General features: G+C 39.6%; 3 protein-coding genes and 4 long non-coding RNA genes across 25 annotated transcripts; 2 read left to right on the top strand and 5 right to left on the bottom strand.

Moving 5' to 3' along the window:
• Nucleotides 1-75103: 75103 nt before the first annotated feature.
• On the bottom strand, nt 75104-96466 carry LOC143693802 (uncharacterized). The gene is made up of 3 exons (XR_013181757.1): nt 96329-96466; nt 83590-83819; nt 75104-75235 (listed from the first exon to the last, which is right to left on the bottom strand). It is a non-coding gene; the product is annotated as an uncharacterized LOC143693802 (long non-coding RNA).
• Nucleotides 96467-99869: 3403 nt separating this feature from the next.
• On the bottom strand, nt 99870-109702 carry LOC143693911 (uncharacterized). 2 transcript variants are annotated; one of them, XR_013181920.1, is made up of 4 exons: nt 106181-109702; nt 103173-103291; nt 102935-103085; nt 99870-100029 (listed from the first exon to the last, which is right to left on the bottom strand). It is a non-coding gene; the product is annotated as an uncharacterized LOC143693911 (long non-coding RNA). The 2 variants fall into 2 exon arrangements; XR_013181919.1 differs by lacking the exon at nt 99870-100029 and having other exon boundaries at nt 102895-103085.
• Nucleotides 109703-111076: 1374 nt separating this feature from the next.
• Nucleotides 111077-128004, bottom strand: LOC143693801 (uncharacterized). The gene is made up of 6 exons (XR_013181756.1): nt 127803-128004; nt 125959-126081; nt 120482-120661; nt 118596-118701; nt 113287-113427; nt 111077-111248 (listed from the first exon to the last, which is right to left on the bottom strand). It is a non-coding gene; the product is annotated as an uncharacterized LOC143693801 (long non-coding RNA).
• A 23259-nt stretch (nt 128005-151263) lies between these two features.
• Nucleotides 151264-157327, bottom strand: C4H4orf33 (chromosome 4 C4orf33 homolog). 4 transcript variants are annotated; one of them, XM_077176768.1, is made up of 7 exons: nt 157240-157327; nt 157183-157205; nt 155989-156186; nt 154564-154624; nt 154307-154358; nt 154008-154207; nt 151264-153021 (listed from the first exon to the last, which is right to left on the bottom strand). In XM_077176768.1, the coding sequence occupies exons 3-7, from the start codon at nt 156167-156169 to the stop codon at nt 152922-152924; spliced, it is 594 nt and encodes a 197-aa protein (XP_077032883.1). In that variant the 5' UTR covers nt 156170-156186; nt 157183-157205; nt 157240-157327; the 3' UTR covers nt 151264-152921. The 4 variants fall into 4 exon arrangements, with proteins under 4 accessions (XP_077032883.1, XP_077032884.1, XP_054488708.2 ...); XM_077176769.1 differs by lacking the exons at nt 157183-157205; nt 157240-157327 and adding an exon at nt 157011-157050; XM_054632733.2 differs by lacking the exons at nt 157183-157205; nt 157240-157327 and adding an exon at nt 156734-157004.
• On the top strand, nt 157030-188501 carry SCLT1 (sodium channel and clathrin linker 1). Of its 4 annotated transcripts, XM_054632732.2 has the most exons (21): nt 157030-157687; nt 160653-160720; nt 161357-161409; nt 162241-162310; nt 163177-163232; nt 163600-163732; nt 164413-164535; nt 166187-166231; nt 167524-167594; nt 169916-170006; nt 170171-170262; nt 170867-171044; nt 172102-172200; nt 172855-172926; nt 173611-173685; nt 174151-174296; nt 174583-174775; nt 176118-176314; nt 184395-184473; nt 185553-185648; nt 187479-188483. In XM_054632732.2, exons 1-21 carry the CDS (start codon nt 157030-157032, stop codon nt 187539-187541), a joined length of 2658 nt encoding a protein of 885 aa, XP_054488707.2. In that variant the 3' UTR covers nt 187542-188483. The 4 variants fall into 4 exon arrangements, with proteins under 4 accessions (XP_054488707.2, XP_077032877.1, XP_077032875.1 ...); XM_077176762.1 differs by lacking the exon at nt 164413-164535 and having other exon boundaries at nt 187479-188501; XM_077176760.1 differs by lacking the exon at nt 187479-188483 and having other exon boundaries at nt 185553-186614.
• Nucleotides 188502-189978: 1477 nt separating this feature from the next.
• JADE1 (jade family PHD finger 1) lies at nt 189979-235200 on the bottom strand. Of its 12 annotated transcripts, XM_054632723.2 has the most exons (12): nt 227771-231686; nt 226583-226698; nt 225542-225619; nt 211917-211999; nt 208399-208556; nt 205229-205416; nt 201110-201321; nt 199708-199875; nt 198463-198579; nt 195711-196241; nt 194020-194137; nt 189979-193543 (listed from the first exon to the last, which is right to left on the bottom strand). In XM_054632723.2, exons 3-12 carry the CDS (start codon nt 225591-225593, stop codon nt 192639-192641), a joined length of 2532 nt encoding a protein of 843 aa, XP_054488698.1. In that variant the 5' UTR covers nt 225594-225619; nt 226583-226698; nt 227771-231686; the 3' UTR covers nt 189979-192638. The 12 variants fall into 12 exon arrangements, with proteins under 12 accessions (XP_054488698.1, XP_077032881.1, XP_054488704.1 ...); XM_077176766.1 differs by lacking the exons at nt 226583-226698; nt 227771-231686 and adding an exon at nt 235094-235200; XM_054632729.2 differs by lacking the exons at nt 226583-226698; nt 227771-231686 and adding an exon at nt 234713-234758.
• Nucleotides 233969-268808, top strand: LOC129120352 (uncharacterized). Its single transcript, XR_013181918.1, has 3 exons — nt 233969-235183; nt 264850-264968; nt 268478-268808. It is a non-coding gene; the product is annotated as an uncharacterized LOC129120352 (long non-coding RNA).
• The last annotated feature ends 19550 nt before the right edge of the window (nt 268809-288358 follow it).

Below are 288358 nucleotides of genomic sequence, written 5' to 3'. Positions count from 1 at the left end.
GGGGAGGATGGGGGAAGGAAAGCAAAGCAGAAGGGGCACTTAGCCACTGAGGAAGAGTATCAGTGTTAAGATGCTCAACATCTGGGAAGAACAATGAGCAGAACTCCATGATATCAGAAGGCTAATTAATTACTATGTTACACTATAACTATATTAGAGAATATTCCACTAAAAAGAGCTATCACTAACTAACTACAAAACCTGTGACTGCCTGAGAATCCCAACACACACGTGGATCCAACTGGTCAATGAATCAAAACACCATCACTAGAGTCTACTCAAGCCATCACCTTGGGTCAACAATCTCTAGAACACACTCCACATGGGCACAAACACAGGAGCAGCAAATGAGATATGAATTGTTTTGATCATTCTTTTCTCTGCTTCTCTCACAGCTTCTATCTATTCAAAGGGCATGTGAAACTGCAGAGGGGCCACTGCCCAGCAAGCTGGAAGGCTCCTTTCCCAGGTTTGCCATTCCTTACCCCAGTTAGACCTTCTCCAGGGGCCACCCTCTTCCCTGCAGGTGCATAAAGAGTTTTCAGGCTTGAAAGAACAGGAGCAAAATGTGCCCAGTTTGACTGACTCCCCTAACCAAATGCAGACTCTTGTCTCCATTATCAGCACTAGACTGGGAGGTGCTCAGCTCCCTCCATGCCTGGAGCTCCTCCATCCATTGCTGCCACCAGGAGATAATGGGTTTGCTCCATGCCTACGCAGTCTGATAGAGACACCTCATCCTGCAGCAGCCTCTCATCCAGCAGGCAAGAACAAACATCTCCATCTGGCAGCAACTGCAGCTTCTGTTTCTCACAAGGGAGGCCAAAACCAAAAGCAATGCACAGATAGCTTTTTTTTCTCAAGCACTCTTGTCACAGCACATGTCACAGTCCAGACATCCACGAGACACAGAGCACCATCATACAATTTCAGAAAACTTCAACCCACACAGAGTAACACCACATCACTTCAGAAGGCTGCAAGGATCTGCCCTTCTTGTCCTTCAGCCCAGCCTTTGATCCCCTCCTGTTGATGCCCTGCACCTGTGTGCCCTCTGCTCCCTTTGGTGCTTGCTCAGTGCCCCTGGGCACTCCTTACCTTCAATGCTGCTCACCTGTTCTGCACAGCTGGTGCCAATTTGGGGTGAGGCTTGGCCACAGCCCCACCCCAATCACCACAAACTCTGTGCCTACCACTGCTCTGCCAAAATCCTGCCATCTTCCCATAGCACTTTGCTCCTTCTGCTCTCAGGATTTTTCTTTTCAATACCCTTTTACCACACTTCTTTTAGCCTTTAGGAAGCCCTTCAGTCATAAAGAATTCCAAAGTTTTGTGACTTTTAACAAAGCAAAAATTTGGCCCTGGAACATTTGCACACAAAAGGATCTGTTCTACAGCATTATGGATTCAAAGTTTTCTTCTAACTCCCATCTACTGTCCAAACCAAGATGCATCATCTTATTTGCCACCTACTATCTTTCTGGAATCCAGTATTGTAACCATGAACACACATGGGGAAAGGCCTAAACTCCAGTGTTACCCCAATTCCTTGTGGTTATTAATCATAGATTAGCTTTTGAGCTTCAGCATTGCCCAGAGCTACAAACAAGTTGTCCTGGTTTGAAAGAGTTTAAAGAGGTGGCAACTCTGAAATGGGTAACCTCCCCTTGATTCCAACCAATCCCTTTCTACCAATAAGGAACAAGTGAATGGATAGATGTGATAAGATATAATTGAAAAAAAAACCAAAACCAAACAAACAAAAAAAACCAAACAAACAACCAAAAAACCCACCAAAAACCCCCCAGCAACAGCAACAAACTGACCTGGGAATAAGAAAACATTGAAAACTAAAAATACCCCATAGGCAAATGCAGTGATCCTCAGGAGTTTTTGACACATATTAAATTGTTAAAAAAATAACAAAAGATTGACCAAAACATTGTTTCTAATTTTTGGAATTATGTCAGATGCAAAGAGCACTGAACTCAAAGCTTCTTTTTAACCAAAGGGCTCTGAATTAGAGTAGAAGTAAAAACCTGCTTTGACTTCAGTTTCATGTTCTTTTCTACATTTAAGCTAATCAACAACCACAAGTCTTTGATAATGACAGTTAGGAATGACTGATTTTTAGGAAACATCTGTGTCCCTTCCTAAACATACCACAGTAAAAGAGCTACTTTTCAACTTGGTCTAACTGGACAATTGTTTGAGAAAATTCAGCAATACAGGCCCAACATCCAATTCCCTTCACATGAGAGGCCTACAAATAAGCAAAGGCCTCAGACTTGACAAGTTCCACTGGGTTTTATGGGGGGACCAATCATCACTGATGACCTGTACTAAGACCTAGGCCTACTCAACCCATCCATCTGCTGATGGACCTGTTCCCAGTTCTGCTCTTCCCACTACAGCCGTGCCTGACATGGACAGAGTCCCTGCCAGCACCCACAAGGACACCTTCCCTAAGTGAGGGGAATGGAGCCCGCAGAGATTCCTGATTGTGACACCAGAGGGACTGGAGTGACACCACCACCCAGGCCTGAGGTACATAGGGTGTTGTGCATCAACACACCTTGCAGTTGAGGAGTGGATGGCTGAGAAGGAGCTTGCCCAAGGCTACTGAGCCAGTTTTGGTGCCTCTGAGGCAGTTCACAGGCGTCCCTCTTCACTCAAGGCAGGATCAGTACATTTTGTCAGGAGGATAAAGGCCTGCAGTGCTGCGGCACACATCCACCAGGCATTCCTCCATAGCCACCATGGTGCAGCAGAGAGCTGCTGAGAAGCGTCCTCCTGGGAGGGAGCGAGGTGAGAGCCAAGTCTCCCTCCCCACAGCTCCCCATGGCTGGCAGAGGGGCAGCAGCCAAGAGCAGCAGAAAGGGGAAGCAGGAGCTCTGCAGAATCACCCCAGACTGGAGGCCCTCCTCTGACGGGCCAGGCTGGGCTGTGGCCTCTGGCACTTCCAGGCCCTTCAGGCAACCCAGCAGGGCCTTGGGGACAATGCTGCAGGGACATTTCCCGAGTCCTGTGAGGTGCTCACACCACCTCCCCTCTCTCTCTCTCTCTCCCCAATGCACTCTGTGTCACCGGGCAGAGGCAGACGCAAAGAGAAGCGGCCGCCTCTCCGTACAGCCCGGGCCGGAGCAGACCCGCCGCCGCTCATGGACACAGCGGGCCCAAGACTCGGGCAGCCAGATGGGAAAACCCATCCGGCTCAACCGTGTGCCCCTGCTGCGTGCTGCGATCAGCCGCCCCAGCCCCAGCACCACCACTAAGGAGGTGCCAAGGCTGTCCCGGGCCATGGCGCTGTCCCGGGCCATGGCGCTGGTCAGCAGCAGCAGCCGCGGCCGCAGCTTCCCCTGCCAAAAGCGGGCCCTGAAGCGCGGCCGCCCACAGGGAGCCAGAGAGCCGCAGGCACCCGAGAGCCCGCTGGCAAAGCGCCGCAGGATGGACCATGTGGCAGCCCAGGGCGCTGGCACCAGCAGCCAGGTGGCAGCGCAGCTGCTCCAGGACACTCCGCCACCCAAGAGCCAAGCACTTCTCTACATCCCACCCTGGATCTTGCCCCGCTCCCAGGCGGGGCCGATTCGTACCAGGCAGATCTGGCAGCAGCAGCGGCGAGACAAGAAGCCCTACAGTCGGCCCGAAAACCTGAGCAGGACCAGACAAGCACCAACCCCTGGTGCTCACCCCCGTCACCCCTAAAAATAAAGTTTTCTCTTTGTTTCAACTGGGAGATTCCACATTCCTTTTTCCAGTCATCTGCAGCTGATGTCCACACAGGGGCCTCAGCTCAGTGAGACACTGCAGCACGTGTGTGCCCTCAAACACCCAACCCGTCCCACGGCAACACCCAGTGTCACCATGTCCCATGGCCTGGAGATACCAGCCCTGCTGCTGCCAGGGGAAAAACAGAACGCTGCAAAAGGGCCAAGGAGATTTTGCAAGCATTCCTGGCTCAGGCGGCCTCAAGCGGCAGGGCACGGCTCTACCTGCTGCAGGTGCCCAGGAGGGAAAATCATGGATGCATCAGGATTATTCTTCTCCCAACACAGCCCAGGCACATTTCAATCTACCATTGCTGCCACTGAGGTTGCACCTACCAGCCTGGAGAGTAACTGGGCTACTACAGCTCATGCTGAGAAGGCAAAACTAAGCCCAGCCCCTCCTCAGTAAAAATACACAGCATCTGAAAAAAAATAGGCAGCACCCTCCTGTCCTCTGCAAATGGGACAAAAAGTTTAAAAAGTATAAAAAAATTAAACAGGTTTTGGAGAAGATACAGGTCAGACTGCGTGAGGCTGGAAAAGACTGTACAAGTTCTCAGAGGAAAATTAGTAGGAAATCCCTTCTTTCTGCTATTAAAATCTCAGGCTGTTGCCATCAGACACACTCAAGCCACAAGAAAAGTGCTTCAGCACCAGCATCCAACTGAGCACCTGCTTGATGCACCTCAGTGGAAAGACATCACTTTGCAAGCAGAATTCCTCCTCTGAGTTACACACAACATATTTTTTCCAACTGGAAGTGCTACTGGGTTTTCTTACCCAGCATTTAATATTAAATTGTGGAAGTATTTGAAATGAAAAGGGAATGAAAACTCACAGTATTTAAAGAAAATTGGCTGCAAAACTCCAATATTTGCACCATTCTAAAAAGGGAACCAAGGTACCACAAGTCCTAAATGACTCATCACTAGAGCTCTCTCAAACCAGGAATAAAGCCTAAGAGGTAAATGAACAGATAGATTTGAATTTTATTGGGCATTAATACAGCTTTACAAAGGATTAGCTTGTTTGCAAGACACCTTTACTTTGATTCAGAGATTAGTTTGGGTTTTCCTTCAAATTCCAGAGAGCTGGCAACAGATCTCTGGGTGGTGTCCACAGGCCAGGGCAGTCAGGGCAAGGCAAGGGCCAACAGCTCATGGGAAGCAGCAGAAAAAAGCACCATGGAATGGGCTGAAGGTGGGATGGGAACAGGATGGAGGCACCTCTGCTCCCACCTGAGCTGGCCTGGGGCTGGAACTGTGATGAATAAACACCCACTTGAACCCAAAGGGAATTCTGCACTCCTATCTGGGGTCCCCAGCATAAGAACATGGAGCCACTGGAGTGGCTCCAGAGAAGGGTCACAGCAATGATCCAAGGGCTGCATCTTCTGCTATGGAGATGGGCTGAGAGACCTGGGCTTGTTCAGCCTGGAGAAGAGAAGGCTCCAGGGAGACATCAGAGCCCCTCTCAGTGCCCAAAGGGCACCAACCTTCTCAAATCCTGCCATGGTCACCCACTCCAATCCTGGAATGTTCCACTGCCTCAGAACCTGGACATGGCTGCTTGTCACAGCACATGGCACAGTTGAGACAGCCACAACACACAGAGTTCCACCACACAATTGCAGAAGGTTTGAAGCATTTTCCAATCCACAGTAACACCTTACCTCATCAGAAGGCTTCTGGTGTCTGCCCACACAGAGTTAACACCACATCACTTCAGAAGGCTGCAAGGATCTGCCCTTCTTGTCCTTCAGCCCAGCCTTTGATCCCCTCCTGTTGATGCCCTGCACCTGTGTGCCCTCTGCTCCCTCTGGTGCTTGCTCAGTGCCCCTGGGCACTCCTTACCTTCAATGCTGCTCACACCTGCAGCCCATTGGGGATGGGGCTCGGCCACAGCCCCACTCCCAATCACCACAAACTCTGTGCCTACACCAAGGTTCAGTCAGAGACAGCATCTGAGCACTGTTTCTTAAAACAGCTGACAGAAATTAATCATCAAGTAATTGAGACACACAGCTGACAAAATCAAACAGGCATCTTCAAGACCAGATAAAACCATCTAGATTATAATCCACATGAAAACTACCATGTCTCTTACTAAACCACAAAATAGCTATATCTACCTGGGGGAAAAAAAAACCTATAGTGCAGTCACAACATTGCTTCCTTTTGTCTTATTTACCTAATCAAAATGGAAGAATAAAACGCCCAAAACTCTATTTTACAATTGAGACTGTAACATGGATATGGTAAAGAAAGCCACTTGTGAATTTAGGGTAGAACAATCAGAACAGAAACACAAAGCTTGGTGAAAGGCCCTTGTCACAAAATGCAGAACATTAATTACTTTCACAGAAATACACAGCAATTAAAAAAGTCCAATAGTCAGGATATACATGCATGCCTAAAAGACAAGTCTCAAAGCAGTATTTTGAATGATACATTACTTTATCTATTATAAAGTAACAGTTTTAGAAACACAAGCCCTTCTGCATTCCTCTTCCCCACAAATGACCCAGGAACAAAATCAAGTCCCTTCTGACTTACATGTCTGGTAGCCACAGCAGCCAAGGGTGGAAGAGGTGATTTGGCTTCCCAGTATTCCCAGCTGGTCAGTGGGGGCACACACCACAGTTGAGGTGGCCACAACACACAGAGTTCCATAGAATTCCAGAAGGTTTGAGCCCACACAGAGTAACATCCTACCACTTCAGAAAGCTGCAGGCATCTGCTCATCTCATTCTTCAGCCCAGCCTTTTATCCCCTCCTATTGATGCACTGCACCTGTGTGCCCTCTGCTCCCTTTGGTGATTGGTCAGTGCCCTGGGCACTCGTTACCTTCAATATTATTCACCTGCTGCTCACAGCTGTAGCCAATTGGGGATGAGACTCAGCTGCAGCCCCACTCCCAATTACCACAAACTCTGTGGCTACACTTTCTGGTACTGAAATCTTTTGTTTGTTTTTGGCCCCCAGTAGACATATATTGAAGTTTGGTTTGTGATGTAGGTGCTTTTCATCACTTTCTGAATAAATAAAACAAAAAGAAAAAAAAATATTCAGAACTTTGGAAGTGCTCATAGTAAGAATTTCCAGCTTCGGCAGACTTGTATCTGAGGGCAAAACCAAGGATATCATTAAGGCTCCAGTCAAGTGCAAGAGTTAAGGCCACAAGACTAAGGGTGAACAAACTCTCCTCTGAAATATGAGCATTGTCTCCTAACCACAGCAAAACATCTTTTCTCCTGAAATTGCTTTCTTCCAAACAACATGATATGTAGACATATGTCAGTGACATTACAGGCTTAAATCAAATTGAAAGCATAAGATAGCCTGAAGAAGTTACACTGGTTTAGTAACTGGTGAGGGTCAAAGGAGTTACAGATGTGCTGCTGGCTTCCTGTGCTCATGGCTCTTGTTTGCCAGAAGAAGACAACTTCTGGCAAACCACTCACTTTTAATAAACTTCATTTAACAGAACAACTGTTCTCAAAAAACCTAGCCAAAAAGTGGCTTGTCTGCTTACATTACCATTTTAGCATTCACGAGTCAGTTGCATAAACTTACAGCTCTGCAGAAGGAAAATATTTCTTGAGTTAGAAAACAGCCACGATGTTCTGGATTTTTGGACCAGATCCTGAGCCTGTGCATATCTGAATATCCAGAATTGTCCCACAGACCTAATTTTAACCTTTATTTTTGTAAATATTCAGGGTAAAAAGAACAGATTTTTGAGTAGTAGTAGCCCATATCCTTCCTTCTTCCCACCCTCATTGTTATCATGTCAATTCCACCACCTTTAGCAAACCAGCTTTTTCCAAACTTAGAGGCTTGGACTTAGAGGACATTTATTTTTCTCTTTTCATAGGAAAAAAAAAGGCGAAGCATAAAAAAAACTAAGTGGCTCAAGGTGAGCTAACAAAAAAGACCCCCCCAAGAGGCAACAGTTCAGCACAGAAGTTTTACCTAAATGTAGGAGCAAGGAAAGCATCTCCTAGCAGAATCATCTTTTTGTTGCAGGTATATCAAGGATGGTGACATTAGTGATGTGCAGTCCAACAGGATTCAGGCTGACTCAACTCATTCATCACCAACACTTAAAAAATGCCACCAGCTTTTTCTCTAGACCATTTTTCTTATACTCTCACTAATAAGTTCCTGAAATAACTCAAATTTGGCTCTATTAAGGGACTTCCTCACAGTACTAAAATTCAGTACTTACAAAAGGAAATGCTACATTGTTAAAATAAATTTTAAAAATGCTATTGTTAAAATATAATGATCTCTGCATTTTTGTAACTCATAGAAGAGCTTGAAGGTTTAAAACTTATAAAATCATATAATATACCAAGGAAATAAGTTCCTGAAGGTTAGATGTTATTTTCCATAAAAGTCTTAAAGAAGAGGTGAAATTTCAACCCCAATTTGAAAATGTCACCACTCTCCTTAGCTTTTAGGGGAGCTAAACACATCCAAAAGCAACTGGGAAATATTACATTTTCCTTGTGCACAATGATATGAAAATATGCTTTTGCAACAAATAAGTTAATAAAGGCATTTAAATGAGAGAAAGCGAGACTCAGAAGCAACAAAATATGATGGTTTAATACTTACACTTTTGTCAGGTCCTTATTTTGCCCCACACTACACCACAACACCTACAGATTTCAGCTGTCTCTCTACCTGGCCTCAATATGGAGAGATCCCAAGAACTACTAGTAACTACCAGTCTCCCTCCTCTTTAATTTTGTGCCTTGAGGTTTAGCAGAGCTTTTACTTGGCAGAGACAAACATTATCAATCCCCCTAATATCAATCCAGGCTGGGGATGAGCAGATGGAGAGCAGCCCTGCCCAGAGGAACTTGGGGAGGCTGGACATGCCCTGGCCATGGCACTCACAGCCCAGAGAGCCAAACGCATCCTGGGCTCATCCAGAGAACTGTGGGCAGCAGGAAAGGGAGGGAGGGAGGAAGGGATTCTGTCCCTCTGCTCTGCTGAGAGCCCACCCTCATCCAGCACAGGAAGGATGCTGGAGCAAGTCCAGAGGAGGTCACTGGAAGAATTGGGTTTATTCCATCTGGAAGAGAAGGTGACCTAATAGTGACCATCCAGCACCTGAAGGGAACCTTTAAGTAAGATGGAGAGGGGCTTTTTGCAAGAGCATAGATAAGGATGCAGGAGAGTAGGTTAAAATTGAAAGAGTGAGTTTAGACTGGATATTAAGGAAAAAAAGATTCACTGTGAGTGTAGCAAGGCACAGGAACAGGCTGCCCAGAGAAGCTGTGGATGCTCAATCTCAGGAAGTTTTCAATGCCTGGTGTCCCTGCCCTTGGCAGGTGCTTGGAACAAGGTCATCTTTAAGGTCCAGTCCAATCCAAACCATTCTATGTTGCAGACATCTTTTATGAAAAATCCTTTTCTTAGGATTTTTCCTCCTGAGAAGCTGAGAGGCCTCAGGAACAAAATGTAAACAATGATTATCTGCTGCAGTGGAATGCAGCAGGTGGATCTGTGATTGGCCCATGTTGGATGTTTGTAATTAATGGCCAATCACAGCCCAGCTGGCTCCGACAGTCTGAGCCACAAGCCTTTGTTATCATTCTTTGCTATTCTATTCTTAGCTAGCCTTCTGGTGAAATCCTTTCTTCTATTCTTTTGGTATAGTTTTAATGTAATATATATATCATAAAATAATAAATCAAGCCTTCTGAAACATGGAGTCAGATCCTCATCTCTTCCCTCAACCTGAGACCCCTGCGAATGTCTGTCACAATTCTATGATTCTGGGATCTAGTAAACAATTACATACTTTTAACCTTTACCCAGCAGCAGCTCTTCCTCCAAATTCATCACTGCCTACATGTGCCAGGCACTCCTTGAGACACACCTAACACTGCAATCCTGGTCCTACAGACCAAACCAGTTACTCCAAGCCAGCTCAGGTGCTGCTGGCAGAGCATCTGTGAATAAAATACTCAGCACAGGGTGCAACACCCAGCTGGCCCAGGCTCAGGCTCTTTAAAAAAAAAAAAAAAAAAAAAAAAAAAAAAAAAAAAAAAAAAAAAAAAAAAAAAAGATGCTTTTTTAAGGCAAGCTGAGCCCTTCTGAAGGAGCAATAGTCACAGTAGGACTGCAGTGCAGATATACTTCAAGAAACTGCACCTGCAAAGTCCCCTCAGAGAAAAAAGGGCAATTCCCTACACCAAAATGGATCCCTGAGGATCTGAGCAGAGGTCAGGAAGTTTTCTCTAATGCACTTTGCAACACAGTAACACCAATGAGGAAGGAGCAAGCTCTCAACAGCTTCCACAGTATCAGAGGGATCTGTGTGAAACAGAAACCTCACATCAGAAGCACTCAACCTCCTTTACATGGGAATTCCTTACTAAGGGCAAAAGAGGTTCTACTGAACCTTTTTTTTTCTTACCAAAGAGAAAAACTCTGAACATTGCAACATTTCCTCTGGAAGACATTAACACTGGTCACACCTTAGCACAAGGAAGATATTTTTACATACTTGTCACTGTCCTATTTTCTGGAAAAATCCCTTCACCAAGATTTCTTCTCCTGGGAAGCTGAGAAGCCTTAGAGAGAAATGAAAACAATAACTATCTGATTGCTTCTCCTGTGTTTGCTGCTTTGGAATGAGGTCTGGAGATTGTTTACCAACTGCTCATTGTTTGATTGGTTTCATGTCAATTGTTTTTACTTAATGACCAATCACCAGCAGCTGTGTCAGACTCTGAGGAGTCAGTCATGAGTTTTTCATTACCATTCCTGTTAAACCTTCTGTGTGTATCCTTTCTCTATTCTTTAGTGTAGTTTTAGTATAGCATTCTATAATATTATATTCTGTAATCACATGGTGGTAATATCACATGGTAATATTAATATAATAATAAATTAGCCTTCTAAGAACATGGAGTCAGATTCACTGATCTCTCACCTCATCCTGGGGACCCCTGCAAATACCACACATACTAAAGCAAATTACTACACAGCTTTAAAAAAAAACCACCTTATACTCAATGTAGTGATTGTTCTCTGTGTTGCTGGAGCCAGTTACTTCATTCATTTGCTACCATATAAAAAAAAATCCACAGCATCTTGTACATTCAAAAAAAAGCATATAATAACACTGACAAATATCACCTCAATGCACAAGTAATGCAAAGAAACAACTGCATGTTTTTCTGCCTCCTAGGTGGTTAACACTGCTTTTAATTTCATCTCTGTCCTTTCACATTATCATCTGCAGAAGCTCATGGCCAGGAGTTTGCCCTGGTAATAGCTGACTGTTCTCTTGGATATCACTCCCTGCTCTTTATGGGCAGCCCAATATCCATTGTGATTAGCAGGGGACAGCCCTGTCTCTCCAGATCAGTCATCAGTGCTTAGCAGTTCACTCCAAGCATCACCATTAATTGCTGTAAAAGAAAACTCCTGCATTACTATTTTAAATAAACAAACAAAAAAAAACCACAATAATTATCTCTCCAGGGAAGACAACAATGCTTCACCACAGTTGGGAAGAATTTGTTTCCATCTGTAATTCCAGGAAACAATACCTTATTTATCAACTTTTTTTACTTGGTCCGAGATTTAATGTTCCATGAACCTGCACTAAAATATTACTGCCTAAAAAAGTCTCAGAAAGGTATTATCAAGTGGCTCATAGTAATTTCAATCCTAGAGCTGCACAACCATGCATAGAAGATAATCCTAAGGAGAATGGAGCAACAAGCCCTAGCACAGGAGTAAGTGTGGGTGAGAGTATCCCTGACTACTACTAAAAGATAGTATTTCTATTCTCAGTTTAGCTAATGTTCTTAAAAGAAAAAAAAAACCACAATATATTTAAGCACCTATGGTTTTAACCTCCTCCATATTTGTGGAAGGCCCCAGAAAACTCAAACTTCTTTTAAAAGGGCATTACAGTTGATCATGTTCTCTGAGTTAGACACACAGAGAAATAGCAACAAGATCTTCTCAGGGGGTCAAAACAAGACAAAACTTGTCTGGTAACCCTAGAAAAACAGAGAACTTTGTCAAAAGGTTTAGAGCAGCATTCAACCAACATGAAATACTTCATGAAATATTTAATTTAACCCATTCAACTCCACACACTCTAAGTCAGTTCCATTTTAAGTGACTGAAAACTTTCAAGAGGGAATTAGTAGGAGAAAAAGGCAGAAGAGAGATACAAAAGAAGAAACATAACTACCAGTCCTGGTTTCCAGCAGTGTTCAGCTAATGGAAATTCCAAGAGGAGGTAGGGTCTAAACATGTGCCTGCCCCATGCTCTGCTTAAAATATCCCTTGGCTTTCCTGTGCCCCTCCTCCAGGTGGGATTTTGGGTCATTTTCCCCCTCAGGAGCTGGGTTAGGGGCTCCAGAGGCGGGTGTGGAGCATTGCCTGTGCTGTGCCAGGGGTGGGCAGCCCCTGCCAGGCTGGGATACAGGCTCTGGGGGCAGAAGGGCATGGATGGAACAGAGCATCTCCTCACCCAGCTGACCCTTCCCCTCACATGCACACGTGAGATGGTTTGAGCCATCAGTCGTTCCAGTCACTCTCAAATTGGACAGGCTCTCTTTGAGAAATGTGTATTCTCCTCAAAAGTTACATTTATCAAATTTTACTTTGAAGAGACATTTTTAAAACAAGTGGGAGATGTGGATTTGTTTTGTTGACTTTTCTTCTTGGAGTTTTAAATGATCTGCTCTCGAAATGTGTCCATGGCAATCTTGCTGGTTTTGTTTCTGATGGTGACTGACATGCTTAAGGGAAAACATGGCCTACATATACTGAGCTGATACCAAGAGTGTTTTTAAATATTCTTTCATAAACATGACATTTTACGTCCCCATTTGTTAAAGTAAAAACAAAATGATGCTATGTGCAATCATTGCATAAATCATGTACATCCCATTTTGCCATAGGATAATTATGTTGTCTCAGTGAATACTTTTTTCCATCAGATATTTTTCTTGCAATGAAAGAAAATTTGGGTAAGACAGGTTTAGAAAATTGCACTGTGAGAAAATTGCTGTTGACTAATACAATCTCCTTCACCAAGAGCAATCCTTCTTCTCCAGGACAGCACTTAAAATTACATTTCTCAGTTGAAGGAATTGTAAATGGGACAAAGTATGTCAGGTGAACAAATATTTTTCAAAAGCCATTGTAGAACAATCGAGGATTTTACAGACACTAACACTGAGCTGAAGGCAAAGAAATACAAAGTTTAATGCTAGTTGCACACATACGCCTTCCTTTGCCACAGCTGCCAAATATCATGACCATGCCAGCTCCAGACAGAAAGCAGACAGAGAGTTCAGTTCAGGCTAAATCTCTCTTTTGGTGGTTTTGGCATGAAAATAAACTGATCACAAAGCTGCCATATGCAGTAAATCCTTTCAGTCATCAATAGCTCTCACCATATCAGCAAAGTCCAGAAAAGCAATTTCTGAAGTAAGTACTCAGGAACATTCCTTTTATTTTGCTTTGTCTTTTTGGAGGGCAGATTTTTTTTATTTGTTTTTTTTTCTCCCCTCCAGACTTCCTCTAACTTGGTTCCATGGGCTGAATGCCACTTAGTGGTTGTGACATGCTAGGTGCACTCCTGGACTGCATCATCCCATCCAGGGTGATCCCAAAGGAATTCAGTTCTCACAGGCAAAGACCACCACATGACACAAACCAAAGCAGAATGAGTGGGGACTCCTGCAGGTTTCCCTTCTTTGTCTAACCTAAAGATACACTCAGGATGACTTAAAAAAAAAAAAAAAACCACCAAAAAAAACCCCACTTTTTTCCATGAAAGTAGATTTATGCACAAAATAAATCAGATGAAGAAAGTTTTTTGTTGGATAAGAACATCACTTTAAGAACCTCACTTAGTGAGTTAGTGAGGAGTTAATAGCAAACTTTCTGGCAAGACTTTTTTTAGCTCAGCTTTTCATTGAACACAGCAAAGGGACACTTCTGAAAATGTCTCAGTCAATCAATATATGAACATCTAAAGAGAATATGTAAGGAGCATTTCTGTGTCCCAAATAAAGTTTTGACATGGAGTCACCATTTACCATTCACCATAAACTATTTTGATCACTATTGTCAGACTCCACATGGAAGATCCAAGCCATGCAAGTGGAATATTTAAGATCTTTCTGCTGCTCTTGTGCAAACCTGATAATGAATTCAACCTGCTAATTAACTAGCTTCTAATTAATTCCTGTGCAGCCATTAGTGTGCTGTCACTCTAGCACCTACATATTACATTAGTTTTCTTGTGTTGTTACTTTGCTCCTCATTTTTCTAGGAGGAGCATATTGTGAATTTTATTTCATACTGGAAAACCTTCATGGCAGTATTTTCATGTACAATACTGTCATGGAAAATACACATTGCCTAAGATAATAATTTGTAAAGTATCTGGAAAAACTTACCAGAAATTCAAGGTATTGATTTTTTTGCAACTGCTTCCATATTGATTATTATTACATTGTCCTGTACTCTTTCAGAAATCCTTATTATTTACAATAAATCTTTGCATAACTACTGCTAACTGTAAGTGAACACTAAAGTTCATGGACCTGTTCAAAGAATTAGGGCCTTAGAATTCTTAAGTACAGTATTTTTAATTTTAAATTAAGAATTTAATAATTAAGATGGTATTTTTTCTAATTGATACCAGCGCCTGTAGCCCCTTAAAAACAATTGTTTCCCATGAATAACTGAACATGAATTAGAAAATGAAAATATGGTTTGCCTTTCATTCTAAAACACCTGTTCATCTGGAAATAATTAAGGACATGTATGTTCAAGCTTCCTTTTTGTTGTTTTGTTTTTTGTGAGATCTATTTTGAGACATTTTAATCGTGAGCATTCTGATCATCAGCATGACAAATTCAGTAAAGAGAGGTCATTTCTGCATTGTTAACTGTAAGCTCAGACTGCTACAGAAGAGAGATGGAGTACAGGTAAGACTTAGGCACACTTCAGCTCATCTGACACCAACCATCAGGGTCTAGAAAAAAATAACAGGTCCAGTCCTCAGCTGGTTGTTGATGATGACACCCTTGGTGTGGCTGAGACCCACTAATGAACACAGGCATTCAGCTGCCCAAACAAAGGCAGCATGTGAACAGTCCAGGTGATTTTTACTCCTATTTTCATCCATTTGTAGAGGGAAGAAGCTCAGTAAGAACAAATGGACATCCAAAATGAATGCCCCGTGATTTTAGCTCTATTTCATCTGCAGGAATTAAGCTGCACCTTAACTACTGAATGCACAGGCAACCAAATACCCAGTGGAGCTGTGTTGAGACTATTCCTAGCTCCAAAGAACAATTCTTAAGGTGTTCTTTGAGATGCAAGCCTACTTAAAACAAACATTTGTTTCCTCTCTTATCTTCTCACTAATCAGAGTGCAATTTTGGTGGGTTTGGAGCTGTAGGGTCACAGAGATCTCTTGGCTACAAATACCTAGGGGAATGCTCAGAATGATAAACCCTTTCCTTCCTTCCCTCACCACTTTTCCTTCTGCATCTGAAGGAAGAAGCTCATCTCCTTTCTCCTGTCTGCACACAAAAAACACATGTATTATGTTCAAGCCTTCTGAGCAGGGAGCACAACTCCTGTGTTTGTGTCACCAGCTGACCCTTATGCTGGGAGAAAATGTTATTTCTGGCAGCTCTGGAACCTAGAGGTGATTGTTTTTTACCAATGTAACAAGATGGGCAAAGCATCATCTGGCATCCAGAGGTCTTACCTGAGATTTAGATGACCACAAATTAGGAGAGTTCCACTCACATTGGTAGGTTAGAAATCCTCAACAGTCAATACATTGCCTGGCCGTAGCCTAAAGCAGGAAGAAATATACCCTATATAGCTTAATTCTTCCTGTCTGTTCTCTAATTCCTGATTTTTGGAATTGTAATCAAGTTCCTTTGGCAGATCTGTAGGTAGATGGGGTTTTGGCCTTCACACCCACCAAAAACTTCTTAGCAAACCAAGAACCATGAGAGCATCCTTGATGCAATACTGCCGGGTAATTTGGAATGCTGGGTAATTTGGAAGTTATATTGGAGTAAAATAAAAAGGTATAAATGAAGTTGCCTCTTCCCCACATAGCTCTTACTACCTATATCACAGTATGATACAAGCAAAAAAAGACACTCCATGTTTCTATAGTTAAGGGTCCTAAAAGTGAAAACAGTTTTTTTTCATACATGTTTTTGAGGCCTTTTCACATAAATTGACACCAAAATAAATTTAAATAAATATTTAAAAATAATCTTCCCAACTGCCTCCAGTTTCTCTTAGAGACTTTTAATCACTTATCTCCAGTGCCAAAGAAATGTTACCTGCCCCATTATGAAATCCCAAGGGAGGCACAATGCTCTAGTTTTTCCACCAGTAAGACTAAAGAAGGTCACAGATATGGAGGGAATGAGGGCTGGAAGGAGTGAAATATATGGCTATGACAGCCTAAGAACTAATGGAAGAAACTACTTACTTTTACCTATGCTGTGATTTTTGCAGTGTTTGCATATATCACTTATCTTGCTATAAAAGATGAAAAATAAATCTTCTTAATGCTGAAGACAGTCTAAATTCACTGGGAGTGAGGCACTGTACAGCAATTTGCACTGCTAGCAATAGTTTTAAATATCTTCCTCCAGGTTAGGCTTTCATAGCACACAGCAAATTCACATCCATTCAGAAGTGAATGTGTGACTCCAACCAAGTCTGATTTTAGGGAATTCATTTCTGAGACAAATGACCCAATTGAGTCTAATGGCTCTGTGAAGCTGCCCAGAGTAAAACATATGAGTAAGAGATTGCATGTTTGAGGCCTAAGACATTAAGAAACATACTGCTGCTACCCAGTGATAGCATCATTAATGCAGCCATTTATTGGTTTATTTTTACTTAGAACAGGAGAAAATGCATGGCCCTTCTGAGACCATGAGAAATCAATATACTTTCAGCTTTTAATAACATGATCTAAAACACTCTCTAAAGTCTGCAGTGAAATCTGCTGTGGGTCTATGATGCCTTTCATTCTCACAACAATATTATTTCCATTTTAACAGACCCAAGACTTCAATATAACCATAATTAAGGCTATGCTACACTACCTAAAATGAAAATTATATATATTAAAAAGCCCACAAAGTTCTTTTAACATATTTTTTTTGTAATAAAGAAAAAAATAAAGTCACCAAAATCTGTATAAAATATTTTGCAATCACCAACTTGCAGCAGCAACAAAGTTTGCATAATAGGATATCATTGACTACACATTCTGTTAAAATAACAAATAACACATTCCATAGATGCTTATTGGACCCATTGATACTCTATTTTGAGAGGATCCACTGCTCCACATGAACATTTTTCCATGTAATTTTCCCCTGGGTGTTAAGTTCAGCAGGATGAGCCCATCCAGAAGCATTACGCCTCCAGGAGAGAGAGGGCAGCACTCCTTAAAAACAGGGAATGTTAGGCCAACACACATCACCATTCCTGAACCACCAATGCCACAACCTTGCATAAGTAATTTATGTTTGGCTTTATTTGAAATTCTCCTTACTCACTATTATTCTCACAAGAGTTGGGCTGGAGCTCAAAAAAATCATCATTGGTTAATCCTGCAGAGCTCATGTGTGAAACTGTGGCTTTGGAGGTGTTCTATTTTCAAAGCTAAAAACTCAAATACATCTGTAGTAAATATATCAGTATTAACTGGTATTGGCTCACCTGTCTTTAAAAAAAGGGTTCATTTGCAAAAGGTATAATCAATAATAAATTGTTTGAAGACCAATCATTATTTCACTGAGTATAACAAAACAGCCTTCCCCTGCTACAAACACTTAGCACTTACTGTTAAAAGGGCTTTAGCTTACTGGCAACATGCATTGTTATTTATTTTTGATTTACGGTACAAGAAGATGTCTTTTCTTCCATAAAGTCTCATCTTCCTTTCAAGTACACCAAATCAAGTGCACAGGTGTTTTACTTGCTTGTACCAAATGTTTCACCCCCATTTTTAGGACTTTTGTAGTGTCACCAGGGTCCGAGAGAATTAAGAAGCTCTCAGAATTCTCATCTGACAAGGTTATTTTAGAACTCCTAATAGTCTAAGATACTAATTCAATTTCTCTTTGTGCTTATAATTTAACACCTGGCATCCAGGACAATGCAATTGGGGTGGCTCATTTTGCCCACTGTATCAAATGATGATACAAGTGCTGCAAGCATCACCAACAAGCAGGAGGTCTGTGGGACTGCACATGGGCAGACATCATGCTGTAGGAATACATTTCCAAAACTGAGCCAAAAGGTGTTAGGAAGAGCTTGATTCAACCTAAACACAATGAGTAAGTATCTGTAATATTTATTTTTCCTTCAGGCAAGTGGATGATGAACTGACATCACAACTGATCATCACTTAATCCCAGAGATTCAGATTCTGTAGCCATGCTCAGCATCTCAGCTTCTGCAAGCCCTGAACCTTGGTGCCAACCAGTTCCATAAAGGGGATTGCAGCTGACATAAACACTGAACCACTGGCACTGAGATATTGGCAAATTTAAGACTTTGACAGGCTGAAGAAAACCAGGAGAACACAGCCATCTTCTGCCTCCCATTTCCTGGCTAGACAGGGCTCTGTGAAGATATTTTGTTCTATTTGCCTTTAGAGCTTGAGAGTAACAGTGGTTCTCCAACGTGGTACTGAATTAGGAGGCACTGTGTTTGTATTGTTAGAACCTTAATTGAAACAGTCAGAGAGAAATGTTTTATTAGAGAGAGAGAAAGGACTTTTTTAATAAGACTCTAAGGAGACTCAGCTTTAATGATGCTTAACGCCATGTTTTAAATCTACAGGCTATTTCTTGTTAAATGTTGGTTGTTTAACAGCAGGCTGGCATCAGATTGCCTGCTGTGGATAGTTAGGGCTGGCTTGTGCAACTTCTCACAGTCTCAACATTGATGAAAGACGGCACCAAATATTCATTCTTACAGTGTTTCCTCCTCCTGACACTTTCTTTCTCAGGCTGCTTTTTAGAACAGATGTTCCTCACATGGCACAAGCACAAATATAATAAACTGTATCACTTGAAACACCAGGTAAGAGACCAGGATTATAAAAAGTAGATTCATCTGTTCCTTCCTCATCAGTGTTTAACACAAACTTTTGATATGGATATGAAGATACAGAAGTAATGAAATAAATACTCTCAGCATAAAAACCTTTTAATCTCAAGACAGCAATTGAAAAAAGAAACCACAATACAGAAAACCAATTTTAGTAGTGTATTGGTAAATCAGCTTTTCTTTATAAGGCTGTTAAGACTAACAGACATCAAATAAGCAAGTTTTTAGAAAAACCTATCCAAGTATGAGTTTTCAGTTAAGTTGTTGAGCCACAGTTCAGTTACATCTCAAATCGGTCGACTACCTTTATTTTTTTAAGGGTTTTTTTTTGTCCCCTTATCCCACTTGGGGAATTTGCACACTCTCCATTTAGAGAGGGGAGACGGGAATGTTGGTTTTTGTGGGGTGGCATTTCGTTTTTGGATATTTTTTTCCTTTCTGTTGCAAAAGAAAACTTCAAATGCTGTCACAGATGAAAGGATAATTTTTTTTTCAGTAGAAGATTGAAATATAAACAAAATAAAATGCAACCCACTACAAAATTCCACAACATTAAAATTTGAATTCTTACCTTTCATACACAGAGCAGCAGCAAGCAAATTTTAAAGAATGATCATTTTAAAAAATAAAAATTGCCTCTCTGCCAAACTATACATATTTTTTGTCTAAATGTGGCAACATGTATGCAACTGAGGAAGCTGTTTGATAGAGACAAAGAAAAGATGACATTTTAAAGGGTAATTTCATGGACTGAAAATGGTATTTCCACCCAGCTTTGAACAGGAAAAAGCACTCAGAGTTCTGCACTAGTTCTGATTTTTCCCCATAGCCCCTTTCAAAAAGGCAGGAACACCCTAATGGAAATGGGGGAAAGCCCAACCAGAAAGGCTGATGAGGTGATTCAATCACTCATGGGGCTGATAGTAGCAGGGGTAAACAAGGTTCTCTCACCCAAACCTCACCCTTCAGGAAAGGGGCAGAAGTAATGAATTAATCTAAAGCCCCCAAAACCCCATGAGTTGTTAGACAAGTCTAATAACCAGATACTGTATTATTGATGCTGACATTCTTGCTGTTGATCCAAGAGGGAAATTTGCATTTTCTGGTAGAAAGAACTATCTACAGGAAGTACATAAAATGAAGTGAAACATCTCAAAAATCCTAGCACCAAAGACTTAAACAATGGAGTAAACACAGCATAAAGAGGTAAAAGCAAACAGCTCACACAACCAAGGTCACAGAAAGTACTTTCTGCCATGTCTTTTGGGGAGTAAAGATTAAAAATTCAATAACACATTGAAAACAAACGTTATTTTCAGATTACTAGAAGCCAAAACCAACCAACCAACTACACCACCCAACTGAACCAGCCAAACAAAAAACCACAAAGGAAAAATAATAGCCAAACTTTAAATATTTCAAGCCTGTAATGTTTGTAATTCTACGTATGGAAGAACAACTTAGCAGTGAAAGCCCACAGTTGCCTGGCTGGAAAATGGAATGATTTCTTACTGAAAAGCCACCTGAAAGTGAGCTGAAATGCATGGAGTACCTGACAATATGAATGAAACACAGAGCACCAGAAGGCAGGATGAGGGCAAAACCTTGCATTTCCACCTTCGGCATTCTTAAGTCAAACATTTATATTAATACACAGCAACCCCTCACACAGGACCTATCATTTTCAAGTATTGCTGCACTCATTCTTGCATAAATACACACACAGATCAGAGCTAAAAACACCTATAGTGCATTACACAGTTCTTTCAAAATGCCTGTCCTTTCTAGCTTCCACATTTTTTATGCTTAGAAAGCATTCAATTTTAAATTCTGCCACTAGTAGATTTTCTGCAGCATTTCTGGGGTCGCCATTCCACATCCTAAAGTATTTTAGTTTCCTTTACCTTTTTTGTTCCCCTTTTATTGCCATTCACAATTTTTTTTAAGTTACTTTTCTGTAGTTAATTTACCTTTTTTTTTTCTTTTTTGCTCTGAGCTCCATTTAAATTTTTTTCTCTATTCAAGCATTTGAGATGGTTATAGTGTCCTTTTTGATTATGTCTCCCTTTTCTGGTTGGGGGTCCTCCCTCCCTCCAAAACCAAATACATAATTCTTCTATTGAATATTGCCTGCATGAAAAGGGTACAATGAAACCATTTAATCTTCTCCCACTAATTGGTCTCTTCAAATCTCCAATCTCTTTTAATAGGGTTTTTTTTCCTGAGTTCCTTTCAGCAAATTCACATTTTGTTGTGCCAGCTCCAGCAGCACGAGCACACATCCGGCTAATGCGGGCCCCTTTACATATTAAAAACGTACATGCAAATGTTGAGCACAAAATAGAATGACTTCAAAACACATTTCAGAAAAAATCACACACCAGTGCAAATCCTTTGGAGAACACCCAAGTGTCCTGGAATCAACCTTTTACCCCAGGAAACAGCTAGAAGCACGTGGTAATATAGAACACTGGGGTGATTTGGGTTGAAAGGGACATGAAAGATTAGCCAAGCTCAGGGACATCTTCCACCAGATCAGGTTGCCCAAAACCCCAGTCAACCTGGCCTTGAACACTTCCAGGGGTGGGAATACATGCCTAGCTTGGGCAAGAGAGGCAGTAGAACAATGGCCGTTCATGTCCTACCAAGATCCAAGCTGAATGTTTCCAATATTTTACAGCTATGATATAGATATACGCATCATTAACTTAAGACACTCATGTCTCAGACATAGGAATCACACAAGTCCCAGTACTTAGATTTGGAAATTAGTCAATTAATACATATGCTGCAAAATGCTCTTGTACCAACACATTCTGAATTTGAAATCAGCTAAATGACTGCTATTTCAAGGGTTAAACATCTTACGCTGTGGGGTAAGGAAAAAGGGAACAGCCTTCTTCAGAATCAATTCAACCCATCTGTTGAGACTAGTCCAAAATACATTTGGATGAAAATGAGCTTAAAATATCACTGCCTGCTAAGGGCACATCCATCCAGAGAGGACAGTAATCCTGTCATTTCTGTAACCCTACACTTAGGTATTTTTAGTTTGGACATATCAAAAGCACTAAAATAATCCAGCTTGGTGCTTGCCAGGTGAAGCCTGGAGCCTAAAACCATCTCTGCTCACCATAGACTTGTGGACATCTGCATTTCTGCCTGTTTGAGCTTCTCAGCCAGAAAAATTGATTCTGCTAGGAATAAACAAACTTTCTATGATACATGTATGCTCCACCTTAACCTTGTGCCACCTCCAGGTATTTCTCCATGCTGATTTTTTTCTCGTCTAGACATCTCTGTGTGCTAGGATTTAGGTTTTTAGGTTAACCTCTTACATTTTCCCAACAGATGCTCCATACACTCCAATCAGGGATTTTGTTAATTTTGCCCCCTAATGGTGAGGACATCTCAACTTCAAGGGATTAGGAAAGAACGAGGAAATCCACAACAGGTGAATTAGAAGCGGATCAGACACTTCCCCATTGGAAAAAAAATGTAAACGATAAAAGCTAAGTTTGATCCTCATGTTCATGCATGCTTTCAAAATAGGATTTGTCAATTGCAGATGCAAAGCAATTTCAATTTTATATTAGTCACTTTGTCTAGTTTATATTCTGAAACATTAAAGCTGCATAAATGACCTGCCAAGTATTGATGTAAGCTTATTGACAAAACAGAATGCTTTACAGTAAGGGCATAATCTCACAAGGCTCCACACAGTGACTCTGTAATTACTGTTTCAGCCTCTGCACAGCAGATCTCTAATACACTATGCAAGATTCACCAAAACTTAAAAACAAAGAGCTGATTTGTGTGGGAATAAATTATCTGAAAGAAATACTCATTGAGAACAAAACCAGAATTACTCTAAAATGATCAATTATGCTTCTTTCGCTAAGGTTTAGAAATAGAGAGTAAACTCGGCAATTTCTTTATAAATTCATGAAATCCTTGTGCAGTAGCACATGGATCCCTCCCACATCCTCTAGAAAGCTACAGCAGTGCAACAAAACCTAAAAAATAAGCACAAGAGAATAGCTGCTGTCCTGGCATTCCATGTAAAACGAGTAAACAAACCTCTGTATGACAGGAAATCAGGCCCAGCCAGAGCTCCCATTTTGGACTGGGCAGGAGCAGAACCATCAGTTATTTCACAAGGACAGGGAGAGAAAAAAAGTAACAGAAATCAATACCAGGTTCTACTAGACTTGTCTATTTGAAGTCCATAAATTATGCCTGTATTTAGTTTTCTTCTCTTGACTTTCACTGTCATCTTGTATGTGGCTCTCTGCATTCCCACTTCCACTCTCCTTGCTTAGCGTGTTGCACATTTATTTTATCAGGAATAATTTCCATTATGCTCTTTCTTGATAAGAAAATGAAGGGGAAATAAAATGTAAAATCTTAAATGTTTTTCATCATCTGTGAAATGCAAACTATTTTATGGAAGCTTTTGGGACTGGATATTACACTTAGCTCTTTTATCAGAGAAAACATCCCTAACAACTGATTTGTCAAACATGCATATTTTTGCCTGGTTCTGGTTGCTTGTTGGCCAACCACTGCATAAACCTGCCCTAAACAGAGAGCACAAATTAAAGACACAAAGGTTTAATTCATGCTGCTTGCATGAGAATGACCACTTTTAAAATGAATTTTGAAGACTGGCTTAGCAGTGAAGGAGTTGTTCCATGAGGATTCACTCCTCTACACAAAGAACAGGCAAAAAATGGATCCATACTTATAGATGCATTGCTCAATAATCCATCATTTCTGTATCAATGCACAATTCAAAAAATAATGCAAATCTTTCTTCAAGTTGCTCTATTTCAGAAAGTTTTTATTCAGAATTCCTTCAGGTTTTTGCCCCTATTAATATTCATCTACAAGAATGATGCCTTTAAATACCAATAACTGTCACTCTTCATCCATAATTTATGAACTTCTTAACACAAAATCCATAGGTTTGACTTTTTGCCCCTTGACTCCAAAAATTAAAGCCAGAAAAAGCTATAGGGAACATCATAGGAACGTAACTATCATTATCTGCAATCTCAAAGACATCTGCTCTTTATATATAGTCCATATTTTTTCCCATCTGGGCCAGAATGCTATTAAAGGCACCCTGTGGTTTCAGATCAATTTTATTTATTTTATTTACATTTTAACAATGTTTGACAAGATAAACCTCTTAAGAAATATTGTATCATTTATGAGAAAGGGCACTGAACCTTAAGAAAGCAGATAAACTGAACCCTTATAAAGGCTTCCCTCAAAGGGATGTTTTCATTTAAGTCAATGTTGTCCATCCAGAACATGGCTTTGTTCTTTATTATGTGGGACTAAACTTCAAAAGAAAGAGTAACATGAAAACATGGAAAAAAGCTTTAAATAAGGATTTTTTTAAATAAATAAAAATAAGGATTAACAGGAGACTGAATAATCAAACATTTCAGAGAGAAGGCGGAAGTCGTCTGTAAATCGAGGTGAGAAACTTTTTAGAAGCATTTCTTAATATGGACACCAATTTATTTACAAATTAAAAGATTTCATTCCTTTTGCTCTTGCAAATCTAAAAAGCACATAGAGCAGATTATATGATTTGGGAGACAATGTTAACCAAATGTTAACACTAATTTTGAAAGATAAGGAAGGACATTAGGTATGAGCCCACGAGCCTTCACAATTGTGTCCAGTATATATAAGATTGCAAATACATACCATCATATGTGTAAAATACTAGCACAAAAAACATATATACCCCTGCCTGAAATCCCATTTTTACAAATGCAGATGGTCATGAAGGACTGGACTCTTTCTGTAAAGATTCTTCTTGTATTTCCCAAGAACAGACACATTACCTCATTCCTACAGCAGCACAAAAGCATGCAGCACAGAGATCCCCAAACTGACTGAGACCCAAACAAATCAGCTTAGACTTGGAAGCCCAAAAAGCACCCCAAAACCAACCCTATAAAGCCCTGCTGCCTGGCCCTGTGCTGACACACACACACACCCCAACCCAAGCTGGCACTGGTAACCCCAGCAAAGCTTTCCTATCTACAAACCATCCATATTTATCAATATCAACACACAACCACTGCTGTCATAGCAAAGTAGAAAAAACAACACTTCAATACTAAGCTGCCAATTTCAACATCCTTCATTTTCTTACCCTTTTGATAGTATTTACTATCAGGACTTCAGGAAGTCATGTTTTTCTAGAATTCTGTCTTACAAACATAAAATCATGACAATTGATTTAAGTCCTGCATCCTTGGTTTACAGGCTGGATCTCACAGCAGGAAAGCTGAACTCAGAAATCAGAATAAACTGATTTATATATAAATTTAGAATTTGTGCTGGTTTTAAATAAATTCAAACAACGAAATTTGCTCTCATGCTCAGCAACAAAGACACAGCAAGAGAAGGGCAAAAGTCCAGGCAGAGCAGATATTTTACTGACATAATCTTCTAAACTTCTGATTTTTCAGTGACAGGCTAAGCTGTTCATTTTCCTGACCATGCTTTACAAATATGGATAAAGACAGCGCATACAGACCAAGCACCTCTTGACAATGCAAACTGTGCTTAATATAGGGAATCTCAGCACAGCAAGACTTGACAACTCTGAACAACAAAGCACTGACCAAGAAGACACCACTCAGCAATCCTATGACTCAGGTTTTGATGGTATAGGGGATGGGTATTATCACCAGGCTTGGATATGGTAAAAAGGCAGCCATACTACAGGCTTTAATTTGCAATAAAAAGGGGTTGAAAGGATCTGTGGCTATACCATTCTTTTTCAAACCTTCATTTAAAATACCATTTCTTGGGTAGATCAAGTAGCTGGAGAGTGTTACTTTCACAATTTCAAGTGGTGTTTTTTTACTGCTGGTGGATTCAGGCTATCAAATTTAAATAACATTACGTTACTCTGAAGCTTGCCCAGTGTTTCCTCAAAGGGATTGCACAAGGACTTCTTATTGAAAATATTAAGTATCACAGTTTTCAATCTCTCTCATGACAATTCCTCTTTGAATTCAGAGATTGCCAAGCTGTCCAAAAGGCATACTGTGCAGCTCATGCTGAACATGAGCAGATCACAACCTGGAAGGCTATCTGTGCAGACACACACACATGCACACAAAAATCAGCCAAATTGTTCCAACAAGGCTTGCATGAAGCCAATTTGTGTGATGTGCACTGATAACACATCCTATTAAATGATTTGTGTTGATCTGATGAATTTCTTTAAAAAGAAAAAGCCACCCAGGGAAAAGACAATAAAATTTTATATTTAACTACCCTGGACAATCTGTGGTAGTCTGTTATAACAATCTTCATATTCCACCATCTAATGTGGGAATAAGGCTCACAATATGGATTTCTTACAAGGTTAAAATCCAGATATAATGAAGCACTGTTCAGAAAACACACGTGTAGAAATGCATAACCAACTGAAATACAACTGGATGAGAAGCAAACGTAGTTGCTTTTCATGCTGTTCATCAATTTTTGGGGTCTCTTCAGCCCACTTTAGCAGCACATACAAAATTAATTACATTATTCATTTTGGTAGAGGTATGCTCAATTACTATTTCAGATCTAAGTAATATTTTTTTCTTCATATTGAAGAAGGGAGAATTTACCCGGGTGCAGTAGAGAGTGTCCTGATTTCATGACTTGTCTGAAATTCTGGTGTGAAGGATTATCATGTATCAGCAGCTGTCATTGACTGTATCTGGTTTACCAGATCTTTAGCAGTGGTTAAGGGTCAACCTGCTCTGCTTGCATTAATGTCAATACAACATTGAATTTTGAATGTCAATATAACAGAACCCAAAAGCAAGCCTACAATTCTCGTTGCTGTGTCTGAGCAAGGTCTGATTATCTGGGTTGATGGACCAAATTCAGTTTCCATCTATTTGAACTGGAAGTGTATAATCCACAGCTGAGGGTCTCACTGCTGCAATTGCCCTCATTTCTGCGCTGGCCAAGAAGTGGTAACTGCATCTACAAAAGCTGAAATTGCAGCTCTGCCTTGCAGCCAGGCTGAACCCTTTGGATGCCTGACTCTGGTGGCACTAACCTCCCAGCAGCTGCCACCGTGGGAGCCGGCAGCAGAGGTCACACTCCTGGTGGCTTCTATCACTCAGGTACCTCAGGGCACCACTTAGCACAGTGACCCAAAATCTCAGGAGAAAGACCACTTCAAGTTAAGTGATGCCTTGCCTGTTGTTTCAAGCTGACATCAGAAAATCCAGACACCGAAGCGCTCCTGGCTGTGAAACGGAATTTCGCAGCCTGCAAAACCATCAGATTAATTTAGGAGGAGAAAGCAAAGCAAACCATTGAGTGGCTGTTTTGCACGACAAAGCCTGAAAGACAAGCACCAACAATGAAAATAATGAGAGGGAGGAAAAAAAAAAAAAAAAAAGCTGCCTTCCTCTACAGTTGTAGAGTAAGCCTTAATGCAGTCAGTAGTAAGTGCTATCTCCATAACTGTTTGTTTCCACTCTGTTTCACAGTTTAGAACACACTTAAGTTTCCTTCTGCTCTGGTAAATTGATTTTTCTACAGTATGAGGGGATGTGTTATGCTTCCAACCATAAATTTAAGGAAATAGTACGCATCTCCTTACACTAAGTAAAAATCAATTTTCTACCTGTAGGTGATGAAACTATTTCTCACACCTGCTGAGCAGACATAGATCTCATAAGGCTTAAAGTCATAAACTGGTGCAATTCAGCAAGAGCAAAAATAAAATGTAATCATTTTAAAGATATTATTTTACATGTGACTCAGGTGTTCCTTTCCAAAGGTTATCTCTAGTTTTATTTACTGTTTTAATATTAAGCTTTCTCCTCTTCACTCTTGTATGCTCTGCTGTCATCAAGAGACTGGAGTCTTGGTAAAACCCCAAACCACATCACATCTGAAAAATGCAAAGCAGCTGTCTCTCCCCTTCCCCTGATAATAAAGGGCATTCTAGAAGAGCTGCATTAAAAGCTCAGATCTGAATCTGAGCACAACAGCAAGACAGCTGTTAATATTTGGCTGTAGACTGCTACAAAATTACCTTATTTGCAAAGCTTGCTATGTGGTGAGCACATAAATGATAACAGCATGACAAAAGCAGAAAGGTTTATTCTACACGTATCTGGGTCTGCCTTCAAATATGATATTCAATATGCAGCTCTGAACATATAATCATTCACTCCAAGCAGTTCTGCACAGGCAGCATTTTAATATGGGGAAAGCAGTACTAAACTATTTCCCTGTATAATGGTACAGAAACAAGTATTTTAACATTCAAGGGGAATAAAGTGCTCAGAAAAGAAATGGCTGGCAAAAAATTGGCTTATTTCTGGCAAATGCATTTCCATTCAAATGAGAAAAACTTCTGTCTGTCAGTCAATCAGCACATAATTTATATTAAGGTGGTGATAATATGGCTTCCAACATTAGGAAATTAGTGAACTACAAAGACGATTATATTCATTTTCCTTAAAAAATAAAAACTCTCCAACAAACAAGCACAAAACCATCTCTATCAGGTTCAAAATGGAAAAACCGTTCAGAAACAGTATCTGATGTGAATTTGGTCAGTATAATGAAGCAGAAATAAATAAAGCCAGATGAGAAGCAGGAATTAGATACCACATGTCTGAGTTGGAGTAGTTTATTATCATGGTTTCTTTTGTTAATTCCCTAATTTGAACAACCACGCAAATGCAAAATGAAGAAAGGAAAAATTTACTGCATAGACAGCCTCAACCCGAACTTTCCAATTTTAATACTAAGAAATTGATTGTAAAGAGGCATATTTAGCACATCAACCATATCAGCTTCATTTTAAAGTCAGTGTCCTGCTTTTGGACAAGATAACACCATGCCAGCTACCAGAAAGAAAATTAACTCAGTGTTGGAATTAGAAGATTGATAACACACGGTGCTTCAGCTTACCCCAAAATCAAGGAGTCTTTATTATCCCTTACCCTGACAGTGAGGAAAAGCACAAGAAGCTGGGAGGGAATAGAAAAGCTGACCTCAACAGGCCAGAGCGCTGCTCTGTGAGCAGAATGGTACCTGCTGGGCTTAAACCACAAAAACCAGGTAAGCACCCACAAATGGACAGCTGCTGCAAGTTCAGTGTCCAGAAAACAAAGCCATTTGTGATTTAAATTCCTAAATTTGTGTTTGATGTCAGGCATCCACGTTTGATTAATTTGGTCCACCATATTCCTCTTCCAGCACAAAGAGCACAGATGTGCTATCCCAGAAGAGACAGAAATTATCTCTGCCATGCTCTGGGCAGAAGTTGCACACCATGAAGATGATTTAGGAGCAGAGCTGTTGCAGACATTTTCTGAAAAATCCTTTGCTAGGATTTTTTTCTCCTGAGAAGCTGAGAATCCTCAGAGGAAAAGAAAAACCATAATTATCTGCTGCTGTGGAATGCAACAGGTGCATCTGTGATTGGTCTCATGTGGTTGCTTTTAATTAATGGCCAATCACAGTCCAGCTGTCTCTCACTCTGGTCAGTCAGAAGATTTTTATTATCATTCCATTTTTTTTCCTTTCTAGCCCTCTGATGAAATCCTTTCTTCTATCCTTTCAGTATAGCTTTAATATACCATTTTCTTTTAATATAATATATATCATAAAATAATAACCCAGCTTTCTGAAACATGAATTCAAGATTCTCATCTCCTCCCTCATCCTGGGAGCCCTGTGAACACCACCCCACAGAGCTGCTCCCCAAGCACTGCCAGCACCTTACAGGTAAAGACAAGGCACTCAAACTGGAAGAAGGAGTTCAAGATTCCCTTTAAGAACAGGATCTTATCCCTCCTTCCCATGGGATGGTGACCAAGGTCAGCCTAAGGAAAGGCGATATTTAAAATACACCAGGGACAACCTCTGACATTTCCCTATTTCCCTCACATGCAACACTGTGCTCACTGGTGAAACGTGAAGTCACTTGGCTCTAAAAAGCAAATTACTTTTTGCCACATGTGCTGCTCCTTGCTCTGAACTATTATATTAAAAAAAAAGTTAATCCAAAGCCCACTGAAAGATCCTTTCAGCTTTGCAAGAAGAAACATTACTGTATTTTTGATCAGCTATAGCTTCATCAATACACCTAAAAACACACTCCCCTTGAGTCCCCAGGAGAGGATCACAGCTCATATGAGACAAGGATTACTCTAAATGGTGGCACAAACCCCAAAAGAAAACATGCCTTACAAACGAGTGCAGCAGCTTTTAATTTCTGCATTGTGCAGTCAAGCATACACATTCTTGTCTGATGAAGAAGAATATAATCACCTAGGGGCATGTCAAAAATAACTGTTGCTTCTCCCTTCCTATCCTTTCTTGGGAGAGCAGAGTTTGGTGAGGCAATCAAGAAATTAAAACTGACATTTCACAAACTGATTGTCATGGTTTGGGTTTGTTTTGGGGTTTTTTTGTTTGCCTATTTAGAGTACGTATGGCTATCAGGCAAACACACTGAGAATCTGACACAGCCTGCATAGCAGTATCTGAACTAATCCTGAACAAAATTCATTCCCTGAAAAAATAAACCAAGACATCTCAGGAGTTCATTGTGACATCTTAGATCTTTTAGTGTGAAGTGAATGCTTTAAATTCTGATACAGACAATTTCAGCTGCCTACATTTCGTTTTTAAAAATTAGGAAATTAGTGAACTAATTAGTGAAATTAGTGAATATTCATCAGTTAAAAGAAATTTCAAGTTCATCCTATTTCAAAATACAGTCTGATGAAGGGAAAGCAACAGAGTTTTTTTGGTGCATGGGTCTAGTTTTCCTTTCTTAACTTTCACCCATTACAAAAAAAATTATTTTGCAACCATTCCTTAATGTAGAACAGGATTTTAGCACCCTCCTTAAACAAAACAGTCCTAAACTGAAGAGTATTTTTTCTTTATCCAGTATAGTACAGAGAAACAAGACAATTTGGATATTTTAAATATCCATTTCCAAAGCAAATTGTATGGCTTGTTGCTTTAGTTGTGCAATAGCTTTGTTTACAGAGACCCAAATTTCACCGCAGCTCCAGAATTCTTGACACCTGTTTCAGATTTAAATAAATTAATTCAGGTTATACTATTGCAACAGCTGGAAATCTGGTTATTTCTTAAGTTAGTTTAATTTCCAGAACAGTTCATTTCAAGAACAAATCTGTGTAAGCAAACCAGCCTTGTCCTACAAATCCCTGAAACATGAGGAAGGAAGTGTTTGTACAACTAAGTTTTAATCCCTGACACTAAGCCCTAGCATACATGCATTAATACTTGCATTATAAAGACTAACTATTAAGATGACATGGGTCTGAGATAAATATTACTGGTTTTTTCCATTACAAATTATATATTCCCCAATGATGCTGACAGAATTTGAAAAAAATGATAAAGAACATTTCCAATACCTGCTTATTAGCATCTACACTTGAATTTCTGCTAGAAGGGACAGTTTCCTAGGTTTTGCACTCCTGCAGTCATTCCACTGCATAGGAAAAAACAGAAAACAGACCAGAAAATCCTGAACATTCAAAAAATTCCTCCCAGATATTCATACTGATAAAAGTTCATGGAATCTTAGAACATCTCATGTTGGAGGGGACCCCATATTACCAAGTTTGACTTCATTTAAAGTAGAAATTAAATTTCTTTTAAAACTGCAATGAATGAAAGACCATTTAGGGGAAATTTAAAAATCTGAAAATTAAATTATATCTTGGTAGGTATCAGTAGTTCATACACCATTAAATACTTTGTTAAATTAGTAACTCCACGTGATACCAGCAAATTTCCTGTGTTGCACAGAGGTGATATTGCTAAACAGCAAATGAAAGAACACAGAATGGTGATGTTTGGAAGGGACCACACTGGGTGGATCATCTGATCCAACCCCCTTCTCAAAAAGGGTCAGCTCAGAGCACAGGATTGTGTCCAGATGGTTCTGGGATATCTCCAGTGAGGGACACTCCACAGCCTCTCTGGGCAATGTGTTCCAGCACAGTCAAGTTCTTCCTCAAAGAAATCAGAATTTATTTAGGTGCCTAAGACTTAGAGAATCAGCTACTCATTCCTCTCCTGTTATAGAAATATCTCCATGATATTCCAATCCAGAGTAGAGATATTTAAAGGTGCATATCTTGCCTTGCAAAAAATCAGATGAAGTGCACGTGTTTGTGCTGGTAGAAATGCAATAGTTTGCCTCACTATTTTGTAAAACCACAAGTCACATAAGATTACCATCATCCTCCTTCTGACACAAACCCTAAATTCTCATGTAACTCAACAGTTAATATTTGCTTTGTGTTTCAAAAATCTGATTCACTGAGATGGTTTCTAAACACAGTAAATAATTTAAGATACTGCAAAGTCTGCATGTGGAAAGGTTCACATGAACCTTGAAAATTCTTTTGTTGCATTATTTAGTATAGCTATAAATGTCAGATTACTGTTCATAAAGGTATGTCTATTTAGAATGGCATTTTCAGAATAATGTTTGCAAAAGTTCACATCAGTATTCCTCTCAGTGCTGCTAAACTCAGTGTTGGTTCCTTTTTTTCTCTTTATTTTTTAAATTTTTCAACATGGCAGGCACCTTTAAAAGAGACGCAGAGCTAAAAAGAGAACAAAGATGAAGCATGTTCTATGTCAGGTCAAAAATGTTCCAGAACTGTACAATTGTTATTGCCATTGTCTGCCTTAGTTGTCTATTTATATTTATTTGCTGCAACACATGGAAGATCTGATCAAGTAACAGCATTCTCCTCTGAGCTTTATGCAGTACAGTTACAATTAAAACAAACAAACAACCTCACCCCATTAAGAAATAGACAAACAAAAAAGCTGTCTGTTCTAAAATGTTTTCCCTCAAAATGCAAGAAAAAGAACATGAAGACAGGGGAATTTAAGAAAAGCAAGAAAACCAAACAAATAATAAAACAACATGTTTGCCAGGATGTATCCAAGTGCCCAGAGGAAGATTTTAATTAATGACAATGAAGATATGGAGTAAAAATAAGTCAGAACCAATCACTTGGTATTAGTTTCAAAGGCACTTGTCTTGTGTTTTCACACTGAACTCTTTTTCCAGAGCTGGAATTAATTACCACATAGATCACTTACAATTTCTGATCCTACAAGAAAACCTGATTCATTGAGAATGCCAGCTAAACTGCCATTAATGACATGGAAGTCAGGGTTAAAACATGGCAGAGGAGGTGAAGAGTTAAAAAAAAAGCTTTATACATTCTTAGTGCTCCTCTACATATCCAAAACACTTGAGCTTTTATGACACGTATTTATTTTTGTTCAAGGGGAATTAGCCACAATGTAGTGAAACATGCTTTTATACAGCAACAGATCAGAATAAATTAGTTAAAACAAAAATTCTCTATCATCTTATTGACCACTTCTCCATGTTTTTCAGCACCACAGCTCAGGTGTCTACCAACATGATATTGCATGAAGCACCATGAGAGAGAATATCTACCTTCTGAAAGGTAAAACATTGCAGTGTGCAAGGTTTCATGAAGATCTTCACTAGGTTTACACTCAGTTGGCCCAAGGCACAGATTTAAATATTTCCTAAGATACACGCTTAATTGGTATACAGAACTGAGAACAAGAAATATCACAGAAGCATAAAAAAATCATCTAGATATCCAACACTGGCAATGTCACAAGTTTAGAGAAGTCTTATACTACAACTTCCTTTTCTATAAGCAAAATATTTTTTTCTTGGAAGCAAACACAATGACTTCATACAAATAAGAAAAAAAAAATCTTTTTTTAAAGAAAAATTAAAAAAAAAAAATTTCTTTTTTTAACAAAGTAATTTGGAATCATTGCAAACACTATTACTACAGCTTAGGATTTCAGACTGAATTTAGTTGCTATGCTATTTAAAACACAGTTGGTTCATGTTCTTCATAAAAGAAAAACAACACTGTCATATATTAGTCACTATAACCATTTTTTTTCAACATTTTTCATTGAAAAGCAAACAGAATAGATATTATGAAGCATTACATTTTTTCACTACAGATACTTATGAAAATCTAATGTTAGGCTTTAATTTGAAATTTTACCTGCTTTATGTTTCCTACCAATTATGTTTCTTCATGACATTACATTAGAGCTTGGTAATTTGAGACGCTTCTTTTCTTTCATTTAATTTCTGCTATTTCAATAAGTAACAGCTGTTCCCAAATAGAACTGCAGGAATTCTTTTGTCAAAGCATTTTCTATTTATATTTATTTGCTGAAACAAATCAAACTTCTTTAAAAACAAATATTTTCCTCATATGACCTACTAATTTTATTTTTTTTTTATCAAAATACCTTCTCTCGATGACAGTTTTTCCAAGGGAAGAGTTCTTAGCTACATAACTCAGAATTCACACATATAATACAAGGCACAAATGTCTTTCAAAAAATGTTCAGGTTCTGTTTGCTTTAATAAATTCAACAAAACTTTATCCAAATGACAAAAGGCAAAACTAGAAAGTTTTAAAAAGGTTAACCATCCTTTAGCCTGGCTCAATCAGTGGTTGGAGAGGCAATGAAGCTGACATGTGATTTATCCCCATGATGTAGTTTGCACTATAAACCATGAAGTGTTATCTACTGGAGAAGCAGTGAAGCTCCTAAAAGCAAAATTATTGCAAGAAGTAAATATGATACACGCAGTAAGACAAATAAAATGAGATAAGCCAAGTTCCAAAACACCAACACTAGATGTATTCTTTATACATTTATAAATTTCAGCAAATGCAGTCTGACACCAATTCTACTCCAGAAGTGTGGGCAAGGCTTTAGCAGTTAATAAAAACCACGAAATAGTGTGTGCATAATGTGAATGAAAGCCTTTATTCCAACCAGACTCTCAGGGAGCTCACAAATATCACAGTGAAATCCTTTGTCAGGATTTATAACAAATATTTACTGCTTACTCTCATCTCCACTTCAACAACACAGAACACATAGATATGTTTGCCAAGTGATGTATTTCAAGTGTCCACTGCCCAGAATTTGATCTGTAACACTTTAAGGACCTTTCAGCCCCAAATATTATTGGTTTATCTCAAACTTCCCCAGTGGGAGCAGAATTGCCCACAAAGCCCAAAGCATGATGCTCCTTGAAGGTACTGCCATGGGACTGAGAAAATTCACTGCTACGTGAATTTATGAAAGCTTTGTCTTGTTTTGGCATTTAAAAAGCCTTTACCTCCTTTTATCTGTCACTTTTTAACCCAACATCATCAACACATTTAACACTTTGTCTCTTCCAAAACAAAAAATTGCCTTTGCTGAATTCTTCTCTGTAACAAGCAACATCACTTTCATCACTTGCAAAAGAGGGCCCCAAAACCAGCTGGTTTTTGTTTCGGCTTTTTTTTTAACTGAATTCTTCTAAAACTAGAAATGATAAAACAAAACAAAAAAAAAATAAAACCAGAAAAACCCATAAAGCACACACAAAAAAAAACCACCCAACAACAAAAAATTATTCTGGCTGAAATAAATTTACCCTCTATTCTGACTACTTCTCTCTACAGAAGAATTGAATATCATCTCCTGGTTCAGAAACTGTACTTATCAGAAATATTGTTCATTTTCTCACAAAAGGTGATCAAGGAAAGAAAATATGAACAGGCAGACTAGATTAGAGTCCCTTAAGTGAAGTCTCTGAAGAAGGATGAAATATTTTAGAAAGTTACTTATAGAAGTAACTCTAAAATCCAAATGGTAGAGGATTCCTGACACTTATGAGTACGAAATCTACAGAAAAGCATCACCTGCTTCTAATCTGTGTACTATTTTCTGTCTTTCCTGACAAAACACAAATATAGTACTTGGAAAATCAGAAGTTTACTTGCCTTCACCTGCTAGTCCCAGAAAATACTGAAGACTCAAAACAGTAAAAGAAAAGCTAATAAATAGCTTTGAACTGCTGATCTTGGCTTTTAAATAATTGAAATAACTTCTTCAGTCTTTCAGAAAACAAATTTGAAGAGCAAATGGAATACTAAAACAATGAAGTACCTCATTCTATATACATACAGTAAAATATCTCTTTCAAAACCAAAAATTTCTTTTGCTGAATTCTTCTCTGTAACAAGCACCATCCCTTTCAAAAGAGGGCCCCAAAACCAGCTGGGTTTTGTTTCATTGGTTGGTTTTTTTTTAATTAACTCTCCTGAAACAATGTAAACATTACACAAGAAAAGTTCAGCTTTTTCTTAAAGATTTGTCACACTCCACAAGGGCATTTTAAAACTATATGGTGTGGATTTTTTCATTCAACCCCTGGTTTCCAACAGGACACTCATTTACATTTTCATTTTTATCTGTCTTCTTAAAAGATAAAAAAAGTCCTTTTTTTTTTTCCCCTCTAAGGTGAAAACAGTTTCTTCTACCCCTATCAATCTGAACAACAAAAACAGCAACTTCCCACAAAACTCATTAGTAGTCTAAAAGTCCTGGCAACATGGGACCAAAGTACCTATAACAAATCTATGTTAACCACATTTTTCTATCTTCATACTTCTGTGTCTAAGTTATTCATTGCTAAAACTGGAAATGAGAGACCTAGTCTCAGCAGAGCTCCAAAAGGCCTGGAAAATGGAAATTTCAATTGAATTGAACATTTCAAGGTATTTTTCTATGAATTAAAAAGGAACTGGTTTGAGTTTTCCCTCCTTCTATTTCTCTATTTCTTTACCCCCCAGTGCTTTGGAATCTAGAGGGGAGAGAAGAGAAAAATCTTCAGTGTCCTCATTTCTCCCACCCTCTTTAACTTCATCTGTGACTTTAATTATATTTCTTCTCATAAGCTTGACTTGACTTTATTTTATTTTTAAAGAGATAAGAGCTTGCAGCAGGGCTCCCTAAAAAACTCTTTCAGCTCTATTTTTAATGCACACAGTAAAGTCAGAAGCATATATTTAAAAATACAAAGAGTAGCTGATTATTAATTCCAGTTAAACTGAAAGAGAATCACTGATCTGGATTATATTAATTAATTTTATATAATCAGTGTTTTTCTACAAGGGCAGCTTTGTGAGAACTTACAGTCTGTGGGACTTTGCTTAATGTTAATTCCTCACCTTTTGTGCTTGCACACTTTATAGAATTGTTGGGAAAATTTAGACAAAAGTAACGATTAAACCTTGGATATTTGCACAAGCTAAAAATGGAATTGCTTCCTTTTGATATTTAATTACTGCTCCAGATTTCTTAAATAGGAAAAATGTTTATTAATCTATGTGCAAAGTTCTCTTTAAGGGTAATCATTTTATCACTGTACAGCATGATTCCAAACCACAATTCAGCACTTGACAGCTTTTGTTCAGCTTGGTTTTGATAATTGGATACAGAAGTGGCTTTTGGCCATTTGGGTGAAACTCTTCAAGTTTCATGAAGCTTCTGAAAGCAATCAGACTGAAACACATCACTCATTCTGCTGAGCCAGCCTGACAGTTTTGATAGCCCATTACAGCAGTTTACATTTCATTTTTGAAAGATTTCAGTGGACATCTCAGAATGAGACTAGCTTGGAATCTTGAGTTCCAAGGGGCTCTGACTTTGATCTCAGGTCATCATTTCTTAATGCAAGTAACCCACAGAGAGTGTTTTCATATTAACGGTGAACATCTGCAGGACTATATTCTCACAGCCTTCTCACAATAATACAAATAACTACATTGGGCAGCTCAAGAGGCAGTTCTGTGAATCAACAGGAGCACTTGGTTTGAATAAAAGCAAGCCACCAATAGACTCACGGAAAACAAAGTTGCGTGCATTTTTCTACAGAGACAGTGAAACACAAATGTATATTGGAAATTCTCTCTGTTCTTTTCTCATTTGAACTGGTTATAGTGATGCACTACTGCCAAACAGAAAGAAAGTGTCTAATAAATGTAATCAGCAACTAGTTCTCCACTAGTGTACATAGAACCCAAAAGTGTTCACTAACTACTCAATTGTTTCTTGAACCATTAGCAAACAAAATCCCCATACTTTAAAATGTGCTACTAAAGAAAATTTCCATCAAATACAGTCAAGGCTATTTTTTTTAGACACCCCAGAGAGATGGTCCACTGGCCTTTCTGTTGTTTTTGGTTTCTTCAGGGTTTTGGGGTTGGTTTGGAAAGGATGAGTAGGGTGGGTTGTTTTGGTTTTTTTTTAAGTCTTGATCTTCCCCCACTCTCCCCACCCATATTTTCACTAAATATAAGCAGGCACTAACTTAACCCATGCATCCAGAGGTAAAAGTGGCAATTCAATGATTCTTTCCCTCTCCTAAACATAAGAACAGTATAAACCTTATTTTGGGAGAACCATAGAAGGATTCTAAAAGGGCATATGCCACACCATCCTGTCCCATCTTTTCCCCTTTTCAATCAAAATAAGTGAATGCTGGAGACATTTTTAATCAGAAGAGAATCTATTATTTCCTACTTCAGGCCTTCCTCTACCAGGAGAAACACAGGTTGATTAACAGATCTTAAAACTTCTGCCTGAAGTCACTCACTTCACACTAATAAATACATAGCCCAGGGTTGATGAGGGCAGTGTGTTATGAAATTATGTCCATCAAATATTAATTACCAGCAGATGATTACATAAATTTACCAGTTGCAAAGACTACTTCACCAGCATCTCACAGAAACAGCATTATGTGGGTTTTTCCTTCCCTATTATAAATATAATGTTCCTTGATGCTCAACAAGCACTAGGGAATAAAGCTTTATCACACTCAAAGAAAATACAGTTTCTTTTCTCATTTATATATGGCAAGAAATAAAGCTAAGGCTGAAATTGATTCATCTTTATAATGAAAAATGCCGCAGCAGAACACATTCATTACAGGGAAGAAGTAATAAAATGACAGTCCCAAACAATTAGACGTTATCTATACCAAGAACAGAACAGGAGAAGGTCTCTCAGCATCCTTGGCAGATTTCTGGTGGGGATTACACCAATGATTCAATTTTCCCCAGAAAAAAAAAAATAGTAGTTCAAAGTAGAGGTAACAAGGCATTTTCGGGTCTAAGGGGCTAGAGTTTGGATGAATTTTAGAATGTGAGCAAGTGTGTATGTGGCTTGTATTTCAATTTGATTATCAATTCAATGGACAGTCTCTTGGGCATCAGAATTGTGTCCCTGTTGCAATGCATCTACATCAGGAAAGACAAGTAAGCAAAGATGTTACAAATACTTGTGTTTGTGAAACAGAATTCTGTGTTTTTTAAGTAAAATGCATCATTATAATGGTCAGAGACATTCAGGTAAATTCATTTTAGGTGTGCCTAAAATTTCTAACATTGGATTTTGCAGTTAATCAGCAGCAGTTAATCACCAGCAATAGAAACTGAAACTCACAGAACCACAGAAGCTCAAGTTGGGAGGCACCTCTCAGGATCACCTCATCCAACCACCCTGCTCAAGCAGTCACCTAGACCTGGTTACTCAGGAACACATCCAGACTGAGTTTTAAATAACCTCTAAGGATGGAGACTCCACAAACTCTCTGGCCAAGTTGCTGCAGAAAGAGAAAAAAAATGGTGTTTTTTTTGCATGTGTATGGATTTCCCATTTTTCAGTTTGTGCCCATTGTTTCTTGCATGTCACAAGATACACTGAGACATTTGGCTCAGTATTCTTCACTCCTCCTGATCTAATTAGAGATATTGACAAGATCCCTGCAAACCTTTTCTTCTCCAGGCTGAGTAGTTGCAGCTCCCAGCCTTGCTCCAATAGATCTGATTCTCTTATCCCTCCAACTTTACCCTATGCTGGACTCACTCCAGTATCTCCACGTTTCTTCTGTAGGGCCCAACCCTGGTGCCATCACTCCAGTTTAATTTCATTTCATTTCACCAGTTCTTTCTGGAGAAGAGGGATCAACTTCCTCCTCCTGCTGGCAACACTTCATGACCAGGCCCAGGAGGCTGCTAAACCTTCTGTTTCACAGGCACATCACTGGCTTATGGACACATTGGTGTCCATCAGAGTCTTTTCTGCAAAGCTATTTTTCAACTGGATGCCATTGCAGGAGGTTATTCCTCCTCAGCTACAGGGCTCTGCATCTTCCTTTGTTTAATTTCACAAAATTTCTGCCAGACCCCTTCCCCAGTCATCCAAAATCTGTGTATTGAGTTCCACACAGCTTTGATAGGCCTTCTTCACATTGCCCCCAGTCATTTCACCAAACTTGATAATGAAGTAACAGCACGCATTACAATATGCACAGTGAAGATTTCCTGATAATTTTACCTTCTATTTTAAGTGCCCAAATCACCTGGTGTGTAAAAATTTCTTCACCCTAGCTACAGATCAACAAACTGATCATCTTTTCAAGATCTTTAAAAAACCCACAAAACCGCAAAAAGAGTGAGATATCCTAAATCCTCCTCCTTAAGAAATTCTCTCACCTCTGCACAGAGAATTATTGTTACAGTTCTTCTCTACCAACTCCTTCTTAACCAAAACCAGATACACATCTCAACACATGCAGTAAAAACCTAACAAACCACTCCAGTTTTAAACTTTGATCAGGTATTTTAAAGCTTTGGATGAATCACTGGGAAACAACATCAGTTGGGAGCAATGATTTTGAAAATAACGAGGTTAAATGCTGCATTTTAAATTAACCTTGTTGTATTTTTTAGTTCAATCCATTTCTAATTTTATGGCATTTATAACATAATAGAGGTTAGTTATCTAGTCTTATTAGCATAATAAAGAACTATAACCTGTAGCAGTCAGGAAACTAAATTACTGCTTTTACATTTAAGTATTACTTTGACAAATACATTGACCCTTACATTAGAGGTTAGAAAAATGCATTATTTTTCATTTTATTTTCCTTTTGGACAAAGTTTTCACTGAAAGGACTGTTGAAGGATAAAAAAGTGATGTAAATGGGGAGGAGGGAATAAATTATTAATATGGTGGGATAATTTGCACAACAAGTCTTCCACAAGGGCTAAGCATAAGTTCCCATGGGAACAAACCAAGATTTTAAGTGGGGAGAAAATAAACCTATTTTGATTTTTTGGCAACATTCCTCTGAAAATGACATCTTGTTTACTGTTATTTTTTAAGCTTTATGTTGTACCATGTCCAGAATTAATGAATGAATTTATGACTAGTCAGAATTAATTTATTTTGGGTTTTAGATACACATTGGTAATTTCATAAAAATTATAAAAATTATATACATTATATATATAATATATATAATACATAATGTATACTATATATTATACGTATATATACATACATATATAGTATATATATAATATATAATGTATATATTAGATCCCATTTGTTCTATTCATAAAAATTATATATAAATTCCCCACAGCTGGTTTTCAGAGAGTTTAAAATGGAAACTGGAAGACGAACCAATTCTGCATGGCATTTCAGAGATGCTCTAAACCAGGGTTTATTGCCTTGCTCCTTCTGACATTAATACACCAGAACAGAACAGCTCTACTGGAAGAGACCTGGAACAATCACCTAGTCTGGGGCAGTTCAGGGAGTAACATGATCCATAATAATAATTACAATCTTTACATTATATTCAAAATAATATTTAAATTAACTCTCATACCTCATAAGGCATGTTTGAAAACACTAATAATTCACCAAGTCCAACCACAATCTCGGTAGCTCACTCTCAGGTATGGAAGTTATCAGGATGAATTTTTCATTAGAGAAAATAAAACACCAACAAAAGTGGTTTAGTCTTTAGGGTGGAGGAAAAAAAAAAATCAGTCTTACTTCTGGTTCAGTTTAGGTACTTCTCTCATTTTTCTCTATATATTAGAGAGGCCCACTCAGAAGCACAAAGCCATATGAAGAGTCCTAAGGTTGGGTCAGCTTTGGGGCTTTTTTTTTTGTTTTGGGGGGCTTGCAACTCTTCTCCAAAAACAGATGAGCTGCACACACTACAAAAAAAAAAAAAAATTCCTTTTCTATCTTTTCCAACACACTTGTGGAAGTAGCACATAAAAACACAAGGGCAAATGGGATGGAATTCCATTTTTTTGGGGAGATGGGAAGAAAGGGAGTGTTCAGCTGGCAACCGGCTCTTTCCTTTGGCTTGCAAGCAGAATGTTACCCTGGCTGGTAGCATTTGCCGATTGATCTGTTAGGATGATGTTAAACCCACTGTGCATTTTTCACTGACTGTCTACAGTGTGGCATATTGATTTTGCCCTTCCCTGGCTCACTTCTAAAACCTACGCAGTCAAAACTGTTACTTACTTGAAGCTTTCTGCTTTTCCAGCCCTGCTCTGACAGATATCTCTGTTATGGCACCATCTGCTATCTTCATATTCCATGACTGAACCACAGGCTAGCACTTGTGCTGTGACAGTTTTTGAGGTGTAAAACACACTTCTCCTGACATCTGCCTCAGCTCATCCATCCTCCAATTAGAAAGCCCTGAGAAGACAGGCTTGAGATGCTTTACATTTTAATTTCTCTATAGGATCCTTCTTCACTACAAGGAAGCCAAGTCTCTGAAGATGGTCTTTCAATTTTAAAAGAGAGATAATAGGTTTTGTACACAAAATAGTATAATAGGCAGGCAGGGAAGACCTTATACACCAAATTAACATTATTTATTCCTGTCCAGTGTCTGTAAAAGCACACAGGAACAGGCACAACAGGGCCAGATATTCCAAATCTTGAGTGCAATGACACACTCCAGTTACAGAAAACACCTGCTCTTCCAGAATGAAAAGGAAAACACAAAGCAAGCTGATTAGATGAGTTTTGGTCTACTGAACTAGGAAATGGAAGCTGCTCCCATCTAAGGCTTCATCTCTGCACAAAGTGAGTTCAGAATAAATAAATTCTTTATAGGTAACATTCTGATGACATTCACCTGATTGTCTCACTTAGCTAGTACAAGTTTGTTAGTGCTGCAAAATTACTTTACTAATTCACGATCTAATATGGAACTTATTCTCCAGCCTTTATCAACCATGATGCAACAAAGCTATTTAAGAGCAAGGTATATTTTCAAATGGTTACATTACCAGAAAGACAAGCACATGTCTAATCAAAGGAAGAATGAGGGTTGTGTCTATTTCTTTTCAAACTATATCTGACCACCTAAAATTCAGCATAATCAAATATATGTGGAACATGTTAGAATTCAGTGGAGGAAGTCATGGGAAGTAACAGGATGAAAGGCAACCTACAACCAAAAAATCTCAGTTATGAAAAGTGTAGTGAAATATAAAAAATACCAATGTTATAAGCACAAAAGAACATGGAATTGGTGACCTTTCACCTTGATTAAACACATAAAGAGAATCTATGCTACTGAACAGAGGAGTGATGTTACTTTCCAAATTTGAGTAATGCAGCACAATGCAGAGTAGTACTCTTAAAATTTTCCAACAAACAAAACTACAAATCAGATGGGTTATTGCCATTCAGTTCAAGAGTTATTATGATGATTCATTTCTTATAGGCTTCTTAAAAGCATTCAAACAGATTTCATCCATAAATAAGATAGCTTACAGTACATGTTCACATCCTACCAGATATAGTCATAACCAGCAATGTAGTTTGTACATTTTGTACTAATAAGGGTACAGATTTCCACCCCTCTCTCTGTTGTTCCAGCTTCTCTCTTGCCTCTTTGTCTTCCATTGCTCATTTTCCTGAGCCAGCCCTTTCAGCAATAAACTTGCACCTGAGGAGAAAATCCTTTTTCTCCTAAATTCCACATTCATACTTGTATCAGTTTCTGTTTTTAAGGAAAGTTTCCAGCCTGATTATTCTGGGAGTCACACTACCACTGCCAGAGACTGTCAGCGCTGGGACCAAGGCCTCTTCACTGCAGACAGTTTCAGCAGCACAACTGGTGCCCATTTGACTCCCTGCACGCCTGACTCACAGCCAGACCTGGTTTTCCTTATCACAGCCCCAGGTATCTCATTCTGTAAAGCAGTTTATTCACAGAGGAGTAATGCAGAAAATGGTCGAGCTGGTGCCTCTAAAGAAGGACCCCCAGCAGAGGAACCCCTGGGCTTTTATACCTCCTCAGTCTCCCCATGCACAGGTCTCACTCTTCCTTCTCAGACCTCAACTCCTGCCCTCATCTCTGTGTTCAGTCACCTTGCTGGAGTCACCAATATTCATCTCCTTCTCTGATCCAGAATGTCAGGAATTCCCGACTCCTGCCATGTCTCGGTCTCCATTCCCTTGGCTGGTGTTACCCATCTTTCCTGCCCTTTGTTATCCCAAAGGTTGGCAGTTCACTGCCTCTTGCCAGGGGCTCCCACCCAGAGCTCCATCTGCATGCCAACCTACACCTCATTCTGCAGCTCACAAGCCCAGCCCTTGGACCAGGAGCATCTACTGGACTTGGACCATCACCTCATCACTGTCAGATGTATTTCCAAACTGGTGCCTGCCTAATATGCTTTACATACATTGTCCTTCTGTCCAAATAAACATCTGTTCTGCATCAACTAACTCACTAAATGCTTTACACAAGGTCCAGGGCTTTCATAACACTATTTGCAAACAGTTTGCCTAGAATAATTCCCAGCTGATCTAACTGCATACATACATCCACATGCCTTTCTAGTTTCTCTGACTCCAGAGTGCCAAAATCCCTCTCTCAGCACTCATTCATGACACAGACCTCAGCCACACACAGTCAGCCAAGCTCTCTCACTTTTGGCCATCATAAAAATCCTTACTCCCTCCCAGGAGAGGAGGGCTCATTCATGAATGACGATAACAAATAAATCTATCAAGGCAGCAGTTCCAATTTCTTTCAGTGTCCTGTACGATGAAGATCCAGGGACATTTATGTCTGTTACTGTATTTATTTTATCCTTTCACAAGCATACACACTACAGTTTATGATGCAGCTAAGAAACTTTTTCCTTCATAATGTCAAACAAGTGGACAGATACTCTAGATATTTAACTTGCAATTCTGTTTTTTTTATTTCTCTGTGTCATATAATGCTGAATAAAAATTGTACAAAATTATCTGTTACCTCTCACAAAGTGATTTCAACATGCTTCACAGATAGTACTACAGAAAACATCTGTGATTTGGCTTCTCAGTGAATAAAACACTGCAAGTTTTACCAGACTTATGAAACAACTACTTTCGCAATGACAAATTAAAACCTATCTAATTTTCATTTTGACCCTGCATTTAGTTTAGAATTTGAACTGCTCTGCTAACAGACCTGGGACTATTTGGAACAGCACCTTTTTTAATGAAAAGCTAGACGAAAAACACAGACCATTCACCTCTAGTTATGGGCACACATAAAAAGCATACTTTCACTACTGCCTTAAGTGACAGATGTGCTTTCCTGAATGCCACCCAGGTAGAAAACCATGCTGTTCTTGCAGGCAGCACTCTACTGGTGCATGTGACAGATTAGCAAATCACAGGCTACTGTAAAACCAGTGAGTTCCATCCTGGTCCCTTCCAGTATCATCAGGCTTGGCACAGCTCCAGTTTTACACTTAGCACTGAAAGATTGCATGGATCCAAGTGAGCAGAGTAAGAAATAGTGCCACAAAAACACTGTCCCTTACAGAGTCAACTTGCATCCAGCACAAGGACTGAAAGGAACTAAAAGCAGATCCTGATCAGAGATACTGTGGGATGAAAAGAGCTCAGCTGGGGCAATAGGAGTCAAGTGATGATGCCTGAGAAACTGGGGACAAAAATATTCTCCCTGGACTTCTCCTTCCATAACAGTCTGTAACAGCTTTTATCCCTTTTTCTTCAGTTCCACATTTTTCTCCAACAAAAGCCTTCAAGTGTAAAAAGAGTTCTGGCCCCTTCCAAATTCTTATGCACACCCAACCTTGTCACTGTTAAAACAGTCTGAGGAGCAGAAAAAGCCTTGACCCTGTGTCAAGAGCACTGCTCAGCAACAGCAGAAACATCCCTAAATTATCAACACTCTTTACAGCACAAATACAAGACACAGTCCCATACCAGACTCTGCAAAGAAAATTAACTCTACTGCAGCCAAAACCAACACAAATACATTTGCAAGCCCTGGCAACAGAACAGTGCATTTCTACCCTTAAAACAGACAGGATTTTAGTGACATTTAGTGTCACCAAAATCAAAAATAATTGCTCAACCACTGGCTTTCAATTAAGTATGTTTATTTTGTCAAGGGCAACATTTACTAGAAATTGTAAATAGCAAGCTAGCCGGAAATCACGTAAATCATAATCCCACCTAATTAAATTCTCCATTTAATGGGCTAATATTTATTGACAGCTCACTAAAAATTAATTAAGAAATACAGTAATTGCATGTGTTGAAAACAACAGTGCTATTAGGAGGGTTTTTTTGGTGTGTCAACTGCTTGAGTTTTGGTTTGGTTGGGGTTTTTTTGTAAGCATTTAGAAGGTTATTACAAAATTGCCCCAGGCCATACTGTTAACATAAAAAAGCCAACTACTATTCTTTAGTCAAACAACTCATTCCAATTTATTGGAAAATAAATTACTGGGGCTGTTCTATCCAATTTTTATTCCTGCTTAAGAGATTGGACACTTATGAAATATTGAAACCTAGGAAGGCAACAGAGAGAGGGTAGTGAAGCACATGTGCCAGTTTACAGTCTGTTAGCTTGTTCTGGTCACTTTGGTGTTTCTGCCCTGTACTTTAGAATGAGTTACTGTGAACATCTTTTTATTAAACTCACCCTTCAAGGCATTTTCAGACTTTGCACTGAGATTTGGCCTATGGGTGGCAGATGATACTTTAACTTTACTTGCAAGGCACACTGACTTCTGACCTACCCATCCATCCACTGGTTTAAGTTTTAGGCCCAGAAACAGAAGCCAGAAAACTCTGGCAACAAAAAAAACAGGCCCAGAAGGGAGAGGCACATTAATTAAATAAAAGGAAGAACATTCACCTTTCTGTGTTAAAGGGTGACAACATGGGCACAGATGAAACAGCAAATGAAAATTAAATACAAAGAGGTCTGATGGGAGAAAAAGGTGCAGCTGACTCAACACAGCAATGTGTTCTTGAAAGCTGTTCTAGGACCAATAAAAGGTATTTTATGGCACATGCAAAAAAGGGTATTATTAAAATAGCTAGGATGCTAAATGCAGGATCTGTAAATAACCAGATATGTAACAATGGAGAGTACACAAAAGGGGAAAAAAGCAGTAGAAAAGTCCCAAGAAAACAAGAACATGCTTCTGAGGTTAACAATAAGCAAAGAAAAAGGAGATAGACCACTAGCATCTGTGCTAATTATTAACTTTCAGGATTTCTTTGTGAGTCTCTGAGGTGGTGACCTAAACCGCAAAGGAGCAGAAAACCAGCAGCCACTTATCTCAAGAAACTTTTATATCAGCAGTGATGGTCAGGACAGAAATTCTGTTCAGATTAGAGAACCTACCACTGTTTTTATCACCTGTGACAGGTGAGGATCCTCTGTCTCCACCTGTGGATACCAGGCAAGGCACTGCTGCCTCGTGTTCTTTCCCCCCACACGCAGCAGCAGCAGGACCACGAGGCACCCAGCAAACCACAAGAGCAGGAGCAGGTGCCAAAGGGCTGTGAAATCTGATGGGAATTGGGTCATGCAGGTATTAACAGCTGCAGCAGACCAAAAAAAAATCAGCTTGCAGTTTAAAACCACTTCTAAATACTTTACCATTCATAGTCTGGAAATAGCCATAGCCAGCACCAAGAAAAAACTGAGGAACAAATGTATACATTCATACACACTCACAGTAAACGTGATGATATTTAAACAGAAAAATTTTGCTCCCAAACCCAAGACCCCAGTAGAATTACATAGAACTTTGGGTCATTTTCAGCTTCCCCAGCATCTCCAGAAGCAGACAGTCAATTTCAAGGGGAACAGGTAGAATTTCAGAGAACATATAGCATTTGCTGGTGCTACAGTTGGCAAATATAAGCTACACATAGCCAACTAGATCAGCTTAAAATGCTGCATCTTTCAAAATCCTCAGCCCAGAGAAAACTTCTCTTGGAGAAAAATCCCAAGAAAGAAATCAGATTAAGTTATCAAATTCTTAAAACACACCAACTTCCTTTGACCCATTTAACTTAACAAAAGCCCTGGCACTTTGTAAAACCCCTTAGGCAAGATCTATGCATTTTCTTCTTTCAAAACTGAAAATACAACATTTTTCTCTTATTAGTTATTAGAATAAATGTATCATGTCTTACTAAGATAACCAGTGTGAACAGAAAACACTCTTAAACTAAGCAGCTGCTAACCCATGATTCTCAAAAGCATACACAAAGGTTGCAAAGTTCAAAGGATACTAAAGTAGTAAGATGCTCAAATCTCTGAATTAAATTACAATCTGGCATGCAATTCCTGTGGATTGCTTTTAAAAGTCTATATTGAAATATCACCAATAATAAATAGAAAATCTACTTTAAAAGGAACCAAGCTATTGAGCAGTAGTTTACAAAGAGAAAGGAATTAAATTTAGCCTGGTTCATCTCAATTCCAAATCTGCACACCCTATAGATAAAATTCCAGACCAGATTTTTCAATTGTCTTAATATCTTATGTACCTTTCCATGACATAACAGAGAGATGTGTTTCTCTAAGGCCTTGTATCTCTGCTGTACAGCACAGGCCCCTGTGTTACAGAAACTTCTTCCAGTAAGTTCTTTATTACTTACAAATTGTTCTAGATAAAAATTATGCTAGCTTTCACAGCTGCCAAAAAAATTACTACAATGGAATTTTATGTTTGCAAATGATAACAAAAGCATAAAGGCAATACATATAAAAGTTAAATGAATTTTGTCTCTGAAAAGCAGTTATTTAAATTAATTCCAAGAGCTTCACAGTATTTCCAGTCCCCACAGAAAAAAGGATTTTTAATGTAGTTTTCAATTCGCTCTTCATGAAAAGAAATTTAATTTTATTATCAAAATATAACATTTCAAGGCATTAACAATATCTGATTAAAATAACAATGTGGCATGATTGTTGTTTTTATTTAATTTTAAGATTTTTCATACAGCACCATGCAAAACAAATTACAGTTATGGGACCTATCACTTAAATAGATATTAGCAAACATTTATGATGATAAAAGTATCATTCATATTGCTGTTAGAGATAAAAGAATCTTTGTTCTTTGGATTATTAAGCTAAAGATCAGAGAAGGGCGGGCTCTTGAGCACTTACTCTGCAACAGCATGTAAAAAAATCCACCCTGCTACTGCACCCAAACCCCCAAGGCAATCCAGCCATATGTGCTGGCAACTCAAACATGAATTTCAAAGAAACTGGGCCAGCACAGCCCACTGTGAACATGGGGCAACAGCAGCAAATTACCTAGAAGTACCTACCTAGCTGAGAATAGCTCCCAAAAGCTGGGGAAACCCTTGTCTTTATTTAATGGGTTATCACGTATTTACCATCACAATCTAGAACACCAGTCTCTGGTCTTCCGTTTCCCTCTGCCTTGCCTCACTCATTTACGCTTGGAGCAATCTCGGGGCAGAGACCAAATCTTCATCAAAAACACCTAAGCAGCATCACAGAGCCTGATCAGCCCCTTCAAACTCCAATTTCACATTTAGATGCTCTGGCAGTCATACTGTCAGTATTAGCAATTTCAGTTAAGTGCTAGAAAACACAAAGCATTCAAAGGAAAAGACAGCACTCCATGTTTGATATTACTGGAAAGTCCCAAAATAACTCTTGCCATCATTCATTATTCTGTCAGAGATACAATTTTTTTTTAATTTGCAATTGATACCAAAGAGCCACCTTAAAGTCATCTTTTTGTACTTTAACAGAGAGAAGAAACAATAACAGAAAAAAAGGGGTACATTTAGCTGGAAGTCAAATGTTCCAAGTTATATCAGATTAATAGCAGGTCTATCCATGCCAGCAGAATAATTTACCTTAGGTGATACCAAGTAAAATTCTGGACTGCAGATGCTGGTCCTTATTTGCATTTTGAGCTCCACAGTCTCTAGTAGCTCAAGAAAAACAGCTGAAGGAACAGAACCATTTTGTCACAGCATATGACACAGTTGAGACAGCCACAATACACAGAGTTCCACCACACAGTTTCAGAAAACTTCAAACATTCCCCAATCCACAGTAACACCTTTCCTCATCAGAAGGCTTCGGGTGCCTGCCCACACAGAGTAACACCCCATCACTTCAGAAGGCTGCAAGGATCTGCCCTTCTTGTCCTTCAGCCCAGCCTTTGATCCCCTCCTGTTGATGCCCTGCACCTGTGTGCCCCCTGCTCCCTTTGGTGCTTGGTCAGTGCCCCTGGGCACTCCTTACCTTCAATGCTGCTCACCTGTTCTGCACAGCTGTAGCCAATTAGGGGTGAGGCTTGGCCACAGCCCCACCCCAATTACCACAAACTCTGTGCCTACCACTGCTCTGCCAAAATCCTGCCGTCTTCCCATAGCACTTTGCTCCTTGTGCTCTCAGGATTTTTCTTTTCAATACCCTTTTACCACACTTCTTTTGGCCTTTAGGAAGCCCTTCTGTCATAAAGAATTCCAAAGTTTTGTGACTTTTAACAAAGCAAAAATTTGGCCCTGGAACATTTGCACACAAAAGGATCTGTTCTACAGCATTATGGATTAAAAGTTTTCTTATACCTCCCATCTACTGTCCAAACCAAGATGCATCATCTTATTTGCCACCTACTGTCTTTCTGGAATCCAGTATTGTAACCATGAACACACATGGGGAAAGGCCTAAACTCCAGTGTTACCCCAATTACTTGTGGTTATTAATCATAGATTAGCTTTTGAGCTTCAGCATTGCCCAGAGCTACAAACAAGTTGTCCTGGTTTGAAAGACTTTAAAGAGGTGGGAACTCTGAAATGGGTAACCTCCCCTTGATTCCAACCAATCCCTTTCTACCAATAAGGAACAAGTGAATGCATATATGCGATAAGATATAATTGAAAAAAAAAACAAAAACAAACAAACAAAAAAAAACAAACAACCAAAAAACCCACCAAAAAAACCCCAGCAACAGCAACAAACTGACCTGGGAATAAGAAAACATTGAAAACTAAAAATACCCCATAGGCAAATGCAGTGATCCTCAGGAGTTTTTGACACATACTAAATTGTTAAAAAAATAACAAAAGATTGACCAAAACATTGTTTCCAATTTTTGGAATTATGTCAGATGCAAAGAGCACTGAACTCAAAGCTTCTTTTTAACCAAAGGGCTCTGAATTAGAGTAGAAGTAAAAACCTGCTTTGACTTCAGTTTCATGTTCTTTTGTACATTTCAGCTAATCAACAACCACAAGTCTTTGATAATGACAGTTAGGAATGACTGATTTTTAGGAAACATCTGTGTCCCTTCCTAAACATACCACAGTAAAAGAGCTACTTTTCAACTTGGTCTAACTGGACAATTTTTTGAGAAAATTCAGCGATACAGGCCCAACATCCAATTCCCTTCACATGAGAGGCCTACAAATAAGCAAAGGCCTCAGACTTGACAAGTTCCACTGGGTTTTATGGGGGGACCAATCATCACTGATGACCTGTACTAAGACCTAGGCCTACTCAACCCATCCATCTGCTGATGGACCTGTTCCCAGTTCTGCTCTTCCCACTACAGCCCTGCCTGACATGGACAGAGTCCCTGCCAGCGCCCACAAGGACACCTTCCCTAAGGGAGGGGAATGGAGCCCGCAGAGATTCCTGATTGTGACACCAGAGGGACTGGAGTGACACCACCACCCAGGCCTGAGGTACATAGGGTGTTGTGCATCAACACACCTTGCAGTTGAGGAGTGGATGGCTGAGAAGGAGCTTGCCCAAGGCTACTGAGCCAGTTTTGGTGCCTCTGAGGCAGTTCACAGGCGTCTCTCTTCACTCAAGGCAGGATCAGTACATTTTGTCAGGAGGATAAAGGCCTGCAGTGCTGTGGCACACATCCACCAGGCATTCCTCCGTAGCCACCATGGTGCAGCAGAGAGCTGCTGAGAAGCGTCCTCCTGGCAAGGAGCGAGGTGAGAGCCAAGTCTCCCTCCCCACAGCTCCCCATGGCTGGCAGAGGGGCAGCAGCCAAGAGCAGCAGAAAGGGGAAGCAGGAGCTCTGCAGAATCACCCCAGACTGGAGGCCCTCCTCTGACGGGCCAGGCTGGGCTGTGGCCTCTGGCACTTCCAGGCCCTTAAGGCAACCCAGCAGGGCCTTGGGGACAATGCTGCAGGGACATTTCCCGAGTCCTGTGAGGTGCTCACACCACCTCCCCTCTCTCTCTCTGTCTCTCTCTCCAATGCACTCTGTGTCACCGGGCAGAGGCAGACGCAAAGAGAAGCGGCCGCCTTTCCGTACAGCCCAGGCCGGAGCAGACCCGCCGCCGCTCATGGACACAGCGGGCCCAAGACTCGGGCAGCCAGATGGGAAAACCCATCCGGCTCAACCGTGTGCCCCTGCTGCGTGCTGCGATCAGCCGCCCCAGCCCCAGCACCACCACTAAGGAGGTGCCAAGGCTGTCCCGGGCCATGGGGCTGTCCCGGGCCATGGCGCTGGTCAGCAGCAGCAGCCGCGGCCGCAGCTTCCCCTGCCAAAAGCGGGCCCTGAAGCGCGGCCGCCCACAGGGAGCCAGAGAGCCGCAGGCACCCGAGAGCCCGCTGGCAAAGCGCCGCAGGATGGACCATGTGGCAGCCCAGGGCGCTGGCACCAGCAGCCAGGTGGCAGTGCAGCTGCTCCAGGACACTCCGCCACCCAGGAGCCAAGCACTTCTCTACATCCCACCCTGGATCTTGCCCCGCTCCCAGGCGGGGCCGATTCGTACCAGGCAGATCTGGCAGCAGCAGCGGCGAGACAAGAAGCCCTACAGTCGGCCCGAAAACCACAGCAGGACCAGACAAGCACCAACCCCTGGTGCTCACCCCCGTCACCCCTAAAAATAAAGTTTTCTCTTTGTTTCAACTGGGAGATTCCACATTCCTTTTCCCAGTCATCTGCAGCTGATGTCCACACAGGGGCCTCAGCTCAGTGACACACTGCAGCACGTGTGTGCCCTCAAACACCCAACCCGGCCCACGGCAACACCCAGTGTCACCATGTCCCATGGCCTGGAGATACCAGCCCTGCTGCTGCCAGGGGAAAAACAGAACGCTGCAAAAGGGCCAAGGAGATTTTGCAAGCATTCCTGGCTCAGGCGGCCTCAAGCGGGAGGGCACAGCTCTACCTGCTGCAGGTGCCCAGGAGGGAAAATCATGGATGCATCAGGATTATTCTTCTCCCAACACAGCCCAGGCACATTTCAATCTACCATTGCTGCCACTGAGGTTGCACGTACCAGCCTGGAGAGTAACTGGGCTACTACAGCTCATGCTGAGAAGGCAAAACTAAGCCCAGCCCCTCCTCAGTAAAAATACACAGCATCTGAAAAAAAATAGGCAGCACCCTCCTGTCCTCTGCAAATGGGACAAAAAGTTTAAAAAGTATAAAAAAATTAAACAGGGTTTGGAGAAGATACAGGTCAGACTGCGTGAGGCTGGAAAAGACTGTACAAGTTCTCAGAGGAAAATTAGTAGGAAATCCCTTCTTTCTGCTATTAAAATCTCAGGCTGTTGCCATCAGACACTCAAGCCACAAGAAAAGTGCTTCAGCACCAGCATCCAACTGAGCACCTGCTTGATGCACCTCAGTGGAAAGACATCACTTTGCAAGCAGAATTCCTCCTCTGAGTTACACACAACATATTTTTTCCAACTGGAAGTGCTACTGGGTTTTGTTACCCAGCATTTAATATTAAATTGTGGAAGTATTTGAAATGAAAAGGGAATGAAAACTCACAGTATTTAAAGAAAATTGGCTGCAAAACTCCAATATTTGCACCATTCTAAAAAGGGAACCAAGGTACCACAAGTCCTAAATGAGTCATCACTAGAGCTCTCTCAAACAAGGAATAAAGCCTAAGAGGTAAATCAACAGATAGATTTGAATTTTATTGGGCATTAATACAGCTTTACAAAGGATTAGGTTGTTTGCAAGACACCTTTACTTTGATTCAGAGATTAGTTTGGGTTTTCCTTCAAATTCCAGAGAGCTGGCAACAGATCTCTGGGTGGTGTCCACAGGCCAGGGCAGTCAGGGCAAGGCAAGGGCCAACAGCTCATGGGAAGCAGCAGAAAAAAGCACCATGGAATGGGCTGAAGGTGGGATGGGAACAGGATGGAGACACCTCTGCTCCCACCTGAGCTGGCCTGGGGGTGGAACTGTGATGAATAAACACCCACTTGAACCCAAAGGTAATTCTGCACTCCTATCTGGGGTCCCCAGCATAAGAACATGGAGCCACTGGAGTGACTCCAGAGAAGGGTCACAGCAATGATCCAAGGGCTGCATCTTCTGCTATGGAGATGGGCTGAGAGACCTGGGCTTGTTCAGCCTGGAGAAGAGAAGGCTCCAGGGAGACATCAGAGCCCCTCTCAGTGCCCAAAGGGCACCAACGTTCTCAAATCCTGCCATGGTCACCCACTCCAATCCTGGAATGTTCCACTGCCTCAGAACCTGGACATGGCTGCTTGTCACAGCACATGGCACAGCTGAGACAGCCACAACACACAGAGTTCCACCACACAATTGCAGAAGGTTTGAAGCATTTTCCAATCCACAGGAACACCTTTCCTCATCAGAAGGCTTCTGGTGCCTGCCCACACAGAGTAACACCACATCACTCCAGAAGGCTGCAAGGATCTGCCCTTCTTGTCCTTCAGCCCAGCCTTTGATCCCCTCCTGTTGATGCCCTGCACCTGTGTGCCCTCTGCTCCCTTTGGTGCTTGCTCAGTGCCCCTGGGCACTCCTTACCTTCAATGCTGCTCACCTGCTGCTCACACCTGTAACCAATTGGGGATAAGTCTCAGCTGCAGCCCCACTCCCAATCACCACAAACTTTGTGCCTACACCATTTCTATCTCACATCTGTCTCACATCAAAAACTGTGAGGGGAAGAAACCCAACTAAATTTTAATTCGCCATCTCCAAACCACAAGTACGCAGAGTAGCAGGAATCCTCAGTTATCCCAAAGTTAGAGGATGAGGTAGAAAGTGATACACAGATTTCTGGGAACTGCTGAAATTCTGCTCAATGAATTTGAGCAGGCTTGCTTTGGGAACACTGACAGTCTGGAAACATATGAAACAGTGTCAGTTTGCACAAGATCACATTCTCTAGGGCCAGATTTCAGATTCTTTTCATTGCATTTTTGTGTGTAAAGACTGGGATGTCAGAGTTATTGAGTACATCTTTCAGTATTCATTTGCTAAATGCAGAAAATACTCCCCTTGGAATAAGAACCCTGAGTGGTCAATACCATGAAGTGATCAGCATCCTTTTTTTCTTCTTCTTCTTCTTTTTCTTTCTAGGAAGAAAAAAAAAGGAGCACAGTTCAGAGTTTGAAAAGATAAGAACAGCTGTTCCCATCAGAACAACCACGGTGCCTTTGTTATCCAAGATCAGAGGAAAAAACATTACTTTTAAACCTTCAACCAGTAGTTCTCTGGAGAGAACAAACTGCTTTCTGAAGAATAAATTAAGCATTCAATTAAACTCTACAACAGGTAACTACTGTTCTTACACACTTTGGGGAAAATTCATTCAATGGTATTATTGCGGTCCTGTGCAAATAACTCCAATAAATCACATCAAATTGAAAAATTCTCTTCTCAGATCCAGCAAAACGTTCAATATAAAGAACATGCAGATTTAAAAAGGGAGAAAAATATTAAAATAGGTAGAATACTGGCATTATATCAGTCCCTGATTCCCCAATTGCAGCATTAGGTTAGAGACACATCCATTTCTGTAAAGATCTTTATGTGTATAAGGTCTTCTTGCACCACTTCTGATTCTCTACTTCCCAGAATTACAAATGCATAAAGAAGAATTCTGAGGTATTTCCAAACACCAAATAATATGGCATTAAAGGATTCATTTGTCTCCATTGATTAAGCATTTAATTCAGGTTAAATTACTATGTTTATGAAATAGCTTCAGGATTTATTGTATTTCCATGATAACTCATCAACTGCACTTTAGCTTGAAGGAATATAAGAAGAGAACTTAATTAACACTAATTTCCAAACTGCCAAGAGCTGCTGTAGGTTCAAGAATTTTATCTACATAGGAGCATGACCCAAATAAATAAACAAAAAGGTACTGCTTCCAGACCACTGAGCCTATTACTAAAATTGATTGAGCAATATTGACTTGGATATTCTAATCATCAAGAAAAGTTAAAGGCAACAGCAGCCTCTGAAGATACAAATTCTTTTAACTTTCTATTAAAACACTTACCACGGTGAGTTAATTAATCAGTGTATTTATCTCTAGATTTGATGTAATTTAAGTAAATATTATGTTGGACACCAGCTGCCATTTTGGAAGGAGTTCTCCAAGCTCAAGAAGGCAAAATAAATAGAGGAAAACAAAACAGTCAAACAATTCTGAAGTATTTTCCCTGTTTTAGTAAACCTGTTTGGGAATAAACTATTATGGATAAAATAAAAAAAGAAAGCCACAAAATTTTCACATGAGCATAAATCTGAAAAAGATTTAATATACTACTGGGAAATAAAGTGTTAAAACACAATACCATGATATAAACTTTCCACTCTTAAACAACATAAGTGTAAAGTTGAATTGAAAATCTCCTTTTTATTGCTATGTGTCAGATTGTTTTTCTTTGTTTCTAAACCAAAGATGCTGTGCCCTTTAACATAATTAAATAGCTTATTGGGTCAAAGCCCTCTTGAACTGTAATGTTTTTTTAATAAGATATTTGAAGTGTTTTCATGCAAGCAAATCATTATTATAGGCAAAATCCTTTTTCACAAAAAGACCCTTTTAACTGCTTAAACAAAGATAATATAATAAGGAATGGCTGCAAATATAAAAACACATAATTCATAGTAAGTTTTTCTGAAAAGAAGCAAATATAATTTCAGAACACTGAGGAAGAGTGCAGCCACTTGGGTAAGATGATTAGAATGACTAAACACTACTTGTGTAAGTGTTCCAAGACTGTGTCCACAATCAGTCTAAATTTAATGGACATATCTATAATGTACAGGTAATGAATATGCACACATCTTTTTCTCTCCACAGAGCCCCTGCCAGTGTGCTATGATCAATATAACAGGAGAGAGTATTGCTTAAACAGTGTCTCAAATCAAAACCACAGCATTACATTCCTAGCTGCAGTTAACAGCATCTCTAAAATGTGTAAAACACTGAGAAGCAAAGCCATGAGGTAGCAGGTGAGGATGGCTTCCAGCTAAGAAGAGCTCTTGAAGCTGTTACCACATTTGGTATGGGATTTTGGTAATTGATTCTGCAGGAACCTCTGTAAGTTGCTCTCTGCTGGAAATCACATACATCCCATACCATTTGTTATGTCTGTTCAGAGAATCTGCACTGGAGTTGGCAGCCAAAGCAACTGGCAACAGGAACATTCTTGGCTTCAACACTTCCTAAGTTTTCCACCCAGGAAATATTAAAAGAGGAGTGAACCTAAGCATCACTTCAAGTTTATCAGAACACACATTTTACTTCTTCAGCCACTACAAAAGATGTCATGCCAATTTTGTCATTCCAGAAACCATTTGGCGTTACCAGAGTTTCTTGTGATTTCTTCCACTGTAAATATACCACTCAGAAACCCTTTCTGCAGATAATAAGGACAAAGCATTAGTCTGACCCCAGCCATACACGTTCTCAACACAGTACTCTCTCCCCTGGAGAAATCTCTGTCCCTGGACCACTGCAGGTCGTGCAGCATCTTGATTAGGAACAAGAACCAAACCACAAAACCTGATGTCAAGAGTGAGGAGATTCCAGTGGGAGTCTTCTTAAATCCTGAATTTAATCACAGCCATTAAGCCAGTGCAATTACATGTCAGTAGGTGTGATAATTGTCAGATGGAGCAGGGGAAAAGCAAAGAGCATTCATAGGTAAAAATTACAGCTTGGGTGTTCTGCTAAATTGATAAAAACATGCAGGATTGGATACAGAGATGAGTTCCAAAGATGACCTAGGCAAAGACAAATATGTGCCTTGAAGGCCTGTCAGCTAATTTTCAAGAGTGGATAAACTATCTCCAAGCAACAATTATTTATTTTTTAAATGCTCATTAAGAAGTGATTTATTGTGGCAGAGATTAGTAACTCATAAAATCATTATATATTTACATGGAGAAGGCTGCAAATATTTTACTTCACCCTTCAGTTTAAAACCCTTCAGTAAGATATGTACACTCAGATAAAGAGTTCTCCTTGCAGATCATTTATGTGATGCTGCAGCACATACTGGTATAGAAAGTGTCCTTCAACTGACAATATACAATGTAAATGCAGAGAGGAAGTCTGCAAATTTTGAAAGAGAGCTTTTTGAAAGGCCTTTTAGGGATTCACACAAGTTTAGAAGGGGATAAATTGTTTAAAATGTATCAATTCACATAGCAGAGTCACAGAAAGAAGAGCCAATTTGGAGAAAAAAAAAAAAAAGTCCCTCAGAAAAAAAATCAGCATCAGTAATGGAATTGCAGCTCCTTTTATGCGGTGCAAGCCTTCAAAGTTCCTGTACACCCACATCAACAGAAAGAGTCTAAAATCTCTGGATGTTGGAGCAGAAATTACATATAGATGATTAAAAAAAACAGAGGAAAAGAGGACTGACATGATAAGAAGCAGGCATAAAAAATAAAAAGATCATCCACTGGATGTTTGGTGTTTACCAAATTCATGAATTTCAAGCCAGTCGAAAAAATGTTGAAATGTATAATTGTCTAGCTCAAGAGTTAAGAGGGTTTTTTTTATTATTTTCTCTTATATTAATCCTTTCAGGTAATCTATTTACACACATGACCTGTTAGGACAAACAAAATTGCTGCAAACTGAAAATTTATGTCCTGTGAAAATAAGAAAAATCAGATGCCCATTTCCTATTTCTTCAGTTTGAGAATTTTAAATCTGGTGAGCTGAGGGGTTTTGCCTTTTCTCAACAGTTATTTGGAGGCACTTTCTTTTAATTTGTTTGGGTTTTTCTAGGTTTGTTTTATTTTTACCTCAGCTTCAGAGGCAAATGTCTTTCTCCATTCTGCTTGCTCACTGACCCTGCAATCCCTGCATTTGTTTCACTACAAGGAGACACTCATAGAGTCCTGGAGGTAGAAATCAATTAAAACATGATGATCAAAAGTGCAAACTTTCCAAGCAGTCCACTGCTGGCTTCTTTATGAAAGAATGCTAGAGGTACAACCAGTGTTATATTCTTTAAAAAGAAAAAATAAGTTAATAGGCTCAAAGCCTACTCATGAAGAGAACAATTTCAATACCCAAGATACCAGAGAACAAAGGGTTTAAAATCTCACTCTTACATCTCACATTTAGGAAATTTATAATTTAGTACAGATCTTTTGGACTAGCACACATTTGCACCCAAAGAACCATTCACCTGGAAACACCAACAAATCCAAAACACTTCAGAAATTTAGCCTAGGCAAGTAAGAACTGGCACACTATTTCGTGTCAGGAAAAAATGACAAACTCCAGAGATATCTAGAACAGGTAAGAGCTACTATATCACAGTAAAAAAGAGATAACAGCAATCTTTTACTTCATGTGTCTGTTATCTAAGCTTTTTTTTTGCTTGTTGAGATGATAAAATTTGATTTTTTTTTCCAATTTTGCCTGAACCTCTAGTTCAAATTTCTGCCATGGCAGGTGGTTGAAGACCACCAAGGAAATGGAAAGAGAGTTTCCCAGGAAATGGAAAGAGAGCTGTCCTGTTAGATATCTCACTGGCTCTGAGCTGATCAATCTCTGCTCTCTCCTGCTACAAGGGAAAACAAGTTCACCAAAAGAACTCCAGCTCTTATTCCCAGCTGAAACACAAAGCTTCCAACTCTTTCCCCCCCTTACAGACAAGAGCCAGAAGAGCTCAAATTTCTCCTCAACTTTAATCACAAGTTCCTATCAGACAGGTCATCAAGAGGATTTGTTCAATCAACAGAAAATTTCTGAAAACTCCAATATTTTAAACTTTTTTTTTTTCACATTTCAACCGTAACTGCTCAAAATACAAATCACTATTTGATGTGTCCACAGCTGCTCTTGAATGCCATGATCAGGCAAATGGTCCTGAACAATAACACCTACTAACCTTAAACAGTCTAGGAAAAAAAGAGAAACAATTAAAATGATGCATTTAACCCAACATCACTATGCAGATACTTAGTTCCTCACAGCATTAAATTGAATTAATAAGCCTATTTCTTGTTAAAGACACTTTATATAGTTTAAAGACAAATATATTCTGAAAATCCAGAAATTAGGTTGCTTTCTGGGAAAAGAAAAAGAAAAAGAAAAGAGAGAGAAAGAGAGAGAGAGAGAGAGAAAGAGAGAGAGAGAAAGAGAGAGAGAGAAAGAGAGAGAGAGAAAGAGAGAAGAGAAAGAGAGAAGAGAAAGAGAAAGAGAGAGAAAGAGAGAGAGAGAGAAAGAGAGAGAGAGAGAAAGAGAGAGAGAGAGAAAGAGAGAGAGAGAGAAAGAGAGAAGAGAAAGAGAGAGAGAGAAAGAGAGAGAGAGAAAGAGAGAGAGAAAGAGAGAGAGAAAGAGAGAGAGAAAGAGAGAGAGAAAGAGAAAGAGAGAAAAAGAAAGAGAGAAAGAGAGAGAGAGAAGGAGAAAGAGAGAGAGAAAGAGAGAAAGAGAGAAAGAGAGAAAGAGAGAAAAGTTTCATAACAATGCTGATAAATTTCCTTGAAATTGATAGAGAATTATGGTGGTTAAAGGTGCAACAAGAACTGCTAACCTGGAGAAAAAAAAAAAAAGCAAGAGGCTGTGGAAGATGGGGTCAGAGGGGGAAAGGCAGACAAACATGAGATCCAGTTGAAAGAACACAAAAAAATTAGGAAAATATAGAAAAAGCAAAGCCCTCATCAGGAAGCATTACTAGAGGAGGGCAGATGGGAAGAACACAGATGTGGCAAAAGGTCTGCAATGCACATGCTGTTATGTGCCAACTGCAATAGCATCCCAGGGTAGTGACATTCAAGATTACTTGGGTTTAGCAAAAGTGAACTAAAACCATCATGCTTGTATTGTTTAGGACCTTCTTTCAGCTCCTTTTTGCCTAGCTCCCAAACATGGGATCAATTAAATCTTCTGAGGAATGTTTCTGTTCTGAAGGATACTGTCATCTGCTCCTCAGTGGGAATTAGACTTCATTACCAGAGCTGCAGGGCATGCTGCAAGGCACTTGTACAGAGCTGGGATTTGATCAAGGTGAGATCAGTACCTGGGAAAACAGCTGCTCATTGGTTCTGTCTGTTTCTGTAATTTGTTTCAGGCATAATGAAGACCTGGAGAACAGTTTTGTGCAAGGGAATCACAGACACTCATCCTGCTGAAACATCTCTGTAGACCTGAGCAGGGGATTTTCTTTAAGCTTCAAGCTTCATTGCTGCAATGCTCAAGCCAGTTATAAGGCTTCATATGAAAGTACAGAACTACAGCAGACTAAAATGTGAAGATGTAGAGTCCATCAATCATCAAATTGGTTTTGGGTTTGTTTTTTTTTTTTTTTTTTTTACCAATGAAATCATTTCCAAGAGATTGAGTCAAGTCTTTGGTGTGACTTATGAGGATCACATTAGCTATTAACACGAAAACTGTGCTAGTTTTAGTAAAGCATCAATGTTCAGCAAACCTTTACACTCAACAGGAACAAATCTGTCATGCTTAGAACAGCAGATATTACTACTCTTCTACATCAAAAAAGGGATTTAAAAGTAGGAGAGTCATTGGTACCACAGCCTGTGCATTGATCACTAGCATCCACTACACTTCCCTAAAACTTAAGGAAAGTAGAAGAGTTTCCAAGGAGAACATCCAGTTTATCACACCAGCATACAGAGACAAGCAAACAAAGAGAAAATGTGTGAGAATGCACAATTAAGGTGTGGCTTGGAAAAGGAAGGCAACAGCCTTTATCCACAGAGAGGTTTTGTGAACACATTTGACCCATTTGTTATTTTTTTAAATGTTTATTTCATTTATATAAGACCTCTTCACCCCAGGCTTAAGAATTTGTAAATTTCACATGTACACTCTTATAAAAATAGCAAAATTTGGAAAAATTTTTCATTCTTTTTTCCTTACACACCTTTATAAAAGCAAGTATTAGAACAACTCCCATTTAAAATTTGCATTACATAGAGATCTATGTCTAGCATAGTCCAACCTTTGGTTAGTTTGAAACCTCAAAGGAACTTATGTGCTTATTCATATCAACAAAATTTGACAACTGCCTGCTAATTACTTGTCTTACAGAATATTTTACTCAGTTTTCATTTAATTTATACTTGTTTTGGAGATTTAATTGGATGGCGCATTTTAATTAGGCAAAATGAAAAATTAGGGTTCATGTTTAAACTTCAGTTTCTGGAGATAAAAAAACTATCTTTTCAACAGTTTCTGGCCTTTACAGAGAAGACTGTGCAACCAGCTTAGATCAGACGAAAAAAAAGAGCAAAGCACTAGCCCAGAAAAAAAAACAGGAGGCTTAAGTGAAAAATATTAATACCACATTTTAAAATTCTGCTTCTATGCTGAAAAATAATAAAACAGTGCTCTAGTACATAATTTACTATGTTTAATAGGGTTGTCAGAAGTTGAAGAACATCACAACCTGTCAGTCCCACAAAACACCCCTGGATTCTTCAAGTCAAAAACCTTTGAGGTAGTTCATATTTCATCATCACCAATGAGCAGGACACAGTCCACTCTCATGGCTCCCTTGTCCCTCTGGGTTTTATGTTGTTTATTAAAACTGAATGTCTTATTAAGACAGCAGAGAGTAAGCAATTAACCAGAGAAAATATTGAAAAGAAAGGAGAAAGACACTCTTTAATTTATATGTCAAAGCTTTACATAGACATGTTGTAGCTCTTGGGACACTGGTTTTAAAATTTACTTACCATTTCTAAGTCTATGTTCACATATTCCTTGTAAAAACATCTTGGAGAATATATCTCATTACAGCTTGTGACACAAGTTATGTTCTCCCAGTAAACCTGGGGAAAAGAAAATATACCCCAGAGAACAGCAAAGTAATAAAATCTGACATAAAGAAACAAATTATCATTTAAAAAAATCTAATAATGGCTCCTAGCACTTTTTAATAAAAGATACTCAACTGCAGCATCTTGAGGAACATGACTTGTTTTAATTATTTATTGAGAGTTGATGGTTTATTTGAAAGAAAATGCAATTATATCCTGACACTTTAATCACTATCAGTTTCTTTTGTTCACCTGATGCTGCTAAGAGGAAAGTTACCTTCTTGTGGAAATTCTGACATTTCTGTAATTGGTTTTGCAATCATTCCAAGAGACTGAAGGTATTCCTTTTATTAAAATTGTGCAAAAATTTGAGTTATGATATTATTAAGATTGATGGCAAACATCACCAATAACCCAAACCTCAAATAAAGCTTTTTTTTCCTGTTAAACAGAAGCCCTATATTGGCTTTGGGCATCAAAATTTCTGCTAAGACAAAAAACACAAATCAAACACAGCCCCTCAACAAACCCATTCAAATCAATCCATTAACCAAAGGAAAACAAATTAGGGAAAAAATAATCAAAGACTAGCAAATCAAAGGCTAATAGGATGAAAAATACTCAGCTCCACCATAATAAAATGGAATTTTGCTAAATTTAGCCACTAGGTTAGAGGTTTGTTTGCCAATTGGTCAAAATCAAGAAAAATAAATGACACTCTCACAAACACTGTGCCAAGCTTTGGCTAATTTCGGTACTTAAAGGATCACAGAATATTCAGTAAGACATTCAGCTGAATTAAGTATCTAACTTCAAAATAAAGTTAACTCATTCAATAGAGATTCTAACCTTGTTTATCCATAATTGTGTGATGAACCTGTTCACCGCCCTTCAAGGAGCACTACACACAGCTGTAAGAGAGGAAGAGGAGAGGAAAGGGAAACATGGTAAGCAACAGAACCACATCATTGCATTTTTTAGACTGACTTCAGTCCCCATACAACTGCACCTTCATTTTGTTTTTTTGGCCTGTCCAGGGACTTTAAACACATTAAATTATGCTGCAAGTGAGAGATGGTTACCAGGTCACTTAGAAGTGACCTGAATGTGTCTTGGCCACGGTTCACAGCACAATTTTCAGCGGGACTGATGCTCTGGCTTAGTGCATCTATGAAGGCTTACCCAGCTCCTGGCCAGCATGGAGGAAGCTCAGGAGAGGATCCTTTCCATGCTTTTTGAAGAGGGAAAAAAAAGCTTGCAGGGTCAAGTGCTGTGACACTTAAGAACAGGCACGCTTCATTTCCCCCTCAGAGTTCCACCACATCTTTGTGCAGTTCAACCAAACATTAAAACACCAAACCCTTATCTGTGCCAGACCCATATTATGTAGCCTTAAAGGCTTACCCAGAGAAAAAAAGCAATCAGGAGCTGCAGGAAATTGGATGGACCAGGTGTTCAAACAAAGCCTAGCTTCCAAAAAGCATGCAGAATGTGAAAAGTCAACAGGTATGTCAAATATAGCTAAATGGAGAGTTATTTTAAGTTCTCTTTGTGGGATTTGGAGATAAGCAAGGAAAATATAAATTCGTGAATCTGTCAATGACAGAGCCTCTCTAAACAACCCAAACTGTATGAACCTTCAAAGTGATTTAAAAACCACTAAGCTAATATTAAAGTAGCAATAGGCATTTTGAAGAGAAAGATATACTTGTTTGAATTATCCCCCATGGTGCATAAGTACCTCACTTTGTGCCCTCGAAGCTTTCCAAGTGTCACGGTTGGTAAATGATGCTGAGAACTCTGCCCTTTACTCCTTGCACAGGGAAAAAACCCTAATAAAGAGCTGAGCACGTGCAGGATACAAGTTCAGTCATGAAATTAAACACCCTACAAGAATCCATAAAAGTTATTGAAACAGGATCTTACAAAATAAAATAAATACAAGTCTACTGCCCCTTGTTTTGGAAGAAAGATTCTCCTCAGATTGCCATGTAAACTTCTCAAACTACTTTTTTCTCTGGGTCACATATGAGACCTGAATCAGAAGAATCTTTGCTTGCAGTCCCTATGCTGCATCAATCTGGGAGGGAAAAAAAACCAACAAAATAAAACAAAGCAAAGAAACAAAAAAAAAAAAAAAAAAAAAAAAAATCACCAGAAATCCTGTACAAAAAGCAAAAAAACCAAGAAAATTAAAACAAAAAAAATCACTATGCAGTAAGGGAAGTAACTCCTTTGAACAAGAACTGGCCCCTTTTTCAATATTAAATCTACTGTATGCCTAATTTTGGAAGTTAATCCCCCTTAAGAGTCAAGAGAGTGTGTGTGGTTTCCCATAAGGAGAAAATGCACCAATATACCCTTCTATGTCCACCATCCTGTACCACATTAACTTGCAAACAACTTGTTCAGCTAAATTACATCATTCCACTCATTTTCTAGTCCTCATGCTGTGAGAGATGAAACAACATTTTGCTGCAGCCAAAAAAAGGATTATTGAGTGAAAGAATGAAAGCAGTTGGTTCCCTATCTGCTGTTATCTATGATTTGGATTTGTTCTGGTTGATCTGTTGGGTTCTGCTGTGAGCTGGGAGAGGGGCAGGGTAGGGTTGAACACAGGACCAAAAAAGAAGGAGGATGAGAGGGAAGGGGAGAGAAGAGTAGGTGGTCGGGAGAGATGTAAATTCCTGAATATCCAACCAATGGGAAAGGGTATAATAAAAAGTTGCCATTTTGTTGTAGGGTGTCTTTGTTCAGCTCATGGAGGAGAGACAGGCACCAGGCTCTGCTGACTCCTCATAAGAAAACAATTTTCTTTGGCTTCAAAGACTTTGTCCCCACTTAATTGTATCAAAAGCTGAGTTTATTTCGAACAGTGCAAATGAAATTTTTCTCATCACCTGCATACATACATTCTAAACGTGCACAGCTGATAAAGATCATCAGTTGTAAAGTTATTCTTAAAGCTAACTTAGCCTAGGAGTACAGCTTTCCACTGAAGTTTTAACATTCCTCCTTGAGAAAAAAAGGCAAAAATCCTCCTTAGCAGAAATCACAGCCATGCCTTGCACTAAAAAACATTATTTGAAATACTCTGCATGACTTCATGGAAATCACAGGGAAGGGGGAGCAGGAAATCAAAATGTGATTTTTTTATCCTACTTACTTATTCACATAAACCTTATGCCATCAGATTTATCTAAATATGTAACAAAGTTTGATATAGCTTCATTTTTCATTCTACCTTTTCATTTTTAAAGAAAACTTCATCGTGCAATTTATTGGTGCTCTTATTAGGCAATTGTTTTCCAGTTGCAGGTCATGTATTGCCATTGCTTTCAGGATTTCCAGGCCACCAGTTCCTGATGGGAGACAGTGATCTCAGAAGATGACACATAGAGCAGTGAAACAGAATACCCTGACAATGCAAAGACAGGCTGGTTCTAAATTAAATATTGTTATGGCACTCCTTCAGGTGGTCAGCACTACATCCAATTGCAATAAATATTGATATGTATCCGTTCACCTGATTTAGATGAAAGATTCTCATAAAAGCTGATTTCCTCTGTTTGCTAATGCACCACAACATGAGAACCATTTGTTTATTCCCAGCTGCCTAGTGTGAAATATCTAGGTCATTCACCTGCATGCTGTTCCTTAATTACACTGCTCTTGATACTCTCATGGAAAGAATACATTCCAGTATAATCTAAGAAGTACAGTGCATAAATAATATACACTGATGAACTGCAATGGAAAGGTTATCCAGTCTGATAGAAACTTTAATTTAAAACAGAGACCAGAGTAACAGGTGGACACATGGATGTCTACTAAAGGAGGAAAAGCCACACAGCTCTCTGCTCACATGTGTATTTTTCATCTCAAGATGCTCACATCATAATGTGAAGTATGACATTAATTTATGAGTTTCACCAATGACTTTTTATATCCATTACCTTCTAATACCTAATTAACACAGAACAACACAATGACAACATTAAATGATCAAGTGGTTACTGAGTGCAAAGTACAGAAACTGTACAAAATGGACAGTGTACAGAAAATGTACAAAACATTCAAGAGTTGGACTCAATGACCCTTGTGGATGCCTTCCAACTTAGAATATTCTGTGGTTCTGTGTGAAAAAGCAAACTGACAAGAAAGCATTTATCTGTACAGCTATCATATTTTAAATGTCTACTATACCATCACCAATTTCTATGAACTGCTCTGTTCCAAAGACAAAAAAAAAGCACAGAGCAGAAAAATTCCCCACTCAACTCTTTTGCACAATTTTGGCTTTTTAAAATGACAGCACTCACATAGTGAAGCTATGATATCATAAGTAGAGAAATAATCAAGATACTGACCACTGCCAGAAATGGAACACATTCAGAGTCTTACTTCCCACCATAAATCTCAAAATTTAAGTTTGCTCCTCAATTATATGATCCAAAGCTGTTTCTGTAACAATTCTGGTTCAGTTCAAAGTCAAAGAAGGATAAGGTCTATTTTCTACAGGTACTTCAAAGTTAGCCCAAGCTGATGGAAGCCTTGAGATCAGTATTTCATTTCCTTTTTCCTTTTTTATCAGTAAGATGATAATTACAGTCTGTCATGTTTAACAGATTATTTTACTGCAGTTGTTGGACACTTTTTTAATATATATTCTTCTAGATAAAGATTTTTTTTTACCTTCCTCAGATTCAACTTATCCTGAAATCAAAAGAGCATGTGTTTTTTCACAATGAATTTGCCTTTCTTGATGGACTTCTATTTTTCTGTAAGAAGCATCTGGGACAGCTTCAGGTAACCTTCCAAAATAATGGCATTCCCTGTGGCGGAAAGATTCCAGAAAACAAAAATCAATTCTCCTGCTATGGTCATTGAGTTTTTCTTGTATTTAAATGAGAAAATAACCAATAATATTTCTGTAGGCAGCAGCCTGATTTGCCAGCACTGTGTGCCTCCAAGCCAAAAGCCACAACAAGAGCCCTTTTCTGGGCTTAATCACCTTATGTTGATAAAGACCTACAAACTATTGTTCCTTTAAAAGACATTGTGCACAACAAAGCCTGGGAATTGCTACTACAAGCCTTAGCCTTTAATATCCTAAATTCTAAACTCCATGATATACTGAATAGAGGACAACTACCACTAGGCTTCTAGTGTACAAAGAAAAGAACCTGCAGGTTTGGAATGCAACACAGGTATTTCACAGTGAACACACGTTATCCAGAGCTCAGGAAAAAGAACCTGCAGGTTTGGAATGCAACACAGGTATTTCACAGTGAACACACGTTATCCAGAGCTCAGGAAAAAGAACCTGCAGGTTTGGAATGCAACACAGGTATTTCACAGTGAACACACGTTATCCAGAGCTCAGAAAATCTGGGAAGTAGGACACGAGCCCAGGTCTTCGTACTTGCAAATAAGCATCCTCACACCTAGTCAAGTCTTCTCCTATTTTGGGGCATTCTTTACTTAAAACAATCAATTCTTTACTTTTATTACATTTTTGCTGAAAGTCTTATGCACAGTATATAAACATCCTGTTTTAATTGCTAGACTGAAGACAACCTAGGTATCAATAACCCCTGTCATAACTTCCTTAACTCTGTAAAATAATGTTACATTAAAAGAATCTAACACATAACTTGCTTTTTCTTTTTGAGTTAATAATGATCCTGATGCCTTACATTTAAATTGAATTTGCACAAAATCAGCTCAAAACTTTAAGTTAGGTGTGCATATTTATTATTACGGTGACACTCTACGGACAGATCCAAGAGAAACATTTTACTGAGAGTAGTAATCCCAAGGGCAAGCAATTCACAGGGATTAGATTTCTCCACTGTGAGAATTATTATGTAGAAGTTATAGCTGTGACAGATAGATTCTGTGGCCAAGGAGATATGCTGAGAGCATACCAGACAGGCCTGAACGAGGAGCCACACTGGACACACCATTGTAGCAACTCCTGTGCTTGGAAACACCCTCAAGGCATAATTTTACCTGTATGAAAGAGACATTAGGAAGAAGCTGCTTATAGGTTAAAGAACACTGGTTTTTCTGAGCTAGTTTCCCAGTGGAGGGAGAGAAGAGGGAAAAAAAAGAAGGGGAGCTGCATCAGAAGATGGAAGTTTGCAGTGCCCACAAGAAAACCCAAAATAGTGAATAGACAGGATTTACCTGTGCTCTAAGTAGTTCTCTGTCAGCCCTGAACAGACAGGAAGGGTGGAGGTTCCTCAATACAATCATGCCAACCAGATTCCCATTTTGATTTAAAGCAGCAAGAATTTATTTCTCTTTATTGACTTTTGTCAAGACCTCAATAGGCAGTGAAATTTCATCCCCCCTCTCAAGTTTCACACTTAGTTGCTATAAATGTTTTCCTACATCAAAAAACTAGTAAAATAATATAATGCTAGTCAGCTATGTTTTTCAAAGTATGCTTCTAACAGTTACTGAAGTAGTATTTATGCCAATGGCATTGCTGTGTCCTTTACTGGAGGCAGCTGCATATATTACCATCATTTAATGCAAGAAGTTTCCACGTTTATGATATTTTATGCAAGACATTTCATAGTTATGGAATGCAATCAGTAGGCTTCTTTCCTTAAAAGGCTTTTTAAAAACTGTATTTGCCTCAGAAGAAATTGTGCTGTATCTTGTCACAGATTTATGCAACATTATGGTAGCAACCACTTAATATCCATAAAGATAGACCTCCCTTAATATCCATGAGCAAAATATGAAAGTTAAAAATTCCAGTAGCAAGGAAAAAAAAAGTTTAGTACTTGAACTATGGGGATAAAAAAAAAAACTTTCATCAGATTCGTTTTGAACTCGATAAAAGTGTAAAATCTTGAATTGATTACTTCTATCACTACTTTTGAACTGGATAAAAGTGTAAAATCTTGAATGGATTTATCACTGCTTCCCTTATTCTCAGTGGATTTACTAAAAGGGCTTTTCTTTTCAGCCTTCAACTACATGCCTAATGTGGAGTCACATTAATCAGAATTCTGGCGTGGAACCTTCAGCTATCCAGTCGTACCCATTCCTTTATCAGTCTTGCCCTCCTGCTGAACCCAAGCAAGCCCACCTGTTCAGAACTACCTGTAGGTCATAGGAAATCAAACATCAGGTCATGAGTGAATCCTCTTTCTTAGGGAAAATCTCAAAGGAAAAAGGTTCCACATGTTGCCTTGCCTGGCTTGAGGAGGGCAGCAGCTGATCTGGAGAATGTTTCCTTCAGCACCAGGTACAAATCAGCTCCCAGCTGCATTTTACTTTCCCCTTTTCAAAATTCTTTCTTCCACGTGTCACGTCACTCACAGACTTCCCAAGGCATGGCTGACCAAGCTCACCCCTCCCATCAACCCCATTAGAGATCTACAAACAGCAGGCTAAGGTTCATCTGCCCAAAACAGGAAGGTAACTGAAAGGGATTTCAGAACCTGAAACAACTAAAAGGTCTTGCACCATGACAGAGGGCTGCTTCAGGATGCCATCTATGAGCACTACAGAGCCTAGGGCATTATTTAGAAGGCAGGGGGAGCCAGCTGGAAATAAACTCTCAAATACAGGTCATCCTCAAGCAACCAACTTGAAAGTCATGGTAAGCACCTAATCAAGCCAGAAATTGCTTCCCTGGTGTCAGCTCTGATGGAAAAAGATCATTGCCCCAAATAACTAGTTGGAGGTGTATTTCTGCACAATGACAACTTTAAAGCAATACACATGTAGGACAGCATGAGTCCAAAAATTCTGCCCCGTAGGATTTCTCAGAGGACGCTGACTAGACTAGGAAAAAAATCCTATCCATAAAATTTTGTTTACCACATGAAATGAAGTGAGTGTGAGTATGAGATAGTTTGTACATTCTCAAGATACTGAAAAGACTATTGGAAACAACATCATGGAAGAAATAAAAGAAAACCAGTTGCAGAGAAAGAGCATTTTCACATGAAACATTAACACATTAAAGACACTTGGAGCTCTGGAAATGTCTGAATCCCAAATGAAACACTTCTGAAAGAACAGTAATACTGTTCAGTGTATGCTGTAACAGTTAAAAAAGCAATACATTGCTAATCTACATAAGAAAGGGAGTAGAATAAAGTGAAAGATTGCATAAAGTCATCATAGAAATCAAATTCGTATTCAAGTGGTATATTGTGTTCACTTCAAGGGTCTCCATTTCAAAAGGAACAGATGATAGCTGATTATTCCAGAGACAAGCAAAAGATGTGATCAGATGTGCTCAGTCCCTATATCCAAGGCAAGGAATAACTTCTTAAAGAATTATAATAAAATTACTTAAAATATAAATTGTTTAATTCCTACAAACCTTTTCTTGAAAAAGAGGTTCAGTCAGACAATTTTTTTTAAAAAGAAAATTCAAAACACCTCTTTATCTTCCCTTCTTCCCTTACATATAGCAGTTAATCTGTGAAAGTCATTGCTACAAGGTTATGACCTAAATAGCAACTGCAGAATACATAAATGCTAAAGTTAATTTTTGCAATCAGTTAGCAGTAATGACAAACAGGAGCCAAACAGTAACTTGTGAGGTCACCCTTGCCAGCTCATGAGGCTAGGGAAGAGAGCTGCTTCTTTCTGTCCTTTAGAAGATGCTTTCAGATGTTTCTGAAAACTTCTTTTCCTATTTTAGCTTTTCTCTCTTTTTGCCTTTTTAAGCCATATGTGGAGAGAGCATATCTTAATACTCAAGTTTCAGTTAAGAAGCCCAAACATGACCAAGGAGTTTTTTCAGGTTTACTGTTGTCCCAAGCATTTTTAACATCTATACACACACACTGGATTTATTGATTGCAGACTTCATTATTAAATTTTCTGGGGTGGAAGCAGGATATCTTCTTTCAAGAGAGCTTTTTTTTTTTCCACACAATTATAATTTTATAGTGGGCACTGCTAGGAGAAGCTTTTATATAGGAGATGATTTTACATAACATTCATACCAGAAACACACTCTTTACTGCACATATTTCTTTTCCCCAGGGATAATGTCTTTAAGCCTCTCTAAACTTATTTATCTATCCCTGGATAGGAGCCATTCTGTTACAAAATTGAATCCAGAAAACACAGCAACAAAGCTGAATTTTTAAAGTGAGAGACTGGATTGCACTTTCACCAAAGAAAAGTCTTCATTTACACCTATTCCAGTGCTTAATTTTGAATCCATCTTCCCTCTTCTCTTCAAAGGAGCATGCTTCACTCATCTCATTACAATGACAATTGATTGCCAAATTATCCAACTTTATTTTTTTCAGTTCAAGAGGTTTTTCAGTTGAAAGTGGTTATCTGCCTTTCCATTTAGTTTGTTTTTTTTTCTTTTCCTGGATGGCTAATTTTTCCCCTAGTTGGCATAACTGACTGAAAGTCCCAAGTTTTGTCTCTGTATGTTGTCAGTGGAAAAGAAAAGGAACGCATGGGGGAGGAGAAGTGTTCTGAAGGTTTATTCTTGGGGTTTTTTTCTTATTGTATTTTCCTGTTGATAAAGTTTGCTTTCTACCCTTTAAAGTTTGTGCCTGTTTTACCTTCCTTCTCCTGGTGCTTATCTCACAGCAGAAAAATGAGTAAATACATTCCAGTGAGTGCACTGGCGTTTAGGCAACACCAGACCCACTACATAATTGGTGCATTAGCCAGGAAATCAAACAATTAGCAAACCAAAACCTCTACACAAGGCAGTAAAAAACTTTAGATGCTTTTCACAATTAAAAAATTGCTTTTACTGTCAAATACATCAAATTGATGAACCTGAAACTGAAGGCTAGTATGTATTTGAACACAGTTTCATATTTACTTAGACAATTCTACACTTTGCAACATGAGCCTGAGATCTCTGTTTAATGGCACTGGGTCTTACTTTCACTACATTTTATTTAATATGACAGAGTTCACTTGTTAAGGAGGCAGTTCATATTTCCTCCATTTTTTTTTCTATATCCTTCTCGAGGATTGACTTAGACATGGACTATTGTCTAAAAATAACTCTTCTCAAAATCCCAAAAGCCCAGGCTTTTCACTGCAAAATACTGTTTACAAAATATTTCTGGCACTCTGAAAGAATTAGTGATTCTAATTTAAATTTTATGACACAGAAGCCAGAGGCAACATTAAATTTTTTAGGTCTAGAAGGGACATCCAAATGCCATCACAAATTCTAATCATATGCTGCTGGGACATCTAAATCTTCTATATGTAACTATCTTTTGGCAAGGAGAAAATCCTTTGAGTAAACACCACAACCTTCTTTTCACATCTGGCATTTCCAAATGGAGGGTCACTTTTCAGCTCCTCTCACTTTCTGTCTTACTTTTGCCTAAGTTAGATGGAAAATGTAGATGCATCTTAGTCTCCTGACTGGCCAAGAGAAGACAGAGAACAAAAAACTGCCAGACACAAAGATCTCCCATCTCTGATCAACCAAATTTTTAACTGGACAGGAAAATTCCAATACCAGCTATATCTTAAGAGTTGCCTCCATGTCTTGGTTCAGATAAGCATCTCAGCAAGTGCTTAATGCCAGCCTTGTCTCTGAACAGCTGTATTTCTGCATCTCTGTTAAATGTTCAGACTTAAAAAGCAGCACAATCTTCCACACACACATCATGCCTAGTCACCCAGCAAATGTTGATTTCAACACACAGGTCAATGCTTTCAGTTAGATCAGGAACATGCATATACCCAAGAAATCAGCAGGTAGGTGCATCTTTACCTGTCAGCTCAGATACAAGTTTTGGCTGGGGCATTTCCCTTGCTGGCCATAGGTAAAATAGCAAAAGCAACAAGAGGAGCACAACAACTCATAAGTCAGGTCAAGGACCAGCTCTTCAGTACAACTGTTAATAGGCCACTTCTGGATTTCCTCCTTTTCATAGTGATTCTTCACTGCCATTCAGCTATTATCACCTTAATACAAGAATTCACGTTCTCTCTGCCTGCTGAAACAGAGATCAAATTTACCCTCACTTTTATTTTTTCAACTCATCTACACCACAGACAAGTGTTGCATTCTGCAACATCAAAGATAATACTGACCACAAAATTTCCTTCACTGTCCTGAAGTCAATTCTTCTTAAAAGCCAAGACTTAGAGATTTGCCTAGATGTAAGCCAGCACAGCAACCAGCCCCTAGTTTGGTTTTGTCTAGGCAAGAAGAGTAAATATTCACACAGTCAATCAGGATTTAAGAGAAATAGACAACTGAGAGCCTTGTAAACACTGAACATAAATATTTGAGTTTGGATGTTTGAAACAGGTTGCTCTCCAATCACACAGGATGTAGATGAGAAGCTATTACATAGCTACAGAAATGTGTCATGGACAACTTTCCTAGCACTGTGGTAATTAGAAAAGATTTCCCCTTTCCTCAACACTGTGGAAGTTAAAAGGATTTCCCCTTTCCTCAGCACTTTTATGATTTTTGGACAATAAAGAAAGAACTATTATGTCCTTCTTTCAGGAGTAATACAAGAAAAAACTTGCCTGCATTTAAATTCTATAAAAATAATATATTCTATGACTCTTAGTTTATTTGTACAATTTTATAGAGTCCTTCCTATGGGAAAATTACTCAGTGGGTATTTTTCTCATGGTTGGCCTCAGATTTATTTCAGAATAGCTCCTTTTACATTCCAGCAATTAAAGCTGGAGTCACAAGGCGCTTCTTTGACATCATTACAGCCAAGTGCCTCAGGGTTTTGTTCAGCACCAGTAATACTAGACTTGCTGGGTGCTTCATGGCCAAAAACATTTTCCAGGGTAGTCCAGGGACTTCATATCCCAACTCTTGTTTGATTTCTACCATTAGCTGTTTAGGTGTGCAAGGAAGTTCAAGGTCTCAAAAGGAGAAATGGATCCATATCTGAGCCAGACAACCTCTCCAGATCTCTCCACATGTACAACAGTGCCCAGGTCCCAGGCCAGCTTTCTCTGCCTCATCAGTGAAGCCACTCACCTCGTGCCCTCCTGCAGACTGCATCATGTCTCAACCCAAAGTAGGATCTTTCCTCAGCTGAAGGCTGCTGGAAATCCCTGTGCTCCTTAAATGTCCTCAGCATCCAAAGAGTTCCTCCAATTCAGACCTCTAGAAAACCTTTAAATTAAACATTGAAATGTGGGAATCAGAGAGATTGCATATTCGGTCCTACTGAAGAATGAACCACGTCTGAAATCTGTCACTATGTAATTTAGGCACAAAATTAATTAATGTAATGCGACACTTAATATTGATCTGCATGGTTCATAAGTGACCTATAATTTATGCTCACTATGAATCAATAATTTTTATCCTTTCACTTTCTATTTTTGAAGGGTTTGAGCAGTTCCAACAGTTATTGCTCACATCAAATGTCAAAACAAATAGGGATTTATCAAACTCTAGGCTCATTTTTTTCTCTTTGTGTCTTCTGGTTTTTTTGTTCTCCATACATAAAAACAACATCAATAATTTCCATATAGTACAGATAAACCATCTCTTCTTTCTTAGTATTCTCCTTCTCTATATATAAAAACTCCTAATTTTTACTTTTCTTTCTAGCATATGTACATACATATATATGGATGACATTTTAAACATTAGTTTGAAGTTATATATAGTAGCTAATATTAATGTATTTAGCACTGTACCCTTAACTGTGTATTTAAAAAAATTCTATACCTATACTATATTCCATCCATAAATTTAGACCCCAATTTATTAGAACTGCCCTTCAATACCTAGTGCTCTGAATTTTCACCCGTTCTGTAATTTTGCCAGCCCCCAAAACATCTTTGTATTTCCTTTGGTACCTAACTCTATTTAAGGAACATGTGCAAGTTAAAACATGTAGGTTTTCTGAGTTACCAGTCAGTGTATGTATTGAAGCATCTTAAAAAAACAAAACAAAACAACAACAACAAGAAAACAACAACAAAAAAAAAAACCAAAAAAAACCAGCCCACATCTACATGCCTGCATCAGCTGGTTTTGTCCTCAGAATGATGAATTACAGTCTTCAAATTTCATGCTGAGTCAGAGAATATATTTTGATCTACTACAGTATTCAGTGTCCTAGTACACTGAATTTCGTCAGCATTACTCTCTCAGGCAGATGGCTGTGTTTGTGTTTAAAGTGTAGGGGAAGTTGCATGTAAATAAATTCCTGATTCATTTTGATTGAATGGACTCAAGAGGGGTACAAAAGGCACCTGAGGAGTCGTGGGTCCCAGAAAGCAGCCTCAGGGTTTACATGCAGGCACAGGTTCTCCAAGCACTGAAGGACCTCAGAACTACTCTTCCTAACACAGTACAAAAACAAATTGGAGGTACCAAAACAGGACAGGATGCAAACAAAAAGCTGAGCTCCACTTTGATTGAGAGCATCAAAAGCACCAGACTTTGTCACCAAATTCTCCCCCCAGAAGGAATTACCTGGAACAGACATGATTATCACTACTAATGCTATAGTATTTACAATAGCTGAAAACCATATTTGCTTTCAAACACATTCCTTATTCACAGTTCCACACATGTTGGGAAAGAAAGCTAAAGTTTCTGAGGCCAGGTTTAATAGGCAAAGTACATTAATCACAACTCTGAAGAGACACAACTCCAGCTCTCAAACAGTCCAAGATCTAATTGCAAACTGAAGGCCTGAAACCAAAATTGGGTCCTTCAAATAAAGTAATGAGGGGGGGGGGAAAGAAATCAATGAACTAAAAATACCTATTGAAGAACTGGAACAAATGTTTTCTATCACATGAAAAACTATTTAAATAAGAATAAAAATATAAGGTACGAACAAGATTTAAAAATATTCCCAGAAATGCTAATCAACTCTAGTTTTTGCTTCTTCATTATTAGAGATACCAATCTCTTTTGTAAGTTCATCATTTTGAAGCAAATAGCAAAACATCACAGCTTTGAGGGTAAGAATTAATCTTATCTCCAAGATAAGAAAAGAGCAAACCTCTAAGCTCTCCATGGGTCTGCAAAGATTTGGCAGTCATACCCAAAGGAACAATGTCTCCATGTTTCAAGATAAGAATTCTTTGGTGGTACTTTTTGTAGCAAAAATATTATAACAAGGCAGTTTACAAATACAATAGGGACAGAAACTTGTCCTGAAGCAAGAAATCCTTTTCCCCAACTGAAACTACATTAGTAGGGTAAATCTAATCCCTTGCCAATGAAGGACTCTGGTAACACAACTGGTAAAACCCAGGCTGACAGCACATGCAGATATAACCTTGTGAACCTAAGCAAAAAACCCCACCATTTTTCAAATCCTCTATCTATTTAATATAAAATGCTAACATTACTAGCTTGCTAATGATAAATCCAAGTGTCAAAGTATAGTGGGTTTGGAAAAGGGTTATTAAGATCATTGTAGATCACTATTGGCAAATCATTCTGTTTTCTTCTGTTCAGGTTAAGATTCATTGGATCTTACTTGCAGGACGAAGTTCTCACAAGAGAGATTCATATTTTATTTACTCAGCTGTTGGGATTTACTACTTGAAAATAGAGAACTTTTTGGCCTACATTGTCAAAGCTTACCAATTTTGACCATAATAATTATGTGCTGGCTACTACAATAATATATAAACTATACTTGGTATCATACAATCAAAATAATTTTAAAAGCCCAATTAATTTTGAAGTGGTTCTTCCTGTCAGAAACCCAAGCTGTCTGTTGAAGGCCAAGAATTCACACAAATTAAACTAATTCACGTAAAGAATTGACATCAGGCAACAACATGCAATTAATTAATGCATTGCTGGATTAGCGTTTACTAGTGATAATTATTCATCCCTAAAGAAATTAATAATAACTCTGCACTAAATACCAGAGAAACCCCACACTTTGGGGTCATAAAAAATAAACATCTTTTTTAGTTTCTTTTTGGTTTGGGAATTTCCTGTTTATTTATTCTTAACTGATGCCCATCTTTCCTTCAGATCCTTCTGTGTGACCCGGCAAGTGATAGGTAGCACATTTTCCTTTCTTATTAGCAAGTAAATTTTCTGAAAGGTGACCAAATTACATGAACTCTCAATCTGCTTTCCAATGCCATGCAATTTTCAAATATATCCAGTATATAACAAACACAATGGTTTGTTACTTGGTGTTATTTTGAACATTACTTTAGCGTGTGACATTAACATCACAGTCTGCTCGAAGAATGAGCAGGAAGACTGGTGCAACTAAAAATAAATCAGTAGTAACAGTGACCAGTATTACTGCAACCCCCAAGTGAGAGAAAAGAGAGACCAAGCTTTTCAGAATTATTAATATTAAACTTGGGCAATCAGAGCTCCAGGCAGCTTTGCAAAGTGAAGCCTAAACATTCATTTTATCTTAATCTTCCCTTAAAATTCTAGCCAGAGGAAGAAATTCAGGGGTACCTTTTCTGCAAAATAATATTATCCTTTATCACTCAGACTGAGGTGCAAAGTGACACAAGAAATTGAAAATTTAAAACTCAGGGAATAAAATCTTAGACTCCATGAAGTTTCTAACAAAATCTGCATGACAATTCATTGGACCAAGTTGCAATCAGTGGTCCTTTTTCCCAAACACTATGATTACAAACCTTCAATTTACAATGAAGTCTCCTAAAATATCAGTGTGTAATTCTTGCAGCTATTTTTACATGTATTCTAAGACTCATTTTCTACAGCACAGATTTTTATTATTACTATTTTTCCCCTCCAAATGAACTATTCAAAATGTTTCATGTTTTTCAATGCACAACATCTAATGTTAAAGGCTGACATACTTGGTAATTATAAAGTTTGATCAGGTGAAAATGAAATAAGTGGTAATATTTTAAAAATTATAATGACAATTATAATGAAAACTATGAACTGAACAGATCTTTGATCAAAGTCCAAAAGCTAATGAGATGTGCAGGCAAGCCACAAGACAGATACGCGTAGAGAACAACTTGGGAGGAGGACAAGGAATTTTTACCAAAATTCTCAAAATGAAAAAGAAAAAAAAAAAAAACCAGACCCAAAAGACAGAAGATAAGTGGCTTTGTCAAAAGGGAATGAGAAAAATAAAATGAGAGGCTAATTATTCCTCATGCAAGGTGAGTAGAGGTAAGATGGATGATGAGAGAGATGAAAATCTGGAATGTTAGATGCACAGCTGAGACTCTGAGACTATTAATTAATAAGTGGCTGTAGGAAGCTGGCCAGAGCTGAGTGTGAAGTACAGTGTGATAAAGCTGGCAGAGCTGTGCACTGCTTGCTTTGTGAAGAATGATCTACAGGCAATATCACCATCTGCCAGGCAAAGTCAGAGATCATAAAAGGAAAGCTTCATAATGGTTTTACATCGTTATTCTTCAAGAATCAGACGCTATAAAATTGGCTAGTTTATGATAAAATATTTCACTGGAAATACAAGAGAGGATTCTGGTAGATGGGAGTGGAGTAAATCTGGGTCACAGTGTACTCCTGAGCTGTGACCACTGCAGGTTGAGAAATGTGAATTTGGGCAACCTATAAGTCTTCATAAAAACATTAACTTTGTACATGCTACAGTGTGATCTGAGTTAATCTCATTATTTGAGTTAAATTCCCTGAAGAATGAGGCCATTCTAGGCATGCTCCAGGAGCTGCTGGATCTCAGCAGGGTTTCCATGTGTTTTGCATCCTCTGGACCACAAGGTCTCTTTGGAATGGCTTTTCTCATGTGGAAATCCACAGAACAGAGGTATTAGTGAGATTCAGCAGACAGATGAGACAAGACTTTAACATTAACCACATGAATGTGTTAATAGAATGGAATAAAATGCAAGAAATTTAATAAATGGAACATTTTTGAAAAAAAGGACTAAGCAAAGAGACTAAAGGCCAAAGAAGTTGGCAGTAGGCACAGGAAACAGGGACCAGCCTGTAAAGAAGACTAAGTCAGTAGTCAGAAAGGAAGATGAGATGGGACACTATTTCCAAATCATGAAAAACCTAACCAACTTAAATTTGGATGGCATAGACACTTCATGTGAGACATGATAGGTTTTTCTTACTACTAGAAATGTACATGCTGATGAGAATGCTAAAATTTAAAAATAATTATTACATGCTGATTAGTTTGGAGAAAAGGAAAATTAGGGTAAATAACATTTAAACTGCAAATAATGCTGCACACACACAGATATGCCTGTAAAATATACATATTGTTGAAATCAACAGGGCTATTGTGAAGAAAGACTTTGGGAAGAAGAAAAAACACCATGCCAAGCAGATAAATCCATATGAACCTTAACAACAGATTTTCAGCCCAATTCAGCATTTAGACAGCAATCAAAACAGCTTAAGATTGCCCTCAGATCATGTCAGAAAATGCTAGGATCTCCTAGCTGAAAATAATAATACAAATTCTTTCCCTTTTTCATACTTCTCTTTATCCACGTGGCACTCAAGAAGCTGCTATTTTCCACCTCAAAGTAAGCTAATAGCATTTTCAAAATGCAATTAGAACCTTTCAGGAGAAAGCTCAAGTTGTGTTTGTATAATATGAAGTTAACTCTCTACTACATTTCCCAGACAGGCACACCAAAGCTAATAAATTCTTCTCATGTCTTCAGATTATTAACACACCTACTGGCAATGTCAAGACGTTAGTTTAAAGAATTTCAAATATGAAACAGTTCAATAATCTGGTTTAGGACAGCTGACTGACAAAGCTAATTAACTGCCTGCAGAAGATTCTTTATAAATGAAGCAGCTTCTGTCTGAACAGATTTTCAAGAACAACAAAATATTTGTTTTGTCTTTGTCTCTTCTCTCCTATTTTCTCCCTTCCAGCCTTCCCCATCTCATGTAATCTTTGATAAAAGTTTCCTTGGTGGTATTTATATCTTGCCCTTCCTCTGACTTGGTGGTTTCTTATTCTCTATGTCCTTTTATCTTCCTGCTGGAAATTTCTTCTCCTCTCCTCCAGACCTTTTCAGGCCCTCTCCACAGAGCACTTTCAGCTTTTGTGCCTTGCATCCCTGTGCTCTGCTCAGCTGTTTCAGCACCTCCATCTGCTTCAGATATTTTTCACATTGAGAGACTTTCCACCATGCATCATTCCCAAAAAGAAAGGAACCTGTTTGCCTCCAGCTTTAGTTGCACAAAAGTAAAACAGTACTTCAGGATTTCTTTTTCCCCTCGGAATATTACAATTTGGGGCAAATTTTTATGCAGAGGAAGCTGACATTGGTAGCTCTGGTTTCTAATAGCTTTCATTGTCAGAAGGCACTAGAATGCATCTCAGTCTTGCCCTGAAAGACATCATTTGGCCCATTAGATGATCTCTCCCTAGTGAGAAAAACCTATTTATTATACCAGATAGTATACCAGTTTAATGAAATGAACAGAGCTAGTGAAATTACCTATTGCATAATATCCATTACAAATTAAGGGCACTGAGAGGACTGAGATTAGAAAATACCTGCAAAATTCAAAATAAAAAAACAGCAACAAGAGGAGGAGCTATTTTATGAAGATGAACATTAACAGACTTTTATTCCCATCAGAGCCCAACTCTGAATGTAAATATTGCTGCATTACAGGCAGAATAACAGCAGGACTGGAAATAATTCTTTTTAGGCTCTTGCTACATGATGCCTGTGTCACAGACCATCAGCAGCAGATTAATTTTATCCAGAATGTTTTTTTTTAATCATAAATTAATTACAAAAATGTAGACATTCTTCTTATGAAGCAATATATTCCTCAAGTTTTTTTTTAACACCAAAAACAGACTGAAAAAAAAAAAAACAGTGCATCTCTGGGTAAATATCAAAACACTGAGGGATCAGATTTCCAGCTGGACTTGCAGAAGCATTTGCAAAACTTCTGTTTACAGGTCTGTTTTTGTCTGATCCTGCTCAATCCTCTCAGAATGAGGGGCACCCACTGGAGAGAAGTTTATCCTGTCCCTCCCTGTGTCATTCACCCCCTGCCCTTTCACTTGCTGAAAGCTTATGCAGAAAAAAAATCAGGATTTCACATTAAATCATCACTTTAGCAAATGACCAGCACCATCAAAGAAGGAAGATGGGTTAAAACAACTAGAGTATTACTGAATCCCTTCCCACATAATTTCTTTTCAAGAGGAGTAATTTTGTTGATCTTGCCACATTTCCCCTCTTAGCTTTTTTGTGGAACGCATACTCACTGTCTTCAAAAGATCTACATCTCCCACCGTTCAAAATACAGAGGGGACAAATGTTTGTTAGCTATTTACAGGAGGCTAAATGAGACATGGAAAGCCAGTTGTAATGCTGCAAAATGGAGAGCTGTGTTATTGTCACTGTCCTTGCCCACTCTGCCCTCTCCAGAAATCAGATGTATTCACACCCGAAGCCCTGCTTAGACTCCACCCTTAAATTCATGGAACGTATCACTTTAGAATCAGATATTTTGCACAGTTTCAATCAGAAATTAGACTGCCCTTTCTGCTGTCAGATAGGACAGATGTGACAACAATTCTTAACAGATCATCTAGGTGCTAGATTTTGGGGAAATAAAACCACATGAACATGTGGTTAAGGATGCATATATTCATTAAAGGATAATTGGTAAATAATTTTCATTAATTATCAGGCTCAAGCCTGAGAGTCCATCCATAGATGAGTCATTCCTCCCCATCCCTCTTTAAAACTCACTGATTGTGCTTTGCTTTTATAGGGCTTTGCTAGCTAATTAGGGAATTTCAGTAATCTATTTTTAATATGTACCATCTTCTGTTCTGTTTAGTGCAGCCTTAAGATAGACTTTTATCTTTACTGCTGTGCACAGATCATCCGAAAATATAAGTTCTCTGCTACATGACAACTTATAATGAGCCTTAATGAAGCTTGGGAACAGCTGTTAAAAACTCCAGTTGAATAGGTTTGCCCAAGCAGCAGTAGCTTGTAGTGCTTTTTCCTCTTACAGCACTGTTGAGTCATCTCCTACTGTACACAGAATGAGAAAAATCAAAAATGAAACACCAAAGCTGGTTAATCCTTTTTTTCCCAGACATTTTACTTTAATCAGAGTTTTAATAAGTACATTATGAACCATCATCTCTTAAGCCTTTCACCTTTTTAATTATATTACTGCTCTGAACATCGACAAAAGCAAATGTTATTATGCAAATTTTGCTCCAAATTCGTGTCCTTACCGAGAGCATAAGAGAGTTCAAACACCATCTTTCATTATGCTATAGCTAAATGAGCTACAAATCATTAAAAATTACAATAAGCTCACGATTTTACGTGTTCCCTAAGCTAGAAAACAAAAGATTATATATTTTGAGTAGGATAAAGGATTTAGAGAGCTCTGACCGTCAAACATGATTGAAACAAACAAGTTCCCGTTCTTCGTAGCATTTGTCTTACCTCTTTGACCTTTAAATGCTTAGACACTAAACTATCTGGCATAAAGAACACTCAGTGCTTTTGTATTGCTTTTCTCCTTACCAGCATGTGTAGATTTCCTGAAGCTTCTTCAATTTACTTTTTAAATACCATTTGCCAGTCATTCATTTAGAGCATATGGGAGCAGTTCACTTTCATGTGTCAAATCCAAGGCATACTGCGTGAAATATGAAGGTTGTTTTTATTTCTTTCCCCCTCCAGTATCCTTGTTATCTGGTTTTGTTTCTGTAACACCTATGGGCTTAACTCCCACTCTACATGGCATGGAACAGCTGCAACAAAAAGCAGAGATCAAAAGCACATCGTTTACTCTGGAGCCCGGCTAAGAACTAAGAACGCATATGACAGGAACACAGGAGAAAAAGGAAATAGATGATTGCACTGGACCTGATAAGCAGAATCCACAAAACACCTAGACTTTTTCTCTTCTCTTTCCCTCAGTCAATATTTTCAAATAGAAATTTCAAAAAGTCAAGACTTGTTGATGTTGCCAACATTTTGAATGATTCGTACCAACCCGACAGGGCCGAAAACTAAACATATCCTTTGGGCTTCACCTCATTAACTAATGTTTCTGAGTATTGAATATTTCATTATGAAATTTTCAGTTGTTCTGTAGGAAAACTGCAAGAGACAGAGGATTCTTACTTGTTCTGTAAACGTTGAGTCTTGTATTTGCAGGGTGCCCCATGGCAGGAAGGAATGATGAATCTGACTCCGTGTTCTTAGATGGCTAATTTATTATTTTATGATACTATATTATATTAAAGAATACTAAACTATACTAAAGAATACACAAAGGATACTTGCAGAATGCTAAAAAGATAATAATGAAAACTCGTGACTCTTTCCAGAGCCTCAACACAGCTTGGCCCTGATTGGCCAATGAGTCAAAACAATTCACATGAAGCCAATGAAACAATCACCTGTTGGATAAACAATCTCCGAACACATTGCACATGTGAGCACAACACAGGAGAAGCAAATGAGATAATTATTGTTTTCCTTTTTCTCTGAGGCTTCTCAGGAGAAAATCCTGGGCAAAGGGATGTTTCAGAAAATGTGAATGTGGCAGTTGAGCGAGTCTGTGGACACCCTGGCCCAGGGAAGTTTCACTTTCAACTGCAATGGCATTGAAATTTGTTCTTTCCTTCACCAGTTCTGAACTCCAGTGCAATTTGACTGGCTTGCACAAAGAGTAGGCATTGTTTGGTTGTGGAAAGAGCATTATTTGCTGAGTTTGAAAAAGTTTCAGTCTCTTGAGTTTTCATGCCAGTTATGCCAATGTTTTCTTTGCATGATGGTTTGGAGGACACTACACAATTACCACAACCCCATGGACAAATAACAAAGACAAAACTGGAAATAAATGGATCTGTACAATCTAGACCTGAGCTTGGCAGCTTATACACTTTCCAAATTGTGACTGTCCTGGGAACACTGCTCTTCTAAGTTCTCTGAAAAAAAAATATACACTACATCTGATAACTCTGCAAAAGAAAAATAAACACTAAGACCTTGATTCTTAGTTATAAGGAGCTTATCTGAAGCAGTTGCATGAAAAGAGTGTAAAGCATCATTATCATAATACATGATAAGAAGTGCAGTTACAGTGAAATTTTAAAACAGCACAGAAAAGGGACGTATTTTAATTCAAAAGTCATTCACAAGGAAGCTCCTCATGCATGAGAAATGCCTACAAAAATAATTCTCACAATTTGGAGAAGAGAAAAATCTTTACACACAATAACAGGGCTAGAGTATAAGCCAGTCCCCCAAATATGGCATTAAAAGCCCAGAAGCTGTTTCAGGAGGAAAAAAAAAAAAAAAAAAAAAAAAAGGACAAAGATCTTCCCAGTTTCACCTAGTTATAAACCTTGTCTCAAAGCAAGACCATTTTCCCAGGTCTATCAGGCCTTTTATCTAAGATAATACTTGGTACCATCAAGAATTATTTATGAAATCATTTTTTAGTCACTCGAAAGAAAATTCAACTTTTTGCATCATAAGGAAACAAAGAAAAAAGAAAGGCAGGAGAAACCTACTGGTGGTTCCTAGCCTATTTTGCATAACTACTCTCTTTTTCCTTGAGACATGCAGAAAAATGTTTTGGATATCTTTATATACACATCAGGTTTTGGGAAGGGAAGGAAGGGCAGTGGAGGCTGGAAGAACACAAGAGAACAAAGAAGGAATTTTCTGATTAGATATAGCTTATCTGGAGATAATTTTTAGTTCATTTCTTGCATACCTTTTAAAGGGAAGCAAAGGTAGCTACCCCAACTGCTAATGTGTTCAGAAGCCATAAGTAAAATCTGGCTGAAATATGGAAACAAGGTAATAATCTCTGACACCAAACACTCTTTGCCACATGGATGTCAGCTGCAGAACAGAGAATAGATACCCTAGCAAGCTCAGGTCTATAGAACACTACATTATTTTACAATTAAAATTATTTTAAATTGATCTTCTAATTCAAAACTCTTTCACAAATGAGCTGTTGCATAAACTCATAGCTTGCACAGAGAAAATATCAAAAATTTCAGCTTTGTGCTTCTAGTTTAGATCTGTAAAAGACATAATTTTGAAAGACAACCTGTATACCCAAAGTGGAATTCCACTGGCATTTTTCCATTATTTCCAGAGGAAAGGGCTTGTCTCACTCTTTTATTCAGTTTTTTGTCAACTATCATAACTGCATGTTTGGTACATTTTCTCTCTTAAATCAAAAGACATCAGTGAAATGGTTGGTGCTAACCCATTGCATTTTCGGTTTATTAAAGTATTAAGAGAAATTACCAGAAATAAAATGTCACCTATCATCCCTTACAAGATGTGGCTTCAATACTATCAAGCCACATAAACACAGAAGTGACAAATAGCCATAAATACTGCACACAAGCAAGTTAATATGGAGTCTATTAAGCTTGTACTTAATTAATTAGGAGTCTATGAAAGTTGTACTTCAATTATTGCCCAGAATTCTGTGCAGTGTGTATAGGCACTCCTCTCTTTCTGATAAATGCTTGGTTAGCATGCACCCTTGCAATGGCTTCTCAGACCTTTGTAGTGCTATTAAACATCTTTACATCATTATTGTTTCTTTATTTTTTGGTTCTGCTCACTTAAGGCAAGGACCATTAGGCAGAGAAAAGAATTTATTTCAATAGAGAGAGCAGCACATGAAATGTCCCAGCTCAAGGCAGCAGAATACTTGCAGGGTGACAGGCAGTTGTATTTCCTCACCCATCACCACAGCTGTGTACAGAACTTTTACGTTACCTAAACTCATTTATTGATGAAAATCTGACCAGTTTAAAAACTATTAAAGCCTACCAAAAAATCCCTTCAGTGTGATTTATCTCTAACATGATTTTGGTGGCCCTGATGAAAATATCAGCAATACTTTACAACTTTTCAAAGAACATCTCATTTAAAGCTGCAAAGTCACATATATTGTCATTTAAAATTAAACAACTGATAATTACATATTAATAATGGGAATGAGCACCAAAACCATAACACAGTAGCTATACAAACTCTTAATCCTTCTCTTTTTATATAATGATACTAATTATTTTAAAATAAATATCTTTACATAATGCTGATAAGAGTCACAGAATAACCATGCTCTTAATCATCTTGTGACTTGAGAAGAATCATAAAACATAGGCCTTGTGCTATTGAATCCCAAACATGTCCCTCTATGCGTTTTCCCACACAGATCCTAGTTCAATTTTAGGGACTGTACCAAAGCCATCCCCTTATACTAAAGAAATATTGATAAAACACAACCTGAACACTATTGGGATGCCCAGGATTTTCAAATAAAAGAGTTGGGCTTTAAAGCTCCAACACAGTTAGCAAATATTCCCTGAGGGAAGAACTATAAAAAGAAAAAAAACCTAAAAAATCTTGGCAAGTGAACCTGATTCTACAGCATTCATTAACTGTGATACAGCAGTTCCATGCCCCCAAACCCTAACCATGCTCTCTATGCAAATAACACAGGTTTAGATTAAAATAATGAGCCAGCTTAAACCCAAATGCACTTCCAGGGAATCAGTTAGAGCTAAGCCATTGCTAAATGTGACCCACTGTACACCACTGGCTTAAAATGGGCTGTTTTATATGCCTAAACTTCTGATTTCATGCTGACATTTTGCCAAGCAACCAACTTGGCAAAAATTGAAATAGTCTTTAATGAAAGTTTCAGTCAAACTATACTCTTCACCAAAACATGTTCGTGCCAGACAATAAACAGAGAGACACCAGCCTCACAGATTCAAGGTACAGCTACTCAGAGCTATTGCTAAACAACCAAAGTAATGTGAATTTAAAACCATGGCCTCATGAGGAGCCTTCTCCTTGAGAGAAGGCATGCTGCCATATGCAGACGTAAGACAAAAAAAATGAAGGTCTGTTTTCTAGAACAGACCTTTCCTTCCAACCATAAATGTCAAAAATTTGTGTTTAACAGAATGCATTTTCATAGCTAAGCTTCATAAATTTGCAATGTGATAGAGAGCATTCTGTCAAACAACTCCCAAATAGTTCTCTTGGCTGTGAGGTCTTAACATACTATTAAAAAGAAGAGTATGTGAGAAAGGAGGGATCAAAATAGTGATAAAGAGCAAACACTTTGGGCTGAATCGCTAAAGGATACTAGAAAGCATTTGCTTCACTGTATCAATTAGCAGAGATGGATATGCCAAGCATCGAAAAGAAAATATTTGCACTTTGGTACTTCTCCAACTTTTAAAAACTTTGCAAGAAGCGTAAACTTTTTCATTTAACTTGCACTTCTAAACAGCAGATAAAAGGTCAGAAGTGTGAATACAGCTTAATTTCTCTGGCTAGTGCACACCTGACAATGAAATATCTCATCAAAGAAATCCTATTTAAGGGGAATATAACTAATTCTTTGAGCAGCAACACAGGAAGATTTATCTTTTAAATAAAAGATAAATTCTCGCAGCTGGACACTTTCCTTTGTCAGCTGTCATTTCTCTGGTTAGAGTTTGCAGGTATCCCTTGATTCCTCAAATGCTTACGGCTCCATGGGCTAAATTTCTCAAAGTAAAGGATGCAGGTAATGCTTTAAACTCTGGCAGCAGTAAAGGGAAAAAGGCAAGGCATTCCCTATTGCATTGCTGTGAAAACATGCTTCAGTAAGTAGGTGCACTCTATTATTTTAGCACTCTCAATAAACTGTCATCAGTAGAGATAAAAAAAGATTGTTATGTGATTTCAAATTGTATTTTAGGTCATTTATTTTATTTGCTGATACTGACTTTTATCTGCAACAGTGGCATACAAAAGAGTCATTTCTGTGATTTAGACACCTAGCCATCTCATTTACACTCCTCATACTCCAAGAAAAAACAAAAAAACTTGCACTTGCAATACTGACAGTTTAAACTCAGCAGAGCTGCAACATGACATCTCAATCTGTTGAGATATATCATGCAATTACCACTGTAGGCCACTTCAAAATTATCCTCCTTTCTTCCATAATGCCATGTGGGGAGGGAGACGTGCTGGCTTCTTAAGTTCTTGTACTTCCCCGCTCTAAAGATCTCCACTGAGTCAAAATATCTGTCAGTCTGCAGATTACATTGTCATCTACTTTCAACATACTGATTTCCACTGAGACAAAAATCAGGTTTTTTTTATTTTTTAAGCTGCCTTGTACTTCAACAGAGATGCCAAAGTAGCAGCAAAACTAGACGTGATCCTCTCTACACAGCTAGGCTTTCTTTATGCTAAATAAATCAGTTTCACTCTCTTCCAAAAGGGTCTTGCCACATTAGATTAGATTACATGTTTCCTCTGCCCTTTCTTCTGCATGTGTTATAATAAATCAAAGAAAACCAAAAAGTGACCTTAGAGAAACAGACCCATTAACTAGACTTGATGAATTTTCCTCTTCACATACATTTTGTCAAAATTTTTGTCCTTCTAATACACAAAAGCACCTAGGCAAGAACAAGACAACAACTGAAGTACATGGTATCCACTCAGAAATTAACAGATATCTTTCATTCCACCCTTCTGAACCCATGTCCTCTCAGCACACCTAAAGTCAAGGTGAGATCCAAACATAGAGTTTTTAAAGAGCAAAAATAAAGCCTAGCAGAAAAGGTAGCTTCACAAAATACCATAGATCAATATATTGATCTCTCTCAAGTGAACATTGGGGAGCTATGAAACTTCATGAACAGATACAAATTAAAGAGCAGAACTATAAAGGGAAGCAAGTAAATGGAAGAAAACCAGCTATTTATTTTTAGCTTCTTTCCAACCTCTGTTAGGAAATGTAAATAGAAGATGAATTTATATATTCATAGAAAGGGCATTGATAGATATATTTATAGATATTTATAGATGTATTTATTCTGAGTAAAGCTGGACAGCAAAAACCACCTTGAACAGACCAACACATTTCTAGACCAGCAGATTTTCTCTGTTGGATTAATTGGTTTCTATCACCAGAAATGCTTGAAAGATTATATTTTTGATGATATAGCAAGATATGTCTGTTAACCAAGCTCTCAATGATGATTTTGCTCATAGGATTTCTGAAAATGCTCTTATGCAGTACAAAAATTAAATCAAAACTAAAATCCCAACATTAAATAAATAGTTGACAAACGACACCATGGGCATGTTAAACAACCATATTGTAAGCATTCAAAACTTGGCTGATATGAAATGTTTCTGTAGTGCACAGAGGACCTCAGTACTGCTTAAGGAGACAAGAATTAAAGAGCTGTCAGACTGCCAAAACAATGTCATTGTAGGCAGCAGATGTGTATCCTGTCAACAGCTACTTTCACACAAAACAGTAAACCAATGGCAGGCCTACCTTTTGGTTTTGTTATTAACAGATTACTGCAGGGGATGTAATTGTAAAAAGAAGTTGTCACATTCTTCTGTGACAACTGGAAAGAATAGCATGAGCATAAAATAAAAAAAAAAAAGAAAAAAAGCAAAGCTAGGTAACCACTTGCTGGTGTTGCAAAGGCACCATGCTGCAAAACAGATACTCAAAATCTGCTTTCTGTATTGCAGGCAGAAAATAAATTATTAACAGCTTTGCTACGTGGCCCTCTAAGAGATTAATATGCAAAGTAAAATTTTCTAGCAGCACAGGTGTTTATCTTTGACATCTGCTGTTAGGTATTAGTAAATCAAATTGGTAATTTACAATTCAGGAGTCATCTACAGCAATGTAAGTCCAGAACAATAGCAAATCCAGTCCAATGTAATGCCAAGAATTCACCAACAAATACCAACACTTCCTCATTTGCTGTGTGCATGATCTGGAATTCACAAAGCCTTGGAGGTTTTTAGCTAATGATCACAGTCTTTGATCTCCAGAAAATTATTATGGCATGTGTAAAAATGAGATTCGTAAGAAATCTCTTAAAAGAGAAATTAATTTAGTGATTATATCACATATTTTTTAAAAAAATAGAAAAAAAGAAAACAAAAGCACAGTTTAAATTTTAACAGAATGAATTGATCTAAGTACTCATCATCCATATTCAGAACACCATGAAAGACATTCCTGAAGATAAAAGATAGTTCCATGAATGCATTTGCAGCCTGACACACATATTCATTTCAGCATATTGCACCATCAATTATTCCTTTATAAACGCTACTAAGATCATTTGTCACTCATTTACGTTTCAAGCCTTCTGAAAGTGACAAATCTCCTACGTTTCTAAGTACTATTGAGGGTACTTAAGAAAAAAAGCAGCATTAATTTTTCAAGTTCTTTTATGCACATACCACAAAGCAAGAAGATTTTGTCACTGAGTAGCTTGGTAAATTTGTGTTCAGATATTCCCAGCCTTGGTTGAAAGGCTCTGTCTTCACTCAAGGCATCGCTAACAATTAACATCATGAATTAATTCTAGTCTTTCTAAAATGTCACCTCTGGTGGGTTGAACACAGACTATCAGACCTCAAAATTGCATCAAGTGGTGGGATCCAACAGGTGGTGACCAAATCCCTTTGTACTCTTATTCCCTGCTTCTACCTCTCTTTACCGCACAATTTTCTGTTAAATAAAAATCTGCACTACTGGCTTTGCCATTTTGTCTCACTTGCACCTTAATTTGAGCAAAGGCATCGCTGTGAGAATTTTAATAACTGCATCATAACATTATTAAAATATTTGTTATCTAGTAGTTCAAATTCTCAGGGAGTTTCCCCCCCACACTTATTTTTCTCTGTATCAGCCAAGCATCCAATTCTCAGACAATATCTAATTGTAAATATTCTAAAATGTGCCCCATAAAAAACAAAGGTGACCCATTTCCACCAGATTTCATTGGAAAGAAACTTTTTTGGGAAATTTTCTAAGATTTAAATTGAAGCATATCTACATGGTTCATTCAGGACTCTAGTTAAGGATTAGGAACATAACTTGACATTCCTGCTTTCAAAAATACCATGCCCCTGAGAGCCTGAGAAACCTACTGAGAGGAATTTGCTTCTATCTGTATCCTGGCTCTGGCCAGGATGGTTTGGAGGGTTTCAGTGGGAATACTAAACTGGGGAAAACCATTCCTAGGCCATGATAATCTAATCTCAATAACACAGGTTTTCCATGGGGAAAGAGGTCACTGAGAAGGATTGCAATTAATCATTCTCTCCCTGAAGATGTTTCCAGCATCACTAATTCTATTCATGCTCCCACTGATTTCATACTCATTATAAAAATTCTTGATTTGTATTGTTCAGTCAGTATAACTAGGAAAGAGATTGCCTGAGATCAGGGTTATTAGAAAGAGCCTGCTGGATTTGGTATCCTTTTCTTTCCTGCTCAATCACAGTCAGCAGCTTCAAGCTGAACAAACATGACTTGGTATTTTGATATCAGCAAAACCCCACCTGTCAAAAAGTTTGTGAGAGCTCTGGGCACTTCAAATACAATAGTTGAGGTAGATTTCTCTAGATTTTAGTACCAGTTTTCCCCTGGCATGCCCAGTACTCCTCTTGTGCACAAGCTGTCCCCACTTGCCATGTTTTTGTAAATGACATTTTGCAGCACACCTTCCCTAGCACTGCACTCTGGGTGCACTGATCTTCCAGGCTCCTCAGAAGCGACCTCCTCTTCTGGTGCTATCAATTAATCATTTCAGAGGCATATAACACCTGAATCAAACATTACACAAACCATGTAAATGTTTCCAAAAAGTACACTGCGCTTTAAATAGTACAAGAGATACTACAATAGTAATGAGAGATAACACGAGTAAAGAAAGCAATAAAACTCTTCCACACATCCCTTATTTAATATGTGCTGGCATCTAACATCAAAAATCTAAAAGCAACCAAATCCAGAAGTCATTTACCTACCCAGTTTGCAGTAAAATCAACAGGATTTAGGTACCTATGTGATTTTGAGAGGTTTATTATTGTCTTTTCATTCAAGCTGTCTTTAAATCACCCATAAAAACAGGAAAAAGTAAGTCCTGAATTCTATGTGTAGTGAAATCTGTAAAAGAAGTCAAACCTACCAAAGGATTTTAGGCAACAAGGGTTAGAAGCTTGTATGACACAGAGCATGGGAACCTAGCTCCATTTAAGCACACAGTTTGTAGAACTCAATAAATAGAAATTTGCCATTTTAGAGGCTAAGAGAGATTTCATTAGAATGAATTATATCTGAAAGCCTTGAACAGGAAATGCCTCATTTTTTTCTTTTTTTTTAATGGCATTGCAGACCTACTTTTGGGTGTTACAAAAGGACAAAAGCAAGACTGTGAGGCATCTTATTTAATATCTTACACCATGCACCTTGTCTGAAGCTTCTGCATTTCCAGTGTATTTTATACATAGCCTTTATGTGTAAAACAGACCTTTTTGGACTTATGTCCAAGAAAACTGTCTCAGAAGCTTAAAATTCACCTTGACCATTAAATAACAATTCAAAGTCACAATATTATCTGTGCTCTAGAAATTATTTCAGTAATATTTAAGGTTACTGAAAATGAGAATTTGAATGGTATAAGAGTTTTGCAGCAGTATGAAGAATATATGAAGATGAAAATTTTTGCAACACAGGATAGCATTTTCATCAGAAAGTTGTATTTAATGGACTCAAGTCTGAAATACTGAAATCACATGAGATATCCTATTTTCATATTATTTGACATCAGACCTAATCACTTTGCTTGACTTGATAAATCTTATAGAATTACTGTCAAGCTATATTTGGCTGAGAGATCTGTTTATATGAATATGATTCGTAGTTTTGCTGCTAAGCAAAAAGATAAACCCATCTGCCTTCTTTCATCTCACCTTTTTCTGAAAGCTTGCAAGATGAAGCCTGTAGCTTTTTTTTTTTAATCTTTCTTTGGCTGTTCCATTTTCAAATATCAAAAGAGGGTTTTTCAACACAGCCTACTGAAGCTTCTTTCACTGAGGTTATAAAACATCATTAATGCTTTGCTCTAAAACTTACATATCCAAGATGGTCACATATTCAAATGCTCACCAGCCTTCTGCTTCAAACAAAGTGCAAAGAAATGTCATGAGCCAGATTTACTCTATTGAGTTCCTTCATTGCAAATACTGAGAGCCCAAAAAGAAAGGCGGGAGATTTCACTTCCTTACATCTTAATATTTTCAGTCTCCTAAATATTTGGGGGCCTGTCTTCCTCTGTTGATATACTGTGTGAATTCTAGATCAACAAAGTCTTCAAAACAAGGTTAAACACATTCCATGGTAAGCAGCACCTGTGTAGTTTACCTAGAGCACAGAGTCACTCACAGGTAAAAGAGTTACTAATGAGATACCCACCTCATCTGCAGCAGGTCATGGCTTCCCAGAAACCAGATTAAGGACAGAAATAAAAGTAAACCAGAAATGTTCATGGGATTAAGAGGAAAAGCTCTTTGCCAAGCACAGGAGCAGGCACACATAAGCTGCTCAGAACAGCAAACAGAGGAGTTGCTCAGTAGTTACAGGAGATTTACTAATGTTTACAGATCACAAAACAACATTATTGGTCATGCATGCTCCATCTTCCCTTGTCAGTCATCTGGTTCCAGCTGGGCAGACAATGCTAACTGGAAATTCCACCTTTGCTGCTCACTCAGGAGATCACTGACACAGTGACAGATTTCTTCTTGTGAAATTCGGTTACACATCACAGGTTAAAATTTATAATAATGCCTGGCAGTAAGCCGCAGTTTATATTTTATATTTTTTTCAGAGAAGTACCCCTGAATAGACAGGGGCTGATGTAGTAGTTCTTTCACTGTATATACCTAGTGTATTTCTTTTCCTGTTTATTATTCATGAAATATTCAGCAAGCACAGGGCCACCTGCAGAGAAGGAAACCAGGCCAGTTCTCATGGATCTCCCTCCTAGAAAATTTAGGCAGAAGCAATTTTTAAATAGAGGGTTGGAGCTACCAAGAAAATCTTTTATGACAATGAAAAAATCTTACAGAAACATCTTTTAGAGAGAACTGGGGGTGTCATGCATTCACCCCAGCTCTTCCTAGGATGTTCCTACATTCATACTTTCTAGATTCACCTATGGGGTGTACAACACTTGGGATTAAAATGGGAAGACATTTTTTTGTGTTTCAAGTGCTTCAAAATGCAGCACCCAGGCTCTGGACATGGTAGGGTGCTAAGCTATCACTTTGGGGTTTTTGTTGGTAAGCAGATTTCAAGGCCTACTTAAAGCCTCTGCTTAAAATCTAGGTGTAGAGCTTCATTATTTTCCAGGAGTGAAATCTCTCATAATTTTCAAGCCACTTGCTCTGAGATTGTTGGAATTTGTATGAACAATAAGGCTGTCACTGGACAAGTTCACATTGCTAGTTTAGAAATTGCTGGTCCACCAGTTTAGAAAGTAAGAAAGCTTTTCCTCAAGAATGCAAAGATATTTCCAAACTTGCCATATATCAGGGGAAAAAAATATGGAAATCTTTCATTCATCTGCCTTTTGCCAGAGGTCTCACAAAGCAAAGTTTATAAACAGAAAAAAAAATTACATTTCATTCTTCTGGATGATAACAAAAATATAGTACAGACAGATAGCACTTATGACAAAAAAAAGTAATTAGAACAGAGTATGCTCTCCTCTTGACCTCTAAAAACTGAGCAGGCTCTCAGCTGGACACAGTAGCTCCAAGAAATTTTGTCCCATTACTCTCCATCTTGTATTTCCATTAGTAGCTAAAAGAATGTATTCCTGACGAGGATCACTTGAAATACAGATTATGGTGCTCAGAAGAGCCATGGTGGATAGCCTGAGGTAACATGAGCTGTGATGTACTAGAACTGTACAGCCACGCATATATTTATCCATGGGCTGTTAACTACCTGCTAGCCTTCAGGATGGTAAAAATTGTATTTGTATTTCTTCCTAAAACAAAACAGAACTCCTGCTGTTCTGTTATGCAATATCCAGTTGGGATTTTTCCACTCGCTAGCTCAGGAGATTGGTCTTTGTATGTGATGCCTCCTTTGATCCTACCCTTGTCTATGTGCCATGGTTCATACAGAAGATAAATTATGAACCACATTTACTCATGTTCATTATTTTACCAAGTGACAGGTATATTGGCCATATTAGTGATGTCACAGATATTCTTTTTATTCCAGTCATCTAGGGTGGCATTTGGAAAAGGGTACTTTCTACTTAAAATCAATATCTTCTCTAGCTGCTATAATATTTCTTCTTACTTAAAAACGTTACTCAGAATATAAAAGTCATTGATTACAAGCAGAAAATATACTTACCAATTACCAAAGGAGAGTGGAAAAATAAAAAGTGCTCTCTAGTTCAAGTAGTTCCAGCTGGTGACACACCACTACTAATCAGCACATGTTTCAAAAGCACCAGGACCTCCTCAAGAAAATGCTTGGGTTTTCTTCTTATAAGGCTGAAGCACAAAGTGTGGTTTATTCTAGTGAAAACATGAACACATTTTTAATTCTGCATTTCTCAGAGATATGCTTTCACAGCAACTGAGTCAGAATATACTGTTCTTGAATTATGGTGGTGAAAAAGCAACTTGGCTTTTTTAATGCAAGATTTCCAGACTATCTAACAGAATCTGAACAGGTGAAGAGAGCAGTGAAACAGATTTAAAAGATTAGAAATTTGTCCTTTCTTCTTTGGGCTGAAGATAAAGTAATAAATTGTGCACTTGATTTTGATAGGTTGTGATTACCTAAGAATGGTGTTACTAATTACTATACAGTAAAATATCAAAATTTGGAAACAGCATTATTCCTTTGTTTGTCCTCTTACCCCCAAACCTGCTGCAACCACTTCAGCATTTGTTCATTTTCTCCATTGTGGATGACTGCAAGGAAGTGTCATGGATTTGTGTAGTACCTCTGGTCATGTACTTCTCATTTTCACATTCCCCAGCCATGAACAGGGTGTGCTTCATATAATACGATGGAAGAAGAAAAGTCCCAAAATGAGTTACATATTCTTAAAGATCTTGGTTTAAAGAATAATTTTCAGTGACATTATGATAGCTAATATAGAAGTTAAACCACCTAATAATATATACAGTAATTTCTTAAATTATATCACTCTATACTTACACAGTTTAGTTATTTAAGTAAAATAAACCCTTTCATAAATTTGTGTCCTCTTTGATAACCTTGATATATGAGAAACAAATTCCTACTCTCTTCTGAATGTTCCTTTCCTTTTGAGTGTCTATATAGTAAAATTTTAGGTACATCCCAGACAGTTACTCAAGTGTTTGTGCAAGAAATGCATTTGTGTGTTTTTGGTATTTTATGAAGTAAAAAATAATCTGAAAAAAACATTTTGGTACTGGTTTATTTGGCAAACCAGAGATTAAATTTGGCATGATTTTTTAATGTGATCCCTAAAGCCAATAAATGCTTTGGCCATCTTCTCTTTCCAACAAACTCCTTCTTCCTTACCCTGACATTATGCAGTCATTAAAGCAGGCAGAGCCTGTAGGTAGCACTAATAGCAAGTTATTTACATTGTAAAAGGATGTTTTGGAACAATTCCAAATTCCAAGCAATTCTTACATAAAATGGAGTGTCATACCTTGGTCAATACTGAACTCCATTTGATAAATAATACCTTGACCAGTATGACAACAAGATTATTAAAAAAGAACTTATTAAAAAAGGTTCAACCTTTCAAAACATTTTCTTCTGTTTATTATAAAATTTTTTCATCACCTGTATGAGTTGCTCAGGTGACAAAGAAACACAAAAAACCAAAACTACTACAAGAAAAAAAATAAAGTCCAAATATATAAAGTGGCCAAAATAAATTTCATCTTCTCTTACTGAACTTTGAAAGCATGCATAAATGCAACAAAAAAAAAAAAATTCAAGAGATGGAGTGCATTTTGCTATGTTTTGATTTGTTTTATAGTATGGAGATCTGTCACATTCATGGTTTCCTCTGTGAGAGGCTGTCAGACTGTCTATTTGCATCTGCATTCTTATTTTTTAATATAACATTTTTATGCTGCTAGCAAGTGCCTTTTCTAATAGCATTTCATTTAAGAGGGGTGCTTGAACTTACAGCAACTTCTTGCAGCATGAAACAACATAATACAACCACATAACCTTTATATGCATATTGAACAACTTGGGAATTTTTTTGAAACTCACAGTATTATTGCACTGACTTTTTTATGTGGCTTAATAACAGCAATAGATATGTACACAACAGATGTGTGCTGCCCTGACAAAGCAAGGGGTGCTGCTCCAGAATTTTTTTTCATTTTCTTCATCATTTGTAGTCAAATGAAATACTTCAGTGGAGCTCAGGCTATAATAATAATAAGGTATGTTTAACCTAAGGGTTACTCATACTTGAGGCTCAGCAAACTGAGGAATTACACACAGGGTATAGTGAAAACCAGTTCAGGTAAAGAAGACAAAAATGTGATCTTCATAAAACTATAACAAGGTTCTTTGAGCCTTTTTAGTCCCTAGGATTGAACAAGATCCATGGACAGCTCAGTCGCTGAAGCCCTTCTTGGTGCCCCCCACAACTGAACAGTCACCTTCAGAATATGTCTGTTTCTGCCACTTCATAAATGCAAATTTACTTTTAGCAGGGCACAAATAACCCACTCATTCATCCTTGGCTACAATCAGATGAAAATTCATGTGCTGAGCAACCAGCCGTGCATTACTTTTTGTTACAGGTCTGCTCTATCTGCAGATATTTCTCTCCTTGTCCAGAAGAGGGACAGGACCAGGTGATGAAACTGTTAATATAAATCTCAGGATTACAGTCAGGAAAAAAAATATTATTATTATTATTACTACTACAAAAAATCCTCTAGAAAACCCTCCAAACTGTTATCATCCCATGGTCTCTAAAACACATTATTATTGTTCATTTCTCAAAACTGCCACTGGAAAATCTGGGTAACCTTGCAATTTCTGGCTGATCTCCTGCCTTTCTCAAACCAACAGAAGAACCTGAGTGTGTGACCTAGAACAGAAAGGAATTCTTGCATCTCCAGCCCCCAGGCTAAGAGAGACTATGCTCCTCTTAACATGAGCATTCACCTCTCTTGGAAAAGTTTCTGTAATTTGCTTATCTATACAGAGCAGTAGCAAAATAATACCAAAGGATAGTTCTGCAATAAAAACAAATATATAATGAAGTAATAAAAATAAGTAAGGTACTCTTTCATGTGCATCTAAAGGCAAAGACAAAAATTTTGACTTTTCAAAACCAGCTTCAGGAAAGACAACTCATTATTGGCTTATCCATATCTAAAGGACAACGTCCTAGACCTGACAGCACCCTGTTTTTAGAATTCACACTATCTTTTTTATTTTTTGATATCATGCCTTAACTTCTATTGACAAAGTGTTCATCCCCTAGAATTATATCATCTTCTATTACCTAGAAATGATTTCTTTGAAAAAAATATAAGTGATCCTGCCAGATGTAGAAGCAATCTATTCTGCCTCTTGAATAGAAGCCCAGCATTAAGTACAAATTTGAGAAAGGATAATGTACAGGGTCCTTGAAAAAAAGAAAAAAGCAGAAAATTAGTTGCATTAATGAGCAATATATACCGGATTTTAGTAAATATGAGTAATAAATATTGCTATATGGCCTCAAAAAATTATATGATTCCCAAATTATGTCTGTAGAGGATGAAGCTCTCCTAAATGCATGCAAAACTCCTAATCTAATGATCAAAAAGTATTAAATAATAAAATCAATCAGACATCTTATGTCTCCTCTAGAATGAATTTTATTCATTAAAAAGAAAACCTCATGATTATCATCACTCCAAAATCCTCCTTTGTACTTGCTATAATCTTAGAAAATAAGAGGTTTTTCTCTGGGAAATCAGAGTCTTTCTGCATGGCCTGTTTGTGTTTCAATACCTCTTACCACCACTGTGTAACTGGCACCTTTAATCTGCTGTAGAAGTAACCTTATCATCCCACTGGCATTCCTAGGAATAAAAGGAACATCACAGTATGAGTTTGTTAATCACTTCCAAGGCAAACAAAAGCCCATTTTGCTGTCTTTGTATTCTGTTCAAGTTTGTCAATGTCAAGTCAAGCCTCTAAGGCAACACGTCTTCAATTAGAGATGTAAAATCCAGTTTTGCATGCAATTTAAATCCTGCAAACTAGCAATCCTCTCATGGAAATCACAATTATTTCCATTCTTATGCATCAGTATTTCCCATCTACCATCATTTTTCTCTCACATGAAGTGATACTTAATTTCCAAGACTGAGCATTTTTGACAGGGGTTTCTGATTTGCCATTCAGTTACCACATTACAGTCAGGCTAACACTGATAGATCTTTAAGCTAGAGGGATAAAGGATATTCTTCTATGCCACACTCTTTACAGAACTCAGATTCCCACTCCACCCTCACCAAGAAAAGTTAGTCTTTTCCCACCCTCTCCACTAAAACAGTATAGAACAGATTTATGACCAATTTAAGTTTGAAGAATTTTTATGCTGAACACTGAGACAAACGTGTGGCCATGTAACCATGGCTGGAGATGTATCTCTAAAATCATCAGAATTCCACATGAGAAACTGAATTTTGATTTAAATGGGTATGGCTGTGCGCATGTGAGGCCATATCTTTGGTTGGTTAAATCAATATATTCCCTTTGCTTTCAGGGAAATTGTGATTTGGATCCCAAACCAGCACAACACTGCAATCCCACTGAGGTCTGTAAGTGAAGTTCAACAGCAGCATTACATTGCTAATATAGTGCTAACAACAATGGATTCCTAAATCACACATTTGCTGTGATCTAGAACATGAAACTTTTCTTTTAGTTTTCTGAAACAGAGCTCGGACACACTCCCAGCTTTAAATGAATGAGGAAATGTCACAATTCAGAAAAACGTGACACCTGTTAATGTTCTTTAAAGCAGACATGTTCTGTGTTGCAAAAATGCTAGGATTCTCTTGTGTTCTGATGAGTACTCACTCAAAATTAGTGCTCTATTCATTAAAGCTTCTCTTGGCTTTTTTTTTCCCTTTTTTTGTGGCAGAAAATCAGGACTTCTTTTCCATTTTAAAAAATATACCCAAAATAGTCCAAAAAAGGTAGAATTTTTAAATTTACTGCCTCTTTGTTTTCAATTATTAGACTGTTTAATTTCCCTGTCTCACTTTTTACCCTATTGAATTTATTTGAATTTGATAATTTTATTCACCCACTTTTTAAAGGCCACTTTTTATTAAAAATCCTTTTCATTTCTCTCTCTTCCTGCAGAATTCTGTCATTCTTGAATCTCCAGAAGACATGAAAGAGTATCAAATTTGCTAGAGGACAGTGAGGGTTGTCCTATGATTTACTTGAAAAAAACCAGAGCTCTTCTTGGGATATAATTCTGAAAGGAAAACTTTCAGAACCTGATATACCTCCTTGTGTAGGGGGTAGAAAAATAAAGAAGGAAAGATGAGCTTGGGAGGTGTGGTAGGACAGGTATTTTAGTAGTATTTGTCTCTTTTTCTAATGACTCTATATAAATTGGCAATAAAATGGAAATTTTAGTAACGCATCTGTTAAGGTCTCTTTTCCTTGCAATACTCCCTGTCTTTAGCTTGACCCATCAGCTTTTACCTCCTATTTTTTTTCCTTCCTCCCCTGCTGAGGAAATGAAGTGAGAGAAAGGCTGGGTGGGTGTTTGCCAAGGTTACCTCATCCCACTGCACTAGGTCACACTTAGAGGATGAGGAACCCACAACTGCATTGAAAACTTCCAAAAATCCTGACAAATAGCTCTGAGCCTGCAGTTCTTTGTGTCCAGGAAAAGACCTTGGCTGTGCCCCACTGATTTCAGTGTCCCTGCCTCCAAGGAGGGATATTTAAATAAAAAAGCAAATGCACCTACACACAGAACACCTGGCTGGAGCCAGGAGGCTCCACCTACCTCAAAGCACCTGGGATCAAGGATGAAAAAACAGCAGGATCAGGACCATAGAATCTGCAAAACAACTTGAAGCCAATAGATCTGTCAAAGGCATAGGAACCAAAAGAAAACAAAAAACACCTCTTCACAATTAGCCCACAACCACTTAGCTCTGTGGTCATGAAAACACTTGAGAGAAAACTTGTTGCCAATATAGTCAAGGGCTCTCTTAATTTCATGCACTGTGACTTCAACAATTTATTCATGTCTCATTTTATTTCTCTAAAATTGGCCTCATTTAAAAGAAGGGAAACCACATTTCATGCTCTTCAGTTTCATTAAAGAGATACAAATTCCTTACCAAAAGAAGACTCTTCTAAATTAAACCATTGTAGCAGAAGAAAATATTGATATTTTGAATCTGAAAGGACTCTGACACAATCTATATTCTCTTGCATATCATTTTTATGGTATTATTTTTTAAAAAAGAAAAAAAAGCTCCTCCCTTTAAAAAATTGTTTTCAAACGTGATGGAATATGCAACACTCAGCTAAGAGTAACACAAATGAACTATCTCACAGATTTTCTAAAGTTTGTCAAGAAAGAAGGCCACTGATCTCTTCCTCCACAGTGTGGGAATACAATATTTCAGCCTCTGAAACTAACTTGTATCTGCTTGACAAGGAAAGTATGGTTAACTCCCTTGATTGATACCCACTCCATAGGAAATGTGATATAAACCCTATATAAATTACATAAGATAAATCCAGCATCATTCAATATGTGGCTCAAAGTGAACTCAATTTTATGAGTAATAAATGAACAGCTCCAAATTCCAGTAGTTTTTTATGTTTTTCTTGGCTACAGGACATATAAATAGATCAAGAGGGGTTTTTTTCCACAAGGGTTAAAAACCATTTATTTGGCTGACTTGAATGAAAGATGAAGCTCATTTTTTATTCAAATCTTACTTCATAGTAGATAAGGGTCTTCAGTTCCCCTTTACATTCACATTCATTACAGAAAAGAACAGTCTGCTGGTGGTTGCATCATGTGAGAATGACAAAATATTTCCATGAAATTCCCCACTGAAATGTCTTCCCCTCTCTTTTTCAGGTTTGTCTGCAAAACAACAATAGGGGAAAAAAAGAAGTCTGTCCTTTCTGTCTTTTAGATGTGTCTAAGGAAAAGAAACTCTTCCAAACTTACCAAAAGCCTTTTCCATAAACACCTTCAGTCCTTGATGTTCTCCACCTCCATCCTCAAAGCTGAACTGCTTCAGTCTCCTGTAGGTACAGCTTCCTGAAAAACAACCTTTCAGGGTCCTTCTACATGGCAAAAAAATAGAATGTAAGTCCTTTGTGCTTTCTTGATTCCCATTGACCTTACCACAGTAGCCCAATATCCACCAAAACACACAAACAATAATTTCCAATAATCCATTGGTACCCTTTTCCAATAATCCTATTTATAAGAGGCAAGACACACCAGGGAGCATATTCCAAGGAACAAAAATGCTGTTTCTTTCACAGCCTGAATAAAAATGGAAGAAATATTTTCCAACTGGAAGAGCAAATTAATTAGTGAGCCTTGTCAAGCTCAAAAACCCCCCTCTATCAAATTAAGGGAAATGAAATATTAATTTTGTTATTTTAAACTCATTTTCCTTACAGTCCACTGTAAATAGTGAAATATAAGAAATATCCCATGAGCAGACATTCATAGCTCAGGTCTATTTCCCTGTTTCCAGGAATCAAGGAGACAAGGAGTGCAAATCCATTACTTACTGACTTTTTGCAGTCTTTTTTTTTTTATCATGAATCACTTTTCTTCATGTACATGACTGCTTGGATTCCAGAATAAAATTCACATTTTCAGAAAGAGTCTGATCTGAGTGGGTCAAGAGAAGGACCATGAAGAGCCACAAAGGGTCATGGCCATAAACCCATCCTGGGTTTTATGCATCTGTTAAGGCAGATTGCCTGAAGTGAATCATGGCATCAGCTCATAAAGAAAGATGTCATGTTTTAATCCTCGCCATACATCAATACCAGTAATTTAAAAGCTTGTAGTTTATCTATTTCTCTATGTAAAACAGTGGATTTCCCCCTCAATGTGCTGGGTGGGAGAGTGAGTTCCCTAAAACATAACACACTGGGAAGCTGTGGTCTAGCATACCTTGCCAATTTTGCCTGAAGCTGTTTCTGTCTACAATAGAGCAAAGGAATTATCATTTATTTCAATGGATGCTGGCTCAGATGGCAAGACATTATACACAGAGCTTTAGGGACTGGTTTTGATACCCAGGGTTTGGGGGTTTTTTTTTTTTGGTTTTGCTTTTTTCGGTTTTTTGTTTTGTTTTGTTTTTTGTGGGGTTTGTTGTTGTTGGGTTTTTTTGGTTGTTTGCTTTTCTTATGGCTCATCTCTGTGTTTCCTGATTTTGCTGAAGTGAAGTTCAGCTGTTTTCACAAGCTTACCAATTCAAAGCTGCAAATACCAAAGTTGCATCCAAATTCCCTTTTCCTTTAAGAGTGCAGGATAGATGCTGTCTCATTCAATGGAGAACAGAACTAAGTTCATAAAAGGGAGGAAGGGGAGTCAGCCTCACAATTCCACTAACTGTGGGAAAGAGTGCCTCCCTGTAAGTATATCTGGAATTTCTTGCTCCCCAGTAGAACAGATACTGCACTAACATGGTTCACACATGGAAAGCTGCTCCCCAAAATTGTTCTAGGGTCATCACAGTGGCAACCCTGAGGCCACCTCAGCAAAGCTGGCTTTTTTCCAGGACAATGGGACAAATGTGATTTCTCCAAAACGTGTGTCCCTTGCACTGTGTTCTGTTGCATTTGCAGATCAGTTGCAGACACAGCACAACTGACCTGAATGTGCTCAGTGAACCTGCCCTGCTTTCCTGGGCACACAGCAGTCCAAAAATATCATGTTGTCTGCCCCAAATAAACCTTCTGCAAGATAAGTAGACATGACAAGAGAAACACAGAGTAAAAGGTACCACAGAAGCATTTAGATTACATGTGCTGTAAAACCTGCCCAGAAGTTTGGTCAGGTGTCTGCTATGTGCAGACACATTGCCAAAATAGCCCTGCAGTTCCACAGATACAGCTCCTACCTGCCAACTTTCCAACAGCAGGTCTGTCCAGGGAAAACACTGCACCCAGGCAGCAGGATGCACGTTTGCCAGGAAACTGTCTGTCTCTGAACAGGGCTGTGCAAGGCAAGCCAAAGTGCAGAACTCTGTGCTCTCTAGCTAGCTCAGGCACCAACAAAACAGCAGCCACTGCCACAATAAAACTTTCCACATGTCCTTCAAGTGGGATAGAGTTTGTAGCTGTAGGAAGAAGAGAGATCCCCATTTGATCCTCCCTTGGTAAATTCAAGGAAGCAAATTGAGCAAATCTCTGGAGCTGGAGAGCAGAGCTGCTGAGCTTTGGAAACAAAAGGATCCAGGTTGGTGGGGAGGGCAGGCAGACAGTGCACTACACTTCACTGCTGAGGAGAGGTTTGCCTCTCTGACACACCAGAAAACAAGAGAGCATGACTTCTAGGTGCAGCACTTTGTATTACTTCTCCTGCTGTCTCAGACACTGAAATGAGCACTGCTGTAAGTCACTACACCTGCATGCAAGTCAAGTGCAACACACAGTGTATTTTCCCACACAAGTTAAAGGCCCATTCAGAATCCCAAATAATCATTTACCTCAAAAGAATTTGCTCATTATGTGCTTTGCCTGGCCCTCATGGTCTTGCAAAGCCCTCTGAATAGTCAGGCCTGAAATAATCTCCTGCTGCCTGTAACACTGGCCTTTCTTTCTTTTCATGTAACTGCAAACAGGAACTCCTTATTCACAAAGGAAGAGGTTATTAAACTCAGCAGAGTTATTCTAAAAAAGATAGAAATGAACTTTGACTGCAATCTTAAGTGTGAGTCTTGCCTGGAAAGCTGTTTGCCACACAAAAGGCAAGCAGGGAGCACAGATTCAAGGCCGGCCATTTTCATGTGTAGTCACCGCTAAGCTGACGAGAGAGTAATCTGCTACCTCACTTTGTTATCAATGGTGCTTTAAGTTTGTTACTTTTATGGAGGGATCCTTTAAGCTGCATGTTCTCTTGACACAAACCTCCCTGTTTTAAACAAGGCATACATCTCAAAATGATTTAGATGTTTGTGGTTGACACCACTCAGTTGCATCACTTACGCCAGAGTGACTCGGATGAGCAACACGAAGACAGATAAATCTAAGCAGCTGGAGCCCTGTCTGATTAAATCTTTAAATCCATAGTGGTTCACCTGTAAAACAGCATCACAGTCATGACATGAAAACTAAGCTGGTGGTTAGCCAATGAAAGTGCACCACAGACCTCCAAAGGCCAAGTTTTAACTCACCTGCTTGTTTTAAACAGGATGATGAATGACAGTGGAAAAGGCACTCAGTCTCCCTTCCTATAATGCCCTTCTTTGTTTCCTAGCTGGACTGGCCAGCTACAATATTTCTTTTACACACAAAGCTTACTAACTCTACTCCAAACCTGAAGTATTAAAGCTGTTCTCTCTGCTAACCTTTGCCTGGTGCACAAATTGCCACAACAACCTGGCAGCTACTGTGATGGAGGTACAATGCCTTGGAAAAAAAAAAAAAATGGTCTGGAGCTGGTCCGAATGATTATTAGCACCAGCCACACTTGATAATAATAAAAGAGATAATCGGTATTTAACTATCTTGTTGGTAACCATCAAGAAATCAAATGAGCTAATTACTATTTCCTTTCTTTCCCCACTGATCTGCAATCCCTGGATGAATGCTGTGTAAACCAGAAAAATTTTTGTGGCCATCCTTTAGTAATTGACCTTTAGCTCTCCCCATTTCATTTGCCCTAAGTGTTAATTGACTTTGAAAAAGCAGTATATTATCCTTTTAGAAAAGAAAGTCTGATTTGTGCCCGCCAACATCTCACAGCATCAAAGCCCTGTTAAATCATAGAGCAATACAGCTGAAAATGAGTCTCCAGAAGATGTGGAAAGAGGGTGGGGGAAGGAAGCACAATTGCTATTGACAGAGCTCCACTGCCATCTAGAGAGAACCTGCACCAGCTAATTTGCTGAAAGAGAGGTTGTTAGTCAAAATATTTCCATTCTGATGTTGGGGGAGGTAGGAAATCCACTCAGGTTCACTGTATCTAATAATTTTTTAACCAATTTTTAGTAATCTGCAGAAAAAGCAGATCATATCCTGGAAAATAATCTACCATTAATTCTATGGAAATCATGGGAGCAAGCTTTAAAGGCTCACTTATTAGCTCCCCTGAAATGATGTACAGTATCTGCAGAGTTTTGTTTCAAAGAAGCTTCTTTGAAGAGGTGAGGATCTTTGTAGAAAGGTGCTTCACTCCTAAACAATTTACATTTTAAAGTATGTGTTATGTCCTTGGCAGCTGCCTTTATGATGTTGCCTGTCAGTAAAAGTGGAAGAAACAATGTGCTATACAGGGTAAGATTTTTATTTGTTTTTTACTCCTTCAAGTATATAAAATTTTCTTTTCTTCGCTTTTTATATGAGATCAGGAGGCACCCACGGAACACATTACTAGTATGAGTCTACTTTAATCTGACTGATTTAATTCACTCAGTCTCTTGACCAAAAAAGCCACAGAACTCCATTCAGTGTATGAGACAGGTCAGCTGCTATAAAAGCTGGAGAAGTGTCCCTCACTGGGAGCAGCTAAGCCAATTACAATCTCAAAGCAGCTGACACGACCTAGCTAAGTGCATCTGGAACAAAAGGAATTATTTTAAGGTACAGCCAGCAACTAATTTAACTGTGTCTTTAATGAACCTCAAAATGGAGGGTTCATTACTGCTGTGTCACCAAAACACTCAAGAGTGACTTGTGGTGCTCTTGGCCTCCATCACTTATGGATTTACCTTCTGATTAGAGAGCAGTGTGGGGCTTTTAACAGCCATCATCTGTCTACTGACTCTGAAAACTTTAAAACCAAGACCTGTTTGAGGACTGATAGTCTGCCACTGTTAAAAAGGCAGCCAGGATATTTTTAATAGTACAGCATAGTTTGTGTTTGCTTCCTTGGTGATATCCTATTGGACTGAAATATCTTAAGATATACGAAGTAGCAAATTAGTTTGTGGTTATTTCCTTTAGCTAGCTGGTTAGATGCTCTGTGGTTGCCCACTTTGGCAGCAGTAGTAACTTAATACCGCAAAGAAAATTACAATGGTAGTTAAATTTTGGTTAAATATGTTAAATGTGATGCATTATGCAATTATGAGTATCTGAATTATATTTTTAATCTTATTTCCTGACTTAACACAGCACCTCAAAACAGGTTTACTAGGGAAATTAGATTCATTTTCACTGAAATACACTGAATACAGTCAGGTTTGCTAAGCCAAGAAGTGCTTTCAGTGAGGTGACCGTCAGTCTTCTTGTTCCCATCAATGCTGACACTGATGATTCCTGGATGGAAGAGCACAGTAGCTGTGAATGATGGCTTTATGAAGAGAGGGAATCCAATACTTCAATCAAATATTAGGAAACAGAGCACAGAATACTCGATCAGGTGCCTGACTGGATGGATCTCCCAGTCCAAATGTGATGCAAATTGCTGGAGGTGTTTCTGCCAGTGAGCACAGCCTAGAGGCTTGTCCTTAGGAAAAACCCAAATGCACCTTTAAAAAAACAAATTACTTTTTTGCTGACAAATACAATTAAGCTGTGCAGTTCAGGGGGAGAATGATAGCCATAAGAAGAGTAACTGTGAGATCTACTATGCTATACTACAAACACACAAGGCTAGACTGGGCTTTTTGCTGTTTCCCTGCTTCTTATCTTGCCCAGAGACCTTGAAGACAGTCCTGAAATAACGACAAAGAATAACAGCTCACCCTATAGCAATAATGCATTAAAACTGAATCAGATAAATGTCAAAAATAAGAGAATTTTGGACAGAGAACTGCTTCTGGTGAAGCGTAAGTACAGGGTTTCTTGGCTTTCTTCTTTTATTAGAGGCAAATAAATTCAGACCATAATGCTTGCAACATGAAAACCAGCACCTCATCTGGTATATTTTACACTAGAAGTTCTTTTAGGCATTATTTCCAATAGACAGGCTTGTTGCTATCAGAAAAAAAAGTACATCAGCTTGTTATAGATGGGAAGAGAACATCCATATTGTGAAAATTAAAAGATAGCATCTCTTCTGTGTCTAGAATTTATTGTGGAGTTCAAAGGGCATTGTTGAAATTCTGTTTGATTTGTACTCACAACTGGATATAATAGGATAGGCTTCATGAAGATATGGATCTCTCAGCCTTTTCTGAAGGCTGTCTTAAAATATTATATTTCAAGGGACATAAATAAAACTGCTTTACAGTGTGACTGTAATCAGCTTATGTCACATCTTGATGCTTTCTTCCCCTGGCTTGCAGACTTTCCCTTCTTTTTTACTGAAACTCTTTATTTCTAAGAGTAGACTCTGCCACACTATTTTTTTTTCTTTTTTTTGTAAAATGACTGGTACAATAAGACCAAGCACCCTCCTTAAAGGTAACTATCATGTCAGCATCCAGTCCTTGCTCAAAATGAAATTCCTAGAACATATTCATTCATGCTAGATATTTCCATTCATTTTAGCAAAAAGGAAGGCATACATAAATCTTTCTCCTTCTTTCACAAGTTCTTTTCTCATAGATTCATTCACTGAAAATTCTTATTTGAGCTGGAGCCTGAATTAAGTAGGCTTCATATTAAATGCCAGGTCAAACACGATTACATTGCTGCAACATAACATTTTATGATTTGTAAGACGTTTATTTCTGTACTGATTTTAAATATTTTGAAAAATAGGCTGAGGTCTGCTCTGTGGAGAGCAAAAGCAGCAGTTTGATGTTGTTTGCCTGATTTCTTCAGTGATCAATGCAAGGACTAACCACAAGTCTATCACTTAGCTGAAGTTAAAAGTTGCCATTCTCGCAGAAATGTCAGGAACCTGCCTTCTTGGTATAGAGTATCTTGAGCTAGATCTTGACAGAATATCATCGTGTAACCATGACAATTGATATTAAAATCAAAGCCTCACACTCAGGAATAGCCACTATCATCATGCCCTATCATATATATAGATATTTGTATGTATAGATATATATATAGGCTATACAGAAGAGCCTTGTAATATAGAGGCAGGAATAAATAAACAGGGAAGAGGTATGCTCTTCTCTTCTTTACAGGTAAACTCTAGGGATAACCCTTCTAAATTTCTCTGCTTTTTAAAGGGCTGCCACAACCTTTCATTTAGCCTTTTGGAGACCTGACTCCAAGCAGCATCCAGCTTCTCACGATTGCTGCAAATTACTGCCCTGTATACACTTTAATATGTGAGACATAAGAGATGAGGTGCTTGGGAGCATAAAAACCAGTGAGCACAAGAGAGCCAGAATGTACTTATTGACTAGAGGCAGGCCCAAGTGGAAGAAGCTGACTTGTGGAGCACTTGAATATTGGTATTGATTTTGTTTTCTTTATCAACACGAGGAGGGGGGGAAGTACAGCAAAGCGGTGAAATGTGCTGATCGCACGGAACGGGCCAGTCAACAAATGCACAATGGGGAAGCAATGAAATTCTCATGGATTTAGCTAAGCTAAAATCACGGGCAGATAAGTGGCTTACAAAATTCAATTTGAAAAAAGGTAAGATACTGAATCTGTGGATAAAATAACAGGAGAAGGGAACTCTATTTTCAATGGGCAGGGATGTGACTGCTGAAAAGCTGTGCTTTTTAGCATTTCAATGGAGGGAACTGTGTGCAGTAAACTCAGGTTTCTCTAAAAAAGCTGCCCTCCTGCTAGCACTTCTTTTTCAGACAGTAGCCAGAAGAGAGAACTAAAAAGAATTTGTGAATTTCTTCAACTTTTATCCAATTGGGTCTTTTTCATATTAAAAATAGAGGGAAGAAAAAATATTCAAGAACATAAAAATTAAAGGAGATTATGCTAATACCACACTAGATTAGGTACTATAAAAGTGACATTCAGAATACATGTATCACTGTGATTACAAAAATGAGAGCTGGGAAAGTAGGATGCAAAGAAGACAACAAGGAGATGTATATTGGTTAATACTAAATACTTGCTTAGGCAGTCTGAGGAACAGGGTGTACGTTTGGAACACAGTGAAGAAGATTAACCACATCACTCTTACTGGCTTTACAAGAAGAACAAATCCCAAGATATTGTTGTGAATCCTGTAAACATACTGTTAAGGGGGAAAGGGAAAAATAAAATCCAAACCCTGACATCTGAGACTGGATTTACTAAGGAATGCATAATCCCAGAGCTGTCAGGATTTTATCAGCAACTTTTGTACTACTGAGAGCTTCCAAGCACTGGTAACAGCACTCTGACCCGAAAGTTTCACTACTGCCATGCCAGCAATTGTGAGAATCTGTTACTTCTGAATATTTTACTCATCAGTAGTACAGTTAAAACTGTCACAAGATTGATTTCTGATCAGCTTTCCATTGCAGCCTGTCTGCCTCCCCAGTTTTCCCCTCCTTCATCCAATTCAGAAAGGTTAAAAAGGAAAAATACCTTCCAGAATTCACTAAGAAAAAGAGACCCAACATTTCTCTGGCTGTCAAGACAATAGCAGCAGTCAGAGTACCCACAGAACACATCACACAGACAAGATCACATCCTGCAATCTCAACAGTGCAACTAAACTGACTTTTAACAGAAATCAAAAAAATTATTAACAAATAAAAGGCCCCAGCAAAACACCAAAACCGGAAATATTTGGGGAAGAAAGAGCTAATAAAGGCTTTACTCTATACTTCAGTTATTTTGGGGAAAAGCAGAGCATTTTTTCTCCAATGATTTCTAGGTCTCATGCACACACTTTTCATGCAAAGGCAGGCTCTGGTTTTACTTCAAACAATGTAAAGCTTGTTGGGACCAAAAATTCTCTATGAGAACTTTCCATTTAATGGCTAAATATTAATAGTAATGGTTTGTTGTGGTTGTTTTGGTTTTTTTTCACAGGCCATTAGAGTCAAACTGACCCCCCAAAGTCTGCAATGCCTTTGTAACGTCTTCAGCATCACCTGACAGAAAGAGCCAGTGAAACATGGCCCAAGGTTGCTCATTTCTTTCACACAGCCAGAAGATCTTGGCAGCACAAACACACACATGGAGTATGGCAAATTTCTTTAAAATTTTGTGGATAATAAGACTACTGCTACAGGCTGAATACTAATTGCCTGAAATCAAAGTAAAATAAAAAGCAACCCTCACTGCTGTTAATTTGACAGCTGGTCATTTGCTCAAACCTGAGAGAGACTCCTTGGGCCAAGACAGCTTTTAGAAACATAAAAATGCACATTCCTGTAGGAAGCAACACAGCAGCAGGGCTTTGAAGATGGAACCTGGTCTTTATTTAATAGACTGGCAGATTTAGGAGAGAAATCCAGCCCATGTGCAAATGTGCCTGCAGTTAATGAGTGCATGTGCAGCTCAGAGGGGTTACAGATCTCCACACAGAACTGTGATCTAAAGCTAACTCTCAATTTAGAATCTAATGGGGGGGAGGAGTAATAATGTATAAATAATTCATAAGAACCTTAATTGCTATTTCTTCTGTGTGGCAAGAGCCCATTAGTATTATGGGTGATCACCTGGTTTTTAATCACAAAAATGGTGATTATAGTTGTGCATTATGTCAACTGCCCAGGCCTGACATGCTACAACAATGCAGTGACTGATTCTGCAACAGCACTTGCAGATTTGTACAAAGAGCACAAATACTTCCACCAGTTATACCAGTAAAGGCATCTTACCTTACCCAGTGAGAATATGTTGCATGTTACCTTAATTCTGAGATAAAATATGCCTACATTTTTTGCACTCTGAAGTCCATTTTGTTTCCAAACCACTAAATACAGGGTTAGAGATGACATAATTATATATATATCATAAAATATGATATAATTCACTTGATCTTACTGCTTTTTCAGATTAAGATGCTTTCACAGCAACAGTGAAGGAATGGTATGGCAGAGTACATCTATGCACATTCTCATCCACCCCAACACTAAATAGAGAATTTACTGAGGTTATGAAGCCTACTCTCTAAGCATCATTCTGTGGACATACTGTAACCTGTCAGTGTCTGATCTAAGCCCATATTTAATTTTTTCCTAACCTTTCAGAAAACACAGAAGTGGTAGTTTAAAGCCAACTAAAGTTACAATGCTAAAGCAGCTCAGAGAGAGGTAAAGCCAAAAAAGCAAGCAAACCTGGACCTTGATTAGGAAAGTTCATTCACTGCTCTCTGGTGTTGACCATCTGGTTCCAGAAGCAGCACTTCCATGTAAATAAAATTTCACTCAGAGTGTACAATACACATCACCAGCTTTGCCTCCAGTCTAAAGTCACATCTAGACAGAGTGGAAAGTGGCATTAGAAAAAGATTTGAGATATCAATATATTCTTCCCCCAAATGCAATCCTATGTGTTAATACAGTAACTCTGCGCATCCACAGAGTATGCTGAAGGGTGTGGCATTCACATTCTCTGAAAAAATTCCTTCACTCAGGGTTTTCTCCTGGGAAGCTGAAAGGCAGTGAGAGAACAGGAAAACCATAATTCTCTCATTTGCTTCTCCTGTGTTTTGCTCATCTGGAATGTGTTTGGAGATTGTTTACCCACAGGTGATTGTTTCATTGGATTCTGCTGTGGGTTATTTTCAGTGCCAAGCTGTGTCGGGACTCTAGAGAGAGTCAGGATTTTTCATTATTATCTTTTTAGCATTCAGTAAGTATCATTTCTGTATTTTTTAGTGTATAGTATTCTATATTCTTTAGTATAGTATTATTTAATATAATATAGTATAATAAAGTAATAAATCGGCCTTCTGATGAGATGGAGTCAGAGTCATCATTCCTGCCTCCATCAGGGCACCTTGTTTACAATAGAAGGGTCCTACAGACCAATGTACAAACAGCGCCCCAGCCCTGCTCAAAAACCCCATAAATCTACAGATAACTAAATCCATGAGCATCTCCAGCTCACTTGCCTCAAGTTGTGTGTGTGCCTAACAGCTTGTAAGAGCTGGGCCTGAAGAACAAATTACATTCCTTATGCTCCTGTGGTTGAGCACGGAACTGTTTCATCCCCAGCCACCAACACAGCGCAGCCACTCACGCAGGAGAGTGCCTGACCTCGTGATGCTACAGGGAGGAGTGCAGGTAGGGTGATTAAAATTACTCAGACAGAATGAGTTTTAAAACATGAAGCTTATAAATTATCTAGTCTTGCCAGTGCCAGGGGGACAGGCTGCACAGCAACTTTCATACACCTGCTCTCAGCTCCACACAGACACAGCTGGAAGGTAAAAGTTGCAATCTTGGCATCAGGCAGAGGAGAAAGCAGAGGGGTGGACTTCCTGCCAGCACCTCGATAATGAGGGCACAGAGGGAAGCAAAACCGTGGGAATTATCAAGCTAAAAAGCATTTCTTTTAGCTACAGTATTCACTGTATCCAAATTAAAAGGATCATTTCATCAGCTGACTGCTGGTGGAAGCAAAGTACCCGACTGCCATCTACTGGCACCAGCCGCGTCTCAGCAGCGAGGAAACTGCAATTAAATAAAGGAATTTTTGGTGGTTCCTGCAGCAATTGGCTGTTGGTGGTACCATGCCAAAAAACCCACCACCAAGGCAAGTTCTGCCTACAGCAACTAGATTAAAAGGCATCCAGAAGTACAAAACTCTGACCCTTCCTGATATGTGCAGCAAACACAGCAGGGACAAGTTCTGACAGAAAATCAAAAGCAGCACAAAACTGCAGTCACTAAATGTCTGCTGGCATCTGCAAAACTTGAGGCAGGTTCTACCCAGCTAGCACACAAATCCAGCAGAACAAAATTGTATTAATCAGCCTGAAGAGTATTTTTCTCTCAGGAAAACCAGCACCTTTTAATATACACTCATGCTGTGTATTCTTATGACATGCATCTCCACAAAAGTTGGTGAAGCCTTCAACTCACTGTTTGCTTCTGAAATTATGAATAAATTCTAAGGCAAGCTACCTTAATAAATACTATAAATTCACTGGCTATTTAGGCCCAAAAAAATTTCATGCCAAGAAAATCAAGTGCATACATTTTCTTCTGTTAATATTCTTTTGGTATTCCCTGGATCTTCCTTAAGTATAAAATCATTTATGGCCAAAATTGGGCTGTCCAACTGTTCTATTAATTCCTCATCCTCATTACATACTAAAACATCCATTCAGCATTTTTTTCCTCTACTAATGTACCAGAAAGTCATCTGCTCAATGAAATTTACTGCTTGCTTTTTTTTTTCCCTGTGTATACAAGAAATTGTTGTGCATTTTGTATTAGGTCTTTATTATCTAGTAATGATGGCTTGCTAATTAAATTGGGGTTTAATGGCATAGTTAAATTCTAATTTATGTTTTTGGAGCTTTATTTAATTCCTTTAGTTAAAATGTAATCACTTTCTCACTATTATCTGATATTACATAGGAATAAAAAAAATAATATCAACTCCTCATATTCAGCTGATTTTCTTCTATTAAATCTTGTTACTTTTCTTAACTGAGAAACTTTTTTAACCACTCTAAGCTGATTTGAGGGCAGGGGGAAAAGATGCGCAATTTCTGTGGATTCAGCTCCTTGCAGGAGTCAACTTTCTGCAGCTTCCTGGGATCCCACCGCACACACAGATTTATTTATTTTTTTGCAACACTTATGCATGAAAACAGACAAGCAAAGACAACAGAATAGCTCTTTACACCCTTCCCTTCTTGGGCTGTGAAAAACTGCCCCTAAGCAAACCTGTTTCTAGCAACTTCCCTAGGAGCCACTTTGGGGAGTGAAATGAGACTTGAGGAGTGATTGCACCCCCAGCTCTGCCTCAGAGTGATGCTCCTCCCTGTATTCTCACCAGAGCACGTTTTGCTCTTAAATGCTGGCTTTTGAAAACAGCTTTTTACAGGCAATCCAGCAGGAGGTGAAAAGGAAAGTGTTTATCCCATGCATTGTGTAAGATACAGTCCAGCTATAAAGAGAAAACTGAGTTGCACAGAAGAATTCATCCAGTAATCCATACAGCATGTCTTGAGAAAGATGTTTAAGTGGGTTAGTCAGACAAACACTGAGACAAAAAAAAAAAACATTTGAAAGCTATACAAAAAATATCTGGTAAAAAGTAGATCCTACATTTCCAATATTTGAATTTTGAGTCAGTAAAGTTGTCTGTAGCCTGGTCACACCAACTTTTACTTTTCACTCTATTCAGAAAGAAGACTCTTTTTTTTGCAAACCAATCATTAAATACATGTAAGTCAAATGAAAAAGCACAGATATTTTAAGTGCCACAAAGTGAGAACTATTGCATATAAATAATCCTGCTTCACTACAAAGAGTCAAAACGTTTTTGATTTACAAATTTTGATATTGTTTCATCTCAGCTTCAATATCTTCATTTTTAGAAGCAATCCTCAAACTGGATTAACCCTTTGCAATCTGCTGCTCCTCAGAAGTCAATAAAAGCTCTTTCTGTGTGCATGAGATATGAGGAAAGGCCCTGAAATTCATTACAGGCCTATATCCCCTCTAAGAACAGCTGCAACATGGGCACTGTTTTCTGATTTTACAAGGGCAGCTTCTGTGGTTTCAGACTCATAAGTGTAAATTCAGTTTTGTACAACCCAAAAATAAAAAGCCAAATTATAATTTTTGTTAGACATGCAGTACAGAAGACTTAAAGTTTTTATCCTACTCTTGAGTTATTATTAAAGCTGTTAACATGGGAAGAATTTGCATTTTTGAGAACTGCATGTCATTCATCTCTAAAATATCCAAATCCCTAACTCAGTGACTGCCTTTAACAATACTATCAATAGATGAAAGCTTATCAATGATCCTTTGCTAGCATTACTTTTAAAGGTAAAATTCTCCCAGGAGCAAGAAAATAGGATCTAACTCTTTAAATATGTTTTCAATATTAGAGTAAAGTACCTTTTCCTAATATATTTTTATGTATTTTTTAATTTTAAAACTAATTCAATTTTTTTTGTTCTATCTTTTTTTAATATATACCAAATGCACCTTTAAGATGTAGAAGACAACATTAATTTCTTTGGTTTTGACATTTTTAACTTATTTTTAATAGGTCTCGTTATTTTCCAGTTGCTCACTATGCAGAGAGCATGCAACACTACAAGCTCCTCTTTTACCTCTGTGATAGATGCCAAAATGACTTGGGATTAAATGAGCTGAAATTTCTTCTAGTGCATGGAGGAAAGTTAAGCCCAGAACCACAACTGAAGTCCATAAATGAAAGTTTTAGAGAAGAAAAGGGGAAAAGACTTTCAGTATTTTAAATGGGTGGATTTATGTTAAATTTTCTAATAAGAATTTCTTCCCTCCAAAATTCTCATGGTCCAGTTATGTTACTGGAAGCAGCACAGTGTTAAGGTCTTGTGCTGCTGCACACAAACAGAAATGCTATTATTTTAATCTTAGTCACATCTACTCTGTAGCTGAAGTGGTCTTCATATTCTGCACTTTAACCTATGCCCTTTAAATATGAATAGTTTGCTCAAAAAGGTAGAAACTAAATCTAGAAATGTAGATTTTCTAAATAAAATCTCCCAGACTACTGCAGTGATGTGGGCTGAAATGATCATACCATTAATATCTGAATACCTTCATTTTCTCAGCTCTTCCTGTAAATCATTGCTTTTGAGAGCAGAGATTTATTGCCATGCAATAATTGTGCACTACATACAATAAATGTGCACTACTTTTGCACTACAAAGGTTGGATTTATGGAGAAAACTTGATAAAAAGGAACAGATAACTTTTGTAAACTTCAGAAAAGCACGTTTTAGTGTCACATGTTATGGCTGGTATCCTGGATTCTACACTTTTGTAGTTCAGAACTGAAGTTTACAGGGAGATTTCTCCATTGGGCAGTGCTGAAACTCAGCCATTACACATTGCCCAACCTAATGTAGATATTCAGTGCACTGCAGCACAGACTTCTCCAGCCATGGAGTATGTCTGGCAAAATAAGAAGCTCTGTGTCAGGGCTCAAGTGGAGCTCCACACGGGGAAAAAAGAGAACCATAAAAGAGAGTTTCTTCTGAGCTTTTTTTTTATATAATTGCAGTTATTCACAATGCTCCATGAAACTGAAAAGCCCCTGTAAATCCTGGAGAGAGAGATTAAAAGGCAAGTGAAGCAGTCAGGGGCACAAGATAAAGATTCCAAATCCATTTCAGCTCCACATGCAAGGAATGGAAACAGATATGGGCTTACATGGCATCTATGTTCACACAACAGCACTGAAAATTTAGGGGTTTATAAATTAAACTGTGACTTGAAGCAAGAAGAATCAGACACACCAACGTAATAAAATCCATCCAACAATCCAAATAAGCATACAAAAATGCTTAAAAGTAACATAATAAATAAGTAATTATAATATAATAAAAGTAATAAGATCAGATGAAGAAGAAATAAAATTAAATCTCATTCAGGGCCATTACAAGGTAGTTATTTCCTACACTCACCTGTTCTTTTGAGCAATGAGGGAAAGCAAAATGCTGCATTTTCCAAATGTCTAATTACAACTCTTCACAAAGCTGATTACAAATTAATAGCAGAAGCTCCAGTTTCCTGAAAAATAGGAAATTCATGAACAAGAGTGTGATTATTATAGCATGTGGTGCTCATGTGTTATTGGCTGCACTACCAACAGATCACATCTTGCAGAAATCCTACAGAAGCTCCAACCTGGATCCAAGCACCTATAGGAAGGGAGATCATTCCCACTACAAGCTGAGTCTAACAAGGGACAAAAAAATACACGCTAGAGGAAACACAATATGCGAACATACAATCAGAACCAGAAAAAAAGAATAATTTATATTGAAATCAGTCCCAGGCTCTACTTGCAATTTTTTGTTTTCAACTATAAAAGGGCACATACCTTGGATTCTGTCAGAGTTGTAAATAGCATATGGATTATCTCAAGCAAAAAATTACACAAACATGACAACAACAAATGACATCATAAAATCCAACGCAAGGTTGGCCACCTCATCATTTTCAGAAGATGAAGAAAAAGAATCAGAATTTTAAGACCCAAATCTTACTGAAGACCCTCTCTCTCCATGTTCTTCTGCTAACAAAACCCAAGGGAAATCTGTTCCTGTACCAAGTTCTTTGATAGCCAAACAATGACATTTTTATATGGTTTTAAATAATGTTGAGGACAGTTTCTAAGCCTCTGCATATAATATAATAATACATAAAAAGTCACTGCCTTTTTTATTCATTCCATCCTCTGCTGTAGAAACTAAAACTCTTTCCACACACAAAAAGAGCTGAAAACATGCAATCACACATTCAAGGATTTTTCAAAAACTGAATTACCATAATAAAAAATAAAAAAAATAAGGAATTATTTTGAAAATGGATAGTACTACTCTTCTAAATCACATCAACAACTAAGTGTCAAGGGCCTGCTATAACTTGGTACCAAAAGAGTGGTCTATACAATTGCCTTGGATTAATGGATATTTTATGCTAAAGGATAACTTCTAATTCTGCTGCAAGAAGCACATACTTGCCATGCACTGCAGACATTAGGAGTGTTGGTTATGATGTATGCATGGAAACCATCCAGGGGGAAAAAAAATCCTATAAACTTAAGTGAATCCACACTGGACACTGGAAGTAAAACTGTGAAGTTTCAGGAATAAGCAGTAGAACTCAGAGCTGAAGGGAAATAAATTTTAAGTATTTTGACCAGCTTTTTTTTGTGTCTCAGTAAGAGAAAGTATTTATAGGGACATGTCAATTCAATCTATCACTACATAAAACAACTCCTAGGAGGGAGTCAGGAAGAATTTTCTCAAAACAGCATCCTAGTTTGTTAAACACAGTATGGCATGACCCCATTCTCATGTAGCCCAGTGAAAAACAGATTCTAGTAGCAGTGGGAGGTATATGGAGTATGAGATTTCCATTTTTTTTCTATGAGACTCAATATAAAAAAAATGGCATTGGATACACTTTAAAAGGGCAAAGCCCATCTTCTTTATTTCCATGCTCCCCCAGCCTCTGCAGTTTTTCAAGTCTTACAAACAATATCTAAAAAGACAGTGAAATTTCCCTTGTGAAATATGGAAAACACAGAAGCTTTTTCTTCACCCCAAGCATGCTCACTGGGATTCAACAGGGCAAGTCCTGAAAATAGGGCTTTGAATAAAATATCACAAGTAAATAAGGGTGCAGTCAGAGGCTGTGTCTATTAAAATTACATATTTAATCTCCATCCCAGGATAAAACATGGTCTCTGCACCACCCCTCTTGCATTCCCTGTTCCTCCTTAGGAATTTCCTGCCTTGTTGTTTTGAATTTAGGCATTATTTCATAGCATGCCAGCTTTTACCTGCTGCTGGTTGTGGCACTGTCCTTGCAGGGCTCCCAGTTCTGCAGAAGGGAAGATGGAGGAATTGGGCATGACTGTGCCATTGAAAGGAGGCAGCAGGATGCCCTGCACAGTGGCAAGAGGTCAGGGAGCTGGGGCAAGTGTGGGTTACTCTTCCTGAGACTAGAAGTGCCAGGAGCTCTGAAAAAGGAGCACAGATTTTATTTAAAAAGAAGATAAAATTATGCCAGGCTTTCAAAATGTCAAAAGGCCACCCCCTGTATTAGGATGGACAGACACAGGGTGGGCTGGCAAATCCTTTCCCAGCCTCAGCTCTGCCCTCAGCCCCATGGTCAAACCAAAAAAATGCAAGAAATCTCTGGGTAACTGATTCCAGTCATCCCTCCTGTGCCCTGAGGGAGAACATCTTTCTCTCCATCTCTTCATCCCAGGCTGCCCACTGGCCTCAGCACATAAATCCTCAACATTTTATCCTCTTTCAGTAACTTGGATTCTGCTTCATATTTATCAATAATCAAACCCTCAAGGAAGGAATATTACCAGTTTTCCTCCTTTGTCTATAAGGGACAATACAGTTCCTGGTGTTACAAAAACAACAGTAATATCCTGATTGCATTATTTTGCCACTATTTGCCTAGAATAGAATCAGCCCCTCGAAAAAAATGTTATTTTTTGAGGTTGGAAGGAACAGAGTGAGTTTTAACCATATTTGATATTGGCCTGCATTGCACATAACATGATTTCAGAAAGCTCTGGATTCAATCTGGGCTAAGGCAATGCTCCCACAGTTGAAGTTTCTCTTGCATAATTCAGAATTTCCTGGGTATAAGATTTTACAGATAAAAAGTTTCTTCCATGCATAAATACTACAGCAATCACTGCTCCCTCAACATCTATTTTTCCAGTTTGCTTTTTTTCCTCACTCAGGCCATATCTTGCCTGGATAGGTGAAAGAGAGAGAGAGAGAGAGATGACATTATTGTCATCTCCATCAGAGATGCAAAAACATGCTACAAAGCTAAAATACCTCAGCTCTCCTGTCTGCCGAGTTTCCCATTTGCTAATGACTGATACAGAAGCAGGTGCTGTTCCAAAGCCACAGGAAAGCACTGAGTTTGCCATATGACAATAATGCAAAGGCCATCATGCAAAGCTGTTCAGGAGAGGGGAAGATGGGAAATTAAACACCTGTAATTAATTTCCTTCACAGAACATCCTCTGGCGACATCTGCACAAACCTCCCTAAGTCAGAAACCCATTTGTGATGTTTTGCAATTGGTTCAGAAGCCAGTTTTGCTCTGCAGACTGACACCGGCAACAGCAATTAAATGAAGATGGAATGCAAGGTCTTGCTGAGCATCCTCTGCTGGGGGGCAGCCCAGCCACTGTATTTGGGAACTTCATGGAGCTTTTGTGTTGTTTTTTTGGTTTTTCTTGTTTTCCTTGCCAATTTGTAAATTGTTCTATTTGCTTGCTTCCCCTCTCTTTAAGACTGATACTATCAGCATCAAAATAATAATAATATATTCATTTATTCATTTCTGAATGCTTCTAGAGCCATATCCCAGAATTTCAAATAGTGTTGTAATAGAGACAAGGACAAAACAGGGATGCTTGACATCTGATATAGGAAGAGCTGCCAGCCTGAAATAAGTGCAGAAAGGTACCATGCATGTATTTTTCAAATATCTAATGTAACTGCATAACAGAGAATTAGAATTAGGTGTTTTTCTGTGTCTCTTATCTACTACACATTTACAGAGGAGGAATGCAGCTTGGAACATTCATCTCCTCTGCAGCTGTTATCCTGCGGAGATTTTCCAGAAGTGGAACTAAGCACAAGTGACCAAGTAGGACCAATTAACCAGACCCATTCTTGGTAAAACACTGAAATTACACTTTCATGGTATACCTAATTTGGCATCCAGATTAAAATGCAGAATAATTTAATAATTAAAAATCAAAATCAACAACATCACTAAAATCCTTTTTCATACAGCTACGGGTGGAAAACAGCAACAAGCCTCATGTACTTTCCTGCAGCACAAAGCACTGGAAGAACAAATCCCCAGCTTGGAGGACAAAACAAATTAAACTGACAGACTTACCAAAGGAGATTTCAACAACCTGCCTGGCCACCTCATTAAATACATTTCACATAATAAAACTGTTCAGCAAGATTGGTAGCTTGTATTAAGTGGTCACAGTAACCTTCCTTGATCTTCTGCCTTCTCATTTTCCTAATACAACCTAATATACAATTTGCCTGTTTTAGTGAAACTGAGTTCAATGAGATCATGTTTTCAACATTTATTTTTCCAGAATAATCCCTAAGCCTTTTTCTTGATCAATGTGCTGAATGATTGTTCCACTCAGCAGGTATTCCCCAGATTATTTAGTTTCTTCTGCTTTTAATAAGCTTACATTTCTGTACATTGAACTCTATCTGTCTGCTGTTGGCCTAGTCTCAAGAGAAACACTTGCTTCTAATATTGATTGCACTATGCATTATTTGTTTTGCCTTTAATCCTGGCACATGAAATCCTGAAGGTTTTGTTTTCAGTATTCTATTTCAAGTCAGCTTGAGTGATGTCAAGAGAACTGGCTCATCCAGTTCAGAAAAGAAATAAATGGTTTTGGAAAAAAAAAATCATTGCTTCTATATGAATTTAAGTGTTCCTTAGTAACTAAAAAAGTGAAATTCATGTTTCATGTAACATAAGAACTATAAATTACACATTGCCATCAATAACCTGAATAATTTTAACATCAACAGTCAGAAAAACATTACCTTGAACCCAGCTCTCACTAAAGAAGGGAGAAACATGTTTGAGACAGACTTGCTTTGAGGTCCTTTCCAATCTATGTTCTGAGCTGCTAAAGCTTTGGACACACATGCTCTTACACATGCCAGTAGCCTTACTAAAGAAAAATGCAAAAAAATCTTGGAGGTGACTGCCATGTGAGATATTTTTATGTCTGAAATCTAGGAGATTTCTTTCCCATTTACATAACTTCACAAGGACACTTAAAGCACTTTAAAACATTATGAATTCCAAAGGTTTGCAAAACATATATTTATATAGATATTGTTTTATATATGTATATTATCGTGGTGGTGCATACCTTGCAGTGACTCTTTGTGTGCATACACATGTGCAATTGCTGTGGCAAACGTGGGAGAAGTGCTGCTCTCTCAAATGTTTGAGTTCTTTAGACATCTAAGGAAGTTAAGCCTCTAAGTAAGTTTAATTTAAGTCATAAGCTGAGCTAAATGCTGTTAAGTGTAGTTCCTTTATTAAATTGTTAAGTTACAACTGAAGTACTGGTGAGTGCTGTTAAGCCTGCTGTCGGGCCATATTCCTTTTTATCCTTGCCCTTTTTCTCCCTTTGTCACATGCACCTAAACACACACAGATAGTTTTCTGTTTATTGCTGCTTGGATTGACTGACTGAACTTTATTTCTTGCTTTTTCCCCTCTGTGTGCCTTAACCCTGTAGTAAGTAGCAGGGAGAACATTTCCAACAAGCCTTTCCGTGCTGTCGCTTAATATTAAATCCTTTCTTTTGCTGAGACCCTTGCCAGTCATTCTTTAAGCAATCTCAAGAACTCCTTCTCAACAAGTATCCTTAAGGAAAGGTTGTTAATTTCAACAGAGCAGTTTGCTTTCAAAATCAAGGTTTTTAACACACAACTGTGAGTGACACAGCTCCATCTGGATGGTTTGGTTTTGAATGCATCAATATACGTGGCCGAATAGAACATTCTCTTTCAAATCACAGCCTCCTTTACCCCTCATACTTCAGCAATATTTCCTGATATGATGAAGCAGTTGCTCATCTCATTTCTGAAGGGCTTTGTTTAGCTCAGTGATAGCACTGATTATGTGCAAAATTATCAGTTATCTGCTATTATTACCGAGCAGCACCATCTTCATACATATTTACAGAAAACTCTCTCTCCCTGCCTGTTCTCCCTGTTTCCACAGAGTGAGTGTGTTTACTTGAACACTGCCTTTTGAAAAACATCAGAGAAATCAGTTCTATGCAAAGTCATTGTGACCAGGCTCTGTGAAAGCTACAGAAGGGTTTATGCTCCAGCAGCCACCTTAGCAGGGCTTTAATTATGAACAGGAATTCTGCCCTAGTGGCACAAAGGAGTTGGCACAGAAGCATTTCACTCTCCCACTGCTCTCCCTCATCCCTCAGCCCCACTGGCATGGTTTTCCAGGAAAGGAGGGCAAGTGAGGGCAGTCGGTGCTCTTCCAAAAGCAGCTTTAGTTCACCATTAGCTTCCTGCCAAGAAATCTGCAGGGTCAACAGGGAATGTTGTTAGGAAGGCACAATGCTTGGTGCTGGGGGTTTAAGCTTTATTGCAGTGTGAACTTTGTTAAACATTTAGAATGCCTTAAGAAATACAGTGTAAGCACAGAAAAGGGATATCTGCACTGAATATTCCTCTCACTCTTTTAATAACGGACCAAAGTCTCTGTAACTTGACTTTCCTCCTCAAGAAATTCCCTATCTATTTCCACATTATTATCTGCTTCAATTGTGATATTTTATTTCTTCATTACTCTCATTCTGGTACCAGCGCTCCACAACCTGAGTCCTGTTAGAGAAATTAGGGGATTCTTTCCCTTTCAGTCACCTGTACATCCGTTTACATTCATAGATGTCTAAATAAAAGAAGCAATGCCTTTATTACATTCTGGGACTCTGAGAAGCCAATTCCTTTAATAGCTTCCTCAAGAAATGTACATTGTCTCAACTGCAAGATCCATAATGGCTTCCTGGAAATGCTTCAGGGTATAAAGTCTTTACTAGATTAACTGCAAAATTAAGTCTCAAATTAAAGTTACTTTGCAAATTCTGCTAGCATCTTCATCAAGCTCTGGGAAATGTATTTCCAGAGATTCTCTTGTTACATTTAGGGGGAAGACTACCATTCTGTGCAAATCCTACAGTGTTGAGGTTGAGATTAATCACACTCAACCAAGGGAGCAAAGGCAGATGTGCAGTAACCATAAGCTCCCTCCCTAATCCTTAGAGATCACTGGCAGAAAGCAATTCAGGTTGTTAGAGGAATGAATGACTTTTGGAGTGTGCTCATCTCCTCTGAGTAACTACAGAGAGATGCTGACAAAACATTCTCCTGTTGGGCATATCAGCATAGCACTGAAGCTTCAGTAGCAGGAAGGTCCAAGCTCTTCCTAACTATCAAATAGACTATCAAATTTTTATCCACTAGATAAAACTAGCATTCCTCTCTCAGCATCAAACATATCAGGGGATCAAATATAAGAACCTTACCCAGCTATTTGACACCATTTGCATGCAAAAGAGCTATGACCTGTACAAGAGCCAACAACTGTTTATCCTAAACTCATTTTGAGTTCCCATTCCCTTTGCAGAGCTCGTCATAACGTTTATAAAATTGTTATATCATACAATTGTTCCTAACTTCATTTAATTACCTGCATCTGGATATAAAGGTCCAGCAGTATAAAGGCCCTCTAGGTTTCCCTTAAAACCTTTGCCCGTGGCACTCACATGTAAAAGGAGGAATGACTTTGCCCAGGTGTTTATTCAGGAACCTTCTGAAAAAGATCAAAAGTAGTTAATTGTAGTTAAACCATTACAATAATTAATGCCACTTGATGTTCATAGCAAAGTGGACTCATCAAGAAGAGAAAGTGGTGGTGTATCCACACCCTTGTAAGGAAACAAGGAACAAGAATGATGGCAAATCAACCAACCTTCATTAGCAAAACATCAGCATTAGTGGCTCAGAGCAGCACACTAGCTTATTTGATCCTGTTTTAAATTCTTTAAAACTTCAACTACAGTTTCCAGCAGTGCAAGGTTTAAACTGCTTACTGTGACACAAAATCACCTTCCTGAATGTATAATTGAAGCATTCAATAAATGAGGCAAGTAATGGAAAAGCGGGCGCTATATACAACAGTAAATATTTGACTGGTTCTTCAAAAACAAATTGCAGCATTTCAATATTTACTTGCACTCAGAATTGCTGATGGTTTCCCTGCTGTGCAGTGAAAGAGAAAAATTATAAGTGCATTCATAATCACTTGACCTTCCTTCTAAAAAATTATATTTGCCAAAATATTCTCTGTATTCCCATTGTTTGTGAAATAGAAAATGTAAATTGCAAACACATTTGGAAGAGGTACTGGTTTGAAACAGCGTCTCAAACTTTGATTTTCCTCTCTGCCTTCTGCCCTAGAGCCAACAGCAATTTCTCACTGTGACAAGACAGATCTGGAGTACTCAAACTGTAGCAGCATGAACTATCATCAGCACTTGCTGAGCATCCATCTCATGTTAGACACAGTTCCTAGTACGTTTATGCTGCAATGGAATCCTAAGAGTAACAGGGGCTGCCTGCAGATGGCTCTTGGATTCCTAACAAAAGTGAGTCCCCTTGTTTCTTACTTTCTCTGGTGTAAAACACATGCAAGACAGATAACAGGTATCTTATCTCTTTAAATGTGTGGTCTCTTTGGTGCTTGTGAAGGCTGACCTAGAACAGAGGCTAGACAGTGTTAAAGAATAAAGCAGGGATTTATGAAAAGGCCTCAATGGATCCGCCTTGGGCAGCACAAGAGCCCAGCCAGGGCTACACCCAAGATGAACAAAAATGGGCACAAAATGGACAACTGGTCATGGGGTCTCACACCTTTAGAAGTTCTGGTTCATTTGCATGTTGGAGTCAATTGTCCAGTTATAGCTTTAGTCCATGAAGTCCCATCCTTCTCTTGTTTTTCTCTCTTCAGTCCATGTTGTTGATGCCCTTGGGCCTGAGATCTGGACTGCTAGAGAAGGAATTGTTTTGTCTCCCTACTCTGCAAAGAGAGCTCACCATCCCCTAAATATGAAACCCAGACGCACACACTAAAGCAGCACAGATTCTGAAAAATATAAAAGCTAAAACCTGAAGCATCATCTTGATAGCAACCCCTCACTGTACACAGTGATAACGTTACTGTAAAATATCACTCCATTTTTACCATTCAAAATATTTGGAAGAAATCTCACTTAAAATAGTAAGGATAGCCTGCCTGCCCAAACCTTTCTTCAGAATTAAATACCTATTTAATTCCAGCAGCTGACACAAAAATTCACCTCATTTTTTGCCCCCCACCTGTCAGGCATGCAACTGGCACCAAATTATGAACCTCATCTTCATCTCCACCAGGGAAATACTAAATTAGACAATGCACTCTTCCTAGGATTGATAGTATGGTATAGTTTATTTTCTTTTAAAGCTTCAATCTGACTCTTATTCTGAAATACCTACTCTGTAAATGAGGGGAAAAATCCTTGGTAACGCTTGAAGGCATCTCTTCAGCATTATCTGTATTTTTCCACATCAAACCTTGAGTTTTTCACGGTGAAAAGTGGAAAGAGAAGGCTGATTTTTTTCTCACTTTGATGGCCAGTAGTTAAACCAAGTGGGTAAGCAAGACTTCTAGGCTGTCCTTGGAACCACTACTGAGAAAAACATCCATCTCCAGAGGGCATTTCATCCTATTCCACAACAAAAGTCACAACACAGAATTGCAGTCACCTGTCTGCTCACCACTGAATAACTGAAACAGAAGCTTTTTGTCAGATAACTAAAGATGAGCAAGCCATCTCCGGGAGTGTCTCTGACCAAAGCAAACCATGCAATACATCAAGAAAAGCAAACCTCAACCTCAAAAATAAAACATTTTTGTTTTCAGGAAACATCTTGTTGTCCATTTTTCCTGTTTCTCCTATAATTTCATTTAACATTTGTTTTCTCCAATTCTTTTGAGCATTTGTGGAATGGTGGCTCCAGGAAAACAGGAATTCCTGGCCTATTTGTACATCAACAGTTAGAGTGTTTTAGAGGAAAATAAAGAATATATTATGATTAAATATAACTATGCTACAGATATTTTTATTATCCTAAAGATAAAATGCTATACAAATATAACAGTATTTTTTTTCTATGATCAGAATACTCTTTTTAAAAGCTTTATGAGGGAAAATGTGTTCTTTTTCAAAAGCTTGGCTGAAACCCTTGGCTGATAAAGCATTAGCCCATCACTTACCTGAGAGACTGGGTTTTATGGATGACTATGAAAAGAAAACAATTTTGTCAAGCCTAATTTTATATTTTCTACCTTTGTCAGCTTGTGTGAGTAACTTCCATCCCCTTTTGCACAGCTTTCAATATATTAAAAATAATGAATAAAGGAGGCTCTAATGGGAGAGGTCAAATTTGGCAAAATAATTAAATTACTAAACATCCAGAAATCTCTTGCTTTCCAGATCTATGAGTAAAATATATGGCAATTCAATTTCCTTAAACACTTGACAGGACCTATTTTGTATGAGATTTATTTGCTAACAGGCTTTCAGTCACATTAAGTGCTCACAAAGTGCACAGAAGCTATATTTTACTGCACAGCCCTAATTGAGCTGTCTGGGCTAAAGTAGCTGAATGTTACAGAAATGTTTATTATACAAATCCATTTACTCTCAAGCTAGAAAAGGACATTCCTGTACATTTGAGTGCAATTTATCCTAGAAAAAAGAAAGCAAAAGATCTTTTATCACCCTCTCAGATCAATGAATTATTCTTATGGACTTCTTTTACAACTCAAAATCTGATTTCACTCCAAACTGCAAAAGAGAAAAGTCTCAAATGCTTCTCAGTTATTTTTCAATTACATTTAATATCTCTTTCTCAACAAGAAATATAACTTAGTGAATTGCAGCATTCCAGCAGCACTCTCTGAATGGGGAAATTACATATTTTTGTTTTCAGTAAACATCTTGTTATCCATTTTTCCTGTTTTTCCTATAATTTCCTTTAGCATTTGTTTTTTCCAATTCTTTTGAGCATCTAACCATCCCATTTGAGTTGACTGTTTAGACACACAAAAGTTACACAGAAAACAAGAAGGAAAAAATCCTAAAACTTGCATGTGAAACAACTGTGGCTGAAATGTCACATATCCCCAGATTCCATATCTATGTATCCCATAGGTTTTCCTCATGGCACCAAAGGAGGTAGATGATGGAAATCAACTTCTCTCAAACAGGGGATTAAAATCCAACTCTCTTACAGAGTAGGGATGTGTTGCAGGACCTAATTCAAGGGTAAAAGCTGTAGCAAAGGTATTTTAGATGTAAGAACATTAAATAAAAACTTGACCGGTTGTCCTCATTTCCAAATATTTCTGTAATTGCTTACTAAATAAATAAAGGGGCTGAGAAAAAAAAAAAAACTCAAAGCAAAACAAAACCACAACACAAAAAAAATTATATTTTGGTTGAAACCCAGCTTTTGCCTCAATCTGGTCCTACTTAGGCAACCCAAGGTACTTCAACCTGAAAAGGGGGGGGGGGGGGGGGGGGGCAAAGAACACAAATGAAAAAATGAAAAGCAGAGTCTGAGAACTGAGTTCATTTGTAACCATAAGACTCCAAAATAATCCAAACTACATTTTCTTAGTAGGCCTCCATGCCAGCACACCAACACTGTAATTGCAGGCACACACATCATTAGGCCACAAGGTGGAAAGGAACTTGCACACAGAACCATAAAGTAGAAGAGACCTCTATTCTCCTCTCAAGTCTTCTTTCCCACCTCTGCTTTTCTAAATAAAAATTTGTTTTATTTCATTTACTTTTCTCAAATGTCCTCTGATTACAGTTCAGTGTCTACACCAGACTGACTGATTTTTTCCCCTCTGTCCATGCTTGGAAAGCATTTAATAATTAAAAATTCCTCTATACAGAAAATCAAGAGGCAGTGACTTTGATTGATAGTCACTGTCTTGGAAACTGGAGGATGAAATTTTCTGAGTTTCCTTGAAGGAAAGCTGGGTAGATAACATGTTCCAAACTATCACTGAGACGTATTTTTGCCACATGCCACGTTGCTTAGAAAGATGGTACAAATACCAGTGATTGGCACAATGAAGGAGATTTGCTGCATCCATCTGAATTCCTCATGCATCTCATTTGCTCTGGAACAAAGCATCTCCTCAATATTCCTTGACCCTCCTTGGTGGCATGACACATTAACAGAATAAGCAATAAAACTGCAGAAGCAATTTTCATCGCAGAGAAATTAAGAGAGGAACTGAATCTGACAGAATTCAAAATAATGATGAGATGTGTGAGCAAGGAACAGTGTCACAGGGTCTTCACAGGATGCAGATGTATGTGAAACAGAAAAAATTCATGGGCTGCATCTCAAATCCCAGCATGGAAATGGTTAAGATAATTCTGACACACACTGGTGCCAGCAAAAGTTTCAAAAGGGAGGAAACATGAAAGGTGTCTTCCTCAAATATTAAGTGAGTTAACTCAGTGGATTTGAAAGCATTTGAGGTTGAAATCTACCATTCACCTTTAAACAAATGGTAAAAAAACCCTGAATACAAGATTAGTCTCTAGTAAAAAAGAGAAATCCTGCACAAAAAAAATCTACTTTGTTGAACACATTTCTCTGTTCTGTTTATTAATAATGTTAAACAGCATGACTTTACATCTGAGACAAATTTGGTAATTTTGTCCTTCCCTCTCCTCAAGGCTGGACAGGAAATACCTCTTAATCTTCAGTAAAATACTGCCTGGGATTCATTTGAATCTTACTTCCAAGTGGGCTTAGCAAAAGTGATGTGAACCACTTAATATAAAAGCTCTAGGTGATCTTAAACTTCACATAAGCTAAGCTAAAAGCTTATGAATAACTAAAAGTTATAAATAACACTTTTAAGGACTTCAGGACAGATCTCCCTGAGATGAACAACTTAGTTGAAGTACATATTTCAGGAAAAATTGTAGTGTTGGTTTGGTTTTTTTAAACACAGATTAACAGTTTATTATGCAGCAAATAGCATAAATCAGGATGCATTCCATGAAACAGAGTGTGGTGAGATACATCAAAATCTCTACTCAGTGTTTCTTTGGCTAACTTTAATATAGTCTTTCTTTAAGGTTATTGCTTTAATAAAGTGCCCTCTGCCATTTTATGTTTAGCTTAGAGGGTTTAGCTTCTATGCTGTGTAGTAAGAAATTCTGATTAAGATCTTCTGTCTGTTCACTTGCCATAATAAGTAATTAATCTTTCATAAATATATCTGACTTGCCTTCATTAAAACTTGAGGGGCAAAGCTGAAAATTTAAACCTTAGGCAACCTCAAACCCCTTAAGCAAGGAGGACTTCTCAGCACCTCATGACTCAGCAGCAGGAAGGATTCTTTGATAAACTTTGTCTGAAGCTACCGCTCCACCCATGGCATCACCTAAACAATAAAAATTAAAATCTTCTAAGGAGATCTAAAATACTTTTCTAATGGCTTTACCTTTGTATTTTAAAATACAGGGATTCCTTTCTGCTCACGCACACTAGCTACAATGTTTTCACATGTTCTATTATGGTAGTAATTCTATTATTATAATTATTCCATTATATGTAAAAACAGTGTTAATAATGTTTGTGATTCCTCTATTTCACAAAAAGCCATTTTTGGCTGGAACAGTGGGTGGATAAAATAGGAAATAGTGCAAGAAGCTGTTTATGGGGAAAGAGTAGCAGAGAGATGCTACTTCAGTCACACCTGCCACCAAAGGGACACTTTAGAATCACACTGTCATAGCTGCTGCCACACACACTGGGCAAGAACACAGAGTAGAGATAAAATCCAACTTTGCTGCACTTGAACTCAGCAAGAAAGAAACACTGCCTGACAAAAACTGCTCAGCTTTTCCATTCCCCATTCCTATTAACCACAGAAAGCTGCCAGGCTTCTTGCTTCCTTCCTCTTCAAGGAAGTATTAGGAATACCTTTGAATACCTAGGAACACCTAAAGGTATTCCTTTAGGACATTTGCCAATGACCTAAAATGGACATTGGGAAAGGCCACTGAACACCTACATTGCAGGGAATAAGCTCTGCTTATTGATTTTCATGGAAGCTCCAGCAAAGAGGCCACAGTTGTAGGGGACAGCCCCTTTCCCTGTCACACACACCTCTCCTGGCTCTGTTTCCATGAAGTTGCTATTCCAGCATTCCCATCACTGAAATGAAAGGAGGGAAGCAAGACCTCAAAGCTGTTGTTTTTTTTCTTGTTAGGCAGATCCCTCTTTCTCTTAATACTACATTTTAGTGTGCTTATTGCTTCACAAAGAACAAACATCAAATTTCTCCTGAACGTGACATCTTCTGATCCCCTGACGCCTTTCACACAAGCTGGAATTTAGACACACAGGTGAAGTGGGAACTGAAGTTGCTCCATCTCTGCCTATATTGTGTCTATGAATAAAAAGAATAAATGGCTCCATACTGCCAGGCCTTTTTATTAAGCCCACCCAAAAAAACCCCACACAAAACAAACAAAAAAAACCCCAGCTGTGCATTTGCAAAAACTTAACACTATTTTCTTTACCAAGAAAAACCCTAAACATTTAGACAGATCTAAAATGAACTTTCCAGCTTTGGGCTGCTACCCTGTAGAACATTCTGGCCACGGCTTTTTATCAATCCCACAAACCAGTATTTTGACAAACAAGTTGGACATTGAAACCAACAGCTGCAATTTGGCAGCCACGGGTTTTCTGCTTTTCATTTTAATAATGTTTCTGCCCAGCACTCCCAGCTCTTGCTATTCCAGCTGCAGCAGCCATAACTCATGTCTCTGGGGCGTTTTTGTGTGTATGCTTTGGAGTAAAGAGGCCTCACAGGATGTCTAATATGATGTCCTTTGCAATCCATTATTAGGGTATGAATCACCTTGCCAGTTAATCACACCATTATGAATGCTGAAGGCATAAAAAAACCAAGAGGGATTGAAATACTTATATTTCCAGATTAAGGAAAGCTCTTTAAAAAAAAAATGCAGGCAGACTAGTGAATATAGGTTTTTGAACAGTGCCAGATTGGCACACAAAAATGAAAAATTTTAATCAAAAGGGCTTTTTGTCTTAGTTGCTTGAAATTATACTGGAAAAGAAAGGGGAAAATACACAAACTTCCATCTTCTGCTAAAAATGGATGTGCTGAAGTGGGAATTCAGTGCACTTGGAGCAAACCCAAGATGATTTCAAACAATAATAGATAAATACATCAACCCTCGATTTACCTGCTCTGTCATTTGAAGCTAGCAGAGGCTGATGCAGTTCGTCAAAGTCATCAGCAGCACTGCAGAGCAGCATTAATCTCTCACTCGTTTCTCCATTCGTGGCCTCCTTCCTTCCCTTGCGTGTACTTTGCTGCCACCTCCAGGACACACCTGATTTTAGCCTCGAAGTTTAAAAAAAAACACCTTTTCACCAACCCCAAAAGTTATTTTGCTCTAAGGGGCAATATTTCAAATTGTAAGCATGGGTTTGGTTACATTTAAAAAGGAAACCCCCAAAACTCTGTTTGTAGACACCGTTCACAAGCACAGGTGTCAGAAGAGCTTACAGATGCTTCTTCCTTAGAAAAAAGCAAAATAGTGCTTTAAAATAACAGCCTGTTTAGCAAATTACACAGCAAAGTCTATAAAAAAAGATTATGGCACACACTCATTGGAGAGTCTTTTGTGAGTATTATTGCCCCTAATTACAGGGCAACAAAAAGTAAACAGACTGTTCTTAGCTGGAAGTATTTTATAACATTAGGATTTATTTTTTTTAAAGCTGTGTTAGGTCATTGAAGTCACACTCCTACACCCTCAGAAGCAAGCAATAACTGCAATTTTAAAAAGGTTCCAAATCCTCTACAATGAGAAGCTAGTAGCCCTATCTTTCTCCTCTTTTATTAATGAGAGGATCAGTTTCAAGTGGATGGAGTATCAGGCATCATGAAGAAATTCATTCTTCCAAAAGCCATAGTGAGGTGTCACAGTGCAGAGCTGGACACTATGGACTATGGAAAATTTGTCCTAAAATTAAGGCTATCGTTAGACTATAGGAAATCCTTTTAAGATGTTCCACAATTAGCAATATCTGCTTAATATAAACAATGCAAAAGAAGTTGCTAAGGCTAATGGGATGGACTGGTTCCAGAAATAATATCTTTATTATTTCATTACTTTGTCTTTTGGTACCTTCAAAAACATAAGATTTTGAAGTAATCATTTACAATCCTGAAGAAAAGCTCACTGAAGTGATTAATTAATTTCTATTTAAAAATAAGATTCAGTGAAAGCTAGGTCATATTAGGAACCTTTCCATCTCAAAAGCACAGGGTTAATTCCACTGTCTAACACACATATTCCAGGTTTCTATGTGCCTGGTTAAAGACAGCAAGGGGGAAATGAACACATCACACACCTTTGCAGAAATGGGCTGTGCCACTCACTGGGTTCTTTCTCTGCAGAGATCATCAGCACAGGTACTGTACATCATAGAAATTATTAAACAAATTTAGTGACATCTAATCAGAGTCTGTAATTTATTACACTTTTGCAGAATTTACCAGCACAAACCACATTTTGCCTGGCTTCTGCCAAAGCCTGTGGAGATGGAAGCTGCAACACAAACAAACACAAACATTTTTCCATGCTGTAGCTCAAGCACTTTGCCAAGCATCATTAAAAGTTATGTATTTAGGGTAAGCTGTCTCCATTTTTACTTTATTCTTACACTTATTGAAGACTTCTGTTGCTTAAAATGAGGTGTGTGTTCACTGGGTTCTTCTAAAATTGCAATAATCCTGCCAGAAAAAAGTATTTAATATGATTTCCATCGATTTCCTGTACCAATCATTACAAATTTATCAAAGCATAAAAATGCATAGAATAGGCTCTCACTGGCTTTACAATGCTCTTACCTTTTGGAAGTCAAAAGGCTCAATTACTTTTCCACCGTTTTTGATAGAATTCACTTGCTTTCCAATGTGACCAGAATTTGAAGTAGCTATTAATTTGTACACAGTAAACGTAATATTCCTTTATAGCTGAGGAGAGCAGTGTGAGAGGAAGAAAAGATAAAAAATTCAGTGGAATGTTTGTATGTAACCTGATTAACTTTGAGCCTCAGTCCAGAAAACAGCCCATTATATGCCAATATTTCAGAACTACTACAGATATTTATATATATAAATAACAAAATAAAAGAACTGCACTCAGAGTAAAGACTCAGTTGCCTGGAAAATCAATCCATATGGAAATACTGCTCTGGGACCTTGGACTAACATGATCATTTCCTGAAAACCCCTTTAGAAAGACTAACACTTTGAAGATACTCAAATTTAACATTTATTTATTTTACTCAAAAGGAAAACATGTGCTAATTCACAGCACATCAGCACCTCATCAACATGGCACATAGGGAAAAGGGTTTGCCTGCTAAAAGAAATACAGACCATGAAGTAACAAGGGTTTTTGGGATCATTTTCCTCTTGGTTGGCTTTTTTTTTTTGCCTTTTACATGCTCCACATGTAAATATTAGAATATTAGAATTTACACTGAAATATTAGAATTACACTGAAAAATATTAGAATTTACAGTGAAAAAAACCCTGTAAATCCAGAGAAGGTAGAAATTAAAATGAAAATAGTAAATAAACAGACTTCCCAAGAAAAGACAATTTTTTGTTATTGACATCAACTTATTTTTCCTATATAGAACAGATAAGGACATCAAGATGCTTTTGCCATCCTGATTAAAGGGTAACAGGCCTTCTGGAATCCCTAACAGAATTTATACACTCCATTACCATATAGTATCATCAATTTCATCTTTTTCAGGTAAGCCTTGTCTCATTTGTCAAAATACAAAAGTGCAACTTTTTTTTTTTTTTATAATTTACACTGCTGGTGTGACAAGACTGCTAATTACACTGCTAATGTAGATAAGAGTTCCAGTCTCCTGTGTGGAGAATTAATCCAAATTTCTGACACATTTAAACCTTGTCCTCATCACATGAGGTTGAGTGGAAACAGTATTGCTTTGTGCTAAAGGGAGGAGTTAATCCTTCCTTAGCTTTGCTTTAGAAATAATGTTCATAAGAGTACAGCAACCCCAAAAAACCCAAGGGGGTACAATTTATAATTTCACACCACTGCAGCAAAAGGTGGTCAGGGTCTCTAAATTCTCTGAACACAGGCATAAAATTCATGATGTCAAAGAACATTGGGGGAAAAAAATCCACATCAAGATAAGCCACAAAGGAAAAAATTAAATTAGTGACCACTGTGGGCATAGTGCAACTCCTATTTCAGGCTAAATCTCATTGAGATGAGAGTCCCAAGACAGTCCTATTTAAACTAATTTAGCATAAAACACCACTCAATACAATGGTGGCAATATCTAGTCTCTACTGTCTCCTGCAATTTACTTTTCATCTGTAACCTTCCCCACCTTCTGTGCAATTTCACAGCAGAAAAAATAATAGCTATAAAGGCTACTTTAAAATAGCATTTCCAGTTACAGACAATTAGTTGTAAAGACATTGAGGTATCCTAGTGCTTCTATTGAAATGTAAATATTTATGATTTTAACAGCTTACTATTCAAAGCAAGACAAGCTACTCATTTACCACACTTCTTTTGTTCAGAACACTTTGAATAATATTTACAGTCAACATTTTATTTTTTTTTCAGGGAAAGTAATTTTTTTTCCATTAGTTCCAAATTCAAATGTTCTTATCATTATTGCTACTAAATACTATGGCATCTTTTTCAGAAACTATAACAACCACAGGAGAAGGGAAAATATTTCAATATTTCAAATATTTCAAAAGCACACTGTAAACAATAAATTGTCCAATTCATAACTGCTGTGCCTGAAATAATGGTAATCATTTCCTTGCTATATTTTTGCCTCAAGACCTTTACCAGTGACAAGTTCTTCCCATTTGCCACCCCTTACTCATGCCCACCCTACCCAGCGTGAGTTAGAAGGCCAGTGCAGCAAAAGCTAAATTTAAAGTGTTATTTCCCACTTCTCCCAACTCACCTCACCCAGCAAAAGCCACAAGAGCCAGCAGGAACAGGCAGCTGAGAAAAAGAATCACACAGGAGAGGGCCCTGAAGATGCCTTACTCCCTGGAATCCTGACCCTCAGCACCCATGGAAGTCAATGCTGAATATCTCAATAAAATCACCCTGTTTGAGAAAGCAGATTTTGTAGAACCTGAGAATGCAGCATTCTGTTATTTACAACAACAAGTGATTTATTGGCATGCTTTTTATTCCCCAGAACTTGTTTAGGTGTTACACTTCACAACTACACTGAGTTTCTAATTCTGTGCAATTCTATATTTGAACAGTAGTGCTAGAGATCCTTTTTTTGTTAGTGTTATATTAGAACAGTCCATTTTCTCCCCAGTAGGTGCTTCCTTAGGAATATTTTTACAGCTGCTCTCCAAGTCTTGAATTTCATTTTCCACAATGGATGTCCTACTTGTGTCTTGTTCCCCATTCAAGACTTCATACAATCAAATGAGACTGGAATACTTCTCCATCAATATTTTGCAGTTTAGCATACAAAACAGGCAAAACCATTTCAGATGGCCTCTGGGACACTATCTAGCTGAATATAAGTAAACAAGTTTACAGATTCAAGATTATTTCAGATTATTCTAACATATCTCCCACTCATTCCCAGTAATTTTTCAAACTATCAACATTTTTTCCTAAAAGTTCTTAGCAATTATCATCCCATGGTAGTCCAGAAATTCTAATGATTTGCACAGAAATAATTGGTAATGGGGCAAATATTTTACATCCAAGTATTGTTAATGTACTGGGCAAGTTGCACTGACTGGAATAGCTCTTTTCTCACAGGTACTGGAAAGGCATTCTTACTACCTTAACCACAATTAAATAATAACCTGATGTGTAATTTTAAAGAAAATCTAAATTTGTTACAAAATAGAATTGAAGATCTGAACTGCTTTAATTGGAAGGGAGAGGAAGGGGAAGCAAAAACGTTGCCCACAAGTGCCAGGCTTCATAGTTACTCTTATGCCTCTACCTTCTAATTCTTTTCTCTTCTTTTCCTTCTTACTTCAAGGGAAAATTACAGACTTTGGACAGTCCCTTTTTTAGCCATTCAAGCCAGGTTGCTCCAAGGAATGGGAATGCACAGTAAACATCATCCTAGTTTCAAACTCCTTGATTATTATTTAAAGATAAGAAGATGCTAGATAACACCAAAAAGTTAAATAACCATCAAGCACAATTCTCTTTTCACTGGAAAAAAAAAAAAGAAACCACCACCAACAAAAAAACAGGTAATTTCTGGCAAGTTTGCAAATGCAAGTCTTGATATTTCAAAATATTTCAGCTCTTAAGGGCTGTTATTAAAGGGAACTGCTAAACCAGTCCTCTAGCTGGGTGTGGGAATATGTACATCCATAAACATAACCAAACCAGAGAGAGTAAATACCTCAGAAAAGCTCTGTTTTCATTTTCTAATGTGTTCTACCTTTTAAAGCTAAAGAGTATTTATGGAATGACAAATTTTCAAAAAAGCAGCAAGAACAAAATTTGTTGATGGTATGGTCAAAGTTATATATGAACTGGTTTTCAGGCCAGAAATTAATCATGGGTGCATTTCTACTCTAAAACAATAAGTTTTGGGTAATCATTCTCACAAGTTTCACAAAACCACACAGTTTCAAACTCAGTGGGAAGGTAATAAGATCTCCCTTCTGTTCTAATTTAACAGAAGGCAAAGAGATGAAATTAAGAGATGCATGATGATACCCAAAGTCTCCCTAAGGAAAAGCAAGTTATTTTGTTGCTGGGGCCACAGCAGCATGCCAAACAGCATTTGTGAACTTGGATACCCTTCTCAAAATTGCAGCAGTGCACTTAATGAGCCATACTTCAGAGGTGCATAAAATTAGGACTGAGGTAGACTGCAGACCTAATAAATCTTTCATTACCACTTGTTCAGGTATCACTTTTCCCAATGTCACAATGAAACCACAAGTGAGGGAAGGCCCATTGATTCCAAGGAAGAATCCCACTCCATTCCACAGTGACCCTACTGCTTGAGAGATGCTACCAAAGGCTTAGATAAAGCTCTGCTTTTGACAACAGCCTGTTTAATCCAGGCTGAACCTGACACACCATCATTGGCTCACCCTCCCAGCCAGGGATACAGAATGCTCCTCAGGAACCCACAGGAATTAGTAATAAACAAGCTTGCCAGGTATTTCCAAGGGTATCATGTTGAGCATTTTTCACAAGCACACAATTCAGTGAAATGGAATGGGGTTTACTACAAGAATTGGCAATTATGAAATCAGCAGTGGGGTGTTGACAGTACCTGAGAGTTTTGCCTTCAGGACCCTCTCTAAGCAGCAACAAAGTGTTTAACTAGAATCTATCTTAGTATGAACTTGCAATCAAAATTAATTTATTCATAATCTAATAAGCCCCAAGAGCACTCAAGACTCCTTCCCCCTGCTCTCCCATTTACTTTTTTCACCAGTATAGGGACAACTGGTAAATGGCAGAAACCTGCCAAGGAACTATGGAGCTGGTCTAGGAGTTTGAGACCTATCACCATATCTTATTTTCTCACTTGAAAATGACCAGCCATGAATCAAAGCTCCATAATTTTGAGTCATTAGAAAGATACTTCATTCCATCATCATTATTTACTGTGACTTGACAAATATGGTGAAGTGCTGAGAATAATGGCATCTATTTTCTTCTATTTTTTCTGGGGAAGAGGGAAGAAATGTACATCCCTGCTAAAGGGCATGTATCATATCAAGGTATTTGTTACACATGACAACTCAGAAGAAGACAAATAATTTCCAAGTGAGAGTTTTAGAAAACTTTAAAGGTCTTACTGTAGTATCTTCTATGCCACTCAGGTTCAAGCCATTTAATAAATTCACCAGCTTAAAGCTTAAACTATTGAAGTAAGGACACACAGTAGGAAAAGACACATTAAAAGTAAAAGCCTTATTCAGATGTAGCCATGGTAAAAAATAGAGAAATTGCAATGAGCCCTATGCTTAGGAGAGAGTATTGTGCAGTTAATGTAAGTAATGAACCTTTCATGTGAAATGATGTAGTGTCACAACTCATTTGCATCCCACTTAAAGTGTAATTAAGTTTCCCTGACAGCCTGGCTTATGGCTGAAAGAACAGACCTGGCTGCTAAATTAATCCAGAATCCCTCTAGTTAAACAACCCTCTGCAAAGAAAACTTAACACACTTTCATTTAAAGTTCCTCAACTTACATTTAAAGTGGCCCTACACAGAATTTCAGAGACAAAGACTTCAAGATGCCCTCAGTCACACAGCTGACTTGAAAACAAGCGTGCTGAACCCACACCAAGGTTTGGCCCAAAGCACAGTGCACAAGACAAGGCAGGAACATGTCTAAATGTTACCATTTTGGGGTTTTCTTGGAACTGACCTACACCATTGCAGGAACTCCATTACCAGGACAGGATTCTCAAACGCAGAAAAAGGTCAAAAACATATTGAAAAGGTGCTACTAAACTAACTACAGCAAAATGGGTAACCATCAGTTGGGTCATTACCTGTAATGATACCAATGTCTGATTTTTTGATAGAGTAACATCCAGCAATAATAAGTTCAATATTAGACAGGTGTTTTGGTTCTAATTGAAAGAAGCCAGACTATTAACCATTCTTTTCAGCCACCTACAAAAATCATTCCCTAAAACTAAGTTACTAAAAACATGATAGGAGTGAGTGGCTTGTGGTCTGGAGAGCCTCAGAGGGGACATGGAATTGTGGAGTAGTATTCCTAAACCAAAACAGGGAGTAGCATCTTATGGTTCATGACTCAGTTTATTCTTTATTGATTTTCATCCTAAAGGTTCTACTTAGAGCAAAGAAAGTTGAAACACTCCAGTATATATAATCCTGTAAGATTACATACGAAATAGATTACATATATTTCTAGATCCATAAGGATCTCAAACTTTTTACCATGAACCATAAGTATGGACTGTCCAGAATAAACAGCCATCCTATTTTCCATTATATTCCTACCTGCACGTCACAAACAGTGAGCCATCTGTGCAGTCTCTCCATGGTTCTGAGAATCTCCTTAGAGGGAATTCCATTTTGGCCACTGGAAATAATCCAATTTTAGCAGCATCACAAGATCACTCCCAAGAGCCACCCTGAAACATCCAGCATGAAAATCTGCAAAGTCAAAATCTGTATCAAAAAGGAACAGGTACATCATGGCTATAATTAAACTGTAGCTCTTAGAAAGCTCTGAGTCCTTTCCTACAAGGGGAGAAGTTGCAGGAGCTTTTTTAATGAGTGAAAAACAAAAATCATGTTTGGCAAAATGATCTGATGTTCTGGAAAATTATTTTACTCCATAAAATTATTTTACTCCAGTTAAAGAAAGGGTAAGCTGGTAGCAGTTACTTTATACATAAAGAATGTTTGAAATAGACACAGAAATCATGGTTTTAGAGATGGTAGCAACAGAACATGAACAACCATGTCTCTGAATTTGAGAGATTAAGCTATAGCTTTTTAATAGAAATACCATCACTGCTTGGAAGATTGGGAAAAATAGTTTCAAGTATTTTCCATTAAGGGAATGTTTCAGGAAAGATTTTTGTGCCCAAGAAGAGAAGTTTAAAGCCCCGCTTATCCCTCCGCAGTCAGAATTGATAACAATCAACACAAAACACAAAAAATATTCAAGTGTGGCCCCTTAGAACTTGAACATTTGCCTGACTGGGATTTTCAGCATGAGACAACATGGTTTAAAAAGCTGGATCAGATGCTTATTTTCATGTAGTTTCAGTCATTACTTGACAGTAGGAACTGATTTATCCACATCCACAACAGTAAGGCAGTTGGCTCCCAGATCCTTCCCACATTCCATTTTTGACTCAACATTTGCAAATACACCAAATGGCAGCTCGTGATGAAAAGAAGGAACAGGAAAACACTCTGCAAGTAAATGCTATGAGTTCCACTAACCATTTCCACTTAAATTCTCTTAGGTGTGATGAAACCAGAATTTAGTCTCTGGCTCTCATATGAAGCCACTTGGAAGTCTACCACAGCACTCTAGGATGTACCTTGCCAAATACTGCTGTGTGTTGGACACACATTTCAGGGCAGCAAAATTCAATTTTGCTTCAAATGCAATGGGGTTTTAAATTAATGTAGCAAGTCATTATAAGGAGTTAATTGGCATTAACCAAAGCAGAATTTCAGAATAACAATTCTATAGTAATATTGTGTAACATTACAAATAGAAATGCTATTATATTCCCACCAATAAGGTAGCTACACATCAAAATACTAATTTATTTTTTAAGCAGCATAAATATGGTTTTTTGACTGGGACTGAGCAGGAAGTGGTGTTCTAACAGAGCAAACCAGAGACCACCTAGGGTCCTTCAGGGAGCCAGAAAATTCTGAGTTCCTATGGAACCACCAAGCCTAAAATGAAGGAAAAACTCCTATAGTAGTTTTGTCTCCAACAGCATTCTGCTCAAGTTCTGAAATCAGGGCCTCTGTGCCCTATAAATCAGCCCTAGACCTTTCAAGTCAATGGAATCCCCCATGTAAGGAATACAGCTAAATATATCATATTCTCTGCCAGTTGTTTGTATATTCCTTCTGTATTTCCTCTAAAACATTTATACCTTGTAACTGTATGCAAATAATCTAATTTACAAAGGATGCTGTGTATTCTCATTAGATAAAAGGTCCTGTTTTGCAGATGAAATTCCAGTCTGAATTTAACCCAAAACATTCAAGTCAAAAGGAAAAAGAAAAACTTACATTGGCCTTAAAGCCCAGTTTTGCTTTTTTGACAAAAATAAAATGTGTTCGTACTCACAAATCAGGTCCATGAATCAGTTTCATCTCTTCTTTAGGTATTGGATAAAATGGTTATATATTCTTCCACTCCTATTAAATAATGTAGAATTCATTCTTCTTAGGTGGCAAAAGCTTTCAATGAATAAATGAGAAGAGAATCACAGAATAATTTGTTTTATGAGGGATCTTCAAGACCTTCTCATTCCAACACCTCTGTCACAGACAGGTTGCTCAAAGCCCAATCCCACACAGCCTTGAACACTTCCAGGACTGGGGCACCCAGAATTTCTCTGGGCAACTTATTCCAGTGCCTCACCATTTCCCAGTGAAGAATTTCTTCCTTCCATTTAATCTAAATCTGCCCTGTCTATAGATAAACTGAGAAGTGCAGGCCTTCCATCCAAGCCCTAAGTGGTACCACCAGTTTTTCCATTTTAAATTTCCATATGAACTTTTCAAAGTGAAAACCACTGATTTTTCAATCAAACACTGATGCAAGGGTACAAATTAGTTTCTATGTTTTAAACTTGCAAAATAGCGTGTGTGGGAATTTTGGGTGAAGCCAGCCATGTCTAAACCACTACCACCCTGAGAGATAACTGCTTTCCAATGTTTAATTCACTCTTACTGTGGACAGTGCTCATAAAGGTAACACCTTTTTTCTTCTACAGCTCTCTCAAAGTCTCATTAAAAACGAAGGACAATCATGAAGTTGTCCAACCACAGACAAATATAAAACATTAAGATAAATCAGGAAAATTACTCTCTTCTTTAGCCTTGGTTACTGCATAGTTAGATATTACAATACCTGCAACAACCTAAGTGCTACCCATTAGGACAGAAAGTGGTGGCTGATAAAGAATATTTATGTGCTTATTAGAGCAGTGGGCTTCACTTGTTCTCACTTCACGTACTTGCACAGACACAAAATGCTGCAGACACACATAAAAGTACCTCCACAAAAATCTAGGGTTAAAGGATACAAAAAAAAAAAGCCCTTTAGATGAGATCAAATATTTTGTTGGAAAATACATCATATTACTCTAAAAACATTAACCTAAGTGTGCAGTTAGCTGAAAGTCTGAGCTACTGTAAAACCATCTTTGCATTCCACACAATGTGCCACTCTGAGGTTGGACTTTGTCACAATTAACAGGGGAAAATCAGCTCTGTATTTCATGGAGCTTAAACGTGAACTTGGATATAAAGAGATACTCAACAGTTTTCTGGTTTACTGGATAACCTGAGCCAATTTACAAGGGGTACAGAGGTATCCTGTTCTTACTCAAAGGACATCATTTCACTGCTTAACTTTAGCACAGTAGAACAAATTAAATGAAACTTACAGGTTTTAGAAACCAGAAGGAAACAAAGATTACAGAGGGGAAGATGGTGAAAGGAACAACAATGGTCAATTGGAAAACGATTAAAAGAAATACTGGAGAAATTAATTTTACCATTATGGTTCTCACCTATTTTTACATAATTAAAAAATGCACAATTATTAGAATATCAGATCGCACTCTTACTGATCACAAAATGATCCAGATGATGCCCAGCAAGTCTCAGAATTTGGCCCAAACTCAATTCAGTCTAAACACATGTAGACTTTAAATCTAATCAATACGCAAATCATTACAGCAAGGTAAATTTAACAGAGTTTTCTGGGAACAACAGGGCTGATTTAATAAAGCCAGTATGGACATTTGAAATTACAATCTCATCATCTACCACAGATTCCCTCCTGTGCCCCTTGCAGAATTTGCTGGTTTCAGTTCTCAAACTCAACTTGATTCCAAAGGGCTGTGCTGTACAGGGGGGGCTCACTGCAACTTAGGGCCTGACATAGCCAATCACAAATAGCAGCATTCCAGATTGGGTAACAGGTGGCATCATCTGTTTCCTCAAAATCAGAGCTCTTCCAAGGTGCAATGGCTTTTAACACCCAGCCTTTCAGATCCACACATCACTTGAGGCTCTGCCAACCTTTCACCAGGAGATATGGACACAGCCTGCAATACCAGTGCTAATGGAGCTTAAGCAAAGTGAAAAGCTTCAGAAAGCCTGCTAAGATATCAAATGCAAGCACATAGAGCGTACTGAAAGGTGCACAAGCAAATAAAGTCATACTTAAAAAGAAAATCTCAACATACTCCTGTTGTCTCCATTGTGCGAAGCTGGTGATGGATACTCAGCAAAATCAGAGCCTGACAGCAATTACCAACTCTTCTAACAAGACCTGAGATTCTTAGGTGGTTTCTAATGCAGTAGAAGGGCTCAGGGAACATGGAACACAAATCCAATGGAAAGCAGGCTTCACAAAACAGCTTTTAATTAGGATGTTCTAATTAGATGCTGAAGAGACACACACAATCACCCACAATTAATTCTACTCTTGATAAGGCTTAGGGAGCATCACAGCTAAGTCAGAAAAGACACAGGCAGTTTAACACTTTAACTTTCAAACCTGAATCCTCCAAGAGGCAATGGGAAAACATTCCTTACTTCTTACTTGTTCTCTAAACTGTCACCCACTGCATGTCCTACTGAAAAGCAAAAAACTCATTTTGCATAATACCTGCAATTTATTTTTAAACAATCCAGTCCTTATGACCACAATTAAATTCATTCCATCTGCTGGAAAACTAGGCAATTAGTAGTTCTAATAAACTAGCCATTAACTTGTACTTAGAAATGACTGATTTTAATAGCAGTATATTTAACAGTTTAAAGGAATCATCACATTTGTCAATTAGCACCATCAATTTTTAATTAAATGATCTTTCCACAAGTAGAGGGAAACAAAAAAAAACAGATGTTTCATTAAGTTTATTTGGAGCAGAGAATTCTTCTGACTAAAATGCAATTTTTAAGGGCTGTTTTGGCTAAACCAACATTTTGAAATGTAAATGTTGATACACAAGCTAAAGACAGAAAGGAGAAAATCAGAGAGAGATCCTCAGACAAAGGCCTTCTCTAAGGAGGTTTTTGTGGTCTTGCTAACCAGGAAAAAATAGATTTCATCAGAAAAAAAGCAGGCATTGTTGAAAATTACAGAAGACTTTCGGAATACATCTATATTTATGTTTATATATATAGATGTATTTTATATATATATATATAGAGTGAGAAGGTGTTAACAACCAAAGTGGTTATTTACTCAGCATATCACATCACAGTGAGCACCAAGCAGTCAGTCAGTGCAGGTGATACAGGATCTGTGCAATAGCCCTCATTTTAACAGATAAATTGCACATCTTATAAGCAAGGCCATCAGGATTTGGAGCACTACAGGCATCGTAGACTCAGGAGGGTGAAAGCAAAGACTTGGCACTCTGAAGCTAACACATGCAGAATGTGATTAGTCTTTGCTGTATCATTTACTAAACCTGCTAATTAATCTGGAGGGCCTCACACAAGCATCAAATAGACAGACTAACTGATATGGAAAGCAGTCCATTTACTTCTCTATTATACCTAAACAGGTGCAGAAATAAAAAGGGGGAAAAAAATCCACTTCTCATTAGCTCAGACATTCTTTTCCAATCCTACACATTAAATCTCAATAAGTCTTGACACTTGAGAGGTGCAGCATGTGGAAATGGACTCAAGTCTGAAGGATATTCCAGTATATAAAAGAATTCCCCTTGTCTTTAAGGACTCATTTTGTAACTTGAAAAATTCTACTGTGAGCAGAAAAAGACAGGTCAAGCCAAAAGCACTGGCAAGATAAAGATGTCTCCTTTTAGGCAACAGCCTGCACTTAAAATCCAAAACCATTTTTCATGCCAAAAACTTCTCTAATGACCATCTCATCAACAGTACCTGAACAGATAAAATATAGTCCCCACTTCCTACCCAAAGAACAATATTAACAATAATCTGACAGAGCTTGATGCATGAGATCCCTTCAAGGAAGACTTGACTCTTGCCTTCTACACAGATTTTATCAGCAATTTCAAAAAACAAATAAGATAGTCAGACCTATTTAAGAATGTAAGGAAATATGATTAATGCTAGTTTGAACAGTGATTTGTGATATACAGGCTGGTAGCACTTCACCTCTTGTCTTCAGCACAAAAGAGCCTGCAGAGGTGATTGAAAGGATCCATCCAAGAATATAAAGGAGCACAGAAAGGCATTGTGGCATCAACTTCTCAAGAGTTCAGAGGTGAGCAAGTGCTCTCCAGCCTTACACATGTTATATTTAATTTCTAGCCTATGACTGTATGATCCTACACTCCACTGAACAACATGCATCATGTGAACTTCACTGAGATGGTGATCACACAGGAACCAGAACTGCCTGCCTAGTTCAAGAAACTGGAACAGGCCGTCCAGCAAAGTGATGGAACCACCACAGTCCCTGGAAGCATTCAAAAAATGTGTGATTGTGGCACATGGGGACATGGGATAGTGTTGAACATGGCAGGGTTAGGTTCACAGCTAGACTCAACCTCAGAGATCTTTTCCAGCCTTAACAATTCTTTGATTTATGCTGGACTCTCACTTCACCCTATAGGGAGCATGAAGAGAATGAATCTGTTACCAGCAAGACACATGGAGATTTCTCTTCCCTCCTCATTTATGGTTTGCACTTAGCCCACAACAGCAAGCTCTGAGCTTCCCAATTCCCTGAATTCTGGCAGCTTTCTGCTTCCACTTCTCACTACTTTTGCTCAGCAAGAGAGTTTTGAGAACATCAGCAAGGAGCTCTGCTTGGCCCCCAGCTATTAGCACACAGCTCTAGTATAGCCTGTAAGTAATGAGAAACCACTGCAGGGAATCACAAAACAATCCCTTCAGTTGGGTTTCCAGCTACAAGAATAGCTGCAATACTTCCAGCCAACAATCCTTCCAGCACAGTCATCTTTTTACATAGGTAGATGCCTAAAAAAGAGTAAGGAAGAGAGCACACACTTATCACACTCCCAAATTCAAATTTATGCTGAGAGGATGTCTTTAATCTGATTTAATGTACTTTAAACCCACTCCTTCATCTTTCTGCCACGTACCTTTTGCAGTCAGCCTCCCACTGAGTCCACAGAACCTTCTCAAGCACACAGTGGCAGCAGAGTGTAAAGGGAAATATCACCTTCCTCTGCTCCCAGCATGGCTGAAGGCAGCCCCAGCCTGAGCAGCAGGTGCTCCCAATCAAAGGGCATTGCCCATCCCAGAACCTGCCCCTGCCAGGCACAAAGAACACTTCCCACTGACAAAGCCAAACCCTGGCAATTCCACCTGCCAGAGGTGGATTCCTGCTCCCAGCAGATTCTGCAGAGCATTCACCTCTCAAGCTGTGCTCTTCTGAAACTTCTGAAAAGCTGCTTCACAGAAATTACAAAAAGACTCCTGACAATATGGACCTCTCACCAAGTCCCAACATTTCATTCCAGAAGTCAGAGGAATTCAAGAAGGTACAAGACCACAGTTCTGTCTTCTGACATGATGAACTACCCTTCCTCTAAAACCACTAAATATTTTGCTGAAATTAAAAAGGTTTAAAGCAGATGCTTGGCATAAGAGGTTACAGCCCACCCTGTTAACATTTAGGAAACTAATATGCAACTTTAAAACAAGAACCAGTTCTTTAAAGTGCCAGACAGTATTAAACATAAATACCATGGCTTGTATAAGCTATAAAGCACTGAGAAGTACCAGTTTCCCAACAGTTTCATTTGCTGAAGGAAGCAAACTCAGCAGTAAGAAGTGAACCAATTACATTGCCTAGAATTAGAGATGAATAATTTTATGACAGCTACTAGTGGCAACAAGATATAAATTTCATTGCCTGCAGAGGCTGAGTTCAAGAGAAATAACTCATGAAATGAAAGGCAAGATTAAATTGGCAACAAATGTGCTCTACAGAGGGAATTTCTGTATTATAAAAAGGTATCATCTGAAAACTGCTCTGTTTTCCCCTACAAGAATCTGTTCCATCTTCCAAGAAAGCCACGGGACTAGTCTGGCTGGGCTGGTTTTAAAACAGCAGTGAGGACATGGAAATTTCATTTTACTTCAGTAATGTTTACTTCAGGTATTTTAACACTACTTAGTCAGTTCTGGGCTACCACGTTTAAAAATACATTTGTATTTGCAAATACACTACATAACTGGCAGACAGTATTTACACACACACTTTGTGAGAGTCTACAGCATAATTTCTGAAAATGAAACAGGAAAATATTTTGGTATGTTCATAGCCAGTGCAGATACAAACAGTGCCTCCTGATCCATCACTGAAAAGCCTCCCACAGACCCCCTGCAGCCAAGGCTTTTACTTGTTTAGGAACAGAATAATGAAAACAAGCTTGGACAGAACAGAATTCTCCTGACAATACTAATTCCAGCAGACAGACAAGTAGATGGAAAAAGGCCTAACTGCAATACAGTTTATGCTAAGTGTTGTATTATCTCACTGAGGCTGTTGATGTGTTTATACACAGCTGTTTATACAACCTGTGCAAATAAATCAGGCTTAACACACACTTCCCTGTACTTTTGCTGAAGCACTGCTCAGAGACACTGTAGTAAACCAAAGCACTCAGCAAAAGAAAAAAGGGAATCACCAACTAAATAAATGCAGGTTAACTATCAAATTTCAGCACCATTATTCTAAAAGTACCATAATTAAATGCAATGAACTCCACTTTAGAGATTGCCCTGGTACCAGGGAAGAAATCTTTTAAACTTTATGCGCAGCAAATTATGCACTGTGCCATTCACATTTCCAAAGGATTTTTACATGGTCAGAATTTAAAACACAAAACATTCTGTGCTGTGCCTTTCAGAGGCACAAAACAGCCTTGAAAAAAGGAACTGCAAGCAACATGGTACTTAACATCACATTCAGCAGGAACTTCTCATCATGGTGCTGGGCAGTACAAATATTAACTCACTCATCTGATAACTAGAACAGATAATGCAGTAGCTGTATCAGCTATAGCAGTCAAAATATATACAGTCCTGAATGAAATTAGAGCTTCCTAGCTCTAATGTCTGACCTGGCATATCAGAAAAAATATTTAAAAGTATACAAAGACACGAGCAAAATTTTACTCCTGTTAAGAGCTTTTGCCTCCAAAATGTACAGGATTATTACAAGAAATATTAGATATTAGCTGACAGTTTAAGTTGCTCCAGCTTTGTATTAAAGGTACAAATCACTTCTAACAGTAACCGAAGTTACCATTCAAGTTTTCTTTACTTCTTTTCATTTCTGTATTGAAAAAACAGAATTTTCTATCCCTCTTAAACCACAGTTCTTGTGTTGTTTTACTGCAGGTTGTTTGAACCACTGAAGCCTCACCCTTGAAGGGATGCACCACCTCTCACAAAACAGGCTATCTTAAAAGAAATCAATTCCTTCACAATTCAAAACAGCCTTTTTGCAAAGTTTGCCAGAGACTATCCCTGACATTGGCATAAAAAATTTAATCCAGAATAACACAAATCATTTGAACACCACAAAACTACTTTTATACTACAGATTGACTGACACCTTGTGGAATTTATCTTCCATTGGTTTTGTCTCAAAAATTATTTTTGACAATAGCCCTGCAGGAAAGCAAACATTAGAACTGTAACTGCACAGCACGATAAGTGTTTCTTGCAACAAAGATGTCTCAAATAAACCAAAATAAGCCACCATCAGCTTGACTGATACATCCTTTTTCTAAATCAAGGATACAGCAAGAAGGAATGGATCTGGTTAAGGACAACTAGGGCTGGCAGCACCAAGGCACAGTTTAGACAACCTTCTTCTCCCACCTAGTGGCAAGAAGCAAAAAGAACAAGGTCTTTGGGAGTGCAAACATAACTTCCACTTTCTGGAGCACCTAGCATTTGCATTTCATACTGCAAGGATGATGGTTTTATTGTCCATTACTTATTTGGGGAAAATCATCGGTTTCCCTCCAGGTTCATCATTAACATCCAAAGTCAAATCTGAAGCAGTCAGTTTGAAGTAGGAATAAACAAGAGATAAATAAAAAAATTTATTTACTGTCCTTTACATACAAAGTATCATTCCTCAGATGAAAACAACCTCTGTGAGAAAAGCAGTACACCCAATTTGAATCTTCGCACACAGTTTTTTCACAAATTTTTCAAAATAAAGTCTAAAAGTTTTGCAAAATGGCATTTTGGTTTTGACTAAAATTTTTTAAGCAGCTTTGAGGCATCAATGTCTAGATAATCCATTGAATTACTGAATATTTCAGACTGATGTCATTCTTTAGAAAACTGTACATGGATAGAAGGTAGAAAAGAAGCCAAACAACTGATTGTACAATACTTACAATTTTCAACAGATGGCACTTTACAGCAAGGAACCTATACTGCCTAATTGAAACAGAGCAAATTGGATGGCTGAGTGCACTGACATGCCAAAGTCTGCCACAGGAAAAAAAAACTAATATCCTCAAATTTGAAAGCACAGGTCTATAAAACTGAAAGCACAAAGACAGAATCTAAAGCTAAACAAAGCATGCTAGTTCAGTTTATCCCAGATATTAACCACACTGAGATGTTCTTCACAAAAGTGAGATATTCCCAACTTCTTCTCAAGCAGAACTTACAGCTAGAGGTAAGCTGAAAGACAGCAAAGAAAATAGGACCATCAAAAGGTGTTTATTACTGCATCCTGGCAAGGATCTAAGTAGTGGGCAAGCTTCACATTTTTTAAGTTTATTTATAGAAGATTAAATCAGCAGCCACAATCAAGCAGCAATTGCTATGCTAGACAAAGAAAAGGAACATAAGATTGGTAAATCTTGTGAGGGTTTACAGATTAGCTGTTGCCACCTAGGAATATTCACTGTTGTTAAAATGACTCATGCCCATACACAGAAATATACACCTGCAGTATCTCCAGCCCTCAGTGGTATGCCAAAAAAAAGTCTTCAGACATCCAAGATGAATTCTTGAAGCAATGTGACAAGTCTTAGAAGAAAAAAAAAAACTGCTTTTGCATGCACACAACTATACCACAAGATTTTACTGAGCATGATTTGTCCCAAAAACTTCAACTGAAATACATAAAGCCTTTTGTAAATCTATCCTCTGCACTCAAACACCATTAGAAACTCCATAGAGAGGTCTGTGAGATAACTCCCCCTTGAACATTAACCAAGGGAAAACTTCAGGCACAAGAACATACAGGAAGGGGCAGTGTTATCCCCCTTGCAGGGCAAGTACTGAGCCTCCAAAATCCATTTTTTCTTCCTCCTGATTGTAAGCAAAAAATCTAGGCACACAAGGATCACCTTCAGCAGTCAGCAAACAAACAAACAAGCAGCACTTAAAATACAACAGAAATGCAGCAAACCAAAAAAATTCAATCCTGGCCTTATCAGACTTCAGAGCTCTCACAAAAGCACAGCTGCCATTTCAGCACATTTCTCTTCCTGCACTGGCAGCAGCACATTCACCTCTTGCACAGCTGAAAAACTCCAAGCCATTCATACATTCAGAATCAACAGATCCACAAGCTTTGCAGTTGATTTTCAGACTGATCCATGATTTTGGTGCCAAGGAAAGCCATGCTAATCTGGTACCTATAACCTCTGCTCAGAATGAGGAAGTTGTTCCCACACAGCTTCAGCCAACTTCAACATTACAAAAATTTACGCCCCAATCCATTCATTTAGTGAGAGATTTCCATATATCTGATTCAGGCTGCTTCCAGTCTTCTCCTGTTAGTGCTTTCAGGTTCAAGTTTTTGAAAAACTCCAAACGATGACTGCAAACAAAAGAGAAATAAACAAAGTCCTAACTTTTGTAGTTATCTGTAAGAGCAAAGACAAACAGAGTAATGAAAACAGCAAGGAACAGTCTCCTCACACAATTTCATCTGCTACCAACATCTGAAAAAGACAAGGGTTTTTTTAAAGGGGTACTACAGAAAGAACTCCCTCTTAAAAGGTATTACAGCCATTCTCCAGTGCAATAAATAAAAATAAAAATTTCCCTTTGTCAAAGAACACTGATGTGCTTTATTAGCAATAGCTCAGATTTTTTTAATATACAACTGCAGAAGCCTAATTTTCTTAAATAAAGGGTAATTTATCAAAAATTTACCCTACCTCACCATCACTTATGTTGTCTGACAAGTTTTTTAAGAGCTATAGTGTGTCCTCTAGAGCTGGTTCATTTATACGAAATACCCAGGAGTAACAGGTTTTATCAGATCATCTCAGCCTCACAGGGAAAGAAAATAAACAAGCTCAAAGCACAACTTAAAAAGCCAAATTTGCTGGTTTAATATTTTTTTGTTGGTGGTTTTTTTGGTGTTTTTTTTTTTTTGTTTAGTCTGCCTTTTCAATTTTTTCCATAGCATGGAATCATCTGTAGAGGTGAAAGCTTTCAGACCAGTAGGGGAGGAGCAGAAGAGATTTACTGGAAATGTATCCAATGAAATTATCACTAAAACAGCACCTCAGGAGGAGCTGAAGTCAAGAAGGAAAAGTAGAACTACCTACCCATGATTTAGATGAGAAAGGTGATAAAAGCAGATACCAATGGTACTGAAAGTGTAACTTTCTATGCCCCTATCATGGAAACCAAGGACTAACTACAGTACTTTATACAAAGTCCAGCAGCAGTGAATCCAGAGCTAAGTACCATAATAAAAATATTAAGGGCATTCAATCCAAAGACCAGATGAGCTTTTTCAAGTATTCCAACAAGAGTGCAACCCTTTTACAGAAGGGGTCATTTTATGCTTACAAATCTGGTTCCTGTCCTTCCTGCACTTGGTGTGGAGGCACAGGATAAAGTGCTTCATATTTTCTCTCTTCTCCCGAGCCATGAATTGCAAATGCATTGAACTTGTCAGTGCATGGTGGAAAATAACTCCAAGGGAGAAGAGCTTTACCCTCCCATTTAGTTTTCATTCTGGTCACCTCAAACTCCAAAGGAAGTTCTTCCTGTTAAAGGAGGGAAAAAAATTAAATAAGAGGTACTGGCTATCTTTTGATGAGGAAGTAGTTAAATAAAAATCATTTTGAGTATACTTGAGCACTTACTTTCCATGCTTTTCTTCTGCCAGAAAGCAGCAGCAGTAAGTACTGCCCGTGGCTGTCAAAGAATCAGAGCACAGTTTTCCTAAAATTATGTCAAGTTATATGTCAAGGGCATTATACCACCCCAAATATGTACATTCCCCATACTGACACAATTTCTGTGTCTAGTCCCCCTCATACATGTGTCTCACAAGCATTAGAACTGCAAGTGTAAATTAACTTTTGGGATTTTTTATTTTATTTTTAAGTGCTATACTTACGGACAAAGCTCAACTTCCAAATACTGCTCAGTTCTGTCACTCAGAAAGAAGGCTTCTACAACTGAAAAAAAACCCAAACCAAACAAAAAAAATTTAAAAAAAACGAACAAACAAGCTGTCAGTATTTTATATAAACTAAACTGTAATATCCTGAGATCTTCATATCCCATTAATACAACTGAACTTTTATGGGTTTGGACCTGTGCCATGGCAGAGCCTGAATCGCTACTGTAACATAGACAGTAACTGACACATACACAGTAACTACAACCCAAATACTCAAAATGCTGTGCCACAATTCCAGCTTCAGGAGCTCCTATTTTTAATTGCTGTGATCACAAAGAGCTTTGTAAAGTACTGTACTGGCTTTATTAGCTTTACCAATCCCAGTTTTGAAAACCCTTAGCTTGATGCAGCAGGAAAATAAGGGAAAGTAGTTCACACATTCTGAGCAGGGCACACACCCTGTAACTAAAACTGTTAAATCTCAGAAATCATAAGAAAGCACTTAGCTCTTGAATGGTTTTTCCCTGTAGAGGGATATTTTGGATAGAGGATTACTGTTCCAGGTGTACTTGAAAGCTGCACACATTCAAGCTTTACTTGAATGCTGAATCACATTTCAGGAACACAAAATAGAACTACAATGGTGTTTCTCGTGTAAAATTACAACAGTGCTTCTCACAGCAACGACATTATTAGAAAACTTCAGTTTGAATTATGATATGACTGGCACCTTTATTTATTTTTACTTAAGCATATTTATTATAATAACACCAAAGAGGTGTTAATACCATTTTAGTAGAGTTTAAATCAGAATAGCTCAAAAATCAGGATGTAAGGGACTGCTAGAAATATTCAAGGCTTGCTTTACTCAAAGCAGTGGGTAAAAGTGACTGTATGGACAGGAAAGGAGAAAACACCCAGCACTACTATGAGAGTTTGCCCCATTTCATTTAGGTACAATTTGAACTGCATTTCATGAGGTGTAATTTCTAGGTTTCACACCTTCCCGTTCCTCAAAGGAACTTTGGAAAAATGATTAAAACACTTCACTTCTTAAAGCAAAAGCAGAAACAGTCTTTAGGATTTCACTTCTCCTGCCACAAGGGCATTTAAATATATATATAAGCCACAAAATTATTTTGATACTCAAATATATCAAGCCTCTGATAGTTCACAAGTTGCATCAGTAACCCAAAACCTAAGTTTGAGTGCAGATAGTATTGACAGGATCAGGAAGTCAACTTCAAAATTATTGAAATCAACACAGATTACTGAACTCTGATTTTGGGGTTGTTTTGGAAAAAAAAAAAAACTATCACAGATTAAGAAGTCTCTTAAAAAAAAGACCAGGCATATGAAACACAGAGAAAGACCAGTGTCTACAGAAATCAGATATACTTGCAGAAGAGTTACACTTACCCTCATAGTCCCAGAGTCCACCAAAAGGTTTCCCTGGCTCCCCGGGAGGTGCTGGAGGGTCATTAAAGAAAGGAGCACGAACTTCCATCAGCAATCCTGCATTATCCGGCCTCAGCCCAATTGAAACCGGCTCGTGGCTCACAGGCAAACCATCCCAGGTGTGTTCAATGCGAAACTCCATCTTCGGGTACTACAGAACTGAAAAAGGAAAATTCCGTCAAGATCTCAGATTCCATCTCCGTATGAATTGCCCTTTGACTACCCAGGAAAAAAAAAACCAAACACACACTTTGGTACAAAGTCAATTACCAAGTCATGTTTATAGACATCAGAACCGAAACAAACTAGCTTTGTAAAAAACCTAAATGAACAGTTACATAAATGCTGTTTCTTATGGTTTTTATACCCGCAGGGTTGCAAATGACTCTCAAGTCTTATTAAGCTTAAGGCTTTTCACACATACATCTAAGTAAATACCTTCCAAAACCACCAGAAATATTTATCAAGAGGACAGATAAACAAAACGGTGTCCACTACATGAATTTAGAGGATTTGGTAACATCAGAAAAACAGACTGAAAGGAAAACTTTTAATGCTTGAGACACCAGGAAATGAAGCAACTAGCTAGAGCTTTCATTTGCAGTCACTGCCAACCAGCCTTCCTTAAACACCTCCAGGGACGGCGTGCAGCTCGTTCCAAAGTCGAATCACCGTTTTTATAAAGAATTGACTCCTAAAACCCAACCTGTCCCTCCCCAGATGCACCCTCGGGCTGTGTCCTCTCCTCCTGCCGCCGGTTCCCCGGGAGAAGCGGCCGGTCCCGCCTGCCCACAGGCTCTGACGGGCAGAGCTGCAGGCAGCGCTCTGCTGCTCCGGCCACAGCCCGATTGTTTTCCCGAAGGGAAATTAAGCACCGAAGGGAACTTGAACCGCCGAAGGGAATTTAAAAACCCATCTTTAACCCACAGCAAGCACAGAACCCCCCCCCCCACAAGCACAGCTTAACGAGGCGTTCCTCCCACCCGGCCCCAGGGCCTCGCCATGGCCGCTCCCCACGTGACGGGGGGCGGCGCTGCCGGCCGGGCCGGGCCGGAGAGAGAGGCCGGGCCCGTCCCAGCCTTCGGCGGTTGTGAGGCTGCTCCGCCGGGCGCTGGAGCGGCTGTGGCTCCGCTGCTACCGGGGCTGCCTCCTTACCGAGCGGGCTCTGGGAGGAGCGGAGGAGCGGCTCTCCCCGCTGCCCCCACGCCGGGGCACCGGCGGCTGAGGGGAGCGCGTCCCGCCCTGGGGCACCGGCGGCTGAGGGGAGCGCGTCCCGCCCCGGCGAGCTCCAGCCGCCTTCTCTTCTCCGGTACAGCTCCTGCCGCCTTCTCTTCTCCGGTGCTGCCCTGGGTTTTCTTTCCCTCCTCCGGTACAGCTCCTGCCGCCTTCTCTTCTCCGGTGCTGCTCTGGGTTTTCTTTCCCTCCTCCGGTACAGCTCCTGCCGCCTTCTCTTCTCCGGTGCTGCTCTGGGTTTTCTTTCCCTCCTCCGGTCCAGCTCCTGCCGCCTTCCCTCCTCCGGTGCTGCTCTGGGTTTTCTTTCCCTCCTCCGGTACAGCTCCTGCCGCCTTCCCTCCCCTCCAGCCGGACAAGCGGCTTTTCCCGCCGGAACTTCGTGGAGTTTGCCTGGGGAAAGCTGGGAGCAAGGCAGAGGCACGGCCGGGTGAGTGTGGGCAATGAGGCTTTAAATTCGCTACCAGTCTGAAGGTTTGTGTTCCGTAGGTTTCCCAGTGAAGGAAGGGCTTTTAGTTAGCTAAACAGCAGCAATGAAAAGCTGCTAATGAGGGTGATGGCCAAAGCACGTGCGGTTTTGTATGAACGGCTCTTTGTGAAAAACGCCAATCACTTGGTTTTTAAAAAAATTAAAAGTTTAAGAGTAATAAAATGGTTATAAAAATAGTAATAATAACTTGGACAATTTGAATTAGAACAACATGCCACAATAGAACCAAAGAGTTACGGGCGTCCAGGTACCTCTTTCTGGGCAAAATAAACCCAAAAAAAGGCACACATAAACAAAGGATTAACCCTTAAAAACAATAACCTGTTGCATACTCATACACTTCATACACGATGGATAAATTCTATTCAAATACAGGATTCTGTCTGGTCAGTGTCAACTTCTGCCTCCAAATCCTAACAGCGCCTTCGAGGCAGGAAGAAGTTCGTTTCTTCTGATAAGAGGGCAATAAATTCTTTTTTTCTGAAAGATTTAGGTGTCCTGTGGCTGCAATCTCGCTGCGAGTGCTTTCTTTAAAAAAAGTATCCTACATAGCATAGTTTCTATTTTAACAATTTTTATAACCTAAAACTATATTTAACACAGTACTTAAGAGAATTAATACAGCATAGCTTCCTAACACAACACATATAACATTCATTTTAATATTTGCTAAAAGCCAATCATAAAATACAGATTTTTCCCAGTAATGAAACCACAGTCTGAAAAATGCATGTTTTATCTATATACTATCTTTATAACCGCTTTATTACTATTAAGCTTTTAAAATTTTAATTTAAAAATTTTAAAAATTAAAAATTTTAAATACAAATGATTGGCGTTTCCTACACTTTAGAAAGCTCTCTTGTCAGTTCATGAAATTTGCTTTACAGACTAAAATCGGTATTTTTAATTATGTGTTCCTTGATGGACTTAATATGACCTAATGAGAGCACATCTGAGTTACCCACAAAATAACTGGCCAAACAGATTTGCTTTTGCTGAGTTTATATTCCTGGCAGTTGGAGATGGGGTAGGTGCTTTGTCCCAAGCAATGTCCCTGTCCCCAATAAGTGCTGCAGGAAAACTTGGCAGCTCCATCACTGAGACCTCAGAATTTCACTGGGTACCAAGTTCTATGTGCTGGCAAAGGTGAAAAAACCAACTTTTGATTACAAGGATAGCAGAAAAGCTTCTGTCTGAGATAACACAGCCATTCTGGTTCAAAAAAATCTGTATTTTTCTTGGGCTTTACAAGGGTATTTATTATCCTGTGACATGACAAAATTATATTTTTTCAAATATTAGAAAGTTGCTGTTGTTATTATATTGCAAAAGTTCTACATCGCTAGAGTTTCATACCGCCTTGCTGCTTCTTGTAGGCAGCTCCTCCAGCACTGAGTCTTCCTTGTCCTAGCAGCAGCCAACTGACTCCAGTTCCCACCAACTCACTCTTTTATAACACTCTTCTTCTTATTGGCTACAGCTGTGGCCTGTTAACATCAGGCCTGCTCCTAATAGGTAATAATTGGCAACTCTTTAGGGGGTAAGATTACATTCTATACTTCCTTTATTTACTTATATTCTATCCCCCTACATGTTGCCTTTTCATATGTATTTCTTTTGGCTGTAGCTTATTTTGTAAGTGTTTAGAATCTAAGTAGAACTTGGACTAAATTCACTGTGAAATCACAGAATGGTGAGGTTGGAAGAGACCTCTAAGATCACTGAGTCCAACCTATGCCCTAACACCTCAACCAGACTATAGCACCCAGTGCCATGCCCAAGCTATTTTTAAACACACCCAGAGATGGTGATTCTACCACCTCCCTGGGAAGAGCATTCCAGCACTTTAGTCTTCTTTCAGGGAGAATTTTTTTCCCTTTCCTAGCAAAGAATTTAATCTTTTTTTTTTTTTTAAGAAATATTTGTACATTTTCACAGGACAAGATGTGAAGTTGGCTTCAATGCCAGCTGAGCCCCAAGTTGTTTTAGGCCTACTCTGAGCCTGATGCATGGATTAATGTTTCTCTTGCTTCACAAATGTAAAATCAAAGTTGTAAAACACTGGATGTGTGTAATGCATCTGAAATGAGATTCTCTAAGCAGTATTATACTTAATGTTGCAGAGTGTTTGTTGTGTTAAATATATAGCTGTAAAGAAGACTGAGTTTTACCTGAATTCTTTTTGAAATATAGCCAGACCTACAAATAATAATCCTCCATTCCATTCCATACTTTTGTGGTACATGCTGAACTTTTTTTGGAATGTATTTAATGCTTTACCGTTGGAAGTGAGCTTCTATAAGTGATGTTTAAAATCTGTCCCTTTTTGCACCTGTGGCATCTCAGGTTTACATCCTTTGGCTAGTAAGGGCAGCAACTTTCCCCTTCCTATTTCCTGGCATTCCTTTGCTGTTACCTCCTTTGTGTCCCCCCTGTCTTTTTCCTATATCCTCCTTTAGAAGTTTAGAACTAGTAAAAGAACCTTGGGATGGGTATCAAGAAAAATAGGCAAGAAGTTGTTTAAATCAAAATACAGCCATTCCCAACTTCTTTTTTCTTCTTGGTTATCCATTCCAGTTACAAAAGTATTACTCAGAGTTTTACAAAACAGAGGAAAAATAATTCTTAAAGAAAACTGAATATAACAGGAATGGAATTCATTACTATTATTATTATTATTATTATTATTATTATTATTATTATTATTATTATTATTACAGTTCCTGTTGGTTTTTTTCAAGTACTTTTTTTTAAAACAGTTGTGCTAAATGGAAGAATTTTAGAAACTTTATTTTTTGCCCTTGAAGCATTATATTGTTAAACATATTTCTGACTGCCAGTCCCATTTTTTTAGATTGAGGCCTGTGTTATAGCCATGATTCTCAGATGTGGTGTTTTTCAGATCAGAGGCTAAAAATGGCACTTGGACACTCTGAAACCAATGAGGTTCTAAGAATTACTGCTGAGCAGGTATGTGAACTCAGGCATGGAAATAGTAAGAATTGTTTTGATTATGTTTTGTGATAAACAGCTTTCCAAACATGGAGCACAGCTCACTTCAGTGTTGTCTGGCCCTGTTTTGGGTCCTTCATACAACAGAGCAACAGCAGAAAAACTGCCCTAACAGTGGATTGTGGTATTTTTGGTTCATTTCTGAAAGTTTTATCCCTGAAAGAGCACTTGATTTGTAATTCAGTACAAATTTCACTTTTCTAAGAGATTGGCCTCATGTTGAGGTAGCTTTTGGTGCTGGGTACCATAAGCCTGTCTGAAAGCTTGTGCAGAAGCTCGGGCCTCAGTGCTTTCCTGATGCTGAGATACATGGAAATGAACCAAGCACTTACACAAACTCATGATGGTTCTTTTAAGATTGAGTTGATTTTCTCCCAGATATAATTATGCTTTAGATCAGAACATGTTCAGGAAAAAAAAAATCATTATTTTTTCATATGGGGCCAGCACTCGAGGGTTTTTGAACATAAATCTGAAAGTGATTCTGTGGCATGTTGTGTACAGATTACAGTACAGGCAGTTTTGGGTTTCATATAAAAGTTTAAAACCACATACATTTATGTGCAATTATGAATGATTATTATTCCTTTACAGGAGCGTGCCCTTGGTGGTGATGGCACATCAGGATCCAGGATGATGGACCAAAGGTAACTGATTCCAAGTGATACATGGGAATACTGCAGTGTGTTTGAAGGAAATTGTCATGTGCTCACAGGAGTGTAAATATCCAGATGAACTAGGTCTTGTATACACGTGTCTGTAATGGTGTTATTGTAAAAGTTGGTTTTGGGTGGTATTGTGTTTATTCAGTAAATTAAATGACTGACTTTGCTGCCACAAGCTGTAAAATCAAGGATGAGAGATGAATGAAGGAATTTCTAGTCCAAGTTTTGAGAGAATAAACAAAAGTTCTGGTAAGACTGCACTGATCTGCAACAGGTAACTGCTGTCTGTTGAGATTGGGGGATGTTTTTAAAATGGTTTTTTGGCACTCTTCAACTAACAGTTGTCTATCAGTAAATGGTTTCATGATCATTGTAATTTCCTCTTACAACAATAATCTAGCTTTTCTTGTTGCTTTTAATGTGGACTTTTCAGAGAATTCCTAGCAGTTATGAAAATATTAGGAGGGAGAATGTTATAGAAGTAGAACTACAGTGTTCTGCATTGTAGTCTAGTCTTTTAATATGTGGGATTCTGTGTGACTCAATGAAATATTAATATTGTATTAATGGTAATGTATTATGTCCCATTATATGTTCTATTTCTGCTATCTAGAACCCTTGCTGTTAATAATCATTATTTAAAAGTAGTGATTAAATTTGTTCATTTGATTCTGAGCAATGTCAAGCTTGGAACTCAAGAAGAGTGACTGCTCTGTTCTGGCCTCTAGATTCAAAATTCTTTCAAACTAGTTAATTATCAGAGCAGCTCAGCATTTCCAAAACTTATTCTGATCATATTTTTCAACTTCTTAGCTTGTCAGCTCTAATCACAGAGTATGGAAAACAGGTGGAGGAAATGAGAGAGCAGCTGCAGCTTTATCAGGTATGAGCATTCCCTGCATTTCGGACTGGAAATTTCCCCTTTTAGTGGGGTGGATATGTGGGCATTGGTTTTCGTCATGCTTCACAAAGCTGCTGGACTGCAGGCTGCCTCCAGGGGATGAATGGAGAGCTTCTGTGAAAAGGTTGGGAGATTGTCCAAGTTGTATCAGTGTAATCCTGGGACTTGAGGTGGGAGGCATCCATCTTCCTTTCACATGACTGAAAATATAAGTGATATTAAAATTTATGGTACACAGAAAGCAATTTTTGCTTGTGATCTTCATGCAGAAGTTATACACTGCTTTTGGTTTAAATGCACTTAATTGGTTTGATCTGTCCATCGTAATGATTTTGCAAATAGTCTTGCAGCTTGATCAGTTTCAGGAGGCAACAGAAGCACTATGGCTTCCTTGCACTAGTAAACAAAACAGCCAGTTTGGTCCATATAACTGGAGTTTCTCCTCAGTGGATTGCTAAACTGTTTCTGCTTGCAGCATAAAAGATGAGTTATCCACTCTGAATTGCTAAACTTTTTATACTTGCAGCATAAAAGATGAGTTATCCACTCTATCCCTAAAAACTTGAGTTAATTAAAAATCAATCTCTAAGAGCCGTAAGAATTTCAAAAGGTTAAGTTTAATGTCTGTAATAACTTCCAAATGCTGAGGTGTAACAGGACTTAGCAGCCATGAAATTCAAGTGGCATCCTGTGACTTGCCTTAAAAAAGCAATTGACTTTCATTTACTGTATTGTGCTGGATTAAAGTGTCCATCTTTTACAGTGTCAGTCAGAAATACAGAATGGACAGTGTTACCAGAGTTGGTGTTACTTAAATGAGTGCTAACTCTTGAGTGTCTTTGTGTCAGGCACAAATGGGTGGGATGAAGAAAAAACTGGAAGAAGTCACCAAGGAAAATGAAAGGTAAATAATTGCACTGCTATGTTGCTGCTACTGTTTCTCATGATTTCTGAACATTAAAAAGCTTTTTTTTCCTAGGACCTTGAAATCTTTGAAATCTACTTAGTAAACTCAGGATCCTAATGTTAGAATCTTGAAGTGCTTAATATAGATTACAGCACCAGGTAGAGGAGATTTTACCATGTCACTAAAAGCACTAGTTGTGACACTATCTCAAACTGTCCATTTTGTTTATAGAACATAATTGAATATATTTAAATTTGACTTGGAAGGAAGGAGTATGTACAGGTGGAAGGCACAGTATATTTCAGTTGTTAAAAACATCCCTTTTAAATAAATACCTTGCTGAACTTAGTTCTTTGAATTTCAGGCTGCATGCAGAGTTGAAAGAGCCTCTTGAGAAGCAACTGGAGGCTCTTCCTTATGTGCATCTGGAAACTGATATTCCTGCAGATGAAGGCACAGTGAGAACCCTTCAAGAGGAACTACGTGTGGCAAAGCAAGTGTGTGAGATGAAACATTTATATTGTTTTATTTCTCTTGTTGTGCCTTGGCAGATTAGGGGAGGCTGTTTTATTTTTTGATTCAGAAATCATTTGATCAGAGTTCCTTGAGGCTGTTTTGAGCCCCTCTTGAACTCAAAGACTGAAGAAACTTCTTTCCTGGATTCATAAAATAATTTTTAATATCAATTTGTGTCAGTAATTTTACCTAGTTGACTTCATCTGTATGTCAAATTCATGATCAGCAACTCCATTAAATATTTTGTTCAATTCAAGCTTTTTGTAGCAACTTGTCATTTTATTCAAAACTATTGTAATGTGATATGAGGAGGGAAGTGTGGGATGTAGAAAATAGCATCTAAGTGTAAAAATACAAGTGAATTTTGTTCAGTTTATTGCAATATATCAATTGAATTTTGGTATTTGAATAGTGTCTATACTGCAGGCCTACCTTAAAGACCTGTGAAAGTTTTAACTCTTTAAACAAAAAGGCAACTAGAAGTGGAAATTGAACTTCCAAGCGTCAAGTATTTTTCTGCACTTGAATTTAAATTTTAAAATATGTGCAGAGAACAGTAGAGCTAATGGCATTTCTTCAAAACAGAAGTGAAGACCTGTCCTTTTAGCCAATGCCAGCTGAGGACAAACGTGCTGTGATAGAATATTGTTCTGTAACTCAGGAGAAGGACCGGGCAGTTGAGCGCTGGCAGACGCTGTCCCAGGAGCACGACCGCCTTCAGCAGCAGTACCAGGAGCGCCTCACCAGAACACACGTTCTCATAGCTGAGAGGAAAAAGCAGAGTGTAATTCGCATTTATTTTTGTTCTTCTTTTCTTTTTCATATACATATACATGTACACAAAATGGGCACGTGCATATAAATAATCCTAGGTTTGAATTGCACGGTCGGAAATCTTCGGGAAGGTAAAACATCTGAAAAAGTTGCTGAAGATTTCTGAATTCTGAGGCGAAAGTCTTTCTGTATCTGTTCTCCTTTGGATAGCTGGAAAAGAAGTCACTATTTCCTGCTGTTATTCAGTAAGGAAGTAAACAGTGAAAAATCAAGGTCACTAGCCTTTGTCTAATGCTAGCTTGTGTTTAGCAGCCTGTTGCTCTTCTGCTGAGTCTGGGGAAGGCCTTTCAGGAAATTCTTAGAGAAGCTGTTCTGCTCTGATGAGCTGTGTAAAGATGCTCAGTGTGTGAAGAGCTAATAGAAACTTGATGCATTTTATGTACTTTGCTACATGTATTTCTAGGAGAGAACTGACAAATTCTTTTAATATTTCCTCTCTATTTTCAAACACACTTGACTTTTGGTCACAGCTACAGCTCACCTCAGAAATATTTATTTACTGATTTTCAGGTTTTTGTAGTATTAAGTTCACCTTGGCGATGTGATCTTTTCTGAGAAACAGTCTGTGCAGCTGTTGTACTCTGTCAAATTTCATAATTATTTCAAGGAATAGTTAAGAGGACTCTGATCTTTGTGTAGTTCCAACTTTCTGCTCCTGTTTCTTCTGTTAGATTACTTTTTGTGTTGCATTGTCAGTTACTAATAACATACTCACACAGTAGAGTATAGAGTATAGAGAGCCATTAGTAGCTGTTGTAGGGCTTCCAGATTCCATTTCTTATTAGTAGCTAAATTTTTGGAGCATTGTAATTCTACCTTGACAAGAATGAGGCTAAACAGCCTTTTACTCTTAAATGTCTCCCAGAGAAAACAGCTCTCCAGTTAAATAAAATTTTATTTTAGGTTTAGCTTTCAATGAAGGAGCAGCAAACAGCTGTCAGAGTTAAATAGAAATAGCTAGGATCAAGTAGAATTGGAGTTGACAGAAGGCAAGGAACAGGTTCCTAGCATAGCCTTGGCCTTGAGACTGTTAGATAGGACATTCAGAAAACACTTCAGTCCTCCCTCTGCTCTGAAGGCACCTGGCATGCTGCAGATGGTTTTTCTGAGTTAGGCCAGTTCTCCTAGAATGATGGAGTTCACATTCAGAGACTCAAAAGCTGAACTGAGTTGTGTTTTTTAGAGAGACAAGACATCCTGTATGGCAAAGAACAAATTAAAATGTCCATAAACAGGCATTTTTTAATCAGTGGATGCATGTCTGTTACTTTGCTTAGCAAAAATGCTTGTAGTAGCACCACAGTCTGTGTGACTCTTTAAAAACACTGTTCATGTGTCCTTTCATGTTTTCATAGTAAGTGCATGTGAGGTTTGGAAAGAGGCAGTTTGTGACCCAGGAAAAATTAGATAAATTGTTCAGTAGTAAATCTGATTTATGGGGTATGAAGTCAACAGCTAAAAACAATCCAGCTGAAATCTGTGAAGACACACTGCTACATGTATAAGGTTTTTTTAAATGTTTTCAGTTGACAATGAAGCTTTCTAATTATTCACTCTTTCTGACTGTAATAATTATAAGAAACTCTGAATTCTCTTTTTAGGATCAGCTGAGTAGCATTCAGCAGCTGACTCGCCAACTGCACGTGGTGAGTAAAACCTTCTGAATAGTGAATTAGTAATTTCTTTATTTTCCTAATAGACCCTCAAAGTGCAAAACCAAAGCAAAAAGGCCTTCACACATACCTGATGCCACTCAAATTTGCAGTCTTCACTCAGAATTACAGTATGTGGCTAGTGTACTTCACACATGTCTTCACCAAGGAAACTTTTCTTTCAATTATGCCCTCTTGGATATGCTAGCTCTGGCACATTTTTATCCATTCCTGTTTTGGTGCTGCTGTCTTCAGTGTCTTTGTCACCTTTATGCACATTTTGCTGAGCTCTAATAACCTTCCAGTGCTTTATCCACATCCTTAGACTGTGAGACTTCTTAGTTAATAAGCTTTAGCCTAGGCCTTGCAAAATTGACAAGCAGTTTTCATAGAATCCCTCAAGTAGCTTTTTGTTGAAAAATTGAGGTGAAAGAGGGGGTGAGGTTTTTGACTGGGCAGCTTCTTTTTGATTCCTGTATGAGTTTTTTTTGAGTGTTTGTTTTGAATACTGGCAAAAAGACTCCTAGTCTACTCTTGTTTTTATCAGTGAAATATTTTTTCTTCACATCAGGGAAAAGAGTTAAGACAATATTTAAGATAAAGGTAATCCATTTGTTTGCATTATCCAAAAAAACATTTGGCACCATCTGTTACCAAAGGCATAAAGATGTCATGGGATAAAGCATGAAGCCCTTTTTTTGAACTAACAAACTGAAAAATAGGAAGTGAGGAGACATGTTAATTAGTCACACTTTTTATTGTGGTAAAACAGCTGTGTTTCCTGGTTGTGCTCAGGTTGGAATTGCTCAGCATATTTATTTATGCTCTGGAAATGAGATTCAGTATTGAGGCAAGAGTGTTCACTGCTGATGCTAAAATACTTAGGGTAGTAAGAACTGAAGTAAACTGCAGAAATTTGCAGAAAGATCTCATTGATTATCTGAATTCATTTCATCTGATATCATGTTGTTATTAATGAGACCAAAATAATAGATCTGGGCAAGATGGGGTTTTTACTTTAAGTATGCTGTGGTGGTCTTGAAATGAACTGTTAGCACTCAGAATAGATATTTTAGAAGTAGGAAGTGCCTGAAAACAATTCTTAGCAACAGTCAAAAAAGCAAGAAGAGCATTAGCAATTAATAGGAGAGAGGGGAGAAAAGAAGAATATTGTGCATTTTGAATGCTGCCTGCCATTGTGGTCATCTCTACTATCTCAGTGGAAGGCATGTGTAACATTTTCAGAACCATAGTGAACTTATTACAAATCTCTCTTTATTTCACAGACCAATCAGCAGTTTCTGAAAACTGTGACAGAACAAGATGTGGAGCTAGAGCAGCTACGAAAACAACTGAGGTATAAAGCAGGCAGATGAAAAAAAGAATTACCATCTTTTCTGTAGGTTTTCCTGACCTGCTGCTGTGTCATGGCCTTGTTTGTACTACAAGCTAATTGCATCCTCACAGTTAAAATGGTTTCAGTAGCTGTTTCTGAAGTTTGCTAGACATCATTAGTGTTACATATGGTAACATATTTCCAGTTAGTGTTCCAAAAGGTCCAGCTTTTCCCTGAAACAGTCAACATTTGACCTTTGATTTAAAAGAAAAATTGGCAGTATCACATCACAACTAATTCTGAAGTTAGGCTTTCATTAGAATGCAGTTCGCTCAAAAGCCAGTTATGTGGTTGCTCATTACAGTTCTGAAATTTGAATGTTCAAACAAGCGTCCAAGTTTTAATTTTTTTTAATAAAATTTGCTTTCACTTCTTATCAATGAAGAGCTCTAAACTGTAGGTTCTGTGGAAGTTAAAGGTAAAAGAAATGTTAATTACATTCCTGAAGTACGTCACGAGAAAGGAGAAATAATATCTATGACAAAATTTCATAATTATTTGTGTTTACAGCTATTCAATGCCAGTTTACTGTGTCTCTTCTCTCTTTTAGCTGGTGATGGTTGATGCCAAATTAAAATTTTATTTCCTTCAAGAGTGGATTTATGAACTGAGAGTAAAATAAGCAATTCAGTCATTCCATCTTATTCCATCTCTAGTCACAGACACTGATATATGCTCACCTTCCTCTCAGATCAGCCTGAAGTCCTTGCCCCCCTAAAAACAGTTTTTTATTCCCAAAGTCAATGGCAGCAGCTCTGTCTGACCCTAGAAAGTGCTGCAGTGTTTCTCCAGGAAGTCTGGAATATTTTCACCAGTAGCTTCTATAACATGAAGATGTAGTCTGCATGGATTATATAGCATATGGTGCAGACAATTCTAATCCTTTGGGATGTTTTCCATAGTTTTACATGATTTATGGAAATAGACTACTAAGTCAGGAATGCAAAAGTAGATTAAAAAAAAAAAAACAACTTGTGTGTTAGAGAATTGAGGTTTAAATTAGCTTTGTACAGCCTGGATAAAACACACAAAAAAACTTGGCACAGCTATGGCATGGATCTGCATTTCAGAATCTTAAAGCTCTTACACAGAGATAACTTGCCAAAATTTGGTCCAAGATATATTGCACAATAAAGAATAAAAGCTGTATCTTTAGAATCAAATTGTTGCCTGTAAAATGCAGACCTCTGAATTTGATCAGAATCTGAACCTGGCTGTTAAAATGCATTGTTAATACTTAAGGTGCTCTGATTTTTATGACCATTTTTCTTATTTTTCCCTTCCTGTGCTGCCTTTTGAGTTTTTATTTATTTAAGGTCAAAGTTTTGGGCCCACACTGAAGACCATGTGTTTAGGAATAATGTTTTTATTGTAGTTTTTGCATCTTACAAAAACTGTAACCTTAAATTAACTAATCCAATTAATTGGGCTGAAATGAAGTATTTCTGTAGAATTGCTCGGATTGTATATTTTGCTTAAGATTTTCATGTAGGTACAGTACTCTTGACTTGTATGCCCTTAATTCAAAATCAGTATTTCTACAAGAAATACTTGGTTGAAGTTATTTGTTAAAAGTATGAAATATTTTCCAGCTTGTTTGTGACTACAGGTGCTGCAGTTTGCATGAGCTAATCTAATACATGTTTGCTCACTTTTGCTTTTATGACGAGTCAGTCATCGGTTTTTAAATTTAGCCTAATATGCAGCCTGAATAATTGGGTTACAGCCCAGGTGAAGGCTCTCTGTGTCTTTCTGTTCCCAAGTCAGAGCAATTGAGGGTTGCTTTTTTCAACAGACTTTTCTACTGAGGATGAAAAGCCACTAGTCATTAACATGATTCACTAACTATTCCTGGGGATTTTTTCCCCTCTTCTCCTTCAGATTACAGAGCACATCAGCTGAATTCTTCAAAAGTGTACAATGATTGTTTTAATTCCTGATCCTGTTGATTTAAAGTGAAATGTAATTCTGCAAAAGACTTCTCTGTTACGTATCTGTGACTGATTATCCCTAAGTTATTGAATCACTTGAAGTTTTTGATTTCCTAGTCCTTTAATCAATGCATACACCTTCCTTATAATCTGTGTGGTAATTTCTGCAGGACTTTTGGAATTTGGTATTCCTCTCTCTCTGTGCCACACAGGGAGAAGAAGGGGGAAACCTCTTCTGCCCTGTGAGAACAGTATTGTGGAATTTTTCTGCTCTTCACAGCTATTGTGACAAAGTTTTAATTGAGCCATTTTTTCACCCTCTCTTATAACTGTTTTTCTTTTTCTATACAGACAAGCCAAAATAGATGGGCAGGCAGCAAATGCTAAGCTTGAAGAAATGGTGGCATTAAAAGAGAAGCTTCAGAGCCAATTGGAGAGAAAGGTATTCTGAGAAAGGAATCATTTCTGTTGCAACTGAGTGGGCAGTCATTTTCTGAATGCTGACATTAAATGAACTGCAAGTTGTTATCTAGCTTGTTTTATGTGACTATATCTTTACTTTGTTCAGCTCAGATCAGGTCTGGATAATACTTTCATTCTTTCCAGGAAGAAGACAGGATGTCTGCCCAGGAGAGAGAAACAGCATCTGACAAACGCTTGCAGCAAATGCAGTCCAACATAAAACAGTTGGAAATAAGGTAAAGAGAGCTCACTGTGTGTTGCTAACAGGACACAGGCAAAAACTTACACCCTACAAAAATAGAGGGGTTGTCTGCCCTTGCATGTTTTGTGGCAAACATGTTAGGAAGTAACAAAGATGTTTCTGATGATCCCTCTGAGGCTCTCTTGTCCTTTCTCATGCCTGCCAATGCTGACAATCATAATTAAACAATGAGAATTCCTGAGCTGTTGTGAAATTACCAGTGACTTTCTTTGTCTAAAACTGTAGCTGCAACTTCATTGCCCACATCCAATTATTCAGTTTCCTCCACAGAGAAAAACTTTTATTTCTTCTGGGGCTGTTCTGTTCTGGTTTAATATAGAACATTTTCAGTGATCTATCCCAGGATATCACTGGGATTCTTCAAAGGATCTTCTGAGATTAGATAGCTGAGTTAACTCCTGTAATTCTGTTTCTTTCTAGGACTTGATTGATCATCAAACTCAAAACACTCTGTCCAAAAACAAGCAGAAAACAATGCATTTTGGGCAATTTATGAATAGATACTTACTAATAGCTCAGTTTGAATGGGTCAGTGTCCTGATTGACCATCACATTGTCAAATTTCTGCTGTCTTGTAGATTGTGTGTGGCTGTTCAAGATGCTGAGCAGCTGAGAACAGAAAAAGTAGCCCTGGAGGAACAGATCAGAGAGCTTCAGGCCAAGTCTGCCAGTCTAGAAAGTGAGACATATGATGCTGTTGCCAAAGTCCAAGATTGCATACAGCTCTTGGAAGAAGCTAACCTGCAAAAGAGTCAGGTAAGTCATTGGATGGAGGTGTTTCCTAGAAATTAGGATATTTAGGATACACAAGCCAGCTTCTTTTGTGTCTGTTGTGCTAAAATTAGTCATGCACAGAGAGCAAACTGGGATGTGACCACTCATCATTCAGAGTTATATATAAATATGTATAAATATAATATATTTATATATAAAATATATATAAATATAAATATATATATATATATATATATATATATATATATAATAACTATATATAAATAAATATATACTTATATTTTATATTAATATAAACGTCAAAGGGTCATCTAAGTGATAACACTGTACCTAAACATGAATCTTCTCAAGTTTTTGGCAAGAGTTCAGAGTTTCTTACCAAATACTGGTGTCAGGAAAAAAAAGGAAGGTTCTGTTATGAATTTATAACTGTTAAAGACAAGACATAGGAAGCAAGGAAAGTGCAGAGTCATCAACAGAGAAACCTGTGGAGGGCCTTAAAAGAAACTTTTGTATACAATGTATGATTGAACTATCATAGAAAAACATTTATGCCAAAAATACTGATATGAAAACAAGGCTCAAGGAGCCAAAACAAAGTAGTCAATTCCTAATTTACTCCTCTGGCTTAAACATCCTGAATTTTTCAAACTGGGAAGAAAATTCACTGAACATAAGAAAAAAAATCATGTTCAGTTAATGAACAGAATAAAAATCATGTACATTAATATATATATCTGTTAACAGTTTGTGTTTCAAATTGTTTTCTCCTTGCTCTGCAGGAGACTGAGGTGGAAATTTTGCTCTGGGTTCCTGTGCTTTCTTCTGTATAATTCCATGCTCAGCCAAAATCTCCAAGTCCCAATAGAAAAAGGCATCTTCGGACTCTAACTCTTTGTGTGGTTCTGATTCCCAAGAATATGCATTTAATGCCACGTGTTGTCAGTGTTACTGAGTTTCAGTGTAAAAAGTAAAAGGGAAAAGAAGGTGTTTTTTGAGCAATGTGTGTTTTTCTCTTGGTGCTCTTAGTATCACACTGAAATATCAGTGATATTTCATTTTGTTATTTTTCTTTTAGGCACTCTTTGGGGAGAAACAAAAGGAGGAAGAGATCAAAAAACTGCAGGATGAAATGTCTCAACTTGCAGAAAATACTGCTGCAAGAATTAGAAAGGAAGTAAGTTATGATGTTCAGAAAGATGGCAAGATTTTTTTGGTTTTCCTCAGAGTGAAAAGCAACTGCTGGTGCATGGTCATCACAAGCAGTTTTCTCACAAGAGTTTGGATAATATAAGTGGCAAGGCAGCATGCTGATAACACCATCCTCTTCAGCATTTATTGTCTAGACACGTGTTCTCAACAAGAAGCAGAAGGGTTGGTGTCTCTGCAGACACTGGCATGGAGAAGGCTGCACTGGGAAGATGTGAATGGCACTTGTGGTGTCTTCATTTGTGATTTTTTTTGTCCCCTAAACACCCTCAGTTCAAGTAGTGTGGATTGATAATAATCATCCTTCTAACATTTATGTCATAAGAGCTGTCAGTTAATGCAGTCCCAGCTATTTCCATGCTTTATATTCATGCACCACCTATATACTACATAATATATATATATGATGTGTGTGTATATATATATATATTTATATATACATATATATATTATGTAGTATATACATATATGCACATAATATATATATACATAATATATATATATATATATATATATATATATATTTCCATCTTGCTTTTTGATATATATATATATATATATCAAAAAGCAAGATGGAAAAGAAGTTAATGGGACTAATTTGGGAGTTTTGTTTTGATCACAGGTAGACACTGCAAAGAAGCAATGTAACATGCAGGTTTCTCGGCTGACAGAAGAAGTTTCAGCTCTTCAGATGGTATGGAGTTGAGTGATAAAAATATTTTCAGTAGCAAAACATTCTAAGACTTTAACTAAGACTTTTGCTGATCAAATGTTTCCACTAGAATTTAGTATTTTAGGTCAATCAGTGTGTGATTAATGAGTAATTGTGTAGGATAGTCCTCTGTTGCTGTACAGCACATTCCATCCTGCATGTCTCCAGAGATGAATTCACTGGCATTTTGACACTGACATCTCTGTGCTCTAGAAAATATTTCCCATGTGATGGCACTTCCTAAGTATCCCTGTTTCTTTCAGAGATACACTAAACTCAGCCCCCCATGCTCGTCTGTAGTTGTGTGTGCACAAAGGAAAGCTGATATGAAAGCTGAGAAAATATCCTAAGAGAGTCTAGGATCACAGACATCCTATTTCTGAATGAACCAGGAACTTGTAATAAATTATGCAGGTTGACCAGAAGAATTCAGTGCTTATGCACCTATTTATGCATTAAATTTATTTTTTAAAGGTCTCACTTGATGTGTCTTGTTCTGTGTGTTGAGTGATTCTATAGAGAAAATAATGAGCAGGTAAACAAAATCAAATGCATCCATGGCAGCAGCAAGAACTGCATTTACATTGGGTGATGTTTGGCTTCAGCACTTCTTGAGTTTTTATTTTGATTTATTAAATCTTATTTAAAAATTACTTTTATGAAAAGGAATGTGCAGAAAAACAAAGTCAAATTGAACGAGCCATTAGAGAAAAGAGAGCAGTGGAAGAAGAACTTGAAAAGGTAAGGCAGTTGTATTTTTACATCACATTTAAGATCTCTTTACAGAAGGAAAAATACATAGATTTTTTTTTCCATTTTTCATGTATTTCTCCCTTAATTTCTTATTTTATTTTTGAGTAGATTTTCTTAATTGTAAATTTTCATATATTTACTTTAAGGTTGTTTGCATTCTTTTTTTTTTTTTAATCCAGAGGGTCTTTTAAAGCTGCAACACCAAACTGAAAGAAAAAGTTCCTTGAAAAGTGTAAAAAGTGAAAGAGAGGTATTTAGCATAACCAAAAGAATGCTGGTACATATTCCAGTTAAGATCAATAGACAGAAAACAAAATAAATGTCTGATCAGATCATTGGAAACTTTCCTCTTTTTCAAGTGGCAGCAACAATGTTAGAAATACAGTTTAATTTTAAATCATGGGAAAATAGGATGCAATGAGGAGTAAACTGACATGCAAGTTGACTCTTTAGATTTACAGGGAGCACAGAGAGCATGAATCTGACAGCAGGAAGCTGGAGCAGCTGCATCAGAAGTATTTATTTGCAGAAGCTGCCAAGGATGACCTGCAGCGGAGTCTGCAGGTGACACAAAATAAACTGAAACAGCTGGAAATGAAGTAAGTGATGGTACAGGTGCTTACAGATGTGAGAAGGCAGCGGAAATTACTTGGACTGTTTAAACTTTTCAGTGTGTGTTGTTAGGGCTTTGTCAAATCTTTTCATGCAGTAGCAGACCTAGTATTAAGATACCATAATTGTGTAACTAAGATTGATTTTATCAATTCCATCATCATGACAAAGTTCTTTGCTGATTTGTGGATAGCTCCCAGTCTGTTTCTTTCATTCTCTGCTTCAGGAGTTGTTCAGTTCTTCAGTTGCAGCCCGACTTTCCTTCTCTTTTAGCTCTGAGGAAGAGAAATCCCGTTGCCAGGAAGTTATCTGTAAATTGCAAAGCACTCTGGATTCAGAAAGAGAAAAGAGTTCCTTTGTCAGTGAACAAAGACTGAAACTTCAGCAGGAGAATGAACAATTGCAAAATGAAATGGAGGGTTTGAGAAAACTGGCAATGGAGGCTCAAAAAAAAGCTAAAATAAAGGTATGTTTTTTTGTTTTTTTCTTTGAAATGTGAGGCTGATATTTGCTTAGTAAGGCAGCAGTTCTAAGAAAAAAACATAAAATGTTTAAACTAAGATCGAGAGTTTCAGTGATGCTTCCTGGTTGCTGCTTAAAAGTAGTTTTATTGTCACATTATGTGTCCTCAGAATCCATGGGGGAACTCAATCTCTGCTAATTAAATTGTATTTTAATGTGTATTAAATTCTCCTTGATCAGAAGACCCCAAATGTTCTTTGCTTTAAATGAGCAATGAATAGATTAAATAATGCCATTCCCAATCTTTGTTTATTTATTGTCTCTAATGTGTCAGAAATCTTTGTCTGTCTGACTTTTTGCCCACAGTGTTCCTCTGCTTGTGTGTCCACCATGTTGACAGGGCAATGTGTAACTAATAAATAATTTAACAGTGTGGCTGTCAAGCACTGTTTCTTATTTTCTGGGCAGAGGAACTTGTTCTCTATGCTTAGCTGCAAAAAAAAAAGAGTGTTAACTGCAAGCTGCTTTGTTCTTTTTGAATATTCTCCATTAAATGCTGAGCAGGCTGCAGGTGGGATAAGGAATCAGTAGTAACCTCAACTGATTCAGGGTGCCTGTGGCTCCTGGAGGGAGGAACTGCTTTCATCCTTGATGTGCTTTCTGGAAGCTGGTCCTTTCCCCTCTGCAGTGTAAAGATACCAGAGAAAGGGATCTGAGGATCTGGAGCAATGAAAACAACCTCAGTAAGCAGTTTTGCAAGGTGGGAGTGGGGACCAGCTCGAATCTGGCTTCCACTTTGCACTGCAAGATAAAGCAAGCTGTGAAATTGAACAGGGACTCTTGTACAAGCCCAGAACCCTTGGCTTAAACAAAGGACAGAGAGGTGGTGGATATGAAGCACAGAAAGCATATCCTAAATCTTTGTCTGTCTCAGTTTTAATCAGGCAGGCTTCCATTACAGTCACAGATAAGATTCACTGCTTGATTTCATTTCCCTCTGATGTACAAAGGGTTGCAGATGCAGTTATGAAACTCCTAACACATTTAGCAACTTGAAAAAGAACCAACTTGTTTCTGTGGAGGAAACACAAGGGAGAAGAATAAAGATTACTTAGAAAAATAAGCATACACAGCTCATTATCCTTTATTGTCAGTTGTCCTATTTGCTTAAATTGGCTTTGGGAACACGTATCTCTGAGTATATAATTAGAAGTTTAATTATTGTATCTTACACAGTTTCAACAAATGTTTATAAATTTAACTCAGGCATTGTAAAACAAATATTTTAAAAAAAAAGGTAAAGAGTGAAAGATTTGATAGTGCTGGATTTGTGGGGTTTTGTTTAGATAAGCACAATGGAGCATGAGCACGCAGTGAAAGAACATGGGTATGAAGCTCGGCTCAGGGAGATGGAGGACACCAGCCACAAGTCCACCACTGAGCTCAGACGTCTCTTGGTAGCTCAGCAGAAGGCAACAAACAGGTGGAAAGAAGAAACAAAAAACCTCACTGAAACTGCAGAAGCCAGGATCAGTAAGCTGAAGTAAGTGCAGTTTTGTTCTCCTTCTGCTTCAGATACTGTTTGGGGGATGGCAGTAGGTGAAAAACTTGTGAAAAACCATAAAGAGCAAAGGATCCAGACTCAAAGGTGTGCTTGCAGCAAAACAAAGAGGGATCTAAACAGAACCTGTGATGCTCTCTGAAGTTAGCACTGAAGTAAAACTTCCATTGTTTCATTATCTTGTTGATAATGTGTAAGGTTTTCTAACGACAAAAAGCAAATGGAATATATTACTTTTCATTTTTCTCTTTCAAGATACAGCACATTCAATTTAGACAGTTTTAGCTTTGGATTATGAGATCTTCTGTACCTCTTCAGAAAAGCCATAACATCAGTTGTGGAGTGAATCTCCAGACTTGTAAAATAAACTGGACAAAAACCTCTTGGAACGTACATCTAATGTGCTCTTCTGAGCAGTTGCTGTTATAAATGAAGATAAAAATGGGTTGTGTGATTCTCCTAAGGAAAAAAATATGGTATCAGCTTTGTGCATTTGTATAACTTATACATAATATAATTTGCATAACTTTTCTCTTAATTCATCCACATTTCTAAGCTGATGCTTGTATTTTGCAGTGTAGAATACAAGAATATTTTCAGTTTTGCAAGTGTCCCCTATGCTTCATTTCATTTCTCTGCTCAGGAAATCTGTCGGTTAGCTCAAGCAGGCTATTAATTAGAGATTTAATTAGCCTGGTATTTTTATAGAACTGCAGAGAAGTTTATGTCCTCAAGATCTCCTCTTCTTCAAAACTGGTTAAAAATTGGAGGAGGTTGACCCACTGGTCCATAATAACTGCTAAAATAGGAAGCCTTCATAAGTCTAATTTCTCTAAAATTAAAGTGGTTAGGAAAGAATATAACATTGCATTACCTTTCAGTGGGTTTGAGAACAAAAATTCAGGTTATGTAGCTCTGTTAACTTGATAAATTGGAAGCAGCCCTTTAATCACTTGGAGTGATGCACTTGTGGTTCTTTGCTGAGTGTGATTTTAGAAGTTGCTTTGCTATCATGTTAACATGGAAGCAAAGCTTTTCCTTATTAAAATTGGGAACCTGTGAATTCTTCCTTTCCCTTCCTTTGGGGTAGTCTTGGGGTTTTTTCATGTTTTATTATTAATGTAATGCTTTACATGTTCTCAGCTTCAATCATATTTCCAGTATCCCACACAATTTCTGTAGTTACAGTTTCTGAAGCATAGCTTGGCTGCCAGAATTCCAGTGGTGTGAGTGGAATTAGAACCCAGCTCTAAACACAAGCCAGGAAAATCTACTTTGCCACTACTGTTTAACCTGGATATCCACCTTTTGCAGTGAAATACATGCTCATCTTTTCCTTCCCTTAGCAAACATTTACAGGGGGCTTTTTACCTTATCTGTTCAAGTACAGGCTGGCTTTATTTTCCCCTAAAACATCCTGCATGTTGCAAAGGTTATTCTTAAACAGTTCTTTAGGAAAGGGAAAAGCCTCTTTCAGAAGACAAGAGTATTGAGCCTGTTTGTGAGACACTGGGAGCTGATTCACTGACAGTTTTAGTGGTGTAACTTCACTGTATGTAATTAGCTGGCTCTTACTGATACTTTTTTAGCTTCTTTTGTAAATGCAGTAACTGGAGAAGAAAATTATTTTGCAATCTTTCATGCTAAGGTAAATTTCTGCTCTTAAACTTGTAGCTTATTTTCTGTGAATCAAAATACAAAAATTCACAGCTGAGCATCTAGATCCTGGATGTGGTTCAGCAAGTTCCACTTAAAAGGAGAAAATTGCAGACTTCCAAAATAATTAAAGTTATCTGGGATATAGCTGTTTTCCCTCTAAAAGCTTTAGTGTTCAGTGTTAAAATGTTGTTACAGCAGACCAAAAGATTTAGACCTTATTTATCTGCAGCAAAATGCTGACATAGAAAATACAACGAAGTCTGCTTTGTGAACCTGGATGAAAAGTGGGTAATAAATCTTGAAAATGTCCCTATTTATGTGACTTCAGTAGGTATTTTGGTGCAAGTCTAAAAGCTAAGTCAGTTACTTTATGATATGGTTTTGTGTGTTATGCCTTTTCATACTGGGTAAGCTAGAAATAGAAGTCTTTATCAGGCATTTGCTCTACCTGGCGAGGAAGCTGGCAGCAGAAACAGGAAGGCTGTCATTTAGACTGACATCAGGAATTGGGGGTTAAATCTGTGCACTGATGCTCTGATATCATGGTGACAAGTAGTCTGACTGACCCTTATCAGTATTACCTGGAAATTTTAAAGCCAGCTTATTTTTTCACCCTATATGCATTGCCAGACACTCAGCAATGTAGTGCAGAATGCAGTTGGTATGAAAATCAGCTCCAGAATTTACATTGTAGTAGTTACTCAGCACAAAAGTCCTTGCTTCAACTATAAATGTATAATTATATTTCTTTTCATCTATCACAATAACATTTTGACTGCAGGTACAGAACAGCAAGTAGCTTCTTACTGTGTTGGGAACTAAAATCAAGTTGCTGATTATTTAAAAAGCAGAATAATTTTGCAGTCAATGCATTTATCAGGGAAATTTCATTAAGAACACAAAATAAGACTGATACTGGTAATGGATTAATTAATCTATTGTTAATTAAATGCTGTGTTTGAAAGGTCTCTTGAGGCTAATGCAGGAAATGTTCTCACCAAGCCTCGTGGTGGGGTCCAAGGGAACAGAGGATCCATGTAAATACGTGAGCAAATGCAGAGGATGTGTTAGTGACATGTAGCAGAATTCAATTTTTTAACAAAAATACAGTTTTTAACAAGAATCATTATTCTTGCAGCATGCTAATGTGTTTTATAGCTGAGTGGTTTTGTGGGAAGTTAAAAACTTCCTAACCAAGTCCTGTCCATGTGTGTGGGGGAAGCATTTTGGATTGCATTGCACCAGGAGGCTGCTGTTAGTGCAGCTCCCATAAACACTGACTCAGTGTCCCATTTGTTAGTGTAGGTGTTTCCTATTCCTTTGCCTGAAAGTCAGGGTGCTTTTCCAGTTCTGTCCTCATTGCTTTCATTTCCCATGTGAAGGTGTCTGAAGCATTCTGGCTTCTTTATTAAAGTGACCAGCAGCAGCTGCTAACTTTTCCACATTCTGTGCTGCACATTTGTCATGTTCTAAGGCTGCAGGGTTTTGTTGCTGAGGTGTAATCCATATGCACAAAGGAAGCATGAAATAATTTTAAATAATTCTAAGGAATGAAGCAGCACCAGTGAATGTTAAGGGGGTTTTAATCTGAAAAAAAATTAAGAAGTAGAAGTAAATTTTGCAAACTGTAATGGTAGAGCATATAATGTAAAAAACCTAAGAATCTAGTAGATCAGTGAAAAACCTGTAGATAGAAGTGTTGATAAGTAAATTGATACTTCCAAGCTTCATTGAAAATTATTCTGTGCTTTTCTGGACCTTTGGGTCTCATTCAGGTTAAACATGTAACTGGTGCTGATAAAACTGAACTTGGAATTCAGAACCAGGGCTGAAACTGGAGGCAGTGCACTGAATACTTGTAGACTAGATTACATTTACATTTTCTTCATACAAATGTATTACAGTCTTCATTTATGAGAAAAGCTTTCTTCCCTCTGAGCATCTTAACAGGCTGCATGCATCTTAAGGAGAATTTCTGGGTAACAGCCCTCATCTTCACCTTGCAGAAGGGCAAGGAGCCACTTGTGCTTCACTTTCATTGGCCCAGTCAACCCTGAAGGTATCTAAGGAGGTCAGTGCTCCTTGTGCCACAGGTCATTATTCCAGAGACAAACCTTGCTCTTGGCAGCATGGCCAGCAACTCACTGCCAAGTTTATTCCCTTTATTCCCACAGTGTCTACTCTGGCAGAGTCAGAAACCAAACTGCTCTGACCCCTGATTGCATCCATGGTAAATGTACTTTGAGTTCTAATGCTATGTACTGAAGTCAACTTAGACAGCAAATGCTTGCAATTATAAAATAGTAGTTAATGAGTATAAAGTGAGTGATCATTGTAAAAAGTTGTAAAAAAAAAAAAGGTCATCTTTCATATTCTTTATAGGGGTTTAATTGGAAAACAGAAGTATAGAAATTTTATAAAGCTGTCAAACTTCTTTCATAACATGAAAAGAGCTTTTAAGTCTTGGTGAATAATTTAAGTATTTTATGTTCATGAGTTTAACTGATTCTTGAATTACTAATTTATTCTTTCCCCCTCCTCCTCTATATGTGGAATTTTGTCCAAGTAATCTAAATAACCAAATCAGACTTAGTGTTGAAAAAGCCATTTTGATCTCCAGTGTCACTTCTCCACAAATGGGTGTAAAATTTGATAAGAACTAGAAGCAATCCATATTGCTGTTGTTGCTGATCTACAGGCTACAGAGCTTCCAATTGTAAAGCTTTAGGCTCTCAGTTTGAATGTCCCAAAAATTTAAGGCGATCTGCCTTTGACAGCCATGGTAAAAAAAATCAACACCAAGTGCTTTTTACTTTTCTTGTCTTCATTTGAAATAATTTACTTTTGAAAGAAGTAATGAAAGCACACACAAGTTTTTAAAGGCTCTTGCTTTGACTGAAGCACTATAATCCAGAAGAATGGTTCCTCTGGCCACATCTGGCCACATCTGGATGAGACTGCTCTTGTTACTCTACAGCATCCCTGTAAAGCTCTGTAGCTCTTCAGACTTCAGCTGAGAAGAATAAATGACAGCCCATAGGAAGTGGAATCAGCAATACCAAAGGGATGTTTAGGAAATTTGTACATTGGAAGGAAATAAACTTCAGTAACAGCAGAACAGAGGGTAGAGTGGGAAGGGTTGAAAGAGACAGTTCTGACAGCAGAATTCAGGCAAAACCAGGGTAATTCAGTCTGCCAGCATCTGCTCAAAAAAAATGAAGTGACAGACTACGCAAGTTTTAAAAATAAGGGCAGATGATTGATTTGTTCTGTAAAGCCCACCTTTACAGGTCTGTAGATAAATGCACAAATACAAAAGATGGTTAATCAGATCTGCCATCTCATTGGCATATATTTTTTGCAGTATGAGTATTTTTGGTAGCTTTTTATGTCCTTCCCCTGAGAATGAAAAGTTGGGGTAAATTGAGAATTTTGCAGGTAAGCAGATAAACCCTTGCCAGACTCTGCACCAGTGGCCAACACCAAGAGCTTATTTTTGTTGAACATGATTCTGGTTGGAGCAATTATAAGATTCACATGGATAAACAAAGTTTTCTATTGAATCAAATGACTGAATCACCCCAGAATGCCCTTCAGGTGGACTAGATCTGGACAACTGCAGACAGGGAGAAAGGTCAATCCTCTAACTTGAAAACCTGACAGGAAAATGACAGTTCTCTCGACTTTGCCATGGATATTGCTTTGGCCTGTCAGACACATGGATGATTGCTCAGTTTAGCTTGAATAGGGGTAGAAATAGGTGTACACAGGTCTGTTCTTCTACAAAACAGTGCATGAAACAATTTATAAAAATTGGCTTAAACTATAAAGGGGGTAGGTTTGCTTCCATGAAACATTGTGTTTGAGGAGCTTTAAAATCTGAACTCTAATTACAGAAGTAATAAAATGCAGTAACAATATACAGTGTGAACAAACAAATTAATAATCCTGTTCATCTGCCAGTATTGTGCAAGATATAACCTTTGAGGGGGGAGGAATAAAAAACAGTTGTAGCATTAAACCCATTAATTTGAGTAACTATACAGAATGGCTTAATTTCCTTAATAGTCACTTGCATGATAATTGTCAGTACTTAAGAAAAGGGAATCCTTGCCATATTGTTTTTATATTTAAAGACTTTGCTTAGCTTAAGCCATCTGACTGCAGCTATTTTGGGTGTCTTTGTTCCAGTTTTTGCCTCTGACACATTTCTTTGTCATAGCTGGAGTCCCTGACTCATCAGTAGGCATGTGTGGGGTTTGGAGTTCTCTGTTTTTGTCTTTTCTGTGATTGAAAATAGTCTGCCTCTGAGGAATGACCTTTACTGGTGGCAATATATGAAGTGTTGGCCATGAATGCTTTCTCCTTAGTACATGGAGTAATTGCATGGCATCTTGAGATGAGGAAGTTGCCTGTTTTTCTGAAACATTATTCTTGGCTGCACTTGTGCAATGTTTGGCAGCCATAGCTGCTTATTTTAAGATGTTCATTAAAGGAAAAAAAATATTACCAGGATGAGAGACAGCTGCAGGTACTGGCAGTATACAAAATTCATAATTACTAAGAGTAACTGAAGCATATTATAGTATAATTCAACCAAAAAAACAGCTGGCACATGCTATATTTGTCATGAGAGCTTTGCAGAAAGTACTTGCTGCAGCTGGTGGATTTATCACCCGTCTGCTGAAATGCTGGAAGCTCACCTTTTGTTTCCCACTCACTTAGCAAAGACAATGTGCAGTGGGGGCTGGTGTAATTACCCAGCAGTTGGGGTTATTGCTCAGTTCTAATATTGAGGTCTCATAAGTTGTGTTTGGGGGAGGGCTAACACTCAGAATGAATCAACTGTCTGGCTCAATAGCCATCACATTTCCCAATGCTTACAAGGTTAAACTGTTTCCTTTTAAATATGTGTTCAGTGTGATCTCATTATAAAAATAATTTCTTGATCACAGCTGTGTGTGAGCCTGTAAACTCTGTTTATGGTCTGTGCTGCTAAGCATGCTAATTCCACACCTCAGCACAAGCACAGGAGAAGGGCTCCTTTCAGTAACTCACAATTTTTAGGGCATCTAAAAATTGGTCTCCTCTATTGAAAATGCCTCATTTGATGCTTGGTACTAATTACAGAAGACAAATTACAAAAATAGTGTTACATACTAACATACTACCTTGATCCTGCAATCTTAATTCTTTCTTTATATAAAAGTGTTCACATGTGATAACAGGTATAACCTATATATATATGTGGTTTTAACTGTTTAACAACCTTGAAATATCTGCCTATGTACTTTCATTTCTATGCAAGTTCAAAGTTGTTGAAGTTTTTGTGATATTTACTGGGACTGGTGAAAGAGATTGAGAAGGTGTGTTGAGAACAGGCGAGTGGAAACTCCTCACCAGATGTAGTGGTGACCTGATGTTACACATGTATTGCAACCTTGTATTTCAAGTGCCACCGATCAAACTGTCACAAAGTACTAAGTTTAAAAGTTTATAAAAGCAAATCATTGTTGAGAACTAAGTGTCATCATTAAAATAGCAGACTTTAGGGTAAAAATCTGAGGTTAAAGTATCTGCTGCCTTACCTCCATTCCCTCAAAAAGAATAAAGGCTTTAGCTTCCCATGCAGTTTCAGCAACAGGTAGAGCATTCAAGGTGAGGTGGTAGAGACTGGTCAGAGGTTAGAGCAGCTCACTTAGGTTTGCATCTTTCTCTGGCCAAAATTACTGGAGTTGTGTCTTTAGTCATCCTTCTTCTTGTGCTCATAGAAGGCAATAACTGTTTCCTTTAGGCACTAGCTCAGAGATTGTCTGTCATAACCCAGATGTTTTTTGTCTTCAATACTGTGTAAATTGAAGATCACTAAAACTCATTCAGTATAAAAGTAAAAAGACTGCTTTGAAGTAGGTGGTATTTTCCTTTTCCTCACCAAGTGTCACATTGTTGTCTGTCTCACAAGTATAGAATGATTTATTTTTAGGTACTTCAAAGCACCTTTAAAAATGCCTACATTGAGGGCTGGTTATGGAACACTAATTAGAATGTTAATCTCAATATTGAACTTACTGTGCAAAGTGCAGCTTATATTTATTACATACTAGATAGCATGCCTCTAAAATAAGATTCAATAAACAGGGAAAAAGACCCTGTAAAATGTCAAGTGCTCTTGACAAAGTCTTGCTGATTCCAACAAATACATCTTGTTCTTCTGCCATTACACTTCTGAATGCACAGCATGACGAAATGCTGTGTGGTGCTTTTGAAATGGGTGGTTTAAGAGTAACCCTGCAATTAAAACCCACCATAAGCCTCCACAATTCAGGGAACTATCTATGAAATGACATTCCAATAACTGAAGCACTACTGTTTGCCAATCAGCATCTTTTCTTGTGATTCCCAGAAGTGAGCTGCGTCAACAAAAACTCCGTAGCCAGGAGCTCATTTCCCAGCTGGAAATAGCAAATGAGAAGGTAACTGAGGTAAGATAATGACTGATGTGACAGCTACTTTCAGTGTGCATACACTTAAGATCTTAGCAGAAACCTATTTAGGTGAGTTATGTTGATGGCTTAGAGAAAATTAAGGATTTTTGACAGGGATAGTAACAGTTGGGAAGCCTCACTGTTTTCTTGCTGACTGACGTGTTCCAATGGCAGAAAGACAAATGAACTTTACTCTCAAATTACAGAAGTGAAAGGGGAAATCATCTTTCTGTCTTTCTAAGTGACTAATCTAGCAATTCTGGACAAATTTCAGGAAATGTTCCTGAACTTAAGTTCTGCCTGTGAATCCCAGGCACACTGGGATTATGGATAATGTGGCACATTCAGATACCAAGTTCTCCACATGCTGTGTGTATGCAGAATTTAAATTCTGTGTCCATATATGAATATAGCTAAAAGCATTATCCATTAAAGATGAAGGGCAGGGTTGTTTTGGAATGTGCATTGTTCAATAATTAATGGGCACTTTAGGAAAGGGCTTTCCTGTCAGCCTTATAAATCTGGGATAACATCCACTTCTATCCAGAAGGATAAGTCCTTCTGTCTTGTTTTTTTTTTTTTTTTGTAGTGCTGTGTTATTTAGAGGACAGAAATGATAGGAGAAAGTGAGTAAAGGCTGGTTAAAAAAGGCTTTTTACAGACCCTTTGAAGGGAAGAGAGGAGATCTGTAGCAGATTTATCATCCCATTTGTATTATCTACTGTATTCCTCTTTCTTCTGAGCTAAATAGCTAAACCATTTACATTGTATGGTTGCATGGATTAAATAGCCTGAATTAAAATGTTAGCCTTAATCCATCTTGCTTCAAGGTGGTGAAATGAGTAAAACTTCCCCTGCAGTTTGATTGATTGGAAAAGTCAGATGATGTCACATTTGAGCAGAAAATTCTCTATAAGGTGTCAGCAGTTTGTCCTCAGGCTTTTATTGTAAGGGGAAAACAGTTCCACTTCTGGCATTCCTCTTGTGCTAAGCTTTTTTTTGCTACTTTATCCACTGAATGAGTGGGTTCAGTGAAAAAGAACTTGGCAGTGTGATGAGAGATTGTGTTTCCCCAGGATGAGACGCTGATGACGGAGTATCGGGAATACATCGACAGGCTTCAGAGGCGGCTGAGCCAGGCAGAACAGAGAGCAGCCACAGCATCCCAGCAGGTACCCAGCTCACAAAAAGTCTCATCCAAGCACATGGAATGTGCAAAAGTACTCACTGTGCATCATTCCTGAGGCAGAGGTGATCACTGATCAGCATTATTACCAACATGATTTTAACGAGTTTGGATTTTTGACATGTCACTTTCTGACAGGATTTTCATTTGACAGCTTAGGTTTGTTTGTGGAATTTGATATGAATGAAACCTGCAAGGTTAAAAATGTGTGAATGTAGGTGTACATGGCAAGTTAGCAAAGACAAAAAAACCCCTTAAATAACTGTAGCTCCGGTTTGCTGGAGTGCACCCACTGCAGTTACCCTTGGCTGTGTGCAACAGCTGCAGCAGCTCCTGCAGTGGTAAAAATGGTGCAGACAGAGTAGGAAATGCTTGTTTCTTTCCAGGCCATTGGAGAGGTAAAGGAGAGAGAGTGTATTCCTCTTGGTATTCAGTTTTTCCATAGTGTTTCAGCTGTACAACTTGAAGCAAATCCCACGGGGGTTTATACACTGAGTTCATTTTTTTGCCAGGGAAGTTCATTACTCAAGTTGGCCTCCTATTAAGTAAAGATGGTCTTTCTGCCTCCTGCCTTTTTTTTTTTTTTCAGTGATTTAGGAAAACCATTTGCAAATTACAGCTTGTTAATGTGGGTGACCCCATGTGAGCTGCAGAGAGGAGAGATGTTTGGCTGACCTAAATTGCTCAGTTAGGACAAATGGCATTTTTTTTCCCAACAGCAGTGAATAAATGGGCATAGCTGCCAAGCTGTCATAACATAAGCTGTGGTTCCTGGCTCTAAATGCTCTCTGTCATGACAAGGTCTATTCAGCTGCTGAAGATTTGCTCTGAAAGAGGAATTTATTTTTTTTAACTCCTGTTTGTTTTGTGGGTCTGTTTAGCTGTAATGCCTCTAAGATGCTGTCTTCCCATAAAACCCCAAAAGTCCTTATGTCACATTTTTATGTCACATTTGAAGGGAACAATCTCCTGGCCTTGGTGCCCACAGAGGTCTTATGGTTCCTGGAAACACTGGTAATTAGCTGTTCCTCACCAGGCTTTCTCTGAAGGATAACAAAGAGATTTGATGTTGTGCAGCCCAAATGCTGTTGCCAGAGTTTCAGAACTGCCCTGCCCTCGTGGGAGAGGTTACTGCAGGGGCCTGGCTGCTCTCTAGTGACTTCAGAACTGCTGTGCCAAGCCCCTTCCTTTTTCTCTCCACCCCAAAAAAACACACACTGGCACTGTGCCTGTTAAAGGTCTCCAGTAGTGCTGCAAGAATGTCCCCTCTTCTGAATCTGGGTATTTAGCTGAATGTTCATATGTGAATTCCATCAGAGTAGTGATTCTCTCTGTTCCCAACCTGTAGGCTGAGGGCTGCTTTGTGGATTGTGTGTTCTCACTACATTATCCACCTTCACTGTAAAATTGTATCAGACATAGACTAGAGCTGGACTAGTAGGGAGCCTAGAGATTACCCCTTTATGGTGGTCAGTTCAATGACTGTCAATCTTAGCTTATTCTGAAGTAATAGTGATTCAGTAAGAAACATAAAACATACAAGATAATGTTTGCACAAATTTGAAACACCTATCCTGTCGGTGTCTCTTAAAGTGAATTCCTGCTACCTCTCATCTTGCATTCTCTGGGATCTGAAATAAGACAAAAGCAGTAGTCATCTACAGAGTACATTGTAAATTCTGCTGTTCATCCCAAATTCACACTGCCTGTGCTTGTTCCCCCTCCTTCATGACACAATGAGTAGGGAAGTGCTACTGTTACTTTGATCCTACAGAGAATTATTATGAAGCTATCAGCTGCTTCTGTTTCATTACAGCTCAGCCTGCTAACTACACAGAATAAAAAAGCTGCTTCCCTGAAGGATCTGGAAAATATTTAAACACGTGTTTTTATCATTCCTTTATCAACTCCCACTCAAGTTGGGAGTTAGGAGGGTTGCTGGAGAAACTTCACATTGGAGCACTACAGTCAAAAGCACAGCAAGGCTTTTAAAACTTAAAATTCTGGTAAAAAAAGGAGTGGATGAAGGTCCTGTCTCTGTATGCACAATAAAGATTGGAAGAAGTCTGAAAAATGTTGTCATTCGAGTCCTTTAATGTAGCAAATGAAAAAATGTGGCACATGGAGGGTTTTTTGGTCTAAAATCCAGTAGCTCCAGCTGTGATGAGATAGTGTACAGGGAGTAGGTAACCCTTCTGTTGAAATTCATCTTGGCCTTGCTCATGTGCAGTCAGTATCTTTTTAATTGTTCTGTATAGTGCAGGTAACTTGGGAACAATTTGAAGATCCTTTGTGAATTATAATTAGTCTTATTACAGCATGAGTGCCAGAGTTGCTCTTTTCTTGGTCAGTGTTTGAGCTGCATGATGCCTCTGTTGCCTTCCAGTGTAAAGAATTCAGTTTGGTTTGGTTTGATGGCCCTAAGGTGCAGGTGATAATGAAAATGCTGCTGTGGCTACTCAGCTCATTCCTAAGCTCTGTCATCTTCCTTCAGTTGTGCTTTTTCTTCTTAATGTACTATTAATTTCATAATTATTTTACAATTCCTTGCTTTTCTGTTGGTCTGCTCCCTTGGTTTGGACATATCTGGGAAAGTCCATTCTCTTACTTCGATTTGCACCAGGGTGAAGTTATCCAGCCCTTCTGCCCTTTGAAATAGTGGGTTTCAGTTGCACAGATGCCAAGATGTGGGAATCCTCTTGTATATGGGTTTTTTTTGATAGTTCAGACAGGTCATAGCTATCACTGTACAATTACAGCCAAAGTCCATTTTCTCTTTTAGCATATATTACAGACATTTAATAGGTGTTTGACTGATTTTTGAAGTGCTCACATCTTGGCCTTAACTGACATAATTGCTTGTCCTTCCACTTAAATGTGAAGAGTGCAGTTGTGGTTTCTAACCTCTCATTCAGCTGCTGGGTAGTACTTGATGGACATGTCTGATTTGTGTCCATGGCAGTGGACCTTCACCATATTTGCATTTCAGAGGACAGAGTTGAGCTGATCCCCCCTGTAGAAACAAGACTCTGTGCTGCCTCCTGAAATCCTGGCTGTTCAGGTAGAGCCTGCAAGATGGATCCGCCCTCAGAAACAATTCCTGCTTGCTGCAGGGAATGCCACTAGTTCCTAGAGTGGTTGCTTTTTCTTCTTGATAGATGCCTGTATCCACTGCAATCTCTAAATCTCAATTTTGGTTAAAAGATGTGGAAGATTCTCCAAAACAACACGGATACATTTTTCAGAAGCTCCAAGTGTCTGTCTGGGTGAGGTTTTCATCAATCAGCAGAGTGACACAGAGGCAGGCAAGTAGCAGGCACCTTGTTTCCATTTGCATAATGCACAGCTGAGATGATGACAGGCCACCTGGAAGATTTTGTGTGAGCCATTAATCCCCTTCACTCCACAAAGGCAGGCTCTGGCTGTGAGGTGAAACCTGGCTGGAAGGGGCAGGCACTTCTCAGGATTTGGGTAGTTGTTCCTGGGGGCCCAGAAGGGCACCTGCAGGCTTCTCTGTTAATTATGGGAATATTCATTTCACCTTGGGGTGCAGCTCCTGCCTGGTGGCTGTTTGCCAGAACAGGAACTGCAGGGATGACACAAAGCAAGGGGCAGCAGAGCAATTCCAGCAGATGACAAAGGAAAAGAAAAGGTTTCTGTCCTGGTCACAAAGAGGAATGTGGTGACATAAAGCTCATCATAGACCCACCAACTCCTTTATTTCCCTGAGGTGGCTAGAGGAGGCTGCTCCCATGTTGCTCCCAAATTGGGAGATCTGGTTTTTTCAAGATGAATTGCTCAGGGTGTCCTTTCACAGCCTTTTCTTGCTCGGCACCACATCCATTCTGTATTTCTGCATCTGGAGTTTAGAGGAATCCTCATCTGGAAGTCCTGCTGTGCAAGAAAATGTTCCCTCAGTAATGCATGACCCCAGCCAGTTCAGAGTGGGAAGGAACTTTCAGCCTGATTATCCCAAAGATCCACAGGTTCAAAGCTCAGGTTCCTTTTCCAGTGGAACAAGTACAGAGATCATGGACTGTGCAAGGACATCCTCTGTCTACAAATGTAAATGTTTTGAGGTAAGGAACATCTCTGTGAGGATGCCAAGGGGAAAACCACTCACTGTGCTGCTGATGGGATGGGCACAACTGTCAGTAACAAAAAAAAAACCTTAAAAACCTTAAAAACGTACTAAATCTTGCAGCTGTAGTGTGCATGATGATACCTGTACTAATCCATGAAAGCTGTTCAGACCATTGCAGTGAAGTGGTTTTGTAAGAACCCAAATACAATTACAGCGAGGTCTACACCACTGCTGGCAAGGATACTGCAAAAATGTACAGCATTTATTCACATACAGACAAAAGGCACAATTCTACGGAATATTTTAACAAAAAATACAGCTGTTTCAACTAGGTCTTTAGAAATACTTCAAAAAAGGGAGAAAATAAATACAGGATTGGGCCATGTAATATAAAATAGTCATCTCTACATATACTTTTTTATTTCTGTTTCTCTTCATGCACCTTTTTTTTTTAATTAATTTCAGCTGAATGGACACCAAAGCTAGGCACATAGTGAAAAATCTGTACAAGTTTTACAAATGTCATCACAATTGTCTCAAACTTCTGAAATCAAGATCTGTACACAACATGAACCCTTCATTTAGATCTGTGTGAGTTTATAACCTAACAAATGGCATTCCAGGCAACTCTACAGACATTCAACTAGCCTACGGTTGGACAGAACACACGGATCATATCAAAGATCTCTTGGTCAGTCAGCACAAGGAAAGGTCACACGTGGAAACAGAAATCCAGCAAATCCCAGTAAATCCCAGGGGTGGGTTTGTCACTGCAGTACCTGCAGCACCTCCTGCTGAGGGCTAAGCACAGGGACAAAACGAACCTACAGAGCTGGTCGTACCACAGCCTTTTTGGTTTGGGGTCAGCTCCACTGGAAACCTCACAAAGCTTCCTGCCCTCAGTGCCAGGGGACAAAGCAGCTAAGGCATTCACTCTGCACAACACAAGTGTTCATCATATAGTGCAAATTAACAAGGTACCTCTGTCCAAGGGGGGTGAGGTTAAAGGTTTGCTCAGAATCCAAATTTAGGGTATTCCATCTATGGCTTGACAATTCCTGTGTGGTCATGAGCTTCTTCCTTACAGAAAATACCAGTGCCTGTCTGGAGAACGTTGCTGGATGTTCAGTAGAACTTACTGGCTTTTACCTTTTGTCTGTCTGCTGTTTATACTTTGAAGACATCCCAAGAGTGGCTATGTAACCTCAGTCACCAGTGCCCTGCCTGACTTTCACCTCTGTAAATCATGTATTTATTCTTGGGACTTGGGACCAGCAACAGGATTTTGAAACTGTATTATCTTACATTAAATTCCCCTTCCTCAAAAGGTTAAGACTTATGAGTTTTAAAACAGGGATGCATTCTGGTGAAATATTTAATTGGTAACATTAACTTGCATAGCAAGATAGGGTGTTAAGCCTTTTTTACTTTCTGATTGAATCCTCAGTCCTGTGGCAGAGGAATTCTGTGTTGTCAGTGTTCCCTCCTCGGGAGGCAAGGGTCAGGCGTTCCAAGGTGAGTGGATGCCATAACAGCAGGCTGGGAGTGGGAAAGGGGAGGAGAAGGATGCCTGTCTTTATGCCTGTCTTTAACACATTGCTGCTGCTACTTTTTCACCAGTACGTACCTCTCCTACATCTATGAAAAATTCCAAAATGGACAGGCTCTTACTGCTCCACTGCAGTGTGTGCACTCAGTACAAAACAGTATCCTCACAACCTGTTCAGATTATTGCTCACAGCTTACTCATTATTGCCACTTGCAATTATTAAAAAAGTACACAGTCAGAATACAAGTTCCCTTTTCCATCAAATCTAATCCATCATAGAACGAAATAGTTTTTTCTTTGCTTGACTGTAAAGAGCTAATCACAATGTATTGCCTTTGTGTTTTATCCTATTTAAAAATATATATTTGTGTCCATTTAAAGCAACCTTTTAGTGTCATAAGCCTGACTCTCCCAGTACATATCATTAGTGCATCTGTGGTGGCCTTTGGGAAATCCTCCTAACTAGTGCCATAGAAAACTTCTGTCTGGAATTGTCATCGCACTCCTGAAGGCAGGTGCCTGACCATGGGTGACAGGTTATTCCACGGAGTGCTGGAACCCCCAAAGCTGTCCCTTGCTCAGAACTGAGCCATTTGGGAACATCCTTTGTGTCAGTCCCCATCTCTCAAGCCCTGCCCTGTCCCTTTCTCCTCCTCCTCCAGTGCAACATCTGGCTGTGCCTGGTCATCATTGACATGTAAACTCTGGAGCATAGGGAGGGGTTTGAGCTGCCACCTGTGCTCAAACTGAACACAACAGAACACATTCTGCAAAGAGAGGAGAGAGAGCAGCCCCTGCCCAGGGATGGGGAGCATTTGTCATGGGACTTACCAGTGCAGTGCAGGATGGTCTAACCACCATCTTCCATTCAATACACACGAGTTAAATTAAGAGCTTGTGCTTTTCCAGAAGTCAGGGCGAGGGAGTAAAATTTTCAGTGCCTTTTAGCTAGAAGGGATGAACGCAGCCTGATTCCTCCTGCCCTCCCCCAGCCCCTTATAAAACATTTTTTTTTGAGTTGTGTGCATCCCAACTCCTGTTTTAGTAGCAATGTCGCTCTCCTGCTTACTCAAGAAAGTTGCACATAAGGGAGATTCAGCCTTCTCACAGAAATGGGGAGGATGAGGGGGTGTGGATGGGGCAGAAAGAAAAAAAAAAAAAAAACCCAAAACAAAATCAAAGAGCTTAAAACAGCTTTAAGTGCATGTAAACATACAACTCAGAAAAATGGGCTTTCATTTTGTCAGTCTGTAGCTCTAAGAATGCTCCTCTCTCACACGGATGGGTAAAGTGGAGTTGGCTTGTAGGCAGTGTGACTCTGGTGACCCCATCCCCGCGTCCAGTCAGGTGGCCAGGATGCTCCTCCGGATAATGTCCGTCCTCCTGCCGATGCTGCTGCTGGGGCTGAGCCTCTGCTGCCTGCACTTCTTCTCAGCCACTTCTGGCTCCGAGTCGCTCATTTCAGCATCGGGGACGTAGCCATCGTTCTCACTGTCAGGCTTTAACTTGCTCTTTGTCCTCTCCTTGGCTGCAACTCTGCCCACGCCCAGGTAGGGGTAGCCCGAGTTCTGGCGGCAGGCCTCCTCCAGGCTCTCCCCCTGCTGCTGCCTCTCCCCCTTCTTTGGAATTCGGAATCCGCCCCAGTTTTTCCCCGGGCTCGTGGGCGTGGTAGGCACTTTAACTACTGTCTGATTAGAGTTCACTTTGACCAGACCCCCGTTACATTTAGGCACTATATCCCTCCGAGTGCCAGGCGCTGCTGACCTCCCACCGGAGTGGTTGACAGCCCTTTTGTTTTCCAGTTGCCTCTGAGAGAGTTCTGTGGGTCTCAGGGGTTTGTGGTTGTGTTTAGAAGTCTTTTCCTTCAGCTCTGCCTTCGTCCCCTCGCACTGTGGGCGATTGTCCCTTCTCTTCCTGTGCTCTGCTAGAACGACACCGTTCTTCTGCTGCGCCGACGCGATCCGCGTCTCGGCCAAGGGCTTGTCAAAACTGAAAAAGCTGCCTGGAGCTGCCCCTCCTTCCCTTGGGCTGGGCTGTCCCAGCAGGGATTTGCTGTCGTTCCCAGACCTGTCTCTTACCCTGTCCCTCTTGTGGGGTTTCTTCAAGGAGTGGGCCAGAGAAGTGCCCATCTGCTTCCTGAAGAACGCAGAATGCCACTTCAGGTCCTCGATCTTGGGGGCGTCGGGGCCCAGCGACGGGCTGTTGAACAGCACCGTGCTTTCCATGGAGGAGAGTGAGGAAGGCACACCTGCGTGGAAGCAAACTAAGTTCAAGTCAAGCAATCCCATAGCTGTGGGGATAAACAACAGTTTGCAGTGTACCTGTTTTAACTCTGCTCCTCATGCCTGACGTGTTCACATCAGAAATGGGGATTTGGCTGCCTGTCCTGCACTTGTAGGTGATAACTCTGTGGCTATGTCATGGTTTCATCTTCCTGTACCTGCACCTAATTACACTTGTAGCAAACACAAGTCCTAACACTCCTCTGTCCTCAGAGACAGAGGCAAAAAGCAACCAGCAAGTGGATCTCCCTGGTGCTATCTAAAATATGGTTTATTAGTTACGCAACGGTTCAAGGATAATCTGGCCACTGCAGGAATTTTGAAGGTATTTATCTTTCTGAGGAATGAAATGAGAACAAATGAGGCCCTGTTTGTCCTTCACAGCCTGTAAGCAAACCTTGTCCCTGTGCTCTGACATGAGGAAGGGAACACTGAGGCATACCTGAAACTCTTTCTTGTTCCAACTGCTTTGTGTAGCTGTTGAATATCTGTTCCTGAACTTTGCAAACAGATCTCTTGATTTTTTCTCTCCGCGTCACCATGTAAGTGAGGTTACGCACCTGGAAGACAGCAAGGGCGTGGGTTTTACAGGAACTGTATTCCCAGGATACTGCCCTACCTGTGCTTTGAATTAATTCACCTGGAATACCATACACCATTTAAACAAATGGTGTACAATTGAATGTAAACCATTTCAGTTTAAACAATTTAAATGTAACTGCCTTCAACACAATTCTTAGAGAACAGTCTGTTTAACTAACAAATTATCTGTTGAATTGACAGACAATTTAATTGACAGATTATTCCACCAGATTTGGAGAACCACAGCACAGAAGTAATTCCTACAAACACCTGAGTCACAGACACATGAAACCTAGGGAAATGTTGGGAATCCTTGAAATGTACTCAGTATTTAATACTTCCCAGGAGAGGGAATGACTGAGAAGCAAGCACAGGTGGATGATTCTAAGGCTCCTCTGTCAGTGGTGCAAGGTGCCCTGTGAATTACAACCTTGTGGCCTGATCTGGAGAAATGTAACAAGTGTGTTTGTTTTTGCAAAGGTCCCTTTTTTAAAATCCAAATTATCTTGAATGTACAATCAGTGGGAACAGAGTAGTCAAACATTAAAATATTACTAAAATAATGTATCCTCGTTTGACATCACATTTAGAAATGAAAGAATTCACACACAATAATTTAAGATCCAGAGAACATAGTTACAAACTAATTATTTAACTGATCAAAGAGAAGATGACAAGAAAGCTTGAGCACATGGAGCAGGAACAAAAGATCCCAGGTAACAGTTAGGATCTGGGCCATCTGAACAGCTACAGAAGATCCTTGGGCTGAGTTGAAACTAGGAGAAAAATCAAAAACTACAGCAATTCATTTTAAGAGTAATTAGGCATCAGGACCCTTTACAAAGGATGCAGTACATCCATGAGAACCTGCTGTCCTGATTTAAAGATTAGACAGTATTATGAAAGAGAGGCTCTGGTTCACCTACAGGTTACTGAGGTAGGACCTCCTGAGCCGCTTTCGTCCATGGCCCACAGGAGCCACGTGCTGCAGGGACGTGAAAAACTAATTTCAGTGTTCTTTCTGGCTCTAAGAGCTCCTAAATTAACCCAAAAAGAAAGGAACTCAGGATCAGATGTACTTATTGAAACACCAAACTGAGCTTATTGAACTGTTCTTCAAACATTCAAAATCTAAATAAATCAAACATCATTTACCTCCCAAACCTACACTGATCATCCTACTCTGGTATGCCAAAGAAAAACAGATCTGCTGCAAAACAAGGTAAGTTTCATCATCCTTTTCACTGGGTGAAAGGAGCATGGAAAGCCCTTAAAGACTGAAAAGGCTTCAGCTGGGGGCTGCAGTACAGTCAGAGTTAATCAGTAAAAAGGCACGGGCAAAAACACGACAGTGCAGTTGCAGGTGATTGAATGCTACACGCCAAGACCTGCTGGCCCCGTGACTGACCTCTGTGTGCAAAGGGCAATTGCTGTGCTCTGGAGAAATTTAGTGTTAATGGCCTTGCCTGACAGCACAGCTCTGAGCCCAGCTGCACTCTGGCTGAGCACAGTTTGGGAACTCAGCTAACTGTGGCCAGTGCCGGGGCTTACCCGCTCCAGGTCCTGCCGGAGGTGTGTGAAGAGCTGCAGCCTCCTGAACAGAACATCCTGCTCCCGTTTAGCCAGATTGTCCTCCTCATCCTTCTTTGGGGTAATCAAAGGCTTATTGAAATTGGATTTCCTCTTCAGTTTCCAGTACTGGTAAAGGAATTCCACGGGCTCCTCAGGCAGCCGCAGCACTCTGGCCACTTCCAAAGACTCAACGAAGGTGTAGAACTCGTCCTCCAGCTGCTGGAGCTTCTGCTTGCGGAGGCTGACCCTGTGGGCCTCCTCCTGGTTTTGATCCATGCTGTGGAAAGGGTCCATGTGGGCAGGAAGGGAGGTGTCCTGAATCCCATTCCTGTTCTCCTGAGCTGGGCTTTCACTCAAAGTCTCAGCGTCCGCTTTCTTGGTGGAGCTGTGCTTGGGACAGTAGGACTTGAACTTCACCTCGTCGTTCTCTGCCAGGATGGTCTTCATCTCCAAGCCGCGGTCGAAGGCGCAGGTGACGTGAAAGGCTGTTCTGCAGTTCTTCACTGAACACTAGAGAACATGAATTACAATTAACCAAATAAACATAGAGGTTAAGCAGCCACACTGCCTACAACTGTCGGAGAAGTCGGGGCTGCTTTGGAAGAAGAACCCTGTCACCGCGCTCTGCTTCTAAGCTGCACGCACTTCCTTGCTCCCTTTAATTGGGGTTATGACTTAGTGCTTTCAGGATCAAGTGGCCCAGAGGGACAGGAGTGTTTAACCCCCCTCCAGCCCCACCACACTATTCCATGCACAAAAAGCCACAAGAGGAACATTCCCAGTGACACCAGAGCCACTTGTGCACAGCGCCATTACCAAAGTAAAGTGTTCCCCTTTGGAATGTGCCAGCACCAGAGGGAAGAAAAAACATTGTGGTGGCTCCAGGCCAGTCTGAGACTTTTAATTAAAAGTCTTTCCCAGCACCTGGATCCAAGCTATCCAAAAGGCCTCAACCAAAGGGAATTTTTTCCCCCATTATCCCAATTTTATAATGTCAAATATTAAATCACTGTCAACCATTACTTCATTTCACAGCCTTCACCTTGGAGAGGAGGAGAACAGGAAATTCAAATGTTGTCGTTTTTCTTCCTACTCAGTGAACTCGGCCATCGTAGAGTGATGGGCACTAGTTCAGCTAATTTAGCACTTCATTTCCATTATATCTAATTTCCTTTTGCAAAATTCTATCACACATACCACCAGCTGAAAGGTTTAAATACATATAAGTATGTATATATACACAAACATATGTGTTTGGACCCACTCACACCTCTGGTGAACAGGATTTGAAGTGGAAATGAGCATTAGTGCTCCTAACTAGGAAACAAAACTATGTTTAATACAAGCCACCGACCCTGAAAGAGCAACACAGTGCACTGGGATGTTTATACAGTGCTTGTAAAGAAGCCAAATTTCTCTCCCCTCTGGGTTTTCCTGCTCAGGTTGACTCAGCAGCCAGATGGCTTATAAAGGTATGGCAGGGTTTAAACTGCACAGGTTTCAAATGAGCAGTCTTTAATAAAAGCAACATATAAAAGGAATTTAAAAATACCAAGCATCTTTTGCCCTTTCCTCTCCTACTAACAAACAGGCCAGGAGCATCCCAACTGGAACACTGGGCAGTACAGAGAAGTGCTTTAGCCATAATTAGCTCTTACTGCAGCTCATGTTTTGTTGGGAGAAGAGAGGAAAGCCTGTCTCACTGGGAGGAAATCTGCTGAACCTGGGGGAATAAGCAATCTTGCTTTTCCCAGCTTAGTGCAGCTGCTCCCTGACCAGCCTGACACACACTTCCAGCTGCCACTTTTCCTAATTGTTGTGCACATATCAGAAAGTGGCCTGGAGAACAGACAAAAACAGCTTCAGCTACGTAACAGCAGCCAAGAGGAAGGGGATGGCTCTGCAAGGAGGGATTATGGTTGCAAATTTATATGCTGCGGACAGATTTATTTTCTCTAGTTAACACTTACTATTTCATACATTCCTCACATGGAAGTGGCCTGTGATAGGTTTCACTGGAACTACTGCTGTGTTGCTGATTTACAGCTCTTCCTGGCAGCCTCAATCAAGTAACTTGGGGCAGAGGAGGAAAGGGAAATGGGGATAAACTCATTTCAAAGCAGTGTAGGACTTGAGCCATTTTTGTGTCCTAATGCTGGTCTTACCACTAGGCTAGCCCCAGAAGAAAAAGCTCTCCTCCAGCCTCCTTATGAGACTGTAGTATCACCCCTCTCTGTCTCAGGGAGCTTCCTGAGGATTGTTTTGCTGCTGGAAGTGCTCTGAGGGTGAGGAGCATCACCACAATGCTAAATTACATCTTACTGTCTTTTTCTACACAAACACAACACTGTTCCTAATGGGTCACCTGTCCTTACACTCCCTCATTTATTCTCAAGTAAAGGAGATCAACATCTTGTCTGTTGTCCCAGTGTCTCCTCTTTCAAAAAGCTGAGGTTTGGTAATATGTTTTCTCAGTCTTTCTAGATTTTAAAACTTTTCTTAAAAGGATTATTTAACATTTCTGAGTGGTTTTCCACTGTAAAGGGTCTACAGGTGCCTTACAGCTAACAACCCAAAATAAATATGCACATGAAACAACACTGCCCAATGTAAAATGCTCTGGTGCAGATCAGGTCAGTTAAGTCCACAGTGTCAATGAGCAAACACATTTTCCTATCTACTCAAAACTGACAGAAGAAAACACACGTGGATATTTATGTGGTTCAATTACCTGTATAGAAGCTCCAACTTTTTCATTACAAAGGCTGCACACCAGTGCCCACCTACTGCTGGGAATGTGGGAAACTTTTGTGATGGGTTCCATTTTTTCGGGGCTTCCGATGCTCACCTAAGAGAAAAATGGTCAAAAAATTGGAGTGACTATGACACCGTTAACTGAAAAGAAAAACAAATTTATTACAGAAATCAAACTCCTTGTGTGTATACACAACTTAGTGTGTCCCAAATTCCTCATTTTATCAGGATCTAAAACTCTTTTTTAAAAAAAAATCAGTTTCTCACTTTGTGAACAAACCAACCAGTTTCAAGGTGAAGCCCACCAATTTAAGATTATCATACAGGATGAACACTTTGAATCTGACAGAATTCCTGTGGGTTCTCATAGTCAAACTTTCCTGATTCACCTTTAATGTTCTGTTTACAAAGTGAAATGTCTGGTGTCCTTGTTAAATGAGCTTTGCCAGCAGCAAAGGCCTCATTTTCCAAGGCCTAATTCTGACTGACAGAGGGGATTTAATTAGTTTCTTTACAGGTGAAGCATCATCCCCTGCCAGACTTTTTACCCAACCAAGAAGCTTTTATACTTCATTTTGAAGTTGAATAATGCTTTAAGGAGGTTTTTTTTCTCTCCCAGAATCCCAGGACCAGCGCCTGTGGAGTCTTTGCTTCTTTTTTTGCCAGGGTCAGGATTAAATGTGCAAGATGCTATTTCTTGTTGGGACTCAGATATTTATTTGTACTTATCTGTATTACAGTCTCACAAACAGTGAGTTCTACAGTACTTCACTCTAACAAACTAAAAAATGGAGCTGTATCTCTCTCTCTCTACAAGGCCTTTAAGGATAAACTGTCCAATTAAGAAATGACACCTACATTATTTTTACTTTTAACCCAATAACTAATCACTCAAAGTCCACAATGCGGACTTTTCTGTCCAATTACACAAAACCATCCAAACCCGTGAAGAAGAAGGTCCAAACCTCCATCTTGCTTTATATATATTACTATATTCTAAAACCTTAAACTCTTAAGTTTTCCACCCTGGGACATTACACACTTCTATTCAAACTACACACCCATAATCCAAGTTCTACAATTTTTACAATTCAATTTTGGAAACTTCGCCACGGCCTCAGGTCAAAAGCAGCGTTCTCTTGGGGAGCAGCCAGGCCGAGAATCAGCACAGAAAGCCTGCAATTCTCAGCATTCATGGTTCCAAGAAGCAAGCAGCACCCACCTCTGGGATCCAGAGAGCACAGCTGACGTGCACCCACTTGGTGCCACTGCGGGTGGGCTTCATGGCGCCGCCCTTCTTGGGGCACAGCAGGCACTTGGGCCGGACGCCCAGCGCGCAGGTCCGGCACAGCCAGCTGCCCTCGGGCACCTTCAGGATCCCGTAGCACGCCTGCGTCCCCACGGGCAGCGGGGCAAAGAGAGCACAGCAAACACCTCAGTGATTCTTTTACACGCAGCCTCACACATCTCTCTCCAAGTTGTTTTTACTCAGAGGGAAAAGTGCAGGATGGCAAATAATTAAGGGCAGGTTTTTCAGAAAGTCGCGTCCTTACGGAGCCCTCTATCCCCATTACTGTTGGCTTTCATGCACTTAAGTTGCAGGTTTGATGTGTCAGAGAAACCCTACAGGTTTGAAAATACAACTTTGCTCAGTGTATCTTGTGGATGTATCTGTGTATCTGTCACCTGTACTTAGAACTGTCACAGGCCTAGTCCTTCATCACAGAATCACAGAATGGTTAAGTGGGAAGAGACCTCTAAGATCATCGAGTCCAACCTATGCCCTAATACTTCAACTATACTATAGCACCAAGTGCCATGGCCAGTCTTTTTTTAAACACACCCAGAGATGGTGATTCTACCACCATGGGAAGAGCATTCCAGCACTTTATTATTCTTTTGGTGAAAAATTTTTTCCTAATATCCAACCTGTACCTTCTCTGATGCAGCTTGAGACTCTGTCCTCTGGTTCTGTCAGTGCTGCCCAGTGGAAGAGACCAACCCCCACCTGTCTACAGCCTCCCTTCAGGAAGTTGTAGAGAGCAGTAAGGTCACCCCTAAGCCTCCTCTTCTCCAGGCTAAACAACCCCAGCTCCTTCAAACGTTCCTCATATGGCCTGTGTTCCAAGCCCCTCAGCAGCCTTGTTGCCCTTCTCTGGATGCATTAAAGCATCTCAACATCCTTCCTAAACTGAGGGGCCCAGAACAGGACACAGCACTCAAGGTGCAGCCTCGCCAGTGCCAAGCACAGGGGGAGAATGCCCTCCCTGCTCCTGCTGGCCACACAATTCCTAATGCAGGCCAGGATGCCACTGGCCTTGGCCACCAAGGCTCACTGCTGGCTCAACCAGCAATGTTTCCAAACACTGAATGACAACAGAAACTTGTTAAAGCTGGGAAGGAAGGACAGGCTGATGGGAAGGCACCTGCCAGAGTAAGAAGTATCCATGGAAACAGGCTAAAACTGTATCTCTTATGTGAAGAAAACTTCTGAATTACCACCAAAAGGTGTCACACAGCAGTGCTACCTTAGCACAGCTCTCTGGAATAAACCCCGCCTGTGTCCCTACTGACTGCCCTTTAGGAACAATTTGCTACCACCTGACACCGTGCTGCTGCCATACCTGGTGCACACAGATATTGCATTTGTCACAGAACACCATTTCATTGCCGTCCTCTCCATCTGGAGACTGGCAGACGTCACAGACAACGTCCTCGTCGTATTCGATGCCCAGCCCTTCCTCTGTCTCGATGGCGTGGCTCATGTTATCGTAGCAGCGCTGCTCAAACTCCTCCATCACCCTTTCCATGGTGTACTCATCCAGCTCCAGCATCCCTGAAAAACAGCAGTTGGTCACATACTTTAAGAAAAGAGCGATAAAACATCACCACGAGCAGCTCCACCTTCTTTCTGAACAGCTGAGTGGACACAGCCAATCCCCATGTAGACGCATTCCATTCCTAGATAACCATGCCAGTTTCAGCATAAACCAGGGAAACTGTAAAAATATGGCAAAGTTGTCTCATAACTGACAAAAGTGGATGCCCAAGCCCTTCAAATTCTAAGAAAAACTTTGCAAGACTGAATCTGGCTTCCTGGTCTTGTTCTTATTTTTCCTTCTGGGACAGCACCATCTGTGGCTTTTGCTCCAATTTTGCCACCCAGATGTTGACTCTTTGATTAAAGATTTGGAAGTATTTTGAACCAAAAGTGATTGAGCAGGGGGAGAAAATTAATGGCAAAATCTGCCATGATACTTGGAGGGAATCTGCAATTTCTAACAACAGTTGTTGGTTTATCACAAGTTCCAGCCCAATAGGATGCAATCCCAAATGAGGTCTCCATCAGATCCTACAACAATAAATTAATTTGTTTTAAAAAGTGAAAAATTGTAATAAATGCAACATTGAACCTGGGACAATAACTAAATGCAATATCTAATGTGAAATTTGCTCTTTTCCAACAGCATCCATCAGAAAATTATTCATGACACACAGCTACAGACCCATTATGTTGTGGCATTTTATAATTCAGATTTGTTTGGAAATTGAAAGGCCTCCCTTCTCAAGTAACTCCCCCAGTTTATATCCTAGACATGACCATCTGTCATGGAGAATATCCCTTTGGTCACTTTGGGTCACCTGTCCTGGCTATGCTCCCTCCCAGTTTCTTTTGCTCACCTCCTCCCTGGCAGAGCATGAAAGAAAAAAGAACAAGGGGAAAAAAAAAAAGCCCCTGACTTAGGGTAACCACAGACCCCAAAATATCAGTGTGTTATCAACACCATTCTCATTCCAAATCCAAACCACATCACCTTGTAACAGCTACTAAGAAATTAGCTCTATCCTAGTTGAAACTAGGACAAAGAGGAGATGGCAACCTCAGGATAGGTGTTTTAACAAGAAAACTCTTTCAGCTTTCCCTGTGAAAAACTGAGCCAAAAAATCCCACAAAACAAAGAATAAAAAACCTCTCTAACTCCTCCAGATCAGAAGACAAACACTCCACAAAAGTACTTCTAGCTTCCCTTGCTGACAGGTAAATCCCTGCAGCAGGGATCAGTGCATCCCATGCTACCCAAACTGAGCAGCTGAAAAGTAGCAAGAGGGAACATCCAAAATCTGCTGATGCACCCAGAACTGCTGCACCAGCAAAGCAGATGATGGCAGGTTTGACACCAGCTTCCAACTGAATCCTATCTGCTCTCACTTTGTAAGTGACCCTTGGAGATGTGACTGACTGCCTGTGTGGAGTTTTTAGGGTCCCCAGGACAAGGGAAGAGATTAATCTGATTCCATGCTCTCAGAAGGCATATTCTATTCTATTCTATTCTATTCTATTCTATTCTATTCTATTCTATTCTATTCTATTCATGCTATACTAAACTATCCTAAAGAAAGAGAAAGGATACAGACAGAAGGCTTAACAAGAATGAATAATAAAACTCATGACTGACTCCTCAGTCTGACACAGCTGATGGTGGTTGGTCATTAAGTAAAAACAATTCACATGAAACCAATCAAACATGCACCTGTTGGTAAACAATGTCCAAACCACATTCCAAAGCAGCAAACGCAGGAGAAGCAATCAGATAATTATTATTTACATTTTTCTCTGAGGTTTCTCAACTTCCCAGGAGAAAATCCTGGCGAAGGGATTTTTCAGAAAATATGACAGTGACAGGCCTGTGCATTTGCAAGGGTTACAGAAAGGGGAGCAGGGGCTGCAGCTCCTGTTCAGATGTTCACAGTCATCCTTTTACAACAACCACTGCATGTTCTCAGTACCTGAAACACTCCCACAGGGATCAAAGGAAACACAGGGAACTCATGGCCCCAGGGACACCATAAGGAAGTGCTCCAGGTGCAGATCAGGAAGCAGCTCACTTTCCAAATGCCCATTTGTAGTATCTGCAGTGTCTGACCAAGCACCCATGTACATGTTTCAAGACCCCCAACACTGCCTGGTACTGACATGAGCATTTCCTTCCCTCTGCATATGGCAAAACTGAGTGGGTAATGATTTAGAGCAAACAAACTCCAAGAAACTACAGCAAAACCTGAGATCCAACAAATTTTAGCTGTTCACTGTGCCATGTGCTGCATGTACTTTTAAAGGTTATGCTGGTGTAGCAGAATTGGGCTCCCTGCAGAGGTACAAATCTGCCCCTCTTGTGCTGCTCACACCCCTTGTGAGCACAAGGTATAGGAGCCCTTGCCTGGTTTTGGCAAAAAGCAGATAGACTGGATAAAAGGATACCAAACAAACAATAAAAAGTACATTTTTCCCTTGAGGAAAGCCAAGGGAACTTGCTGCTGCTGTTCTCCTGAAGATAACTGGAAAGGTAACCTAAACTCTGGAATTGTAAACTGAAATCCTCTAAGCCCAACAGTAAATCTGAGCAGGGCTGATGTCAGATCTGAAAAAAAGGCCTGGATAAGAGACCAGGCCAAGACATCACCTGTTTATTTCATGTGTTGATTTAGAATGGAGAAACAGAGTTATAAATGGTCATTTTGTGGTTTACCAACCCTTCAATGGGCTACAGCCAGGTAAAACATGTTTGACTAAACTGCAGCCCAAAGCAGGGAACTGCCACAGGGCCAAAACAAAAACCAAAAGTGTTCACCAACATGTCCAAACCTCTTCTAGCTGGCACAGCATTTTCCCTCTGCCAAACAATGTTTTGGAACTACAGCACACAGTCAGAGTGAGGCTTGGGAGCTCCCTCCAATAAATCAGTGCAGGAATTCCTTCCTGTCCCATTCCCTGTGCCACTCTGCTGGCACAGATTCTCTAAACCTGCCAAACAATTTGTCTTGCCTTCTCTGCACTGAACACCATGAGCTAAAATAATGAAATAGGACTACCTGGAAAAACTACCAGAGTGGTCTCTCTGATGCTGCCTTTGAGAACCAAGATGGCAAACTGGGAACTTTGTGAGATGGAAAGCAGCAGAGAAAAAAACATGTGGCCAGATTCTGACCAGGTCTAAGCAGATAAAACACAGGAATTATCAACATCTATCTTAGGGCTTAATCACATCAGCTCTGCTCACATGATTACTACCTGCTCATACATCTACCACTTCTTCCCACTGCTGCCCGTGGAGACCCAGGGCACTGGGAATATTTCTCTGTCTGCTCTGGAGTGTCCTGACCCCCAGGGGAGCACTGACTTTCACCCTCATTCACAGAGAAAGTTTCCTAGACTTCAAGATAGACTAAAATCCACAAAAGTGTGAAACAGATTATAGAGAGTAGTGTAAGTGCATCACTCAGTGAGAAATTTAAGTTTTGGGATTTTTAGTATGTTGTAAATAGAAGCAAGATGGATGGCACAAGGTGTCATCCTAAGTTTCTTCCTTCTTCTTCATGGGTTTGGGTAGCATTTTATAAATGGGCAGAAAAATCCACATTGTGTGCTTCCAAAGATCAGTTCTCAGGATAAAAAGGAAAATAATCTAGGTGTCAGTTCTTAATTGGATAGTTTAGTCTTAAAAGACCTTGTAACAAGAGATTGTTGGCCATTTTATGCCTTCTAATGAAAAGCTGCTGAACTCACAGTAATGAGACTGTTTTACTGATGAGAAATAATAAACACTTGAGTCCAAACACAAATTACTGTCTCGAGTGCCTTCAATCCAAACCCAAAAAAACGACGACCAGTACCCCCTGAAATTATCCTTCAGACTTCCAGCTTTAAAAAGAAACAGAAAGGCACCAAATCCCTGAGTGCTCACCCATTTCTTTGAACTCCTCATTGGCCAGCTGCAGCCATGCCACGTCCACGTCGTTGAGGTCGTAGCGGCACACGCTGTCCGCCAGGGTCCGGATGTCCACGTAGCCCAGCTCCGGCGGCTCCGCGCCCGAGGACACGATGAATTTCCTGGGCCGCGTGAAGGTGACGGCTTTTGTCTCAGACACCACTCTGAAACAGACAAGGCAGGCAGCCATGAGGAGTGCTGAGAGGCTCAGCTCCAGAGAATTCCAAAGCCTTTGCTCTAAGTGCCTAACAAGCGGCAGCGGCAGCCACCTAACTGTCCCAGCAATCACCTGGCACCACTGAGGTGGGAAAACAGCTCCATGCACTTCCAGAACTGATTGGGGGTATTGTAAGAACTTAACTGGAGTTAAGAGTTTAACTGGAGTTGTCTAGAAATCCAATTCATTGCCAGAATTCTAAATAAAATTAAATTTTAGAGGACAGAGCTGTGCTTGCTCTTACCTGAAATTCACACTTGTTTAAAGCCAAAGCAGGGATGCTGTATTTACATAGTGGCTGCCATATACACACACTTTAAAACTCTGGTTTAAGACTGTTTTGTTTTTTTTTAATCAATCTGTTTAACTAAAATAGTGACCACAAGAACATTCAAGGAAAAATGAAAAAAACATTTCTGGCTATCTCAGTAGAGTACATTGCCCTTTACTCTTAGTCAACAGCACACACTGAAATTGAGCTTGGATGAAACCCACCTCACAATACAACCCCAGTCCCTCCAGGAGCAACAGGCAACACTGCCAAATGCCTGCCTCCTGCACCACCACTGGAGGTGATTTTTTGGGGTGCTGGTGCCACAAGGGAGGAGATTGCACCACCCTGTGTTGCCACAACTCTGCTGGGAACAGCCTAAGCCCCACCAGGAGCATGACAGCCTCCATGCCCCACTCTATTCTGCCCCCAATGTGTTAACTCCTAGCAGAAACCCTGATCCTCCTGTATTTATACAAACAGATCTCTATAAATCCTCTACCTATTTCAGCCTTGCACATCCCTCAAGCTTCCCCTTTTCTAGCTTATTTCAGGCAACAAGAAATGGTGAGCAAGAGCCAAATGCTGAATTTGGAGCTTCTGAGGTGCTGTGAAAAATACAAATGTGAATGGCCTTGCTGGCCTAGCTGCACTGCCCAGACTGTTTCTGGTCATACTGCAGTGTTCAAATGCTACAGACTTCACAATGTACTTTAAACTGGGCACTTCTCTATCATAAATTCCTTCCAGAGTACCCCTCTGTGGAAACCATAACCTCTGGGCAGCACCTTGCCACAGCAGTGGCACAGAAGAAACAAGCACAGTGACTCTGACCTCTAAACATCTCCCTTTCCTGGCTTTATTTCTGGGCTAGAAAGAAGTAAAAAAAAAGGCAATCCTTACTACAGACTGAAAGCCATTGAGCTGAATTGTCATTCTGAGCACATGCTCACAGTGAATCTCCACACAGCCTCACTCCTGTCTCCTGCTCCTCTGCCCTCACCAGTCACTACCTTTTATTCACTGCTCTGTTCCTTACTAGCACCAGCTCCCTGTACAGCCTGGCTCCCATCCTACACCAGCTACGATCTATTGCTTATTCCATGTACAGAACCACCCCATTCCCTCCCCAAGTCAGGCTCAGAGCTGTTCCTGCACTCCAGCAGCACCAGGGCAGGGCTCTCTGAGTGTTTTGTGAAGGAGCAAAGAAAACAAAAACCAGGCATCAAAGGGCCCCTCTGACCAGCAGGTGCACAGCAGGCCTACACAAGAAAACGAGGAGTGGTGCCTGCTGTGCCAATACCTACACCTGTGATGGCTTCTTTCCCTGCCTCTCACCATCTTCAATTTGGGGCAACATCTCTATTGGCCTTTGGCAGAGAACAGCTCTCTCCCAAGTGAGTACCTGGACCTGCTATAGCCACCAAAGCCCACAGGGGCAGTGATCCCCTGGGAGGTTTTTCCTCTGCCCAAGTCCCCAAGAGGTGTGTGTAGCCCTCCCACAGCCTTGGGAGATGCTGAACAGAGGAATCAGAGAGGAGCAGGCAGTGTGAGTGCACATGTACCATATGTGTGTGTGCCTCTGCAGGGACTGGGACAGGTCAGTGTGGAGCAGGGAAAGGGTTCCCATCTCCTGCACTGCAGAGCAGAGGGCAAAATGCCACCTTGTCCTTGGAGCTCCAGGTGCAATCCTTCAGAAGGAGGATGGACAGGGCTTCCCTGATGTGCAGGTTAGCCCCTCCTAGTGGGGCACTCTGCAGGTGGCTGCACAGAACAAAATCAACGCTAACAAACTTTCCTGAGGCCCTCTTAATCCGAGGCTAAAGCTGGCAGATACAGACCTTACAAAGAAGCAATCAATGGTCCATCATCACAAGTTTTTTGCTGTATATCAAAGATTGAGCTGCTGTGGTCCCACCAGCACTGGTGGGTTATTTGGTAATGCCTTATGGGCCAGCCTGGACTGACTCAAAGAGATCTAGAATGAGTAAATGGCAAAAATCCTTGTTCTTATTTTCTCCAACCCCTACTAAGCATAAACTGGGCTGCAGCACACTCCTGCCCTTAGGACTGCAGTGTTTAATTTGAAACAGGAAATAGTATCTATGTGTAACAAACATGGTAAGGAAAATAAGGGGCTTTTGGATAAGAGCTAGAAAATCTCACATTATTTAGTTACATGAACATCTGGATGGTTTTTAAAACAGTTGAAATGTTGCACAATCAATTTCTTGGGTTAATAAAAGAAATCACAAAAAAATCCCTATGAAAACAAAATAAATGCTGCGTTTTCTCTAGCCCTTAAGCCTGGTTTGTCCAACTGTTCCTTGAAAAGAACCTATGGCTTGGAAATAAGCAGAGGGAACACCTGACAAGGGCTCTTCCAGCAATGATAAGTGAGCTCAAGTCTGGCTTAAAAATAGAAGCTATTTTTAATGTTCTCTCATCACCTCCCATTGCCAAAAACAGTTCTCTGACATTTGTGTTTCACATGGGCAGAACAGGCCTGACTCTTGACCTCTCTGACCATTCCAAAAGGTGATTCCAGGTTGCTGTTCATCTCTGAGAACCAAGACTTTCCTGTGCAACAAAGCTCAGGAAGCCAAAGCAATGCAGCACAAACGTGTGTGTATTTGTTCCCACTCCTCCAAATGATACCTGGCTACTGGTTCTGGGATGGTCCCTGGGCTAACTGGCACCTGAACTCCCTTTTCCCACTCCTGCCTCCAGGGATCTGCCAGCACATAGTATTCATCAGGGTTCAGCTGGAAGGAGTCATGTAACTTCATGGCAGTGATCAGGTCCGTTCTGAACACCTGCAAAGAGAGGGACCAAGAGAGAAAAAAACAGAGACACTGACATTTGATATTGAGCATTCACAGCTTCAGGGTAAGCACAGAGCACGCTGGGCAACAGGGGCACTGTACCACCAGCCCACTGCAGAACAGGGATTGGCTTCATGGCAGGGAGAGGGGTGGCTGAGGGCACAAATACTGACAGGATCATCTCACCTAACTGCACTACACGTCCTGGAGCTCCTCCTGCACTGCACACTTGCTCTAAAAGGTGTTACTCACTTTCACCTCCATATTAGCTGCAATAAAAGCTACAGGAGCTCCAAGCAGCACAAAAAAAAAAAGATTCATTTTTGCTCCCAGGCTTTTTTGGAATTTTTTTTTTTAATTGTTGGAGCTCTGACTCATACCAAGACATTCCAGAAATTCCCTGTGGTAGAAATCAAGGCATGACTCCACCATGACCAGCCTCAAGAGGAAATTCTAGGAAGATGACTCCTTGTGCAAGTACTTATAAAAATAACCCAAAAGATAAAAAAATAAGACCCAAACTGGAATTCTGGTGGTAGCTCCACGTTCAGCACAGCTATTTATTCAATCAGCTACAGACACCTCTGTGTCACAGCTGTAATTTTCCTTTGCCTTTGCAAAGGCATCCAGCTCTAAAGCCAGCAGGATGTTTGGCAACCTGTGGGCTAGCAGCCACGAACAAGCAGCCATGCTGTCTTCAACAAGGCACAGAATGAAATAAAAAAGGGATTCACTCCTGTGGCAGGTCTGCTGTGGCAGCTTCAGCCTGCTGGCATTGCAGAAAGCCAAGTGCTGCTATCAGAGGCATCCCAACTACAAGCCTGCACTTGCTGACACAAGTTCCAGCCCTTCCCACCCCCTGCTCCCTGCAAAAGGCAAGGCCCTCCTCACCTCCACAGCATTAATTCCTAACTACTCCATGCCTCATCCAAAGGAAAGGGTTAAAAAAGCAACCAGGTGACAGAAGATTAGCACCACCAGGACAAGAAGATGTCAGGTAGAGCTCTCTGCACACTTCTCAGTCAGCGGTGGTCAGAAACAACATCCACAGAGCCCCACACTGCAGCTACAGCAGAAAAAACTCTGGATTTTCAGGGCAGTGCTCTGAGGCTCCCTTATGAGGCTTCTAAGGGGGCAAAGTGACCCATGCTCCCAGCCCCAGAGCAATGGCCATGCTGTCACCTTAGCCCCAGCTCGCTGCTGTGTGTGGCTGAGGCAGAACCAGAGGTGCACAGAGAGCAACCCAGGCAGCCACTTCCATCACCCACCAACCACACACCTGAAAAGCCAGGATTTTGGGGAAGTATTTTAGTGTATCTGATGGCTAATTACATTTCTGAGAATGTTTTCAAGTGTGATTTGCCTTGCCACACTGTGCATCTCAAAACCTCTCCTCCCTCCCAACACACACATACTGTCCCACTTCTGTCTACATATGTTTCTGTTTCTACACTGGTTTTGTCATTAAAATAGCACAAAATCATGACATTTTTCTTAACACTTGTCTTGACATGTTCAGAAAAAACTGCCAGCATTAAACAGTAAAGAGAAAAATTGCCATATGAAGAACAGGGTGAATGCTGGTAATGAAATATAATGAAATGTTTAAAACAATTAAATTACAAGTCCTGTGAGGCTTCAATCAAGAAATGAAAAGTAAGCCACAAAGTAAATGGGCTCACAAAACAAACAAGCACAGCTGGCCAGGGGATTCTGCACTTTTACATGATTTGACTTAAAGCAATCAAAAGTCAAATTAAGAGAAGACTAAAAATATAAAATGGGACGCAAACCTTGCTCAATCTCAGAGCCAAAATAACTCAGGCTCTTGGATAAATTTGTCACAAAACTCCCTCAGAAGCAAAGCTAATGCAGCACCTGACAGCCAAGAAACTCTTTTCCCAGGCCAGTGGCCCCATGACACCATTCTTTCTGCTCTAGCTGCTGATGCAATCAGAGTGCCTGGAGGAAAGCAGAGCTTACAGAAGTGCTGGCTCTCAGAAGCACTGAACACTTCAAAGCTAAAGGGTGAAACCCTGGCCACGCTGAAGTCAGTGGGAATTCTGCCACCAAGTTCAATGAGCCCAGGATTTCACCCAGGGAGTCCCCCCTGAGTGTCACTTTCCTGCCAGCAGCGAGCAGGGACAGAGCAGGGGGGAGAGGCTGGGGAGCAGAGCTAAAGGGAAGCACAAGAGAAGCTCATCCAGACTGAGAAAACAGGAGAGAACAGCAAAAAATGCAGAGATTCTGACAGCAAAAGGTAAGGCAGAGGAGAAGACAGAAGCATACCAAAAAAACCAACAACACGACTCCTAATTATCTCAGATGATTTCTTGATAGCCTTTCACCAGGTGGGTCTCAAAAGGAGGTATAAGGGGCTACTTCTAAGAGAGGCATGGAAGGTAACTAAGGAAAACAAACCTATTGTTAACAAGAATAAATTCACCAGGGATCTCCACATTGGCAAAAAAAAAGGTCTTTAATAGCCAACAATCAAAGGAGTTTGGAAAACACCAGTACTAGGCACAGTTCACACTGAATGGCATTCTCCTTGTGAAAACTCTTCTCAGAGACTCAGGTACACTGTCATTAGGGAGATTAATAAAGCAGTTTTTCCTCAACACCACCCACTTATGTGTAAGGAATACATGTCCTAGGCAAGTGCAATAAATGAGAAATTCCGTTTCCCAGAGCTAATCCTTTCTTTGCAGCTTCTACAAAGTCTGCAGTGTAGTATTTTGCCTGAAGACAGGAAGATTCAGCAAGAACATTTCCAAAGAAATGGATCACATTTTGTGTGTTACTAACAGCTGATCCAACCTGGAAAGTTCAAAGATTTTTATCTCCCCTGATAGCATTTCTTCAAAGCACTAGACGAGACAGAACTGTCAGGAAGCAGATTTCTAGTTTGACAAGCACTTTAGCAAAGATCACACACACAGAGCTCCAATACAAACTATGAAATAAATGCACCTAATGTAAATTTCCACTGTTCACAAATCAAGCTGCAAATAAACCCCGATGCCTAAAATAGCACAAGAAAGACTCTGCAGCTATGCTGAATGGGTGTCAGACTACAACAAAATTCACAGATAGAAACTGGTGCTGGCAGTAGCTGTGCCAACAGCTGAACTCTCTAATCTTCAGGGCAGGGGGGAGAGGGGAAGAAGGGCTGAGGGAGGGGAGGTATGAGCCAGCCAAAATGTAGGGGGGAAAAAAAATCTAAAAAATAAAAAAAAGTAAATCAGAAAAAAATGATCCATTACCAGAAAAGATAAAAAGATATAGATATATTGTGTGTACAGGTACTTTGAGAGATGTAACAAAATGCAAATCAAATTCCAGAAATACCTCAGAAGGTTTTCGGTCTTCATCTCTGGAGCACGAAGTCCTGCGACGCTGAGATCTGGAATGCTGGGACCAGGTAGACAGACCTAGGACAGAGAAATGATAATTTGCAGGCTTCTGTGACAAACCCCCAGGAAACTCTTTCAAAATGAACCAGAGAATAAAAGCCACTCAATCCTGAATTTCTGTGATCACTCTCCTGGGTGTGTTTTGTTTCCCATTTCCCAGCTGAGGTGTGCCTGTCCTGGCTGCACTGCACTTACCTGCCTTCCACCCAGCATTCCAAAAAAGCCACTTCAGAACATCCTTCCCCCTGAGCATCAATAAATGACTTCCTGCAGATTAATAACTGACCAGGAGCTCTGCCAACAGCCTGGGATGTACTCTTTGAAGCTAATGTCCTAGATACCTACACTGGTTACCTGATTTCTGCTGGCACAAGCCTCTGCAAAATGAAGCACACACACACAGCAGAGCCCACAGAACAAGCTGTTGTTTCTTCTCCCAAGCAAATCTCCCAGTGTGGCTGCATGATTTTTGTCTGCATAATTATTCACTACATTCCAAACAAATTATACCTTTTTGCCTTGAAAGTGTTTGACAGAGTCTCTGTCAGCTTTCAGAAATATTGTAACAGGAGGAAAGGAAAAAGAGAAAGAATCTGCACTCCTTTGACAAGATAGTGCTTTGACACCAGAATGTATTATACCTGTGCAAATCAACCAATTTCAACACAGTAAGATTCACAGGTACAGCAGGTATTTTCCACTGCCAACTACACAGCAGCAGTGAAAAAAAAAAAAAAGCCAATAAATCTTTCTGGGTTGCAGAGATGAAGGACTTGTACTAGGTCTATCTGATAGGGAAGCTAAGTCCTATGTCATTAACTCAGAATTTGCAGATCTGGACATTAATTGTAGACAAATTGAAGTAAACTGATGCAAAAGCCTTCCCACACTGCTCATTCCTTCACTGTCTGTGCATAAACATGGTAGGAGTAAAAAGGGTAAAGCTACAGTCTGTAAGAGCAGCACCACCTCACAGCAGCCCACAGAAAACTCTCGAGGATCAGAAAGCACAGGATGGGATAAGTTCTCTATTAAAAATGTTTAAAAAATCATTTCAGAAGTGAAGTAGCTGTTCAGCATTTTCATTGGAAAGGTATGACTGAATACATTATGCTTTAGTTATCTGTTTGTCTTCTCTTTCCAGTTAGTGATACATTAAGAAATCTGCCCTGATAAAACCTCTCTGGAACACAGCAATGAGTAACAGACATTACACAGAATATGCATAATGGTCAAAATTGAAGCAACGTTCCCAGGAAATAGCTAAAAATCTTATCTCCTGAGGTAAGAATACAGAGAGGATCCTTTTAAGCAAATATTAGTGTTTTAATATAAGAGATAGTGAAGTTATTGGCACTCTTCCTTCTTTCTATGAAGGGGAAAAAAAGGAAGAAAAACAGCAACTGACTGCCATTTATTAAAAGCCAGACTTCCAAGATCATTTAACTACCAAATGTTCCCTTGAAAACTAAAGAGGAAACACAAGCAGGAGTACAAACATCTTGTGAGGATCCTATCAGACCATTCCCAAACTCTACTTAAGGTCAGAAGGGAATAAGTAAATCCATCACAAAAACTGTGAGATGTACAGCTAAAATGCATGACAAAAAAATCCAGATTTATTTCCTGTAATGCAGCAATGTAAATATTAACATTTTAACACTCAGACAGATGTGATTTCTTTTATCAACAGCCTCCCTAGAAGACACAGAGCACATACACACCCACACAGATTACTATTCAGTTCTCATGGGTTCTGATATTTTCCATTGGCAAGACATTAATATCTGACCAACTAGCTGCCACTGCAGCAGCAAGTCAGCACCTGGAAATTTCCAATTCTTTTGTGGATCTGAGTGGTTGTTTACACTGCTAGACCTGGGAGAGAGAGCCTGCTCACAAGAGAAAGAATTAGGAACAACAAGTTGTATTGGCAAGGAGTGTTTGATTCAAGTTTTGGTGAGTATTGTAAATGCAGGCAACCCCAACAAGGGGAGAGAATGATGCACCTGACTCCATCTTATCAGAAGCTAATTAATTATTGTACTATATCATATTAAAGAATACTATACTATACTAAAGAATACAGAAAGGATATTTACAGAAGGCTAAAAAGATAATAATGAAAACTCCTGACTCTCTCCGGAGTCCCAACACAGCTTGGCACTGATTGGCCAATGAGTGGAAATAACCCACATCAGAATCCAATGAAACAATCACCTGTGGGTAAACAATCCTCAAACACATTCCACATGGGAGCAAAACACAGGAGAAGCAAATGAGGTAAGAATTGTTCTCCTTTTCTCTGAGGCCTCTCTCGCTGCCTTTCAGCTTCCCAGGAGAAAACCCTGGGTGAAGGAATCATGTTCAGGGAATGTGAATGCCATGGGTAAGAGATGAGTCTGGAGGTTTTAACACAGCTACTCCCAAGTAAAGCAAGCATCTGGCAAAATTACTGTAGTGGCAGTGTGATGTACTTCTGGGTCTTTACCAGTGTCCTTTATTCAGCTCTGATGTCAGCTTCTCATAAACTGAATTTAAAAAGAGTATGGGCAGCTTTTTCCAGGTCCCTCTCATACCACAAAGAAACTACAAAGGTGAGGAGTAAGACAATCCCTGCCATATCACCCATCTCCATTTCCTCACTGTGTCATCTTACACATCAGAACAAGTGTCTTAAATGCACCCTTGTGTGTCCATGTACACAAGGGTTTGGTCACTGCATTCATTAACTGTTCCACGCTTCACAAAAGGGCAACTAACTCTTATCAAAACTACAGCAGCTTCACTTGAAATGATTTTTAAGTGCTGTATGAAAGCACACTATGTAAAATTTCCATGCTTAAGAGACAAGTCAAACACAGCCAGCCTTCATCAGGATCTATTATAATGAGGGGTTTTTTTTCCACTGAATAAGGGAAGAAAGTTTCTCAGGTAGTTCTGTAACAGCCTCTTCCTCGCACACAACACTTGTGAACTCACAGTGAAAACACTGGTAACTGAAGGGGCTGCTGGATTTTTCTGAGCAGTGCAAACTACAAAATGCTAGGAGAAAACAGTGGGAAGAATTCCTCATGGGACTGAGGTTTTACTACACACTGCAGCTAGCAGATGACCTTTGGCAAGGGCTTCACGTCAATAGGGAAAACATTTACTCACTGAATAAACAAAGCCAGACTGTAAGCCTTGAATTCAGATTCAAACCAGCACCACTGCTTAGACAAGAAAGGAAGAAATTGAAAGAGCCAGCCAAATGACAGCAAAATATCCAGCCCATAAGAGTATTGAATCTAACTACTTCTGAAATCCCAGACAGAGTTTCAATTCTGCTTCCATCAAAGCTAATGGGAAAATGTCACTGTCTTCACCAGTGCCAAGCCCAAGTCACTGAATTTCCCAAAGCCCTCATTAATAAGCCATCCACCCACTCTGCCTACACCAACAGAAGTGCAGGAGGAAAATTCGGGATGTTATTTGTCTATTAAGCATCCTTTCCATATTTTCATACTTAATCCAGAAAAGGGACCTCACTGAAAGCAGAACTTCACAGCCCATTACACTTCCTTCAGTGGTTAATGATCTGATTTGTACATCTGAGTGCATGCAGAACCATCCCTGGATTATAGAGAAGGCAGAATCTACTCTGGTCAAAACAAAACACAGGATTTAAAAAACAGCTCTTCTGTACTACAATCAGCACATGAACCTAGCTCAGTTATTTCAGGAAGGTTCCAGACACTTCACCAAAATCATTCTCTTTCATTAAGTACCCAAAATCACTGTGTTCATCAAGTTTGATGAGTACTAGCCCTAGTCCCAAACTGGATTAGGATCACCAAGACTAGAAAAGCAACTAAAAGATCAAGACAAGAGTTAAACTCTGTTATGGTAAAATAGAATTAATTTTTTTTCAAAAAATCGTAAGGCAAGTCTGAATCACTGGGACTTGGAAGATATAAAAGTTGTGTAAGATACCATTATATACCTCATGGGAAGAATGAGTTTCACAGCAGATGGAAAAACAGTGAGATGTTAAGAGAGCCCATGCTACCATAAGCCATGTGAGAAACAGTAAATATGAAAAATACACAACTCCAAGGCACGAAGCCAAATACAGACATCCAAAACATGCATTTCCATCATTGTTTAGACATCAGAAGTAAAAGGGATCTTATTAAGAGTTACATGAATGGATGAACACAGTAGCCTACTGAGCATCATCCCTCTGGGAGAGAGACCAAGATCATTTGGATTCTCTCAGAGTTCAGATTCTTTCAGATGACCAAGGTGTTTGTGTGTTTTAAAAGGATTTCATCACTGAGAACAACAGGAGAGGGATCCCACTCCTATTACCTGCTCTTAGTTTTCCTTTTGCATTTATCTACTTGAAGAAAAAAAAGCAAAAAGGAATCCCAAAGCACAAAAAAGGTGTAATCCTCAGCAAGGGAGGCAGAGCTCTAACACACCACTGGCGCTGCAAAGGATTTCTCAGACTCAAATAGGAATTTTTTTCTGTTCCCCAAAGCTGCTATGAACACTTCACACTGTAAATACAGTGTTCTTATAATACTGCCACAGGGTGTATGTAACACACACGCCTCCTGATCACAAAAGAAAGCAATCAAGGAGTGTGCATTCCTTTTCCCCACTTGTGAAGAACACAGGCTTCCCAAAAGGAAAAACTTAATCAATTTTAACTGCATCATTTTATTAAATGATCTGTCAAGAATACGTTTTCATCCCAAGAAAAAAAAATCCAATCAAAACAGAAAATTGCTTGGAACCAATAAAACAATTCAAACCCTCAGGGAATTCTACCCCACAACTAATACACTGCTCAGCATGAGCAGAGAAGTCTCAGCTATTAGGTATCATGCACAAGGCTGTTGTAAAGCCACCTGTGAGGCACCCAGCTGTGTCCCTGGAGAACTACCTGCTGCTGCAGCCTCTGAACACTTCAAAGCCTCACTTCTTTACACTTCTCCCACGGTAAATACAGGGCTGCTACCCTGCTCCAGCAGGCAGCACGACACAGCAAAGCAGCCCTGACACAGATCCATGTCTGCCTGTCACTTCTGCTTAGCACCAGCCCTTCCAGATGCCTGTGCTGCTCTGCAGCTCACTCTGAGACCAACGAGGTGCTGCTGCCAACGCTGTCACAAAGATCTACAGCCCAGGGAGAAAACAGAGGTGCTCAATCTCTCCATTTAGTGTCTGGCCCACAGCTCCTTACAGCAGGATTTCTGTGCCACTTGGAAATATCTCCCTGCTTGGACTCAAATTCCAGCACAAAGCAAACATAAGCAAACTATTCTGTGGGCAGTTTCCACTACATCAGGTACAGAAAGAGCTGGCTGGGCAGAAATCCTCAGGCCTTACCACAGAGAAAGCAGCATGCAAGCAAACACCACCTAAGACAGCATTTCACAAAGCCAAATTTCCTTTCTCACTTTCCTGGTGCTGGAGGGCTTGCTCATCTATCTTCCTTATCTTTATAGCATATTATAATACAATAATCTCATCCAAGATCAGAACACAAGAAGCAATAGCCTTTTATCTCTTGTCAACAGCAATGCTCCTTGAAATTCACTATCAGTTGACGACTCCCCAGTTGCAGCTGCTGAACAATGCGTGGATCCATGAGATCTCTGCAGTGCTTTACAGCACCACAGCACAAGTGCTCAGTCTCTGACACACATAATGAGCCATCCCTGCAGCTCCCTGCCACAGCACTTTAACACAAGTTGCCACCTGTCATCCCTTTCCTCAGCAGCACGTCTTTGAGTTTTATCATCTCACAGAACACACACATAACCACGCACAGGCACACGTCACTCCTGGAACAGTCAGGAATTCCTTGACCTCATCTTGTTTCTCAGCACAAGAGCCAAGTGCCACTCGAGCCCCAGACCAACTCCCATGGTAGCAAAGTTCTACCATGACAGTTTTAACTCAAGTTTAGTAGAGGTTATCAAAGTCAATTTGAGCACCTCCCACTCGCAGGCTGATAACATGATGTTGTCAAGGCCTTGAAAGTCCAGTGGACTTAGGTGTACTCAATCTAGCAGTCTTGTAGAGAAAAATGAATGTGCCTCTCCAAAAATGAATCATGGCATCACAGAATGTGCTGAGCTGGAAGGGACCCACAAGGACCAAGGAGTCTGACTCCTGGCCCTGCACAGGACCAGTCCCAGGAGTCACACCATGAGCCTGAGAGCATTGCTCAAATGCTTTGTGAACTCTGTCAGGTTGGTGCTGTGACACTGCCCTGTTCCAGTGCCCAAACACCCTCTGGGTGAAGAAACTTCTCCTGACATCCAACCTAAACCTCCCTGGTTCACTTCATGCCATTTCCTTGAGTCCTGTCCCGGTCATGAGAGGGAAGAGATCTGTACCTACCCCTCTGCTTCCCCTCACGAGGATGTTGAAGACCACAATGTCTCTTCTCAGTCTCTTCTTCTCCAAGCTGGACAGACCAAGTGACCTCAGCCACTCTTACAGACCCTCCACCATCTTTGTGGCCCTTCTCTGGATGGCTTCTCATGGCTTAATGTCTTTTTTAAATTGTGGCACCCCAGAACTGCCCCCAAGCTCTGGAGGTGAGGCCACCCCAGTGCACAGCAGAGCAGGACAATCCCCTCCCTTGCCCAGCTGGCAATGCTGTGCCTGATGGCCCCTAGGACACAGCTGCCCCCTTGGCTGCCAGGGCACTGCTGACTCATACTCAACTTTCCCTTGACCAGGACCTCCAGGGCCCTTTTTGTGGCACTGCTTTCCAGCCTCTCTGTACATCCAGGGTTGCCCCATCCCAGGTGCAGAATCTTGCACTTGTCCTTCATATAGGGATTGCTCATCATAGGGATTGCTCATCTCTCTTATCTCCTGAGGTCTTGCAGGGCCCCTCTGCCCTCAAGGGAGTTGACAGCAGCTCCCAATGAAGTGTCCTCAGCACACTCACTTAGCATTCCTTTCAGCTCCATGTCCAGGCCATTTAGGAAGATGTTGAAGAGCACAGGGTGAGGAGGGAGCCCTGCAGAGCCTGGACACCAGCTGATGTCACCCCACTCCCTGTAATCCTTTGTGCCTGACCCATGAGCCAGTGGCTCAGCCATCATGTAACAGGGTTATCCCAGCTGTGTGTTGGACATCTTGTCCAGAAGGATCTTATGAGACACAGTGTCCAAAGCTTTGCTCAAGTCCAAAAAGATTGCATCTACTGGCTTTCCTAGACCAACCAAGTAGGTCACTCTGTTGTAGAAGGATTCAACAAGCAGGACTTTCCCCTCACAAAGCTGTGCTGGCACAAGGCTGGTTGTGTTATCCTACAGCTGTTTTTCAATACCTCCCCAAATAACCTTTTCCATGATTTTACCATGATTAAATTAATCTTTTCCATGATTAGGCACTGAAGTGACATTGACAGAACTGTAGTTTCAGGGATCTTCCTTCTCTTGAAAATTGTGATGATATTTGCCAGCTTCCAGTCAGCTGGGATGTCTCAGAATTCCTGAAACCATTCAAAAATCATAAAGAAATGTTTTTCAGTGATATCAGCTAGCTCCTTGAGGATTCTGTGATGAATCCCATCAGGCCCTATGGATTTGTAGGGATCCAGCTGCAGCAACAGATCCTGCACAAGTTCAGGGTCAACTGGGAGTTGATGATTCTCACTGTCATGATCCTCCAGCTCAGGGCACTGAGACCCCCTTGGGCCATCATCAGCATTGAAGACAGGGGCAAAGAATGCATTAAACTCCTCTGCCATGTCCCTGTCCCTGTTTGTAAGGTGACCATCCTCACCCCGTAACAAGCTGATGCTATTTCAATACTGCCTTTTACCACTAATGTATTGAACAAAACCCTTTATTGTTCCCCACATTTCTGGCCACCTTCAACTCCACGTGAGCTTTGGCCACATGAATTTCTCCCTACAGTGGCAAGCAGCATCTCTGTGTTCTTCCCATGTCACCTGACCTTGCTGTACTCAGAATGCACCTCCCTTTTTTGGCTTCCATCCAAGAGGACATCCCTGTTCAGCCCAGCCTTCTCCCTTGCCTGCTTGACTTGCAACATTCAGGAACTGCCGGCTCCTGTGCCCTTAGGAGGCAGTGTTTAAAAACTGACAAGCACTGATGGACCCCAGCACCAGCAAAAACATTTTCCCTGGGGACTTTATTTACTAATTCCTTGAAAAGCTTTGTGGCCTGCTCTCCTCGTGTCCAGAGCTGCTGTTTTCCTGGCACTTTTCCTCCAGTCAAATGATGGTGGTCATTATGGGAAGCCCCTTCCTCAGAAGTGATACCCTATCAGGCAAGATAAGCCTTTCAAATCACACTTCCAGATCTCTCCAGCAACTTCAGCACAAGCCACTCTGCCCCACTCTGAGATTAACCCTCAGGTAAGGTGCTGGTTCCTACCATCTGCCATTACTCACCAACCCTTTCTCAAAGGCACACAGTGACCCAGCACACTTGCTGCTTTGCCCACATTCTGAGCACTGAGACTACATTACATTCTGTTGTTCAGTCACCATTCCTTACCCTCCTGGCAGGTTCAGATGAAAAAACAAAAAAACCTTCCTCGCTTCCTTTGCACAAAGCTCTGCACATGCAATTCCACAGTAAATGACACACACCCCCAAGGTTATGTACTCAGTAACCTTTGTGAAGGCACCCTGGGATCCATCTCAAACACTACAGGAATCCACTGGGATTCAAAGCCCTTTCCAAATCTAAGATCCTCGTCATTCAGTCAGCGCAATGGATATTGGCAAAATTCGTTTAACTTTAAAATAACATTTGTTTAGCAATGATACAATAAGGGTCTGCCTAAATTACAGAACTCTAGTCTATAATCCATAGGTATTAAATCTTTCATTTCTCAGAACTCACGTGAAACTCTGTAAATCTTGGAAGTATTTTTCATCTGCAAGTGTCTTCAGTTCTCCTCTCGGACACTCTGCATGTAGGAGTGTGATAAATTGATAACCCCTCCAAGAATTAATGAAAAAGCAAGCAAAGTCTGAATGAAATCATGCTTTGAATTCCTTGTTCATGGAGAACAGCACACAAACTCTCTTGGACACCAAGGAATGCCTAGATTTCACACAATATCCCTTATACAAATGCCCATGAGTTTCAGACCTTGCTCAAAAACAAGCTGTCCACATGTCAAACCAATTTATGCAAAAAGGAATGCCTTGAAGCTATAAATGGGAACTCCTCCACTGCACAACTCCATCTCACCAGGAAACAGCATATGGAATATTTAGCACAAACCACCTTTGCAGATTTACAGACCAATGAGACTAAAAAGCCAGGTGTCAAACACTGAGCAGGAAAGCTAAGACAGCTTCACTACCTAACATTTAATTAGAGTGAGACCCCAAACCATAAAGAGAAGGGTTAGCAACAGAGCAGCAAGCTGAAATGCAGTGTTACAAAATTTGCTTAAAAACTATCAAAGCCAGCCAGCAGAAAACAGGAGTGTAATGGATTTGAGGTGAACATTACTGATTTCCTTTCTAGAGGCTTTGAAGAACGCAGCATGTACATCCCAAGGCTTTTATGAAGGGCCTGGCTAATATGAATGCCCATTATAGCTGCTGTACTGCACTATCTGGAAGGCCACAGGAACAAACAAGCTCTGCCAGGTGAGCAAAGAAGAAAAGCTTTCAGCAGCAAAAACTCTTAGGCACTTCCCCAAGCCTCCTCTCTCAACACCATTCCTCTGTATTTAGACAAAAGTTCAAAATGCAGAGCAATGCCTGCAGTCATTTTTCATTCAATTATATTTCATGGGTAAGATGTTCAAAAGTGACCTCTAATTTCAGAAAATGAAATCCCTGAGAACATGCTCAGATATCCAGGGATTCACTTCAGAACTGCCAGGCAAAACTGGCACTGACACCTCCTGCCCAGTGCTTCAAATATGCTATTTTGGCTTTGAGTTGAAATGAGGATTTAGAATTTTGATTCTAAGGGGACACAGCTTAACAAGTTCTAGTAGTTAGGTTGAAGTACATGAAATAAATACTTTTGGGAGCTTAGCTTTAGGAAAAGAATCAAGTCTGAGGGCGAAGAAGTGATGAGGAAAGCAAGGGTGCTGACTTTAAGCTGCAAGTCTTTCAAATTCTGCAAAAAACACATAAACACCCACTCTAAAATATCTTACATGAGTCAGTAAATACATGTACATACTCCAGGACTGCAGCCATGCTGTTAAGCTTTCTTCTCTGCTCTATTTTGCCCCTAAATGAAAGCCATTCTCCCTTCTTTCATCTCACAAGATGAGAGCACCTTTTTCTCCCTCTGAAGAACTACTGTATCTCCAGAATAATGTATTTTTAGCACTTGGGTATGAGCTTTGTTTCCTTGAGACTACCAAGGAAACTGATTCAGTTCAGTGATCCAATGAAAAACAACTTTTTTTTTTTTAATAAATTCCATTATTAGTGGCATCATTACTATTACATTCCAAATATTCAGGATCCTGAGCTCAAGAGAATGAAATGTAGATTTCAAAATATTTTCCAAGTTGCACAAGCCTAGTCCAAAAAATCACCATCATTCAGGTTAGCCCAACCACATTTCCTCAGTGACCCTCATGATGAATTTGAGATGCCTGATCCCAGCCTAGTAAAGCATGGTATGCAAAAATCAGCTGCAGAACTGCAGCAGCTGGAGGCACAACCCTCATTTAGGATGAGGGACAGCAAGGCTGAGCCCTAAGCTCAAAAACCATGAAGCAACAAGTCCACTGGAGGGTCAAGAAACACCACTGACTGAAAGGGAAGCAGGTGTTTGCCAACAGGATTCCAAGCAGGAATTGATTCAAATTGCAGCTTTTCAATTAGATGATGTCTGTTTGAAACACCCAGAATAGTCAAATGTAACTGTTGTCCCAGAATAGTCAAATTTAAATGTTGTCAGGCTCTGGAAACTGTGAGAAGGAAAAACAGCTAGTGAAAAACTTGAAGCTTTCAATACAAACCCTAAAAAATCAGTAGAAATTTTTATATTTTTTGGGGGGAAAAACTTGAAGCCTTTGATACATACCACAAAAAATGAAGAGAAATGTTGCTATTTTTTGGGGGGCAAACTTGCTTCCCCTTCTAAGACTACTGTAAGTACAGTGGATCAGAGATACTACTGGCAAAGTAAGAATACAGAAACAAACATAGTGAAGAGTAATCAGTAATTCTACCAAAGGCAAGAGAGATCCTGTGAAGGTGAAACCTGTAAGGGGACACCCTTGACATTCAAAGATAGTTGCAAGGAACCACTGGTATCTCCTGTAACAGGAAAAGAGGAAAGGACCTAAGCTAAGTCAGTCATTCTTTTCAGGGAAGTTCGAATGACAAAAAGCCTTGGAAGTGCTGACCCCACATTAAACATTCCTTCTGAACATGTATATAGAAATAGAATGAGTATGCAGGAACCTGTATCTTAATTCACCCAGTAACAAAACAAGAGGCAAAAAAAAAAGAAAAAAACCATAATCAACATAATCAAGGTAAGAACAAGTGTAATGCAAAGGAAATGGTATATATTTCAAATAATATTTGAAAACACTGTTAAAATCTCACTACCTTTGCCATGCAATTCATTCAGTGAAGTCATTTGCAATAACCAGGCTTTAAAATAGATATATCATAAAAGGGCAAGAGGTTTCCTTTTCTTTTCCAAACTCATTTTCTTATATCATGATCTATGGAACAGATATTGTGGAAAATATAATTCACTAAGTTGATAGCTCTATTCCAAATAGTCATACATCAAGTGACATTACAAACAAGCACTGTAATCAGCAACAGGTCAGTCAATTGTATCTATTTCAGAACTTCAATTCCAAGATTAACTGCTTCATATTTTATTTGGTAAAAGCTGTTACACAAGACACATGAAGAGGCTTAAAAAAAACAGCTAAGAGAGTGAAAATAAAGATATTATTAATATAAAACACTATTTTATAAAGCTGCTAGGGAATGAAAAAAGGGTGAGACTAAATTTTAATGGAAGATATCATGTTTGTTGCTACTTGTTTATCTTACAATAAAAACACAGCTTTGATTCTGGGAAGTATACATCACCTTTAAGGAAGTACACAGATTTCAATTTTCATAACCTCAACTAAACTTCTAACCAATAAAAACATGTCTGGTTTGTTTGGGGTTTCTTCCTCCAAAATCCCCCAGCTGCAGGTAGCTCTCCAAAACCAAGCCAAATTCCTCACCTCTAACAGATTTTGCCCAATCCTTATTTGGATTAATTCCTAATCAGCCTGCTAGTTCTTACCTTCTCTAATCCCTTCACCTTTACTACTTGATTTCAGCACCAGTTTGCCCAGGGTTGTTTAGAGAGGCAGCTTTGGCCATACCTGAGCAGATCCCAGGCAGCACAGACACACCTATGAAATGCATGCAGGTGAAGCAGTCACCTGCTCACATGGGGCCACAGCATACCACAGGGGTAAATTCTCAGAGTGAAGCTTTTCAAAAGCACCTAGGAAACCACCCCAGTCATTTTCAGACTGAAATTTTAGAAAAAAACCCTAGGCTTGAAGATGTGCACCCAGATAGGTCAAATTAAAACCACAAAAACCTCTCTGACAACTGGCTAAGCTGCAGTATTGCCAAGTGCAATTTACTTGCTCATTTGGGCAAATAAGACACCTTGGCACATTCCCTAAACTGGAATGTCCCTCCTCCCCCCACCCCTTATTTTTTCTGCTTAAATGAAAGATTATCAGTGCCTGGAATCCACACACAAGACAGAGAGAGATACCACAGTGTGTGCTAGTTACAGCAGTACAAGAACAGTTAAAAACCATAAATATCCTCTGTATCCAAATCAGTGATTTGCTGAATTCAAATTCTTGTAAGCAATTCCTCAAAGAAAATCTTCAAATGCAGTGAGGAAAAACTTTTATGGTCTGTAATTCTTTTTTGCTTAAGCACTACTATACTTTCCCACTGTGTAAGAGGGTGTGAGAAGACCGAAGCAAATTTCAAATCCTTATGCAAACTTCTATGGGCAATGTCAGCAGATGTCTCCATGCTCACTCTGTCCTTATAATGATTAAATTATGCTGTTTGCCAAGATTTCCAAGATGACCACTGACTTTTTGTGGGACATGAATTTGTAGAGAATTTTTCAAGTTTGATAGAAGGTTTATACTGTATAACAAATGACATTATAAACAAGCGCTGTAAGAAGTAACAGGTCAGTCAATTGTATCTATTTCAGAACTTCAATTCCAAGATTAACTGCTTCATATTTTAATTGGTAAAAGCTCTTCTTTTATTTTATTCTCTAAAACTACATGTTTTAGTTTAGCTCTTGTTTTATCTTATTCACTAAAATGTCAGTTCAATGGGGGGATCCTGGATCTCCTGTCCAGCCGTGCTCAGAATGACTGGGCTCAAAACCTCAGATCCTTACAACACACATTGCTCCCAGCTCAACCAATATGCAGAATGCCTCTGGCACATGGAGCACTGCGTTAGGACACGTTTTCCAGCTCGTAACCTCCTGCACTCTACACCAAAGGAGCACTTACTGCCATTGTCGTCAGAGTCCTCACTGCTGCTAGGAAGCCGATGTCGTTTCATGATCTCCCCGGGAAACAGCAGGCAGCCTGGGAAGCAATGAGACAGCACTTAACCCCAGGTAATGACACACACTCAGCAGCTTGTGCTTCTGATGGCATGCGAGCATTTACAGCACACAAAGGAAAACAAACAACTCCAACAGCAGCTGAAAGATGAACAGGGAACCTCTCAAGGGTGCTTAATTAGGCTGTTATCCTATGAGCAGGTGAACAGCGCTGGAGAGAGGAAAGGACAGTCCCACCGATGCTTTCCCCCCACCAAAAAGCTGAGTTTTGTCCTGAGAGGCGTTAAAATCACTCAATATCCCCAGCCAATGTGCTTCACTTCTCCTGCCTATTCTGCCACTAGATTTGCAATACAATAACGTTTTTACTGCTTGTGTCAATATTTACTTTGGCTAATATATTTTTGGAGCAATTTTGTTCCTGTTTAAAGCGCCAGATTTACGAAATCGGAGATTAAAGTCATCCACTTACACATAAAAGACAAAACATCAGCAGTAGCAAGCCCAGTTTTCCCAGATTAACTAAACGTGCATCATCTATGCCCTGGAAAGCACCACCCTCTAAGATGAGAGTTAGTTCCTCCTGCAGGGACATTTCTAGAGCCATGCCTAACACTAACTGTTCTTTGGGAGTAAGATTATTCAGATCATTATTCAGAGGTTCCTCCGAAATGCCAGATTTCTACCAAAATACCAAATTCATGGGCACGTGGGGCTGTGATAAAAAGGCCAAAAGTTCCAAATCTTTTTAAGTGGTGTTCTCATGGCACTGACATTTTCACGTGTATTCACTGTGGAACGAAGCCAAATTCAGTAAAAACAAGGAAGCTGTAAATAGCTAGTCAGTGTTTACATGTAAAAAGCTATTAAAAAGTGCAAGTTGAAGAGCAGATCAAGACATGACAAGTCCAAAAAGGCATATCCACCATAAGTTAAACTGACAAGGACTCTAGATGCACATCAAAACCCCTAAGTCTTTGCTTACCATGTATCAATCCTGGTATCAGCAAGGTCCAGGCACTCTGCTAACAGCAAATCCCTCATACCCACCTCTGCACACAGATTTGGAGATCAGATGCCAAAATATTCCTTTGATTCTACCTAAGTGCAGAAAATCTAACCTTATTTCCATGTGAGCTCAGACTTCCTCAAACCCTCTCAACAAAACTCCTTGCACTGGTCCTTCAATGTAAGAATTAACTGCTCCAACTTTGTTCACTGAGAGCACAGCTCATTGTAAGAAATTCAGTAATGCCTTCAGTTTTTATAAGGCTGATTCCCAAAATAAGAAAACCCAAAAAACCTAACAAAGCCTGACACTATTTACAATAAAGCACCAAAATATCTGCTTCCAGAGAAGTTAATACAGTTCTAAGAGCATGAGCATTGCAGGATTGCCTCCTTTTTCATATTATACCTGCAAACAGAGTTGGGGGGAAGCCTCCCTTCCACAGACTGACTTTTCAGAGTGGGTTTTAATACACCTGTCATTGAAACATGTAACAGTTTTGAACTGCAAACTTTGCTCACTAAAGAGAAGCTGAATGGTTCACATCACCAAGACCTTTTGTCACCCCTTCATAAAGTAAAAGTTCACATACAGTGTCTGATGCCAGAGAATAAAGAATCAACAGTGGCAGCCTCTTACAGGGTTAGAAGAATTCTCTCCAAAAATTGCTTTGAAGCAGGCCAGAACTTTGTGTGTATGGGAGATGGAAATGCTGCCAGTGGATAAATACCCACACCAGCCAGGACCATCAAAACCCAGTGAATACAGATCTGGTATAAATTTAAGAGATCCTGAGCCAAGTTCCTATACAGTCACTTAGAAAGACAGAAAGCCAATATTCAGATTCAAAACAGGCTAAGACAGAGCTGAAAAATCAATTAGTTCTTACAAGGCCAAAACTAGAGGGATGAATATCTATCTGTAAGGTACTTTTTCTATTAATTCACATATTAATAACAGCAACGTAAAAGAAGATATTCACTTATCAAAAATCTCCCATAAACAAAGTAAAGAAAACGTGGAAGAAAATTCAGGAAATTTGTTCTGTCTCAAAAGTGTAATTTGTATATTTCTGGTTCACTTCTTGGTTTATTTCCCACATGGACTGAAAAGCACAATACACTGTTAAGCAAAACAACAGAGTTTATGTACACTAAGACACACCTGTGAACTTGCAACAAACAAGAAAATTTGGAGTTCTGCTCCTTTACATCTTTCTGGACAGGTGTATTTTGAGTTGATCTTCTCCTAACATACTTTCTGCAAATTCAAAAAAAATAAGGAAAGAGACAGAACCTTCTTCTTCCTACCACGTGTCTTTAAAAAACAAACCCAACATCTCCTTTTTGGTTGCTGTTTAAAGGAAAGACTGGTAATCACACCTCCCACAGTTTAAGCACTCTCCAGAGCTTTTCAGGAAATAATCCAGAGCAGAAGCCACTTTCCTGAGTACAGAGTATTGGATAAGGCAGCTAATTTCCTTGTCCACTCTAGTCAGGCATCTCAAGTTGGCCACACTGAAAAGCCTGTGTTCTCAATAGTATCATTAAAAGAAATATCCCATTTGATGAAGCTCCTGGGAGATTGTTTTATAGATATTTGTGGGGAAAAAAAAATTAAACTTAGAGATCTCATTTTCCCATCTTTGAGCCTAACCTCAGTTTACAGGGAGCTAAATCACAGATGAAAAAACAGCATTTGACTTCTTAGAGCAAGACTCAAACCTCGTAAGATTAACCCCCTGGAACTTCAGTCATTAGAAGAACAGCTTTTTTTCCATCTCTAAAATAATTTTAAACTGCTACCAGCAGATGTTCATATCTAACACATGTTCTAGAGATAACACTGGAACAGCTAGCAAGATTTACAGCCATGCAGATTGAAATGCTACTGGTTTCTGTCAGGGGGTGGTGACTCAAAGTCACACAAGAAACATGTTAAAAAGTGCACATTAAAAACAAACATGGGTTATGGATAGTGAGTTAGATGCAGACTGATGCTGCAAGTTTTTGCCCTGTTCCAGCAGGCAGAGACCAGGATCACTATGCCTGTAAGCAAAGAGAATTCCCATGTAAGCATAAAACCAGCAAAACATTTGAGGCCAGCTTTAATACCAGGAGCCAAAGCTATGCACCCCAGCCTGCAACACTTGCAGGGCAGGAAGAGACACCCAGATGACTGAGCTCAATTCCTAAGTGCCTGCAATCACATAATTGCTGTCCGGCCCTGAAGTTCCCACAAAAATCCACTGCAGCCACCCAGGCCACAGAACGAGCTCCCAAACCCCTTCTGAGAATGAACAAAAGGATGAATGTGTCTTTCTCTGAAGAGAGGACACAGTCAGCCAAGCAGTGTTTGTGGGTGAACCCTGGATCTTCCATCAAACATTTCTGTTTTTCCCAAATTCTTACACCAGCCCACAAGGGTGTTTGCCTAACACACTGTTCACCTAAAGGGAAAGCCCAGCACTCCAAAAGCTGCTGCAGCCAACAACCCTAAGCTGACAAAGGCTGCCTCACCAAGCCACACCCTGTATCAGTTTCCAGTGACTCCTGTGAATTCCTAATAATTCAACAACTCTTATATATAAACTTTCAGTTTCATTTCCTCGAAAGAGGATTGTTCCTTTTTGTTAAAAGCATCCTTTCAGAAATCAGTCAGACCAAAACACAGCATGCTGATCATGTTTTCTCCTGACACTCCAGTGTAACATCCACCAATTTATTGGGGAGGAACCAAACTGGGCTCAGGCTAATGCCAGCTTTCAGCCAAACACAGCTTTTGAGAAACAGCCACGATTCTGCTGGCAACGTTACTCCAATTCCACAGGCAGCAAAGCATCCAAGAGCACTTCATGCAGTCACACCACCATGATAAATGCACCAAGGGGACACAGACCATGCCTTTTTTAGTCCCCAGCCACCCTCAGATGAGCTGGCCACACCAGGGCAGCACTGGTGAGGCCAAGCATAGCTTACAGCATGCCCTACTCTGCTGCTCCAGAGGCTGAAGGTGCTGCTCTGCTTTACAGAAACACATCACCAGTTGCTTTTCCATCCTTTTTAATCGTGCTTGCTCCGCAAGTTAAGCTCTAAGTTTTGCTCAATGATTAGATACAAACTTTAAACCTAAGAATGTAACTCTGGATTTCCATGGTGCCTTTGCTCAAATTGTTTTTGAAGGCAAAATTACACCACCTGAAACCGACTTCTGTATTTTGGAGAGTGTGGGAGGCCTTTTTCAAAACACTTGTAAATGCTGCTCAAATGAAATGACTGGCCAATAATCCAATATAATCAATGTCAGGCCACACAACAGCATTTGAATTTACATATCCTTGTGGAGCTGGGCAACAAACACCTCAATCTATACAAATAACCAGATGCAGGTAGGCATAGAGACTTGGCTGTCCACTTCCCAGTATTTGATGCCAGATGCAGTGCAATGGGTTAGACTCAGCACCCTGACACAGCACAGCAAATTCACTATTTTTAGCAGTGTCATTACCATGCTACTCCATCCTTACCTCTCCAAGAGATAAATTATCAACAAAACTCTAAGACCCCACTGGACATTGATGTCCAGTGACCTTTCCTTTTTTCTCCCACACCGGAGTCCCAGGAGTTGCACTGATAAGAGTGTAAAAAATGCAAAGAGCAGAAATCCAGACACTACCCCATGAAACTGGAACAACAGCATGCACACACACACCTCCATGTGCCAGATACCATGTGCACAGTTAAGAGCCCCACACAGATCTTCACTCAGTTTGACCTCAAGTAGAGAGGCAATCAAAGAGAAAGATGTAAAGTGTGTCAGTCCTTGTTATGCAAATAGCTAAGCAGAACCAGGATTGTAAAAAAAAAAAAAATTATACATGGGAAAATCTACATCCTCAGGTCAAAGGTTTTCCACAGCACAATTCTTAGTGAAGTATTTTCAAGGGCTGCATAAACCCCTGGGTAAAAGAGTGTATAATTCAAACTCTGACAGACAATTAACTGTAACCATGTTAACGGGTGTCACTGTAACAAACTGCACTGAACAGCTGCAGAGACAGAATGGGAAGAAAGCAGAGTTATGACAGATGTACACCCTGAAGACAAACTGAAAAACTGCCTTTTCCTGAAAGTAACCCACTAACTGCAATGAAACGAAGACCCAATTATCTCTAGTACACAAGAAATTGCTTCAGAACACCTATTGTACAAATGGAAGTGAAGTGTGACACAGCTTAATAAAATGGGTAGAAGATGCAGCCATTTGGCTTCTGTTATTGGGCTCTTTTTAAATAGCTTATTTATAACACCACCCCTTGTTCACTGACACCTGACATCACAAGAAGCTTTTTGGCTTCTACCCTAGACCTAAAACAAAAAAACAAAAAAACAAAAAAAAAAGGAAGCACATCAGAAATAAGCTGTATTACTCAAATCCAGCTAAAACTTTTAAATTCCATTATGGAGCACCATCCACAGTGCAAAGAGTCACAGACCTTAAATCTGGAGGATAAAAATCTTCCAAGTCTCACGAAACAAAGAAGTACTTGGCAAACAAGGCCAACAGTTGTTCTCCACAGGGAATATTTCTACCAAATTCAGCACACCTATTCAAAATTTATCAATACATGAAAAAAGCACAATTTGGCCATATCAACCCAACACTTCTGAGGAATCCATGTGCTCATTTATGCACCTGTGCAAGCCAGCTCATAATGTCAACTTCCTACCTGAGCAGTAACAGCAAATTATTCCCAAAGTGTGGGGGAGTGAGTGAAACTGACCATCCAAAATCTTGAGCAATGCATAAACTGGGTTCCAAGAATTAATGCAACCCAACCTGCACCCACTGCAGTTCATCTCTTCCACTTTGGTCATCTCCAGCTGAAAACAGGAGCATGAAGCAGCAGTACTAAACACATGGAGAAATCATTTGAGGAAACACTGGAAGTTTGGTTTTTTTTACTAGTTCTGTGAATTGGGAATGAAACCAGAGAAGCTGGAAGGGAAATCTGCAGCTGTGAGAGGAAAGGGGAGTTTATTATTATTATTTTATTTTAAACATATGTATTAAACATAGCTCAAAAGCAGGGAGCAAGTGGTATCTGAAGCCAGAGGGAAAATCCTGCCACTAAAACATACAATCCTTGCTGTTTCAACAATATCCCACTGAGTGTGAGAAACCTCTAGAAATAGAATCATAACAAGCATATTTTGGCATAACTTTAATGAAGGTTTTAGGTTTCCAAGTGTGGGCAGCTTCTGACTTAGTCAAAAGACAGCACCTGCTTCAAAAGGAAATTATTCCAAATAACAGCTAAATGTTTCTCAGAAAAATGGGGCTGGCATAAAAGCATCTTCAGCCTTTGACATTAAAACGTCAACTAAGACGTGTTGCTAAATCCCGCTGGAATTTCTGATACTTCCACGGCCTGTTTCACTGGGAAGGGGTGGGGGGCTGACAGATCTCAGGATGCCCTGGCTCTCACCTGCCGGTGAACCTAATAAACTTTCTCAGAATGAGCCGATCAGCCGGAGAGGGCCGGCAGGAGAAGTTGGCCGGGGGCAGGCGCTGCTCGCAGGTGCGCTGAGCCCCGGCCGCCGCGGGCTCGGAGCCGCTTCTCGCAGGCTGAGAGCAGCCGAGCCTTCGGGAGACACTTCCAAAGCCGCGCTCACGCCGACCGCCGGCTGCAGCCCGGCTGGCTGCTGCTCAGGGCGGCTCTCCTCATCCTCATCCTCCTCCTCCTCCTCCTCCTCCGGCAGCGATCCCATCTCGGCTCCGGCCCCGCGCCCGCCCAGGGCTGGCGGCAGCGACCCCGGAGCCCGGCCGGCTGAGGTCACGGATCAGCCTCCCGGCCGGGCTACACCTCCCCCGCGGGGGTGGCACCTTCCCGGCCAGCTGCACGGCCGCCGGCTTCCAGGGGAAGCAGCCCGGCTCGCCCCCTCCTTCTCCTCCCTCCCGGCTGCCGCTCCTCCCCGCCGCCGGCCGCACCAATCCGCTCGGCCACGGCTGCAAATCAAACTTGGTGCCCCCGGCTCCGCCGCCTGTGGCTCAAAGCGCTGTCACTGCCCAAAACGGCCGCGGCACCTTCCCCGCCCGCCCCCGCGGCCACGCTGCCACGGAGGGGGTGGACGGGACGGCGGATGGAGCGGCAGCTCGGAGACGAGCTCATTTTCTCTGTCCGTCTCTCCTCCCACTCCCAGACAGTTCTGGAAACTGTGTTATCACCTCTTGTCACAGGAAACCAACCAGCAGGCGGTGCAAACAAACAAACACCCTTTGCCTCCACCCTTCCCAAAATCATCCTATCGGGAACGAACGGGCGGGCGCGAACGGGAAGGGAAAAGCAAATAATAAAAAAAAATTCCGCAAATAAAGCCGCAACAACAAAACATTCCCCTCTCCACCCCCCCCCAAAAAAAAAAAAAAACCAAACCCAAACACCACCAAAATTCTCCTGGGAGCTGGCGACTACGCGAGCCCAGGGGCGGGCAGGGTGGCTTTGTCTAAGAGGAACAAGTGGAATGATGGCTGGAGCCGCACTCACCTCCCCGGGGAGAGCGGCCCGTTACACAGCAATGCCGCAGCCCCGCTCCGTCCCGCTCGCCGGGCACCGGGGCAAGAGCCGAACCGCGGAGCTGCCCCGACCGCCGCCCGAGCAAGTTGGGGCGTTCGCCGCCGCTCCCCGCGCTCCCCCCGCGATGTTACGGTCGCGCCCCAACAGCGCCGGCCGCCTTTCCGCTCCCTCGCCCACAAACTCCGGCCCGGCCACGCGGGTTCCCCCCTCGGCCTGCGCCGGGAGCCAGCGCCGTGAGGGGGCCGGGCCCCCCCGCGTCCTGCCCAAGTTCTGTGCGCGCCCCCCGCGCCGCAGCTCCCGCGGCCGGGGCCGGGCGCGGCGGGGTCGCCGTGCACCTGCCGGCCGCTGCCCCGATGCCGCCCCGCGCATTTCCCCGCCTTTTCCCACTCTCAAACACGTGCGCTTCGGGGCTCGGGCAAGTTGCTCTCCAGCGGGAGACACCGCGCACCCGTCTGGGGGGACGGGGCCAGCTCTGACAGCCCGGCGCTCCGCGCCTCCAGCGCCCATGGAGCGGGAGGCAGATCGGCTGCGGCTCTCCCGCTCCGAAAGGCAACTTCTCTTTAATTTCACCGATGAGCAGTTTTAAGCTTTCCAAGCATTTTTACCCCCCCCCCAAGCCAAATCCAAGTGCGACTGGGGGGGGGGGGGGGAAGCAAAGCTGCTCCCTCACACCGAACACCTCCTCTCCCACGCACACCGCTCCCCGCCCGCGGCGAGAGGCGACGGCTCTCGTGGGCATCTGGGTAACACGGTGCCACACAGTGGCCATGGCTCTCTCTCCCCCACCCCCTTCCTACACATCAGTATCCGAGCAAGACTTGCGCTCTGCCATTGCCATCTGGCTACCAAGTTGCTCCAACGCTCCCTACTTTCCGCGGCGGGCGATACCCGGCGCTGCCCCCGCGGCGCAGCCTGCAGCGACGCCTGGGGCGCAGGGCCGGCGGCACGGCACGGCACGGCGCAGATCGGCACGGCACGGAACACCGGCGGCTGGCTCACTTGGCCGCTGCACCTGGGCAGCTGCGCGGTGCAGCGGAACAAAAAGGGAGCCGGAGCCGGCACCGGGCGGCAGCGCTGCCTCCCCTCCCGCCTCCGCCCGCCACAGCCCCGCACAAGTTGCTTGTGGGATAGCGGAGCCGCAACTCGGCCGCCTCCCCTCGCCCCGTACCGAGCGGCGCGGCTCTTGGCGCCATGTTAATGACGTACTATCTTATTTCCACTAGGCAGCGACCTTCGGCACGAAACTGCTCTCCCGCCGCCTCCGGAGCGACAAAAAAACCCCATCAAATATGGCTGTGCTGGCGGCTCCGCGGCTGGCGCTGCGGCGGGCACGGTTACCTGCTGGCGGCGGCGCGGCGGCGGCGAGGGCGGGCGGCGCGGCCGGGCTCCCCCTGCGCGGAGGGCTCGGGGCCGCCGCATGAGTTCGGGCAGCGGGCACGGAGAGCGGCTCGCTGCGCCACACACACGCACAACACACACACACACTCTCTCTCTCTCTCTCTCTCACACACAGATTCCCTCTGACTGACGTTTGTACTTGTTATGGAGGAAGGACTCCGTGAATCAAACTCGTTTCTGGGTCACTGCTGCCACAGGGGGGAGCTGCTTTAATCCCCTGCCAAAACTGGAAGGCGAGGGGAAGGGGGGAGCAATAATAATAATAATGCAGCGCCGGCGTGGGGAGGCGGCGGCGCGGCCCCGGGGGAGCCGCCGTTAACTCTTGGCGGGCCCGGCCGCACCGTGCGGGGCTCCCGCCGCCCCTCGCCGCCGCCGGAGCCCCCGGGGGAGCGCGGCCGCCCGGCTCCCGCCGCCTCCCGCTCGTGTTCCAGCGGGCTGGAAAATGCGGATGGGCGGCTGAGAAATGATACGTGTCTGCACCCGCATCCCGCCCGCGGCACTGCTGGCCTTACCCTGCAACCATTAAGGCTTCTCTCCGAAAGATTTAAGGCGATTTCGCAAGCAGGAATTGTAACGCTGCACTGGCTCCCCGCGCAGAACGCGTGAGTCACTATTTGTCAAGCAGAGAAACTGAGGGTACCAAGAGTTAAACGCCGTGGCCACATGGGTAGCGCATAATTGCCGGGGCAAGAATAAAACTGCACGCTCCCTATTCTCAGCCCCCAGCGTTATCCCTCTGGCTCGTTAACTTTGATACTTCTCAAAGACTAGAAAGAGCCAACACAATCTGCGGTTCAGTTCACATCTCTCTAGCAGGAGAGGAAATTATCTTAAATTGGCACCAAATGACATACTAAACTTCCCATTACCTAAAAAGCGTGTTTGAATGCAGATTTCCTTATTTTTTCCACATAAATCGCTTTACCTCACGCCATACACCTGTGCTCCCTGAGTGAAAAACTCCCCCTTTCGAGCAGAATTCCTGAGCAGATACAGTCTGAGGTAATAAACACCACAGAGAAGATTCAGCATCAGCTCAGACACAGAATTAAGGCGATCTGTGTAAAGTAATCCCCATAGTATGCAAATACAAATGAATGCAGCCTCCACAGCAACATCAGCCTGCCAAGGAATCACACCTTAGCTGAGCAGAGGAATTGGGTCGTTACTCATCCCTGCAAACCGAGTCATTTATTCTGCTGTCTCACGCACCCACCCACCCAATAATGGAACAGTACTTACATTGAATCTGCACATCCGAAAAAGTTGTACTTTGCTACAAAAACATCCTCCCCCCTGGAGATATTCTTTCGCTGGGAAAATCAGACAGTCGTGGTTTTATTCACAGAACACCCTGAAGCACCTTCAGATTCTAGAGTCTAAGACTTTGATTCCCTTGTTTTCTACTACATGAAAATACAAAAAGGCATGAATTCCCTACTTTTTTCCTGCTCTTGCCTTGGCATCCAGACCTGTAAAGATACCTGTTGGCATAGCTTTCTGTACATCAGCAGCTTAATTAGGAACATCCATGATGATCCATGCAACACACCCCATCATAGTACCTGATAATTATAATAAACTTACTGACACACCCCTGTCACCTTACCCTGAACTTCCAGGGCTGCTAATTTTCGATACTGACTGGAGTCTGAGTTGTTCTGTATTTCCTAAACCTGTTGCTGTGCCCTGGTATAAACCCCAGAACAGAACAGGTCTGAGTTTTTCCCGAGTGGTCTGCAGGCCCCTCAGGAGCTCAGGGAGGGACTGCTTCTCCTAAGCTCATAAAGAGTAATCACAGTTAGCAAAGCTACTGTCAATTGGCATTTATTATCCAAAGGCATGCACTTCTACTGAGCTAATATGATGATGTTTCTTCTAAATAATTTTAAATAATATTGTCCATTGTAAAAGACTACAGAATCACAATAAATGCTATTTGTTCCACTTTCCTGAATTCTTTCCAAGAAGTTCAGAACAAGCTTCTGAGAAGAGCTTAAATGTGAATGGGCTCTAATTTCTCAAGAGGAATGACAGAAACTTTCCTGTCTCAAGCTCTTTGGATTTGAGACAGTAATTCTGTTTCCCTGTAATTAGTTTTCCTTTGCATATATAGCCAAGTTTGTATTACACATTGTATTTTAGGAATCATTTCTTTTGGAAGCCACATTTAAGATAACATTATTGTTTTAAGATAACATGAATGTTTTCATGGTACCATGAATGATGGGCTGTGTTTTTAAAAAGTACCATCTCCATTACTGTAGAAATTTCCCCCAGTTTCTCCACAAGCAGCAAGCCCAGTCTTTACAAGAAGGTAACACAACTGGAACAAAGATGCTATTTTGTCTCTGAGTACAGTGTATCCACAGAAACTCCTCTGGAATAATACACTTCTATGCTTTAAAAGGAAATACTAAAAAAATCAAAGGGTTAGGAGCTGGAAGAATAATTTTGGAAGTGATTGGAATACAAAAAGGAAGGGCTACTGCTTCAGCACTACAAGTATGAAGTTGTATACCAGTATAGCCACGGTCAAACAAGAGAGAGTAGTCTTCTGCTACCTGCACTGACTAAATGCCAAGGTGATGAGGAAAATTCTGCTCTAAGTAGCATCAATAAAGTTTTGACATCAGCCTTTGTCTCTAACAGGTATTTACCCTCTCAGCAAAGCAGGCACTTTGAGATATAATAAATAATGTCATAAGGCTCTGTGCCTCTCTCACTTATCTATGAGTGTTATCATTTATTCCAGGAACACTCAGAGAGCATGGATCCAGCTTAGAGTTAGGCTTTGTGCTAGCACACAGAACTTCTGGTCCCTTCTCCAAGTTGTTTCATCAGATACACTCACTCATATATTAAACTTTATTTTAATTTTTATTAGTTTCTTAATGTTTCCCTCTTGGATTGGTAAGTTTTTAGTAGATTCACAAATCCAAGGAAAGACTATGTGGCTTTTCAGCATCCTTTTGTGGAAATCTGTTGCTGTAGCAGTGGCTAATAAAATTAATTTCCTTCCTTCCTTCCTTCTCTCTTTCTTCTTCCTTTTTTTATTTTCTATTTTGACAATACTCCTTTTACAATTGAAATCTTTTCCACTAATTCATGCAGTCCTCACCATGAAGGTGGAGCTAACAAAACTGAGTTTCTCCTCACTGTTAAATTCAGCCCAAGAGTATCACTTAAAATTCAAAACTGTTTTGCTCTTTTGGCTCCAGCTTTCAGGAACTTCCATTTTCTCTTTTTTATTTTGAACACTAGAAACTTGAGGAGAAGCACAGTACAGATCCAAATTAGCACTGTCAACACTAGATTGTACTTAAAGAGTGGGATTTTCCAGAAAGCATTCATATCTCCTGTGAGATGAAAGGTATTTTATAGAGCAGAGCCATAAGACAAATGCACAGTTGGGCCAATTCCTTTCGAGGTCCATTTTGTCTCTAGCTGGTCTAATCACACAAGCAAGGGCAAAAAAAGATCTTTGACTCATGCATATGTAAATCTATACCACTTACAAGTTGCATAAGTGCAATATTTTTACCTCCTGCAGAAATAAAACTTGCTCAATGCAGCTCCTGTATGGGCCATAGAGGAACACAGTTGTCACAGTTTTGTCCAACCCAAGTACATCATTTATGGCAAGGTGGCACCTGACTGCTTTACAAAATTGATTGGTGCTCTGGCTTTTTCATTCTTCTCATTATCTACAACTACCAAAATTTGGTGTGTCTGGATTAGGCAGGTGAAAAAGGCTGAGCTCAGGTAGTAAATTATTGCCTTTGACTCTGAAAATGAGGTTTACCAGGATTGCCTGAGTGGTTTGTTTATTCATAGGCCATACACAAAAGATGTGATTTCTCCTGTGCTCCCGATCCTCATTCTTCTGGCTTATAATTCCTTTGGTTTATTGAGATGAAGTCATGAGAGATCTCTACCTGGATGTATGGGCCAGTACCCCAGGAAGGGGAAGCTGTGCCAGTGAAGGATGAGGATGGAAAGGGATGAAAACGAATCCTCAGAGCTGAACTTTTTATTTAGTGGGCGTGCGCAGACAGACTTGTGTACTTTTTTTAATGACAAAACTTGAGAAGTAGAAATTATTACACTAATTTTATCTGTGGGTAGACAGGGGCCTGCAAAGGTTATATCACTCACACAAGTCACATGTTAAGTCAGCATTAAAACCAAGAATAGAAACCTGAAGCAATGCCTCTCAGTCCAAGGTTTCTAATGATTAAACCATATCCTCCCCTTTGGCCTGGTCCACAGCACGGAATACAGTACAAAGTGTACCCCCATGACATTTTGCACATAGATATTTTAAAATGTTACTGCAAGTCAGACATAATCATTGCATGGATATGCAACTGCTGACACTGAAAAGGAAGCAGGGACAGGTATGCCCAATAGGTAAAATTAACTACATTCAAAAATTTAAAAGTCTAGGTACTGAAATCACGTGCTTCCAAATTGTTGTAATTGAAAAGTGGAAGCTGACTGGAAACCAGTAGAACAAGAAGCTCAATGGAACATTGGATACAGACTTGCAGGTCTGCAAGTTAAGCTGGATGAAGATGATGCATCACCTTTAAGGGAAATAACACAATTTTGTACATGATGAGAGGAGTAATTAGCAGCCGAGGTAATGCCCTAAGGATTATGAAAACCTCAGGCAAGTGAGAATTTAGCAGCAACAGATCAAATCTCAGCTGAAGTATCTACACGTGCCTATCTGGCAGCTCATCAGGCAACATTACAACAGCTCATCTAAATGAACTTCAACATTAAATTGTGTTTGTGCAGGCAGAAATCACGTAGTGAAAGAAAGGTGCTGTGACAAGACTTGTGGAAGAGTTCAAAAGAATCTGATTGCAGATTTTCTGATTGCAGAGTGCAACCTGATAACTGGTTGCTAGAAGTGGAGCACTGGTATCAATTCATCACAGAAGTACAGAAAAAATATCTTTTTTTTTTTTTTTTTAGTAACAACTTAGTGCCAAAATTACTTCAGAAAAAAAAATTGCAACTCCAGATCTTAAGGAATCAGAGAAATATTAACTCAAAAAAGAAAGATCAGGTGTTCCAATTGCTATGAGCAGTTTGTGATAACATGTCTACAAAGAGCAGAAATCCTGGAAGTAACTTCCCATGTGGTCCTTTTGGGTACCTTTTAGTACTTGATGGAATCACCACAGAGCTGCCCCTATTTGTGGTATGTCCTGGGACAACTTCTTCCAAATGCAATGACTCACAATTCATTGAATTTAAAGCTGTTTGCAGGCCATCAAACTGAGGTTTGCCACAAGGGCCAAGAAATCCTGCAACCTCCATGGCAAAAAGCAAACCTAGCACAATTAGCCATAAGATAGGAGCTATTCTGTTTGTCCTCAATAGGTATAAATAAGCCCCTCTCCTCAGTTTCCATGCTTGAAATCCCTCTTATGAGGATGTGGCAATCATGATTTCAACAAAGGGCAAATTTTCTCCTTAAATAGTCAGAGGTCCACTTATTTCAGATGCAGTTGTGCTGAAGCCTACTTCAACTATTAGCAATTTAGCTCAGTAGTAGACAAAATAAAAGGGTGTAAAGAAGTGATCACTACTAGATAAAGGAAATCTAGTCAAATAGAGAAGTGTTGTTTGTTTCAGCTATTTTACTTTATCAATTAAATGTTTTAGAAATTAAGTTACTCAGTGTTTAACTAGTAGGAAAAAATTATTGAGAAAACTGAGTATCTTTTTCTTGTGGCAATACCAATTGCTGAGCTTTTCTATTGTGTAAATAAGCACAAAAAACCAGTTTGGGATGTTTTAATCACCATCAATGTTATAAAAGCTGCCTCATGGACTTAGATATCACTAAACCTCTGTTTGTGCTCAGAGGTTCAACAGTATCCAACAAGACTCAGAACAAGAGGTTTGGGATATTCAGCAGAAAAGAATGTTTACAGAAAAGGGGAAAGTTGAGCCCTTATCTAACCCTCCACCATCTGTCACACCCTCACAAAGTAGTGGGGAGCTACTGGGATAAAGAGGGCAGTTTATGCCATATATCCATGGGCAGAAATAACCCTGCAGACCCCACAACCTTGCAGAAACTGGCCTGAGCTGACCCTGTCATAAACACACACCCAAACCAGCACAGTTCTCACTGTTACACTTCCACTTTGCTAAGAGCTTATCAGAAATACACACCCAATAAAAAATCCCCCAACATAAGAAAAGCCACAGTACCCTTATCAGGGAGAGAATTATTATCTCTTTTGCAAATAGGATACTAAGCCATAATTGGAAAGAGATCCAAATAAAAACTGCCCCTGGCAAAGCAGAGAGACTCGAATTCATGATTCAGCCCTAACATGTTACAGCAGACTAATCCTTCAGTGCTGTTTGAAACACACACAGCACGAGGGGGAAGCTGCCCTTAACACTGCATCTGCACACTGAGTGTGTCTAATCCCAAATTTCTGCTCCAGACTCCACGAGAGCAGTGAGGATGCAGGAGGTGACACAGTTTTTAAGCATGAGGATGTCCAGAGGCAGAACCCCATGGTAAATAATTTCATACCATTTTATACTAGTAATTTTGAGGTTACTTCTTTTTTTTAATGGACAAAGGAGTTTATTGCTTATTTAGAAGTTACAGCATCTTTGCTCAAAGGTGAGACTGCCACAGTTATTTTTAACTAAGTACACCGAGAAGAAAAATTGGAAATCAGATCATTACTCTGGTTTCTGTTTTGCTTTACTAAGCAAAAAAAAAAAAAAACAAAAACAAACCAAAAAGCAAAAAGTAGTCTCCGACCTTCCAGAACAACAGTAAAAAAAAAAAAAGTCTGATCTGCTTATGTGGGCAGATTTTGGCACAGGGTAAACACCCATGTTTGCTTCTCAAGTTACACAAGTCAGAAAAGATTCTCTCTGTCTTTCATCCAGGACATGCTTTTAAACCATCACACATTTGTCTCTCTGACAATCTGAGGCAGGTTACTTTCTTCACATGGAAGAGTAAGAACTGGGACAAAGTAAATGTGCCAACTGCCTGTAATCTAGTGTCCCTAAAGGGACATCCCATAGTGGGCACACAAATCCTTCTGTAGCTGCCAAAACCCCAGTTCCAGCCTGCTCAGCTCCTCAAGTGTTCATCCCCAGCAGCATCTCTGCTAAAAGGGAGCCCACAGTGCCTCAGATCTCTTCTGGGAAAGGGCTACTTAAGGTAGAGCCTCAGGCCACAGCACCCAAGAGTTTACAGGAGAGAAGTTCAGGAAAGCCTGAAAGAGTGCCAGCCCCAGTGCCATGCCAGGGTACAAAGTGTGCTGGCACTCTGCTGTGGTGCTCTGGATCAATAAGATGTGTAATAAAGCACATATTGACTGACAGCCTGGACAGACCCACAGAGACAGCAAAGGGATTTTTGCTCTCCCAGCATGTTGACAGTGGAGCTTAGAGCCTCAATTTGTCTTTACTTTTCTTTACATGTTTATCTCCTGCAAGAGCTGTTCCTGTGGGTTCTTTGGGGTCTCTCTGTTTTTAAAGAAATTAAGCATCCTTAACACCTTCCTTAATAAAATGTTGGGCGTGTGGTCCACTCAGTAGCGCCTCACACAAGGTTTAGAGATCCTGGATCACTTGTTGGCAGGAGTTTTACCTCAGTGAAGGAAGTCACGGATAGCAAAAAGGTCCCCCACCTTGGACAAGGTAAAGAGAGCCCAAGATCACTGGTTGTGTGAGCCCTGGCAGTTCAAAGTGAAGCAAATGAATAAGTACTGAAAATGGGGGAGCCTCATTGACCAGCTAACCTGGTTGTCCTTCAAAATGCAATTAACATCACCTGCTTAAATGTTTTAAATCCCCTTAAAATTGCCAAAGATCCTCTAATATCCCAAATTCCATAATTTTTTCCATGAAAAAAAAAAAATCAGTCCAGAAAATCAAGCTACAACATTCGCACAAAATCCTTTCTTACTCCATGCACACAAGTATCTGAAAGCCTGCAGGTCTCCAAACCCAGCTAAGGAAAGAAGACACTGATGCTTTTCTTACTTTAAAAATGCACTTCGAGTTTGTAAGCAACCATTGAAACCAAAAGCATGAGTTGAAAGTCTCATCTCTTTGTGAATGGATGTTTATGCCACTAACATTTGAGGAGTTAGGCTTTTCCCCAGGCCTGTGTTTTATAATTACAGAGAATTCTACATAGCTTTGAATTTCTATCTCAAAATATATGATACTTCTTAATAAACTGATGTATCACACACACAACACTTTGTGCCCTGATTGAAAACCACCATCTCAACCTCAAAATCCAGTAAGGAATTAGCTGACAAAGGGTTTAAAATGCATCTCATTTCCAACACAAGCACCAAATGCTATCCTACCTAACAAGGTGTTTGCTGATCCTAACCCTGTTCACACTTCACAGCAGAGAAATAGACACTTTCAACCCCGTGAAAAATAACACTTTTGTTCACATACTACATACATAGGACACCAGCTAAAATATCTTTTTTGTACTCTATTAATAATTCCACTACTTTCATCTTACATTTCCTATTGAGAAAGTTTTTTGTTTCATATACAGGAAAACCTCCTGTATATTTACAGCTCACAAAAAGAAACAAATAATCCATTTTCTAAGAGATTTGGCAGGTGGAGCAAGTTAAAACAAGGGACAGAGACAAGACTCTAAGTTTCAAAAGGCTCATCCCAGCAGAGCCCCATCTAATTGCCATCCTGATTGGACTCAATGATCTTAAAGGTCTTTTCCAACCCTACTGATTCTATGATTAAGTTCCTAAAGTTTCTTATTTATGCTGCTTGACAGTGCCAAAAAAAACACAAGAATTTCCTCAAGGAAAAACAAAACCACTTTTGCAAACAAGTGAAGTTGCAATTTTTTTTTTCTTTGCATTTGGGTTACGTCACTTATCTCTTGGGTACAGATGACATTCATAACCATGGGCCTGGACCCCAGCTAAATTATCTCCTTCCCCTAAATAGTCTGAGGGAAGTAAAACAACAAGAGTTCTGTACAGAAAACTAGGAAAGCTCAGTTTTGAGCTTAATTTTGAAAATTCTTTCAGTTGAGCCTCCAATTTATTTTTTTTCTATGGTTTTTCATGTATGAAAGATTTATCATTTGTGCAGGCAGGCTCAGGAGCTGCAAGTGTAGCTGCCCAGCTGCAAAATGTGGGCACAGCATCTGCTGCAGAAAAGTAGCCACATTCCAGCTATTCAGTCCAAGCATTTGAAATGATCTCCACCCTTCAGGAGACCTCTTTTTACCTTTGTGGAAAATACTTTAGTGGACAGCTTCCTGCCCACCTGCATTCAGGTGCTATTCATGATCAGAAATTCACAGCCAAATTCACAGCAGGTAGCACCAAAAGCATTCTAAGATTTCTACAGCAAAAAATGTAATGACTTCATTTTAATAGGTAAACATGATGAGCTCCACAAATGATTGCTGAGGCATTAGACATCATTAGTCCCACAGAGAAAGCTCTAAAGTCCTGCAGTATCAAATTGTTTACCACTAATTTACAGAGGCTGAATCCACAAATACATTTCTATCATGTTGCAGTTGCCTAATTAATTACATATATTAAACAAATTAAACTGAAGGATGCAGCAAGTACTCCCAGGGCAACCAATGGCTGTGTCACCAGCAATTTGCTGCTTTTACATTCATACACAATTTTCTTTTAGTGGCAAAGACAATCATAAAAGGATGAAAGCAGGAATCTCACTAGTACAGCAGAAATCAAAAGAGATTTCTATTGCATTGAAATTAGTGAAACAACTCCAAGAGAAGAACTTCATAAACATGTGCAGGAGTGAACACATGTCCAGTCCTTGAACCATGTTGTGCCTTTTGTGTAAATGCATATTTTGTGTCGCACAGACAACACGAGCAATGAATGAAATACCACCCCAGTCATTTATTTTAAATGTACACATGTTTTTGTTAATTTTAAAATAGAGCAAATGTTCATGGTCATTCAAAATCATCTTCCAAAAATAATTTCTGATACTTGTGGAGCTCTATTTAGATTTTAATTAAACCATTGTTGGCATTCTTTTTTCCTGTGCTACCAAGAGCACAGGACAACTGAGGAGCACAGGCCATGTCTTCTGTCTCCACATACAGGAAAAAAAAAAACCGTCAACAAACCAACCCAAAACATACCCAAATCAGAAGGAAACATACACAAGGGCAATTCCACAGCTGTTTGGTGGTAAATGATAAACCACAACATGTCCCTTAGTGGGTGTGCAGAATGTGTGATCCAGAGTTTGGAATGTCCTCGTTTCCTGACATTTTTTTCCTTTTTTTTTTTTTTTTTATCTGTGGAAGAACTGCTGACTGCCACATTTGATAGGGATAAACAAATTTATTCTTTGATGTTTTAAGTGCCAGACTTAGGAATGACTAATTCTTCTGTTCTAGTATTACAGTAGCAATTCTGAAAGAAAGCAGACATAAAATGCCTCTACCTATCTTTCTTTTTCTTTTTTTTAGGCCAATTTTGAAACATAATTTTTAGAATCTTCTTGCGATACTCTGTGAAATCTTAAATGTGCCCCATGACACAAGGTCAAAGCCCTTCTCCAGTTATTGATACCAGCATTTGTACTTTGAATTAAAGGTCAAATAAATGAAACAAATCCTACACAACTAAAAGAACTCTTTCACTCCATATCCTCCAGACCCTTATGGTGGTTTTACTTCATGGTCCAAATCCATGCCATAATTACAGGTAAACCTTTGTTGAATGAACAGAAAGTCCTCTGATAAACAGCAAAGGCAGTAAACTAAAGAATTCCATTGATGCAGAACATAGCAATAACATTTTCAGGAGAAAACTGGTTGTAAGATACACCAAGCTCCAACCATCTAAGAAAACAATCTGCAATTTCTTTTCATACTTCAAAGCAGGAGATGGCTATAAAGTTTTTCTTTAAACCTAAAATCTGATGAGCCATCCCTTCCTAGGAATAGGTAATTAAAGCATAACAGAATTTCACCAAAATATTTATAATCTACATGGTCAAAGTAGATAGCACTTTTCAAAGTGTCTTTTCACCAGAAACCACAGGCTAACTCTGCCAGAACAGCCTTTATATTCCTTTAAAAGTTACTCTGCTGCAGTCAATACAAAGTTTCCCCTTCAAACTTCTATGAATTGAGGAAAACCTGTCTTGAGCCTTTTCTTCCATTTTAATACTTATTTCCTCTTCTCCTGTTCCTCTTGAATATCTTTTATTTTGTACCAGTCTTGAGCCTTTTCTTCCATTTTAATACATATTTCCTCTTCTCCTGTTCCTCTTGGATCTCTTTTATTTTGTACATGTCTTGAGCCTTTTCTTCCATTTTAATACTTATTTCCTCTTCTCCTGTTCCTCTTGGATATCTTTTATTTTGTTTCCATTCCTGGCAGCTGTTCCTCCCAGCAACTGCCCTGGCACTTGGACTCTGTTGGCCACCCAAAAGCATCACAATCTAGGCAGTCTGGGCTTGCTTGGATGGAACAGGCTCAAGAATCCTCTCTCTCTTTGGCATCTTTGGTACATGTCCAGAGCACTCACTAGTTTCCTATCAGTTACTTTTTCATGCAATTTACCATAGCCCAATTGCTGTTCCAAATCAATCAACTTTCCCCAAAATAGGCTGTTTTCTACATCTGTGCCTCAGGACACTCCAATTTCCAGCTCATTTTTTTTCAGGAAGCACATGGTTACTGAAGCAAACTGATCCTTAACTCTGGGTGCAACATATCACTTGGAAATCTCCATTTTAGCAACCACATACAGTTTGCTTTTAAAAGTCTCTTAAATTCTAAACACATTCATGTGTGCACCATCCTGGTTCTCTAAAGAGTGTAAAAGACTAAGATTAAAGTCCTCTGAGTACACAATTACCCCTATTCCACACAGAGCTGCTTTCTGAAACAGGAGGCACACCAAGCATCTCAGTGTGCTCGTTTTCACCATCCCAAATGCAGCTGGAAAAAGACCTGTAAATCCAGATTTCTTCTCATGGTTTTATTCATCAAAGCCTTTAAGTTCCTTCACCTGCCAGCTGAGCCATTAGCTGTTTACCTGGCAGAATGGTCAGGGTTTTGGTTTGACCACTAATTCTGCCATAAATCACATTAGACTTGTGGAACTCTTCATAGAAGTAACACTGAAGCAAATTTATCCTTTGCATCCCAAAGCTGGCACTTCTCAGAGTGCATTTTCTCAATTATTGTACACTTGGTGAGAATGAACGAGAATTCACAAAGTAAATCAAGTCTGCTAATTTATCTGTAAATACTGATGTTTATTTATAATTTGGGACTACCTCCTTGTAAAAGCCAGCTGCAGAAACAGACAGAAAGCAGCAAGAATCAATTTTGGGTTTTTTGGTTAGTAACAAACATTCAGAGGAAAACCAAAATGGTACATTTTTTGAAAGCATCCATGCCATGGTTTGAGCTGTGGCAGTGTTATGCTATCCATATTCTTGCTGTTTAGAAGAAAAAAAAATACCATGTATAAACAAACATCTCAAATAATCAGGAAGGATTTTCTCTGGAAAAACTCTCTGGAGTTTTATGATGCCAGTGAGTGACATTCAGGTCTGCAAGTACAGTTCCATTAAAGCCATCAGCATTAAGAGATAGTCCTCCTGCACTTCACAAATGTGTTCCTGCTATACAGATAAGAGTCCCCTGAGATTATTTTAGTGGTGAAAATAAGATCTACTGCTCTTTTAATTCACCAAAGAGTATCTGTGAAATAACTGAATTCTATTTCACTCTGGTAACCATCCACAGAATTTCCTACTGAAATTCTGTCCCATACATCTGAAGACACCAGGATTAAACAGATGCTTTAAAGACTAAGACACCAAACTACTGTACTGATGATCTGCACTTTTCAGTAGTAGCCATTTAGGAAGAGAAAAAAAAAGGCATTTGGTGCTGTTGAAAACAGCAGATATTTAAGCCTATTTTTAGGATTCACACCACACTTTTAATATTTTTCTTTTAGGTGGATGGGAATACAGCATAATTGAGGCTGTAGTTTCATTAGCAAGTTGTGCAGCACACTCAGAGCAAGTCAGAAACAGGTGTAGCTGTAAATTAAAACCTCATGCTTGCAGGTGTTACTGGAGAGAAGGAGAAATGTTTTATGCTGGCTCTGCCCTGCACTGAATGACCATTAGCTGTTCAAGCACTAGCATATAAAGATATGGTCCTGTAGCCTGCCTTTTGTTTTAGTTTCATCTCAGAGGAGCTCAGTTTGTGCTCTCCAAGACAGTTTCACAAAACAAACCAACAAAAGACAGGGAAGGTGGATAAAAATATTCCTGTCACAGGGCATCCCTTCTCAGAACTAGCACATTAACACATGTGCACCCTGTGATGATCAGCAGAAAAACTTGAGGGAAAAAATGTTTAAGAAAACCATAGAAGAATAATAGGGAAGAAAAGGATAGAGAAACAGCATGTTTTCCATGAGGGTTCTAACCCTAGAAGCTCTCCTTGATTTAATAACCTAGTAGCTTTTCAGGAATATTACAAAGCCTGCTAACTGTGGAGTAGCCATTTAGGAAGAGGGGAAAAAAAAGCCAAAATGTCCATTTAATATTAAAGCACTTGAGGAAATTTAAATGGGACAAAGGTAGAAAAAGTAAAGTTGGAATAAAAGGTTGCATTTCTCAGACATTTTTTTCTTTGAAAGAAAAGAAGTTGTTTGTAGCAGTAGCACACAGATACTTGCAAATACAGAAACAGAGATGCTGAGCATTAAGTGAACCTCACATCTGTATATGGGTCTAGATTGTCTCAAGAAGAATGAGAAACAGGTTCTGCTTTCCATTTCAGGAGTGCACCTGCATCACTAAAGCATCAAGGAGTTCTCCAAGTTGTAATTCAGTCACTACATCTAACTACATTACATTTCCCATTAAGTCTGACCATTCAACATTTATCTTCTCTAAATTTAAGGGATATAAGGAATCAGTGCAATTAAACAGGAATTCTGACATACTGAGCCACTGCCATCTTGTCTCTCTAAACCGAACCCAGGCCCATGGACCTAGGCCTAGTAAAGATATTAATACTATAAGTTTTGATACCAATAGACAGTGCTACTTTTTTATGTCAATGTCCATTGGCATCACTACCCATTGATGCCTATTAATTTCAAAATTGTGGTATTGACAGGCATTGATATTTGTACACATCCCTACATTTTTATATCAATAGGCACCAATACTTTTTATTTTTTAATGCCAATTACAATATCTATTTTGATGCACTGATAGGTAGAGTTATCAGTACCTCCTAATTTTGAAACCAAATTTCAATATTAGAATGCATCAAAACCTATTTCAATATGAATTTTGATTCCAATAGGCATTCAAAGATTAAGGTGGCTATTTAAAGGAATTAATACCCTTAAAATCAATGCCTGTCAAAATTAATCTCAATATTGGTAGGCACCCATAGCTATCAATTTCAATGTTGATTTTTATATCATTAGGTATGGATATTTACTGATATCAATAGGTATCAAAAGAAGGTAGCAATACTTACTGATATCAACAGGTATTAAAAGATAGGAATTAATACCTATCAACTTCTGTAGTGATTTTGAAACCAATAGGCATCAATAGACATTGCTAGGCATGAAAATCTATCAATTTCAAGAGCTTCATTTCAATATTCACCAATACCTAATGATTTTGCTGCTGATTTTGATATCAGTAGGCATCTATATCTATCTATACCTATTGATATTGATACTTTTCAAAAGCAAGAGTAGTTAATATCTATAATTTTTTATACCTACTGATATTGATACAGTGATTTAGATAAGAATTGATACCTATCAATATGATACTTTTTGGTAGAGATACTTATTGTTATGGCAGTCATCAGCAGACATTAATACCAACAGATAAATATCAATACCTATGAATCTGATACCAATTTACTTTCATACCCATCAATTTCAATCAATAACTGGGTATATTAAGAGGCATCAATTCCTATGGATGTTTACATACTGGCTAAAGAGCCATGTGAAGCTTTGGTATGTAGGTTACAGGTTGCATTATTTGGTATGGAGCTTGTCCACTTCCGCTGTGCTTCCTGGAGCAAAATGTTAAAGAAAAAGCATATTAGGTGTACAAAACCCTGCATTTCAAGGTTCAGCGAGTGTGTGCCAAAAGCACAGATGTGGGGTCATTTGTTAATAACTGATCCTTGATATTTAGACAGAGAAGAAATGTAGAAGAGTCTTGCTATTTCATTATATCCAGGAATTCTGAGTACTTGCCTATGGCTCAAATTAATTTTCTTACAACTCCATTCTCTTGAAATCAGGTTCATCTTAAGCATCTCTCAAGATATCTCAGTTTCAGCCCATGGAGATGCACTTCCTTTCTTCAGGTTTTGGAGAGTTACTAGTTCTACCTAGATTTCTCTGCACAGTTCTGGACCCTCTGCCATGCCCACCGTTTTATTTCTGAAGGCTGACAACACAGCCAGCCCTACTCTTTTTTCCTTTCAGCTGCAAACATCCTCCCTCTGTCCCACACACACCTCCAAACCCAGCAGGGAGAGACAGACACACTCCCACAGAGCTGTCTAAGAAGCTACAGTGCCACATGGAAAGACAGTTGGATTTACTGGCATTGTTTCTAACTTTCAATATTTTGTCAGCTCTGGATTTGGGGTTTAAATTTGCTTATGTGACTACAGAACAAATGATAGCTGTAAAAGCTTGCTCATGTTCTCCTAGCACAGAGCAGTGCTGCAAGGGGAGTGTCAGCATGTGTGTTGTCACTGGCACCTCCTTGAAGAGGCAAACTTTCAAAGTTCACCTCTTGCCTGCTGGAGAAGGATAGGATGCCCAGACTGACACTCCTTGCTGGTGGTAAATGTCACCATGGTATCACATTACTATATCTAGTTTTAAAAAGTCTGACATTTAAAAGATACCAGCTTGGAAATCTCCCAGATCCACCACGGATGCAGTACTGAGTGGCAAGGAGAAACCACTGTCTAGCAATTCAGGCCACCTCCCTTCAGCACTTTTGGTTTTCCCAAGGGTGTTTTCTATGCAAATAGTGACTCTGCTCAAATTCTGTTACCTTAAAAACATTGACACAATCAAAAGATTGAGAAGCACAGCTGGGAATCAGGGAATTCAGGATGGATGTAACACACTGCAGCAACACTTGCTACACCAAACCTGAGAATGGAAACTGAGAGGCCCCCACCCCTCAGTAAAGTCTGTCAACATAAATGGGATCTCAACATCTGTGCAGCTGCTTCATTAACAGAACAGTCGTGATGCAGGATGGAGATTTTCAATTAAAACTGGAGTCATTTTCACAAGTCATTATAGATCCATTAGATACAGGGAAAAAAAAAAAAAACACCAATAAGATTAAATGTCTCAAAAGACAGGCCAGAACCTCGAAATAACTTTTTAGTTGTTTCTCATCATTTCTCAGCCTAAAGTGAGGTTGGTGCTGAAACACCTCATATCTCCTTTGTACTTGGTTCAGGAGGGTCACACTGGATCACAGCCTGGCCTAAGGCCAAAGCATCTTCACAAAACTCCTCTAAACTTTCTGCAGGTCAGTCATCCTTCAGGGCTTCACAACCTAAACTAAGGGTCTCTCCAAGCACCCTCTCTCTTCTCACTTCTTACAAATACTTCAGCACCATATTAATGCACTCACGAATGCAGTGAGACACAAGGAAGAGAGAGGATCATTTGCAGCATTTGGGTGCCCATGGGTGTGGCATTCACATTTTCTGGAAAAATCCCTTTGCCCAGGATTTTTCTCCTGGGAAGCTGAGAAGCCTCAGAGAAAAGGAAAACAATAATTACCTTATTTGCTTCTCCTGTGTTTTGCTCACATGTGGTATGTGTTTGGAGATTGTTTACTCACAGGTGATTGTTCATTGGTTTCTGCTGTGGGTTTTCACTCATTGGCCAATTGGGGCCAAGCTGTGTCGAGACTTTGGAAAGAGTCTCAAGTTTTCATTATTATCTTTTTAGCCTTCTGTAAATATCCTTTCTGTATTCTTTAGTATTGGTTAGTATTCTTTAATATAATATAGTATTATAAAGTAATAAATTAGCCTTCTGAGAACATGGAGTCAGAGTCATCATTCCTGCCTTTGTCTGGGTGGAACACAAATGCAGTACATGGGTACCACAGGATGGGCTACAGACCCCCTGTGACACTGGACTCTTGTACTGAGCCTGTCTGGGATGGAGTTAACTTATGAGAGTATCTTTAGCTTGTTCCATGATTTTTTTTTTTTTTTTTTTTTTTTTTTTTGCTTTTGGTCTTCCTAATCTCTCCCTCATCCTACTGAGGGAGGAATCAAGTGAGCTGCTAGGTGGGTGCTCAGCTGCTGGCTGAAGTCAACCCACAGCAGTCATAAAGCCATATATCCTTTTATCATCAAGCTAGGAAAGGAGAGGTGAAGGAAAGCCTGACAAGAGCTGTTAAAGCAGCAACCTTAGCACAGCAGAGAGAAAATCAGTGACAGGGAATCATGCAGCAGCCACCTTGGGTGGGAATGATAATAGCCTCCCAGCAAAAAATCCCCTCTCTTCACCCCTTTCATTGAGACATGAACTTCTGTGCTGTTTAACACCAGCCCCTCCACACATAAACACACACAGACTTTGTGTTGCCTGTGCTGTAGAGGAAGGAGGTAGAAAGTATTTCCCAAGAATAATTGATCAGTGATCGCCTCTTTGCTGGCAATCTGCTCAATCCCTGCAGACTAGAGAGATCCAGAGAATGATGTGGGCTGCCCACTCTGGCATTTCTTCTCATGCACACAGCTGCATCCCAAACTGGTAGTGCTGTGGTCCTGCATGAACCCAAAACCTTGTTTGGAGAAATGGCCTGACAGCACACAACAGCCAAGAGCCCTTTCTCTCTTTCCCACCCCAATTTTTCTTGTCTGTGAGCTCTTGGATGAAACTAGGAACAAACACAGCTCCCAGCCTCCTTAAACAAAGGGGATGACTCTGTCCTGCACAGCATTTCTGCAGAAGGACTGTCACAATTACAGATGGTCACATCTTTGTGGCTCCCCTTCAGGGGCTGACACAGGACAGGTGACACAGCAACTCCTGACATTGAGACATGCAGAGGAGGGAAGGGTTGCTGCAATCCAGCAGCACCTCAGCCAATAACTGCTTTGTATGTCAGAAAAGTGGTACTTAATCTTGTGTTTGTGGGTCAGGGACAAGCTCCACAAAGTTACTGCCCTGTGATCAGGCAGTGAGTGTGAGCAAGGGGCTGCATTTCAGCACAGGAACCTTGGAGAGCAGTGCTTTTGCAGCATGCATTAAACACAGCTCCCCACCACTGGGGCTGAGCTAGGTACTTACTCAGAGTAAAGACTGGAGAAGGAATTTCTGAGATAGCTGGAATGCAGGAATTTTTCCCCAGCTGATGGCTCTCAAGGAGATGTTTTAAAAGTATCAGACCAGCAGTGTACAGATCTTTGTGGCTCTGAGCCCAAAGCTGTAAGCCTACCAGAAAGGTCAGGCTGTGACTTCTGCCTCTTCCTAGAGCAACATAAAGCACCTCACTTTGTGGGGCTGGGATCCAGGACACTGACACAAAGGCTCACTGACTCCAGCACTGGCTGGAAACATGGAAGGAGGGATTTCATGGCCTGTCCATGCAAAAGCCTTCTATGTGGAACTGGGATTGTGGACCCAACTCCAGAATAGCCACTCTCTGGACTCTTCTACATGGTGCCTCTGTCAGATGTTGTTCCTGAGCCCTTTGAGGGCTCTACCTTCATTTTTTTTCTGGTTGAATTCCTCATTGCTTGCCAGTGTCCTCTTTCAACAGCCATCATGAGATTAATGACTTCCAGGTCATCAGCAGATAGATCTGATGGCACTAAAATCCCAATTCTCACACAGTTCAAAGACTGTCAGATCTTTGGGGGCCCCAAAGCTGCAGGTTTCTGAATTTCATGAGGTAAAACAGGCAGCTGTGGACTTGGCAGAAGTCTATATAGTCTATAGGCAGAAGGTGGTGAACAAAGTAGAGAAGCCATTATACAAAATGGAAACAAAGAGAAATAGGAATTCAGCAAGGGAAGACAGAAAGAGAAAGATGGAATCCTTTTAGAGAAGGAAAAGGATTTCCATTCCAAATAGATACAGATGAATGAGAAATGTTTCTTCAGGATGCTGTGAGAGCCATCAGCACTTGAGATCCTCATCTTGACCCTTCTCTATTCAGTTTTCCAAGATAACCTCATGGTGGCAAACCCCAAACTGAAGGATAGAGCCTAATAAACTCCAACACTGGAGCATATTTGGACCTGAACTTCCAGGTCAGATCCTTCCTAGAGGAATCTAGTTGTTTCTAGGTCCCTTTGATCACTGAATACATATACAGTAAATTGGGACAATCAAAGGCTGCACTTTAAAACCACTCATTTAAAATCCAGCTCCTAATATAGACAGTTGTAGTCTTCCCATTACTGTTCTAAACCTTGGCCAGGTATTTTCTCTCTTCTGTTTTTACTTACAAACAATTAATTATTTTCTTGTACTTAGATCTGGAAAACCCAGTATTTGACATTTACAAATGTTTTCATCCACCACTAAATGAACCACACCCATTGCCTAGCTAGGAAACTTCCCTCCTGCCCATCACCTCAGGTGTCTAAATGCTTGTTTAACCTCATAGTCTAAGGATTAAATAGACACAGAGTCTGATGTAAAAATCGTGGTTTCTATTGAAAGTAGCTAAAGCCTAAAATTAAGGATTATACTTCCTTTGAACTGGTCATTGGATAAATAGGGTATCCATTTCTTGGAGTTCCCAGGCTTTCAGAATAAAAAAAAAAGCCTCCAATTGCTTGGGAGAGGGGGGTGGAACAAGCTAGTTTTTCACTTTGTTCTTGGAGTCAGGGTTGAAGAGAATGTATTAGGCAGTGTAAGTAAACCTGTAAAATTATTGCCTGTGCTATACTTATTTTAGATACAATTTAAGATTATTTCACCTTCTGTGGGGAAAAGAAAGTTTCATTATAAAAAAACTAAAATCAATCCCTGTAAATCCTAAGGACTGTGAAGTCTAAGGTACATTCTTAGTTTTGTGAGGTTGAACTAGGAAGGGTCATGTGCAATGTTTGACCTACATAGTCACACCACATATGCATACAGAAATGCTCCAAAGCTTTTCAAGGGTACAGGGTTCTGGAAAAAGAGCAAAGAAGGACCTTCCCCATAGAATTTACCTGCCAAGTATAAATCTTCCCAAAACTACATTATTGACTATAGCTCTTGAGCATAGCACACCTGAGAAAACCTTTAATTGCAAAGCACTACTGATATTTTTGTGGATTTAGGAGCCTCTGGAAAAGGAAAACAGCAAGTTGCAATTCAGCAGCTAATAAGAACACACACACACACACAAAATCATTCTCTTAATAAAGCTGAAAAGCTCACATAAATTTCAGTGTCCTTGAGATACTATAACTGCACCTGAGGTCAGTTCCAGCTGATGTTGATCCCACAGGGGTTTTTTTAACTGCTGTTCACTAAGCTGTAGTCATTCCCACTTTTCATGTCAATAAATCATGGGATTCATGCAATCAGCTACAACTCACTGTGGCCTGGTATCCCCATCTCATCATCATATGGGGGTCTAATTTAATTTACATAACCAGCACAGTACAGGCCAAAATGTAAGCTAAGGGAGTCTTGCCTCATTTTGTCCAGAATTTAGACTCCTGTTCACTCAGTTTCAGTAAGTTAATTTTTGATACAATCCACTTCTAGATTCAAACCAGTATTTTCAAGCTCTGTTGCAAGGCAAGGAGAGATTGACCATGGTTCTAACACCTTTTCCCAACAGCTCCCTTGAAATAACCCACCTTCTCCATTGACCTAAGCCAGTCCCAGGAATCTGAAGGAAAATGAAAGAATCAATCAAATTAACCTTTTGGCCCTCCTGCCCTCTCCCATTTGCTTACCCACTCTTAATTTGGGATCTATACATTTCTTTGCAAATGCATTGCTTCCAGCACTGCTTGGGACTTGACTACTATTATTGTAACTTGCCCAGTCATCTGCATCATGTTCCTAATTGTTTGTCTTTCTTGCTGAATAACTGTTAAAGGGAAAATTCAGAATTGCAGTTCATACTTAGGAAGATTCTATCTGGCAAAATGAAGTTTTTTGTCTTAGGATGCTGCATTTCTACTAAGCTCCTTCTGAAAAAAAACATTTAGAACACCACACAGGAAAAGGTATGGGACTGTAAGAGAAGCACACACACAAAGACAAGCCTGTATCATTTACAAACATCACAATTGTGTCATTTCTTCCAGTGATAAAACTACCACAAAGTCTGGTTTATTCTGCTGCCTCCTGAACTTTGGATGTCAAATGCCACATATTTTTACCATTTTTTCCCTAGCAATAGTCTCTGTCAAATAATCCTGAAATTAAATTTAAAAAAAAAAACATAAAAAGACAAGATAAGGGAATAAACAGCCCTACAAGGCACTTGTAGTTTTTGAAACACTGTATCTATTTAATATTAGAGTTATTTCAAATCCTGTGAGCCATCTGGAACATTATGGCTCTGTCTTGACTGCCAGAAATGGCTTTCTTTTGTTTATTCACTAGTAGGGACAGTTTCTAGTCTACAGAGAGTCTTAGTCTTATCACTAAACAAACCAGATAGTCAATCATGAACAAATGAGCACAGTGAACCCTGTCCTTAAATGCCCCACAGCAACAGCCTGCCTGCCTCCCTTGGGATTTCACAGGAGGTGCTTCATCTATCACAGGTAGGCAGTGCCTGAAAACACGATTGCTGCTGGTAGAAATGGGGTTTCCTCTATGGAAATCCTTTCTTTCTGCAAATGCAAACCCCAGTGCTTGAGAACTTGTCATTTCCAAAGAATTTTCTGGAGAAAACACAGAGCCTATGTAGAAGGAAAAGGATCTCTCAGTGTAGATGCACTTCAATATAAAAATGGGTCATGGAACCAAGGCCTTTTCTCTTTGCTCTCAAGAGACATCTAAAACTTTATGTTCACATAATATGATGCAAATACCTTTGTTTACATGGAATGGGTGTAACATCTCTGTTACTCACCTTTAAAGGAAATGAAAGAGTTCTTCAACCCCAAAACTTGTAAACTTACCACCTTTAATATTATTAGAAAGCAAGCATAGAAGGAAAATTCTTTCAAAAGGAAAACAAAAAGCAAATCACACCTCAAAACTGCCCCAACAGTTTGGCAGAACTCTTGAGGTACCATTGGCCAGACACGAAATGGAGCAGCCTTGTTTTACAAAACCAGTTGATGTCTGTTTGCCTAAGACAAGCCTGTCCTGTCCTGTTCTTGTGCTCTCAGCAGCCTCCTCGAGGCCTGATCTGATAACTCCTGGTGCTCAGAGGAAATCTCTCTCACACTACAGCTGTAATCATGCCATTCTCAAGCAGATGTGGGTTCTTATCACTGTTTGCTTGTAAAGCAACAAAGTCATTTACTCTTGCCTAATCAATCTCAGCTGTTAAGAGTAAACACATTTGCTTTAGACATGCTCTTTATTGTTAAGCTACTTTACTGCTTTTCTCTCTCTTTCACCTCCTTTAAGGATATAGGAATATTGCTTTACTTTCACAGTCAAAAATCAGAACAATTCCCTTTTCTTTTTTCTTCCAGTAGCATCCATGCAATAAATTTTTGCACATTTATTTCCTTTTCTCTTTAACCCTCACAACTTTGTACACAGAAACCTAATAAATTACAAAATGGGAAAAAAACTGGGATATTGTATTGAATTTTAAACTTGCATCTACAAGACAGAAAAGAAGGAGCCAATGGATTTCTGGCCCAAAGCAGGAATATGGTAACAGCTACAACCTAATCAGTGTTTTGCTCTGTCATTGGACTGGCAGAGGTTACATCCTACAGCTCTCAGCTACAATTTCTCCTTTGCAGGTGAACTATATGCCCAATTCAAAAACCACCTACAAAGTGAGGTAGCATCAGCATCCCATTTCTTTTCAAATACATTTTTGATCCTTTTTTCCACCTCTTCTGGCTATAGCATTTAAGACATTTATTTTTGCCTATTAAATTAGTAAAGTATTTCAGAAATTTGCCTTAAAAATATTTGGGTAAAGCATGCATCTACAAAAACCAAACCAAACAACAACTTCTTTGTACCAAACTGTGGGCAGCTGAGCACTAGGGCAGGAATGCCACTAAGACACAGATGTGCCCTCTGTGCTGTCACCCCCTCCCCACCTCAGTTTGGGGACTTGCCCCCTCACCCCCTACAAACTAGATCTAGTTTTTTGACTTTTAGGGCACACTAAAAGGCCCATTTGTTCTCCCTAGCTGGGAGAAGACTAAGAGGACCCTGATGAGAGATCATAAAATTGGCTCCATTCTCACTCCTAAGAGCAGTGATTTGGATGTTAATAGGAAAACTGAGGGACAAGACTCTCCAGGGAAGCCTGTGTGTAAAACTATTCCCAAAGGGTATCAGAAACAGAGCCGGACACTTAATTTCTAAACATTTATTTTTTTAGAAAGAAAGAAAGAAATCCATTCTGGTGCCTGAAATAAAAGGTTTCTTATTTTCAGAGGTGCATAGCACATACATATCACACTCACCCAACAGTCACTTGTACAGAACATCCCATTTGCTCACCTTTTTGGATTTGACCAAAAAGGCAGAAAGATAAAACAGGCAGTCTAACACACAACTTGGAACCATGGGCAAATTAACACATAGGATCATGACACCTTCATGAATTACAAAAAAAAAAAAAAAAAGGAAACATAAATTTATTTTTTTTAAGCAACAGCATTAGGAACCTGTGTGAAGTGAAAGTGCAGTGAAAGAAAGGAATAGGATTAACAGTGAAATAAATTTTGAGTTTGAAAACAAAGATTTTTGGAAGCTGAATTGTATACATGAAATTTTTTTCCAGTCCTTGGGACTAATCATTTTAACTATGCTTATTTGCTGCTATGTACTTGACAAAACCCTGCACATATTATGCTCTAAAGAAAGAAGAGAATAAAAGATAATTGCCACAAACTTTCATCCCAGATCAAGGTACAGTAAAGACCTTCCCTCAAGGTGGCACATCAATGAGAGCCTGCTATAAAAGGTGTGGTACTACAACAAGAACACTCATTCTGCCTTAACAAATGTCTACCACAGTTTGCAAAGCTAGCTGTGCAGCCTTATTTAAATTAAAAATTGCAGTGGAAAATCTTTTTTCAGTTAAATCTGAATATAAAAGTATCCAATTTAGCAATAATTGTGATGCTTTTTGCTTTACATATAAATGCAGATTCTCTCTCCTGGGTCATCACCAAATGGAAAGGAATTGTGTCACTGGAGAAGACTATGATGAATCCACAATGATGTACTGAATAATTAGAAATGCTCAGTTGACAGCACTAAACTACAAGTATAGGAGGTTTATAATGATTAAAGTAGACCAGCAAAATATATTTCCATTATAAACTAAACCTTTCCAAAGAGACAAAACCATGATGATAAAGAGGCCAATGTGGAATTAATCAGAGCTACAATGGCAATACCAACATTTATCTTCAAGAGACGATGGCTGAACTTGTCAAATAACAACCAGCAGAGAGTTCCTTACTGAGGGTAGATAAGTTCCACCTCTACAAACTGAATATTTTATAATCTGCTTATACAGCAGCTCATCCCTACAGCTGTCCCTTCATTTTAAATCCACCTGCTGTTTTAGCTGTGCAATAAAGTATTGAATTCCATCTTCAGCATCTAGAAGGGTGAAAAATACACAAGCCCCTGCTCTTCTGAAACTAAAATGTAAAGCAAAATTTGCTTTTCTTTTAACTAAATGTTCTTCCTTTGTACCTCACTACAGATACCTTGTGGCAGAAAAAGAGAGGCAAATTATTTGTAGTGGACACATGATGCAATGCACTGTACGATGTAACTATCACAGAATTGCATCTTCAGCACCAAAAAGGGTGAAAAATACACAAGCCCCTGCTCTTCTGAAACTAAAGGTAAAGCAAACTTTTCATTAAGTGTTCTTCCTTTGTACCCCACTACAGATACCTTGTTGGAGAAAAAGAGAGGCAAATTATTTGTAGTGGACACATGATGCAATGCACTGCATGATGTAACTATCTCAGCCATGATGCTCAAACTCTTCCCTCAAGCAGGCAAACATCTCCATGCTGACAGACCCCACTGCTATCCAGCTGGGCAGGAAGGTCAGCCTCAGAAGATCCCATTGTAGGATCTATTGTTTTGCCTGTGAACTGGGCCTTGTCCATCAAATTAGTCACTTAAAGAAATGAAACAGTTACTTGGTTAAATGACTGTTTCCCCTGGCTATTAGACAAAATATATTACATCTCCAGGCATATGATCAAATGACTGAGAATCTGACCTAAATTTACTTACTGTGCTCAACAGCCATAGGAAAATTAAAAAAAAAAAAAAAAAAAAATTATGCCTCACTGCCTACTGTCAGCCACAAAGAATATCTATCAGTCTGTAACTGCAGATGAAATGCAGTTTTGTAGTTTTCTGTGCCAGCTTTTTGGAGCAATTGCAGGTCAGGTGACAAAAGACATTTCAGAGAGTTTAGGGCTTTTTCTTGTTGTTTGGTGTTTTTCTTCCTGGAAGCTTTATGCTAACTGGTTTTGCACTTTGGAGACCTAAAATGACATGTTTTAGAGGTCTTTTGACTAAGCTTTTGTGGAATTTCCACTTGAGACAAATGCAAGATGAATCCTTACAAAAATACCAGTCTCAAATACGGCAGAAGTACAAACAGATCATAGTCTCACACATTTGCTGCACCAGACTAAAGACATGTGCACTTTTTAGAAATAAGCTTTAAATGGGAGGAGGGGGCATTCTGAAATTTCACAGATTCCCTTGATTTCCAGAGCACCTGCTCAAAGCTATTAATATGCAGCCATTTGAAAACAGGTTGAGTTCTTTTATCATTATGTCACTTAAAAGAAATCTGGCAAAAAAATATTACATTCAGTTAACAAGTCTGAATATTTCCAATTGAAATTCAAATGTTTTGGGCATCCAACTGTCTTTAATTCTTCTATAAATAGATATTCATCTTTTGGTAACAGTAGTTTTTCAGTCCATCACACCCCTGAAGAACATGTGGCTCAGGGCCATTTTGAGAAGCTGCAGGTGATGAGAAAGAGGGCTAAGGGAGTGGTCTGCACCAACAAAATAGGGTTTGTGTGCAAAGCAGAACATGTAGATGAGTGTTATGGAATAACCTGCAGGTTTTTAGGGGAAAAAGGAGGAGAACTAGAGGATAAATCCCAGTGTATGGCAAACCTGGGTGCCACAGCTCAGAGGAGCCCAATATGAACAGGGGCTGCCTCCACCAAAAGCAGCAGGATCTGGGTGCTGTGTGTGGAATCAAAGGGTCTGGCTCAGTTTAATGGAAGCCCTTGTACCATGCCATGCCCAAAGGCTGTCAGGAGAAGACATTGCAGGACTAGAGGATTTCTCAGGTGCCACCAGCAGCAGAACAGGGAATAAAAGAACACAAAAAGCAACTTTCTGGTTGCTCATGAACAAGCAGCCCACAGTGACATGCTTGGATAGCTGTGTGCGTGTGTGGAAAACTTGTGAGCTTAAGGGACTGTCCTTGCAAATGCCATGTAGAATATTGTCTCTCCCAAGTGCATCTTTGCTGTTTGGTCTGTTACAACATTCAAAATGACAAGTTGCATTCAGTGTCATAGGTGGTTTAACTTGAGAGAAATGTAACATGAAATAAGTTTTATTCATATTCTTCCCTTCATCTCCAGCTTCCTTTTGGCACCTCTCACCAGGCTAAACAAAGAGTTTGTTCTTGGTTATTCCTTTAACCACTTTTCATTCACAAAAGCTGCTGTCATGGGACTTTCAATTTTTTTTTTTTTTTTTTGGTTTTCTTCTTTGTTCTTTGTGAATATACCTTTTTATAAAAACAAATGTCTTTTATCCCAGAAGAACCAACTTTATTCCCAGTCCTAGGCACAGCCCAGCTTTATTTCACAAAATCAAGCAACAGGACATTCAACAAGAGGCAGGGTGAGGGGAAGAGACACATCCTGACACATTGAGAGCATGTTGACAAACTCCTTCAAACATCAAAAGGCTTCCTTCTTTTTGCAATTCATGTAAAGCTTTTGCTCCAAGGCTTTTGAACAAATTCTCCACTGGCAGTCCCTCAAGGATTAGTTTTTGAATATTATAGCTCACCAAAAAAAAAAAAAAAAACAAAACACTGCTTACAGATAAACCTTGGCTTCTGTGAGTCAAACCAGTGCCCCCATCCACCCCCACATTTTCAAGTCTGGAGAAAATGAGCATTGGAGTCAATGTTTTAAAGGCACTTTGAATATATGTCTGGTGGCTCAAAAATGTCTCAAGCCAACCCTTTTTTCCTTTCTCTGGAACCTGATGCAGTGATCATTTCTCTGATGTTTCAGATTATTAAACCTGGATAATAATTCCTTGTTGCCAGCACAGTGAAGTTCTCTCCACCTGCCCCAGACCCCTAATCCCTCCCTCTCTCCCCTCCAGTAATTGAAATCTCTGCTCTTCATATACCAAATAAAGAACTGCAGCCAGAGACAAGGGAGTTGCAGCTGAGCTGACAGAGACAAACTTCAGGTTATACAAAAGATCTCCTTACAAGCTATGCCAAGCAGTATTACAAGCAGAGCCAGCAATCTGAACAGCAGCCCTCTAATTCTCACTGCCTGCACTGTATTCCTACCTTCAGCAAAAAAATCCTTCAGGACAGCAAGAATAGCAGCAAACCTGTCATGAACAGCCACGGTCCTGTCACATCAGAGACTCCCCCATGTCACCTACAGCCTTTAGCTCAGCTGTTTGCCTCTGTGGGGACAACTTGCCCTGGCTGTCAGGAAATACAGTGTGTACATTGGTTCCCTCATAAGCAACAAATAAACAAAACAGCCCTGTTCTTTGGGAAACCAAAAACTTGGGGATTTTTTAAAAAAGAAGCCAAAAGCTGCCTCTGTGAACAGTCCTGTATATGAAGCAGCCCAGAAGAACTTACATGTAAATAGGTATTGTAGAATCACTGTGGCTTGTTTCCTTTCCCTGCACCAGCACTGGGAAAGAGATTGTTTTTAGCACATGCCTGCTATAGAAATGTGTTTCCAAAACACATCACTGAAGTCCTTGAATCACAGCCAAACAATTGGCTGAACCTCTAGAAACCTACCAATCATTGCCTTGGGCACTGGCATCCAAAAGCACAAAAAGCACAAAAAGAACCCCTCATTTTTAATGTCTCATCAGCCTTTGTGCTGTGTCAACAGCAACAACAACCACCACAGATCAGGGAGCATATCTGTTCAACCACATTCCTAGGTGCTATCCATTAGCTAACAGCATCTGAAGAAAGACAAAGTTGATAAAAGCAACTTTTTGATGCAGTCAAACCATTAACACCCCAGCTGAGTTGTTGCAGTGTGATAAAGTAACACAACTTCAGAAAAATTTGCAGCATGAAGACAGGTTTTGAGGTGACCAAAATTGTTGGAGTTTATTATTTATTCTTGTTTTGAGGTGACCAAAATTGTTGGAGTTTATTATTATCTCTGGCCACCTAAAATGCAGTGGCTAAGAGGTATCACATGGGAGTGAGTTGAGAAGTAACAAGTATCAAAACTTACTTGGTAATGTGGTTAAGAGGCCGAAGAAATAGAAAGTATCAGCATCTTGAGTTACAAAGCTCCACAGAACTGAAATTGGCAGGAAATTATTTCATAGCATATATCAGAAAGCTCAATTACCTAAGTACACTCAGAAATTCAAATTAATCTAATAAAATACTTAAACCACTAAATCCTTGTGTAGGTACTCTCATTCAGAATTATGCTGGATTTTGTGTTGCTCATCCTGAATTCCTTTTAACAATTAACCTGGAAGAATACACTTCAGATCTACTGTAAGCCCCATTCTTACAATGATTTGCACAGTAAGCCCAAAAGCAGCAAAGGTGTGACTGAGACAACAGCACTGTGTACCTGAATATAAACCCCTGAAAAAAGAACAGATAAAAACAAATGTATGTGTGCCCCCCACTAGGCATGCTGGCTTTCAAAGCATTACAAACCAAAGACAGAGATAAACTAAGCCATATAAAAGTTGAGTTTCCACAATCCAACAAAGATGCCTTTACATATCCAGTGCTGACAAAACACAGATTTTTGATTTTTTTTTTTTTTTTTTTTTTTTTTTTTTTTACTGTGGAGTAAGCATCAGGATCTCTAAAAAAAAAGCAGCACCACCAGCCACTGGACTTAAATGTGCAATGATGTACATCTTCACAGTGATGAATTCACAAAAACTTTGTGTGCCATGTACAAAAATAAACTACAAGTCATAACTCACAAATAAGTTATACACTCAACATGGCTTGTCAAATATTAAACATCATTTTAAATGGTCTGAGCTTTGTCTGTTCCTTAAATCAGAACTAATTTCAAATATCTCCTTTGAGATAAAGCTTTAGTAGCAATGAGTTGCACAGAAGACAGAGGAAGCCAGAGAAAGCTCCAGAATGATCTAAGAGCCCTCCTGTTAGCACCATTCCAAGAAATATAAAATTTCTACAAGTTCTCTTCATTAGAATTGCTCAGCTTTACTTCAATTTGGTTAAATTTCTGAAAAGGAGCTTTCTCTGTTTTACATCCCACTTCTCTGCCAACACTGTTTGCAGCAACCTCGTCTCTGGTGGTAACACAAAACCAGAACTGCAAGTCTATATATAAATATGCCATAAGATCCCCATATCTGTTGGGAAATATGGGACTCAACTCAAACATATTTGAAAGAAAGTTTAAAAATCACACATTTTTAAATAAGGATTTCAACTCTCATTTTCTTCCTATTTGGTATTGCAAACTCCTCCAAACTCACAGCATAATTCCTAGACATCCAACCACCTTATTCTTGAGCCATCTCACCTATATCCAGATAATTTTTGTTGCCAAGACAGCCTGAGCTCCTGGGATTCTGCTAAAAACAGGCAGAAGAGTGCCTCTTCCACAACAATTTACTCTGGAATGAACTTGATGGTGTTAGCAGCAGGTGGTGTGGGAGAAATAAAAAGCCTCAGAGGAAATCCCCTGCTGTTCTTTGTGTTCTTAAGGTCTCACTCGAGCATACACCTCTGACAGCTTCAAACTACAAGCTGAACAACATTCCATGTCACTGGTTTGCTTTCCACATGTTCCAAGACTGAGGAAAAACAGTTGTGACAACGGGCAGGTAAGTGAGTTGGACAAAGTTTCTTGCTTCCTCCCATGATTATACACAAAACTCTGGGTTTTGCTTAAAATGAAAACCTCTATTTTGAATTCCCTGTGGAGAAATTTTCCATTTTTCATTCCTTTAAGAAAAATTAGTCCCAATGAAGAATTTTCTCTGCACTTCTTACTTGTGGGAAGTAGTCAATGCATGTCTGAAAAACAATTATATGAGGATCTGCAAGACTTGTCTGTTTTGGTAGGTGGAAGTAAAGAACCAAACCCTGAACTGAGAGACATTCTTTCTTTAAAGACATTCACCATGTCAAAGCTCTGCATCTGGAATTCCTCAGCAACTAAATGAGAATCAGCTTTTTTTAATGCAAAGAGTACAGTAGAGATATAGGTCCAATACTCAGTTACCTACTTCCAGAAACAGTCAGCTGCTTTCCTACAGCATTAAAAGGTTTTGAAAGTTGACAACACTGAAGGGTCTACCAATTACATTAGAAACATGACTAGCAACCAAGACAGAATTATCTAAGGATGAAAGTAAATTATTTTCTTTTAATTGTGAGGCATGAGTCTGTAATCTTTTAGAGCAAGTTCTTTCTTTAGTGGGCAAAAAAATTCAGATGGTTGCTTGTAATTGCACACCAAGTTTTGGTCTCTTTTGGTATAACCTGGATCACCTAAAAATGCTTTCTTTTATTTGTCTGTCAACAGCTCCCCACTGCTTCTATTTTCAGTCTCTTGATTTTCATTTTGCATAGCTTGAGATGAAAAAAAGTAAAAAAAATACAGTTTATATTGATCCAAGATGCTCACATCTGTATCATGGGATTAATAGGATTATGCCAACATGGAAAATATGTAGAAAACATGGCAACAGAAGAAATACTTTCTGATACCAAGCAAAAAATAGGAAAGCTGACACATAAGGTTTTGTGATGTAAAAGTATTTTACAATGTCATTTGCAGACTATTCGTGATGATAAGCAATGGCAGGGACATCAACTTTGTTTCAATAAATGAATCTTGGATAAAAAGGAACCTAAAAAGCCATCTGCATTGATCTGTAATGTGTAATTTCACAGACTTGCGTATTTGCTAACTGTCTGTCAAAAAATTCAGAGTCAATTTTATGAAAAGAAACAAACTGATAGATCTGGAGGCCAAGGAATGGAGAGCACATAGACACAGAACAGACACACAGCAGGAACTGAATCAGTACAGGCTCTCATGTCTTTGACTGGGCCTGAAGAAAACCCTGATGTATATAATTATAATTTCCATTTTCCTACATATTGATTGATTATTGATTCTCCTACACATTTATAGCCCTGTTATCTATGTGATGGAAACATGTAACACCTTATGTGATGATATTCATGTGCACCAAACAGCACATGGCTTAGGTCTGCATAAAGTACTAATCCAGGGCACACCATCCTTAAAATTCCCCTGCTAATATTTGAAATAGTGAAGAAAATGGTACTACTGTTATTTCCCTCAACTCCTTTCAGCCAAGACAAGCCACTACAAATTACCACTGGAATTCTTACTGAGAAAAACTGTTTCTTGGAGGGACTCAGCACTTCAGAGAAGCTGGGAACTTTTGGGTTTAGAGATGAAAGGAATGGAGAGCTGACTGCCAGGAGATGGGATTGGCTGGAAGCAGCAGCTCATGCTACTGTCCAGCAATTGTAGAGAGCATTTCACAGGAGTGCTCCCTATAGGTCACATGCTATCAAGAAGCCAGTATAGATATAATCCTATGAATCATGAATGGATGAAATATCTTGGAGATAAGAGCCTGTTACCTCTCCATCTAATGAATCACTGCATCCAGCTGTTGAAGTAAACTCAGTACAGGTCCACAGCACAGCATCCCTTTCTACAAATGAAGGGGGACCTGGATTTCAAATAAGGTTCTGCACTATCATTTTTTGCTCATATTTAGTCTTCAGAAAGAGCAACATTAGCATTGACTGACATAATCAACTTCTAGGCAGGTTTTCCTACTGCAAGATAAATTAGGCTGTTTCTATATTCTCTTCCCACACAAAGCTGCATATATCCTTTCTGCTGGATGAAGAAATTGGAACTGGTTAACATTAGGCTCTTACATGACAATTAAGTTCAGCAGTGTTAAGAATGCCTTCAATTCAGTTATTCATATTACTGAGATTGGGTTTTCTGTAGCATAATTGTTGCTATTTCAGATACACTATAACTGAAAAAAAAAAGAAAAGGAAATGTTTTCTATTCCCTCTTTATTCTTAAAAATCGTATTGAAGCAAAATTTCAGCGAAAGATTAATGCAAGACAGGGGGAGAGAATTTTCTAAGAAAAAGCAAAATGTGAGCATTAATTATCAGCATGAATTGAGACAAAGTTCCTCCTCAGGATGTTTCTATCCTGAGGTTCCAGTGTCAAAGGGAAGAACTTGGCTTTCCCTCTTATCTTACATATTACACTAATTAATTTACTTTACACAAATTGAGAGGTGTTATTTCCCTGGTTCTCCCTCTCCCTATTGTACATTTCCTTGCACTGATTTTAATTCAGAGCTACATGCTTTGGGAAGCATTTAGAAGGGCTTAAAGAGGTTTTTTTTTTTTGTGATTTGGGACTGACTCAGTAGCACAGTTCAATTAAAATTCTTTGAGTATTTACTAAAAAAAGTGGAAAATGCTCAGGACAAGTAAGGAAGAAGCTTTCCAAAGCAACAGGCAAGGAGAAATGCCTGTGTCACACTCAGAAAAAGAAAAGCCATTTTCCTTCACCTTATGAAGAGAATGAAAGCATACAATTTTCACATCACAAGCATATCCTGATGGATGTTATAGCTTCCAGTGTATGCAAAGCAATGTATTTTAAAGGTGATCTACAATTTTTTTCTAGGGGGGAAAAAAAAAACAAAAAACCCCCAAAACAACAAACAAAAAACAAGCCCAAAACATTTTGAATTTCCCTATATTATAAAGGAATGAAGAAAAACAGAATTCTTTTGTATGACTGCAGTAAAAATAGTTATCTCTGATCTTCACTACCTTATACTTTTTATACCAAGGCTTCTCAAATAAATGATCCTTATCTCTCTCTCTGACCAGTAATTTCTGAATCAATAAACTAATTTCCTCAAAGACAGTGATTTTCATCAAGCATTATGATACCAGGTAGTTAAGCTGAGAAGAGAGAGTCTCAACACTTGAACAGAGAGAAAGGGTGTAACTTTTGTTCCAGCCTTACCAGACAGGCAAAAATGCCCACAGAGCAGCAGGGTTGAAATCAGCCCTGCAAAAAGGCATCAGCTGGCTCTCACATCTTCCCAGACACCAAAACCTCCAGCTACTCAGACATATCTGTAAGAAACCAGGGTCTGTTTGTCCTGCTGCTGGTGGAGTGATTTGATTGAGACCTGCTTTCACAGTTTTTGTAAAGGCAGTTCAATTAACTTCCATAGCTGAGTAGATCATCCAATCATCTGATTTAGTTCATCTAACTTCCTTTTATTCCTCTTTGAAGGCACAGGGAGCATTCATCACATCTGCAAGACAACTTGAGATGAACAAACTCCTCCTGTGGAAAACATTCTCAAAACCATCCATGAATCACAACATAAAAGTTTATGAAAAATAAAAAAGCCATGTAATTTAAGCACATGACAATTATGATAGAGTGCATAAGGTGACAAAGACGTCCCTTTCAGGTTATCTTCAACCAGATATCTCAGATCTGAGTGGGAAAATGTATGCAAAACCCCTACAATTACATCACAGTCATTTCTCCCTTGGTCTGTTATTGCAATATTATTGTTGGTAAAACTAAACTAATGTGAAATACTTTAAAAATGGAAATAAAAATCTACAACAGCCAAAGTATCTTCTTGTCAACCAAAGTGTTTTAGTTTTGGCAACCAAAAAAGCTGTGGTGAGCACTCAACGTGTGAATTGCTCACCCATTGTACACTTTGTTATTAAAATTGCTGCTGTTACTGTTTGTTTCTTATTTCACTGCTGAAATAAGAAACATTTCAGAAACATTTCATTTTCAGTGCATTGTTCTTATCTCAACCAGCAATCTTTGCTTTTCCTGCCTCCAATTCTCCTCTCCATTCTGTCACCGTCACATTTTCTGAAAAAATCCTTTTGCCCAGGATTTTTCTCCTGTGAAGCTGAGAAGCCTCAGAGAAAAAGGAAGACAATATTATCTCATTTGCTTCTTCTGGCTTTTGCTCCTTTGGAATGTATTTGGAGATTGTTTCATTGGATTCTGCTGTGAGTTGTTTTCACTCATTGGCCAATCAGGGCCAAGCTGTGTCGAGGCTCTGGAAAGAGCCAGGAGTTTTCATTATTATCTTTTAGCCTTCTGTAGGTATCCTTTGTGTATTCTTTAGTATAGTTTAGAATAGTATTCTTTAATATAATAGAATATCATCAAGTAAGAAATTAGCCTTCTGAGAACATGGAGTCAGATTCATCATTCCTCCCTTTGTCGGGGGTCTCTGTAAATACAAGACCATTCCACCTCAGAGGGAGAAAAACAGGGAATGAATGAGGGGCATGTGGTTAGGAGTTTTTTAGTGGGAGCACTAAATAGGAAAATACCATTCCTAAACCACAACAGCCTTTTTTAGTGCCCAATGCAGGGCTCAAAGGCTGATATAGCAACAGGTCTAACCAGAACAGGTTGGAAGCAAATTTGGTCTAAATATTTGTTGTATTAGCTATGGACCTGCTGGTCCCAGAGTTGCTTGGTCTGTTCATGTGGCTGTGGAATTGTTTCGTTTGATTACTAAGTTTAACAGTAGAGCTGGAGAAAAATGCCACGAAAGGCAGTGTGATTCCCCAAGCAGCAATAGCCAGCACTGGTTTTGTCGGAGTGCAGAATGCAGAACCAGAATTATTCTTTGGGTAAATAATTCTTGCTACCTACTGCTTCACGGAACAGCATGCAGTTTGTTTTCCCCCATAACACTGAGAGGACAGTTTAGCAAATGAATTAAAGCTTTCCATCCTGATGTGCACTTGTGCAAGAGGACAACAATGAATTCATAATTAGGTGGATAGGTTTTCTCTCACTCCTCCCTGCTCCACATACAAGCAAGACTAAGCCATTTGTTGAGCTTCATTTGGTTTTAGAACAGCTTTGATGATTCAAGTAATACTCAACTCAAATTAGCACCACAGTATCTTATCCAGCTTTGTTGAACTAAAAATTGAACATAGTATTATTAGCAAACAGCAGTAAAAATCAGTCTGTTAAACATAACTTCTTTTAGCAAACACCAGAAAGATTTTCCTGTGATTTACTACTTAATTACAGCTGTAGAAGAAGCCCACTCTTTCTGGTTTTTTCCTTTTATTTATTTCTGTGGGTTTTTGAGAAAGTTTATCCTAGAAATAGGCCATGGATGAAAGCCACCCTAGCAGATTTGACAAGGAGGAAGCATTCCTCTGTAGTAAAACTGAAGTGTACACTTGTAGGCAAAGTTCAGAAGTACAATTCATCAAAATCTGTGAAAAGAACACAAATGCTGATGACAGGTTAAGGTCATCTGGTCACTTTTTAACTTTCAAGCACTTAATTTTGCAAGCCTTTCTGTGCTAGCAGACACATTGAATAATATCAAAGGTTTTGTGAAGACTTGGGGAAAAAAAGTTACCTCAGTAAGCCACGTGAATGCCCTGTCATTTGGATTTCTCATGCCTTTCTTTCATTTTATTAACATTAACATACTAAAGTGTTTGTTCTCCAGTCATGGATCTGCACCTGTAACTTAATGTTCCCTTTGGGAGATATTTGGGACAAGAGAATTAACAGTGTATAGCTATGAGACATTCTCTCCTGAAATAACAATTGTAATTGTCATGCTCACTAGAAAGATATTAATTGACAAAGCCCAGCATAAATTTTGGAATGCCAAAGGGAAGCACTGGAAAGACAGACAAGACTCTACACTGGCCATGGACATGTGGGCATTTAATTGCTCTGGTAATTGCTTCAACTAATGGAAGACAGCATTTACCCAGTAAATTGATTAAATCTTTTCTTCTCTTTCTGCATACTACTGTTGCATTTCCTTTGTGCCAGGCTAAGCAATTGCAGGTAGAAGGCACCTCAGCATTACCCTGACTATATGCAATGAGGAAGAAAATGTAAAAAATTTTAATTGAATTGCAGGAGACACCTACAATCTCTACTGACTCTATAAAGCATCTGGAAAACATCTGGAAGGAAGAAGCCTAAGTGTATCTGCCACAATTCTGGTGCCATTGCTGTATCAAATCCTATTAAAATGAAGCTGTGCCCACAGCACACCTTGATACTGTGATATGTGTATATAATGGCACACATTTCACAGAGGTTCTCTCTCATTGCTTCTTGACTTTTTCCCACTCTCCTACCCCCCAAAAAACCCAACTCTCACAGATGCACTGGATTTTACACTCCACTCCTCAGATCACTGGTTGTCACCCTCACAACACACATGGATCTGACCCATGACTTGTCCTATGTAACAGATTTATGTATTCCTGATTTTGGAATCCTCCATGCTTTTCAATTATGCCATTTAAAGGCAGACAAACAACTAAACAACTTTTGTTACTCTGGAGTATCTACCTGAAATTCCCATTGCTGCTAATGACTTGGGCATTTAGATCATAAATGTGAATATTTAACACAGCAGATGTTTTGATAACCCTGGGTTTCTAGGGATTCATTCTGCATCTTTTTCCTTACTTTACAGCAATGAACCACCAAGCAAGTGTTGCTTGTTTTGTTTAAACACACAAAATTATAGGAGCCGCTTGTTTTGAAGTCTCTCTCACACAGAAAGGAGTCTTCAGCAGTGTGCAGACTAAACACCAGCCCAGATTATCATGATACCATGATTTCACAGCACTGTATCCAGAACAGAATGTCCTATTCCAAAATACAATTGAAATATCTTTTTTTCTCCACTGATACCAAGCTTTCCTGTGGGAGGTGGTGAACCACAATCCTTCTGAAGCTACATTTCTCTTAATTGTTTTCTTCAGTCAAGGCATTCTATGCAGTTCCAGGAATGGAAACAAATTGCAAAGATTTATACACCACAGAGACATCCAATTTTCACTACTCTGATTTCCTAGTGCTTCAGATTTTGTCCTGTGTATTTCATAATCTCTCTTCCTTCCCACTGGCTTGTGGGATTTTGCCATGGTTTAGGAATGGTATTCTCCAATTTAGTAGGAGGACAGATTTTAATTTTAGATTCAGATTATTTAATATCACTGCACTTGATAAAAAATATTTTAGGATGTTTAGCTCCTCTCTTCCCATTAAGAAAAAGAAGAACTCTTACCTTACAACATTTCCAATTCTGTGCACTTCATGCAAATGTTTGCTGAACTATGGTGCAGAACTGCGGTCTGTTACAATGGTGCACAATTTAGTTCTACAGTACTAAGATTTTCACTAAAAGCCTCCAATTACTACCTAGTTTCCTACTCAATAGGATTTTGAATTTTATTTTTAAAAGGAAAGAAGGATTTTGTGATATTCCTGCAGAAGTGCTTCTATACACATAGTAAGAGGAGACACTTGTGAGAGGATAGTCCCATTTCCATCTCCTCTCAGAGATGGTTCACAGGATTCCTATAGGAACCTTTCTCTCCACTAGTCTAAAGCAGAAGGGAACCCCTGAAATGAAGAGATTAAAGTTATGTGGTGTGACCATCATGATTTACATTTGCAGAAGTCGTGTTTGTCTGAGCCCTATCTTAAAATGTCAACATGGAAATAGTCAAGTACTTCAGTGTATAGTAAACTGGCTATGTCAACACAAAAATCAGACCCAGAAGTGAGCATACTCAATGGCCCTATTTTATGCTCAAAGCTTATACATCTAAAGCCAAAGAAAAAGATAATTTTAAAAAAAATTAACTTTCTAAGGAGACCAGAACCTTCACAGTAACTTCTCTGTTTTCTGGAACAACAAAACAACAGAAGGAGGAAAAAAAAAAAAAAAACACTTCAGCTTTCTCTGAAACTTCAGTTAGGGCAACACAGCTTGCTACTGTTAGAACTAAACATAAATTAGGCAAAATATATATCCAGCGTGTTGAAGCAACAGCTGAAGTTTGATATTAGCCTGGTTGAATCTCTGCCAGCATCTTAACATTTGGATACATATTTGAAACTTACTTAGACATCAAATCAAACATGTGTACCATGCAGATTTGCATGCATAACCTTCTTTTCAGCTATGAAATTTTGCCTGAATAGCCTTAGATTTTAGAAATTACTCTCTTTCAGCTTCAAAGAAGGAAAGCTCTAAAAGGCAAAACCACTTTGCTATTCAACTGCATTCAAATAGCATCCAAAGTATTTACACCCTGTTAAGAGAACCCAAAAGCAAATCTGTACTGTCCCAAAGTGATTATTTCATATTATATTTCCTGCCCATGACCTGCTGTTCCCTGTGAATGGCCACCCTGAGCCAGACTCTCTGTGGCAGCAGCCAGCAGCAAATATCTGCATAAGGAGCACAAGAAGAGAGATATTCACCAACACATCCCTCAGTTCTTCAGGCACCTTCTGCAACAGAGAGGACATTTTTGCCTTCAAAACACCCTCATGAGATTTCATTTGCCTTATCATTCTGAGCCCAAGCCTACCTAAAAGCATTTGTACAACCACATGGCAACAAGTGCCCCAGGATCACCATTCTGGAACATTTCCAGCCTGCCACTGCCTCAGTACAGCATGCACATTCTGTGAAAAAATCCCTTCGCCCAGGATTTTTCTCCTGGGAAGCTGAGAAGCCTCAGAGAAAAAGGAAAACAATTCTAATTTCATTTGCTTCTCCTGTGTTGTGCTCATGTGGAATGTGTTTGGAGATTGTTTACCACAGGTGATTGTTTCATTGGATTCTGCTGTGAGTTATTTTAACTCTTTGGCCAATCAGGGCCAAGCTGTGTCAGGACTCTGGAGATAGTCATGAGTTTTCATTATTATCTTTTTAGCATTCAGTAAATATCCTTTCTGTATACTTTAGTAGAGTTTAGTACAGTATTCTTTAATATAATACAGTATCATAAAGTAACAAATTAGCCTTCTGAGAACATGGAGTCAGGTTTATCATTCCTCCCTGCCACAAGGGTCCCTGCAAATGCAATACCTCAGTATCACTTGAGGTGCCTCCCATCCTTGGGCTATGAGAAAATGTGCTTATTTGCTCCTTAGTCACCTTTTCCATGCCACCCAGGATTTTACAGTCTTCTGTCCCACCCTCTTCACAGCCTGGTTTTCCTCAGCCCTAAGGAAGCCAGGTTAAGCAGCTGGGATTTGTGTAGGAGCCATTCCCCATCTCTGAGTATCCCTGTTCCTGCTGCACTGGGAAATGAGGAAGGGAATATCACAAGTTCTCTGAGTTTCAAAGGGGAGGCACAGAGGTGTTTTAGATGGGTATGAGCCCATAAACTCAGGTTTTGGGTTTTTTTTCAGTCAGGGTTAGAAACTTGGCAATCTCAGCCAAGAACTGGCTAATTCTAAATGAACCAGCCCAAAGACAGGAAGCAATTCAGCAACTTGAAGCAGCACTTTGCAAGTGCTAATTAACTTAGCTTAAATTTTTTAAGAAGCAGTCTGAGCTAAGTAAAACAAACATGTTTCATGCACATTCTTCTGGCCATCTTTTCTCCTAGTTTCCACTCTCCCAGAGAGCTGTCATAAAAGGCTCCCTCCCTGGAGTCGTGCCCTGTTTTAGCTTCACCCATTTTTCCTCCTCCAGACTACAACACACAGAGAAACAACTTCTGCAATTCCTCTTCTCTAGCTCTCATGCACCTGGCTTCTGCCCAATAATTTTATAGCAAGGAAAACCCCCATTTAACTCTTTTCTGAGCTTCCAAATTCCAGATTTTTTCTCATTTTCCTCTGTCCTACGGTTGTTTTCAGATCTTGAAAATGAGGAATATCATGGGAGAAGGAAAATAAAATTGAAGGTAGGAAGGAGAGGTATTTATATAGTCAAAGATATCAGGCAATTATTTCTATGACCTCCACAAATCAAAAAAAACTGAAAAAATTCAAGGTCTGTATCCTATGGAGACATTCTGAAGAACATAAATCACTCCCAGGGTAGTGTGGAAAAATGGGAATTATGCCTGAAACAAGGTAATGAGGGCAATACTGCCCCTTCCTAGGGTCAGAATTCAGGACTAGAAAAATTATCCTTATCTATCAGGAGTCAAGATTTTCCTAACCATATAGTGGAGGCCATAAAATAGCTTCTCAGATTGCACTCCTAATATAAAACTGATATTAAAGGAAGAATAAATTTCACAGTCAAATTTTCCAGTCAACATTTCATGGCACAAAGAAGGAAGACTGAAGTGCAAAGTGCACAAATCTCCATCAGACATATTCTGAAGGCATGGATTCTACCAGACCAGTAGCTGTAAAATGCTAGTAAAAAGCATGTAATTGGTTTATAACTTTGTGACCTTAAAACCCACTTCTGAATAGGTTTCTGAAATGGTCATCTCATTTCATTAGTAAGGAAATTATTCAGCTGTCTTTCCTCTCCACAGTTCTTAAATTCACCCTGCAGTGCTCCACATGAAGATACACACCCAGCAGAAATAAACACTGGGCATGTTTTGGAGCTCCTCCACAGCAAGTAACTGGACAAAAGCAAACCCTGACTCTGTTCATACACTGGAATTCTCTGTTAGAGGCCCTGATGATGCATTACCAGCTCTCTCATGTGTTTCTTGCCCTTCCACAGGCAGCCAGTGAGAAGTGGGGATGTTCCATATTGCATTAGCTATAAGCTATACACACTGGGCACCGAAGAGGATGACCAGAAATCTTGCAGGATTTAATTTACAATCTTGCATGTTGTAAGCCCCTCAGGACAGGAAACTCTCATGGTTTTATGTATCTATAAAACAACATGCATACCTATGACACTGTATAAATAACAGGATTGGATTAAAAACATCTGTAGTCACTCTGGCTGATCTATTGTCTTTCTGCCTGCTGTCTCTTCATAATTTCTGAAGGCAGACAAGCCATTTCACACAACAGGAATGCTGGTGGTGCTGATGCAGCTACATATAAATCTGTAGCAACATGTTAATAAGAGACCCAATGAATAGAGAAATTAAAAAATAATAAAAATCTGTCCTTCAGACAGGACGTCCTGACAGGTTTCCACTTGATTTTTGTTTACTTTTGGCCAAGAAAATACAGGAAACATGGATAACTCGAACAAAACAGTTTCCAAAATATGGTAGGAGGTGGTAAGGACAACATTTCTTTGATTCAGAGCTGAGACTGTTGTGATACTCTTTTCTCTGCCTGCCCAGAAGTGTCAACAAGGATTCATGTATTGTAAACTGCTTCTGTGAAAGCAAAAAGAATCTATGTCCACAACATGGTGATAGTCACAGAAGATATAAAGAGATTCACACACTGTGCAACTATTGAGTTCAGAAATAATGCTAAAAGGGAGGCAGACTGTTATTGATACCAAGCAGGGAAGGGAACAACTACATTTCCAAGAGAGAGGCAAAGAGGAATCCTAAATTTAGAACAAAATTCAGAACTGAAGCCAAGATACTGTCACCACCAGAGCTGCGTGAACATCTCACAGAAAATCCTTCAACAGTTTTAAACTCAGCTCACTTAGGTTTAGAAGAGAGGGGGGGACAAAAATCAATTCCCTTCACGTGAATCATCTCTGTGTCCTTCAAATCACCATGTAGAAATTAAAAATGAAACACCTCTCTCCCTGCCCAGCTATGTGATTTTCTAAATTGATTACAAGCCTTTCCCTTTGACTCCCTAGTCCAACTTCTGGCAGCTGGTCACACGGTAGGTCTGCTGAATCCAGTGAGTCTGCTCTGGTTTTGCACTACACCTCAGGCTGCTCTCATCAAAGACAAGCATTAATTAAATTCACTCCATCTAATAAGAAACTCCCCTTTTGCAGTGAGGAATTAAGAACAGTTTGAAAGATAGAGGAAAATGTCATAAGTGTGAAACTGTATGACAGATGTTTTCCTCAAAAATGAGATGATCCAAAGATATTCAGTCTGATCGTTTCACATGCAAGTGCTTCCCTCCACCTTTCCATGTTATTCTCTCAGATTTATCCACATTTTATCTCATCCATTTTCCTCTGTCCTAGCAGCAAGTTAGTGATTTACTGATGACACTTCTACAGTTTTACATGGTGTTTCCTATTTGATTTTTACCACTAATTTTCAAACACTCTGAAGCCTAACAAGAAAAAAGTGTTATAGGGCAGAACAATTCTGCCCTTACTCTTCTGGGAAAAGAGAATTGGACATATATGTACAGATGTATGAAGGACTACACAGAGAATGCACTTAGTTTCCAAATTTAGAGTATGTGAAGCTTTTACACTGATAATGGTTTTTTGTCTCTCATGTCACAAGTCGGGATACCAGAGACTTTGGCTCTGCAAAGACAACGGGATGCTCAGTTTGCTCAGGACATTCACTTAATAAACATCATCCATAAAACCTGAGATTGTCTAAAACTGAAATTAGAGTGTGATCAAACTGTACTCCTGCCTGTTACACAACCAGAGGGTGCCAGGCCAGCTTGCTAGCAAGGGCTTAGCAGGTGGAAAGCACATCTGTTGCAGCTGGCAGCATTTTATATGCTGCTGCTGCATGACTGCAGGTATACTTAAACCCTTCTTCCTCAACCTCCTCCCTGTGCCCAGGAAGGGACTGACAAGAAAATAAGTCAGAAGCTTAGCTAGTTTATTGCTTACTATAAGGGATTTTTATTAAAACACATGAAGTGCAACAATAAAGCACCGTGGTGAGTAAGGACAGAATCAGGTTACTACTTGCACCAGCAAAAACAAGAGAGGCTCTGGCACCTTCCTGCTGCTGCGGAAGCAATTGGAAAAGGAAGGCACTAATGAAGGCAATTGAGTAGCTTTGAAAACATCAAAATCCAGAAGAATCCTAAATTCTAATCCCTCAGCACAATACAACCTTCCCTGCTACACACCGTGCTCCAGCATTTACTAAAATCAGATTGTGCTTTTTAAATGTAGCCCACATTTGGGAGTATTATTTATTTGGAAGAACTGCAGACCATTAACTCTGAGCCTACTAATCTCTATGGATCCATTCTAGATGTGCTGTTGGTTTACCCATATAACTTTTTGTTTCTTTCTCAAGCTCTAGAGGAAAGAAAGCTCACAATTTGGAATTAAATTCTCAAGGATGCCAGAAACGCTCACAAGAATAGTTCAGCTGTTTCATAACAAAACCTTATTTATAAAACACTCAAATATCTCTTTGGACATCAGGAATTTAAACAAATAGATTTTTAATTGTGCCTTTTTTAGGGCTTTAAAGATCAATTTCAACAAGGACTACAAGCTTTGGTCATTCACCCATTCAGACTGATAGGTAAGAGAGAAGGTTTGGATACATTCTCTAGCATTCAGGGGCCTTTTTATAATTGCATGACATTAAAAGTCTTCACAACTTCTTTTGAACACACTAGGAAGAAGAGCAGCAGCTGTGAAGTTCTTGGCCAATGTCAGAAACAGTTCCTCCTAGACCTGGATAGTGTAGGGAAAACAAAATGGAACACCACCACCCCACATATACACACACAAAGCCATTTGCTGCCAAAATATAAAGGGGAAAAAATTATTAGACAAAATTGAGTCTTTTTTTCCCAGAAAATGACCTAGGAGAGAAGAAAGAAAGCAAAAAGGGTACAGGACACCTACAGGAGTTGTGAGCATTCATTTTGACTTTTCATTACCCTGAACAAGATTTTTGGTCTTGCTAATATGAGCAACTGCTGAAGAAGAACATTAATTGGGTATCAGCATTTCCCCCTCCTTTAAGAGCAGTTACAAGTTTTTGGTAAGCTTTCTATTCTGAAGGGAATGAACTCTGAAAATCCTCTCTTAAATCAAGCTTTTCAGCTAGGACTTCTTACCAGTTCCTACAGCTATTCTCCAAAGAAGAGGAAGAGGGAGAAAAATCAGAATTTTGTATACTCTTTCAAAACTATCTTCCTTACCCTTCCCCTAATACTCATTCAAAAAGATCTTCTCAACCTGCTCTTCAAATGACTCAGACCAGTTAACAACATGCAGGTAGTTATGTATCCATTCACCACTACTGTACCTACAGTCACCCAAAACAGCTGAAAAATCTGACTCCCTGTGCCTTTTGCCTCTGAAGCTCTTGATAAGGAACCCTTTTCAATACACAAAGGACTTGAGGTATGGAGTTTTAGCTAAATCACTTCCCTTTTGTCTTTTTTCTTAACCAAACCAGCTGGGTCCCACACTGTGTCAGTTTTTTCTCTTGTTGCTACTCTCCATGTGACTTGAAGGGGGGATCTCAGCTCTGCCTGCAGCACCTCCTGCCCCTCCTCCTGCACTGACCTTGCTGTCTGCAGAGTGGTTCCTCTCCCACGTTCCTCCTCCTCTGCCCAGCTGCAGCTGCTGTTTCACAGGGTTTCTTTTTTCCCTTCCTTAAATCTGTTATTCCAGAGGCACCACCACTGTCACCAATGGGCTCAGCCTTGGTGAAACCCTGGCTGGCATTGGCTGTTGGACATGGGGAAAGCCTCCAGGAGCTTTCCATAGGTCCTTTTTAGGGCTTTGTCACACAAACCCAATACACTTGGCGTGTATCTTCTGCTTGCTATTAATACAGAAATGCAAGGTAGAAATTTTATCCAGTGAAAGGTTTCTGCCTTTTTCTACAACAGCAAAAGGTTGTTGCATAAGCAGAGAAAACAAACCAAAAATTATCCTGAGGATGTTTCATTTCTCTCAAGGTACATAATGATCCCCATTCTACACTAGCAAAGTTTAAACATACCAAATACTAAAAAAAAAAAAAGCATAGAAAACTCTAAGACATACTTACTATTAGCAATAAATGATGAAAAACATCTGCATGTGAGGATGCATGGCAGGAAACACAAGGAGTCATACAAACAATGCTCTGTGATTTATCCTAATACTGGGAATTGCAGGATGAAGGCTTTTAATCAGGTGGTCTTGAGCTACAGCCCTGCTGCTTGGGAAGCAAACACATGCAGGAATGGTTTTTATAAAGGCATAATAGAGCATGTGCCAGAAGATGAGCCTTCATTTTGCAACAAAATAAGTTGACATTCATCACAGCTATATCTATGTAAAGTTAAAAGATTTTCATGGTTTCAGTCCTGCTTGCAATGGTACTTTCTTTTTTACATTTCTGTGTTTCAATTTAAGCACCAATTTCCAGAACACAGAGAAAGGCAGACACCAAAAGGATTTCCCAGGGAATAATTTCTGCAGAAGGAGCATAATAAGCTCTTTGAGATAGAAATCTGTCTTTATTTTCATGTGCTATATAGCACAAAGCTACCAACAATAAATCCTAAGAGAGGAAAAGAAGGAAACATAGCAGTTGATTCCATCTCAGTTTTCCCGAAAGAAAAGAATCACTGGATACAGAGTGGAAACACTTGAGGGAGACATTACTACTAACAAGCAGTGATAGAACAAGAAGAAAAGCTTGATGCCACCCAGCTCCTTCACATTTCAGAGTGAAGGAGGCTGTGACTGCTCAGCTGCAATTTGGACACAGAGCAGAGGTTGGTGGGCTGGAACCAAGTGACAGTCACTGGGATCTTTAATGACAAGCTGCCACATAAAACAGGACCATGCAAACTGATGAATCACACAGACTAACGAGGAGGTGCTCAAGATGAGCAGCCCAACCCCAAGCATGAGAAATAATTGGCAAGATGAAAGGATATTCCTATGTACCATGCATATGGGAAGGAGATGGGAGTACAACTGCCTGGCTTTACAGCTTCCTAGTGGAAATACAACACCCTGCTAAGCAGGGCTGGGAAACTCTCTGTGACATGTTGTTTAACTGCTCTTTCAAGTCCAAATTCTGCACCTTCCAGATCCCAAAGCAGTTTCAAGGAATGAAGATGCTCTGACTGCAGTGAACTCCTTCCCATTGACATTCAGACCACAGGTTCTCAGGATTTTGAAGCATATTCCTTTTTGTTGAATACAGTAACACAAAAATCCAGAGGCATTTTGAAGAATTTCCTTTTGTTCATCCAACTGTAACCTCTAAACAGGTCCCTGTTCAGCAGTTTAAGCATCCTAGATGTGCTCTGTACATTATCAGGCCAGATTCACTCTCAGTATTAGATGAGCCCAGTGCAAGCCTTTCACTGACCAAGCTATTTTGCTCAAAAAATAAAATTAAAGAACAAATTACCATTTTTTATAATAGTGTCCCAAATTCCTATCTATCCAAACCACTATCCCCAATGCCAATCACAGTTTTACACCTCAGAACTACCACATGCTTTAGCTGCAGTCAAGAAGGTTACTCACACTGTGTGCTCTGCACAGTAACAAATTATGAAGGACACATTCTGCAGTCTCTTCCACTTGAGAAGGTGTCTGTACCTTACATGACAAATCAGGATTACATGATGCACCATCACTAGATTTCTTTGCCTAAATGTTTAAGAATCTCAGCTGAATTCACTGCTACACTCTAATTAATTTGTACAAGAATAAAGCTGTCTTTTTAACAATGGGGTGCAGATTCAACAACAAACAGGATGCAGTATTTAAAATAACAGAAACCTGATTAAATCAACCTCTGCAGAAGCTACCCAGACCACGATATCCATGTAGGTCAAGACTGCTATTTTTTGTTTGTTGAAGCAAAAGGACAAAGACTGGCACATTTGCATTGTCCCTTCAGCAGCCAGCTAGCACTTGCCTAGAACTGGGACATCCTACATTCCTTTTGTCAGGAAGCACCACTTCTGGATGCTGATGTTTCTGGGTATAGTCACTGGAGAGGGTGAAAATGAGTAGTTTGGAAGATGCATAAATGTCATATTTCTTTCTCACTCTATCAAGAGCTGAAATGGTGAACTAGGTCAGGATCACCAATTCCTACTATGGCAGCATTTGTGCTTGTCCAGGATGGGTCAGCAAAGGAGCTGTTTCCTTCCAGGTGGAATTCTGGGTAGAGACTCATATCCACACCAGAACTCAACAGCAGAGCGCTTCCTTAGTTTTGTGAACAAAGTGGATTCTTAAAATGGGTTATTTACTGAAAGAGTTTTAAAGCTCCAAATGGTGAAACTGTCTTGGTTTATGTGCTGTGTTGAAGAAAGTCAGGCTTGGCACATGTTTCTCATTAACTGTGCTAAAGCAGCTCAGTTTCCCTAGAAATTCCCAGATTCTCTTTTGCAATAGGGTAATCTAGAAAGCCCCTAATTTTAGCTCTTGAGTCTGAAAGGGTGGCACATACATAAGTAGTGCTGAGTGAATGCTGCTGAAATGTCTATGATTGTGTGGAATGCTAAAGAAAGTGGGCTTTCTTGGCATGTACAGCATCATTAAAATCTTCCAAATCATGTCTAGAAGCAAGGAAGTCTTATAGATATTGGTGAATGCTTCTCACACTGCCACCTTACACATCTGTCAGTGCAGCCAGGTGACAGTGTGAGAGCCAGGATCCCAGTCACATCACCTGCTGCAAAATGGTCAGGGCTAAAAGCTGCTCCCTCTGCAAGCCCATGTGTTGTCTGTGCCCAAAGTTTAGGGCAATGTTAGCACATCTGCAGGTTTACCCCAGAACCTGGATACCTACCATTTCTAAATTTTATTATTATTTCTGAACAGGGAGAAGTAAAATGGGCCAAAGTCATGACATAGTCAGGGGAAAGCACACAATGCTTTTGTTATGATGAGTGCTAGATAAACTCTCTCATTTTCAGGCAGATTAAATCACTTTTGAACTGCTTGCTTGTTTTTTTTTGAAAACAGCTTTCAAGATGAGGTAATAGAAGGAAACCTATCAATTTAGTGTATATTTTCAAGTTAATAATGTTGACATATTGTTCAAATAAACCCCCAATTCAGCACAATTTGTTTTTAGACAAGCCCTTCATTTTAACCTCCACATGGAAGGAAAACTAAGTGACTTCCTCATCTCACTTAATAGAGAACATATGTTCAAAGATAATGCTGTGGGCTTGCTCTGAGAAGCTGCTCCTCTTCTGACAGAGAAGCTGGGAGCTCACAGAGTAACACTGATATATAAAGTTGCCATAAATCTCTCTCACAGCAGAGCTCACTTCAGAAGAAAAGACTGCTGATCCAAAAAACACACACACAAACAAAAGCACCCTGGAAACAGGTGAAAAAAGCAGCTGATATAGCCACTGGAAGGATCAGAACTAAAACCCACCCCAACCCTAATTTTTTAGGAGGATTTTGAGGGGTAGTATTTAAGACACAGAGCACAGGAAGCAGCTCTGGAATAAAACTGTTTTAAATCCTTGCATTACAAACTCTCTGGAACAATTTGAGATGGAAATGTTATGGTAATATCAACAGTCATGTTCAATTATTTTATAAATATTTATCTAGCTCAGATTTACTTTGATAACATAAAGGATGTAATTGTCACTTGCTTCTCCAAGTCTCAATTTTTCCATCTACAAAAGAAAGTCAATTCACCTGCCAAGGCCATTGTACTTGATGCTGGAAAAGTCACTAATAAAACTCACATTCTTTAAATCCCAGTCAATCCACTGATTAATCAGGCTGTGCCCATAAACAAGCAAACACTAAATTTGCATTTGAAGACAAATCAAAGCCACCTCATTCTATTTTGCTCAATACCATGCCCTTGATCACTAAGGTGGGGGCCAAATACAATCACATACAACCAATAATAGAAGAAAAACAAAGATTCATCACCAGACATAATTAACATTTCTTTGCAGATAAATCTGATCCTACAGAGCCACCAAACTTTTCAAGCTCATCCCCCCCAAATGAATGACAAGACTCACTGGCCAATTTTTCAGTATGCTTTGCCACATCCCATGTTAGAGCCCCTTGCCTAAAATCCAGAAAGTATAAATTGTCTTAACAGGAAGAAGGAACAAAAATACATGGGTAGAAACTGGCCACATGAGAAACCTGAAAACATTCTCTGTTCATTCTGTGCAAATCCTCATTCAGCTCACAGAAACACATTCAGGAGATGTATTTTACATCAGAGGAATGCTACCCTGGAGGACACAGCTAACATAGCCTAGATCTTCCCCTCAAAGTCACCACTTAGAGCCAACCTTATCAGTTCAGGATCAGCCTTTTACCTCCAGATGACAGCCAGATATCCCAAAGCCTGAACACCTGGAACAAGTAAGGGTAAGCAGATCACAACAGAGTCATGGGCTGAGCAATGTAACATTCACTTACACATTCAGAAAGACAAAAAAAAAAACCAAAACAAACACACACATCACAAACAAAAGACTGTTCACAAAGATTCTGCAAATAAGCCTTTAAGGGTGAAAAATGCAGCTATCCTTACAGCTTGGAATTCCTGGGAAGAAACATGCCCAATAACTCAGTAACTTATGTTCAACTTACATGAACTTAAACTTCATCTAAGTCCAAAACCTTTCTTGGCCCAAGATCTGAACTCCAAGCCACTGGCTGTCTGTTGCTGCTGTGGCTGTGTATGTCCTAAATATTTATCAAGACACAAAGAACAAATTTTGATCTTTAGGGAGCCCTCAGCATCGATGCCACAAGAAATGCATTAACTTTACAGACCTGAGCCAGAGCCTGAACTTCCTACAGTATTTAAACACAATCCCTTGCTTGAGTCCAGACTTGGTGCTCACTGCAGATCATGTCAAAGGGGAAAGCTTAACCTTATTATGCCAACCCCTTGCACAGCAGTAACAAAAGCTGTCGTGTGTTTGAAATGTGCATGCTCAGACCAATTCCTCAGCCACATAAATTTTGATGCTTCAAGTGCCAGCATATGACAAACACGCAATCCTGAGCTTCCTCTGCATTCAACACAGGTTTGGAAATGAAGCAGGTGGAATACTTCATTCTGCATTCCTGGCTAAACTTTGGATACAAGTTTCTGAAAGGTGGCAACCTCAAATGTAGACATTGGATCATAGAAATGAAAGCTTCATGAAGAGCAGTTCACAAAAAAAACCCAAACGAAACAAAAAAAAGCCACCAAAAAAAGAGCAAACCTTCATCTGTATATTCCAAAAGACATTTGTGGGTTTTTTAAGCCTTGCAATATTTTTATGTCATGCCACACTTTTTTCATGGTGTCACAATTTCAGCCAGGGCAGGGTTAATTTTTGCAGTAGGCAGGAAACAGAGGACATTCTGTAGGACCTCACATCATTGCTGGGAGCAGTGGAAAAAGAGTCTCTTCAGGAAGAAGGGACTCCATGCAGTTGAGAAAACAGAAATACCAGATGGCTCCCTCTGCCACGTTATCAGGGAGGTGCCCCTGTGTGAAACATTTATTTTCTTACACCTTTTGTTGTTATTATTATTGTTCTTGTTACTGTTCATTTCCCATCTCATTGCTGTTTCCAGTAAATTATTCTTATCCCAGCCCATGGTCTTTGCCTTTTATGCCTCCAACTGGAGGGTGGGGGGAGCAGCTGTGTGGTTTTTGTGGAAGGACTAAATTGGAGAATACCATTCCTAAACCATGGCACATGTGCATGTGTATTACAAAATAATTTTCAATGTAAGGTGTTTTAGTCTGCCTTATTGCTTGGAAATCCTTGCAGATCAGTGTACAATGAGTTGCCTGGGCTTAAAAACAAAGCTTGGAATGTCAGGGTGAAGAGGAGATTAATTCTAGCATCAGAACATATGCAGGAGGAGTTTTTGAAGAAAGAATCTATAAGCTCCAGCTGGTTTGTCACAGATGTTTCTTCAAAAATACAAAATTATCCATCTTTAAGCCACAGACCAGAGTACAACAAACATGAAACCTTAATAAATACACATTATAATTTTTAAATTTTTCATCATTAACGCCAAAAAAATACAAGTCAGTTTGAAATGAAATTGCCATAAAGCACACCCTAGGTTTCTATAACTCAAAAAACAACTTAAAAGATTTTTTTTTAATCTTTTGGTAGAGATTTTTGTTTTAGCAGAACTGTTTGCAGCCTGTCCCTATAAAATGGATCGGTCTGGCACCAGAAAATATTACTAAGCAAAGGACAAACAGAAGTTAGGAGTAAGAAAGAAACTTAGCCAGCTTCAGCTGCCCCTGTATGCACACTGAAAAACTATTTATTCTACGGTTCCAGTTGTGAAATAGCATTTTAAAGTTCGTAGAGAATTAAGTCCTGGGCACTCAACAATTGATGTTTAATAAATGAGTCCTTGTCAAAGGACTCAACAAAGTGAGCAAGAGAAACCACCAAGCAAGCTCTAAGCAGTGATGTGTCTGCAGAAGGCACCGTCTCAGCTACCAGGAGGACTGAAAAGATATCTTGCAGTCCTTTTTATTCACAGAGAGGTGCCAGGTCACTCTTTTTGCCAGAGCCAAAGACTCCCAGGATCCAGGAATTTCCTATTCTAGAGTTTAGACTCCTTAGCAGCTGGTCATAGACCAAATCCAGTAGGTTTTTCCAGGAGGTTTCCAGTACCATGGAACTCCAGGGACTGGAAGAGTATTTTAAAGAGAGCCAAGAGAACTGTTGTTTCACCAAGTATTCTTTCCACTGTCTTCTGTAAGATTGAACACAACCATAATTACTGTCTGAAGTTTAAGTAAGTCAATAAATGAGACATTAAGAATGTTCATTACTATTTATAGCAGAAGAAATTGTGACATTAAAAAAAAAAACATCTTTGAAGATCTGGAGTCCAATGCTTACAGATACCATCTTTTGTATCTGGTACTTTAAATGGAAATGAAGATAAGGCAGAAAAGAGATGGAATAAACACACAGCTGGTAGTCAGATCTAGGAGATTTTTAATAGTGCTAGTATAATGTGAAGCAGCACATTTTCCAAATGCTGTTTGCATCTTAATATCACAAACTTTTAGCTGACCATTATAAAATATTCCAACACATTTAAGTTTGCAATACCCTTCTCAACGCTGATTCCCAATCATTATTAGGAAATATCCATACAGTTAATTCCAATATTTGCCAAAAACCTTTTACACCATTTTAGTTTTAAAAACCAACATCAGGAATCAATTACAAGCTTTAGCTCAAGTGACCTTATCTCTTCTTGTTGCACAATACCAAAATGGGCCTAATTCTCTCCCCTATCTGCACTATCTGTTAAAGCCAAGCTGCTGGATTAGCCAGCTGCAGGCTCCTCTGATTTAGAGATCTAGGGAAAAACTCACTTCCTTTTTGGAATGAGCCTCTCTTGCCTTTCTCATTTTAGCAGTCCCAATGTAACCACAAGGTTATTCTGCACTCTCACACCAAGATTTGGCCCTGTGACATTTTGAGTCATACTAAGTAGTCCATTTGTCTTTAACACTATTACTTCTTGATTATCTCTTTGGAAGGCAATTGATCAATCAATACTAATTAATTCATTTAGACAAAGGACCTGGCATCCAAATGCATGTATTCAAAATTGAATGTCACATTTACCTTCAAGTTCTTCAATATTTTTAGTAAGGAATCTATAGAAGTGAATATCTTATTAGGTGCCAATAGCTTCATTACAAAATATTAATCACCTTTATGGCTTCTTCTTACTGGTGCCTGAAGTGAAATGGATTTGAAATATGAACAGCAGAATTAGAAAAGACTGACTTCCTACAGCTTTAGCTCTCACACTGGATTTTCCCATGCCCACAAAAGCTGACAGAACAACTGACAGAAGCAATCAGGGCAATTCATACCATTGCTGCCACCTACAGATTATCTGGTAACAGATAAGGGCTGAGCTGACACTCACATTTTCCTAATGAGAGCCCTGATAGATAGCTGGGAAGGAGAGATGGATTGTATTTTCATGAAGCTCACAGAAATCAAGTAGCTTAAAGACTGCTCTCCATCAGCTTTGGTTGAAATGGAGTGAAAGAAATGAAATAAAGCAAGGAAAGAATGGCTTCAAAAGTTATTAGGGGAAGGACAAGCACCAAGAAAGTACACTCTCAGTCTCATTTCCTAAAGAAACTAGGCTTAGAATGTTTCGTTTATTACCATATACACACCTTTCAAAAAGGTTAGATCATTATAAAGTCATACTGCAGCATTTTTCACATTTTATTTTTGTCAGGAGAAACTGAGAACCTTGTCAAATGAGTATGACCTAGTGGCTTGAGGAGCCTTACCAGGCCATACTCAGTAAAAACAGTGAACTGTTGAATTCCTCAGTCTGAGGGGTTTAATTCCCTCAAGACACTGCAGAAAGACTGTCCTGCAAACCCTTGCAGTTTCCCCGTCAGCTCTCAGAAACCTCACAGATTACCACTTGCTTGTCATTCCAGGGGAGATTTTATTCCAGATCATCCCATCCCAGACCCT

Source organism: Agelaius phoeniceus, chromosome 4, assembly GCF_051311805.1.
Source record: "Agelaius phoeniceus isolate bAgePho1 chromosome 4, bAgePho1.hap1, whole genome shotgun sequence".
Classification (NCBI taxonomy): domain Eukaryota; kingdom Metazoa; phylum Chordata; class Aves; order Passeriformes; family Icteridae; genus Agelaius; species Agelaius phoeniceus.
Note: the sequence above shows the minus strand (reverse complement) of the source record. Positions and strands in the feature narration are given on the sequence as shown.

Bases quoted from the DNA above. Each gene is read 5' to 3' on its own strand.
- C4H4orf33 (XM_077176768.1), bottom strand. From the start codon at position 156,169: ATGGAGTTTCGCATTGAACACACCTGGGATGGTTTGCCTGTGAGCCAC. The intron at 154,625-155,988 runs GTAAGTGTAACT...GTTTTTTTTCAG, and splicing joins TGGACTCTGGGACTATGAGG to TTGTAGAAGCCTTCTTTCTG. The intron at 154,359-154,563 runs GTAAGTATAGCA...ATTCTTTGACAG, and splicing joins TTGGAAGTTGAGCTTTGTCC to CCACGGGCAGTACTTACTGC.
- SCLT1 (XM_077176760.1), top strand. From the start codon at position 157,030: ATGGCCGCTCCCCACGTGACGGGGGGCGGCGCTGCCGGCCGGGCCGGG. The intron at 161,410-162,240 runs GTAACTGATTCC...TCAACTTCTTAG, and splicing joins TCCAGGATGATGGACCAAAG to CTTGTCAGCTCTAATCACAG. The intron at 173,686-174,150 runs GTAAGGCAGTTG...TTGACTCTTTAG, and splicing joins TGGAAGAAGAACTTGAAAAG to ATTTACAGGGAGCACAGAGA.
- JADE1 (XM_054632721.2), bottom strand. From the start codon at position 234,376: ATGGCGCCAAGAGCCGCGCCGCTCG. The intron at 199,876-201,109 runs GTATGGCAGCAG...GTGGGGACGCAG, and splicing joins GCAATATCTGTGTGCACCAG to GCGTGCTACGGGATCCTGAA. The intron at 194,138-195,710 runs GTAAGCCCCGGC...GCTGTCTTCCAG, and splicing joins TCCGGCAGGACCTGGAGCGG to GTGCGTAACCTCACTTACAT.